The sequence below is a fragment of the Alexandromys fortis genome, unplaced genomic scaffold, assembly GCF_014885135.2.
Source record: "Alexandromys fortis isolate MF-2015 unplaced genomic scaffold, M_Fortis_MF-2015_v1.1 scaffold_22, whole genome shotgun sequence".
NCBI classification, from domain to species: domain Eukaryota; kingdom Metazoa; phylum Chordata; class Mammalia; order Rodentia; family Cricetidae; genus Alexandromys; species Alexandromys fortis.
Genome location: NW_026067900.1, coordinates 1,749,599 through 2,027,663, shown reverse-complemented (window position 1 = coordinate 2,027,663; position 278,065 = coordinate 1,749,599). Strand labels below are relative to the sequence as shown.

The 278,065-nt window shown below is 43.1% G+C and overlaps 2 protein-coding genes and 1 pseudogene across 2 annotated transcripts; 1 reads left to right on the top strand and 2 right to left on the bottom strand.

Annotated features, from left to right (window-relative positions):
- Window positions 1-47,777: 47,777 nt before the first annotated feature.
- On the bottom strand, window positions 47,778-201,255 carry Vps13c (vacuolar protein sorting 13 homolog C). Its single transcript, XM_050125415.1, has 83 exons — window positions 201,100-201,255; window positions 189,416-189,459; window positions 187,226-187,268; window positions 181,260-181,355; window positions 179,174-179,275; window positions 168,923-169,032; window positions 166,767-166,826; window positions 164,514-164,573; window positions 162,926-163,006; window positions 162,153-162,210; window positions 159,979-160,106; window positions 158,038-158,144; window positions 155,169-155,340; window positions 152,575-152,637; window positions 150,271-150,397; window positions 149,602-149,696; window positions 146,643-146,785; window positions 145,734-145,926; window positions 144,473-144,587; window positions 143,802-143,938; window positions 142,801-142,924; window positions 141,230-141,347; window positions 139,180-139,309; window positions 137,728-137,806; window positions 136,990-137,129; window positions 135,294-135,447; window positions 132,839-132,918; window positions 132,151-132,210; window positions 130,723-130,882; window positions 128,850-128,966; window positions 127,685-127,788; window positions 127,340-127,507; window positions 126,583-126,887; window positions 124,441-124,588; window positions 123,751-123,859; window positions 120,316-120,449; window positions 118,766-118,922; window positions 117,911-117,990; window positions 116,965-117,024; window positions 115,872-116,034; window positions 113,854-113,967; window positions 112,541-112,644; window positions 111,807-111,974; window positions 109,582-109,886; window positions 108,401-108,548; window positions 106,186-106,336; window positions 104,273-104,382; window positions 103,035-103,204; window positions 101,476-101,723; window positions 100,283-100,512; window positions 99,060-99,152; window positions 96,222-96,587; window positions 95,808-95,894; window positions 93,924-94,073; window positions 93,507-93,771; window positions 92,584-92,744; window positions 91,419-91,540; window positions 90,531-90,825; window positions 88,849-89,238; window positions 87,445-87,549; window positions 86,396-86,560; window positions 85,296-85,424; window positions 84,894-85,027; window positions 83,356-83,482; window positions 81,982-82,217; window positions 76,844-76,985; window positions 74,796-74,936; window positions 73,865-73,946; window positions 73,664-73,733; window positions 72,882-72,993; window positions 72,651-72,764; window positions 71,322-71,461; window positions 69,122-69,203; window positions 67,509-67,622; window positions 66,665-66,740; window positions 66,128-66,291; window positions 65,809-65,854; window positions 62,650-62,773; window positions 62,084-62,198; window positions 56,335-56,423; window positions 52,015-52,138; window positions 50,082-50,165; window positions 47,778-49,751 (listed from the first exon to the last, which is right to left on the bottom strand). The coding sequence occupies exons 1-83, from the start codon at window positions 201,197-201,199 to the stop codon at window positions 49,650-49,652; spliced, it is 11,118 nt and encodes a 3,705-aa protein (XP_049981372.1). The 5' UTR covers window positions 201,200-201,255; the 3' UTR covers window positions 47,778-49,649.
- A 7,001-nt stretch (window positions 201,256-208,256) lies between these two features.
- Window positions 208,257-209,770, top strand: C2cd4a (C2 calcium dependent domain containing 4A). The gene has a single exon (XM_050125426.1). It carries the CDS (start codon window positions 208,672-208,674, stop codon window positions 209,692-209,694), a length of 1,023 nt encoding a protein of 340 aa, XP_049981383.1. The 5' UTR covers window positions 208,257-208,671; the 3' UTR covers window positions 209,695-209,770.
- Window positions 209,771-258,684: 48,914 nt separating this feature from the next.
- LOC126491741 (glyceraldehyde-3-phosphate dehydrogenase-like) lies at window positions 258,685-259,955 on the bottom strand (annotated as a pseudogene).
- Window positions 259,956-278,065: the final 18,110 nt, after the last annotated feature.

The window sequence follows — 278,065 nt, the reverse complement described above, 5'->3', positions numbered from 1 at the left end:
GCAATACCACTCTTGGGAATATACCCAAGAGATGCCCTATCATATGACAAAAGCATTTGTTCAACTATGTTCATAGCAGCATTATTTGTAATAGCCAGAACCTGGAAACAACCTAGATGCCCTTCAATGGAAGAATGGATGAAGAAAGTGTGGAATATATACACATTAGAGTATTATGCTGCAGTAGAAGGCAAGTTTTAAGTCCACATGTCTTGGGATTTATTTTTTAGATCCTCATTAAAATCAGTACCCATGCCAACACTTTAGTGCCGGAGCTCTCTGATCAGACTCTCTGGACATGGGTCCCAGGTTCATAGAATCTGAGTCTAATACCTGGTTCAGTCAGGATCCAATGACTCTCGCAGGTCCACACCATACTTCTCCTGGTATGGACCTTAATCAAGCATTTTTCTAGCTGGATCCCTTGCCCCATTCATCTGGGACTGCACAGGAGTTATGGAGTTAGTATTTTCTCTTGTATAATTCTTGCCACAGGTTTGCGAGTAGATCTCATCACCATATTTTCAATCAAAGCTGTAACAGTTAAAGTGGATAAAATTCTTGCAATAACTCAATGAAGTAGCTATTGATACGACTCCTTAAAAACAAAATATAGAGTCGAACTGAGTGACAGTTTCCAAGATCCTAGAGATGCTGAGCCTTTGAACCAAGACTGAAGGCTTCATTAACTCCAACCAAAAACTCATGCCCTCAGCGGGAGGCGATGTAGCCAAATCCACCATGACATCGATCCCATAAGGTCATTTCATGGCATATGACATTGTCACCAATGCCCTCCTCCAGAGAAATGCTCCCTCCTCAGGTTTCCATGACATTGACTTGGGGTGACCTTCTTCTCCCACCAGCCCCTTGTGAGTGGCACTATTCCCCAGGCTACAGCCTAGGTAAGACAGAAAGCTGGTTAAGAGCAATCAGGCAAAGGTGAGTTTATTCTCCCTATTCTTGACTAGCGATGTGATATGACTAACTGCTTCAGTTTTCACCTTGACTCTCCCAAAAGGATGGGCTATAACCTAAAACTGTAAGTCAAATAGCTCCTTCCTCTGCTATTTTGTGTTTTTAAGGATGTCTTATCACAGCAACAGAAATGTCATCATTTCATCCATGAATCTTGGTGTTCCCTGGGACTTGGTCCTCTTTCCTCACATGTCATTCTCTCTAGGTGATGTGACATACACCTCTACGACATTCAAAGTCTGACGACTGTCAAACCCTCATTTTCTTTGTTTCCAGTTCACATCTCTTCCAACTCCCATCTTTTTAGATATCCCCAGGACTCCTGGATTTCAACAAAGGGAATCCTGAATCCACTATTTAGATTCCCGTGTGTATAGCATTCCCAGCAATACTGCCATCTGCTTGACTACATCCCCCACAGCCTTATGATCTTTAGTGACAGGGTCCTAAGAAGGAAGGTCCAAGGAAACAATGGTAAAGAAGATAGAATAAGTGGGCTTGGGAGGTCTTGCATAAGCTATGTCTTATGCCAAGAAAGCTTATTAAAAAGTTCAGCATTTCATATACTATTTCTGGGGAAAAGGAATGGGACAAAGTCAGCAGGAAACTAATCAGGCTATGTTACATAGGGGGAACCCAGAATATCTCGAAAACATTGCAGACAAAGCACGCACAGCCTTGGACTGATAACTATATCCCTATACAGGGGAAGAGTTGGGTTCTCAGGATCTGACAACACAGCTCCCCCGAAGGCCGTGGCTCCAGGTCATTACCATCTCTGCCAAGCATATTCCTGGTTCTGGAGGAGGAGCTGGTTCCTTCTCCTTACATCAGGGCATGGGGAAATGGGAGCTCTTCCAAAGCCCTGGATAAAAGACCCTGGCTAAAATTCTTGCAACAATTAATGGCATAGCTACTATTACCATGACTCCTTAAAAGACACAGAAGATGAGGTCAGACCAACTGATAGTCTCTAAGATCCTAGAGATTCTGAGCCTTTGAGCCAAAATTGAAGGCTATGTTAGCCTCAACCCAAAGCCTGTGCCCTCAGTGGAAAGCTATGTAGGCAAATCCATCCCGGAACTAATCCCATAAGACCACTTCAAAGTATATTACTAGATCTGCTAAGCATGTTCCTAGTTCAGAGAAGAAGCTATGTTCCTGCTCCACACATCAAGGCCTCAGGGAAAGCCTTGGATCAGCCTAGCCCTCAATAGGCCCTAACAATGTGTTATAGCATAGGATCCCGGCTGGCGGTACTATTCTGGGAGGTTCTTCAACTTTAGGATGTAGAGCCTAGTGATGAAAGTCAGTCACTAGGGAAACAAGGGGCCCTTGGGGGTAACTTGTCCCCCCTCTCCTCCCTGTCTCCCTCTGTCTCTTATCCTTGTCTACCATGAAGTAAAGAAGCTCTTCCATGCCACTTCATCCCACCTCCATGATGTTCTGGCCAAACTTGTGGGACCAAGCAACCATGGACGGACACCTCTGAAACCATGATTTGAAGTCATCTTTACTCCTTTGCATTGTTCTCGCTAGAGGCCTAATTACAGCATATGAGAAAGCTAACTAATCCACCATTTACCCAGGCTTCCTGAGATCCTAGCAAGAAGCCCACACAGCTTAGTACCACAGTCTAACACCACAGGCAGCTCCCAATTCAGGATGCTCTGCTGAAGCGGCCTGCCTTCACATCCCATACCCTGCCAGAGGAAGCATTCCATCCCATGCTGTCAGGTACCCAGAGCCCACTCTTAACCTTCATCCTTCCCCTCTACCATCACACTGCAGTTCTCATATTTTCAGTCACTTATTGCTTCCCCATGCTAGACTCCTTTGCAGCTATGCCTGGGCTCCTGTAGTGCCTACAGGATCCTCAGCCTTGGATAAGCAGCATCAGTCTCAGCATCTCCTGCTCATCCAGCCAACCACATTGTCTCTCCCGTGTTCTGAGCAAAAACAGGGTCCGACTGTTTACCTCAGATCTCCCTGAGTTTCAACATGTGACCTCGATTGATATTTTTATAACCATCCTTCCGTGCAGCAGGGACTTGCCATGTGACCAAAACACATCTGACTTTCCTTCTTCCTTCCAACTTTCAGAGTCACACATCCAGCCTTCATCAAATATTGAAGTCATTAACTAACAACCGTTTTTTTTTTTTAAATGTCTCACCCCAGTAGGGGCAGCATGAGACGTACAATTCCTTCCAAGGCAGTGATCAGAAGACTGCGTGCGCATCAGAGATGTTTTGACAGAGGTGTCAGCATCCAGAGCCAGGGAGTTGGCTTAAAGGAAAGGATTCAGAGGGAGCTCAGCTGAGGCGCCTTGTAGGAAGCTATGATGCTACAATCTGCACATGACAAATGCATCTATAATGACTTGCAGTGGCACAAAATGAGATCAACAGTGAGAGTGAGCTTCTACGTCCATAAGCTGTGTCTCTACCTATGAACACACTCACCCCCCCCACACACCTCCCTAATACACGCCACCATACTTAACATAATGCTCTCACCTCTCACCATTGGGTCAGTTCACACTTTAACAGCTCAGCTTGGCCAAACAAGGCACTGAACTGTATCTCCTGGAGTAACTAAGCCTCCCCTGTTATCAGTGAAAAGGCAAATGTTTAAATGTGGGGGTTGCTGCTGGGCATATAGCTCAATTAGTAGAGTATTTGCCTAGCATCCAGGAAGCCCTGGGTTTGATCCCCAACAATGCTAAACCAGACATGGTGGCATACACCTATAGTCTAGAAAGGTGGAAGAAGGTGGATCAGGAGTTCAAGGTCATCCTCAGTTACGTAGTGACTGAAAAAACATATTTGGCTACATGAGAATCTGTGACTAAATAAATAAATGAAAAACAAGAACAAAAAATAGTATAGTTTGGATCTTTGTAGCCCCTCACCCAAGGGTCATTTTTTGAAGGCTTGCCATGCTATAAGAAGGCAATGGGACTTTTGAGAGACGGGGTTTCATTGACTAGGCCATTGGGAGCATGCTCAAAGGCTTGTCTCCTAGATAATTCTAGATTCCATCAAGTTGACAATTGAGATGAACCATCACACCAGAAAAGACAGAAAGTCACTCACGGTCCTTCACCTGCCCTCCACCACAGCCCCCTCAGAGTCTCCGGCTGTAGCTGACCATCCTTCTACCCAGCCTGATTTTCTCTCATCCTCTCTAGAACAAAGGCTATTCCCTGATATTTGGTATGGAGTAGTTAAGATGGCAGAGGAAGGACCAAGAGGACCAATAGACCATGTTGGTCCTTCCTGCAGAAGTCAACTCCCCCACCAGTCAGATGCCAGATATCTGGGTCTGGGTTACCATAGCTAGCACAAAAAGATCAGTCTCTTTCTCCCCAGAGAGAAACGAGTCTCAGACTGTAGAGCCCGGGAAATGCAACCATCTCCTTGTTATCAATGTAAAAACTGAGCCAAGCTATTTGTGATCTAAATCAAAATAGAACTGTGTCTGGCAAACTCATTTTTCTCAGGTCCCAGCAGCTCCCCGAGATACATTGTCTATGGATAGGGGGAGCGAGACAGACAATGGCAACTGCCAGGAGCCATTGATCACTTGTTTCATGTGCAGAATGAACCCTTAATCACTGTCGCTTCAGAAAAAAAAGGGGGGGAAATTGAGATGGATTCTCAAGTGCCAACAGCAGAGAACTTGGTAATTGCAGCTCTTTCGTTAAAACTTTGGAGCGCAGTAAGTTCACCACAGCGGTTCATCTCTGCCTTGGTTGGTGCAGCCCTGTTTGACTCATCTCTAAGGGGTCCAGTAGAGCATCCTGAAGGTCAGTGGGGAGGGGGGTCTTCCCTCCCAGTGATATGAGCAAAGGAAGCGTATCTGTGTCCTAGAATGGGGCATCTGAGCCTGCCGTAGATGTCCTGTTGTTTGGATCCTGTGTCCGTTTCCACCCCACCACACACCTTGACTTTCTTTTTTTTTTTTTACATTTTATTTTATTTTATTTTTAATTAATTTATTTATTTATTAAAGATTTCTGTCTCTTCCCCACCGCTGCCTCCCCTTTCCCTCCCCCTCCCCCAATCAAGTCCCCCTCCCTCGTCACCCCAAAAAGCAATCAGGGTTCTCTGCCCTGTGGGAAGTCCAAGGACCACCCACCTCCATCCAGGTCTAGTAAGGTGAGCATCCACGAAACTGCCTAGGCTCCCACGAAACCAATAGGTCCAGTAGAATCAAAAACCCATTGCCATTGTTCTTGAGGTCTCAGTAGTCCTCCTTGTCCGCTATGTTCAGCAAGACCGGTTTTGACCCAGGCTTTTTCAGACCCAGGCCAGCTGGCCTTGGTGAGTTCCTGATAGAACATCCCCATTGTCTCAGTGTATGGGTGCACCCCTCGCGGTCCTGAGTTCCTTGCTTGTGCTCTCTCTCCTTCTGCTCCTGATTTGGACCTTGAGATTTCAGTTCGGTGCTCCAATGTGGGTCTCTGTCTCTGTCTCCTTTCATCGCCTGATGAAGTTTAATATTCAGGAGGATGCCTATATGATTTTCTTTGGGTTCTCCTTCTTATTTAGCTTCTCTAAGAACCCGAATTATAGGCTCAATGTCCTTTATTTATGGCTAGAAACCAAATATGAGTGAGAACATCCCATGTTCCTCTTTTTGGGTCTGGCTTACCTCACTCAGGATGGTGTTTTCTATTTCCATCCATTTGCCTGCAAACTTCAAGAAGTCCTTGGTTTTTTACTGCTGAGTAGTACTCTAATATGTATATATTCCATACTTTCTTCATCCATTCTTCAATTGAAGGGCATCTAGGTTGTTTCCAGGTTCTGGCTATTACAAACAATGCTGCTATAAACATAGTAGAGCATATACTTTTGTTGTGTGGTAAGGCCTCTCTTGGGTATATTCCCAAGAGTGGTATTGCTGGGTCCATGGGTAGGTTGATCCCAAATTTCCTGAGAAACCTCCACACTGCTTTCCAGAGTGGTTGCACAAGTTTGCATTCCCACCAGCAATGGATGAGTGTACCCCTTTCTCCACAACCTCTCCAGCAAAGGCTATCATTGGTGTTTTTGATTTTCGCCATTCTGACAGGTGTAAGATGGTATCTTAAAGTTGTCTTGATTTGCATTTCCCTGATCGCTAAGGAAGTTGAGCATGACCTTACACCTTGACTTTCTTATTTGGGAATAGCTCACATTGTCTCCTCGTTCACCTCATGCTGGTTTATTCTGCCCAACATCTTGAACCAGTTCTCCCATGGGCAATAACATCTATTTATTCATCCATTTCGTTTGTACACAGCCATTGATGACTTAGTCTGTGTTTGATGGCCACCAAAGAGATATAGCTCCCACCTGTTTGAGGTTCTGGTCCTCGATGGAGGGGATATTGTCCCCCATCCTTTGGGGTTTTTTGGAAATGTAAAAATCTTAGTGTTTTTATATATAAAGTATAACCATGCCATACGTGTCATAATACACAAATATGCAGCATGTTTCAGATTTCCAAATTTCATGGCAGGTGAGGAAAAAGATGTCACTCAGAACACTGTGGAGAGGAGCAATGGCAAAAGAAGGGTCACTTGTCCATATTTGTTTCATAGGGTGCCTTCCCCCCCTCATCCGCTGTGTGCTCTCAGCAAATGTCTGTTCTTCTTTGCCCCCATGTGACCTTCACACAGCTGTCCAGTTCCCATTCTTCATTCCAGCTCCTAAACTGCTCTGTAGGATGCTACAGACGAGGATCATATTGCAGTCTGCTTTAAAGCCTTTGCGGGGTGGAGGATACCGTGGAGTCTGTAAACTGCTTGCGTATAAGCATGAGGACCTGAGTTCAAATGACATGCTGTCACATGCCTGTAATCACAGTGCTTGAAATACAGAAACAGGCAGATCCTTGGGGCTTGGTGGCCAGCCAGCCTCTTATAACTGCAAGCTTCAGGTTCCAGTGAGAGACACTGTCTCAAAATCCAGGTCGATGGCTCCTGAGAAGCAATGGTTAAGGTGGTACTCTAGACGTCACATGCATTTGCATACATGTGCTTGTAAGCCTGCCACACAAAAGCCCACTTACACACACACACACACACACGCACACACACACACACACACACACACACACACACACACACACACAAAATCAGAAATAAAATAAAGCCTTAGACCTTAGCAAATAGTCAGTCCTGATACATTTTAACTAATGTAGAATGAAAGAGTGGGCTGTGGTGTACATATGGTTTTGTTAGAAGAACCAGCATTTATTGAGATCCTTTGGGCTCTGAGCATCATGGTGGTCTGCCACATGGCCTAACAAAATTTTGTGTTCACCCTCATCCTAGAGATAGCAAGATAGAGACAGAAACCATCTCTGGGGAAGCAAGAGTTAAGTGGGGGTCCAGGCAGTGGTGTGTAGGAACCAGCGCCTACAGCTCCTCACTGGAGCCTGTTCCGTTTTCAAGAATTTTTCAACCTGTTTGTTAAGCCACCGACTGTATGAAATTGACCGTGATGGGAATATTTCCATCATGGAAGCTGGCAAACATCACAAATCAGGGCTTTTGTCCTCCCTCCCCCAAGAAGTGTCACTGGCTGTCACTGGTTCCGTGGCTGGCAAGTGACAGCCGGCATAGGCTCTCACGTTGTGCCATGCTGCCCCTTACGCACTGCCAGGGAGGCAGAGAGAAATATCTACCTGTGCATTGAGGCAGAGGGAAAAATCTACCCGTGCTTTGGAGGCCCCTCCAGCATCTGGGTGAATAACCCCTTTTTAACATCACAGTACGTTTCCTGGTCCTTGAGTTAATTCATATGGGGAGATGCACAAAGAGGGGCACTTGAAAGCCACCCTCTTGAACACTTGGGGGTCTCAGATGTAGAGCTGGAAAAGGCGACTCACGAACATGCCTCATTATTAACAGCCCGAGGTCTTCCAGGGAGTCTGGCTGCTTTACCAAGGGAGTTGCAGACATATGTCTTCCCCTTTTTCTCTCAAGTATAGTTCTGGAATGCCAAGTTCATGATCCACCTCAAAATGAATACAACCAAATGCCCTTACACAGCTATCAGCAGCTGTGTGTGCCGAAAAAAATGCCCACCTGACCTGGAACCAGCCCCATGCCAAAACCAGGGATCCCATAAAATGCCCCAGTGGATCATAACAGAGTAAGTCATTCTGAAAGGGCAAAGAACTCTCCTAATTCTGTGACTCCCTTTACATCCCCAAACATTCCAGTTAAATTGTAAGGACCTGAAGTTGCTTCTGCTGCATGCTCTAAATGCCAAACATATTATTAGACAAAGGAGTTTGGGTCTGCCATCTTTAGACTACAGATGTGTTCAGAGTGGCATCCAGGATAGCTGGTGTTAAACCATACCATTCGCAGCCAGCCACTCACTGCCCACATATACTTTTGATTCCAGTGTCCTCTTTCCGACCATTCAACCAACCAACCTCATCTTTTCCCTAGCATTGGGTTCTGTGAGGAGCTTCCTAAGCGTAAGTAAGGTTCAGCCGAGAAGCTGTGCTGACGAGACAATAAATAACAGGGTGAGGCTGAGCCTGGATTGGTGCCTTGTGCTAGTCTGGGCCCACAGACCGTGTCATTATTTGCCAATAGCTAAATACGGAGCCTGGCTTCCAGAAAGGAGCATTATGAAGAGAATTAATATTGGAGATGGAGAGAGAAAGATGTACAGGGCGGGGAATCTGCCCTTGTTGGAGACTAGGAGCCAACATGTACAATATATTTTTGGTGAATGTGGTGAAAATGGCTGTAATGTTTCGGGGGGCTCTGCTCCTGCGGTCTGTTCGCCCTGGACTTTCTCCCACCACCCACCTGCAGTCACCCCCTGGAAGGAAAGAGCCAAAGGGCTCCTTACCAACAGTGATCATATGACCTAGATTTGTTTTCTTTTAAAAAATAACCCTAAGACCTGCCATTAGTGTTAAAAGCTGGATCTCTATCCAGTTACGCCAAAAGACTCCAATGCTGTGACTCTAAGACATTACATACCAATATAGTCACAAGCCTGGATCCAAACCAAAGTGTGCTGGCCCAACGACCCAGCAAGTTCCTTGAGCCTTTGGTCTCAGTGTTCACATTTGCCCTTCAGCATCTTTTGTCTCTTCCCCTGTTAGTTCCCCAGAAACCAAGCACTTGTGTTCCCAGAGAAAGAGTCTGGGGTGCAAAGAGGAGGGTACCGTGGACACCCCCCAGCCTGCAGGTATGGGCTCCACTTCCATGCCAGGGCCTTCGTCTCCCAGCATGTAGCTTCCTTCCTTCTTCCTTCTCAACCACCCACCTCACACACCCCTTAAGCCCAGGGACATGCATTTTCCTGTGACACCGGGTGTGCTACAGAAAAGCAGGCCAAAGGGTGTCTAAGTTACACTCTCCGTCCTCCCTCTGTCCTGGCTAATAGTGTCTGCCAGCTTGACAGGATCGAGAATCACCGAGGAGACAAACTTCTGGCATGTCTGGGGGGGGGGGTAGACTGGGTTGTGGGAAAATGTATCCTCCTGGGGACCTGAAGGCTGCACCATTCCATGGTCTGGGTTGCCAGACTGAATGAAAAAGAAGCAGACAAGCTAGGTACAAATCCATCTCTCTCTGTTTTCTGACTATAGACACAAGGTAACCAGCTGCTTCCCACCTCTGGAGCCATGCCTTCCTGTCATGATGGCCTAAACCCGCAAACTAGAAGCCAGGATAAACTCTCCCTTCCTTAAGTTGCTTCTGTCAGGTGTCTGTATTGCAATAAAACAAGTAACTAATACATGAAGGGGGCTCTGGACCTAGAGATGGTTCAAAAGCCTGTAGCCACCAAGAAGTCTCTGCTCAGAGAGGTAGACTAGTTCCTCAGCCTGTCTGCATCCAGTCCTTTGTTTCTCAAGTGAGACGGAAGCAGCCACCTGCCCACATTGTTGTAAGAGCCAGGGCACAGCCGTGGCACTCCAGCAGGGCTGAGGTGAGTCGGAGACGTGGGCGAGATGTCCTCCTCCCTTCTCGCCTCCCTTCAGCAGTCTGTTTCAAGCAGTGGTCTGTGAGTCCAGCAGCCTGTGTGGCTCATACGCTCGCCTACCCTCCCACCGCTCCTGCTCATAAGGGGCTGAGCCCCAGCAGGAAGATTACAGCCAGCAGCTATGTACAAAGATAGCAAGAGGGTTATAGCCAAGATGACATGAGACAAACAGCTGGAGACGGTGTAGCCAGCCATCGCTCGGGGCCTAATTACCAGCAGTCAAATCCCTGGTGACATCTGAGGTCCCTACCAACCCTGAATACCCTCAGATGCCATCCTAGCTGGAGTTTTCTATCTAGGTAGCAAATTAAACAAGGCACGAGGTGTTACGGTGGCCTCCAGGGGCCATCTCTAGCCCAAGCCCACTAAATCTCTGGCTGCTAAAGAAACTGCAGGTGCAAAGCTGCAGCAGAAATGCCACGTCAGGCAGGAAAAAGCACAGAACAGCACCCCACAGTGCATCCAATCACACCTGGCATTGTAACAGGTGAAGAAGAGAGAGAGTCATGCCTACTAGGTATCCTGCAGCTAAAACCTGGCCGAGCTGGTGCCTGACCCCAAGGCTAGCCTGTCTGTAGGGCCATGTTCTTTCCCCAACTGCCTTTTGTCCTATTCTCAAAACAAGTGTTCAAATCCTACTGGTGGTGGAGATCTGGGTTCTGTGACCCATCCTAGCAGCTCTTGCAAGATTTGGGGCTGTGAAGACTCCCTTCTCTTTACCCAACACCTTCAGAAGCCCCACCTTCAGCTACTTGTGAAAAATGGAATATTCCCCCAGTATGTTGAAGCTCTAATTCTCAAAGGGATGATATTTTGGTGGAAAATTTGGGAAGTAATGAGGTTTGCATGAAATCATGAGGAAAGAGTCACAAGATGGGATTGGTACCAATATAAAGGAAGAGGGAGAGGTACTGGGGGAGGGAGAGACATTTTTCTTAGTGGTGTAGCCACCAGTAAGTTGCCCAGGCTCCTATAAATGGCCCCTTAATTAAGAAATTTTAATTAGATGCTTTGGTAGAACAACAGCAACAAAAAGACACGAAAGTAGAGAGGCCACTAGGGAAGATGTTTCCTTTCCTATGAAAGAAATTCATGCAGGTCAGTGGTGGTGCACACCTTTAATCCCAGCCCTTAGGAGGCAGAGGCAGGTGGATTTCTGTGAGTTCAAGGCCAGTGAGATCTACAGAGATTGAGTTCCAGGACAAATAGGGCTATACAGAGAAACCTTCTTTCAAGTAAAAAAAAGCAAAGGAAGAAAAGAAAAAGAAAAGAATTCCTAACTTAGGGGTTGGGAGTGACTTGTTGGGTAAAGTGCTTGGTGGGCAAGCAGAGGACCTGACCTGAATTTTGATCCCCTGCACCCACAAAGCATGCTTGTACTGTGATGCTGGGGGTGAGACAGGTGGATCCTAGGAGTTCCTGGACCAGCTAGTTCAGCTAAAGGCAAACTCTAGTTTGAGGAACAGAATCTGTCCCAAAACAAAGATGGAGAACAAAAAAGGAAGATACCAGAAGTTGACCTCTGGCCTCACAACACACACACACATATACACACATACTCTGGCACACACATATATGTACACACACACTCTGGCACACATATACACACTGTCACTTATAAACACACACCTGCTTTCACACTGGCGCACACATGCATGCACACTGACACACACACTTACACATACATGCATGTAAACTGGCACACACATACACACACAATTCACACAAACATATACACACATGCATGTATACTGGTGCAAACACACACACAGGTGCTTGCACACTGGCAGACACACATAGGCATATGCATACACCAAACATATACAAACAAAACCAAACTAAACCTAAAAGGCTATGATTTAGTATTAGGGACAGCTTTGTGAACAGATATTTATATAATGTATTAAAGGCAGGGACATATTTTTGAGAAGATAAGGGAAGTCAAGAGCGGGAATCCTATAAGAAGTCAGTGTGGACAGACATCTTCTAGGGTCTCCCAGGAAGGATGTCCCAGTGGAACTTTGAAGTGAATGGCGGCTCTAGAGGATGGTGTATCCTAAACACAGAATGGCCTGGGGCTAAAATGCAAAGTCCAGCTAAGTATGCGGGCTCATCTTTCTCACTCTGGTGATGGAAAACTTAAAGGAATTGGTCCTTCTTCAGTGGTCACTAAATGAATGGACGACCTTTGCAGAAACCCCCAAAAGTTCCATGTTGCTGGGACATAAAGAATGAGACCAGCAGACATGACTAGATTTGAGGCGCGGGGGGCGGGGAGGGTGACAGGTTTGACAATAAACAGGCCTTGTGTAGCACATTAAGAAGAAAAAGATTGAAACTTGACCATGGTTCTAGGGTTTTCTATCTATTACCTTCAGAATTCGGTGTCCTGTCCCTTTAAATTGCAAGGACAAAGGATGCATAAATTCAGCCTCCACCAAATTCTAAAAGAGACTTATGACCCAAACAGGTTAAAGATAAGTAGAACAGGAATTGAAACACGTTGAGAGGTTGTAAGCCAGGAAGGCCAGGGTAGCATTTAGTAGCATGAGTCCTGTTGGCATGTGAAAACAGGGACCTTGGCTATCCGTCTCTTGGATGCAAACCTAGACTTGCTCGGTGGAGGCCTTCCAGAGGCAAAGGACAGCTGTGTGGAGCGGATAAGACTGGAGGCAAGCCGGCTGCTGGGAGTCTGTTGGGGCACACTGCCAGGGAAGGAGGTGGGGAGAGAGTCTTGGTTGTCGGTTGTCGGTATAGGATGAAAGTGATCTCATAGTTGAGCACTAAATGATGGAAAGCAGTGCATGATGGGAGCATTTGGCAGTTGTGTCTGCCTGGATGTGGCCAGTGTGAGGGGGATGCTGGGTGGCAGTGGCACAGATGGGCTGGAGCTTGGAGAGAAGATCGAAGCTGGAAATGCAGAAATTAGAATACAGAAGGATTGACACTCAGCACAAGCCGCAGGAAGCGTGGAGTGGCCCGCAAAGGAAGAGTCTTACACATGAGCAATTCCCGACTCCTTATTCTCTCTCTCTTCTGCTAGGTTAGGACTTCTTTAAAGGCAAGAGTTAAAGTTTATACTGATTAACCCTCCCCCTCTATAGTACAGTCTGCATAGCAACGAGGAGGGACCCATCCATGGTTCAGCCATTGGTTTATTCAGTAGCTAGCGTGTGGCAGGCTCTGTCCTAGGCTTTTGAACTAAGTAAGATATAAACAAACAGACTAGAAATAAAAACAGAAAAATACCTGGATCTTGCGACTAATTGTCACAGAGTTCAATGAATCCCAGCTCCTCCACACGTGAGTTGTTTCCAGACAGGATTAAAGGGGAATGGCCCATCCTGAGTATGAGAGTCATGATCTCATGGGCTGGAGGCTCAGATAGAATAAAGAGGAGACAGGAGAAGGGGAGAGCCAGGCAGCCCAGGCATTCCCAGTCAGTCATACAGTGTCTCTCTCCCTCCTTCCCCTAGACACCTAGAGCAGCAGGAGGGGTTCTCTATAAGCCACAGGCTCAGTCCTGTACTCATCGAGGCCTGAATGAAGCCTGGGCTTGGGGAACATAGTCACCAACCACACAGAGCACAGGACACACTTCCCATAACAAGGGCAGGCCGTGAGGGCTCAGAGACAACACCATCCTCTTCCCTAGCAGCCTAGTCAGGCCTTTCTCCTGTCAAGCTGGCCACATCTAATTCTTCCCCCTCAGACTCTGGGGTCACCCATGTTTGTGCCTTCAACAGCCCCAAGGGAAGAAAAGGCCAGATTCAAAGATAGAACAGGACACAGGCCATCACAGAATCATACCCAGCTGCCCCTTCACCCTGGCACCCTTCACTCTGCCAGTAGCTCCAGCTCCTTAAGGAGAGACAATGGCTTTCTGCAAGGACTCCCCCCCCCCCAGACACTCTCAGACACCATCAAGATGATAGTGAAGAGAATTTTTCTCAAGCTGTCAAGATATCAAAAAAAGACCCAAAATAATCCCCGTGTATTAGCTTCTGTTTGTGAAATAGAAAAATGTATAAAAGAAAGACTAGGTAATAAAGTTTGCTTGTAAGTATGAGTATATGTGAACGGGTGGCACATACATGTGTATGTGCACGCGAGTGAAGGCTAACGGTCAGTGTCAAGTGTCATCCCTAGTTTTGAAGCAGGGTCCCTCACTGAACCTAGAACTTGCCAATTCAGCCAGACTAGGGAGCCCTGGCCTCTGTTCCTCAGCACCCGGTGGACAGGTGCATAGCTCCATGCCTGGCTTATTGCCATCGGTGCTGAAGATCAGGCCTCGGGTCTCTATGGTAATGCAGCAAACACTTTGCCACGTAAGCCACCTCTCCAGCTCCTGAGGTTCGCTCCTCACTGGGGCGCCTCACTGAGTATGAGGTTAGCGGGAAGAAAGGGCGCCTCCTAGTGTCGGCAGATTGAGAGTCTTGCATCGGGCCAGCATCAATCTTTAACGGTCATGTGTCAACTAGCCCGTGGAACTGGTTGTTCACAAATCAAAGATCTGAGGCTGACCAAGACAGGAGAGGTGATGGCAAAGGGGAGGATGGAGGAGGCTGAACTGAGGAGCTGGGTAGAGAGACGTGGGCTACAGGTTCATGGAACCTGGGATTCAAATACTAATCACACGCACCAACCACAGGGTAGTCACACATCTCCCACACATCTGTGAGCTAGAATGAGGTCAGAATCACGCCCCAGAGGCAGCGCAGCCCACTCTGCAGCTCCACCAGCTGCATTATTTGGTGAGTTAATGGCTGTACCAACCTGCTAGGGCTCCTGTGTGAATTAGATGAGTTCATTCAGGGCACTCTCTTAGAACATGTTTGATACAGAGTCAGACAGGGTCAGAACTCCACAACAAACTTTGGCTGTTTTTTTTTTTAAAAAAAGGATTTAATGTTTTAAGTTTAGGTGCCTGTGCCTATGTGAGTTTATAGGCACCACATGTGTGCAGGATCCCACAAAGGCCAGATTAGGATGTTACATGCCCTGGAAATAGATGGTTGTGAGCCATTACGTGGGTGCTGGGGACTGAACCTGGGCCCTCTGCAAGAGCAGCAAGTGGTCTTAGCCACTGACCCATCTCTCCAGGCCTACTGTTAATTTTTATTAAATCTAGTTATTTATTTATTGAATGTGTGTGTGTGTGTGTGTGTGTGTGTGTGTGTGTGTGTAGATCAGAAAACAACTTGTGAAAATCGATTCTCTCCTTCACCATGTGAGTCCCAGGAACTGAACTCAGGCTGTCAGGCTTGGTGGCAAGCACCTCCACCAGCTGAGCCCTCTCTCCAGCCCCTGCTACTTATTTCTGTAAATGAAGTTAATAAGGCAGAGGAGAGGTTACTTGGCTAAGGCCACCAGCGACAAAATAGCAAAGCCTAGACCAGCAAGACTTCATGGGCCCCAGACAAAGGAATCACGTGGGGACCACAGTGACAGGTCCAAGTGTCTAGGGGCCGTGTTGTATGATCTGATCACCCAGCCAGCCTGTAAACAGGCCTCCCCCATGGGTTTCTAATATAGGGAGCACAAGGTTTGGACTCAGAGACATGTCCTGTTTCACTTGCCCACTATCCAGGAGACCACAGGATCCTGTGAAGACTCCTCCATCCAATTCCCCAGCCAACCTTACAGACAGCTACTCCAGCAGCACAAACCCCATTCCCACCTGCTGGACTTGTTTCCGTTCTTTAGCTTCCACGGCATGGAGGTGGGGGCCAGCACTGTCAGAGAAGAAAGCTTTCTCAAGGACCAGGTGTTATCATGCCAAGCTGTGCTCCAAGGAGCATCTACCTGCTGGGGTCTGTAAGGGAGATGCCGGCATAATCTTAATTATGAGAAAGACTTTCTCAAGGATGGGAGAGTGCGCCCCAGAAGATACCATGAGCAAGTCCTCCTGACCTGGAAGGGAAGTCGCCAGGTGGAATATTATGGGGTATATATTATGCACCTTTTTATTTCATGTTCCCCATCTGTGGCTTAGCAAGGTAGTAATTGGAAGAAAGGGAAAAGAAAAAAGTGTGTGTGTGTGTGTGTGTGTGTGTGTGTGTGTGTGTGCATCCATCAGACTTGAGATCCCCTCACCGGCTGCATGGGAGACCAGGGCGAACTTTCTCCCCGACTGTGTTTTACATTTCAGATGAAGTACATTCTATTTCAGGTGCCACTGAAAATGCAGGAAAAGTACCAGAGACTCAAGTCCCAGGAATTCAACTGGCCTCAGTTCAGAGACAGCGAGTGGTCTCAAGCCATCTTTTCTGCATATTCATAATTTCTCAATGTGAAGAGGTCCTTGCCACCCCATGGAAAAAAAGGAAAGAAGGCGGAAAGAGAAAAAAAAATAGAAAGTTTCCTTGGGATATATCATGTCAAACAAAACTGGAAGGCCATCACACCAGCCCCCGGAGGCCCTTGCCTGCCTTCAGCGTCTGTCCCCCAGTGTCTGACTTTCTGCTCTCCCTGACAGGCACTTCCTTGCCCAGGTGTGAATGGGGCAGGCTGCAGATGGAATACATTACACTCAGCAATCAAGGCTGCCTCCTGAGAAGGGAGCGGGGTGTGTTTAAGTGTTTAGCTCGTGGCTAAGGTGACTTCGGCAGGAATGGGCAGCAGATGTGATGAGTTTTATTCACAGGAAAAAAGGGCACCCGGCCTTGAGTGGCACCTCCTATGGGAGTTGTGTCACCTGCCGGGCCCTGAGCGGCTCCCACGGGCTGTGAGCTGCTATTAGCATTCATCTGTGGCCGTAAGAAGTCTTGACAATGCTTTTCTTTTGCCATGTTTAATCTGATAAATATATTTGCTCTGAGAAAAGCACCCTAATTAGAACAGAGAACATTTTCTTCACCATAGAATGTTCTAGCATGCTCTTTTCCATGACCTCCCCAGAGGTGACAGCTCTCCTGATATCTATGCCAAGATAGCATTCGCCTGATCTTAAGCTAATACCATTAGGGCCAGAAAGTAGGTCCTGACGGCTTTCTTTTGCACTGTCACCTTTGTGTGATTCACCAGGCCATGGGCTACGCTCCCAGCTCACTGCTACTCTAGGCCGAATGTCTGTGCTCCCCCAGAATCCCTGGGTGAAACCTGGCTGATTCCCAATAACAAGAGATTTGAGGGTGGGCTTCTGATATGTTGGCAGCTATATCATGAAAAGGAGCGATTCTGTCCTCAGACTGTCTACTCGGACTGCAACTGTCTTCGCCAAACCTCAGATTGCACTGAGCTCCTGTCTCCTCCCGCCTTATATTCCTCTCTGCCCAGCCATATCGCTCCTGTCTCCGCCTCCCCAGTTCTGCGATTAAAGGCGTGTGATCTCAAGTGCTGGGATCACCTTTGTGTGAGCTCTGTTTCTCTTTTAGACAGATTCAATCTCGAGTAGCCCAGGGTGGCCTTGAAATAACAGAGATCCCTCTGTCTCTGTCTCCTGAGTTCTGGGATTAAAGGTGTGTCTCACCACTGCCTGGCCTCTAGTGGCTTAACTCTGCACTCTGATCTTCAGGCAAGCTTTATTTGTTAAAACATAAACAAAATATCAACACACACACACACACACACACACACACACACACACACACACACGCCACATTGAAAGAGGACCCAGCAAGAGAAAAGGGCTGGCTATGAACCAAGAAGCAAGCCCTCATTAGGCACCAAATGGTTTCTACGTATAAGCCACTACGCCTGAGGAATGTAATAGTCTCACCACGGACAGAGAGCTTTGTTGAGTCAAATGGCAGGCCCCACTCTATAGCCCGACTGCTCACAAATGCATCCACCTACCAGGCTCTGAACAGGCAAGACCTTAGGCTTCCCATGGGCCAATCCCTCCATGTTGGTTTTGGGGTTTAGAGGGATCTGACCTGAGGGACCCTAACCTCCAGGAAGCCCTTGGATTAATTTCGTGTCTCTAATGTCATCTTTCTCCCCAGCAGGATTTTCCCAGAAGTCCTTTCCAGTCTCCAAATTGTTCATGAACTTGACCAGTTAGATTCAAGCAAGACCGTCAGGTCTATAGACTCCATAGTGAGCAGTCTCATCAGCTCTAATGTGAAGGAGGTAGTGGGCCAAGAAGCACAGGTTTCTCAGGGCCCCAGAGTCTCTGCCAAATTATCCTTCCTCTCAAATTGCCTCCACACTTCAGGAAGAAGCACAATCATAGTTCACTGGTGGAATATACACTTCCAAAGTGATTTTTAAAATAATTGTACTGTATGCTAAACCTTGGGAGGGAGACAAAAAGAAAACCCTGCAGCCAAGTCATTCTAGCCTGAGCAGCAACGACAGAATCTCATAATTAGGAAACGCAATGTCATTTCTGCATGCTAAGGCACCTTTGAAACACCTACCGCATGGAAGACTGAATATCTGATAGCGGATTGATTTCAGATTTCAAGCCAACTGCAGCAAAATAATGAGCTCCCTCCATCCTGAGCTGCCAAACTCTGGTATTGAGGAGAGGGCACAGGAGGGAGGAGGCATGCGTGCAAGGGACCGGCACAGAGGCCTCTGTACAGCTGAGGGGCTGTGTTGGGCTAGAGGATGTGCAGGACCCCACCGCATCTTGTGTGAAGTCATTTGCCCCGAGGGGCTAGCGTGGAACTCAGTCTTGATTGGAAGTACTTAGCAGAGCTGAGGCTGGGAGTGAAGGGCATGGCACCCGGGACTCAAAAGCTACAGGTGTTCCTCAGCACAGGCAGAACAGGCCCACAGTGTGACTTCGTGCTCTGAGAAATGACAGTGGTGACCGCCACTTCCAGCCTTCTGACGGCACCAGAGCTCATAAGACCTAAAAGTGACAAACCATCCTTTTCACAGCTCCTGCCAATCCAGCGTCCCCCTCAGGGCACCCCCAAGATCTGGGCTTCCAGCCTCTGTGATTGATGAGGGTGCTACCCTGCAAAGCCCTCCCCCACCCCGATCCCTATTCATGGAGCTAGAAGTATTAAAAAGGGTCTTCAGTTAAAGCCCTTGCCATCTGAACACGAGGACCAGAATTTGGACCCTCAGGACTCCTGAGCTTCATGGTGGCCCAGCTGTAATCCCAACCCCAGTAGCCAGAGATGAAGGAACCTCAGACCAAGCAGGCTAGCAAAACCAGTCATATGGGAGCGCTTTGGGTTTGAAGGAGAGCCCCTGCCTAAATGAACGAGGGGGACGAGTGTTGAAGATGATTCATGATACAAACCTTGATGTCCACATGCGCCCACACACTTATAAACATGCATTCATGTAACCTACAAACATGCATACATGTACACACATGAAAATGGAAAAAGAAAAACCTTCTCCCCCATCACCTCAAGTTCCCTTAATGTCACATTCAAATTCCTGTAGCCCAGAACGTGTGTGGGGAACCTGCTCACACAGTCCTCTATTATCAAGCACCTCACTCTTTGGCAAGACCCCTGGGCACAGCTCCAAAGACTTCTGGGAGCTGGCATACAAACCATGCCCAACCCCCTCTAATAAGATGGAGTAAGAGATATATTCTGTACCCCACTTCCTGGAGCTCCCCACAGCATCAATCTCCAGTTGCTCCTGGGGGTCGCTGGCCATGTTCCCCACCCAGTCTCCCTCCTTCAAGTGTTTTCTGGACTTTCCAATCAAAATGCATGTACCCAATCCTCCTATCAGGGTTTGTGCCTAGGGAACGGACTAAGTGAGCCTCCACTCATGCGCTCTCCCCCAAGCCAAACAGGTCCTTCTCCCATAAAATGTGATGGTCGCACACCTGCCAGACCCTAGCCAGGCTGCCACAGGGTCAGCTTGCAAAGGTCCCTTGATACAAAAGCATGAGACAGGATCCAACGCTGTCAGCTCCTCTGTCCAGTGTAATTCAACGCCAACATTTCTCTTGGTCAGAGCACGGCACTCCGCATCTCAGGCTGAGCGCACTTGCCTTCCCATGGCATCACCCTCTCAGATACAACGTGGCCGGCCAGGCCTCTGACTTCAGCTACTGATGCTCACCGTTTCTGAGTCTCACATAGGCTAACTGTTCCTGTTCTCTGTATCTTCATCCAAACAGTCAATGTGAACATGAAGCAGGATGGGCTCCAAGGCACGGCCCTACGCTGGGGTCCTAGACACCTCAGCTCTGCCTCAGCTCTTTAACCACACCCCATGGGTGCAGGCATCAGTCACCACACTCACGCCTCACTGTCATCAAGTCCATAGTTTCTCTATTAGATCTTCAAGGACATGGGCTGAGATTCCACAGATGCCCCATGGAAAGCCAGACTTGCCATCTAAAAAGCTGAATGGGATTCAGTTAAACTCCAGGGTCTTTTGTCTTCCTGCCCTGCCCTGTCTCCACTTCCTGACCACAAAACCATCTCATTCAAGCCACACCAGGAAAAGAATAGTCCTCATACCAAGTTCAGATATACATTTATAAATCCTGGGTGTTGGGGGCAGGGGATCAAACCCAGGACGTTGCGCATGCTAGGCAAGCACTCTACCACTGAGCCACATCACAGCCCCAAACTTAAAACTCTTTGAACAGCAGAGGGTCTCTGACATAGCTACTTTCTGGTTCTAGCCTAAAAAGAGCCACAGTCAAAATGCTGTAAACAGATCAACATGGCCGCACACCCATAAACACGCATTGGTGGGCACTGATGTTTGAATTTTGACAAGTCACCAAGTCTGATTCCTTTTATGTCAGCCCAGCTTCCCTCCACCCTGGGCTCTCGCTGCTGAGGTTACCTAAGCACTAGGAACCAAGGTTTTCTCCATCTTAGGACCAAAAGTTCCCTATCTTGAGAACTGTCTTGGCTTTATGCAAACCATGACCGATATTTGGAAGCTCCTTCTGGACAGCTGTTTGGTGTCTAGTTTCTGCTAAGCATGGGGGAGGGCGCCCAGATGAACACAATGCATACTCAAAGCACAAGGTTCCCTTCCCACGAGAACAGGACAGGTGGTGGTGAACAGCACCACCATGCGGATGATTCACGGGACAGCGCCACGAGCCCCCCCCCTCAGGAACAAACTGCAGAAGCTGACCCCACTCTGGGAGACTTTACTGATTCAGCCCCAAACCTCAGCCATTCCTTCCCTGTTCCCCCTCAGTATGGTCCTCCGGGTCCAGCTCCCACATCCCTGGTATTCGGGAGCACCTCAAGGGCTGAAGCAGCCTCCAGCAGACTTGGAAAAAGGATGAAGTTCAAAATGATAAAACTATCAGTGTAGTGACCAAACCCTGGTCTCTGCCTGTAGCAGGGACCTCTCAGGGGACCGCCCTCTCAGAGGACGCAGCTCTGAGGAATTGATCCTAGGATTCTAGAGCTTCAGCTGGCCTGGTCACATCCTTGGAAGCACAGCTCATTCTTGTACTACTTCCTGAGATCAAGATCAGCTATTTTTGGTGGTGTGATCTGGGGGGCAGGGGCAGGGTACCATGTAGTCCAGGCTAGCCTTGAAGTGGATGAGGATGACCTTAGGCTTCCACCTTCCAAATCGTGGGATTCCATGTGTGCACCTGGTCCAGTTTCTGGGGTACTAGAGCTCAAACTCGGGGCTTCTTGAATGCTAGACCTGCACACTACCAACCAAGCCGCATGCCCACCCCCCTCAGAGTCTGAGCTCTGCAGATGTATCCCTCACCACCTCTCCTGCGTCTTCACTCTGGGCCTCTTTCTCAGGAGTGGGTCTCTACCCCGCAGGTCACTCTTGACTGCCTGTGACCGCTTCCCGTCTCAGCCACGCTGACGGCCTCTCCCACAAGACGATTAAGACTAAATCTCACGAAAGGGCGAGTATTGCATCATGGGTATCTTTGAAAACTCTCACAGGTGATGCCCATGTTCAGTCCAGAGCAAGCCCATGGTCTGAGATGTTCTCCGCCCTGGCATGGAAGTGTCTAGTACTAGAGGGGAACTGGCCCCGCCCCTCTGTTCCTCTGTTCCCCAGATGAGCACCTTACATTCTATGTCCCCTCACTTATGAAACGAGGATGATAACAGCATTTGCCACATGATTCAGAAAAATTATCACAGGCCAAACCAATCACCTAGCATAAGACTTGCATGAAGCATGTTCGCTATCAGCCACTTCGTGTCTAGTATAAAAGAGTATATGGCAGATGCCTGGCAGGTGGTTTTTGAAAGGAAGGAAGAATACGAAGTCTGAGAGTTTTAGGGAGGGAACAGTCAAACCGGGGGACAGTAAGGAAGGACAAAGCCCAGCTCTGCTGATGTCACAGATCTGGCCCAGAGGCTGCTGGCACTAAACTGTGTGTTACCTGTGGGAGTCACCTTTCCTCTCGGACTCACTCTCATTCTTGAAGATACTTGTGTTCCTGTGCCGCATGTTACCAGGGTAGAAGGAGTGAGGTGCGAGGCCCTTCCTAAGAAGCATTGTCAGCTCGTCTCCGCTGGCGGGAGCTCATCCTCCTCGGTTTGCGAAGTCGCTGGCATAGACAAACAGAGGAAACCAGAACTTGGCCTGTAAGGACCTGGAGGCACCAGGCCAGTGCTGAGCTCAGTTTCATTTTGCCAGCCACAAATCTTTGTCGGTGTCATGCAGCACACTGCGGGCATAGACAAGTATTAAACAATAGCATAACAAATCGTGGTCTTTAGCCTACAGAGCCTCCTCAGAGCACCAGCCAGAAGCCGCCTGGGCGACTTGGGAAGAGAAGCTTGCCCATCTCCTTGTCCTTGTCCTCCTGGCGCCCTTCCTTGGAGTGGAGAGGCCGTGGGCTACAAAGAATCTGAACTCACATTCGCTGGGTTCCTTCAGAAGCAGGCCTCAGGAAGGCAGGAGACTCAGAAATAGCCCTGAGCTTCTACTACATGCGGCTCATACCCATGCCCAAAGCCAGTTCATACACACACCCCAGCCCAGTGCCCCCCTGCTTTGCCACTGTTCTGACCAGGTTTCCCCACCATCTCACGTGTCTATTCTGATCTTCTGACTCTCTCTACCTGGAAAAGGGCATCAAAACTCCCGAGAGGGCAGGAAGACGACTCTGGTTAAAGCACTTGTCACCCAAGTGTGAGGGTAGAGTTCAGATCCCCAGAGCCCACTTAAGTGTGGGCATGGAAACCTGCTTGTAATTCTAGCATTGGAAGGTGGAGGCAGAGGATCCTAACAGCAAGCTGACTCATGAGACTTGAGGTATCAGTGAGCTCTGGATTTGATTGAGGGCCCTGCCTCAAGGAATAAAGTGGTAGAGCAATTAAGGATGCTTCCTGACATCGGTCTCCGGCCTCCACATGCATGTGCACACATATGGACACAGACATACAAACTTGTATATACATTCTCACCCATGTACCCATACACACACACCTGAGGGGTGGGCCAGCTCAGTGGGAGAGTGTCTGCTTAGCAGGCACAAGCCCTGAGTTCCATTTGCAACACCATGAATTATATAACTTTGTAAGAAAGAGAGAGAGGAAGGGAGGGAGGGAGTGAGGAAGGGAGGGAGGGAGGGAGGGAAGGGATGGAGGAAGGAAGGAAGAAAGGAAGGAAGGGAGAGAGAGAGGGAGGGAGGGAGGGAGGGAAGGAAGGAAGGAAGGAAGGAAGGAAGGAAGGAAGGAAGGAAGGAAGGAAGGAAGGAAGGAAAATAGCATATAATTCTTCCTTTGCTGGGCACAGTAGCGTGCACTAATAACCCCAGATATTGGGAGTCTGAGGCAGGAGGATTACTGAAGTTGAGCAGTTCCAGGCCAACATGGGCAGCCCTGTGAGACTCTAACTAAACAGGACAGAAAGCAAACAGTGGGTGACTTCTTTGGGTAAAGGCAGGCTCTCTGGAGGCCTGGATGGAGGTGACCTTCTTTGTGGGCCATATTGTCCCTGGCAAGGTTCAATCTACACAAATTTGCTACATTACTATAAAAAGCACTTTAAAGGAAGGGCAAAGAACTTTGTTCTGGTAGCAAAGTATCACTGTGGGGGAAAGGATGTGAACACCAGGAAGACAGATCCAAGCACATCCCAGGCTCCCAGCATGCCCTGCATACAGCGGAGGACCATAGGCATGTAAAGGTGACTGTTCCATTATTGGGGAAGTGTCCCCTACCCTCTACTTCTCCAGGAGGCTCAAAGATCCATGGAGAAAATGACCTTGCTCAGCATACTCTCTGCAATGACCCAGCTCAGCACTCAGAATGTACTCTATAAAGCCTTGTTGACAAGGATGCCGGATGGTTGGACAGTAATGAGGAAGCAACTTAGCCAGACAATGCTGGTCTTTAGATGCGTGAATGGAACCTTATCTCCAGCTTGTTTCCCTCACTGGCCTGTCAGCTCCTTAAACTTTCAGCCACATTCTGCCTCAGCTGTCTTACCCAAACGCTGCAGGCATGTAGAAGAAGAAAGCATCTTGCTGTCCTTACCTGCAGGAGACTGGGGGAATGTTCCTACCAGGAGCTCCTACAGAGAACACAGAGAATGGCCCATGGATATCCTACAGCCTCATAGGTAAACAGTACAGGACACAGGGATTTCAGCCCTCCTCACCCTGCCCCAGGACCCAGAAATTTCTTTATTCAAACCTTACAGGCTCTGTAGAAACCATCTATGGCTTAAAAGCAGGGGAATTTCATGTGAGGTGTCTCCACCCTGACAGCTTCCTTGTCTGCTCGGCTCCACAGCCACCTCCTGAGCCTGAGGAACCCAGGGGTAGGGTACAGGGAAGACAGTCAGGCAGAGTGGGGGTGCTGGGCAAAGCCTACTGTGGTCGTGGGGCAGATCAAGGGAGAAGTCTGCAGAAACCAGGTTCCATAGCCTCCACACCAGCTCCACAGCCTCCACACGGGCTCCACAGCCTCCACACCAGCCCCACACCTCAAAGGGATTACTCTAATCATGAGGAGGATGGACATGTCTCAACACAGTCAACTTCTCATCTGAGAGAAGGAAATTGAAACCATAGGTATATAAGGGGACTCCTGAGCAGGCATGGCAGAGCAGCCTAGGCCCTGTGGACAACCTATCTTCACCCTGGGTATATCTTGGCTGCTCCAGCAAGAGCCATTGCCACTGGCAGAATTCAATCAGGGAGACAGTCACCATCTTCTCCCTACTTTGCTGATTGTAAGATCAATGAAGACCTTGATTCATCCACTCAGGGGCCCCTATCTCTGGACATCAAGTCAGCTACCTGTGTAGAGGCATTGGGGTTCACAAGGATGCTCTCCCAGCAGATCCTCACGAACGCTCCTTTATGCATGAGATGGTTAATTTTCTCAACCCGTTTGGATCTTGAATCAATAAGAGGCACACTCCTAGACAGGTCTGTGGGTCATTTCCAGGAAAAGATTGACTGATGGAAGAAGACTCTTCACCATAGAGGGCATCACTTTCCAGTGGCAGCCCAGACATCAAGAGGTCCAAGGAAAAAGCAGTATTCCTTGCTTGCCTGCCTTTGCCTCTCAATAGTGAGTATGTCTGTCACAATAATGATGCTGCAGATGGTGGTGGCGCTGCTGGTGCTGCTGGTGCACATTCTGATGGTGGTGATGCTGCTGCTGCTGGTGGTGATGCTGATGGTGCTGGTGGTGATGCTGATTGTGCTGGTGGTGATAGTACTGGTGATGATAGTGGTGGTGATAATAATTTCATCCTTTGCTGATATCAGAACTAAATTTCTTTATCCTTCCAACATAGAGTAAAGAGCAGCAGCTCTCCAGGAATCTCCCAGGCCTGGATCATCGGATTGGAACTGCTGAGGCATCCAACCTCGTGAACTGATCAGCTACCAGGTTCTTAGCATCTCTAGTATGCAAACAGTCATTATTGGACCATTCCATTGTTCTGTATAAGGCAATCTAGTTAACCTCCTCTGGATAGACATTCATCCAAACAGTTCTGTTCCTCCAGAGAACAGAAGCAGTGTGTATCTCACCTACAGTTTGCTCCGGGCATGAGCCACCAGGCTGCAGGGCTCAGGATAGCATCAATCCCTGGTAGGTCTCAGCTCCCAGCCCTAGAGATCTTCTGCTGCATCCTTTCTCTCTGTTGAGATCGTAGGAGCTCTAGGCTTGGGCATCTAAACACACAACTCCTCCACATATCTTCACCAACCAAGTGGGAGAAATCTAGGCTGCAGCACTGTTCCCAGAAGCCCTGGCCAATGCTAACACAGGGAGTCGGGACCTAGGCAAGGTGTTCTTTTCTCCAGGCCCAGCAGGAGCCCGCATCTTCATCACTCGATGAAGGTACACAAGGTTCCAGGACCCTGAACGTTTCCACACTGGAGTTTAGATCGCTCATGCCCTAGCATCCACCAGAGGTGGGAGCTACTGTCTGTACCTCTCTGGGTCATTCCTTCAGCGTTTTCAGTGTGTGGAAGTACATAACAGAAAAACCGGAGGACACAGGGTTCCATCCAGATAGCCACTCTGAGCCAGAGGCCATGCCCTCTTCTGCCTTTATCCCACACTCCTTGTCTAGAACAAGGGTTTCTCCTCAGGCTCAGCACTCATGGGGCCATGATGGCATGTTTTCCTAATCCTCTGGACAGGAAGGGCTGTGTCTAGGTCATCTTCATTCCCAACAGCGCCTGGTCTATAGTCTACCATAGGAATCCATAAGAACAGGATTATCAACACTTCCTTTACTTGACAAAGGAGTGATAGTCATGGCTGTTCATTTGTCTCCCAGCTCCTACCTGCAGGCGCTGTGACAAGCCTTGTCAGCCCATGTCGTCCTCGCAGAATGTGTTGATGGAGGCCTGATTACCATCCACGTACCAATACCCAGAGAGGGAGAAGCAAGAGTTTCACCTCACCGGCCAGGACCCCACATCCCCAGCCTGCTGTGTTGATGGGGAATCTCAACCAATCACCTTGTTTGTGGGGTGTGTTCCCCCCGGGGCCCCAAATAGCCTATAAAACCACCGATGTGTGCTTGTTTTTCCTCTGTTTTCCTGCGCTCCGCTAGAACCCTGGCTTTGTAAGCTCCCCTTCTTCCTTTATTAAAGCTGAATATTTTATATTAAAGCTAGTCTGGTTCATTCTAATTGCCACCCGTTTATGCCCCATCACCATGTGGAGGTACTCGCCCTCCATGAAAAGTCATTCCAGAGGTCTGATGTCATAGAAAAGCGAGCATGACATTTTCATCTTCATTTGCTCGGCAGGAACACAGTAGGTGCATTCTGAGCATCTACCAAAGGCTACATCAGCAAGGAACAAGATGCCTTTGCCAAAGTGATGTCGAACAACGATGTGTACACTGTTCTAAAATGAAGCCAGGCATATTCATATTCTGTTTGGTTCTGCTTGTTGAGTGTGTCTCATGCACACATAATGTACGCATACATTGAGGTGTACACGCATGCGCACACACACACACACACACACACACACACCACATATCAGGAAGAAGAAGTTGTGTGGCCATACCTCTGCTCCAGAAGGATAATTCCAAGGGGAGCCAGGCTTAGAAGGGGACAACATAGGCTAGTGACCTTGAGTGGATGAGTCCACCTCTCGGGCCTTTGATCTTCAAATCTGCAGAGCAGGGAAGAGATGATTGCTCTTCTACCCCCTTGGGATGTGTGGGAGACTGTTCCAGGTTTCCATCCAGCCACCCCATGTGGCTCTAGCTGATGCCACTGCAGCTCTGCTGTCTGCCTGTGATGGCATCAGGTGCTCCTGTAGAGCTGTAGGAGGTGAAAGCCAGAGAGCCCACATGGTCATGTGGTCATCAGCACCTCTGTGGACTCCTGCATTCTGCCATTCTCCAAAATCAGGAAATCTAGAGATGAGATTCAACCATGTTTAGTACAGCACAGAGCAGACACACATTAGCAGGCCACCTATCGGTGTCTGTGTGTGTGTGTGTGTGTGTGTGTCTCGGGGGCATGTGTTTACATGCATGCTTATGTGTACATGCATACTCCACAAGGGCTAGACTAGTCTCAAATTGAAGTACTTCCTCCTGTTAATAGAGCCACACAAAGACACATGTCCAAATTTGGAGCTCAGAAAGAGATCACTATTGCACTAAACATTATTGTTCCCCAAAATGTATGAAAACACTTAAACTGACCCTTTGAGAAATGAAGAGACAGGGCCAAACAACCTATAAAAGAAAAGTCATTTGAGACAGGCATGGTGCCACACGCCTGAGACTTTGAGGCCAGCCTGATCTACGCAGCAAGTTCAAGGTCAGCCTTAGCACAAAAATAAGACCCTGTTTCAAAAGGAGGTGGGGACTGGAGAAATGGCTCTCCTGCTGTTCCAGAGGACCTGAGTTCAGTTCCCAGTGCTCATATTTGTCAGGTTCATAGTCACCTGTAACTCTGGATTCAGGGTATCCAACACCTTCTTCTGACCTAGAAGGGTACCCACACCCACAACCACATCAACCCATACCCACCACACCTTTACACACACACACACACACACACACACACACACACACAATTTAAAATAAATCTAAAAAGAAAAAGGGAAGGATACTGGAAGGTGGGAGGAAGCAGGAAGAAAAACTCAGCTAGAGGTGGGAAGAAGTGGTAGTTTGCGGTTATGGGACAGAGCCTGCCCTGCGTCTGCCAATGAGCTCTAGGTGTCTTCAACTTTGACCCCTCAACAACCCTCGCCAGAGCCCCTCCCAGTTCTTCAGAATCCAGCATCCCAGCACTGTCCCACCTCCTCACCCCAGAATTAAGAACTCTCATAAACAAGCCCAGTGTCCGCCTTGCTTCCTGTGACTCCCTTTGAACAGAGCTGAAGGTCCATCCTTCCTGTCCTGAAACGAAATGTCAACCAGAAACTTAAGTCGCTGCGCCACCGTGTGGCGAACAGAAGAACAGCATGCTTAGCACGGGGCTGAAGAGGAGAAACAATGAGCCTCCAGCCAGACATTGTAAAACCCAGAACAGACATGAGTACCTGTTAAAAGGCTCCGGGCTGGTTGTTCATTGGACTTGGGATGGCCCGGCATTCGCGGGGGCTGGTTCTCTATTTCTGGGTGCTTTGGTTTTACAAAGCAGTGTGGTTAGGAACTGCCCTGAGGGCTGCAGGCACTCCCCTTCTCAAAGGACGCTCTCAAGCCATCCGAACAAGCCCCGTCCCATTTTATGGGGAGCATCAGGAGGGAAACAAGCAGGAACAGGGGGACCAGAGATTTCGGGGAGAGCGGATCAAAACTGAGTATTATGAAAATGTCATAAGGACATTTACTTTGTGTGCTAATTTTCAAAATAAATTAAGAAAAACAAATGCCAAAGTTCTGAACTCAGAGCCCTGCAATGTAGAGCTTCCACTTCTTCCCAGGAAATCTTTAAAGGTACTTCTGGAGAGAAGCCTGTACCCCAGACTGCTACCAAAATCCCCTAAAATGCCAGAAGTCTGGGTAGCAGAGCCTCCTTTGAGAGTGGTTACAGCTGGTGGCGTCTGCCCTCTAGTGGAAGATCTAGGAACGACAGTTTGGAGTGGATAAAGGGTCGCTCCAAACCAGGCCGGTCCAGTGGGGTTTCCTCCCAGATTTCTTTTCCCCAGCCACAGGGCCCCTGCACAAGGCTGATTGCCCATGGGCTGGCGGGCAGGCTGTGGGGCCTTGGAGAATACGGGCCAGGAAATGACCTTGGATGTGTAACAAGTTGCAGAAACCTTGGAAGTTTTTCTAAGCAGCAGTTCTCTCCAAACTCCAAGGAAAACAATACAGTTTGGTGCTTGGGAAACCCTTCTCCCTTGATGTGTTCCACACATGGTTCTCCTAGATCCTGGAACTTCCGAGCCTGGGCAGTGAAGTCAGGCAGAGTCCCTTCCAAAAGGATGTCTGAAAACTGAGACAAATGGCGACTTGTTTTAAATACCTCGCTTCATTTGCAGAATGCTTGGTCCCTTAAAAATATAACACCTCCCCTTTTTATTAGTTCTTTTAAAATAAAAGTACCCGTTCTGTAATGCATACCCGTGTTATGGTTTTCATCTCTTTAAGAGACAAGCCACGCCCACTCCCGCTGGCCTCTGCCCCCCTCTAGTCATCTTGATTCCCACTGTCCCATCTTGGTGTGCGTGTTCCCTCTATCCTGTTCCCTTTCTCTATCTCTCTCCTCTTCTTCTCTTTCTTCCTCTCTCCTCTAAGTAATAAATATCCAATTCTATTCTGTACCATGTGTCTATGTGTCTTCTACCTGCGGCCTGCTCACACCACTGAGACCAACCCACCTGCCTCGCAGGGACCAGCCCACCCGCCATGCACCAGACCAACCACCGCTCTGGAGACCATCTCTGCCCGGGACTAGCTGCTCTGCGGCCAGCCAGGGATTTTGCAGCATTTTTAACAACATGAATTCCAGAAATCCCTCGAGAAGCTGTGTGATCGGGAGGTGGCCTACACTTGGATGCAGGATTCACTAAAAGTCAGGCACAGTAGTTGCTCACCTGTGACCCCAGGGCCAGCAGAAGGCCTCGGAGGCTAGCTGACCAGCCAGTCTAGCTGAATCCATGAGCTCTGGGTTCACTGAGAGACCCTGTCTCTAAAGGGGAGCAGAGACTAGAGGAAGACACCATCATCCATCTCTGGGATTCACATGCACCATGCATGGTAACAGAAAAACATGTACAAATACATACACCACACACATAGCAGGGGGTGGATTTTTTTTAAAGCAGTATGTAAGGGTTCTTATAATTTGTTTATAACATACCTTTCTGCAAGTAATTTTTCCTCTCTTTTGGATACTGGTACAACCTATTAACTGTAATTATAGTATTTAAATATAGGTATTTAACATGAATACTGGTTCAAATGTTCAAAAATGCAAAGGGTACTAGTGCTTAGTCACTAACTACCCTCTACTTGGTTCATCTGAACTTTAAGCCTCACAGCAGACACTGTACACACATAATCTCATTTACCTCTAAGGACAAAGCATGGGTTATTGTTAGCAACTTTACTGTTAAGAAAACTGAGCCTCCTGGAAACAACCTAAATGCCCCTCGACCGAAGAAGGGATAAGGGAAATGTGGTACATTTATACAATGGAGTACTACACAGCAGAAAAAAAAATAATGGCATCTTGAATTTTGCAGTAAAATGGATGGAGCTAGAAAGCATTATTTTGGGTGAGGTAACCCAGACACAGAAAGACAATTATCACATGTACTCACTCATAAGTGGTTTTTTTTAAAAAAAAAACATAAAGCAAAGAAAACCAGCCTACAAACCACAATCCCAGAGAACTTAGATAACAATGAGGACACTAAGAGAGACATACATAGATATAATCTACATAAGAAGTAGAAAAAGACAAGATCTCCTGAGTAAATTGGGAGCATGGGGACCTTGGGGAGGGTTGAAGGGGAGGGGAGAGGCAGGGAGGGGAGCAGAGAAAAATGTAGAGCTCAATAAAAATCAATTTTAAAAAAGCCTCCACAGAGTGGTTGAGCAGGGATTCATAGGGTGAATCTACGGCAGTCTGGACAGGCTCTGGTCTCTCCTGTCCAAGTGTGGAACATGCTGGCAAGAGTAACCCCTTTCCAAAGTAACCGGCACTCAAGGATACGGACCAAATAAAACAAATGTCACAACACATAATACCTCTCATCTGAAAGACTGAATTAAAGTAAATGTCTGAAAGCAAAGGGATGTGGTACAGGTGTTAAGCAAAGGGGGTCGTACAAAGACACCTATGGGAAAGATATTTGGGTCTGAAAATTGCCTCCAAACCAAATCACATTGATGCACAGGGCTGGGGTGCAGAGGTGGGGGGGGGAGAACACTCGGTATGTGCATGGGGTGGGGTGCAGAGGTGGGGGAGAACACTCGGTATGTGCACAGGGCTGGGGTGCAGAGGTGGGGGGAGAACAATCAGTATGTGCACCGGGGTGGGGTGCAGAGGTGGGGGGAGACCACTCGGTATGTGTACAGGGCTGGGGTGCAGAGGTGGAGGAAGACTGCTCAGGCAGAGGCCAGAGATAGAAGTTGGGTGTCTTCCCCTATTGCGTTCCACCTTATTTTTGAGAAAGGCTCTCTCACTTGATCTGCAGATCACCCATTTTCTATCATCTGCTAGCCAATGAGTCCCCAAAATCTGCTCGTCTCTGCCTCCCCCAAGTCCAGTGCTAGGGTTACAGAGGGCACACTGACTCATTACACAAGTTCTAGGGGTTTGAACACAGGTCCTCATGCTTCTGCAGCAGTTTACCCGCTGGGCCATTTCCCACGACCCTATCTGTGGGACCTGGAAGCTCAAAGTCAAACTGTGCACAAAATAGTGGCAAATATTCCAAGAAGACACAATACAGTTGCACCAAAAGCACAGCTTTTGAAGCACAGACTGGAAAATATAAATAGTTCCAGGGAAAAAAAAAAAAAAAAAAAAAAAAAAAAAGATGGCCTTGGAGAGAAAGTTCAGTGGTTACACGCACTAGCTACTCTCCCAGAGGACCCAGGTTTGGTTCTCGATACCCACATGGCAGCTCACAGCTGTCTGTAGCTGGGGTCTCAGGGGATCCAGTACTGCTTCTGACCTCTGCAGACACCAGGCACATAAGAGATACACAGACAAACATGCAGACAAAACGCCCATACACATAAAATAAATAAATCTTAAAAAAAAATACTTCTTCAGTAATTCATTGGCACTTCCTAAGATATGATAAATAATGTAAAAAAATAACATCAAATGATTAATTAATCCCACACTTCACCTTTTCCTAATATTAAATGTCTCCAGTGCCAGGGCCTGGTGCTGGGTCGAAGACAGAATTTAGTTAGCATTTATAAACTGCCAGCGAGGATAACTTTCAAGAGACACAGGATTATTTTAACTCAAGAAGCCAATTCAGCGTTTATAAAAGGCATCTGAGTCCATCAGCATGCCTGCCCATTGTTCTTTCTGCGTTAATAAGACTGTGTCTCACGATGTGCAATTCAGGTGTGTATGTTCGTAATTATGCACATATTAATAAGGTCCACATGAACCAGTGTATACTATTGCTGCAAGAGAACTAAAGAAAGAGAAATTCACACACACACACACACACACACACACAAACAGTTTTCAAGAACAATCAAAATTACATTTGGGGACTCTGTCTATAACCATCTCCCCCTACACCCAAGGCCACAGTGAACAGTGACCAGGCACTGTGACTAGGCACCTCTGGGTCCCCAACCTAACAGTGTTTGGTGTAAACAAGTGGTGCTCAATAAGTGTTTCTTTAATTGGCTTGTGACCAAAACAATGCAGATTCGTATTTGATCACTACAGAGATTTACCAAAAAGTGCTGGTTAGTTCTATGTCAACTTGACACAAGCTAGAGTCATTGGAGAGGAGAGAACCTCAGCTGAGAAAATGCCTCCTAAGACTGGGCTGTGGGCAAGCCTTTAGGGTGTTTTCTTAGTGGTAGATGTGAAGACGTGGGAGGGAACAGCCCATTGTAGATGGCGAATCCCTGAGGTGCTGGTCCAGAGTGCTGCAAGAAAGCAGTCTGAGAAAGTCGTAAACAGCAAGCCAGCCAGTAAGAAGCCTCCTCCAGGGCCTCTGCATCACCTCCTGCCTCCAGGTACCTGCCCTGTTTGACTTCCTGTCCTGACTTCCTTCAGCGGTGAGCAGTGATGATGAAGTGTAAGCCAAATAAAGCTTTTCCTCCTGCATTGCTTTGTCCGTGGTGTTTCATAACAGCAATAGTAACCCCAACTAGGAAATCAAAACACAACTCTCTAAGATCAAGGGAACTTGAACTTTTAGTCATGGATCTGATGAGGAGATGCCCAGGGGGACAATGGCAGGGACACGCTCTAAGAAGTCACCCTGTGATCAAGAAGAGGTTACTGTGACATCTGCACAGCCCGTGAGGGGCCTGGGATTCAGCAGGCTCCATGTGGCTGGCTGTAGGATCATGAGCAATGGGACAGATGTGGATGGCAGACATCAGCATGTTGTCTATAGGCACGGGGTTGGAGTGGGATCAAACCGGAGACTGTGTCACAGATGAGAGAGCTTGTAGTACATAAGTTAAACTCCTCTTTGTGATGGGGGGAGGGTGCAGAGGCAACATGAAATTCTAAGAACTTTCCCATCTAAGTACTAACCAGGCCTGACCCTACTTGTCCAAGATCAGACAAGAAGGGGTGTGTTCAGGTGATATGTCTGTACAGGAGATTGTGAGGAACAGAAAGGAAAATCATGGACCAAGCTCAGGAAGGGGAGATTGGTCTCAGCATGTTACTCTTGCTCTGCCTCTTAGCTCTATGAAGACAAGAGCCACTCCCAAGGACACATAAGGGACCTACCTCTGTATATAGAGGTGTGCCGCACAGCCTCCTGCAGAAGGATAATGTCAAAGCAAGCTCCCCAAGAACAAAGACGTGGAGGCTCCTCTTCATCCAGGACAGTCGTCTGTGTCTAGCTTTGTTCTGACAAAGACATAGAGTCAGTGTTTGTGAAGCAGCCAGCTTACCTCCCCAAACAATACTGTCTTCATTAAATAATCGGAACAGCCCTTAGTCACACCGGCTTCAGCTCCCTGGTCCTACCTTAGGAGAGGGCTGTTTCTCATCAAAACATTTCATTAGTGGCTAAATAGTGCAGGCTGGCTTGTGGAAACGCTAAATGAGAGAGTCTAGAGAGAGCAAAGCTTCCCAAGTCCAGATCCAATTCCTGTCAGGAGATCACAGTCCAGAAAAATGTTTTTGCCCAGAAAACCTCATCAGCAGGGATTGCCAGTGTGATTCAGCCAGGCCTCTGCTCCATCAATGAAATGTACAGCTTACGGAGAGCTAATTAATAGCACCAAGTACCACTTAAATTACCCTTCAAGCATTCTCAATTACCTAAGAAGGAGCAATTGACAATCATTTGGTGTATGAGATATGAATCAACTTTATCTAATTCATTAAGGCAGGTCCCCCGAGCCCCGGCCAACCACGCTCTGATAGCCTAACTCAAGTGACTGAAGGAGAACAAACCATCGTGTCTTCGAGATGCCCTTCCAGACAGGGAGCTGGCTCAGTTAGTGAGGTGCTGACTAGGCAAGCAAGAACTTGAGTTAGATCCTGCATGACACGAAGTTAAAACACCAGGAATCACGGTGCTGGGGAGGCAGAGACAGGAGGCTTCATAGAGCTCGCTGGCAAGACAATCGGGCTTATCAGCAAGCTTTCAGGTTTAGTGAGTCCATCTTGAAAACTAAGGTGGAGAATAATGGAGGAAGTCATCCAGTGTCAAACTATGGCCTTGATGTGCACACGTACACACACACACGTACACACACACGTACACACACACATACACACACACACACACCTTTACACAGTCTGACTTTACATATTTTAAGAGATCCGACAAGACTGGGAGTGTTCAGGCTGGCATGGCCATAGACTGAGTTTCTGTATTTGAACTACTATACAGGCTTTCTATCTTGAAATACAATGTCTGGATTGTGGCCTCACCCTCCTAGGGGTACCTCTCGGACAGCTCCTCCTCACTCTATCCCATGGGATTTAGCTCACTCTTCTGTGACACAAGGGACCTCCTTCCTGAAAGCCCCTGTCTGCTGGAGCTTGTGGTCCCCTGCCACTACAGCAGTTAGCAGATGTCAGGATCAAACCTTGACATTTCGTTGGGGGACCGTGAATTGTCAGAAGATGCTAATGTCAAAAAGATCTCTGAAATGTCAACCATTTCTTGGGCAAATCAGTTTCTTCAGAGGAATAAAGAAAAGTCATGTTTCTGTCTAGTTTTTTGAGTGTGACAGCCCAGCTGGGTGGAGGGCATGGGGCGATAGCGGCTGCAGGGCAAGGGGGTCCCCCTGAATCAAATGTTCATTTTGCTGAACCCCTCCCTGGTTCCGGTAAATTAGCATAGACTTGGAGTCACTCAGACAGTGAGCACAGCAAGACTGACTTCTCTGGGGAGCAGGCTGCCACCTGCAACAAGGTACTGCCCCCACATGCCTGAGACAACTCCCTTCCTCACTCACTTCCCACTGAGTCTGGGGAAGCGTTAGTAGCTGGATTCGGTGGCAATGCTTTCAGATGGCTCATTTATAGATGGCCACTTGACCTTTGTTTTGGGTCCCACCCCAAATGCAATATTCTCTTGACTTTAAACGTGTCTTTCTGATAGTTGGCATCTTCCACATTGTACCCTTCCTTTCTTTCTCACTTGCTAAGCTGGCCATCATTCCTCGCTCTCTGTTTGTCTTAGTCACAGTTTCTATTGCTGTGATGAAACACTTTGACCAAAAGCAACACAGGGAGGAAAGCCTTTATATCTCTTATACTTCCATTTAGCAGGTCATCATTGAAAGGAGGGCAGGAACCATGGAGGGATGCTGCTTACTGACTTGTTCTTCATGGCTTGCTCAACCTTCTTATAGAACCCAGAACCACAGCCCAAAGATGATGCCACCCCACAATGGTCTGGGCCCTCCACATCTATCATTAATTAAGAAAATGTCCTACAGGGGCTGGAGAGATGGCTCAGCAGTTAAGAGCATTGCCTGCTCTTCCAAAGGTCCTGAGTTCAATTCCCGGCTCACAACCATCTGTAATGAGGTCTGGTGCCCTCTTCTGACAGCAGGCATATACACAAATAGAATATTGTATACATAATAAGTAAATAAACATTTTTTTAAAAAAAAGAAAATGTCCTACAGGCTTTTCTTATGGTCTGATGATGTGGGATGTCTTTCTGTATATGTGTTGCTCTTATTGGTTAATGAGTAAAGCTGCTTTGGCCAATGGAAGGGCATAATATAGCCAGGCTTAAAGACAGAGAGAGAGAGAGAGAGAGAGAGAGAGAGAGAGAGAGAGAGAGAGAGAGAGAGAGAGAGAGAGGGCAGAGTCAAGGAGACACCATGCAGCTGCTGAAGGAGACAGATGGCCAGAACTTTACCAGGTAAGCCACAGCCTCTTGGCAATACACAAATTGATAGAAATGGGTTAATTTAAGATGTAAGAGTTAGTTAATAAGAGGCATGAACCATTGGCCAAACAGTGTTACAATTAATAGAGTTTTTGTGTTCAGGTATGGGCGGCCAGGAAATGAAAGAGCAGTCTCTGCCTATAGCTTGATCTTACGGATGCATTTTTCTTAATTGAGGTTCCTCTCCTCAGACGACTCTAGCTTGTGTCAAGTTGACATAAAACTAGCCAGGATACTGTCCTGCCTCAGAGGGTGCCCCCTCACTCCTTCCCAAGCCTATAGACACACACACAGATTAGACGTGTTGCCCAGCTCCAGCCTCCAAGTCCTGCCCTTGTCATCTGCCAGGCAGACTCACTCACACCCCTGCTGTCTTTTCTTGCCCTCTGCCTTCAGTAGCCCTCTTTCCACAGCAGCTCTCCCTCTGGGGTAATAGTTTTACCAAGGAGAGAAATCTGGCCTCTTTCTGGTCCATCCATGAAGAAGGCAGAAAGGAGAGTTGGCTCCAAGGTTCCCTTTTGCATGTGCTTGACCGTTCATGTCCAACTTGACCATGCACCCCCACCCTGTCTCTCCTACTTTCCTCTGTCCCTCTCTTTCCTTTTAAATATTAAATGTTGGAAGCACACAGAGTATGGGAAGTAACCTCAAAATCATACTGACCCTCTCTCTAGCACAGTGATTCTCAGCCTTCCCGATGCTGCCACCCCTTAGTTTCTCATGCTATGGCGACCCCACTCATACAATTATTTGCTACTTCATAACCATAATTTAGCTACTGTTATGAGTTGTTATATAAATATCTGATATGCAGGATATCTGCTAGGTGGCCCCTGTGAAAGGATCAGTTAGCCCCATAAAAGGTGGGAGGCCCACAGGTTGAGAAACACTGCTCTGGCAACAGCTGTGAACATTTTGCCATTTTTTTGTTAACTACCTTGCTCTTTTGATTTAATGAACAAATCTTGACAGATATAACCCAAACCCATCCCTTCCCTCCTCCATCCCCTCCCTCCTTTCTTTCTTGGGAATAATCACTTCCTTAAAGTTGGCATAGATAATGTTCATGTACGCCTCATGGTCTGTGTGCCTTACATTTGCATGAACTATATTTGAACATGAACTATACTAGCAACTAAGACTTCTCCCTAAAAGAAAAAAAAATCAGATTGTCTGTTTCTGCAAAATTCTCTCTTATACTTTATGTCCCCTCAAGACTATCTCTTATACCTAACATAATGTAAATCTATGTAACTAGCTCTCATATGCAACTGTTTTGGGAACACTAGCAATCGGTCAGATCCACAGATATAGAGAGACCCTGAACACTGGGCTGGAAAGGTGGCTCAGTGGGTGAGAATGCAGTGCCAGCATGAGGACCTAGGTCTGGGGCCCTAGCACCCCTAGTAACAGCTGGGTGTGGCTCACGTGCCACAACAGCTGATTAGGAATGGTCAATGGGTCTCCAAAACATCCCAATGGGAGCAAGGAGGTATAAACGATGACACAGTTCACATGAGTGAGGCAGAGAAGTGAGACCCAAGGGTCCTGAAATTCCTAGCATCCCAGGAATTCAGAGAGGGTCAATTTCAAGAGATCCACGGAGCATTTATATGTGGCCAGCAGAGAGAGGATGAGAGCTGGACCTGAAAACCTTCAGACTAGCCATAAAGTGGCCCTCCTGAAGTTTAGTGAGAGACTGTGGTTTGAATAGGAATTGTCTCCCAGTGCCCTCGTGGATTTGAACACTTGGTGCCCACTCAGAGGGACTGCTGTTTGGGGGAAGTTATGAACCTTTAGGAGGTAGAGCCTTGCTGGGAGAAATCTCTCTCTGGGGATAAGCACTGAGAACTTGCAGCCTTGCCCCACTTACATAGTATGTTTCCTGTGTGTGGATGGAGACAGGACCTCTCTCTCTGCCTCTCCCTCTGACCTTCTGTGGTCACTCTTCCCATACCATTATGGAATCACTCTGAAACAGTAAACCCATATAAGCTCTATTTCTCTTAGGTGGCCTTTGGTCATGGTGTTTTACCACAAGAGAAAAGTAACTAATACAGAGACCTGATTGTTGTGGGAACTCCTTTAGCCAATGACTTTTGAGATGCTGGACCACTTTGGACGTGGTCTTGGGTACTATAAAAACAGATGTAGAAACGTGTTCTCTGTCTCTTGGCTGCTGGATTCGGTTCCTGTTCCCTGCTCATGCAGAGGACTGTTGACCTGTGAGTCTACCCCTAAATAAAGAACCCTTTATTATACTCCATTCTGAGTTAGTGTGGGACTACTTTACTGTAATTCTCTACACCTGATCTCAAGGAACTACTATGGATAGTGATGGAGAAGGACACTGTTCTCTTCTGGCCTCTGTGTATGCATGTTTGCTCACAGCATGAACACACATGCATGCATACTCACACAAGGAACAGCCGCTATGGGGAGCTGAAATACAGAGGTGGTTCAAACTCTGTGTGTAGAAATGAGAAGACAGATCTGTAGAGTCTGTTGTTTATGATGAACATTCTATCTTAGCCTTCTTGTGCATCCTTTCAGTCCACTACTGGTAGATAACTGTGCCCACACCATTGTCAGAATCTGCCGTGTTGCGGTGAGCACTATGACACTTACCCTCTCTCCCTTTGCGTGTATGAATTTCTATGTTGAGTTCCTTGAGACAACTGTTCTCCGTGTGTGCCTAAAAGAGGCAGACATTGGAAATTCCTCTTTGAGCATGGTTTCACTTCCCACCAGCACTACATCCTATGACAAATCGGCCACTCTGAATCATCCACTTTAGCCAAACTGATACACGTGGAATGCCAGGTTGTTTCCAGTGTCTTGTCCTGCCATTATCTTCAGGTTTCTTTTCTCTGAGTTGTCTGCTCACAGCCTTTGCCCATTTTCCTGGTGAGTTGTCTTCTTCATACTGAATTAAGGTAATTCTGAACATATTACAAATAACAGCTCTCTTTGCCAGTCATGTCAGTTGGTTCCTGGTTTGTGCCTCAGCATTAGAAGACATTATTGACAAATCTTGAGGTTTGAAATGTCATGCATGCATGTAACATTCTGACTATCCTCACCCCACCCTCTTATCTCTTTCCGTCCCTCCCACCTCACTCCCACCATCCTTACCTGTCTCGCTCCAAATCTTGTAAGTCTTGATTTTGTCTTGTGACACATTTGGCCTTTCATCTCTTAATAAGACATGTGGGGTATATATGCATTGGTGTTTTGTCTGCATGTATGTCTTCTGAGGGTGTCATATCTTGGAGTTACAGACAGTTGTGTGTGACTATGTGGGTGTTGGGAATTGAACCCGGGTCCTCTGGAAGAGCAGTCAGTGCTCTCAATTGCCACGCTATCTCTCCCGCCCCTTGCTTTTTTGTTCTTAAGATTTCTATTATTATTTGTGCATGTGAGTATCTGCGTGTCTATTAGACGTGTGGCATATATGTATGTATGTGTGTGTGTGTATATATATATGCAGGTGCCTACAGAGGCCAGAAGAGGGTGTTGGACCCCAAGAAGCTGACGTTACAGGCATCATGAGCTACTTGAAGTGGTTGTTGAGAACCCAGCTTGGATCCTTGGTAGACTGGTATGTTCTCTTAATCACTAAGCCATCTTTTCAGCCCTGCCTTTTAGTTGTTATGAAGAAAGAAACTAAGACCGAAAACACAGTGTCACTCCTAAGGATAAATGCTTGAGACTATGAAAAGCCTCTCAAAGAATGCCTGACACACTTCCTCTTCTTTCCACACAAACTGCATGCTGGTGTGTAGTCTCTATTTGTTCTCTGTGTTCCCTCCTTGTCTATTTCTAAAGCGGGTTGGTAATTCTTGGCCTTTTGCTCTTTTATGTAAATTTTTGGAGCAGTCTGCTGAGATCTGTGAATTAATGAGATGCTGTCTAGAAGAGCTGCATTTGAGCTTCCTAACCTTTTAGTGTGACACATCCATGAACACTGTAGAGCTTAGAACTTAAGAAAATACAACTTGGCTTCAATGTTTTATCCCTTACCCCCAAAAGACATCTTGTAGCTTTGACAAATTTACACATCTTTGCTACTTTTAGGGTTATTTTAATTCTAACTTTCACCAATTTATTTCCATTATGTTTTATATTTCACATCTACTCTTAGCTTTCTCTTCTCCTGAAGGACATTTTTTAGTCACCCCACCCACCCAGTGTGTGTGTGTGTGTGTGCATGTACCTATAGGTACCCAAAGAGGCCAGAAACTGATGTCTGATGTCTTTTTCCATCCCTCTCCACTTTGCATTTTGAAATAGGGTTTCTCACTCAGCCTGACTGGCTGATTGGCTAAACTGGCCTGATAATGAGCCCTTGGGATCTTCCTGTCTGTCTCTCAATACTGAGATCATAGCTTGAACTGACTTTTTATGTGGGTTCCAGAGAGCGTGAACCCAGATCCTCGTGCTTGCATGGTAAGCACTTTACCCGCTGACTAGCTCCCTATCCCCTGGTGTTTCTTAAGAAATTACCTGAGACTGGAAAGCTTCCTCTTGAATGATAATTTAGCTAATAAAGACAAGTAAATGATCAATATTCCCTTAGTAATATCCCACTGTCTCCCAGGTGTGATTGTTAAGGATTCTGCTGTCAATCCTAATTATTGATCCCTTTTTAGTAATCTTTCCGTTCTTTCTAGCTGGTTTCTGTGGTTTTCTGTGTTTACAAATGTGTTCCACACATCTTAAGACTGCAACATATGTAAACCTGTGCTCAGTGCAAGTGGGATATTAAGGCATTAACCCAGTGATAGTTTTAGTGGCACATGGGGACCCTATGTTTACACTATGAAAAGACCCCGGGGTTGAAAAACCCAGACAACAGGAAGCTTTCTTATGAACAAAGAACATTTCGAAGGTAAAGCCACAGGAGCCCTAATGTTTTAACATCTTGTCATGAAAGAATGAGGTCAGATGACTACATGTGGATGTACACATATAGACAGTAAAAATATTTAAGGTTGCATCCCTACCCATTATAATTTGCTTTATCTATCCTGCTTTCTCAGGCTTAAAATGTCTAACCCTAGACTCATACCATGCTTTCAAAGACGTGGCATCATGCCCCGGAAATGAAAGTGCTGTGGACTGGCTGCGCATAGTACACTTACTTCTCGATGAAGTCGGTAAGTCAACCACTCTTACGAGCTTGTTTCTTCATCGGGAAGGTGAGAGCACCCTAACAATGTGGCAGATGGCCCTCAAGTTTGAAAGGTGAGCTATGGCTTTGTGAGTGGGAATGCCCCTTACAGCTACTGAAGCTGAGGGTGTGCCCCTGCGGGAAGGACAGGATCTGTCTCATAGCCATGGCTGGCTCCAGGTTTGGCCATGCCCACTCTCAGCTCTTCCATGCATCTTTGCTATCTATCTCTGAGTCCAGACTATCCCCCCATGAAAAGGCTAGCTCTCACACTTTCTCTTCTTTCTCAGATGAAGGCTGTATGCTTTTTAAAAAGAGCTCACTGCTAGTTTAGAATATATACCTAATGTCTGTGGGACAGTTGTGAGAACGAGGGAAGAGAGGCTTCCTTTAGAAACAAAGTTCACACTTTAAAAATAATCTAAAACTGGTCATTTTATCCATATTTAAATTCAAAGGTTACCATAAAGGCATAGTTAGTCCAAAAGTGTTATTTTCTTTTCTTTTTATTTATTTATTTATTTATTTATTTATTTATTTATTTATTTATTAAAGATTTCTGTCTCTTCCCCACCGTCGCCTCCCATTTCCCTCCCTCTCCCCCAATCAAGTCCCCCTCCCTCATCAGCCCAAAGAGCCATCAGGGTTCCCTGCCCTGTGGGAAGTACCACCCACCTCCAAGTGAAGAAACAAGTTAAGAGAATAAAAGGGATTTTCTCAGGGTTTTTTTTTCTACAGAACTGTAAAAATTTACAAATGTACACTTTATTTAAGTTATTACAAAGCAAACTCACGCTGGAGATGGCTCAGGAGTAAAAGCACTTTGTGCTCCTGCAGAGGACATGAGTTTGGTTCCTAACAGCCACATCAGGCAGCTCGCAACTGCCTGAAACCCCAGTTTCAGGGGATCTGACACCATCGGTCCTTCCTAGCACCTGCACAAACAAGGTACACATAAAATCATGCAGGTGCACACAATATACATATAAGAATTCTAACAAAAAGATAACATGATATTAATATGGACATAGAAAATAAATCATGATAATGAGGACATTTTACTTCATGTAATTGCTTTTAAGGCTGGGGTACTTTTTACTGTTAGGGAAGTAACGGGAAATATGAAATTGTTTGAGGCCACTCTGTCTCAGCTGGTTCCCACGACATTGATAAAGATCAATGCATCCACATCCTAAGAGATCAATGCATCCTGATCAATGCAGATCAGGTATATAAGACGACTTGATGCCATTCAGATAGCAGATGGGTTAAGTTGATGATAATGACACTTGTAAACTTCCATTTAGAGTTGAACAGATGGTAGCGCCCAAGAGTAGCACCCAAGACCCAACCTCAGTTGTATTTAAGAGTTCTCGACACAAGCTTTCACACAAAAGCACCTTCATTGTATCTGCCCCAAGAGTTAAGCTCGATGGATGAAAGCCATATGGAGATATGCCTATGCTGAATATAAGGACTGCCCCACTAGTAACTATGACTGTAATTCAACATCTAGCTTAAGTAACGAAAAGGGGAAACAGGTTTATTTTGGTTCAGGGGATGTAGTTCACTCTGGTGGGGGAAAGCATGGTAGCTACCTTCATGTGTGATGAAGGGAGGAGCATAAGGTCCTCCCATCTGGTGAACAAGGAAGCAGAAAGCTTGAGCAGGCTCTAGAAGCAGACATAACCTTTAAGGCAAGGCCCTAGGGACTCACTCACTTCTGCTACAGAACCCAAAGGTCCTGCAACCTCCCCAAACAGCACCTCTGACTGGGGACCGAGTGTTCAAACACAGATTCAAGCTGTAACAGGTTGCCAAGTGAATGATTTTTTTATAATAATCAGAAGTAATTCATTTGACCTCAACAAGGATGGCAATTGTAAGAGAGTTGATTCCTAGTTCCATGTTCATTGACAGTGGCAATTTTGTGTGACGCAGGAAATACACGCCTGCCCACCCCTCTTGTCATGAGTAATTCATCTTTACAGTACTTACAAAGCAGTATCTCAAGTGGCTCCCATCCGCCCTGGTGCACTGGTAGATGTGCAAGACGTCTTCTTTGTTCTTTTGGGGTCAGCTTGGAGCAAGTGTCCTCTGAGTCTCTAAACTTTAACTGTAGGGATCTTTGACATGAGCAAGCCGTAGTTTCCTGCTAGAAGTGACTTCAGACACAATTGCCAATGTTCCACAGGCCTCAGAACTATTCCAGAACCTCTCAGGAGTATGATTTCCTAGGGAAAGAAGCTGCTATTCAGAACAGATTACTCAAGTGATGGGAGTTCATTATTGAAAAAGCTAAGAACTCGGATATTAATTCACTAATTCATGCCCCCTACTACGTTTTGAAAGCATGAACCACTGCGAATTGAGTGAAGTGGGAAGGATTTGATCAGAAGTGTCAAAGTAGGTTAAGCCTCTCACAGTACTCCACAGGGAAGGGAAATGTGCCCTCTTCAAGTACAGTTGCTTCATTTAAACCATCAATAACCGCATGCTTAACTCCCTCTGGTGAAGCTGAACCTTCACAGCGTCCATGCAAATCACATCTCTCAACACCTGCTCGTCCGTTACATCACTCTGTGATGTCATGCCCTATCATCTCTTCCTGGGCATGCCCCTAGCCACGGCGATGAAGCACTTCTTGGGCATGTGTTTTGTTTCTGACAGAACTGTCTAATGGCTTGTGGTAGAGTCTGGTGCATTTCATTCTCAGTTCTAACAAGAGAAGTCAAGTTTTCCTTCCTCCTCATTATACCTCAAAGGCTACATATACAGTTATTAACAGCCATCACGGTAACATCAGACTATGCGTTAGAATTCTCCAGGAGGGAAAAGAGTTTGAACCAAGGGCTGGTTGGTTTAGACTCTTGAGTATTTTCTATGGGAGATGCCTATGAAATTGTTAGGCTTAAAACATATATGAAGAGGAAGTAAATAACTGGGGGAGGGGGCAGGATAAAGGCACAAAGTTCTAAAAGAAATGCAAGATGCCGATATTGGCCGTGTTTATTGCACACTGACACTGAGTATGCCTCTCTAGCAAGGGCAGAGGGTGGGGAGTGGAGACAGAGTCTTGGCAGATACTCTCACTACAGAATCTGAGGTATATCACTTGGGGTCTATTTCTGCTCCACCTGATAAAACTTAAGAACAATAATGTTATTTCAAGCCTTTGCTATATTGTCCCGCAGCTGCCCATCTCTCCACTGGAGTGTGAAACTAGTCACAGCCAATGGATGGGCATCACTGTGTTCCTATTAAACTTTACTTAGAAGACTCTGTTATCCAAAGTCTTCTTCGACCACCACTGGAATGACATTTATTCAATAAAGACAATTTACTAACATTTAAGGAGATAGCACAGACATTCAGTGAAGCATGAGAAAGGAAGGCTGTGAAGATGGTCAAAGAAGAAAGCTGGCTAGGAGAGAAACTGGAGTCAAGAGTATTTTCCACAAAAACAACAAAACACCAAAGTCAAGATTTGCAATCTATTTTGATAAAAGTCATTTATCCTGGGATTTAAGTCACACCTAGGATATCAGCAGTAGCAGCAGCCTTGCCCATCTCTTGAGAGGTCATGTGACCGTTCCTTAGGTTTATGAGATTAATGCTGAGGAAGGAAATCCACTCTGGAAAGGGTTAATATCTTAGTGACTGAGACTGACCTCAAGGACCAGGCTGTCCAATTTTATCACCATCCTAATTATTTTCTCACTAGAGGTCAATTTTTAAAACCCTCCTTTCCCGCAGATAATAGTTAGTGTACACAAAGGACAGGACTGTTCCGTTCTTGGTGTGTACTTCTTCTGGGTGTCAGAAACCCTCGGGCTGCACCATCAAGGCGCACTTTGTTCTACTAGACATTGACCTCAACAGCAAAACGGCTTGTTAATCAGACTGTAAGACGCAGTAGAGACATGGCCTGAATGGGCAAGAATTCTATCACTTTTCATGGTCTCTTCTTTAGCCTTTCTTCCCCCTAGATTTTGAGACGTTTAATAACCTGATAATTCTGAGGGTGTGTGGTTAGTATCAACTGTTTACCACACGGGCTCTGGTATCACTTGGGAGACAGACTTTTGGACATGTTGTGAAGAAGTTTCTAGATTGTTTTAATTGAGGTGAGATGACCCACCCACTCTATCTTTGAGTGACATCATTCAATGAGCTGGAATCCCCAACTTAAAAAACAAACAAACAAAACGAGCAAGTAAGCTGAATAGCACACTCACTCTGCTTCCTGACTACAGCCGGAAGGTGTCAGCCGCATGGCTCTCCTGCCAAGCCAGACTGTACCCGCTGTGAGCCAGAGAAACCCTTACTCCTTACCGTTGTTTGCTCATTTGTTTTGTTTGTCATGTATTTGGTCACATCAATGAGAAAGGTTAACTGAACAGGACAGAGAGATCTACAATGTCTTCTGGGGCCCCTGGGGCCAGAGGCAGCAGGGTTTCTATCCTATGTGGCTACACTCCATAATCATTAACAGAGCTCAGTTACAGCAAACGGGTTTACATGAAGAAAGAGCACAAAGAACGCTGTGTCAGTTCAGTTCAGATTTTGATGCCAGGTGACTTTGATTTAAACTCACAAACAGTTTTTTGGCTTTCAAAGCTTTTTGTATTGCATAAGGGACTATACAAATATAAAGTATGTGAAGCTAAAACATAATCCAAGTCTTTCTGAAGGTTCTCTCAGTCCAAAATGATCCATGAGGTACAATACTTAAATGACACAGACTTTTTCATGAAGGGGGGTTTTGAGAATGAACTCAGAAAGAAACTTAAGTTCTTCCACCAGAGGATGGTCACCACAAGGGGCACGGTCACCACCAGAGGATGGTCACCACTAGGGGCCATGGTCACCACCAGGGGCACGGTCACCACCAGAGGATGGTCACCACTAGGGGCCATGGTCACCACCAGGGGGCACGGTCACCACCAGAGGATGATCACCACTAGGGGCATGGTCGTCACCAGAGGAAAGCTATGTCCCTCTGCTCTAGTAGGTTCTATTCTCTTCCCTTAGAAATTCTTTCCCTTAGAAACATACATGGGAGCTTTGTTTAAAACAAACAAACAAAACAGATGGCCAGGGAGCACCCCACATCAGTGGACTTAGACTGGTATTCTCTCATACATAATTCAAAATAAAACACTCACCCAGGAAGCATAGGCAGGACATTGATCACAGATCGCATTTTCTTAGAAAGCCCAAGTGTATTCTTCCAGTGTTTTGTTCTCTTTGGATTTTGATGTGTCTGCCTTGCTACAGGCCCTGTGCGAGCCTCCTCTTCCTGTCCCATGCCCTGTGCTGGATGAGGTTTCAGACTGCTCCTATGAGTGCCCAGTGGGAAAGGTGGGGAGCCAGGAATGGAAAGACTAAGGGGACTGCAAGAGAGTGGGGAGAAGCAGTCCAGAGCTGCAAAACCATCAAAAAAAAAAAAAAAAAAAAAACCCACAAAACAAAACAAGTCCACCACCATGAATTCTGTCTCCCAGGAAGCCCCCAGGGGGCTGAGAGCTCAGCGCAATGCGGCTGTGCATTGCCTAGTGCTGCAGCCGGGCCACACAGCTCCAGTGTAGGAAGGGGCTCAGCACCCTGGGAAAGGCTTTCCCTCACCAGCACTGTGTAAAGCCCCCAGCCTTTCACCTATCTTTGATTGGCATGGGGTCAGAAGATGGAAGAGGAAAGACGACATGAAGAGAGGGTGACTTCAGTATTTAACACAGAGACCTCAACATGTAAGCAACACACCAATGCTTTATTTCTCTCAGAACTTTATAAGCAAGTCACTGCCTCTAAATGCATTTTTAAAAACACAATACACCTAATGACATCCAACCGGTGGGTTACTTTCTGTCCCAGGAAATTGCATCAAACAAAAGCGTCACAGATACTTGAAGGTAATCAGCTGAGATAGTAGGTTTATAGATTTAATTGTTCTCAGTCCAGTGGCCTGCATACCTGTTTCTGGAATAAACCACCAGTGCAAAATAATGCCGGAAATATTTATGATACCATCAACAGCTATGGTTAACATGAAAAATGTAATCAGATATTCAAATTCCTGATGAAGTCAGTTTTAAAGACACAGGGTGCTGTTGGACTTGCTAGAAGACTTATCTCTGGCTTCTAGTTCTAGAAAGTTCAATTAGGTTTAAAGCTATTCATTTCATACATGATGATTTTCTTAACAGGAATAAAGGTATTAAACCAGGCGGAGTGGCGTGCACCTTTAATCCCAGAACTTGGGAGGCAGAGGTGAGCAGTGCTCAGCGAGTTAAAGGCCAGCCTGGGATACACTGTGAGACCCTATCAAAAGAAAGAAAGAGGAAGAAGGTTGGGGGTAAAGAATTTAATTGAAAATCCAACAACTACCAAAAATCAGACACTGAGTTCTGCCCTCCCTTACAGAAACAGGACGAGCAGCAGTGGGGAACTAAGACATCTTCTCGTGCCGTCTCAGAAGCACGAGATGTGAAAGGAGGGGCACACATCAACAAAGGCAGAAGCACCCACGCCTTCATCTCAACATCTACATGCTTCACCCAAATGCCATATTCAACACCCTGATCACAGCTAAAGGATCATCCAAGGAAACTCAGTCCCTCAGAGTCACCAGGCAGCCCGTATCTAACCCGTACTAGAGAGGGGAGGAAGGGCAGGAACTTGTGCTGACCAGCGCACACAGGGAACACCTGTTTCCAACTCTATACAGACATTTATAAAAACTTACACAATAAAGCAAGTAGAGATTTTACATTCTTCCTAGCAAATATTTAAAAGACATTTACAGGTATGCATTAGAATTATAGGTTAACTTATGGCGCCCTTAGCAGTCTTATAAATTCTAAAATAAATTTCTGGAAATATAAAAAATACTGTGCTTTAAACATTTCTGAATGCCGAGAAGCTTACAGTAAATTGTTTTCACTTCCCAGAAAAAAATGTAACTGTGCCCGTGAGTGCATCCTGCAAAAGCAGCCACTCCGATATCCAGGGACGGCCTTGCTTCAGACAACGGAGTACGGCTGCCCGAAGATTCCAGATTGCCCATATTCTGTGAGTAGCAGGAAAGGAGGAGGGGAAAACACCCATGTAAAAGCCATCCTATTAGGAGAAAAATGTTTTCATGACAAAAAATAAAAAATAAAAAACATGCCATCTCTCCCTTTGCTGGCATTTCTTTGGTCAATTCCCCGGTTTCCCAAAAGTGTTCTCTCAGGTCAATTGTTGCACAAATTACCTTTAAACAAATGTCAGAGGGTCCACTACTTGTGTGGTTAAGACTTTCAGAGAACACCACTCATTTTAATACCTCCTTTCTTCAGTACAGACTCATTAAAAACAAGCCCAGCATCCTTTGTTTCCCAATTTTAATATTAATGAACATTTCCCTCTCAGTCTCAAGCGGTATTTCTTTGAGGTCTGACCTACATGGTGTAGCAGCAAACTCCTGATAGATGCAGAGTTGCAAAACCCAGACTCAAAATAAGAGTCCAAAAGGACTGGATTTCCCAGAAATAACAAAACAAGGAACTCCTGGAAATGTTCTCTTTTCGCAGGATTTTTGACGTGACCGTTTCCCTCTCAGAAGTCCTGTAAAGTCTGTGGTCAGGATGGAACTTGGGGTCTGAGGAGCCTGAGGGAAGGCTGCTTCATCAGCTTCTGCTGGTGCCTGGATGACTGTGCGCTCTCAAGGGCATCAAGTGCTCTCTGGAAGGCAAAGCAGGGTTATGAACTATAAGATAACCTCTGGCTCACCTAGGGGCAGCCACAAGACTCCACACAGGTGTAGACACGGACCAGGCTACCACCCTCCCCTACAGTGTGACCAGTGACACTTTCAGGCTTCCACACCCACACAGTGTGAACCACCACTCTTCCACTTTGGTGGGCTCACAGTCTGTCATTCATAGGCGCACCAACGCAAAGTTACCAGTAGGAGAGAGTACGTGAGACATAATGGCTACTTAGCTATGACAGGCTTGTAAAGGTCTCCCAGTTAAAAACCGGGAGCGGGTAAGGCTAAAACCAACAGTTTACCTTTGCTGTGATGGAATCCTTCAGGTAGATTTTCCGAAGACAGCCTTGATTGGCACTGTCTTTTTTATGGAACAGGCCCTGTTCCTGGTTTTAAAAGAAATAATGACAGAAATTATTCTCTAAAAGAAAAAAATAGCATGATCTTACACTGGATGCTTAAATGTCAACTTACTGTATAAGCACTAAACTATGGGATACATGCAATCAAGTATAAGAAATAAATCACCTTGCCACAAGGAGAGCAACTGCACACTGGAGTCATAATTTATAGGCCTATCTGTGTAAAATAAGGGCTTCTGCAGGCAACAACACATAGCCTAAAGGATGACAATGTGACAATACATGAACAGCTGACAGACCAGTAAAAGACCAAAGGGCCCTCTCCTTCATTTCCTCTGCTGATAGATAAAAGTCTTATACAATGTAAAATACATCGAATCAATTCTCACCACTTATGTGGAGGCAAAGTACTGTGGTGGCCTGAAGAAGGATGGCTCTCATAAGCTTATATGTTTGAATATCTGGTACCCAGTTGGTGGAACTATTTGGGAAGGATTGGGAGGTGTGGCCTTGCTGGAGGAGGTGTGTAACTGGGGGCGGGCTTTGAGGATTCAGAAGACTGGCCCAGACTCAGACTCTCTTGCTCTCGGCTTCCAACTTTCAGATCATGAAGTAAGCTCTCAGCTGTTCCTGCCACCGTGCCTTTGCTCCAGAATCATGGACTCTCACCCTCCGAAACCATAAGCCCCAAATTAAACTGTTTCTTTTAAAAGTTGCCTTCTCGTGGTGTTTTATCACAGCAATGCAAAAGTAACTGAGAGATGGAAATTACATAGGGAACTATAAAATATGCACAGGCCAGTCTACCCCAGCTCCAATACTACGTTTCCTACTAGGGTACTCTATACTGTGTAAGGATCTGCTCGGAACACAAATGGGCAGGCAGACCTGGCAGTCTTGTCTGTAAAGGTCTACAATGAGAGAAGTGAAGGACGGTCACTTCAAACCTATTTAAAGTCTATTACATTCCGTGGGAAATGTTGTTTGTAGAGTTTCAGTAAAGGGGATAATATCATTGTTATTTTGGAAAACAAATATACTATAAAGTTACCATATTTAAGATGAAGTTGTGTAATTTTCTTAAGAAAGATAAGAATACATCTAAAATAGAGTATGTGTCCACGGTGGGTAAGCCCAAAACCCCAGGAAAGATGAGGTATCTCCCCTGCTTATGCTTTACTGTCATGGAAAGTTCATCTTATGCTTTACTGTCATGGAAAGTTCATCCTTAGAAAAGGACGGGAGCAAAGACACAGAAAACACACAGCACGTAAGTCATATTCGCATTCTATGTGCACCAAATTATAAACAAAGCTGTTTAGACCTAACCTATTTTTAACTGTGTGTGTGGTGTGTGGCAGGTAGGTGTGCATGCCACAGTATGTGTGAAGAAGTCATGACTACTCTACAGGGTCATCTCTCTCCAGAGTTCTGGCATCAGTCTCAGGCTGCCAAGCTTGCACAGCAAGTGTTTCAACCTGTTGAGCATACGGACCTTAGACTTCATATTTATTTTCACTGAAGCACTTAGTCTCCCAAAAGCTTGACAAAGAGAATATTTCTAGAAACGTCTCAGATTCTGGGAAAATGGATATACGTATAAGGAAAGAAAACCCCCTACTCACTAATGCTCAATCTTACCAAAAGGCAGAAGCACCCGCCAGCACCCTAGTTCTGGCCGATAAATTGAGAGTTCCCTCTATGTCTGAAAATGCAGTTACACAAAATGAGTTAGGTTTGTTTACAGCTTAGCATGCACTAAGACAGACAGTGACGGCACTGCTCCCCCTGACAGTCTACCTCTGTAACTGAGAGGCAGCCAGCAAGACTGACTGCGTCCATGGCTCTGAAGGGTGGATTAATTTTCTCTTACCTTAACTGAAATCTTCAGCAGGTTTTCACTGACTCCAGGAGGACATACAAAATCTTCGAACAGACACTGCCAGTCCACAGACATATGGCCTAGGATTTCAACTTCCTTTATGAACAGCACTCGCCTATTTTAGAAAAGAAAACAAATACAGCCTTGTGTCAGCGCTATCCTTTATTTTGTGTGTGTTTATTAAACAACAAATCTGACCCACACAAGAGAGCTGAGGATCAGAGGCTGAGACCTCAGCCTGAAGCGGGGCAGGAAATCTTCATCAACCTCCTCACCCCAGGGCTCAGGGAAGAGCAGGCAGAATGAACGAGAGCTGGAGGATAGCAGGATGCTGTGAAGTGCTGTCCTCTGACCTAATGTGGCTACTGCACTCAGGAACTCAAAGCCACTGTGGTTACTAATACAAGACGTGACAAGTTCAAGCCAGCCCAAATCCCAGCACAGATAGGAGAGTCTCCAGACCCCATTACTGAGGAGCTCCTGGCAGGGGGTAGTCCTTGGGGAAAGAGACTCATTCTTTTTTGAGTATGGCTGCTGGTTGGTTTCTTATACCACAATGGATAGCCCGTAGTCGTGTACATACTAGCAGCAAAAATTAGACTTAGTGGATTATTAAAAAAGAAAAATAGAGGAGGGTGGGGAGATATGAATTTGAAAAGGGAACATGTCAGGGGAGGATACAAGGGCAGTTGGCAGGGAGAAATGGAGGCAGATAAGATCATATTTCATTGTATATATGCATGAAATTCTGAAGAAGAAAACATTTGAAAAATTAGAAAAATTCACTCACAGAAAAGTATATTTTTCATTTTAAAAAGTGTCTACGTAAATGTCAAATGAAATGCAATATAATCTCTGCCTAACAAAATGGACTTTAAAACTTCCCCTTCTGTCAGTCTGGCAGAACTCAGTAATGCTGTTTTTGGTTTTGAAACAGCAAAACAACTGAGCAGGGAATCGCATTTGAAACACAAGTGGTGCAGGATGCGTCCTCATCTGGGAGGCCACAGAGTAAAGCCCCTGAAGACGATTTACTTGGAATATTCTTAATTGCTCTTTTCTGTCAGTCACTTACGCCTTCCAGCCAAGACAGACCATGCAGGAAATGTCACAAGTCCAAATGTCAGCAAAGACTCACTTCGGACCCACTAATAAATACCAGACTTGAACATTTTAACGCTAATGTATATCACAGGAGGAATGTTTCATTTTACTCAATAGTAATGAAAAATAATATAATCCTTAAAGGACACCCACACTGATTTCCCAGCAAGTCGAATTAATTACTGATATAACTATACTTGATTTCAAGTCTCCATTAAAGACAGAAAAACTAGAAATGTAGATTTGTGAATTCAAACAACATCTAGGGAAACCTGGCAGAGAAAAGAACGAAGGCGTGAGGCTTGAGAGGTACCCAGTGCCTAGAAGAGAAAACAAGTACACAAGACAATGCCACACAGATTCAGAGCACTGGAGAGGGGGCAGGCTGTGATGGGGAGGGGGCAGGCTGCACTGAGAAGGGGGCATGATGTGTGACTCCCCTCTGTAAGCTGTGAATGTCATTGGTTAATAAAGGAACTGTTTTGGGCCTATAGCAGAGTTATAGGGGAACAGAGCTAAATGGAATGCTGGGAGAAAGAAGGGTGGGATTGAAGAGAAGCCATGGAGCTGCTGGAGACAGACACTGGGAACTTTACTGGGTAAGCCACAACCATGTGGCAATATACAGATTAATAGAAATGGGTTAAATTAATATAAGAATTAGCCAATAAGAAGCTAGAGCTGATGGGCCAAGCAGTGATTTAATTAATATAGTTTCTGTGTGGTTATTTCAGTTCTGGGCAGCCGGGACAAACAAGCGGCTCCCTCCAACAGGGGCAGGCTGCACTGGTGGCATGAAGGAGGTGATTTGGAGTTGATCACTGAGAAGGAGTTCTCCTTAAAGAGAGACAGTGGCTGTTCAGACAATACAGACACACTGCCAGATTAAGTGTAGAAGGGACTGAGTATGGTGCTGAGAACTGAACCCAGGACCTCACAAGGCTAGGGAAGCACTCACTCAGCTATGCCCCCACATACATTCTCGGTCTCTATTTCAAGGCAGGGTCTCACAGCGTTGCCTAGGCTGTCCTGGCCTTTACCTTGCAATCCTCCTGACTCCCTCTCCGAGCATAAGGGATAGCAGGCCTGCGCTACCAACCCCAGCAGAAGAAAAGTCTAATTAAGGAGTGTGGAGTCTGAGGCTGGAATATCAAATGCATACCTTGGTGAGAAAACCACCTTAAGGTCTAATTTTAGATGATATTTATTCACCGTCATCTTGAAATTATGCCTTCAACTTGCAGGTATTGGACACAGCATGAAGACCCTTTGTTTCAAACAAACCTTTAGTGACAAGCAAGAGAGTAGGGGCTCGGTGTCTGGAGTAGAAAAATAAGACCGGCCGTGACTGCAAAGCCTCATGAGGAAGCAGTGACAGCCTCACTTATGACGGTGGCTGTAAGGTGAGGGAAGAAACAGCCAGACTCTGCATGCTCAGGAAGGCAGACCTGAATGAACCTGGTGATCAATGGGAATTGCAGCAGGCCTCGGACACTGTTTCTCCGAGGGGCTGCCATGGGAATTTTGGCCCATTTCAGGGCTGATACCTATAGCACCCCTGACCCTTGCAGAGCAAGAGCCAGCAGAGTCTTCCCTCATTTGACACATTTAACACCAGCGCGCTGTTCTAACCAGTCTCTGATGAGCGGCCCCACACCCCGGACCCAGGTCAGTATCAGCTCACTATCAGCCTTGTGCCAGATGCAGCTCCCCATCCTGTGTGTTTCTAAGCTCTCTCTTCTCCTGACCAGTGCAATAATAACATATTCTCCCATAGCTCCATTCTCTCTCCTGCTCCAAGTATCACCTTCAAATCTTGTCATCTCCTGTGTGATACACTGTGGCAAGAAGTCTCCAAGATCTCCACTCCAGATCCCTTTTTTGTTTGTTTGGTTGGTTGGTTTTTTTTTTTTTTTTTTTTTGTTTGGTTGGGTTTTTTTTTTTTTTTTTTTTTTTTTTTTGAGACAGGGTTTCTCTGTGTAGCTTTGATCTTTTTAAAGGTCTATTTTAATTTTTAAGTGTGTGTGTGTATTTGTGGGTATGTACACTTACATGCAGCTGCCCACAGAGGCCAGAGGCATATGCACAAAGTGGATGCTGAGAACTGAACCTGAGCTCCAAAAGAGCAACAGATGCTTTTAATCGCCAAGCCATCTCTAAAGTCCCTGTGATTACACCTCTATTGAGGGACCAATAGGATGACCGAACAAGTCTTCCTTACGACTGGTTGGTTAACCTCTTTAGAAAGACATGTTTCAGCTGGGCGATGGTGGCGCACGCCTTTAATCCCAGCACTCGGGAGGCAGAGGCAGGCGGATCTCTGTGAGTTCGAGACCAGCCTGGTCTACAAAGCTAGTGCCAGGACAGGCTCCAAAGCCACAAAGAAACCCTGTCTCGAAAAACCAAAAAAAAAAAAAAAAGACATGTTTCAAAGTTTAGATTCTGCAATTCACCTTCTCTTATTTTTCTTCTCATCCAGGTATACTCAGGTCCAACAGTGAGGAGTGCAGCTCAGTATGAGAACACTCACTTATCAACCACTACACCCTGGGTTTGATTTCCAAAGCTCAGATTGATGGGATGGATGCATTAGAGGGAGGAAGGGAAGGAGGGCAGAGGAGAGGGAGAGGGAAGAAACTAGGGCAGAGTGCCTAAACACTCCACTTTAATCCTACAAAAGAGAGCCCTTGGAAAATTGTTAATCTACAGTAGCTATCTGGAGACGTTTATTTCTAGAGTAAATCTTGGAACATTATTTGATATTTTAGCATAAATCTTTTTTCTCTGGAAAAAGGGTTTACCAAAATACTCAGAAGGCACTCATCTGGGCATATAGGAATAATACCATCCTTAAGAGGGGCTTACCAATACCCCAAATCAAACCTCACAATGGAAAGTAGAGTCACCCTCTTCAATTTGAATTGTGTCTCCTTACAATGACGTCACCACTGAAGGATGTAGACAATGCTCACTGTGCCATCAGCAGCTGCCACGTCTGGAGATGCCCAAGCCAAGCTGGGCCTAGCTCCTGCGTCTCCAGAATGAGGCACCCTGAACACACGCTCTTGGGACACTACCTAGAGCTGTGCTTCTGTGATGGGATGAAAATGATCATCTAGTCTCTGAAGTATAATTTTTCAACTCTTCTGCCATGGCAGCTGAAAGTCCTCCCATGAACACAGCTAGGTTTCATCTGGATGTCAATACCTGTTTGTAATCATAAGGAATGCCCTCTTGTGTCCAGGAACTGCACAGTGGAACTGGTAGGTCTCGCCTTCCAGCTTCTTGATATGGTTCTGAAAAAGAAACAAGAGTTAAGACTTGGGAACTACATACATTTAAATATCTGTATAATAGTCGATGAAAATCAATGTTATGAAAAGGTGCATTGGAAATAAAACTAGCATACTACAGAGTGGCATCCGAAGCAAGAAAACAACTTATTTATAATATCAAGTACTTTTCACTATTGCCTTAAAGAGAAATGAATTGAATGCTTACCAGGTGAGCATCTGATGACAAACATCTTGTTCTTAGTAACTTAAGAGATTTAAACTATCAACCAGAAGCACTCACACACCTTAATCAAGAATATATACACACATGGTAAATGCAAAACTGCTACATCAATGTCTCAGCAGTCCTTAAAGGGCCTCCCTGGCAACGGCTTGGGGGGGTCTAATAACTGCTATCTGAGAACACAGAACTTAGAAATCATGGCTCTGAAATTCTTTTCAGAGAATGGTTCACACTTTTCTTCCAATTCTTTTGAGAGAAGTCTGTGATTTTTCCGAAAAGCTAAGGCCCAGGGGCTGGAAAACTGGCTTAATTCAAGAGCAGAGGACCGGGGTTCTACTCCTGATACCCACACTATAGTTTATAGGTGCCTGTAACTCCAGTTCCAAGGGCTCTGAAGCCCTCTTCTGGCCTCCAAAGGCTCAAACACACACACACACACACACACACGGTGCACATACACACACTCAGGCACACACATAAAAAATAATTTTTAAAATGCTAAGCCCCAATCACTTCTTCAGATAGGATTATGTACTACATAATGGTAAACCTCCAAGGTATTTGCTGGTTTTGATCATATTTGGTTGTGTAGAGTAAGCACACCTTGAAAAGGGAAAATTTTTGTATGAAATTATATTTCTGACTAAAATAGACAATTATGGACATGAAGAATTTCAAAATCGTTTGAAAGAGCATTTCAGAATAGTCTGCATGGTTTATTTCTAATGGACAAAATAACCCAAGTATAAATTGTAGCCAATAAAATATTTATTTTCTTTTTCAAGTATCTTAAAACTATTGACTTAAATGAGTCAATACACATTAAAAACAAAGTTTTTTTATAACAAATACTAATGAAAGGTTATTATTGATATCATCTATGATAAATGATTAAAGATCAAATAATACATGGGCATAAGGTACAGAGACAGACACGTGAATGAGCGAGACTGGTACACTGCACGACTGAAACACTCCGCCAACAGCAGCAGGATCACAAAGTCACTGTACACACAGCGGAGAAAGCACGCTTGGTGTTGGGATTTCAGAGCTTGAGTACCGTTTTCATTTGTGATGCCGGGGATGGAACCCACATTTTAAAAGTATGTTGGCCCCTAAGTCATTCCTTGACAGTTACAAAAAGCCATGAACAAGTATTACAAAAGCCATGAATGAGGAGAGAATTCCTACAGAGCTGAGGTGGCATCTTCAGGTTACATCTCAGAGATGGGCAGTTGGTCCCTGTGAATTAGTTCCAATATTTTGCCATCAGTTTCTTCCGAGAAAAGGGGAAAACAGAATAGCACACTATAACAATGTGGGCCCTTCAGCCGGAGCCTGGAATGCACGTGTAAGCCAGAGAAGCTGCAGGGAGTAGAGAGACACCTGCTTCTTTCCTAATCTTTCCATTGTTTATCAAGTTTCAACCACCAAGAGCCTTATGGGAAATCTAGTACTGAAAAAGTACCTTTTCAGTGCCAGTAAGGAACCACTGGATTCTGAAATCCAGAGCAAGCTCCTTAGCCACCGAGGGCAGCAGGAGGCCAGGCTGACCAAAGTGGCACTCTCTCTTCCAAACTCGGCACGGGCCACTGAGTAAGACTTTGCTAAAGAATGGGTCCTTTGCCCATTCCCTCTCGTCCCTTTCAAACTAATTCTAAGGAAACGGCACAGGGCGCAAAATGACAAAACTCCAGTGCACAGCAGTGTTAATCACAGAGTTAACGGTACCAAGTACGGTACAGGAACCAATGTCGGGGACTGAGGTCATACACAATGTAAGGTTATCTCAGTGGGTAGACAGGCCAAGGGTAAAATGTTAATGAAGCCTTTCCATACATAGAAAAACACACTTAGGTAGAAAAAGCAAAGACTGCCTCTTTAAATCTTGTGTGAACATTAAGAGTTAAAAGCAAAATAAATAATAAATAAGACCTGTCTATATATGCATATGTATATACATATATACACACACATACATGGGCAGCATAAGCAGCATTATCTTTTTTAAAATATTTACTTATTTATTATGTATACAATATTCTGTCTGTGTGTATGCCCACCGGCCAGACGAGGGCACCAGACCCCATTACAGATGGTTGTGAGCCACCATGTAGTTGCTGGGAATTGAACTCAGGACCTTTGGAAGAGCAGGCAATGCTCTTAACCTCTGAGCCATCTCTCCAGCCCCAAGCAGCATTATCTTAAGGGAATATTGGAGAACTATTCTACAAACACATGGCACATGAGTAAGGCTCTTCACAACCAAGCAGTAAAGAACACAGAGGAATGCTTGGGAGTTAAAAAGAAAAAAGGGTAAATGGTCCCCAAATAAATTATTTAGAATAAACTAATATTACAGTAAGATCTAGGAGGATATAATATAATACTCTAGAACCCTGTGATCTTTACATGTTTACTTACTCCCTATGGAATCAGTCCAGTAGAATCTAAACAGCCAGTAAGTGCTTCTTACCCAACTTGCTGATCACAGCAATATGGGCAAGCAAGAAATGCAAATGAACTAAACTTCTCAGTTACCCATGAACAAACTATCAAACTCTACAGCAACCTACATTCTGTTTCTTCCAATAATTATTACATATATAAAAGTTTAAAGGGTTGTCTGATATCAAGCTAAAACTAAAAATCCATACGAGATGCCTAGATGCTTAGTTACAGTAACTTTTTGTGCTTAGTAATAAATACTTATAAAAAGAAGAATCACAGGAATGAATCACCAAGGAGCTAAAATAAAAATGAACAATAAAGACCTTAGGTTTCAGAGGTTCACAAAAGTCTAAGAAAGTCGAGATACAGTCAGGAAAACTAAAAGTTGTGGCTCTCACACAAGAGCCTACAGCATCTGAAGCGAAGGACTGTGCTTGATTCTTACAGAAGCTGCACACATGGGGACATTGTGTCTATCCCCTATTCTCCAGGCACAAGAAGATTCTTCCTTTCTTTTTGTTACTGTTAATATTTACATGTTTTTCTCTACTTGGTTGCATAAGCACAGAAGTCTTATTTTCAGGGGAACATAGTAGTACCAGGGGTCAAACCCAGGCCTTGGGCATGCTATTTTACCTGAGCTGTACTCCAGCCCAATGATATAAGTCATTTCTTTTTCCAGCTAACACTGTCTGGTCATTGGACATCAATTATTTTTCTTTAAATAGTGTTTTTAATATAAAGCATTCAAATAACTGGTTTTATAACTGCATGTTTAGAAACATATATAAATTCATGCCTTTAATTCCAGCACTTGGAGGCAGAAGTAGGAGGATCTCTGTGAGTTAAGGCCAGTCTGGTCTATAGAGAGAGTTTCTAGGCCAGACAGGGCCACACAGTGAGACTCTGCCTAAAAAAAAACAAATTAGAATCCAACTGAATGCTTGCATCTTAACTAGTTCCGTTATCTTCAAACATATATTAGGGATGAGGTTTCTATTCAATTGAAGTTGTGAGATAAGACACTGTTAAATCACAAAATTAAAGATTTCCATTATTTATTTTTAAAAAATTAAAATATAACTTACTTTGAGAATTAATTGGAGGTATAAATGATAATTTATAATATTTTTTTCACACCAAGAGAAATCTCTGGGAGTTAAACTTCTGAAGTGTGTATGTGGAGGTGTGCACACATGTATGTATGGAGGCCTCAGGTCACTATCAGGTATCTTCCTCCACCAATCTCTTCCGTTTTGTTTTGGTTTGGCTTGGTTTTGAGCAGGGTCTCCCACTAAATCTGGTGCTCACTAAAATAAGTGAGCTAGCTGCCAGTGAGCCCCAGGTTCTGCCTGTTTCCTGACCCTTCTCTTGGACTGAAGTTAGAGACATGTACCACCATCACATGGCCTTTAAATGGGTACTGGATTTCCGAATTCAGGTCTTTGTGCTTGTTTGTAAAGACTTTACCAACTGAACCATCTTCTCAGCCTCTAAAGAGTTTGCTTCTTAAAAGTAAAGGTATTTATACATTCAACTGCCACAGAAGTAATTTGCCTAATTACATGTTCTGTTACTGATTCTACTGCGATAATTAAAATCAGTAATTACAAAGTACACATAACCAACAATGAGGCTCAGCTTTTCAAAAGTATTCTTCTAAAGGCTAAAGGAGCAGACCACATAAAATTACTTCATTTATTTAGCCATAACTGAGTTAAAAAAAAAAAAAGAAAAGAAAAAATACTGAAGAAACATATTCCTACAATTCCTATGCCAGGTCTCATCTCAGGTCTAACAACAAGCTCAGAGAAACTGACATATTACTTATTAACAGTCCCATAACTTGAGTAAATTTGAGTGACATGTGGATCATAACTCTACATAATTCCATCATCGAAATGCACAAATATAAAGAGACATTCACTGCAAAGACCCACCCTTCTCAACTTCATCTGTACACGAATACACAAAAATGATAAACTTCCAAAATTGTAGCAAAATATATGCTCTCGGTTCAATACCCTTTGACCCCCCAACCCCAACCCGGCGAAGTTATTTCCTGCACCTTTTACACCTCTTAGACCTGTGTAGAATTACAAGAAGCCACAATTTTCAACCGTGGACAAGCCACTATTATGAAGAGTTCAGATAGAAGTGAGAGTTATAAAGAAAATCTCATTAAAATCAACCCTCAGTCTGATTCACACAGTTAAATAGGAGCAGTTTGAGTTTTAGGGATGGAATCAAGCAGTACAGGAAACATTTACTCCTGTGTTCCCAGTTCTTGCTGTGTAGGCAGAAAAAGAAAGAAAATAAAGTTAGAAGTGTGCAGAAAGATACAATGTAATCACATACAAGAAAACCAAAGGCAAGAATAATTAAGCCCTCTTTATCATAGAGCACAAACATATTAATAAGTTTCTGTTGAGAGAAAGCCAGTCATGGGAGAATAGCAATTTAAGTATGTATATATTATTTAAATATAATGATACTATAACCAAGACGAAATGCCAACCTATATTAATTTTTAAATGTTTAACAAGACTATAATATATCTAAGTGTATAACCTCTTTTTCTCTCTTACAGTCCTGTTTACCAGAATAAATTTAGATTTCCACAGTAAGAGGAGTAAGTCCACCTGGCTGAGGGCAAAGGAAGCTATGCAATTCCAACAATTAGCCACAAAGCAAGAAGCCAAACCTAAGCACAATGACTAGGAGCTGCTGCAGAGACAGTGAAACAGCCAACAGCTCCTTTCAAGACAGTCTTCTCTGCACAGAGAAAGCCTTGTGCCCTTTTCAACAGTTAGCAGCTACTTCCCCTTAACATGCCAGGCCAAGGCCATCATACAAAGCAATAAATTCTCCTCTACAAACCATGGGCGATTCCTTCAAAGACTCATGATCGGGTCCTTGAAAATCCACCCATGAACTCTCAGTCTTGGAATCTTTCCATTTCACAGCCACGAAGAACAAAGTTTACCTCTAATAAGTCGGAGCCCTCGGACTCCTGCCTGTCATATGGACGGATGATGCCATCTTCGTGGATCAGACGAGGTGGACGGAGGCTGGATACCTCCTCAGTGGATTCTGCTGCCCTGAATAAGAGAGCAGGAAATACATGAGAATATTTTAAAATCAGACAAATTCATGTTGATCAAACTCGCAAATAAACAATTAAAAACTATTAGTAATGTATAAAACGTGTTCAAAGTGAAGAAGAAATTATTAAAGCCTTGCCTAATGGACTCTAAAGTATCCACCCCTTTCTTAAAGAAAGAAAATGTCAAGTTCTGAAAGGTCATGGACACTTTATGGCCTTGCTGTCAGTGCCTGACGTAAGGGAGGTACACTTAAAGTGCTGAATAAATAAAAACTGGGCCGTAAGATTTATTTTTCATATTCCTTTCCATGGTCTTATAAAGCTTCCATAACTTCCAATTAGATTCAAGAGCCTTAAGAACAGGCTAAATACCCAGCCCATTCATATGTTCCTAGAAGCGATAGATACACACAATACAGACCTTCCCACCATGCAGATGCCATTACCTCTGAATGCCTTGGAAGGTGCTGCTAGCCATATCTATGATTCCGCCAGTTGGACGAGCCACGGCACCCACGAGCCCTTTTCCAATTCCTTTAAAGAAACCAGCAGCGCCCTCCTTCTTGGCTCCTTTAGGAAACCAAAGACAATGAATAGGCAAAGATATTTTAAGGTAAGCAAGCTCAACAAAAACCCAAGCCAACTCAGAAGCCATGTGCCATTTGGATATCTGGGGAAGGTACATTTATCTTAACATGATGATGTGGTTGTTCTCAAAGTATCTTCGGCATAGATTCCTGCGAAAGCCGGATCTGCTGCAGCAGACGCATATGCTAAGGTGGGCAGCAATCCCCAGAAGACCCTGAGGTCCACACAGACTCAAGAGGCAATGATCCAGCTCAGTCAGCAACCGTTCATTCCATCACAACCATTAAGACATCCAAACAGTATATTAAAAACAACTCATAATTATTGAAAATTCTGTTCATGTACTATAAAACTTCCAATATATAAATTAAATGCTTTCAGTGTATTAAGAATGGTACATCGGGGCTGGAGAGATGGCTCAGCAGTTAAGAACATTAGCTGCTCTTCCAGAGGACCTGTACCCACATAGCAGCTCACACCTGTCTATAACTCCAGTTCCAGGGGATCTGACTCCCTCACACAGACCTACATGCAGGCAAAACACCAAAGCATGTAAAATAAAAATAAAATTTAAAAAAACGGTACATCACTACCATCAATTTAGAAAATCTTTGTTGTCTCAGAAAGACACTCTGCCTACAGTCCATCACTTTCCCCTTTCCCCAACTCCTCATCTGACCTATCCTTACCTCCTCTCCCCCCCCCCCGCTCCCCCTTCAGACTCAGGCATCACCTAGAACACTTCCTATGGAGTTGCTCTTCTGGACACTGCATCCAAGCAGCAGACACTGTACTGTCTATCGTGACTGTGCTATTTTTTTACTTAGCATCACGTTCCTAAATTCACCTATATTGTGGCATGTACTACTTCTTGGTTTCTGTTTATGGCTGAATAATATTCCATTGAGCAGATATGCCATATTTTATTTATTTATGTATTGGTGATAGTCTTTCCATGTTTTTGCCACAATCAATAATGAAGCTTATGGATGTTCACAGGTAAGACTTTATTTGAATGTCTATTTTCAATACTTTAGGGCACCTTGCTGATTCGTGGTACCTCCATGTTTAACTGCAGATGAGCAAGCAGAATGTTCTCCTTAATGGCAGCACTACTGCATGTTCCTAACCTCAGCCATCAAGATTCCCATTACCCCACACTCGCACTAACTTGATGTTACGTGGGATCTCATCTAGACTTACATCCACACCTCCCTGACGACTAATGAAATGTGTCATTGCCTATCTTCCTCAAGGAAAAGTCTATTTAGATCCTTTGCCCATTTTAAGTTGGGTTATCTTGCTATCGTTAGCACCTTATTATCCTTCTTTCTATAGTCAATATTCAAATCTCTGATTAAATATAGTTCATAAAACATTCAGCTACTTTGTGGATCTTTTTCCTTTTATGATAATATTCTTTCAAGGGATGATTGTTTTTTAATTTTGGAAAGCTGTCTTTTTATTTCCTCATGGTATTATTCTTCAACACATAAAAATTAAAATCTTGGTGAGTCTAACTTATCTGCCTTTTCTTTTGGGACCCACACCCTGGTGAACTGTCTAGAAGCGCACTGCCAAATCACAGAACTAGCTGCTGCGTCTGCTTCGAAGTTCTGAGTTTCAGGGTCACACTCTGGCGTTTCAACCACTCTGGGTTTATTTTTACAGGCAGTCTATCAGGGCAGAATTACTGTTCTACACATGCAGATGCGCCAGCTGCTGAAGCCATTTCTAGATTCATCTCAGCACCCATCTCAAGGATCTAGCTGCAGTCTTGCAAAAGCTCACTGACCTACATGCCTGCCTTCCCGCCAGAATGATTGCTATGCAAGTTTACTGGAGCTTTACGCTGCAATAAGCTTCAAAATTTGGACATACAAGATTGCTGGGACATGTGAGTCCTCCAACATTGCTTTTTAATTTTTAAGGACATTATAGTTATTTTAGATCTTTTGAATTACATTTAAACTTTAGATTTAACTCATCAATTTCTGAACAAAAAGAGGAATTTTGATAAAGGTTTTTTAAATAACAGAATGAATATATATGTGTATATATACATACATATATACATATATATATATATCATGTATATACATAAAAGGAAAGGGATGGGAACATGAGGGATAGAGAAGGCCGAGTTGTGGAAGGTATGAGGGGGAGAGCAATGAAAGAGATATCTTGATAGAGGGAGCCATTATAGAATTAGGGAGAAACGTGGTACTAGGGAAATTCCCAGGAATCCACAAGGATGATGGATGACCCCAGCTAAGACTCCTAGGGACAGAGGACGCCTTAATGGACCTTCCTCTATAATCAGGTTAGTGACTACCCTAATTGTCATCATGGAACCTATATCCAGTAACTGATGAAAGCAGATGCAGTGACCCACAGCCAAGCACTGGGCTGAGCTCCTGGAGTTCTGCTGAAGAGAGGAAGGAGGGATCACATGAGCAAGGGGAGTGGGTTAAGATCATGATGGGGAAAACCACAGAGACAGCTGTCCCAAGCTAGTGGGAGATCACAGACTCTGAACTGATAGCTGGGGAACCCACATGGAACCAAACTAGATCCTCTAAATGTGGGTGACAGTTATGTGGCTTGATCTGTTGGGGGGGTGATGGCAGTGGGACCAGGAATTATCCCAGGTATATGAACTGGTTTTTGGAGCCCATCCCCTATGATGGGATAGCTTGCTCAGTCTTGATAAAGTGGGCAGGGGTTTTGTCCTGCCTCAACTTGGTATGCCAGACTTTGTAGACTCCCCATGGAAAGCCTTAACCCCTCTGATGAGTGGATGTGGGGGTAGGAAAGGGAGAGGTCAGGTGAGGGAGTGTGGGAGGGAGGGGGAATCGGAGTTGGAATGTAAATGAAAAAAATTAAATAAAAAGGAGTAAATATCAGGACTATATAAAATTCAATTGGCAATCCTCTCAATCAAACACCAAGAAGCAATCGCATCGGCATGCACACGCCCTTCACCTCTGTACAACAGGAAAGTGTTCTCTACCTACCTTCCACAGGCTTTGTTATTATTCCAGTCACCCCGCCAACAACTCCCTGCAAGAGAAAATCCATCATTAAGTCTCCAATAAACGGAAGGTGCTTAACACGAAACCAACCACTAGAGGTCTCCATAGACATACTATATTTTTTTCTCGTTTTTGTGTTGTTTTGTTTTTTAGGATTTGAGGACAGTGAACAACACACACATAATAGTGAGCGTTTTGATTTTGCAAATATTCAATCATAGGAAAGTCGAAAGAATCATAAAGCAGATGGCATTAGTTTCATGCATCTGAGATAGATTCTTCAACTCAACAGGAGACTCACTCGCAGGAAGCCCTTCCCTCCTCTGGCCAAACTGTCTCCAAAATCTTTAGGCTGTCGGCCCATCTCCTCTCTTCTCTTCTGCTGATACTCTTTGTCCATTGTGATTGCTGCCAGGCCCTTCCCAACAGAACCAGTGATTCGAGATACGACTCCCGCAGCACCACCTAAAGAGTGTACCGAGAAGTCAGCCACAGCGGTACATATCCCTCCTTTAAACAGGTACCTACTCACATGTAAATACAAGAATTGCTATGACTTTTTGCCATCAAGTGTAGTAATATAAGTTTTAAAGAACATTCACCCAACCTATGGACACTAAGAACCCAGGAGGTCGCTTTAAAGTCACGCCCAGGTGGAAGAAAGGAAACACGCATTCAGAGATCAATAGGAAGGGGAACTCTCTCTTACTACAAAACACGCATTCAGAGATCAATAGGAAGGGGAACTCTCTCTTACTACATATAACCACTTGCTTTCCAAGGACAGGGCACTTTAGAGTAATAATTACATACATATGTACACAAAGGTCATACGCACCTACTGTGTGTCCAAAGAGGCTTCTTACCCCAATCACTAATCCTTCAGCAAATTCTTCAGGGCCTTGAACAGCACCCTGATCCAAAAAAAGGTTGAGAATTAAACGTCTCTAAGTGTGAGACTTTTAATCTAGCATTTTGAGGTTTCCACGAAGACAAAGAATGCATAAAAACCCGCAAGGACCGAAACCAAAGCATTTTCACTCTACCTTAAATTCTGATAGATTATAATGACTGTGGGTAAGAATAGTTTTAAACCACACAAGGTCAACAGGTCCTGCTATATGAGCATCGCACAGGTGACAGTCACTGGCTTTGACCACAACATAAAACTGGCTTCGCAGTCAGTTCAACTTCCACTAGAGTGCAAAAGCCAACTGTGCTCATAGGACAGGGTCCATGCTGTTTGGCTCTCCTCTCTCCTTTATTCTCTCTGCATGGTCCTTCTAAAACCCTTACGACTTTGAACTTCTAGACTCCTGACACAAAGGTGGATTCGTGGGATGAGAGCTCCAAGGTGGACAGCTGACTCCTAAGACCTGACTCTGTCCTTTCTGCAGCAGCAGAAGTCATCTGTAACCTACCAAACTCTCAAACTCTCAGACACTTACACTGAATATCAGAAAACTCAGGTATCTTTTGTTGCCCAGATAAACATTAGATCTGTTCATTTGAAGTAAAACAATCCTCCAATGTCACCTAACGTACTTTAAATAAAAACAGAAAACTAATTTTTTTTATTATTTGAATATTAACCCACTGCCATATATAGTTAAAACACCAACACTTGTCAGTAGAAAGCAGAGCATCTGTTTTGTATGTGTACAGAATTAAAAAGCCAGTACCTGGAAGGGCTCGTAGAAGAAAGCTTCAACTCCTTCAGACAGGCCCCGGATCAGTCCAAACGGGTTTCCAAGCACATCTAAGCCCAATACAAGCACATACATCTGCTTCAGGAACTAAAGGAGAAAAGACAGTCAGCTAAGTCCCTTCAGATATGGAATAAATATTAGGAAGCAGCAGGAAGAGGGGATGGCAGGAGGAATGGAGGTAAAGGACAATGTGTACAATAACCACCTACACCTCCACAGCCTAGTGTCCCACTGTGTGAGCCTTAAATCAAACGGCTACATGTTTGAGACATCAGTCCGTCAGCAGACATGTGACCTCAGACAAGTTACTTGTTAATCTTGGCCTTCCCAGCTGCAAAATGGAAGATTACACTGACATTGTATGGAAGAGTATGCACAGTAAATGAATATAAAATTCAATGGCCACTGGCTATCTTTATTATTTTATCATTATTAATTAAGGCAAAATAAGGAAAATGTATACTTGTTTGAACCTACCATCCGTGTGCATCACAAACAGAGTACTCTCCCAGCAGAGGACAGAAGACAAATGCTACCCTGCAGTGCTATGCAGCAACTGTACCAGAGAGGCTTACAATGCTGCCCCTCCTTGCCTACATAACCAGCTCACACAGTACCTGATACACAGGAAGAAGCTGGCTTAGAGGCCCTCCTGCAACCCCCTATCCTGCATTTTACATTTCCTGAAGCAGTTAAGGTGTCACGGAGAATGGAAAGGGGCCTTGGAGGAAAACATTTTAAAGAGTGTAATGGAAGGCAAGCTAGAGAAACAGAAACTAGCTGTATGCACAAGATCTGCACAACATCAAGCCAGCCAAACCAACAGGGATGGGCAGGGCACCATGAAGTACCACCCATCACTGAGAAACTTTGGCGACTGATGGCTACTGGGGAGGGAGAGGATCAGTTTTCATCAGAGATGTGGCCACTAAAAGCTACCCACAGTCTAGAAGATGGTCCCATACCCATGCACACCAGCAGCACTAAATGAACTCATGGGGAGGGGGCGAATGTGAAGACGGGAGGGAAAGGGGGTGAGGAGTAATTAGAAGGGAGGAAATGGGGGGAATGGATTTAATCAAACATATATGCACGTATGAAATGTCTAAGAGGAAAAAGCTAGGGTTACTAAGAATATCTTATATCCCTTCTTGATATTCATATCTAGGCTGCAATGAAAGAAATCAGTTCACAGTAAGACCAACATAAAATTATGTTTGAGACTTCGCATCACAATGAAACAAAAGAAAGTTAATCTAGAGTAAAATTCATTTTTTAAAAAATAAGAACTGAACTTAGATACTTAAGAAAACCACTAAGCAATGCTGAGTCTGATGGCAAATGCCTGTAAACCCAGGTCCAGGGAGAGACTGAGAAAGGAAGACTGGGCACTCAAGGTCAGCCTCGCTATAATGTTGAAGGCCAGGCTGGGCTGTACGAGAACATGTCTCAAACAGCCAACAACAACAACGAAAAAGCCTCAGAGTTGTAAGACTAAAGTCAATCACAAACCTTTCCACACATACTCGTGTCTCACCCACACACTCTATGAAGTGTGCTCCCAAGCTACTGTGGCGGGGAATTACCTGTTCACTGTAGTGTCTAACAACACTCCACAGGAGCTGGTCTCTCTTGTAAAACTGATAGCGGATCTCATAGTAAGCAAGTCTGAGGGAAGACAAGGGAAAGAGTGAAGGCTCCTACAATGGCAGTCTGAGAAACTTTCAGTAGCAGCTAATTCCAGTAACATTTAATTCATACTTGGTATCTTAATATTGTGGTAACAACATTGTTACTAAACCAGTAATTCTCATGTAAGATTTTATAAATATAAAAAAGAGGAAAAAAGGTTTAAAATGTCAACCACAGGGCTGGAAATGTAGAACAGTGTTATAGTGTTTGTCTGGCATGTGCGAGCCCCTGGTTCTATCAGTAGGGAGTGCATGCACGCATGCACACACATACACCTACACACCCATACACACCCAAAAGTAACAATAAAATGACAAAATGACATGGCAAATTTTTAAGCTTTTTCTTACTGCTTCCCTTTTCTGGTTCTTTATTTCCTTTTCTATGCAGCCACAAAACTTAAAACATTCTATATATCACTTTTAAACTCAACATTATAAATTGTGTGTTTATATTTTTTTAATTTTTTTCAAAATTTCCATAAGCATTTGAATGTGTGTGTAGTATTCCATCATACAACAGAGTCATAGAGAACAATCCCTGCTTTTAGACAAGCCCAAGGTTGTTACAATAAAGGGTGTTGCCAGGTACACAGTGGGGATACCTCTTTGATTATAATTCAGGATCATTTAATAACTAAACCCCCACCACCACCACCACACACACACACCTAAAAATAACTGAGTGGTCGACAAGAAAAACGCTGAAGGCATCTATGTGTGTATATCTGCATATGTGTGCATATATGTATATATATAGATAGATACATATATGTTTCCACTCATAAAACTAACATTTTAAAAAGTACCCATTTCTAAAATTTATCTCTCTCTAGCATTAATTATTCATGTTCTAAATGCTTCACTTCATTTATATGTATGTCTGATAACAATGGTGGCCATCTCTAACACCTGCCTGCCACTTCCATTTTCTTTCTGGGATGCCTCCACACAGTCTGTGGCTGCTCTGTCCCTGACTCTCACGACCGTGTTTAACCCTGAGACGAGAACCATCGCCCTGTCCTATCTGCCATCCTATTCCACAGCGTGGTTTTGGGAAAAGTGTCGCTTGGGGTTGCTGCTTTCTTTTCAGCTGTGGAGAGTAAATTCAACGGCTTGCCGCCCTCTTCCTCTCTGTGCGCCAACATGCCCCCCCCCCCACCACACACACACAAGTTCTACCACTGAGCTAAATTTTCAGCCCAAGTATTTAACTTTTCCACAGTCAAACCTATCTTGTATTTTCCACTAGGATTTTCTCACTGCTATAAGAAAAAAAAAAAACTCAAAAACCAAAACAAACCTCTACTCGGAGATTTGATAACAGCTTCTTTCACTTCTGTGTTTATGAGCGTGTGGATGATTGCTCCTGTGAGCTTGGGTACACATGCAAGTATGTGCACTAGCACACAGGGGCCAGAAGTACACAGACGAGACTGCTGCAGAGTGAGAACCAGGACCCACCTGCCTCCACCTTCCCAGCACCGGGCCTGCAAGTGCACACCACAACACCTGGATTTTGTGTGGGTTCTGGGGACCGAACTCAGGTCTCATGCACTTCACCAGAGGAGCTTTCTCCCCAGTCCTTAACTTTTCAAATCTTTCAATTTGAATTTTACATCTTTCTCCTCGTTTTCTCTGAAACTTGGCACACACGTGAGATGTGGATAATCTAACAGGGCTTTTCTCTCAGGAAACAGCTTCTGTCGATACCACTGTGGGCCATTCCATTCAGCAGAAGCTGTGGAGTGTAGCTGGAGCTGGCAAGTACACACAGCCTCCTCCTGAGTGCGGTGACAGGCTCTCATTACACTTTGCCATGTACCACACTGCAATCTCACCCCCGCTACGTGTTTCTAAATAAAACTCAATACTAACACACAGTCAATTGATAATATACACTTCAGAGTAATTCAGTTTGTATGAAACATTCACGAGTTACCAAAAATATAACTTGAGTGTAACTAGCTTCAAGTCACGAGCAGGAAGACCCATCCATTTTCTAGGCTAACACTGCACTAATGGCGAGAACTGATATTATCCTGAAGAACCTTGGGTAGGGGTGGTTCCCAACATGCACTAACAAGGGTCTTACTTGAATATGAGGTCATCCACATCAGTCAGAGTGGCACCTATGCTTTTCAACAGCAGGTTCACAGAATGAATTGCAATCATTTCCTGTTTCTCTTTGTCTGATTCCTCACCTCCGGAACCCAAAGACAGACTCAAATGCAACTGAAAGAAAAATAGCATTCAATACATGAGAAGCTCCAAGTTGTGTAGACACAGGAACTAGATCTTCCGGCACCACCAAAGGTGCCCTGGAGAAGCCTCCTACAGCCTATTCACATACAACAGAACAGGCACAGTGCAGGCACAATTTGATTCTCTGGTCTTTCCATAAAATACAAATTGGTCTGATCTAAGATTAAAATTCCATTCCTAAAGTGAGTAAACACCTCTGTATCTGGATGAAGAAGACCAGAATCCTTTGCAAAATGGAAATGCCTGCCGGGCAGTGGTGGCGCACACCTTTAATCCCAGCACTTGGGAGGCAGAGGCAGGCGGATTTCTGGGAGTTCGAGGCCAGCCTGGTCTACAAGAGCTAGTGCCAGGACAGGCTCCAAAGCTACAGAGAAACCCTGTCTCGAAAAACTAAAAAAAAAAAAAAATGGAAATGCCTGATAGCTCCTAACTAGTAGATAACAGCTTAGAATACCAGCTCTGTTTTATGCAAGCTGTTAGCTGAACAAACTGGTGGCTGTGACCTGCTCTACAGCGCTGTGGACAGTTCCTGAGAATGCAAAGGATCATCAACATTGAAAAGCATTACTTAATTGTAAATCTGGGCCATTACACAAGTTCAGTGTTTGATAGTTGACTGCGTTAGTGCATTTACTAAGAAGTCATCTTCCCCACACGAGCTGAAAAGAACAACAAAAGGGAGAGAGGAAATGGACTCATAGAGTACAGTCAGGGAAGTAGAAGGTAATTCAATTTTCCACTCCCTTAGGTCCAATCGCATTTGGGGAGGAGCGAAAGCACCGTGTCAACAGCGTAATACCTACTTCAGCGTTTTCACATGCCAGCGAGAGCGCCCATCATAGCTCTGTTTAGACAGTGGTAGTTGCTACAAAATGCAGCCAAAACATTAAACACTGGTGGGCACTCTATGCTTAATTAAGAAACACCACTGTCAGCTTCTTCTCTGTGTACAGGGGTCATTAATTCAACTCCAGAGAACATGCTCTGGTGGTACCTCTGTGGGAATTATGGCTGCACAGATGTCACAGAGGACTGTCTTAATTGTCACCATTAGTCAAACGAAACCCCATCAAATACCTGATGTAACAAATGAAGGTACACCGGTACACAGACCCTTTAGAAGTTCTGAGGCAATCACACCCATCATCTAATAACAAACCTTAACAGGAGATATATGGAAATGTTCGAAGAAACTCAGGATCGACATATCAGTCATGGAAGACTCCATTAACTCTGTGTTGAGAGCATCGATATCTTGTTGGATTAACTTTGTCTGAAAAAAAAATTTCCAAAAGTTAATTTTTTTCTCACTATAAGAATTAGCTCAAAAATGGCTAATTTAATTTTTTTACTTTATTTTATGTTTGGCTGAAAAAATAAAAATTGTTACCCGTTTTCTTTCAGTCTCAGGGGCAGTTGTTGGGGTAAACAGGGCAATAACAGCTCCAAGGAACCCCTGATCAACTTTTAAAGCCATTTCCTGGATGAGAACCATAAAATACCTATGGAGAGATACATACAATGCTTAGTTAGGAGTAGTGGTGCACATGTTCAAGCCCAGCGCTCAGAAGGCAAGGGCAGATGGATCTCTGTGAGTCGGAGGACAACCAGGGCTACATGCTAAGACCCTGTCTCAAAAAAAAAAAAAAAATCTAACCATGGTCATTACTGATTTTTTTTCACCCAAGAGCTACAGTAAGTTCTAAGTTCTTCTTTGTGTCTTACCATTATGCTAATAAAATCAAAGTCTCATAGTGTGGGAAAGACACAGCTGAGAACAGACTGCTGTATCAGCACTTACCACCCAAAGGCCCACATTTATCATGTCACGGGAGAGATGATAAATGAGAAGACAGAATATACCGCCTGATTCTTCAAGTTCAAGGCGCCTGCTTTAAAGTACACAGCTCACAGATCTGTACTTCTTTGCATTCTAACTCGAATGAGAGATGGCTAAAGGAATTCTGACTTCTAAAATGTGTGCAGACTACTTTAAAATATATTTAAGTATCAACAAATTCACCAGCCTCAAACTGGATCGATATATTCATTGGGAAAAGAATTTCTGTACAGGAGCCACTCTCAAATGGACAAACAATAAAAGGATAACAAAATTCATTCTCAAAATGGATCCTCGCTGTAATTCCTGGATCAGGACAGGGCTCTACTCACTTGAACTGTAAGACCTGACTGTACTCGTTGAACCTTGTGATCACACTCACGTCGATGAACGGTTTGGGCTCTAAGAGAAACACAGCATACAGGAACAAAGTCAACCTCTCCATGAGTCAAACTGGTATCTTCTAGGGTTTTTATGGAGAGTATGTCTGTGGTTCTCTCTCTCCTTTCCTTTCCATTTTTTTTTTTTTTTACCTGAATCTAAAGCAATGGATTTGGGGGGAGCCACGGGATGAAATACCACCGGGAACATTGTGCCTGGTAACTGATTGTCAACCTGGAAGAACAAAACATTTGATCAGGTTTGAGTGAGTCAAACATAAACCTCAGCTTCAGAGAAGGTAATCAGGCACCTGCACACACAGGAGGTACCATGAGCAGCTCCACTACATGTAAAACGCTATGTGTGCCAGCGAGGCCATGCCAGCATTGGAAAGACTAAATGAAAACCCTCACAGCTGCATTGACCTTTGCAGCACTCTGACCCATCAAGGCAGATGCCTGTACTTTGGAATATGAGATGCTGACTCTGTGGGCACAGATAAAATGGAAGTAGGAAGTGAATACAAAATTAGAGACGGTGGAAAGATAAAAAAGAAACCTAAAGAAAACTTGGTGGAGGTGGAGAGACACTAAAGGGAGGGTGGGGGAGAAGAGAGGGAGGATGGAGACAGGACTAGTAAGACATCACCCCAAATGCAGTTCAATAGCATGCTCGTGCTATCAAGAAGCCCATTAATTTAGGTTCTCATGACAAACTGGAAGGGACACTTAAGAACAACATAATAGTGTAAGGAAACACCCTTGAAAGGCCAATGGTCAGACCGACAGTCTCAATAACATGCCGTGCTTTCGACTGGGATGGTGAGGAGCTAAGTCCACAAGCTGTGTGAGAGTAGGGGAACACACACACACACACACACAAATTAATAATAATAATACTTAAAATGCAAATGTGCTTTTACAACTTTATGGCCTGGGGCCTCATGTACACCTACTCTGCTCAAGCTGCACCCCAGAAGATAATAATTTAACACAAATCACAGCTTTCTAAGAATGAATTAATTCTAATTTCCATGTTGGCTTAAGTGGTCACAGAGATCTACCTAGCTGAGAGTGACGTTACCTGGAGCCAGTATAACCGCGCCCTTAAGCTTCTCTGGTGAGGAGATTGCTTAAACTCAACCTGAATCCCTGATAAGAAGTCCCGTTTAATAGGGCACCGGATAGGAAGCCGCATTTCCATCGGAACTTTGTCAAAATTGACCTGTAAAAAACAAAAGTGCTTTTGTGACGAGCTGCCCCCCCCCCCCCCGCAGCTGCTTAACAGCATTTAAGACACTGATTCACTCACGATGCTGCATAAGCAGGACACAGTCATCTCTCTGTCTCACCAAAGGAACTTGCTTTATTCTGTTTCTGTTGTCTTCCTTTGAGGCCAGGTCTTACTCTATAGCCTAAGCTGTCCTCAGACTCACAGCAATCCTCCTGCTTCAGCCTCTCAAGTTCTGATACTAGATACACGAGCCACCACGCCCAACCAGAAGAGCTCTTCGGGTCACCTGCGCCCACGGCCTCTGCGGCAGAAGCATCACTTTCCTAATACTTACTAGGGAACTAGGAATTCCGAATGCTTTAAATTATAGAAACTGCACTTAAAAGGCTTTACACTAAAAATAAATAGTAATAGAGAATTCCAGATAATTTTTTATAGGTTTAATTTATTTTTATATTGTGTATATGAGCGTTTTGCCTGCATGTGTTATGTGCATGTACCACAGCCCGAGGTGCCTACAAAGGCCAGAACGAACCGCAGGTCCTGGAACTGGAGTTAGTGGAGGTTGTCAGCTGCCACTGAATGATGGGAACTGAACCTCAGTCCTCTGCAAGTGACCTTAACTGCTGGGCCATCTCTCCAGCCCAATCCCAGGCTATCCTTAGGCAAAACGGTTTAATAAAGGAGCTGAGTTTGTTTTTCTATAAGCTAACAGCATAAACTTTTCATCTAGCCCATCAGCATTGATGGGTGTGGGGAGAACACATGACTGGGGGTTTTGCCCTAAGATGGCAAAGACGAGAACAGCCAAAGTTCAGGCCTGCAGTGGAATAGTCTAGAAATGCAGGGAAGCTTCTGGAGACATGGTGCAGCAAAGAGGACTTCGTGGTGTTGCTCTGTGTGACCCATGCAGAGCACACCTTTATTTGTGGGTGCTCACCCACATCCAAACATCATTCTCATGGGATGAAATAATATAGCAAAGTGTATGTATCTTTCTCAACAATGAAGCTGTGGTGGTATTTTGTTTGTGATGTAACAAATAAAGCTTGCCTGAAGATCAGAGTATGGAGCTAAGCCATTAGTTAGCCACAGAGGACAGGCAGTGGTGACACATACCTTTAATCTCAACACTCAGAAGGCAGAGGCAGGTGGATCTCTGTGAGCTGAGTTTAGAGCAAGCCTAGAATACATAGCAAATTCCAGGCCAGCCAAAGCTACATGAGACCTTGTCTCAATAAAAACAACAACAACAAAAAAAAAAACTTAAAAATTAAAGGTGAAAATCACCTTTAATCTTGTCACTGGGAAGGTATATTATGGTGATATTTTGCTTGTGATCTAACAAATAAAGCTTGCTTGAAAATGAGAGTGTGGATTCTTAGAGACAGGATCTTGTCCCCTTCGGTCTGAGGATTCAGTCAAGGTAAAATACCTCTTTAGTGGCTGGCTCATTTACATCTCTGATCTTTCAGCATTTATCCCGATATCTGCCTCCAGGTTTTTATTATTAAGACCAATTAGAATTCGTGCTGCATGAAATATGTAACATCACAAACTATTCACCGAGGGGCAGGTGTTACTCAGAATGTGAGAAACTGTTTCCACAGTCATAATATCTCCATAATCTTACTGAAAACAAGTTCAGTGGAACTGACCAGCAAGTAGAACACGTGATAAATATGAAGAAAGCCAGAATTATATAGTTTCATAACTATGTTTTGATTAAGTATATTAACAGTCTTCCCAATAAACACAGGTTTATTTACATTTAAGTTAGTGTCTGTACATAGGGCATTAAAAGTTTACTTACTCCAGGTACCATTACCTAGAACCAAAGGACCTACAAAACTGTAAAACCACAAACTATAAAGCCAGAAAACAACACTTTGGTATACCTCAAAATTGCTGTCCAGCTTGATCCAGCCACGGTCTTGCGAGACAAGATGCTTCTGATAGGACTGTTCTAGTGACAATATCTGCTTCTGGCTGAATGGCTTCCATTTCTGCTTCGGCTTCATCTCCCACACGACACCTGAACTACAATAATTCACAAATAAAACTAAATTATACGTATATAGTCTCATGAGATTGTTACTTAAATCTGTATTTATCTAGTTATCAATTTCCCATGAAAACTATATTGATATGAGAGATGAGTTTAAAACAGCGGATTTCACCTGCCTGAAAAGATGCACGAAGAACAAGGCGAGGGGAAAATATCTTTCACAGCAACAATCAGGCAACTGGCTGTACTTGTTTATTTTTTTACAGGGCCACATACAGAAGTTATATGTTGACAATGTCAAGGGAAGAAAAATAACCTTCCATAAAATTTTAACTGATATAGTTTTAAATATAAAAATAACTAAACACAATTTTAAAAAAACCATAAATATATAAAATATTCTTGTGGAGATGTCAACATTTTACATAATTATTGTTCCTAATTATCCAAATCAAGTACAAGTGATCAATTGTTCAAACAGATTTTTGAAAGTATTTATTGTTTATTTATGTGACTGTTGCGTGTGCCCCTGTATGCAGTGTCCACAGAAGCCAGAAGAGGGCACCAGATCTCTGGAACCGGAGTTAGAGGTTTTTGTGAGTCACCCAACATAGATGCAGGGAGTCTACTCTGGTTTATTTGAAAGAGTTAAGCACTCTTAACCTCTGATCCCTCTCTCCAGACCCATATTCATGCTGATTTATAACACACATCTTACCAATCATTTCACAGTTACTTCCAAGTCCTCACATCAATCTATCTGACATCAATCTGAACATTACACCTATTTTACTCTTTATTTATTACCTGGCAGGGATTTATAAAATTCTAATAAATTCTTGTGCTGATATTTGCCTTTTAGTTTGTCAATACATTGCAGATAATCGCTTGCAATGAAAGATTACAAGGAAGTTCCTCAACTGGACAGGTGGATTTTGAAATGTAGACATTTCCTTTGCATATATGTTAAAGGTTTGAAAAAATGTCTCTTGCAAATGAAGGTTTGTGATATAAAATCTGCCCTCTCCAAACAGACGGGAACTGGAGACTTTAACTTAAAGACAGACTGATGTGGCTTAGGATTTAAACATTGCCTGCCTTAAAATGAGCTTATGACAACACAAATTTTGCATAGGAGCACCATTTGGCTTTCTAATGGTCAATTAAAAGTCATATGGAAACAGCCACTTCCTTAGCAAAAGATGGTTTCCAGTTCCAGTTAAGAGCGCAAGAGCAGTACAGGAGGGTAACTCTTTCCCTGCAGAAAGATTTTACTCCTGCCCCAGAATGTAAAGAGTTCAGTGAGAGGCTTCCACTGCTAAGCCCTTCAACTGCTATACGGTAAGACACAGGACAGTGAACTTCTATCGCCATCGAAACATCACAGAACCCATGGTGGTTAGTCTGACAACAAACAACAGACTGAAGTATTCCCTACATATCTGCTGACATAAAATATAAAGAACAGAAGGCATGAAATGCTCTGCAGTTCACAGTTTTATGAACTTGTCCAACTAAGATTCTGTTCCCAGCTGTAATGCATTTCAGACTTCAGCTCAGACAGGCAGAATTCGTCTTTCTCCTGTTTGAAAAAATTCTGTTACCTACACTTAAAAGCTGATCAGTCATCGTAGGCTCTGCAATGACTTCTCAGGTGCACAATGACTGAACGCAAAGAACATCAGCTGACTCCTCAAAGCCAGGGAGCCGTCTGTGACTGGCCTTTTCTATCTGACTGGTGTTGTTCAGAATGTCCTCAACTCCTCATACAACTGTCCCCACTAAAATGTTAATAGCCTTAAGTAAGTTATCAACTCTGCACACATCTCTTTAGCTGCTGCAACCAGACGGACTCAACCAGCCCATGACTGACAACAAAAGGCATTCCTTGCTACACTTGACAAATGAGTTCCCCAGAAGCTGACTTGGGCTATAGCCCCATTCACGCTTGTCTTTGTGAAAATGTGTGCTGTGGAGAGATGTTCTGTGTCAGAAGTTTCTAATTTTTTCCAGCCACTGTTCACCTGCAAACATGCTTAGTTTGGAAGTATCAATGTACTCTATCTCCTTCCGGTACAGCTATAATGGCATGACACAATAAATGAATTTTGTTGAAGACAATGCTCACTCTGCTATGCCCTAAAAGAGCGACATTCAAAATCCATTCTTCTCATTTTTATATGATGCGTATTCAGTAGTAAGAATAAATAAATTAAGCAACATAGCAAGACAATGTTCAGTGAGATCTGAGTGCACAGAGAAACAGTGAGAAAGCAGCTATATATGTAAGACAATAAACAGGGATGTGCTTGCAAAGGTTTCCTATCTTTTTAGTATTAAAAACTTTGGTTTGAAATTGAAAGCTATTCATAAACAGGTAGTGGGTAGATGTGGCTTGTAATTTGTACTTTGCTGAGGTATATTAAAGAACACTGTTCTTAAATATGAATCTACAATATTTTAATTTACCATCTTACTGATACCTAGTCATTGATAATGTTACCTATGTGTTACATAAATCCAACAGCTTTCCCTCATAAAAACCAAGAAACTTGGGAAAACTTCCTCATGGATGGGAGGCATCTAAATGGACTGTTTCATGGTGGGAAACTGACCTCTAATAAGACCTTCAGCAAACTCAGTGTGATCAGAGGAGACAAGCGTTTTCTTGGCGGAATCAGAACCAGAGGAAATAAGTGGTCGCAAAAGTTCTAAATAACTAGCCATAAAAGACTTAAGACTCCAGAGCAGACTGCTCTCGGGCCACAATAAGCCTGGCCTCTCCCCTCTTACTTGCTGGCAGACACCCTACTGAGCTAGGGAAGGGAGTTTAACACAGAGGCTCTAACATTTCACAGGGTCACCTGCAGCTACTGGTACCCACACATTCCCTTCCCCACACCCTCCAGCCTGTCTTTTAGGACATAAAAGCAATTAGCTGCTGCTCATGCTGGGAAACCTGCCCCTTCCTCAGAGTTCTGTAACAAGGGACCCAAACTCTGCCACATGGGCCTGACTCCACTCTAGAGTCCTAAAGTGCTGTCTTGGATGCCGGGGCCTAAACTCTCCTAGGAGTGTGCCCTCCCCAGGCTGTTGTCTGTACACTTATAAACCTTTCATTGAATATTTGTCTATATGAATAATGTTTAAGCTTTTCACAATGAACAATACATTTTCCTGCAGTACCCTTTGAAGATTCCAGAAAGAAGATGGGGCCCACAACAACAATTCCACTGGTTGATATGATGTCATTATGCTGGATAGCACCACTTTAAGACTGGTTTTGGGTTACAAACTGCTCAAGATGATTCCAACTTTGCCAGCTGAGATGGTGCACCTTCTTACAACATTCTGGCCAGAACTTCAAGTAAGAATGTCAGAAAAACTCTACTGACTACTCAGAGACTATCTGCAGTTGTATCAGACAGTAATCTTGAAGCTTAACCATCATTTTAGTTTTTACAGGATCCTACAGAAATAACACCGCCCCCATGACAGCTGGAAGTAATTCTAGAAATGACGTCCCCTCTTCTAAAGTTTGCCCTCAGGGTTAGGGACATTTATTAGGGGTTGGTTATAAGTAGTATATGGTTGGGGGTGGAAATAAAGTGAGCTCAGGGATCTCTTTTGATAAAGAAAAAAAAGGGGATTAGATGGATAGGATAACTGATAGATTAGATTATTACCTGTAAGCTATTATTTATGGATAATTTACATTGGTGTAGATTCTTGTGTACTGACATAAATTCAAATTATATTTGTTATATTGAATATGCTACTATTGCTGTTTACAATATTTGTGTACCTATGTAAAGTTATTTTGTCATATTGTATGCTTGTCTCTGAAAATGGTAGGTCAGTTACCCCAGGCCTTGGCCAAGGTTGTTTGCCCCAAGTTTCAAATGAGACTTTGGGTGATTGCAGATAGTCTCTGTCATTTCTTGCACCTTTTGGAAGTTGCTTGCTTATACTTCCTGTTTACTCAAGTAATATTATTTCCCTTCTCAGGTCTTTGATGGGACTGAAGACTAGATCAGTCATATTACTTTCCTCTCATGACTTAGCCAAGTCACATCTAATATAAGACTTAGACTCTTTAGGATGGGATAACTATTGAAAAATTTAGTATATGTTTCTTTTTTGATGTTGTTCATGTTGGTTGTAATTCTAATTTTTATGTATGTTTTTGCCTCTTCTTTTCCCTGGATAATACTTGATATTTGTTCTTATTGTATATAGTTTTGTATTAGGCTTAGAACTCTCTTATTTAGACAAAAGAGGGAGGTGCTGTGGGAACTCCTTCAGCTAATAGCCTTTAAGATGCCAGTCCACTTTGGGCGTGGTCTCATGTACTATAAATGCAGATGAAAAGCATGCACAGGCCTCTTTGCTGCTGGATTCGGTTCCAGTTCCCAGCACACACAGAGGACTGTGGACCACTACTCTGTGCGAGTTTATTCCAAGATAAATACCTTTGTTATACTCCATTCTGGGCTATTGTAGAACTCTTTAGGACGCCAACAAATCCTCAACGGTTCATCTCACTGCCCTTGAACTTCACATCCCAAACCTTTCAAATACATATCATAGTACATACTGCTTCCCTTATGAACCTTTTCCAAACTTATTTCTAGTTGTCTCTCCTAGGGCATGCCAGTTTCTCCAAATTCCACTGTACGAAATGAATTATTTCTACGGCAGATGCAGGTACTATTTTCAGTTTTTCACAATGTTTTTGTAACTCATTTTTTAAAACAAGAAAGGAGGAAGGGAGGGAGGAAGGATGGAAGGAAGGAAGGGCTGACCTTCTTCCCTGCCAACTGACAGGAGTACTGTGAAGGCACAGATGTACCTGAGTCTTCTGTGTCTCTGGGCCTCTCAGCTGACAGTCCAAAGAGTTATTAGTAAATATGTCACACTGAGAACAAGGATCTGTTTATAGTCTCACTAACTAGGTATTATGGGCTCTGGGCCTTTTAAAGGTTCCTGGCATCTTATCTCCATATATATATATATACACACACATACCTGGTGATTCCAACATATGAGACTTCCTGTTTTATTTCATTGTTAACCAGAGAAAGCCCAAGGCTGTGGAGAGACAAGGTGACTTCGTGATCAGCCTGTTCCATTTCTTCTGCCTGGAGCGCTTTGGAAACCAAGGCAACATCATCCGTAAAAAGGAGAACCCTCTGGCGCCCATCGAGGAAGGACACCCAGTGTATCTGGATGTTTGCATCGTATGGAAACTGTCCACACTCATCCTGGAGAAAGAAAGACTCTGAGTTAAACCTGAATGGAATTTTCACACTTAAAACTGAATTTGACAACTGGGACGGATTAGAAAAGCCTAAAAAGAATGACTTTAAGGTAGAAAAATCCAGTCATTAAATTGATATAAAACCAGCATTTATATAAAAATAAATAGTAATACTCAGCAGGTCTAGGGATATGGCTCAGTGGATAAAGCAGAGTTCTGCAAACAAGATCTAAAGTTTTGAGCTCTAGAACCCATTTAAAAGATAGGTGGAAAGGGTGGTTGCCTATAATCCCAGCACTTTGGAGGCAGAGGCAGAGAGGATTTTGGAGCAAGCTGGCTACTGAAACTAACCAGATTAAATGACCCTGTCTTGATAAAGTGGGAAAAGATTGAGGAAGACCCCAGAAAGGGTTCTACATGCATAAGCACATGCACTTACACAATCACTACATGTGCCAACACCCATGTGAACATATACATACATGCACAGAACACACATACACAAAACCATCATTTTTTTCCCCCTATTATCGGCAGAGTGGTGCCTTGGTCTGAGTTCCTAGCTAGGGCTGACTGGGCACTGAGTACCCTTTGGTATCAGTGCTATCTCCAAACTGGAGAACAGTTCCTGCAAGGAGGCCCATAAGAGGTCATTATAAGAAGCTGTGGGGATGACCCTTTAGTTGCAGTAGAAATCCCAGGATGTTTGAGATGCCGGGACCATGGGACATCTTCAAGTACAGCAGGCAGCTGCTTCAGAGAGGGGCTATGTCTGTTGTCAGCAGCAGAGCTGGCAGGGCAGGGATGCACAGCTCTCTGGGCCTCAGATGATTCCTCTGCAGGCCCCAGGTGTTGAATATGGAAATGCAGGATTTCACCTTCATCTCTCCCTGCACCCTCACTTCAGATGTACTGTGACCAGCTGCTTCACCTTCCCTGGCCTGAGGGACTGTGTTCCCATGAATTACAAAGGCCCAAACAAGCCCTTTCCTCACTAAAGATGCCTTGCCAGAACTTCGTCATAGCAACCAGAAAAACAACCAATACAAATTATTTGCAATATAAAGCACAAAACTATCTTTCTGCAAACATTTTAATTCACTTTTGTCCCATGAAGACAGCACTTCCACAACAAACGGTACCTTTAAGAGATCATGCTCTCCAACGTTTGATGCATAGCTCCATGTGAGTTTCCTGGTGCCAGTGGGATCTGCCCAGGCAAAGAGTCGGGTTTCTCTTGGCAGCAATACAAATTCCTCCTGTGAGCCACTGGAATGATTGACAGAGGGAAGATCAGCACCCCTGGGCCTTGAGGAACCACAAAGGTCTTCGGAGCTTGTTTAGTAATAAAATAGAGCTCAACCCCAAACACGGGCACGAATACCTTCCATAACTAACAGTTCTGAAGTCTGGGCAGACAGAATATGGCAGTACAGCACTACTTCTGACTTCAACACCTTCAAAGCTGAGCCAGGGAGGAACACACCAGAGGAACCCATGAAGGCAGATACACTGGTCTATCTAAGTCCCTCTATGAAATGGCGGTGAACAGTCAACATTGCCCATGGCAGAACTTAATTCAGTTCCTATGTTTAAAGTTTTTAATCAAATGCAAAAGCTTAGGAATAATAAGTACCACAGGAAGAAAAAGAAACAAGAGTCCATCCATTCCTACTCAAAGAGTCTGAGAACCAGCAGCTGAACAAACTAAACTGTAAAGTGCTGAAACTAATCAACATTAACCCATTAGGAATCAGAACAAGATCCCCAAAGAGCTTTAAGTGGCAGATTATTGGTTTATAGAGTGTAAACATGTCTCAGAGGAGATAAAAGTGAACCAACTGGGTTTTTATCCAAATTTATGCTTCAGTATTTCTCCCTCCTCTCTTATTCTTTCCTCCCTTCTTCCTTATTTTCTCCCCCCCCCCACACCCGTTGTACTTATTAAGCTCATAGTTTTATAGGCCAGGCAAGTGCTCTATCACTGAGCTATATCTCTGGTCCTTTTTTCATGCGTTATTTTGAGACAGGACCTCACCAAGTCACCTGGGCTGGGTTTAAATTTGCAATCTTCTTGCCTTAACCTCCTAAAGAGCTAAAATTACAGACCTGAGTGAGCCATAGGCTTGGTTTAAACTATTTTCACATATTAAATAATGACATCATTCAAATAATAACATTCCAAGAACAAGAATAATAAGATTCCTATTACCCCCGGTATAGACACAGCATCACAACCCACATCTCCTTTAACCTTTACTGACCCTACCTCAAACTAGAGATGCATTTACAGGGAGAGGTTCACTTACCAGCTTACAAAGGGAGAGATAATGTTTAATAAATAACTTCACAGTCATTTGCAGGCATTTTGAGATTTCTAAAACCCCAAAGGTTTTCTTATGTTTTCTGTCAAGACATTTGGTACAAAGACATATTTCAACCGACTGAGACCTTTAAGAGCATCTCTTTCTCCCAGGTTAACACAGTACATGTAAATTCTGCTGTACGTATTTAAATGTTATGAATACTGGGTTAAGACTTGCCAGCATATCAGGAATAAACACCACATGCTCCTTACAGTTTGAAGACATCTGGGATGTGAACTCCAACATTTTCCAGAAGGGACTGTGGACCAATGACAGCAAAAAAATCGAGCTTCTCACACAGGCTTTTCTCATACCTCTGTTTATATGTGAGGACATCCCACTGTGTGTGGTTCATTATCAGGGCAGGTGCGGATCCCTCGTGGTAATTAGAGAAGGTTATAACAGTAGAGTGTTGAGCAGTGTTTATATCCACCAAGATACCTCCATTCTGTCCCGGGAAAACAGCACATTCAATGGACCAGTTGAATCTCAGTTACACACGAAGCACTACACAGTTCAATCAGCTGTACAAACACACCGCTTCCTTTCTGCAGTTCTTACTGGTTCTGATTCTTACCAGCATATGTTGGCATTAAACATGCACACAGTAGGCCTACAAATCATTACTGATCTCTACAGCACAGCTTACAGAAACATGTCCAAGCAAGTTTTAAAAGTCAAAGGCACAGTGTCTTACAATATGAATGAAGACTTACCAACTCTTCCAAGCTCAATAAAGTGCCATTGTCTTGTCGGTTGTAGAAGAACGGCTTAGAGGATCCCTCATAGCCCACCACTCTCACACAAAGCTTGCCGGACAAATTTTCAGGCCAAAATGGAATGCACTGAAAACACAAGTACAAAGCCAGTTTTGACACTGTGCGGTGACACAGGATGCTGCCTTGCTAAGCACACTGGGTAACCAAGTTTTCAGGTCTAAATTGGAGTAAAATACCATCACAATTGTTTAAAATCCTCTTATGAAAACACTGATAAGCTGGGGGTGGTGGTACACTCAGAAGCTGAAAAAGGAAGATCCCAAGTTTAAGGCCAGCCTTGGTTATACAGCAAGAACCTATTAATAACAAAACTCTATTGATATAATTATGCAACCAAAAGGCATTCATCAGAATAAAAATCTATTATTCTAAATGTAGTTGTAGCAACTACATGATAAGAAGCCCAAGGGCTTATTGATGAAGAATTCCTCCATACACTTAAAATCTATATCCTTCACTCATTGCATTTGCTCTTGTGTCTTGTCAAATTCATATCACTTATACACAAAGGATTTTTTCGCAGACTACCTTCTTCTCACAAAGCAGAAAGCCAAATGCAGACATGGAAGAGGCTACCACATGGCAGGCTGCAAGTCCAGACCCCATGAGCAGCTGTCAATTTTAGCTTCTGTTTCTCCATCTATCAACAGGGACTGTTAGTTCTTAATAGAACTTAATAGAAAATGTGGTTCTATTATAGAACGCTCGGTAAACTCTATTTCTGAATCAATACACTACTATGGCAAACTCACATCAAAGACAAGCGTTTTTACACAGCACATTGGTTCTATGTGCTTTCCATAACACGTTTCAATTTTAGTCGTGTGGGAAGAACTAGAGAGTGGCTGCTAGCCATCGAGACAAGGCTACTGGCAAAAAATTACCAAAAACTTCCTACTTTCAAACGGGATGAAGTAAAGACCTTTTGAAGTTTCTGTCATACTTAACACGCATGTACATGAGAGTGTGTAATAAAATATCCATGCGATTTTCATTTCTATGTCCCTGTTTATCAGTCATATTCTAGGGAACCTTACCTCTGAAGAAGCGACATAGTGCCATTTGTTGGTGGGTATGGAGCCATCGGAGGCAATCTCTCCGACTTCCAGCTCTAAGGAGGACTTGTTGGCAATAGTGCAGAAGGGAGTCAGAGTGACTATTCTTGAGAGGTTGAAACTGCTCATTTTGATGCTGACCCCGACCTGAGGGGAAGGAAACAAGCAAGCTCATTTTCATGCTCTTTGTTCAGTGTCAGAAGTGGAGACACACCATACACACATAACTTGAAATACCTAAAGTAAGAATTCTTAAACAACATAACGAATAAAAGCTGTATCTATCACTGCCTCTCACAGAAAAGGCCCGGTATCTTACATCAGCTTTATCAGAAATCAACTGCAAAAAAAAAAAAAAAACACAGGTCACTAACTTCATGACAACTTTCAACGACAGATTTACTGTCCAGTCTTTTTTACTTATTAAAAATAATCCAAATGTTAATTTTTTTATAATTAGTAGGCTCAAATTTTATTGCTTTGTCTGTTACCGATAAATTTAGAGGGCTGGAGAGATGGCTCAGTGGTTAAGAGCACTGACTGCTCTTCCAAAGGTCCTGAGTTCAATTCCCAGCAACCACATGGTGGCTCACAACCATCTGTAATGAGGTTTGATGTCCTCTTCTGGCCTGCAGACACACACACACACACACACACACACACAATATTGTATACATAATAAATAAATAAATACTTTAAAATTAAAAAAAACTTAGAATTCTGAAGCAGTAGTGATCAGGTTATGTGGCACCAGATTACTCAGATTTTCAAAGGAGTCACACCTAAGATTTAAGAAATAATTGACAGGGTATTTGGAATAAAAATTTTAGTATATCTTGAATATTAACCAATTTGCCATCTCCAATGGATTCAACTCTGTTCATAAATTTTGACAAATTCAAGTTCTGCTCTGATAGAGTAATCACAGAGTATATCATAGTGTACAGACTTCTGTACACTATGGGTACCAGTTTGTCTACTAAAGCATGGAAAAGTACGTGAAGTCAAGGTAATAAAGCAGACATTCTTACCAGGTAGTCCATATTGGTGGCAGGGCACTTCACACACCCGTAACTTCCCACGGTGTCCAGTGAGAAACCGCTGGACCAGTCACTAGTTGAAATCTTTAACTGTACCTACACCAGAGAGCACATAACACATATAAGAAACCTAAAAGATGATATTAACTTTACTTCATAGCAAAAAATCCCAGACTTCTGGCAATTTCCCCACTATCTTGAGACATAGAAAAATATAACCACAACCATACGGAATGATTCCAAGGAAACAAAGACCAGGAGGATAGCTCTGACTTTCCCATTCACCTCAGCAAAGAAAGTAAGGAATTTAAACATGCATTATGTTGCTTTTTTAAAGGCTCACAATGCTAAATATCCCAATGCTAGATTTATGACAGAGATAAAAATTCTCAAAAGTGTTAGCAAATAAAGACATCATTCACCAGGTAATAAAAGACAGGCACTGTGAAAGACTCGAACGCAGGACACGGCCGTCATCCTCAGTGAGCATCAACTCAACGCAGATAAAAATAGCCCATTTTAATCATTACGACACCACACATAAAATGCAGTGGGTGAGGGGACAGTGAGTGTCTTTGGGATTTAGAGGGAAGTCCTACAGAAGAGACATAACTGCACCCCTGCAGTTAAGCTCACCCCTCCCCACCCACCAAGACCATAAAAAAAACATGAGGACACCCCAAAGTCACAAACAGAGGCAATTCCAACGTCACGTGTTGATCCAAACTCTCAACAGTCATCCCCAGACAGCAGCATCACCTGGGATTCTGTTAGATACAGATTCTCTGGTTCTGCCAAGACCTTTTACTAAAGTAAACCCAGGGACAGGACTTAGCAAACAATTCTAAAGCCACTTGGGTGACAATAATGTACACTGAGATCTGAGACCCAGGACTGCAAGCAACATGACTGGGATATGGAGAGTCACTGCAAACAGAAAATCTAAGGACGAGCAGCAGGTAAGACAGGATGGGGGAAACTGGTCGCGTTAGAGAGTCGAGCACTGTGTGCAGCGGGTGCAGCATAGATGAAAGTCTAGGGGTGAACGCTGACCACGGCTGGACACTTAGGAAGCACTGAGAAGCCCAAGTGATACAGGCCAGTCCAACCACTGCATGTTTCGCATGTACACCAGTACCGTGACAGAGAATAAAACAGAGCCATTCCACCTGCCAGGACTTGAGCAACAGCAGTGATCCCACAGCTCCTGAAGAATGGGGAGCCAGCCCTGCTTCAGCTGATTTCTGCTGCAAGTTCCTAACGTCCGGCTGGACTCTGCAGGCTTCAAGGTCTCCTTGGACTTAATTTATATCAAGGGCGCTGCACACATAGCCAAACATGCTTTTAGATTCCCAAGGTTTAGTAGCTTTCCTATTTTAACTTGCTAGAGCATACCTTATTTTTACTAAAGATGTTCTTCTTCTTGAAAGAGAATAAAACAATATCCCTGAAATCAGCCGGGTGTTTAACATGTATGTCCTCAGAGCAATACTGGAGAACCCGAGACGTTTTGTTGATTAGCCAGTAGGGACTGAAGACAGACAGCTCCACCCGGCAGCCAAGTCGCCTGACGTGTACTGACAAGTCGACTGTCATCGCTTCCCCCGTGTCTGAGGAAAAGCACACGAGGAAGAACTCGGGAAGTGTGTCGCAGATGCGGAAGTGTCCACTCCAGTTCTTGCCCAAGTATTTCACCAGAACCAGCTCCATGATCTCGCCGCTGATTCGGGAGTGGAGCACATCGGAGGCACTGCCTTCTGCAAGCTCCTGGGCTTCTGCAGTCCCCTAAAAAAATCACATAAAACCGTGGTTACCCAGCTTCCTTAATAACACAATCTGTATTTTACAGAGTGCTAAACATTCCACCAAGGAAGGCTGACCACCAAGTCTAACCATACTCATGTATTAGAAATGCCCAGCAATTACGAAAAACTCCAAAGGAAACACTGTATCATAGCCACAGTCAGTGTCTTAGGGCTATCTGTAGCGAAATCACCCCCCCCCTTTTTTTTTTTGAGAAAAACCTGTACCTATGCCAAGAATCAAGGACTGGATCTGGACCTCGGCTGTTCCCATTGGCGCTGGATCATGAAATGAGCCAGTTCACTGTGCATCAGTCTCATCCTCTCTATTCCCATACCACAGCTCACCGCTGTGTGTACACCTGGTATATACAGAACCAGGAAAGTCGGGCTAAACAAGGGAGAACCACTTTAAAAATTAATGCTAGGGCTGGAGAGATAGATGGCTCAGCAATTAAGAAACGTACTGCTCTTGCAGTGGACCTGCGTTCAACTCCCAGCACTCACATCCAGTGGCTCACAACCACCTGCACCTCCCAACTCCAGGAAATCAGGCCTTCTAAACTCCTTAGATGCTGCACTCACACCAACACTTAAAAACAAAAAATAAATCTTTCAAAAATATAAAAGCTAGCAATAGAAACCAGGCTTCCTTACTGCGGCCTTCTTTTGTGTAGATGCTATTTGGTTTGTTTCATTAACTTTTGTCTCCGTAACTCAGGAAGGGACCATTGTTTAACAAAGGAAAGGAATCTTTTGGGTTCCAGACACTTCCTTAAGCCGTTGCATTTTAAAACATCACAGAATGTGCATATTTAGTCATATTGATAACACCCCTGTGTCCACGGCAGATAGTGAGTTTTACTCTCAGCATGAACTTTAAGGCAAAAATCCAGATGAATTATTTCCATTTGCATCTTTCTCTCCTTTAGGTAATGAGACTTAAAATAATGAAGAGACTTTTAATTTATGACAGACACAGCAGAGAAAAGAAGCAGGGATTGGGAAGCTAAATGACCTAGGTTTACATCCCAGCCTCACCACTGTCGAGCAGCAGTGGATCTGTACTCACTGCGGAGACCACTGTGAGGACTGAAGCATGGGAACACACAGAAAGCATACAGTAGGAAGCCGAAACGGCAAAGTTGTGCCAGGTTAGCGATAATAAACGCATCTTAAAAACACGAAACATCTACTTAAACTGACATCATAAAACAGAAAGAGAATTCACTTTCTACAATAATAGCAATAATAATAAAAATACAAGACACACACCTCAAGCAAGTATCTTAGCGAATACGGAAGAAGGTTCCGCAAGGTGAGAGGAGGGTAAAGGTGGATAACGTAGGCTGGGTCCCAGTCTTCCCCGTGGGCACCGATGTAGCTCAGCTCATCAGGCAGAGCAACCGTGTTCACGATGAGTGGTAAGAAGTTGACTTCCACTGCAGGGCACTGCAGCATGCACCTCACCTCGCTGCTACGATGAAGCTCTTCCTTCCAGGAAATGTACGTGGTGGACTGTGTGTACTGCTGCTCGAGCCTGCCAGCCGGCTGGACGTACAGCTGACATCTACAGAGGGTTCGAGAGAAGGTAAGGAAAAGAACGTCAGGGTCTTCGCAATGACTCGATAAGGTGGGCACTGGTATTGTTACAAATGCAGAACCACTGTTAAGAAAGTTAAGAGCATGCCTGAAGTGACAGAGTGGTCCCATAGAGGAAGGACAACTTAAAATATTTTCATTCTGATTATAAAGGCAAGCTAATAATATATGTAATCTTAGAAAATTGTAAAGCATCAAATATCTGATGAAGAGATTATATTGCAAATTCAATGATAACGTATGTATTTCTGCTGTATGGCTAGTTGTGAGGCTGCTCTCCCTAACATAGAGATCCAGTTCATACAACTAGAATACACAGTTCATTTTCCTTTATAACATTTATTTATGTATATAATTAACAACCCACATTAATTGTACACATTAGCAGGCTTCACTATAGTACTTCCACACACCCTAGCTAACTGTGCACACTTACTGTTCTTTACTCCATCCCCAATGCCCCCAAGACTCAGAATTTCCTTGGCAGAGCCACCCATCCATCCCCAGCTCTGGTGAGCACCATCCCATCTGGAAGCTTACTACATCCACAGCGGTGCGTACCGATAGGAATCCAGAGGGACGTGGAACTCCTCCTCAGGTCTGGCTATTCCAATGCGCTCCAGCAGCTTAACGTTCTTGACAAATTTGTAGATGATAAATGCTATCGAGAAGTGGTTTTTAATCTGTTGGGATGGATATATAAATGTTTCATTTAAAGTGATATATAAGTTAAAAAGAAAGCACTAGTAGCACGAAGATTTTCCATAGATCTAGAAAGCTTTGACTTAATTTTGGAAGCTATTTCCATGGGCTAACAAGATATTTAGGTATTTACATGTTACATGTGAACACTGAACTTAATGTTTAGGTGACAGTTGCAAGCTGACATCACCACATCCCCTACATATCACTATATTGCTAGTCTATGCCACTATTAAGGATGCAGCACTCTTGAAGACTGCAGCCAGGCTTCCTCCATTACAACCTCCCATTACCACACCACGTGACAAAGAAACAGCAAAGCCACGGAGCTCTTTTCCTGACTGCACTGCAGAAGGTGCCGCAGCTAACAATGGCCTAAGAGGTAGCGGTCCAGACTGTGAAATAGCTCCAGTCTGTACACACGCATTAGGCAGGGAGAAAGGGTTCTTTACACTGACACATACATTAAGCCTGTAGTAACGCTGGAAAGACTAAAAGGTTTCGTACAACCCTAAAAATAGGAAGGAAAATATTTATACAGATTAAAATGCCTTTCTTTTTTTTACATGAGAGTAGGTCATTTCGAACACCTAACACACATCTGAAAAATCCATCCTCAAGTGATGATCTACTAAGAGAACAGAAAAAGAAGGCTATCCTACTTGACAAGCAACCATAATTATAGTATCTCACCTCTAAATTCCTATAAGAACATAATAATGTTTAGATATTTAAGTGTTCCAAATCTCTAAAGGAACATAAGGGCTTATGGGTTTGTGGGCAGTAAAACTGGACTTTATTTAATAAGTAGGTAAGTAAATAAATACATGCACGAAACTGTTTTTCAAGCCATTTAAAATAAATCATAGTACCAGAGAACCAGGTAGGAGCAGAAGCTGTTTCGCTTAGTCGTTTATTTCTAAACCGTCAGAGGCGCTCGGGGAGTTCCACTGCACCTCTCACACCCAGCTAGATGACGGAATGCCCAGCACGCCCAAAGGGACACACATTGCCACAGCATTACCTGCAGAGGCGAGCGGAGAGTGATGACCTTATTACCTTCTGTCGCATCAATCTGCACCAACACAGAGTCAGAACGGCTGGCACTGGGATTCCGTACATTATACAATCGCCGGCCAGGCCTGGCCACAGGGACACCGCCCACTTCCGTGTAGCCATGTGGCACTAAAGGAGAATACAGGAGAAGAGAATTATAATAATCACTTTTTTAATAATAGCATACTCTGGACCTACAGAGTTAAGAGCACATGTTACTCTTGCAGAGGATCTGGGTTCAATTCCCAGCACCCATATGGTGCCTCGTAATCACCTACAAAATCAGTTCTAAGGGATCTGAGGCCCTATTGCAGCCTCCAAGGGCACTAGGCACACACGTGGTACACAGACATACATGAAAGCAAAACACCCCCCCCAAAAAATAAGTAAATAACTCAAGCAAAATAATAACACGCCACAATAATGACAAGGGTATGCTTGTTTATCGTTAGAAAACATGTTTTTCTAAGACTCTGAGATTTAAAAAAAAACAATATAAAACTTTTGCTACAGTGAGGGATTAAATATACTAAAACAAATAAAATCTCTCAACTAGATAACAACAATCCCCTTGTCTTTATAATGGTATCGTTACCATCAAGGCTTTAGACTTCTGACTAGAACCACTTTTCTCCCTGAACTGAATGCTCGCCCTTTTAGAAACATAATACTTATTATTTAGGGCATAGTAATAATCAAGGTTTACGGGTATTTATTAATTAAGGTCAAGTTTATGTTTAGAAGAAACCCAGAGATGAATTATCCACTATTTATTGCAACGTCTGACAAATGTTTCACAGGATCTCTTCAGCAAAATAGTATCGGATGATTTATCAAAAATAAGCAGCCACAATTCCTGCGATGTTCTGAAGACACCGAAGAGCGGCATACCAAAGGTCAGCGTGAAGAAGGAACTCTCCTGCCGGCTCAGAATCGACAGCTTTCCTTGACGCGAAGGTTCCAGGCTGTCATATTCCAGCTCCAAATGCTGACCAGTGTCCACATCATAAATGTCACTCTTATCAGGGGAACCCATCACCTTGAGGTTACGATTGGGCTGCACCTTAATGGGAACACCTAGGGCATTCCTGACTGTAAAAGGAGCCCTGTCTTTTAGAGAGTAGTCAAAAGTAGAAGCAGCCCCCTCCGAGAAGCCCTGCAAAGGAACAGAGCACAGTGAGACCCAGCAGTGTACTCGTTTTACCATGGCTACATGTCTTCTTAAAACTTATTTAGATGACAAAAAATTCCATACGTGTTTCATTCATAAATCCTATATGAAATGTCCCAAATCAGAATCATACATACTTTTGCTAAATTGCTGAAAACATTAAGACAGCTTTTGGATATTGTGATATTCATCGTAGCTCCTGAAGAAATATGAACTGCCATTTGTGACTCGGGAATAAAATCATCTCCCGGCATCAAACTTTTATCCTGGATCGGGTTCTTCTTCACCTAGGAAGATAAACACCATGTAGAATTTATCAGTCAAATAGCCAATGGTAGCTTTTAAAAGCTCAACATTGAGGGATTCAACTGAACTAGTTAGTTTACAATATGTCTCCTCAAAATCTCATTTTCAACCATAAAGAGCAACCCTGTGATTCAGCAAAGATCAGCAGCCTTCTCTCTGCACTTAGGCCATGGAAAGGAAACACTCAGTACGATGCTAAGGACAAAGTCTGAGGACTCAGCCACACCTTCCGACTCCTTGCACTGCCAGGGTAAGCTAGCTCCTGAGCATGCATGACTGGGTTCTGAGTTCCTTAGCAACTGAAGGTGACTCCAAAGTCTAACTGGTTCTGGTTAGTGGTGTCATCTGGAAATAGGATGATTTTCCCTACTACCTTTTTTGGTAAGTAACATGGTAAGCTTTTGGATTAAATTGATTGCAGATAACATTCACATTTTCCTTCCAATAGTAGTTCAAACCCTGTGTTAATATTCTTTCAGTCTCATTGTGCCAGAGAGAGGTAGACCAGATACTGCCTCTGCTTTAGTCAGAGAGAGTAGGAATACAAGGTAACTGAGTGGTCATCTCTAAAGAAGAATTTGCTATAACTGTTTCTGGAAGTGAGACTCCTTCATCAGTGACCTCAGCGAGGGAGTGGCTACAGTCTGTTAATAGCACACTTCTCCTCACATTCCTGCACACATAGAAAAACAGACTTTGAGATCAAGGATTCTGAAATGATAAATGTTAAATAATAAATGTCAAAAACAGAGTTTATAATAATATTAATTCTCAATTTGGAAGGCTCATTCCTAAAAATCACTAGAAATTTAAACAGTTCCATTTGTGAGTTTTATCTACCAATATGTGCTATATTAGAAATTAAAACTGAGAACACTTTTAATATATAAAAATAAAAAGTATGTTTTAACTATTCTTATTCTGTCTTTCATATTCTGTATCTTGATCCCATTCACTTCCCTGTCCCTTCACATCCACTCTCTGCCCCTGCACATCCCTCAAATAAAATTAAAAAGAAAAAATAATAAAAGAAAAGAAAACAAGGAGAAAACTTAAAAATCTCATCATGGAAACTGGATACAGTGAGTCATGCCATGAAACCCCTTTGTCCCTTTATCTTTCCTTGCAAGAGGCCATTGGTCTGGTTCGAGGCTGGGCCCTGTGGTCATAAGGGAACTGTCCTGGACCCTTACCAGCCGCAACATTCGGGAGAGCAGGCCCTGCACCTTGCCAGGGCAGCACAACTGAGTCCTCTCTGTTAGCTCAGGTGTTGGTGAGCCAGTCTTGAAGTTGTGAACATGGGAGAGCTCTCCCCATTTCTCATCTGTCTTGTGGCAACATGGCCTATGACAGGTGGGAGAGCTGGTCCTGTGGTCCTAAGAGTGGGAGAGCTATCCCTTGTAGCTCTTAGAAATGTAAACATGAAGAGAGACTTTGACAAGTGTCTTGAATGCCTGCAGTAAGACACGAATTCTCAGTTCTGCTACACAGTCAGATGAACTTCCGTAATCAGTCTCTGAAAAACTGTACTGTATTCCATGAGAAAATAGGAGTAAGAATTATATATGATGCTTCATTATTGCTGTGAAAGGAGTTATTGCCTCATGAACGTTTTAAGGGGTTTCACAGACCCTGGACCAAATCTTGGAAATCCTGAACTAACACCTAAGGACGACGCTTGGCATCACGCTGAGCAAAGCACTGGCTTTCCTTACATTAAGCTTTAAGCTCCATGGTGTTTTCCCCTCCACTCTTTCAATCAGTGGCTCCCAGACAGCATGGATTTCGTTATAATAGTGAACCTGGAAAGGTGCAGAATTTCAATTACTTGGTTGTTCAGCATTAATCATATAATCATGTAATCAGTAGAAAAAGCATACTAAGCTACTGTTTTATACCAAAAGCCATTTTAAAATCCCACCTAAAGAAACACACACAAAACACAATGTAGTCCCCCCTTTCTGTTGCTCTACTGTCAATAAACTACTTAGCAAGATATTCTCTAAGAATAATTATAACATGTAGTACTACACCACGGCATCAAACATTAGACTAAGCTAGCTATTCGCATGGAGACATCTGCAATGGTGCTCTCCAGCTGTGCTCTGGAGGTGCCCACGCGGCCGTACCTCTAGTGTCATGTCAGCAGCAGCAGCCATTAGAGAAGTCCAGTTTTTAATATTTCCAGAAAACTTAGACTCTGCCAGTAACAGGGGCATGGTGCGATGCCCAAGGCCACATTCTAGGGTGACCTGAACTGACTCCACAGCAACCACACAGTTCTCCTCTATCGGCGGACGTTCAAAGTCTCCGAAATTTTCTGTGACTTCTGTTGCCGTGTCAACACCCAGAAACCAAGAGTTGTAATCAGTAACAGATTTGATGGCCCAGAGATTGTCCATCTCCTGAGCGGTGTCTTTCGAGTCGTCTGCTTTGGCTTTTGGAGACATGGCAGCCAGGATGGTCATCACAGTATTCAGGATTATAGGCGAGATCTTTAAAGAGGAAAGCATAAATATATTCAGAATAGATCCCCTCCCAAATGAAAATTAAAATACATGGTTTCAAAAGTCAAAAAGCAAGTAACTTAAATTTAAATGTATTAAGTTCTGAACGAAGGAAAGTAAGAAAACGGGAATTCAACTAACTGTATAAGAATCTCAGCTCAGGTCGTTGGGAATTCAATAGTTCATGTTATATCAACAGTCAAACCCGAAGTGGAAACTACTGATTCAGAACCAGATAATGTTACATGAACAACAACAAAAGTGTGCACATGCAGCCAACTTTTTCACTCTGCTCCTAGCTAACTTCACTCATCAAGGTCAGAAGCAGGGGGGGCTGAGACTGAAGACCTTCTCATTCCATCCCGGATTAATGATGCTTGCTCATCATTGGAGAATGCCCTGGCTCACTCTCATTCCTATCTCTGCCTCAGTGCTACACACGTAATACCTGTAAGCCAGCCGGCACCCTCAGCCCCCCTCCAAAATGCCACCAGCCACAACTGTTTTTAACACCGAATGTAGGCAAAGCATTGTTGTATTCAAATCCGTGGAAACCTTTCAGCACTATCAGAATATATTCAAACTCTCCTTGGCTGGGTACAAAAAGCTCCTTGTGAGGCAGTGCCTGTTTGACTGGCTAGCCAGGATTCTCCAGCGTTTGAAACACCTTGGGGTAAGTAACTTAGAAGGAGTCCTTTACGGGTCATTTCTCTAACCCCCACTTCTCTAACAGGCTGATCAGACATGCAGACTCCAGCACACACTGCTTCCTTACCTATCAGCTGAGACCGCTGTTTTCCCTGGCCTGATGAACGTTACCTAGGCTCACACTCTACCACACACCTGTCCGTGTTCAGCTTCTTCACACTTTCCCATTGCACACACTGCCAGTCCTATAGGGATGGCCTTTTCCTCCTCCTCCTCAATCTCTTTCTAAGGACTCTGAAGACTCAGTTCAGGAAGGCCAGCTTTCAGAGAGCTTTTCGTATGCGCTGGCCTGGATGCATGTGCTGCCTGCACAAAAGGCGATGACCACCGTTTTCCTTCTTTCTCCTAAGAGTGTCATTAACTCTCTTGTAGGAATGAACTATGAATGCCCTACACGGGACATTTTTACACACAGTAAGAGAAAAAATGTTTGACCTAACCAACACTTGGGTGGCAGAGTCAGGAGATCTCTGTGAGTTAAAAGCCAGTGGGGGCTACAAAGTAAGACCCTGCTTCAAAAATTTAAAAAAAAAAGTTTGTTGAATAAATATATGTAGAGGTATGAAATATTATCCCAACAATAAAAAACATTTTCTTTCATATTTTGGAAAGAAAAAAACCCAGGATGCTTCTCTATTCCCACTTGTAAATGGACACAAAGTCAAGCTTCAGAACTTAAAGGCCAGGCTGGGAGATGCCTGCTGAGTAAAGTGTCCCCTTTAAAGCATGAGGACCTGACTCCGCTCTCCAGCAGTCGCAGAAAAAGTCAACTGTGGCAGGACCTGGGAGCTTGCTGAATGGCCAGTGCAGCCAACCACTGGGCTCCAGATTAAATAAAAGACCCTGTCTCAAAACAATAGGGTGGAGAGAAAGAGAGGTAGACACCAAAGGCCAACCTCTGACTCACCATGCACACACCACACCGAGGGAGACATAAGAAGATAGGAAAACAGAATCTGAATGCTATTAGAAAATATTGAGGCTTATTTTTCCTTTGCAATACATTACATAAGGGTTTAAAACACAATAAATCTTAATAATTCATCTCAGGTATATACCTGCCACTGTACATATTTGTAAAGACACACAGAATATTTAACCACATAGATTATTAAGCTGAATCAAAATAAATAGCAAATAAAAACCAAACAAGTAAGTACAAATAAAGTAATCTCAACTTCACCTCACCGACCTTTCTTCCCTTCTTTTCTCATCCATCTCTGTTCTCCACACCTACTTAACCTGCCCAATAAACACATGCAATAAATAGAAAAAAAAAGAGAGACTCTCATCATTTACAGATAAAAGGCATTACTATGGGCAGATAATATAGCTCAATGGGTTAAGTCTAGCCATCAAGCCTATCGACCCAAGTTCAATTCCTAGGAGACACAGAAGGAAAGAACTGACTCCAGAAATTTGTCCAATGACCTCTACATGGTACCATAGAATGCATGTATATGTGTATATACACACATGCACACAGGCACACAGGCACAGTAGTAAATAAAACAAAAATGTTTATAAAGTTATTTGAGAAAATATTCTTTCCAAAACAGCACAAATAAGCATGCATATTAAAGAAAAGATGTTTGAATTACAGAGTTATCCTGATTACCAACTAAGTGCCTATCAATAATGCCAGGGTTGTGAGACACCAAAAGATATGGTTGCAAAGCACTAAAAATATACAATACCGTGTAAAAGTAAAAATGAACCTCCAGTGAAAGAATATGTATGAGAGGCACCAACCTTAACTACAAACTCTTTAACCATGACATTTATGTTCTGTTTCCCTGAAGCCCATGTACACTTTTCCATAAATAAAGAGCAGGGCTGTAACACCTAGAAACAAAAAAAGGAAAGTCACATTCCTCTAGTGATGCATTCATTATGTACCATACAGTTATAAGAACTTTAGTACAAGCCCAGCTCTACAGCAAGCAAAGGCACATTAGCTGCCCCTCTTAGAGACGCTCTTCTATACCAAATCAAAGCTGGCACAATTCAAGGACTCTATTCCAAAGTATTCCCTTCTCCGTAAAACACCTTCTTTATCATTTATGATGCCCTACATAAAATGCACCTTTGAGGTAACTATAAACACGAGCTAACACCTAGGGTGCACTGAGTACATGATGTTTCATGAAGACTAACGGGTTGTGAATACCACAGATGGTCCTTCTGAGGACAGACCTCAAGTCTTCAAACTTGAAGACTGAACTATGAAAACTAGAATCCTACATATATCATTAAAGATACAAAGTAACTTTGTCTCTTGATAAATGAGGCCATGGCAATGGCATATTTGTGGTGGTTTTTAATTAGAACCTGTCTTCAGTGAAGGGACTACTATTAGTTCTCTGTGACATGTAAAAGAATAATTCATGATCAAGCGTGGAAGCTTAGGCTTCACTTCTCTGTGCTTATAACATAACCTCCAAAAGCCCCAAATCGAAAACAATACTGCAAGTGAGCCAAGCAATGTAAGATTCTCTTACCATAAAGTTACAGATATGGCACTAAAAATAATTGGTATAAGTAAGCTAATTAAGCTAAGATGACAAATTTCAAAAAAAAAACATAAATCAGAATTTAAATTAACTTTTAACAACAGAATACAACCCTCTCTTTTAGTCACATGGACTCCAATTACAATTTTTTTTCATACCACATTTATTTTCTCATTCACTCATTGGTTGTACTACAGAGAACAAATAGAAAGGTGAAGAAAAAAACACTGGGTCCTCATAAAATTCAAAACCTATCCGAGAGAAATGCAACGATAAAAAGAGTTCACCTGGAGGTACCCCTACTTCTGTCACTGTGGCAATCACTGAGCCTCCCAACATTTTCCACGGCAAGGCCAGATCCATAAAGCCCAAGTCTGTGATGTTCAGCCAAGCACTCCCTAGCAGAGTCTAGAATTACACTCTGTCACTAGCTTCACCACAGCTGTCTACAGTCTTCCTCACCGTAGTGATGTTCTTCCCTCTCCTTTCTCTCAGGAAGGGGCAGGCCAGCACTTTCAGGTCTCTCACAGAAGCTTCCATCATCTGCTCGAGTTTGGACGTTGACAGGGAGAGGTTACACTGGAATGAGGCTGTCAGAGCAGGAGCGTCCGCCCTTGTCAGGTTGGCAACAAACACCACTTCTGGGTCTGTGATCATGGCCTTCAAGGTCATATTTGGTCTTACAGAATCATCTGAAGAAACATCAAGGACAGAAAAATTTTAATGTAAACCTTCACAACAGACCATCTATCCATTGCTGAATATGAATATATATATTATGTTATATATATTAAATTTTATATATATATAAGTGCAATTAGAAGTCTAGCCAAAGATGGTCATTGCTACTGGAGCATTTATAAATGGCATGATTTAGGAAGTTCCTAGTGATGGAATGTAGGTGTATGCACATATAAACAAACAAAATTATTAAGTACAGCTTCAGGGGCAAGGAGCAGAAAACAGAGCTTCACCTCTCAGATGAACCACTGTCACTAGTTCACTTCAGTTTCATCAAAAACACCACTCTCCATGCCATGTGACCCACAGTACAAACTTACAGAAATAAACATGGCATTATCAGGCGTGACCACTATTAAAAATGTCACAGCAAATGGAAAAGCAGTGTTCTAATCTTGCCAATACAAGCTCTCTTTGAGACTTTCCCAGGTTTTACATTAAAGAAAAGAAATCAAACCCATTTAACCTTAAAACAACCTCAAATTCAACACAGGAAATCAACAATATACTTAATAAAGCCGGAATATAAAAACTACCAAGTGGAAAATGGTTTCCACCATTCTACATCAGGCATTTGCAGTCGTCCTCCAAGTTTACGGGACTAAAGGGGGTTCTGGGTCAGTCACGGAGTCCTCTCCTGTTCCCACCTCCTCCTTCTAGCTTTTCTGTTGCCCTCCAATGCACTAGGATGTTTGAATAAATGACTCCCTTTTATAAAACAGGCAGCCACTAACTGGTTAACTCCCCACTTTACGTCATTTAAAAACATTTACTTACTGGGGTGTTACAAAGAATGTGCTTAAATCTACAAGCCTAATTTTACTTTCTCAAATTCTCCACCTCTGGGTTCTGTTTCTAATTTTTGTTAGAATACAGACATCTTCATGCAAGACAGATAGGTAATTTCTCCTAACCTTTCTCTGTCTTGACTCTCCCCACGGCTGTCTGTCTTGATGGAATCTGTATTTCTTTTGCTATGTCTTCTGGACTCTGAGGCATAGCTTTGATGAAGAAATCTGCCACGGTCATCAGGAACTCCACGCTGGCACACACGTACAACTTGTCGAGAACAGCATTGATCTGACTTCCATTTTTATCTTGTCTATAACTTACATCAACCATAGAACCATTGCTATCTTGGTCGTTCTTTTTGTCAATCATCCTGAAAAACAAACACGCCATTCATTATTTTACTCCTTCTCTCCTGCTCAGATAACAAAGGGATGAAAATGTTCCCTTGCATTTTAATCATCTCTCCTTCACCCTTCAGTTTCTAATCTGAATAGAAAAAGAACGATGTTAATTGGAATATAATCACCCAATTAGCAATCAAGACATGGCTGCCTAAACTCCAAAGAAAGACGCACGTGATTAAACAATTATGGGATATTCTGTAATTATAATGCAATACTAGAGAAACCAATGAGTGCCAGAAATGATCGTGGGCAATCAGCAATATCTGAATGCAGTCCCCTCAAAATACAGCACAACCTTTTTTATTCTACTAAATAAAATTTCCCTGAAATAATTTATCTATATAATTTGATTACCATATGAAATTTATTACCATAGTGCTCAATGCAACTCAAATAAACAAGTGTTTACCAACATCTAAAATGATGATTCCCATACACCCTCACGTGTGTGAAAGAGATCAGATTTATTCCCATAGTGCTCAGTGCAACCCAAATTAACAAGTGTTTATCCGTATCTATGATGGTTCCTCATGCTGAAGAGATTAAGGCTACTAAAGATGATTTCATCAATCAACCCAACACTAGTGCCCAAAGATCTGTGGACAGCTATCCTGGCCATGGAATTTGTAACTAGAAAAGCGGGTTATATGAGAGCAAACTTTCCTTGCTTGTTCATTTTTCTGAAGGTCGCGGAGTTCAGCAGAATCCAGGAAATAGACAATCTTGTCCAAGTTTAAATAGCAACATAGTCTTTGCACAAGAAGTACAAAATATGACACATTTCATTCCATGAGAAAGTAGTAAAAACACAGTTAAGCTATTTAGGTTACATACTTCATACCAGACTGGCATAAGCTAATCTTTCAATATGGGTTGATAACATGATGATGCTACAGTGTATATTCCTACTGAAACTGGAAGAAATTCTATAGAATTGGTTTGAAAGACAAAGTAAACAAGGAAAAAGAACGATGTTCAAATTTAAGGATTCTAAATAATAATAATAATAGTTCTGCCTACTGGCAATAACCTGGAAAAATACATTACCAACTCATTAAAACTCTTTAATCTTCTAGCTCTCATTGTTAAAATGGCACTTGGCTTTACTAATAAATCCCCCTCTCATTTAAAGTTTGAAGCAGAGAGCACCATTATGTCTCCTCGCAGCTCAATTCTGAAAATAAGGTCAAAGGATAGACTCTGCTAAGGATCCACACCTCGCAATGGCAGGCTGACATCCACCTGAAACCCTGCGCACAAACCCTGATTTCACAAACCTGGATGTTGCTCTCTCAATTCCTTCTCGGAGATCATCAAGAGTGCATGTCTTCAGTTTAAGGCTGACATCCATAGACCCATCCTTGAACATCTTCCCTGCGGAAGCCATCAGGTGTAGTCTGAGCTCACCAAGACGGAAACTGTCATTATGAAATGAGAGTCTGGACTCCTGTAGCACATTTTTCAAGCAAAGGAATAGATGGGCTTTAGATATTACCCAAGTATATTTAAGCACATTCCTCAATTCAGAGCTTAAATGCAAACCAACTCACAACAGTTCCAAGGGCTGAATCACAGATGTGGAACTGACCTCATATAAAACAATGAGAAATTACAGGGGGAAAGTTTAAGGGAAATGAAGATATGCACCCAAAGAAAGGTGACAGGACGCAGTGTCTAAAGAGTAAGCTTGAAGAAAGAAGCCAGAGACAGCAGCAGCCTTTGAAGGCTGGAGATCAACAGATGGCTGTCTGCAGGTGAGATAAGGAGTGTGCGGAACTTGCACTGCCAGTAAAGGCATTTGCTGAGGTGCGCACGAACACCAAGCACTAGAACTTGAGGCAGTTGGTTGCATAAACAACAGATATTATCACAAAGCTCAACTGGAGAAATGTATGAACACTGTATAACATCCAGAAAATAAAAAGTGCAACTAGCATATGAAATGCATATGAACACAGGTATAAACTCTACAATAGATATGGGCTGTGGGCATTATATGACATGTTATGGGCATTAACATATGACATACCTAACTTATGAAATATTTATTACAAGGTACTATGCATTACAAAATGGCTTTCTAAAGTACTGCTGACCTATTATATACATACCTATCTATTACTGACTGGACAGAATCGTGAAAGGCTCCAAAGACAGTTATTATTCTGTCAAAAACAGTGATGACTACTGATGTATAAAATTAAACATATGGCCAGACACTCATATGGAAAACTCCTCTCTTAGTGATGGATAAATGCATTTTGGTACTGTCTTTCTGGAAAGAGAGAAACCCTGAACACCTTTCCTGGTCTGGTAAGATTGGAAACCTAGGGGAAAGGCTGAGCATATGAACCACGTACATTTTCAGGTCAAACAGGAATTGTAGATACACTAAATTTTATTAATAGTTAAAACAAAAAGTGCCAACATACAAAAACTGAATCCTCTCAAGAGCAAAGGAGTCATCTCTGGCAGCAACAACAACAATACATACACACACACACACACTATGTACCTGGTGGCTGTCATTGTTGTAAAGGATAATGGACAGAGAGTCAAAGTGGAAGCCAAACTGAAGGGTGACAGTCTGATCCACAGGGGCCTTTGGGTCTGTCAAATCTTGTTCTGATGGTTCAAGCAGAAATAAGAAAACACACGGCTCTTAGGTGGGTACATTGTTTTAAACATTTTAAAGATGGAAGATAAATTATTATTCTAAATTTACATCATACTTTCTATCATATTTAAATAACTCACTAGACAATTAAAAAAATGGCAATTACTGATCCCTATATAGTTAATAAAGGTCAAAATGGCAGAGGTAGCTGACAGGAAAAAATGATCTTTAAATAATATCAAGACAACTCTTTGAAACATCCCTTCAAAGTAAGGCTTGCTACTGCAGTTTGTTGTTGCCACAGCACGTTTTCCCTAACTAGTTGGTATTAAACCGAACGCACAGTGACATCAAACACTGCCCAGACTGGGGAGCTGCCAAAAGATCTTCTGCGGGCCAAGAACACTTTCCATGACCTTTGATGCATCTTAGACTTGCTCACTAGCACAGCTGAAGTGCACTATGCTGAGGAAGCCTCGGGAGACTGACGTGAAGGGACTCCAGAAGTAATACTTCCTTCCCATCTTTAGACAGACAGGATATGCAGAACAGATAAAACAAGACTACAACCTCTTGGAGACCCGGGGCCCTTCTTTAGAAAAATTACTAGAAAATCAAGACTCTGCCAGGCAGGAAAACCCTCAGGCTTTGGCTCTGTGTTTACAGAAAATAATTTCTGTTCCGCCACTGTATTTGCAGTTTGCATCTGAACGAATAACCATAAAATGAGAACCAGAAACACAAATCTGATCACAGCCAAACTCAACGAGACCATTCATCACCAACGTTTGTTCATCTCCAGTGTCCTGTTAACAATAGCCTACTTAGCCAGCATTTGTCTACGCCCGAGGCAAACCCAAACTCAAAGGATGACCCTGGCCTCAGCTATTTAAACCAGAAACCTCTTTCCCCACACTCTGAGAATCTCAGAACATGCCCAGCCTAATTATGAAGGTAACGCTGGCACCATGACAGTAATTGCCAATGGCAGCTTCGTCAGTAAAGATCAGGGAACACTCTGGAGAGGTTCATGGGAGCAAAGGGTGCTTGATCTTGCTTCAGTTGTGGAAATATCACCTATTGACCGGCTCGTAAAAACATCTGCTCTCCATATCAATGATCTAAATAACGGACAGTGCACAGCAGGGTACAGTGGGGCACACCTGTAACTCCAGCACCCCGGGACTGAATCAGCAGAACCGTCACAGGTTTGAGGCCAGCCTGGCCTACAAAGTGAGAGACTTCCTCAAGAACAATTAGAAAAGAGCAAAATAACTGGTGGTTGTACCACTTAAAATAGCTGAATTTAAAGGGTCACAGTGCTCTTAAAAGCTTTAATTTTAATAACCTAGAAATTTCCGGGCACATTTCAGAGCATCATTCTCCACTAAAGCCAGGTGTAAAGCTCTTACTGTAAGAGAATACCTTCCTTCCTCAGGGGTCAGTCGACACACCAAGGCTCTTTTCTCTCTGAATTATTCTCACATCTTACCACACTACCTGCCTGTTTTGTGTTTTCTTTCAACATAGGGACCACCTCAGTGCCTGGTGAATTCAGCAAATTTAGCGTCCACAAGCTAAGAAGAAATACTCACTGTGGAGGCAAAAACAACTGACTCTCCCCTTGTCGTAGACAATGTATACACCTCCCTTAGAAGCTTCAATAGGAACCCCAACTCCAGCGGACCTTCCACAGTAAACATTAAGAATACTGAATCTTTTCACAACACTGTGCTACGCAGCCAACAGAGAACAGTGTATGATGTTGTTAATTTTTCAATTCCAACACAAAACTCTTCATCGGCTTTTACCTTTAAGGTAGTCAGGCCCACTCCGAGTATCTCTCTTCACTCTTGCAGCCTCCTGTGCAGACTGGGTAGGGCTTGGCTGTGAAGAAGCTTCCCCAAGGTTTTCCAGCAAAATTTTCATTAAAACTGTCAAGTCATCTTGACTGAGAGCAACCTGAAAACCATTAATAATTTGTTTATGTGATATAAGAAAAAAATTTATGCCTTTATAGCCTCATGAATGAATGATTGATTCATCTACTTGAGAGAAAACACATGTGCTGAGTGTAGAGAAACATTTTGTCTCATCTAGGATGACACCACCCCCAACGCAACCAGATCCTTGGAACCCAGTGCCCTTCCTGCCTGCCCTGGGACTACGCCACATCTTCCTAGGCCTCGTTCCAGGCTCCACTCCACCTCTCCTTCATCTCATCCAACACCAGCTCATTTGCTATCACTTGTTTCCCTCCAAGTCCAACACGTTGAGCTTCCAGTCTCTACTGGAACTGACCTGTTCTCTTGCTCTGGAGCTCTGTTCTCACTACAGACACAAATGGACATACACAAACATCTGGTAGCTTAGCAAAAATGCCACCTCTTACAACAATAGCTAATCCAACTACTAAGAACTTTCTAAGACATCATGCATACCAGGAAAGCAGCATCTCCCTTTTACCTTTACAAAAGGGAGTGTGAGAGAAAAAGACTAAAAAGCTCTTGAGGCAGATCTGAACCAGCTCTATGCCTTCAAGCTGTGTGTGAGCCAAGTTTCTCAGCTTCTCTAATGCAAGTCTTTTTTATCTTTAGGACATGAATAATAGCATCTTTATGGTGGAGAGCTGAACGACATGGAGCAGCCGGTCTGAAGGAGACTGCCCCAGGTTAGTAAGACCCATTAGCTCAGGCTTTGCTTAGAAGCTACTCGTTTTCTCCTTGTTCAGCCCTCCCTCCCCCAGCACACACAGCAGTCCTCAACGCTCGTATAAGCACTTGTGCATGAGTTGTTTAAGCATTTGCATCTAACCGCATGCAAAACACATGCATGCACCTTCTTCAAGCACTGTCTAGCTTCCTGCCTATACGACGATGGGGGAACACGAAGCACCAAGTAATAAGGATGTTTTGCTTACTCTTAAGTCCCAGTTTTCTGGTCACAGGTATGGCATCAACTTTTAAACTTCTTACTTGTGATGTCAGCCAAGATACCAGACCTGCCTGAGAGCAGCTAACTTGAGAAACTGCTCATCTACTAGGTGGCCTTCCACACCTCTGGCCCCACAGTTTCTAATTCTTGAAGTGATGTCCTGGAAACATGTTACTAGGGTCATTCACTGATATCCTTCCTGGTTTGACCCTTGACCTCAAAACCCTAGACAGACCTAAACTATGCTACTGAAAATACTGCTGCGCCTCCCAAATAAAGGCACATGCCTACTCGAGTAACTATTTCTAAATAAAAGAGGGCCCCTCCCCTATACAGTGCAATACTAGTCAAACTATTTGTACCCCAATACATGCAAATCATGCATGAATAAAACATAGATACTTTCGTTTTGAATGTAATATCTGACCATCAATTTGAATACTCTGACAGTTTTACTACATTACAGATTTAATTGAAGCTGGAGATATGGCTCAGCTCAGCAGTTAAAAATACTGGTGCTCGGGGGCTGGAGAGATGGCTCAGTGGTTAAGAGCATTGCCTGCTCTTCCAAAGGTCCTGCGTTCAATTCCCAGCAACCACATGGTGGCTCACAACCATCTGTAATGAGGTCTGGTGCCCTCTTCTGGCCTTCAGGCATATATGCAGACAGAATATTGTATACATAATAAATAAATTAAAAAAAAAAATACTGGTGCTCTTCCATAGGTCCTGAGTTCAATTCCTAGCAAGCACATGGTGGCTCACAACCATCTGTAATAAGATCTGGTGCCCTCTTCTAGCCAGCAGCTTACATGGAGGCAGAACACTGTAGGTAGGTAGGTAGGTAGGTACATGTGTACATATATACATACATATACAGAGTTTAATCAAACTTTCCAATTCAAAAAATATATATTTTCAGTAGATCCACACAGGCCTCATCTCAGGCTTCATCCTGGCTTTACCAATGTCTAACTACAGTGAAATAAAGAATAGCGTGGGACAAAGACCTCACTGCTGGTTTTCAGACACACCAGCTGCACTGCGAACAAGACAAGCCTACCCAGCACTTTCTGTAGTTTACACACTCACCTGCATAGGCTTAAGCTTTCCTTTGATCTCCATGCCTGGAATCTGTGTGTACCATGCAGCTGACAAATTCCGCTGTATGGATAAAAGCATGTTCACTGGTTCTAAGATTTCAATGTCAGGCTGGAGCGAGTCAAACTGTAAAACAGTTCTGAAAGAATAACAAGGATTTCTTATAAATAGCCACATATTTTTAAGTTTATATCTTAAAATGAAGACAGACATATTTTGTATGTTTCCTAAATGCTCAAAAGCTGCAATCAGGATTATTTTAGAACATGTTTCAGACATCAACCCATCAGAGTAAATCAGGTTCAGATGCATAGCTATCTGAAACAATAAACTCAGATAAACTTTGACTCAGGTCTGACAAACGTGTCTACTGTTACCAGGACTGTATGACAGGGCACTAGTCCCATGCTGTGTAAGCAAAGGCCACACCTTTCCAAAACCAGATAATTAAGGAAGTCACTGCGTATTTAGCCTTAAGGTGGCATTATTTCTCCAAACTCAAGAAGAAAAACATACCAAACCTACAAGTTAATGAAGACAGAGCAACAGCCATTTCTAGTTTGTCTGCCAATAACCATTTATACAACCGAGTAAGTACTGCTGTCCAACAGAGGCAAGGTTTTCATGCTTTGATTTAAGGACTCTTGGAGGCCTCACTGGAAACTCCTAAGCCTAACAAGGTTTGGGAATGAACATCTTAAATCTCACTACAATTCAGGAAGGTCTCTCTATCACACAGAAAAATAAATAGCTATGTAGAATTAAGGAAAACAAAACAAATGTTTACTAAGTATAGAGCACTTTTTCTATTTTGAGATAGGGTCTCACTGTGTTTCCTAAATTCGTCTCAAACTTGTGAGCTCATGACTCTCCCACCTCAGCATCCTGAATTGGTGGATCTAGAGGCATGTGCCCTGTCCCTTCCTCATTAGGAAATTTTAATTTTATAATCATTTTTAAAGAATGGAAAAAATACTATAAAATTATTAAGACAAAACACAGGCCCTCCAAAGCATATTACTATTAACTACTGGTCAGAAAGCAGCAGTCAGTTTCCTAATTGTACTAAATACAGAATGAGAATTATGAATTATCATAGTAATTACTGCAGGTGAAAACAAATTTTTGGAAATGCACAGAAAGCAATAAACAGCTAGACGACACACACAAACCTGGAGAGTTTCAGCTGAGTAAGCTGGATGCTCATATTCTCAGCCACTGGGGGAAGAGAGTAGTGCTCCACAGGAACCAAGCTAAACTTGTTCTCAACCCTGATCAAGCCAAGATCTGCTATGACGGCATTAGGAGACACAGAAGACTGGGGAATAGTAATGACAGGCGCTTTCAGATTGATGTCCATCAGAAGCCGGAAGCTCTTCTGTGCCAAGTCCTTCACGCTGGATGCAGCTCTTTCTGCAGCCTGGACGGTGGCTGTACTCAAGGCTTCTTTGGCAGTTTGGAAATTGTTGAGGAAGCTCTGTTCAGAGAGAATGACAGGTAGACACAGTGCACCAAGGAAAACCTGCAGAGGCATTTACTGTGAATGAAAGCTCAACAGAGATCACGCGTGAGAGAAATGTTACTTATGACTTAAGCACCCACTTTCCTCGGCATGACTACGCATCTTACAGAATTTAAGTGAAAAGGAAGTTAGTACTCTTTCCCAAAGCAGGTTCTATTCGTGTGCTTTCAGGATGCAAGAATAAAGTTTATTCTTGGCAACTAATGCTTCAGCAGCTAATTCATGAAGATTTTGTAATGTACCTGAGATGTACAAATATGGGTAATTGCCTATCATCCTATCATCTTGCAATCATTAACAGGAATCAAAAGTTGTGGTAAGATATACTTCACCTCCATTTCAACTGAAAATAAAGTATTTTCCAAATGAAGAATCTAAAAACAATATTCTTAGTGTGCATCCATTAATCATACATTAGTAACTTCATCTCTTCCACTACCCCAAAATACACACATTCTAGAAACATAAACATGATGGTTTAGGTAGAAATGGAGAACCAGCAAGCAGATTTAAACTCTTCAGCCCAAAATATTTGCAAGGACACAGTAGAAGTAAGAATTTCACAGCTTGGCTCATCACAAATATAGTCAAAACTCTAAGTTTCAATATTCGTTCTTCAATTACATAATGACCTTTGGGCATTTACCAAACAACTAATATTGGAAAGCCCTAAATTACAACAGCAAACAATACAAAAAATAAAAAAAATACATAAAAATAATAGCTGGGTGTGGTAGTGCATATATTTAGTCCCAGCACTTAGGAAGGAGAGGCAGGAGGGTCAGAATTTCAAGGTTATCCTGAGCCACACAGAGGCCAGTGTGGGCTATAAGGGGTCCTGTGTTAAAGAAACAAACAAACAAGCTGGGTGGTGGTGGTGCACGCCTTTAGTCCCAGCACTCGGGTGGCAGAAGCAGACAGATCTCTGTGAGTTCAAGGCCAGCCTGGTCTACAGAGTTAGTTCCATAACAGCTAGGGCTGTAACACAGAGAAACCCTGTCTCTAAAAACAAAACAAACAAAAGCAACAACAAAACTCACAAGTACAGAAAAGCAAACAAAACATATGTGTGTATACAAACATAAATAAAGATAAAATACCAAAAGTATTTTAAAATGTTAACTATGAAAACATTAGAGAATGACAGTTTAAAAGGGAGCTGGAAAGATGGCTCAGAGGTTAAGAGCCCTGACTGCTCTTCAAGAGGTCCTGAGTTCAATTCCCAGCAACTACATGGTTCCTCACAACCATCTGTAATGAGATCTAGTGCCCTCTTCTGGTACTCAGGCATACATGGAGGCAGAATGTTGTATACATAATACATAAATAAATCTTAAAAAATACACGTTGTTATTTAGAAAAATAAGTAAAATATTTACTTATTTAGAACATTCTGTTCAGAATTTGGGTATTTATTATACAACCATTTATTATGCTCCCAATCTTAAATGTTCACCAAAGACCCTATGCTGAAGGCTGGGCTACAAGGCTGTGGCACTACTGATGCACCAGGACTTTTAGAGTAGGGGCCGATGGAAGGAAGTGCAGTCACTGGGGCATGCCCTTTACAGGGACACTGAGACCTGGGCCCCATCTGTCCTCTCTGTTCCCCAGAAGCCCTGTCCCAGCACACACATTCCATCAGCATGGTCTCCCTCATCATAACAAGAGAGCCAAGCAATCATGGACAAAGGCCTATTAATCTCGGAGTCCACACAAGTCTTTTTTCTTTTAAGCTGTTTATCTCGAGTATGACAGTGCTGGAAGACTGACAAACATGCCCTATTAGTGCAGATTTCAACTGTCTAGACTGAGGCACAGGGCCACAAAATTTAGACCTCAGTGAGAAATAAATACAAATAAAAATAAACTTACCAAAAGAGACATGAAGAATTTATGAACATAGACAATCTGAATGCAGCCCACTTTGAGACTAAGTTTGCCATCCACTTTAGACATATCACCATAGGCCTCGCCTTCTGTAGCATCTGGATACAGCGTCATCTGGAATCTGAAGACTTCATCTCCCAAAATAGAGACAGCCTGACATTACAAGACAATCGGTTATTACAGCAGAGCTACAGAAACTGGATCCTCAGCACTCATCCTGACTCACAGGGGCCTGACTGTTAGTATTCAGGCATCTGTACTGGCTTGCCCTTGGGGTCCTGACAAAATAATCCTCAGCTGCAGACAGCTTGAGAGCACCCCCTGTGCACGTTCCCTGCGCTCCCCTTTAAAGTGTGGGCTTGCCTATTCTCTCTCTCCCTCCCTCTTCTCTTCCGCAGCCCCTGTCCCCAGAGGCCGCTTATAACTGACAAGTGAAAAACAACACGGAAATTCACCCTTTGACATCCGTCATCATTTTCCTTTTTCTATAAGCGTCACTTCGTTAATAAAATACCTACCCACCAAGTACTTCCTAGAAATAACTGTCCAAATCATTACATAGCAGGCTTTACAACCTGAAATCAACCTTCCATTTTTATCTCCAGCCCTAATATGCCCAACACATGTCAGACGAATAACAAGCATACAGTGAAGACATAAACAGTGGCACCTGGTCCCCAAACACCACACTCCAACACAGAGATCGGCTCTGCAGTTACCTTTTTGTGAATGGACAGTGAGTCAACATTCATAACTATGATATTCTCAAGTCTGGCAAACATATCCGTCTGCTTTGGCTTCACAGAAATAGAGGCATCCATTCCTACAGGAGACACACCACTTAGAGATATTTCCTCTTTGTAAGCGAGCTTAAATGCACTAACATGCTCCCAAGATACAGGGTAAATAAAAATTACTATCAGACATGCTAACACAATCACCTCCCATGTATGAGACAGCTAGAAAGAAAAGGTGGGACCACTTTTAAGTCAGAACATACCTCATACATAAAAGTCAAAAAACATTTTTAAAAAGCCACTGTTTTAAATAAATTCGTGTCATTTCTCTGAAAATAATATCCTATGCATTGGTGAGGTCAGAGCCACTACTTGGGGAGACAGTATTTTCCAATGCATTTCACAAATACATGTAATTAAAACTGAGTAAATGTCATCTTATGGCTAAGAACTGTTTCTACAACAATTTATATCTATAGCATAATCTTCTAAATTTTAAAAAGTTTGCCATGCTCATGATATCAAAGGCATAAGGATTTGGAAACCACTCTTCCTCATGGGAGACTGCCGACACCCAAGGCCTGGCAGTGTTTGCTGATTTTTCAACCTTCTAAAACTGCTCACAGTGTGGTTCACACTTGTCCACACAATATAAATGTACAAATGTTACCCTCACAGCAACCATGTCTCCACTTAAAGGGGAAGTAGGGTAGAGAAAGTTAAAGTAACTTGTTCAACATTGGCCAGTGTAAAGCTTCAAGGTTTGAGCCATTGCAGGCTTCCTAGAATCTACCACATAACCTGAGGCTGATGTCTCAACAGGAAAAGTTTAAGATGTCAAAATCCAGTGGTGGTGGACCACACCTTTAATCCCAGCTCTCAGGAGGCAGAGACAGGCAGATTTTTGTACGTTTGAGGATAGCCCTGTCTACAGAGTGAGTTCCAGGAAAGTCAGACCTGTTACACAGACAAACCATTATAGGGGGAAAAAATGTCTTTAGCAAATTTATTTTGCTATGTTATGTATGCTCAAAATTCAAGGGAAACAAGGACGATGACTTTTATTTTCACACTGAGAGTTACTGTGATATTTACCTGCTCAATCACAATAAAACTTTGAGCCTTAGATGTATTCTAAAATTTTTAAAATGTATAAGGACTATCTCAAGTCAGCAATGATTCATCGCAAGTCTATCGTTATCATTTTAAAGTCCATTTGCTCAAAGCTTCCATACGTCTTCAATATAAATAAATCCACTCAACTTTCCAAACACTATGGAAGGATAATTACTTACCATGTATTTTAATATCTGCTATGCTACTCTTCTGATCACAAACAAAGATGTTAAAGGCATTTAATTCAGCTGTGACCTTCAAATCAAACACATCACCTTCAGAAGTGCTGGGCCCTGAAAAGCAGGAGAAACCAGGTGGTCGGTGATGTACAAAGATGGTAAAAACAGTGTTAAGTTCACTAATAAAAAAAAAATCACATAATGTGCAAAGGGAATCATAAACTTCTATCAGGACAATATAAATATGAATTTTGCCACTCATATAAAACCCAGCATGTTGGCTTCCAGCTAAGGATAAGGCAACCACAACACCTAGATGGTGCTACTCACTAGGCAGACATGTTCCTGTAGGTTTTTTTTCTTCTAGGTAAAGAAAGGAAACCCTCTAAATTAGATTCTAGAATTTGATTAATAAAAAAAATTTTAACAAGTCACATCACATACTAGATCAAAGAATAATAATGAAAATTGAAATAGTAATGAACAGTCAATGGAATTCATATCATTTGCTGTGTCCTTTACATATTCTTTAACTGAAGAACCAACCCAGTTACTTTAGATTATATGTGATGGGTCCATAAGTAATTCTATGAAAGAGTCACTAATAAAAGCACAAAATACCCTGAAGTTTTAAAAAAAAATCAAAAAATGTGTATGTGAGGATATAGTCAGGTTAAGTGTGGTGGCAAATCCTACATTCAAAAGGCTAAGGAGGACTGAGTTTGAGGCTAACCTGAGCTATACGGTGAGTTCAAACCCAGCCTGGGCTACATATAGCAAGATGTTATCTCAAAACAACCAAACAAATAAAAGTAAAAAAGAACCACAACTGAATGGTTGTGTGTGTGTGTGTGTGTACAGGTCCTGACACTTTTTCACAACTCTGTCTTACATGCAGGAAACAGAACTTTCCTATAAACAGAAAGCATGGGGCTCTCACTTTTTAACCCGAACATTACAGGCTGCTTTCTTTCTCAGCATTTGGTGTAGGATAAACAAACCATCAAATCAAGCTGTGCGGCAAAACCAGAGAACAGTGCAGTTGGGTTAAGGTTGTCTGCACACTGGCCTTCCATTAACTCAGATGTGCTATGAATGGTATATGTGTGTTATAAAGAGATATTTCTAAGAATACACTCTCTTAAAGATATTAATGTGTTAGGCACATTGTGATAAAGAAGTTGAGTGTGGTGGCCACATTTAGAACCTTCTCCCACTTAGGAGGCTGAAGCAGGAATATCAAAAGTTTGAGGCCAGTCTGGGTTACACAGCAAGACACCACCAAAACAGCAAGGAAGGGGAAATTTTGCTTCTAACAACATTGTCCTATGGTTTTAAAAGTCAAATACTTGTATCAAATCGAATAGTACTGAAATTTTATACTTTTAAGATGTCAGTAAAATAGATATAATTCAAGCCGGGAATAACCAGAAATTACCAGTTTTAAAAATAAGTAAACATTTTAATTATAAATCAGGCGCATGCTCTTTATTCACTTGGCATTTTATACCCAATATTTCAGAATATAAGTCATGCACCTGGTGAACACAGACCAAGTTCCATGTGTGACGGAAAGAGGGATGAGATTAGAGGTCAGGTGACTCTGTCTCTTCTGTGAGATCCTCCTCAGTGCCCAAGAGGCACTCCCAACTGTTGTGCATGGCAGCATTGACTGAATGAAGTGGGTCTCGGTGGCTAAGTATGACTGTCATCATTTTTTAACTTCTTACCTTCTCACTTTTACTGGACAGAAGACTGTGAAAAGGCATCAACATAAAGAACCTACAAATTCTACTTTATACAAGAACCAGAGATTTAAACCCGCTGGGAGTACATAATCATTATTAACATTTATTTCAAATTCTTCAATAAACTGACATGTAATCCTATAAGACTATAAGAATCGCTTTCTTCAGAAGTCACCCTCATCTGTCAGACATCGTAACATCGAGGTGTTAGCATTTATCCTAGCTTCATATAGAGGTTATTCTATGAGAACATATTGGAAAGACTGATACCAGCTTTGATGGCAAGACTTTTGGATTCTCCCACAAGTGACTTCGGTCCAGATTCCTTTCCAGAGGAAGAAGAGTCAGAGGATGGAACAGCAGATGACAAAAAATCCATGAGGGAAAGCAAGGCTTCCAAATGAAGCACCAAGTCCAAAGATGAAAACGAAACCTAAAACAATGAACATCAGAGGAGAAGGTTTCGGGGACAGTCACACCATTGTGTACGTGTGTCACACCCTGGAGGACAGTCATGCCACTAGGGGGACAGTCATCTCATTGGGGTCACAGTAACACGTTGGGCTGAGTTTCAATGTATGTAACTAACACAGGAATAACTCAACCGAGACCCTTTCTAAATAATTAAGAATGAAATGCTAATTTCATTTTAATCCTCTTTATTATTATTATCATGTCCGTCTTTACCAGACAACAAACCGACGCCCTGCCCACTCCCAGTGCAGACATTAATTCTAACCTCAGTCAAGCTTGATTGAGTCTTTTTGTTTGTTTGCTTGTTTTCAAAACAGGGTTTCTCTGTAGCTTTGTAGCCTGTCCTGGCACTAGCTCTGTAGACCAGGCTGATCTCGAACTCACAGAGATCCACCTGCCTCTGCCTCCTGAATGCTGGGATTAAAGGCATGCGCCACCATTGCTCAGCGCTTGATTGAGTTTTAAATAAAGATACGGTAGTATTCCTACACTGACTATACATGCTCAAATGGACTGTGTGTATCTATACTAGGCCATATTCTGACTTTTCCTTAATCTTCTTCTAGCATTAAGCCAATACAGAATTCAAATGTTCAATTCTGTCATCAATATCAGGCCAAATAACTACAGTAGGTTAAAGTGAACAAAATTCCCCCAAAATAAAAATTATTTGTATATTCCACAAATAATGATTAATTTATGTTTTAAAAGAATCTTTTCAGAAAGAAGTTTTGGCAAGACTTTTATTCCAATTCTATATGCACTAATTTTAGATCTATTACTACTACCTCATTCTAATTTTAGATCTTGTATCTTACAACTGAAATTGGCCACAAGATACATTTAATCATCAATAACCCAGTCTTAAGATGAATTACAAAAGACTCACCTTCAGCTTCTGTTTGGTGTTATCATGAACAGTTTTAAATTCTGGTCCATCGCTGTCTGCCTATACGCAGTTGATAATTAAGCCACTGAGTTAAAAACACTAGAATTTCACACATTGAAAACAAATATATTTTACATCTTAAAACATGCTATTATGAGATGACAAACATGATTCTTACAGGCAAATAAGAATATGCCCCCAAAACTGAGCACATAAACATACTTTATATACTATAGATGCAAAATCTCAAATCCCTTATCTACTCTGGAGGAGATGTTAGTGCATCTAAATAGGTGGGCCCATCCAAAAGTGAAAAAGGCTTCTATCTAATTCATAACACATTTCTCTTCAGGATAGGGCACAGCTTTGATTGTTCACTCCCATTTCTTCAACAGCCCTAGAGAAGCTTGTTATAATTCATCATCAACCAACTGGACTAAAAAAAAACTAAGGGGTAGAATCCAAATATTAAATATGAAGGAAATATAAATAACTTTTCATACTTCAGTATTAACTCCAGAAAAGAATGAGGTACTGTGACACTTAGCTTTAATTGTAGCGTCATAATGCCTACAATCATCTGGAAAACAAGTCTCAATGAGGGCTGTGGACATGAAGCTGCCCTGTTGGCATGTGTATATAGAATTGCCTTCAGTGAACTGATAGGGGAAGACCCAGCCCATTGTGGGCAGCACCATTCCCTAGGCAAGGAGCATAATAGTGGAGAAATGAGTGAGCACAAAAAGCAGGCAGCATGTACGTGTTCGTTTCTCTCTGCTCTTGACTGTGGATGTGTGATGTCACTGTGCGTTTCAAGTTCCTGTCCTTATTTACCCACAATGATAGACTGTAGCCTGGATTAAAGGTAAAAATCAATCTTTTCTCCACTAGCCTGCCTTTCATCAGGGTGTTTATCCCAGTGACAGGAATGAACTAGAATGGGTACCTTAATGAAGAGCATTTTCAGGAGGGTTCCATCAGACACGTGAGAGGAGTTGACAATGTACAGAGGCTCACCTTTAGAATCTGGAAGGAAAAAGAAAATCTGATCTGTATCCTCCCTTCAATATTTCAAACATCTTTTAAAATGTAACCAGCCAGCTACACAGAGAAATGCTTCCAGGAGAACTGTACAGAAAACAGACGAATGTATCATGCTGTCTATAAACCATATCTCAGTAAGTCTCGCTTTCAAAAATACCAGCTGCCATACACTAGTGCTGCAGGTATTACTGTCATATGAACAAATCCCAGCATGAGAAATGACAGCTATAAAACACAAGAAGGGATTATTCTCAAACACACTTTTATCTTCTCAAAGATGCTCCACAGAGTCCTCAGAAAGTTTAAGCAAATGGGAACTATAAAATCCAGATAGCTGCAAATTCCAACAATGAATTTAAAAAATCCAAGATATCCACTAAACAGCAACTTCATCGTCGCCTGGGAGGAAGTGAGACTAAGTGTCTCCTTCTATATATGTATGTGTTGTTTAACATTTACTCTTTATAAGCACATACTAATGTAATTAAAACAGACCTTAACAGTCATATAATTTGCAAGTAAATAAATGTGAAGTGAAGCTTCCTACTAAATTAACTTTCAAAAGGGGTCTTTGGGCTCTGCACCTGGGATGTGACTTCTTAATGTCACTACACTCATTTAGGTGAGGTTTATTACACCATCCCCAACTGGGTATGTAAGGAATACACACAGTAAGTAGAAGAACAGAATGCAGCTCTGTATTTACACTGGTTATGAGACCTGCACTGCCTTCCCACAGACGGGCCTCCGCACTCACCAGGAAAATCAAAGCACCGCACGCTAATTCTTCTCAGGTAAGCTTCAGCAGTCATGTCATGGGCCTTTACTTTAGCCTGCACCCCAAGATGCAGGACCTTCAGTTCATGTAAGGGTGTTCCTTTCTTTTCTGCTTTTTTCATCAAAGTAACCATAACCTAAAAGAAAGAGGGCGAATTACCACAAACCTCTTTACTAATACATAGCGACGATAGGAACTTGGTAACTGTATCTAACGATATGAAGAATTCACACACGGAAAAGGTATTCTGGTCTTGAAAATCACCTATTGTTATTTTTCTTACATACATCTGTTCAGACTTTGAGGCACCACCACTATTTTCTAGAGATTTTCAAAGGTGAAGGGGGGGGGGGCACCACGGGGATGAGACAATGGCATGAAGACAGGCAGGTAGGGATCTAGTCCTAACTGGTCAACAGCTTCTGTCTGAAATTCTGCTGATAGCAGCAGCTATTTTTTTATACAAATCCTCAGGCAAGGCTTCTTAATCTTGGACAACTTAACGGGGTGCTATCCTGCACAAAATAGGTCATTCGCAGCACTCCTGCCTCTACCCACTAGGTGGCAGTCTCACTGTATATAGCAACAGTGCAAGGCTAAGAACCCAGCAAGCACAAATAAATCCCTTGCCTCCAGGCCAACTAGGTTCACAGTAATGGAACTTAGTGTATTTAATAAACGCTAGAGAAAGAGCTTGTGTATTCTACGCCCACCCCTTCTATCCATGCCCCCCCCTTTCTATCTATGTCCCAGGCCCTCTCTTTAACCCATTTCCTCAAACTATTACTTTTGTCTTTACAAACTCCACTCAAATGTCACTTCCTCCCAGAAACCTTCCCGAACCCTCTCAGCTAGCTCAGATGCCCAGTCACTACCATCTCCACCACAGTCTCTGAAAGTAACCTACCCTGAACATATTTTTAATGGGCATACTGTATTTAGAATCTATATATTTTCTTTTTTTTGTTTTTTTTTTTGTTTGTTTGTTTGTTTGTTTGAGACAGGGTTTCTCTGTGGTTTTGGAGCCTTTTTTTTTTTTAAATATTTTCTAACATATTCTTAGCCCTGGAACAGACATGGGACAGCTGTTGAACAGATAAAGAAGAAAATCCATGCTGAAGTAATACAGCATTTTTAAGTGAGCACGATCTGTGCTTTATTCTACTGAGTTTCTAACATTTACTTGCAAATGATTTCTCTATTTCCCTCGCTTGTCTTTCTTACACAAAAACAAAAAGCAAGCCACGCTCCAACATCCTATCATGACTAAAAAGCAAGCTACAGAAAATGCTTCTGTTTTCTCTAAAAAGGAAAATACCAGATCCCTAAAACGCAACTGGTCCTTAGTAAATTCCTCAAATTTTTTTTTTTTTTTTTGGTTTTTCGAGACAGGAAAGCACACTTTCACATTAACAGTCTAAGATTCTTTTCATACATATCAATTATCTACAAATTTAGCTTAATAGAAATGATAGAAATACCCATAACCTGTTCATTTCACTTGGTAAAAAGTGATGAAAATTACGCACCTCTTTAATTTCAAAATTCAGTAGGACATTAATGATGTCTAGGGACCTGGTCTCTTCCACTCTGGCTGGCGATGCACCCTGTGCGGTGTGCACATCCTGGGGCGCAGAGACTTCTCGGCACGCCTTCGTTTCCCCTACAGAGGGTAAGCAGAAATACGTGCTTCTGTTCGTACATTCGTTCACCGACACGCACTGTGAACATGTATGAGCACTCTGAAGACCCACAAATCCATACCGTTCTCAGCCTGAGAAAGCTCGTGCTAGTAAAAGGGCACACACTCTGCAAGTCAAACACAAGAATCAGGCCGTACTTATTCACAGGGAGCAGGCAAATGTTAACAGGCTGCCCATAAAATGCACAGAGAGACATCAGCGAGCTGAAGAAAATATTCACACAGATGAATGACCCACACCGAGCAGTTCCTCTCAGAAAAGACAGTCCACGTTTTTAAAGGTGAGAAACGATGGGAAGCCATACAGAGATGGCACGTGACAGGGTCTGCAAACAGAACACACTGTAGTAGGGCTAAGGCTAAGAAAGGAAAGGGGGCCAGGTATTCCAGTCTAGTAAGGAAAAGAAAAGCTCCATGGCTGTGATGCTGTTCTGAAACGCACACCATGAGGTGCACTACATCTGTTTTCTAACCTATAGCACAAAAATAATAAAGCTATCATTTGTTGTATGTGCACACTGACACATATGGTTCCAGACAGTGAGCAGCAAGCTCAGTGGCCTGTCCTGCTGGCCATCCTTCCGGGGAACTTCACTGTCCCATCCCACAGATGAGCACATTAATTTTTTAGACAAATTTGGCACCTTGTCTAGTGTCATATGCAAATGCTAGAGTCCAAGTTCATCAGTCTGACTTGACAGACATCACCGTCAAAACATAACTGTCACTACATTATTGCAATTGACATTATCTTGACCACTAATCCAACACCCCACAGCCCTAGGTGTGGGTGTGGGTATATATATATATATATTAGAACTCATGGGGAAAAACCATACTACTCATTAATACATTTAAGAAGGCAATGCAGAGAGCAAAGTTTCATCTGTCATCTTATTCCAGAATTGCTTCAAATAAAAGAAATTGTTAACAGGCTTGGATAGTGACAAAAGAAGATGTCCACAGTAAGGGGCTACAGGAATAGCTCAGCAGCTAAAGTACTTGCCATGAAAGCAAGAGGACAGGAGTTTGGAACTCCAGGAAGCAAATAAGGAACCCCAAGTAGTGTGATGGCTCACCTATAACTCCAGCCTCATAAGGCAGAGACAGGGATTCCTATAGCAAACACCACTACAGAAACCAGCTGAATGAATCTCACGGATCATAAAAAAGAAGCCAAACATCAAAGAGCAAACTTTTCACAACTCCATTTATATAAAATTCATGAAAAAGTAAAATTAATCCATCCACAGGGTCCTAAGTCAGAACAGCAGTGACCTCTGAGTGGAACCAGAGCCTGTCCTAACAGAGAGGGACCCAGGGAGGTGTGCTGAGGAATGAGCGACATCTGGCTCAGGGCCATTAAAGCTGGAGGTGTGTGCTTAGGTTTGTGTACAATAAAAATTGAAAACATACAGTGAAATAGTTTCCACTCAGTCAATGGGCAAAAGTTCCAACAAATTTGATAAAACCATTGGAAAGTTACAGAAAAACAAAACGGCAGGAGAGCTAAGTGTTAGGAATATTCTTAAGAAGAGCCTCTCCACCGACACAAATAATTCCAGTTAGACCAAATTAGGTCGAATAAAACATGCCCACATTTAACGCAGCGCTCCCGGGTGGTCTGGAAAGTGTGGCAAGGAAGAGAGAACAGGGGAGACCACATGAAACCCAGAGAAAAGGGCTGCAGCCTACATAGCCTGTGGGAGTGGTCCTGATCCTCCCTGGGGAGGGGTCAGCACTTGGTGGGCTTTCCTGGAGGTAGAGTCCAGACCAAGACAACACCCAGGAGGATGGGCTTGATTGAATGGAGCTTTCTGCTCCATTCCTGCTCCAAGCATGGGTGCCAGGGGCTGGAGTGACGCTTTCACCAAACATCCCAGAGTCCTTGGATATAAGGGCGTCAGGGGGCTGGGGTCTCACTTTTGACCAAACACTAAGTACACGTTCCTGTAACACTATCAAACCTTAGATTGATCAAAACACATCATATTCACTCTCCAACAATCAAGTTTAAAATTTAAGTTAAATTAATTTATTAAAACCTATAATGTTAGTTAAATTTAAATGACAGTACTACAAATTGCACTCCCTTTCACTAGTGTGGTCCTGCAGACAGACGTGAAGAATAAATACATAAGGACATTTTAGTGTAACATGGCTAACAGTGAAAAACTCAACGTGAAATATCTAAAAACTTATGATACTTCAACAGAATCTAATACGAGGAAGCCATTCTAAAAAAAAATAAAAATAATATATGACAGAGGGAGCCAGGTGTGGTGGCACACGCCTTTAACCCCAGCACTGAGGAGGCAGAAGCAAGTGGCTCTCTGAGTTTGAGGCCAGCTTGGTTTACAGATGGGGTTCTAGAACAGTCAGGGCTGTTACACAGAGAAATCCTGTCTTGAAATACCACACACACACACACACACACACACGAGCACACACACACAAGTATGAAATATATAGAGCTACAACTGTTAATTTAGGAAAACACCAGCAAAGCACGACGGACATACAAACATGCCAACGCTTGTTCAAAAAGATAAAAGATACATCTTATGAGCATAATATATTCATTGTTTACATATGTGCATATTATTTACACATAGATGCATATATGCATATAACAGTTTTAAAACATAATTTTTAAATTTAAGTAATAACGATCATAGTAATTTAAACTTTCTGTTATTTTTTAATGTACTATATTTACTATCTTTGGAGGGTGATCATTTACTAACAATTTAAATTCTTGCACTTTACCACTAAGTCTTACTTTAATATCAGGCCGAATATGATGCCAAAGCCTAAAGTTTCAAATTTTTTTCAATATACAAATTAATGCTCTCTATAGAAATCCACCACTGGCTAATGGCCACCCTTCCTAGTGGCCTTCTCCCAGCTCAAGCAGTCTGGAACACATGTTAACTGGCAACCGTGTGCTTAGCTAAAAAGAGACAACAAGCTCCAGTCGCACTTTCATACAACAGCACCTTGTTATCTTTCTTGGTAAACAAATCACAGTTTGTAAATATGCATTTTTAGCTACATGCCTATTGTGTTTAAAACTGTAGCTATAACTCAATAATATAGTATGTGCCATGGCATGTACAAGACCCTGGTTCAGTCTCTACTACAGTTTAAGTATTTAAAAAAAAAAAAAAAAAAAAAACTTTTAGATTTGAAAGCAACATTCAGTGGCTCCTGGATTGTATAGAGGCATGTACACACCTGTCACCTGCCATCAGTCTCTTACCTTTCTCTTGTATTCTAGGTTTCCCTTTATCCAAGTCTTCAGAGGCCTCACCAAGATTTTCTGCCAGTATTCTAAACAGAAGATTAAGGTCCTCTTGATTTAGACTAACCTGTGAAATAGTTGATGAGCAAAATATTCATTTTTAAATGAAACAACTATAATACAGAAAATACTTTCTCAGCAATAGGAAAATAATCCTGACAGTAACTGAGAATGACAAATGGATTTTGCTACTTGCTTCACTTTAACTTATGCAATTTTAAATAAAATTTTGAAACATATAAATAACAAAACTTGCAAATCAATATTAACTCTATTGACTAGTTTTTCCTTAAAGCTAATTGTACCTAAAGAAATCTAATCCATTTTTAAAATAACAAGTTCTGGAAACTCATGCATTTCACTCTTTAAAGAGTACTATAGTTACCTTTGGCATACTTTGATTTCCTTAAAAACAAGTGTATACATTTGTGCCCAGATTTTTGTAATGGATGTGTAGCACATTTAAAAGTAAACCATACTTAACTTAAGATTAAATTCTACTGAAAAGATTATTAACCTTGCTAGACCGAGTTTCACCAAAATGTTTCTTTCAGCATTCAGTAAAAATCTGCATTTCCCTTAGGTACATCTGAGAAGGCTTCCAGGTTGAAACTCCAACAGAAAAGTTATTTTCATTCATGTACTTACATTCATTGAATCAAGACACCCTTTAATTTCTAGAACAGGCACCTTGTGGTACCAATTTGCAGCTAGATTCCGATTGACAAAAAACTCCAAGTTAATTGGGTGCAAGAGCTGAATATCAGGATGGGAGTCGCCTGGCTGGATTGCTGTCCTAGTGAGAGGGAGAGAGAGTGCACCATCACAGGTCTTTAGAGGGCAATGAAGCACAGACAAGGGTTATAAACTAGTATGCATGCCAAGCACTATCTGTTGCTCCACACACTAGTTTATAACACTGCAGCTTGAGAGGTTTCAAACAGGGTTAGAAATTAACCTATAATCCACTAGCAGAGACAGACTAAAATATGTGATAAGCACTGAGCCATTAAGAAAAAAAAAAATTTCTAATACAGCATTTCTCTGTGCATTCCTTGCTGTCCTGGAACTTGTTATATGGACCAGGCTGGCCTTGAACTCAGAGATCTACCTGCCTCTGCCCCCACACGCCTGATTAAAGGCGTGTGCCACCACTCCCAGCTAAGAAAACTTTTTTTTCCTAAAACTGTAGAAAGAAGAACTGAGTTAAAGGTTTGGTTTGGGTTTTTATTCTTTATTCACAATGCTACAGATACATACCAAATACATTAGTCTAGGGATAATATAGTTTGTGTCACATTACAATCCTTCAGTCAACAACGGGCCACATCTACCTAAGTGTTCTATTAGACAATTGCTTAGCAACCACGTACCTTTCACAAAGTCAGCTGCATTTACTTCTGGGATTGTGGAGAAACTGGTGTAGAGGACCTACCAGACCACCAATCATACCCATAACATAGATAATTCTATGCATCGTACATATAACATTAAGGCAATTATGTACAGCACATGATGTTTCACAAGATGGTAAATGTCCCCATCTGTGGTTTACTCACTAACTACACTTTCTACAATTTTAGAATCTACTCTTTCCAGTTATAAGAATAATAGGACAGCATCTTACACTTGCGGCAGGCTCACCCATGTCACACTCACTGTGTCCTGACTGCACTAGCACATGTGGAAGGACTCTAGGTTTGGTCACAATCACACCGTGATGCTCTCAAAACGATACGGTCACTGACAGTGCCTTCCTCGGAGTGCGTGCTGGCAGAGAACAGCCATGTGTTTGTTGATCATGAGACTACAAAACAGCAGTGACGGATCAGCAGCAAAGTGAAATAAGAAAATCAAGGCTCAGCTGTCACTCAGGCGTTCCAGAAGCTTCCAGGGGCTATCATCTTGACTTATCCTATAATTGTCTTTTTATACTTCTTTATAATTAAATTATCTTTGATGATATGAAAATCTTTTTTAAATCGTCTTGTGTCTTCACATGCCACACAGCATGACACTGAGGACACAGTATGACTTACACAGTATTTCTACCAACATGTGTGAGCTCACTGAAGCCATGAGTGACCGTTCCAAAGGAGAGCCAGTCAGTGCTCTTCAAAACCACCAACCTCATACAGAAAGGGAAAATAGCTGTTAGAAGTTAGGGCCTGCTACTCTAGAAATCACCTCGACAGGAGAAGGCACAAATGAATGTCATGTGTGATTCTGGGTGGGAACAGGGAGGGGGAATTACTACAGTGGACGTCACTGCACTTTACACAGCATGCCAATATTAATTTTTTAAAACTACTATGTATACCATGGGTAATATAAGAATAAATGTCCTTGGTTTTGAGAGACACAGGCAAAGACTTTAGAGACAAAGGATCAAGATGTGTATTCTGTTATACTATTCTCTCTCTCTCTCTTTTTTTTTTTTTTTTTTTTGAGATAGTGTCTCACTGTGTAGCCTGTCCTGGAACTCGACATATAGACCAGGCTGGCCTTGAACTCGCAGAGGTCTACCTGCTCTGCCTCCCAAGTGCTTAAACTAAAGGCATGTTCCACTACACTTGGCTAAGACGTCTAGTCTCAACAGTTAGCAATCACTGTTTGAACAATAATATATAGATACAGAAAATGTAAACCAACTGGTGGCTCTACATGAAGGATGTATACATATGTACACCAGCTCATCAGAAAACGGTTCTTTGTGAAAGAAGCACGGTATATAAAAATACGAGGAGAAATCTGCATACACTCCAGAGCACAGCTACCAAACATGCATACCTAGAGAGTTTCAGTTTCGTAAGCTGCACCTCCATCCTGTCGATCACTGGAGGACTTGCGGTGTCTTCACCTGACACCAGACTGAACTGATTGTGAACTCTAATTAATCCAAGATCGACCACGACCGCGTTGGTGGAGACGGAGGACTGTGGAATGACAAGGACTGGCGCTTTCAAATCAATATTGACAGACACACGAAAACTCCTCTGGGCAAGATCTTTCACACTCGTGGCGGCTTTTTCTGCAGCCTGGGCGGTGGCAGCACTCAGTGCCTCTTTGGCTACTTGGAAATTGTTTAGGAAGCTCTGTGAACAAAATATAAAAGGAGTTCAGAAACAGGGACATCTATAAATGGGCCTACCTTCTGTTAGCACACATGCAAGTTCCTCCCACAGAGCCCTACGAGTTCAGTCCTGTTTTTCTGGTGAAAGGAAGGGATTGGAGAAATTCATCCTCAGTCAGGAACTGTCCAGTTCTGACTAGTGATCTGTCAGTGAGTGGGGGTGGAGAGTGAACTCATCTTGGCACTTGGGCACTCAAGACAATTGGCTTCTGTGTGTTCCAGAAAACTAACTTCAATTACAGACAAAACTCAATGACTTAAATTTCAAGTGTTAAAGAGGGTTTTCGGGCCATTACATGCATACATAAACACCAGGCAGAATCAAAGTATGTCAAAACCCAAAGTTTACAACATATATAATCATAACACCTACAGCTTCTAACATGAAATGTGAGCATGAAACGGTGACTTTACCAGCAGTGACAGAAGGAATTTATGAAGGTATACAATCTGAATACAGCCGACGTGCAAAGCCACCACACCATCCACGGTGGACATGTCAGTGTAGGAATCCCCCTCAGTAGCATCGGGATACAAATCCAGGTTAAAACGAAAAACTTCATTTCCAACTATGGAAACAGCCTGAAAAACCAGAAAGTGAATGAACTCTGGCCAGAAAAGCAATTACAAAATAAAGTCCCAGATAGAAAAGACTGTAATTACAATCTTTATAGAAATACATTTAATTTTTAAGGTTTAAGATATTTTAAAATAAAATCTCTATGCAATAACAGTAACTATCTGCTCAGTGTTACATACTTTCTTATGAACAGTTTTGGGGTCGACATCTGTGACAATAATGTTTTCCAGCCTGGCAAAAAGTGACTGCTTCTTTGACTGAAGAGAAAGGGAAGAATCAAGGCCTGGGGGGAAAAAAATTAATCACTATAATTTCCATAGATACAACATAAATATTTATTTTCATTGTATTATATGATTTGGGATATACAAAATGTATGACTCGCAATTAGTAAATTTCATGTAAAATATTCTTAGTGTTTTAAAACACCAAACTTATATATTGGTTAAAATCTAATTATATGAGCTCTATCCCATACTAAGAAACAGTATTTGGTAGTAGTTTGAAGAATCATTCTTCTCTGAGGATGTGGCCACTGGGAAGTTACCCAGGCTCCCATATGTGGGCCCTCTTCATCTATGCATATAAGGGCAGCACTAAGGGGATTTAGTAGGTTATTAAGTAAAATAAGGGGGTTTGGAGTTGGGAGGGGGACACTGTGGGAGGAGCTGAGAGGAGCTACAATGGGGAAATGGCAGTAGCTATGATCATCTTTCATTGTATACAGTATGAAATTCTCAAAAAATAAAGGAAACAGAAAAACACACTAAGTCTATCATTTTTCCTCTACACTGAAAAGACTCCTAAACTCTTTGGTGTACAATGAAGACTGTTAAAAACCAAAAACAATAAAATTACATAAATGCTAGAGCAAAAAATCTAGTGCAAAGAAATCAATTCAGCATAAGTAAACATGAAGTAAATTTGATGCCTTACAGATACTAAGCCATTTACATGGAGACTGTGCTGGCTAGTTTTATATCAACTTCCTTCCATGATGGACTGCAATGTGGAACTAAAAGCTGAAATCAACCCTCTGCTCCCCAGGTTGTGGTCCTAGCACTTATCACGAGCCTGACAGAGGCTACAACAGTCTTGTGAACAAACTTTAGATAAGTAGGTGTATTACCAATTTGGAAAGGACAGAAGAAAAAACTACACTAGCCAGAACTTAGCCTTCATTAATCCTAGTAAGAAAACAGCCAGTTCGGGCACACCCTAACTCAAGCAGTTCAGAGCCCTTTATCTGTATATTCTCTAACACTGCAATAAAGAGAAGGGGAGCAGAGGGAAGAGGAGAAAATACTTATTGTTAAACAAATGTTAAATACTGTGACACTTTACCTTGTATCTTGATTTCAGCAATATTGCTCTTCTCGTCGCAGATAGTGACACAGAAAGCATTCAATTTGGCAAACAGCCTAAAGTTAATAATGTCACTATCTCTAGAGGACACCATGGCTAAAAATAAAACAACAGATTTCAGTAAGCTAAATTCTACAGATGTTTCTTCATATATTTTACATAATATATATGAATATAAAACATTTATAAAATTTAAAGTACATAGCATATAAAACACACACATATAAAAACAAAAAGTCTAAAGTAAATAGGATATAATATTTAAAACCAAAAAGTAATGTGCCTAAAATCACACAGTTTATGCAACACAGAAATATGACCTAAGTTCTTTTGGATGCAAATTCTAGATTCTCAGCCAATAAGATGTAATCATTGGAGTGCAGAAGAAATGATTCAGAGAACATGAGATCCCAGCAAGCACCTGGTGGCTCACAACCATCCTTCACTCCAGTTCCAGAAGATCCAATGGCCTCTCTGGACTCTACCAGCACTGCACAGATGTGGTACACAAACATACATGCAGACAGAACACCCAACATATTGAAAAAATAGTATTTTAAAGATGCAATCAGTTAGTCTTCATGTCTCTGGGTCTCTTTCAAAGACTAATTATCTGGGGACCCCTTCCAGAGCCACTAGGATGGGAAGAAAGGCTCGGGACACACACGTTTCCTAGTAACCATCCAAAGGTAATCACCAGCTGCAAAAACAAAGTTTCGTAAAAACAATAGTATTGCTGCTGTGGAACAACCTTTGTACACTGTAAACAGGTGTTGCTTTTATTGTTAATAAAGAAACGATTGGCCAATAGCTAGGCAGGATTTTCAGGGCCAAGGGAATGCTGGGAAGAAGAGTGGAATCTGATGAGTCTTAGCCAGAAATGGAAGAAGCAATATGGCAAGTTCATAGATGAGGTAATCAAGCCTCAGGGCAGCACATGGATGAATAGAAATGGGTTAATCTAAGTTATAAGAGCTGGCTGGATACAAGATTAAGCTATCGGCCAAGCATTTATAATTAACAAGCCTCTGAATGGTTGTTTGGGAGCAGCTGCTGAGACACAGAAAAATTCTGCCTATATATTGCTTGTATTTGCTCTCTCTCTCTCTCTCTCTCTCTCTCTCTCTCTCTCTCTCTCTCTCGTGTGTGTGTGTGTGTGTGTGTGTTTTATTTTTTTGAGAACAAGGGCTTTCTATGCAGCCCACTCAAACTGGTTGGAAACCACAGTCTTCCTGCCTCAGCGTCCCAAGTGCTAAACTGCAGGTATGGCTCCACACCTATCCACTACACCTACTTTATGCCCCAGGTACCCACACACGATTCAACTGAGGAAAAGCACAGAAGCAGAGGTAACAGGATTCCAATGGCTGATCTTAACATTCCTCACTTAGCACTAAACTTTTAAGAACGTTGCAAACAGGAAACACGGACATCTTTTTCACAGTATGGTTTGAACCTAAAGCGACATGCTGACTGTGGGGATTTGTTTGTTTGTTGCGTTTGTTTTGAAAGAGAATGGAATATGATGGCTCTGACTTCCACCAATGGATTAATCCATTAATGGACTCATCCTCCAATGGCAATGCACTGGTGTGCCTTTGCGGAGCATAGCGTATCTTCAGACCACCTCTGTCTGTCTGTCTGTCTGTCTGTCTGTCTGCCTCCTATCCACCACAATCTCTACCATATGCTTCATGATCATGTTCTGCCTGGCAACATACAGGCTCAGAAGTAAGAGTGCGAAGTGTCTGCGGACTGACATCTCCAAACAGTAAGCAAAACAAGTATCTTTGCTCCTTCAATTTGCTTTTCTCCGGGTGTCTGCCATAGAGAACACTGATAACTCACGTACCTTTCTGCAGGGGAGAGTTCTTTTGTTTCTCAGTCGCAGCCTGCGCCTCCTTGACAACACCAGTGTTGTCACCGTCTGATGGGATGATGGTCGTCAAGTAGTTAAGAGCAGACAGAAGAGCTTGTGTTTGTAGCAACAGATTCAAAGATGAAAAAGTCACCTGAAAGGGTTTTGCAAAGAAAATTAGTTCTTTCCTAATTGCCACCTGTGGTCTCAGCAAAGACTGTCTCCACCATAGGAACGAAGAGAGAGACAAGAGTCCATGACTCCCTGACGCAGGGATGTAGACAAGACAAATGACACCTACGCACTCAAGGACACAGGAGAGCATCAGTGACTCACTATGAACATGAACATGGTCTCAAGTAGGAAGGGATCTTCTACAACACAGTAACGGTCTTAGCATTTAAAACCAGCACAGCATGTCTGACTAACGGGGGAAAGTATTACGCTTAAGAAGTGCCTCCTGAGAGCTAACATAGCAACACAAATTGTTTCTATAGCTCTGTGGTTTTATGAAAGCAAACTGAAAACAATTGCTTATAAAAACTAAGTAATAAAAAAGGTCTACAATATTATTAGCAGATGATGTTATCTCTCCCGAATGTGAGCTACAGCTCATCTCTCTTATTTCTCTATCATTTATTTATTTCATGTGGTGATATAGGGGCATGCGGACCACTGTGTGCTTGTGGAGACCAGACGGTAACTTGTGGGAATGGGTTGCTTCTCCCCTTCTACCATGTGACCCTGGAGACTGAACTCAAGTGGTCAGGCTTGGCAGAAAGCGACTTTACCCACTGGGGCATCCCACTTATGGGTGGGTGGGGCAGCATACACACACACACACACACATATACATATATACATACATACACACGTGCATATATATATACACACACACACACATACATAATTTTACATATATATATTGGGTTTTTTTGAGACAGGGTTTCTCTATGAAACAGTCCTGGCTGTCCTGGAACTAGCTCTTGCAGACAAGGCTGACCTCAAATTCACAGAGATCCACCTGGCCTCTACTCACATCATAACGGCTGCAGAAGCACTTAGCATCTACACTTATACTTTACATAGTCTCTCACTCCTGTATTGGAGATGGTAGCAACTTGATTTGTTTAGGATACTCTTAGTTCTTTGTAGCCAAATGCTCTGTCATGGCATCTCCTCATTTGGGAATAACACGGAGGCTCTTTAAAGCATAGAATTTGATACAGTGAGTATTATTTTCTAAGCTGGATCACAGGTAGAGCCCATGGCAACACCTATGGGGCTTTATAACTTATTATTACTGTTGATTCTTGATTACATCTCAGATCAAATAATGTTCTCCAATGGACCTTGGAGATTTTCAGAGTAGGTTTCCAGAGATTGTCAGACAGGATATACCGTCTTAATAAAACTTCTTACCTTAATGGTTTGTTCAGTTTTTTCAAAAGTAGTTTGAAAACTAGGTCCATTCTTATCAACCTGAAAAATAAAAATTCAAAAAAAATATTTTTATAAGCTGTGTGTGTGTTTATGTGAAGAGAGGTGGAAGAGGAGGGAGGGGTCAGTCAGTCAGAATCACATTTTAACTGTTGTCGCTTTCTCTTCTAACTTACAACTACTTTGAGAACAGCAAGAAGCAAATTTTCCTTCAAACCAAGTGCCCAACAGCACGAACATTCACGCAGTTACAGCAAAGAGACAGGGAACCGACAAGAATGACAGCAAAGCAGCACCAGTTCCTTCAGCCCCTTTCACGGGGTACATTTTCCAGTCCAGCCCCAGCGTTAGCAGCTCTCTTCTGGACTCCATCTAAGTCTCTCTTCCTTTTGTAATGCAGTATACTCAACTAACTGTCACCTATTTTTACAAAGAGTGCAATGGTGTGAACATGCCCAGAGACAGGCAAGTGCCCACTTGGCCCTGGGTTCCATCTCTGGTGTTAGCTGCCTGGCAGCTTTGTAATATGCTGGTCTCAGTGAAAGCAGAAGTCCAGGGGCAAGTGACTGTATGTGAGCTAACCCAGAACCATTAGAGAAACACAGTCATCCTCTTCCCAGGGGTACAGTGTGGGGTTCAGACAACTCTGTCATCTTCCCCTGGTCCTTACCTTAACATACTCCACTTTTAAAAGATCTAGTCCAGGCTTGTCTGAAGAGCTAATCAAGTGAAGGGGCTTCTTTTTGGATCCTAGATTAAATAAAAAGAGAGAAGGGTTGGCAGATAAGCTGCTTTTATAAACGGATCTAAGTGTCTTTGTCTGTTGGTGCTTTAAAAGCATGTGTACCTTTTCATGGCTATGAAAGAACCAGCCTGTTACTGGTGGGGAAGTACGCCAGCTTAAATCCTTACCTTAAACATCTTAGCTTACTTAAAAACATTCACCTTTAGCTTACTTTCATATTGTGCTCAAAAAGAGACAAAACTTCTCAAGACATTCTTAAGGCCGCCTGTGTGTTTCCAGGGGAGCGGAATAGACTGAAGATATAAGAACGTAGAAATGTGAATTCTAATTCACCTCTGGCCTTAACCCAAAGCTATTTAACTTTGTCAACTGCAAAAAAAAAAAAAAAAAGGAGGGCTGGAGAGATGGCTCAGAGGTTAAGAGCACTGACTGCTCTTCCAGAGGTCCTGAGTTCAATTCCCAGCAACCACATGGTGGCTTACAGCCATTTATAATGAGACCTGGCGCCCCCTTCTGGCTTACAGGCACACGTGGAAGGAATGCTATTCACATAATATAATAAATAAATAAATATTTAAAAAAAAAAAAAGGAAAATTGACTCGGACATCTCTAATACACTGTTGAACTCTAAAATTGTATAAAAATGTTTTATAGACCCCAATAATTTAAACAATTCCTCTGCTTAGACCTAGGAGGGAAAAGGATACAGAAAGCCATTTTTTTTTCTAACAGAGGATAACTGTTAAATTTTCATGTTTAGCAGCGTGTGGTAGTTTACATCTGTAATCCCAACCCTTGGGAGATAGAGAAAGCAGGATTGTTTTAGTACAAGGCCAGTCTGGGCTACACTGTGGGTCGAAGGCCAGCATGGGCTACTTGGTTTCAAAACCTAAAAAAACACCTCTTCTGAGCTTAGAACTATGCTGTGTGTGTGCACACACAGAAGAACTGGCTCCCAGATCTGTGTAGGGAGATTTGGCTCGTCAACATTGAGTCATATCCATGCTTTGCTCTTCTGCCTGTAAATCCTGCTTCTGCTACAACTAGCAAGTTCCTCCGGTCTCTAGTCTTTCCTTTTATAAACTGTTTTTTAATATTCATTTATTTTACTTTTGTATATGACTGTTTTACTTGCATTATGTATGTACACCATATTGTGCCTGGTGCTCTAGGAATTCAGAAGAAGGGTCAGATCTCCTGGACCAGGAGTTACAAACAGTTGTGAGCCACAAGTGGATGCTAGAAATCAAACCCAAGTCCTCTGCAAGAGCAGTAAGTACAGGCAACTGCTGAGTCACCTCTCTAGCTCCCTCTCCAGTCTTAACTGGTATAAAGAAGAAACAGCCTAGAAAATGTATTGTTTGCATTAATTCCTCGGATCTGCAATAAAAATTCTATAATAATGCATTAGCTAAGAAAATTAGTAACATAGGAAACATTATTTTTCTCCTAAACTGGAATTTATTCTAGTTTCAACTATTTTCTAAAAGTCATAAAATGTCTTAATATTTGACTAAGTATTAGGCAAACAGTTGGGGAATTTTAATTGCTGCAGACTAATTAATTCACTAACTCATACCTCACATACCCGAGCTCACAAGATATACACTGAAATAATAAGCTACAGGAGTTCACAAGTGGCTCTGCATATTTCCCCCTTATTTCTATCACAGTGCTTCTGTGCTGTGTGAACACCCTAACACAGTGGTTCTCAACCAGTGGGTAGGAACCCTTTCACAGCGTTCATCTAAAACCATCAGAAAACACAGGTATTTATATTACAATTCCTAACAGTAGCAAAATGACAGTTATAAAATAGCAACATAATAACATTACAGTTGGGGGTCACCACAACATGAGGAACTGTCTTAAAGGGTTGCAGCATTAGGAAAGATGAGAACCACTGCTCTAAGCTTCAGTATTCTCAGCCCAGGTCTGAACAATAAAATCCATCTCAAACAAGATACAGGGAATGAGTAAGTTATTTGGGGCTCTTTAGCCTTTCTTTGTCTGTGAAATGGGGATGATATTCTCTAACATCCATGGACTTTCCTGGACTCTGAGGAGGTAGACCATAGTGTTTGATACTGCCAGATCCCAGAGCCAGGCTTCCAGTGTTCCAGCCAGGGTTTTACCAGTCACAGTTGTTTGAGCTTGAGTGAAGAATCATCTGCATGTTACATGTGAACTGAAGACAGTAACATGGATGTCTCATAGCCATGGTCTAGAATGGAGTTAGCAGTCATAAAGTATTATAACAGTGTGGTTATTATACCAATTACAATGAAATGAAATATTTCATTATAAACGAAACTATTCCAGACACACAAGGGTGCTATTTTTACTCCTGAGTGCTGTTTCTATTTTCATGGCCATTACCTTTAATTTCATGGTAATCCAAGCTGATTTTCCTCAAATAGGACACTGCAGTCAGGTCAAATGTCCTCATTGTGGCTTCTGTCCCTAACTGGGTGACATTAAATACTAAAATTGTCTCTTCTTCTTTCTGTTGTTTAGTGAGTTCCAAAATCACCTAAAAGAATCCATGGGGCATTGGAAAGAAAGTCGCTGGTAAGCCAGTCATCCTTAAAGTGACAGAAACACAGTCTTTCCCCACACACAACTTAAGCATAAAGACTCTGACCACACCCTCACACCAGACACAAAGTCTGGGATGATCCTCGAACTCTAGCACCAGGACTGCAAATACACATAAACAAGGCTATTGCTCTTAACGTCTGTTTTTTTTAACTTAGATAAAAAACAAATCAATAGATTCTTCTGATAGCAGCAGTCCCAGTAAAGCAAAAGGTGAGAGTGTTTGTTCCCGTGGTATTTAAATTAATTTTGGAAATGACAGTCAAAATATTCAGCCCGTGAAAAAAAAAATCAAAACAGGTGTGGCAATTTTTAAACGACAGATAAGAAATGATGGTGGCTGGGGTGGCCCAGCAACAGAAGGGAAGAGCACCTGGAAGCATCTGAAGACAGGGGTCAAAGCAGGAAACACAGACAGGTCAAAAGCCAAGGGTAGGACACAGACTAAGAAGATACCAGTAACGTCCAGATGTATCAAATCTGGCATGATGACTTAGAAAAGGCTGTCATTCTGGAATATCAAAGTCAACCATGAAGATCTCTGTATTATTTTGCACTTTATTATTAAAGTGATAAAAATTATTATAAAAATTTTTAGAACACAGAAAAGCAAAGGTGAAAATGAAAAGCTGCAATTCCGTCAACCTGGAGATGAACACTGTCATTTATAAAAGAAAATATATACATGTAACTAAATGAAATTGTATGCCTGTGTACCAAAATCTCGTTTACCCCCAAAATATGCTGCAAACATCTCATCAAGTTTTCTTTTTCTATGTGGCTACCCTAAAAACAGGTCTCGGGACTGAAGCTAGGGCTTCACAAGACCTACGCAGTGTGCCCCACACATCCCAACTCTGTCTCCAGTCAACCCCACCCCCACACCTTTTTGGTATTCTTTTTTTCTTTTGTTTTGCTTGCTATTGTGAAACAGGGTCTTTCTAAACTGACCAGGAAGGCCTATATCTCCAGCAGAGCCTGAAGTTGTAATCCTCCTGCCTCAGTCTTCTGGAAAACTGGAAGTATAGGCCTATGCCACCATATTTGGCTTTCTACATGACTTTTAAAGGCAAAAAAAAAAAAAAAGTTTAGAAGTTTGCTAGCCTTTTCCACATTATACATGCATGACAATGACCAATACTGGTTAGCTCAAGGGGAAGTCACATTGTATGTGGTGGCAAACGCCCATAATCTCAGCACTTAGAGGGAGTGCTAGAGGCAGGATGAATGTCACATAGTCAAAGAAAGCCTGGGCTACGAAGTGAGACAGTCAGTTCAAAGGAAGCCTGGAATACACAGCAAAACACTATCTTAAAAAAAATTTAAGAGGGCTTAATTTTTAAGGGGTGGAGGTGATATATGCATACACACACACACACACACACACACACACACACACAAAACCAAGAAATTTTACACAGAAACGCAAATCCTAATTAAGAGACCTGAGCTTTTCCATGAACAGAAAACCACATACCTCTTTAATCTCAAACTTGAGCAGAAGGTTCACCAGCTCCTCATTTGGAACCTCAGAGGCTTTTTTCAGTTCTGAGGCCTTCACAGTTCTAGTAGTCTGCAAGTCTCCATCCTCAGCATCAAAATACTCGTCATCAGACTCTAAAGCAAAGAGACACACATCAGCCCAGATAATATCCACTGAGAACCCACACAGACACTAAGCCTAACAAAGGCCATTCATGCGTGAATCTTCATTCAGACAAAATATTTGTAATTTTCCAAGTCCCAAAGTGAATCGAACCAGTATGTAATAAGACTTAGAGCAAACAGCACTCTACCATCTTTTCGGAAGTGACTGTCACCTCAGGTCATTCACTTGCCATTCAGCAAATATTTATTGGTCATCATCTACCATGTATCAGGCTATGACTGCCACTATGGGCACTGGAGTGGCCAGGCCTTGGCCTTGTCTCTACTACAAAGTTTACATTCTACATTCTAATTTGAAATTGTAAGGCATCACTTAGCCCTGGTTAGATGAAAGTACCACAGAGAAATACAACAACTTATTTAAATATCTGGAAAACACTGCTAACTCCATCACCCTCCCTTAAAAAGAAAACTCCTCACTTATCCAGTGAGACCACAGCACAGATAGCATGGTGCTTTCAGGACCCCTTACTCTCCACAAACACCCACACTACATAACCACGTGCAGGTTTAGCTTCACAGAGAAACAGTATTTTCTGGTTTTCACCTGATTCCAATCCATCCAGCAACAGTGAGGTGCCGAGAAGACCTTTCGTCCCACCTGAAAGAACAGGAATGGAGGCTACCTAACAAAGAACACAAAATGCGTTTTAATGGATGATGTAAATAAGGACGAAATAGTACAGATGAGATCTCTCCGTATACCGAAAAGCAACAGAGGACAGAGGAAGATGGGAAGATATGTACATGTTCGTCACAGTCAAATCTTCAAGAAAGTAATGCAATCAAATAATGGTCAGCGGGAATTTACAAAGTATTGAAATCACTAGACACATTTTAAAGATAAGATTATGTACAGATCACGTAAATAAGTCTATGTGTCCTCGTGTATCATTTAGTTGCTGTGGGTAACAATATAAAAGTACATGTTTATCACAGGGCCCTTGATAATGGCGTCATTATCTGCTAACTTCCTCAAACTTCTTTTCTATGTAAGTGGAAATCCAACATTTATTTCAGGCTACAAAAGTTATTCCAATTAAAGTGACCTAGAACATTTAAGACTCACCAAAAAGGGGTAATTTTTTTTATGATGTTATGAAAAGCTTTATGTGAGCGAAATGAGTTGCTTCTGGATAATTAAACACATTTTCATTACTATCAAGATAACACTTTCAAAATATAGAAACCAGTGTTCACTGTTTACAAAAATGAGGATTGATGGAAAGGTAGATAAATGAGAGATAATAGATGGGGATGAATAGGATAGTAAGGTAGGTAGGTAGATAAACTGGCAGGTAGGAAGATACAGAACACGAAAAATAAATGCTTCCCTACTACTGAACGTAAAGAGTGTCGATAGTGTTCTTTTTTTTCCTATTTTTTTTTATTTTATTGAGAATAAGAAGAAAAAAAAAGTTTCCGCCTCCTCCCAGCCTCCCATTTCCCTCCCCCTCCCCCACTCTTCTCCCCCTCCCCCCGCTCTTCTCCCCCTCCCCCCACTCGTCTCCCCCTCCCTCTCCTATCCAAAGAGCAGTCATGGTTCCCTGCCCTGTGGAAAGTCCAAGGTCCTCCCCCCTCCCTCCATGTCTAGGGAGCCTAGCCAGTTTGGATGTTCACCTTCCTAGAAAAAGGGGTAATTTTGAATAGGTATTTTATTTGCAGATGTATTTTAAAGCTTTATATTTCTAGTTCTATATAAAGTATATTTTACAAATGTGATCGACATTTTCATTTCATTTCTGCTGTTTTGTAGTTTTGTTTGTTTGTTTAGAGACAGAGTCTCACTATGTACACAGCCTTACCTGGCCTGCAACTTGCTTTGTAGACCAGGCTGTCCTTGAAATCAGAGATCTGCCTGTCTTTGTAGGTCCCATTTCTGCATCTTTGATCCTTTTGGTTAGAAAACCTGCCCTTAAACAGTCAGAACTACTCTGAAAGTGTGGTTTCCTAAATGCTTGGCATCGACTTGGCATTTCTACTACAATGACACACTCACCTGTCTCTCTGGGGACTGTGTGGAGGACTTCTGTGGCAAGGGTATACTATTAATCAAACACAGCGTGTCTTTTATCTTCTGGTCAGAAATCCTCACGTGCATCAAAGGCAATCCTCCTGACACTTTAAATCTAAAAATACAATTTGACTGTGAGGTCTCAGGGAAGAGAAGCGAATGGACAGGAGATGACGTGGTGAGGTCAATGTCTGTCCAGCCGCGTTTCAATCCATCATACTAAGACGCACTCTTAGGAACGGGAGTTCACTGAGAGCCAATTTTCAGACCATCTACATCTATCTTACATAAGCAGAAAACCTCTTTCAATGAACTTAAAAAAAAAAAAAAAAAAAAAACCAGGGTGTCACTTTGTACCCCCAGCCAGCCTGGAACTTGCTGTGCAGATCAAACCAGCCTCTGCTCGCAGACTCTTTGGCTCCTGGGTGCCATGAGGGGAGTGCACTAACACAGAGTCCTTTAAAGTTAAGTAATGCACTATGAAAGTCCTTTTGAGCACAACTCTCTACTTTTAAAAAAACAAAACCACATTATGTATTTTTATTTCCTAGCATCAAAGATTTCTCTCTATTAATTAGTACCAGAGTGTCTGCCCCATTGCTCTCTATCACATTGTCTTGCCCTGCTCTGTTTATCCATTGCACTTGGCAGCACCGGATATGTGACATGTGATGTGTGCACTCATTTCCTGTCCCTTCATATTGACATGCACGCTGAGGTCATGTGTTATGCTGCTGAGTGTCTATCCGCTTTCATCATTCACTTGCCCTTCGGCAGCTGCTCTGTCCTCCTTCCTTACACGATGGAGCTGCCTCCTGTCTGACTCCTAGCTGTCTTGACCACAAGCTTCTCACAAGCTTCTTCAGCTTATCCTCCAGCTGCCTGGCTAAGCTGTGAACAGCTCAAGTCAGCAGATGCCTAACTCTCAAATGGGCTACCAGCTGACATTCAATGCAACCGTTTTTAAGTAAAAATCTCAGCATTAATTGTCGCTATTAGGAAAAAGAAAGGCCTCTAATTAATGACCTGCTTCTAGGAAAGAGACTGAAACACAGGTGAGTGTGTGAAAAAAAAAAAAAACTAATAAACCTAGAGAAGTCATAAAGATTAAAGAATAGAAACAAAATAGAGAAATAATTGAACCCAAAAGCTGGTTCTTTCAGAAGAAAATTAACTGATGAACAACTAATCACACTAATCTCACAAAGACCTCTGTATGTCACAACCACAAAAGCTGGCTTTAGAAAGACACTGTTTCACGAGAATATATTAAACTCAGAATATAGTTTCTATTTTTTATCCCCTTAGACTTTTCTTAGGATTTTATGTGGTATTATGACAAAACAAAACACTAACTTCCTTTGAGATTTTATTCCAATAATATGGAATCTTGACTTTCACACATTCAGAATCTCAGATAACTAATTTTTACAGAATTTAAAAATCTAAGTACAAATTCTGAAGTAAGAGAGACAGTATATGCTTTACTCAGGATTATATAGCTGTGATCAAACACCATGACCAAAAGCAACTTGGGGGTGAAAGGGTTTATTTTGCTTACACTTGCACATCACTGTTCATCATCAAAGGCAGTCAGGATGGGAACTCAAATAGGACAGGAACCTGGAGGCAGGGGCTGATCACAGGTCTTGAAGAGTGCTGCTTACTGGCTTGCTCCCCAACCAGCACCATCAGCCTGGGGGTGCCTTTATCAATGGGCTGGGCTCCCACCACCAATCACTAATTAAGAAAATGCCTTACAAGCTTCCCTACAGGCACATTTTATTCAGGCATTTTCTCAATGAAGATTCCCTCCTCTGAAACGACTGGCTTGTGTCTAGTTGACAACAAACCAGCCAGCACAACATACTATACAAATAAGCATTTTCTTTAAAATGGGTTCGTGCTAGAAGATAGAATAATCACTGTTATTTCCTCTCAAACGTATATCCAACTCTGTTTCCTTAAACTTCAGTAGCTGACACAGATATAGCACCCTGCTGATTTCTAATACGAGACGCGCACGCATACATACCTGGCCATTCTAACATCCTTCTCCACCATTGCCTTGGCCAACTCAACATGAATATCCATGGGTTGCAATATGTGCATAGTTGATGGATGCTGGAATCTACACTTCTTCCAGTTTTCCTCTTTAAAAATAAAAATTCAAATAGTAAATAACTTTTTTAAAACTGTCAGATACTCTGTGTACAACCACTTTACATTGCTAAAAAATTCTTAACAAATTTAATGAATAACTTTTACTTCCTTCAGCATATAAACTAAATAATTTGTATTTTAATACAGATTTGTAGAAGACAACATTATCAAAAAAAAAAAAAAAAAAAAAGACTGCTTGTGTAATAACTACTCTTTTCCAAAAAGAAGATTCCAAAGACAGATTTCCCACGTGGCTAACATAGTCACATGCAGACCTTTATCCAAGACAGGGACTAAAGAGCTCATTGTTCAGATAATTATCTGTAAGGACATGCAAAAGGAAAAGCAGTGTTTATTGTCTGTGTTAATACTCTCCTTTAAGAACCTCTGAGGCTCTTGACAGGCACCAAGCAGACATGTTACCTTAATGTTAATAGATCTCACTACGCAGAGTAGAGCATAGCCTCTGTCTGCAGAGAGTTTATCCTCAGGTGACTTTCAACAAAATGTGACATGCTCATAGATATTTAATCAACACTTAAATCTTCTACTAAAGGAATGTGGTGGACCAAAAATCTGTACTTAGGCAACAAAAAAAAAAACACTAAATCTGTGAGAAAATAAACTATTTTTTAAGTTTTAAGAGTGTATCTAAAGGATGAGTATCTATAGTGAAAACATAGTAGAAAGATACCTCATATTTCAGATCTGAGAACACACACACATATATAATGAGATATCCTAGGGATGGGACCCAAGGCTAAGCACAAAGTCTGCCTGTGTTACATACACATCCTACATGTAGGCCATGTGGCATCTGTAGGATATGAGTGCTTTAAGTGCAGCCCACATTGAGATTACATTTGGAATTTTTCACTTCTGGCATCATATCAGCATTCAAAATGGTTCAGATTTTGGAATAGCATACATCAGAGGATTTTTAGATCAACGAAGTTTCCTATAGTATTTTTTAGATGTAGTATTCTTCAAATATATGTTTCTCAGATACCTATAAAGTAGTTATAACAATGCAAAAATGAAGACTAAACTAAATCAGTAAATATTTTCTAATATAGGCAGCATAGGGAAGATGGAAACATCTCAAAGCATCAGGACAGAAGAGTTTGAACCAACTGCATCTTCTGCTGTGTTCTGACAGCTCACAGTCATGCTACAGACAGAGGCCATGCACACGCTTAGGTTCAAATGGTTCTGGGTACCCTAGGATTAATAGTCCAGTGTCGACTTCGGCTATGACTATGGCATTCTGCACTGCGCTACTCCTACTGGGTTTTCTGAGGTGATCAATAGGACAAGTGTACAGGACAGTGGCTGGGCCTGATGCCCATGAGCAAACAGACCCATGCACACACACTGCCAAGCCTAAGAATGCATACACGTACGAGTTAATTAGACCACCCTAAGAGCTGAGCGGTGGCTGACCTGCTTTTGCAAATAGCAACTGCACACTCTTTATTTCCACATCAAACTTGTCATATGCCTTATCTATTATTTCTTCCAGGGATGAATTAGTTGTCTTCTGTGTACCTTGGTCTTTACTGTTGAGCTAAAAAGAAGTGAAGAAAAAAAAAACCTGAATATTTTTATATAACATAAAGTATACATACATATATATCAACACGCTTTGGTCAAATTTTGAAACTTCTAACTGAAGATAGGAGACTGCCTTAATGAGCTCATATTCTGCCTAGTTCCCTGGTGATTTGGAAGCAGTTTGTTAGAGATACATTACCTCGCCACATGTCTGCTGTGCGTGAGCTAGAGATGCTGAGCCAATTACACAGCTGTGTGCTTCAAATGTCCTGTCCAGAGGAAAACTCCATCCTCTGCTTGACTCCTAACAAGTACTGCCAGCTATGGCTCGGCTCTGCTATTGCCTACTATGAACTCAGGACTCAGCTCCAACTTACTTCCTTTACCCCTTCCCAGATGGAATCAAGGCTCAAATCAGCTTAACTATGACCTTTTGCCAAATGTTTAGGCTCAACAAGATGCAAAATCCAAAACCCCACTCTAGTTCCTTAGAGCAATCAAATAATTTATGACATATATATACATAATATAGCACATTATATATAAATATATGAAATAAATGATATATATTAAATGTATATGTATATATAATTTCCTTCTAAAATATATGGCTGAAAAAATTACACTGTAAAATTAAACTCTATAAACCATGAAAACAAAGATGGTTTCTCTCTGATTTGAAAAACAGAAAAATCATCCATCCAGTCCTCAACGCCAAATTTTTGTCATTGTAGGAATTTCTAATGATTTTTTTTTTGGTCTGGGTAGCCATCTAACAGTATGTGTGAGATAAGTCTAGACTTAATTTAAGTGAACTGAAGGAAAACAGCAAGCTATCACAGTTACCAAACTTGTCAAAGACAGAAAGAAAAAAGTACACATATACCTACCTGAAAAGTACCAAAATCTAAAATGAGAAGGTTTGACTTTTCATGGTGAAAACCTGTCTGTGGAATTATTAGATAAGAAGGCTTTAGATTTATCCTTAAATCGAGGACTTTCCGAGTCTCAATCATATGTGTGAGTCCTAAAAGAGAGCCAGGAAAAACTGATATGGTCAATCTGACTATGACATTACTGCCAGTTCTGTCAAAAATTCGGTTCTCAATTAATTGCGTAAAGCAAAAACTGCATTAAGTTGATAGAAAACAAACATCCCATAGCATATATACATAATAGAGCATATCTTATATAACTAGCATTTTGTCTAGGCATTAGAATGATTTGTTCCTGTGGTTACTCAACCTTATGAAATAGTCTGCTGGGTTCTTTAACACTAGGCATGCACAGTGCGGTGAGTGGCTTGAAGAATGGAGGTGGAGGGTCGGTCCACAGAGATCATTCCTAGGCACAGGATCTCGGATGGAAGGAAGACAGAAACATCTGCACCCGCCATTACAATGTACTCGGGCAGCATAGCAAGTTATACAACTCTGAGATACCCATAGAACACAGCCCAATTTTAAAAGAGAAATAAATCCTAAACCAAACACAATGTTTCCATTACAATGGCCACGTTTCAAGCTTAGTTGATGCAGATAGGAAACACTGAAAGTTTTACCTGTGGCTGTTCTCTCCTTAATTTCTTCCAGCTTCATCAATGTAGCTGATGTAATTTGCTCAAGATCCAACCCCTTATCTGACCGAAAGAATTCAACTATAGCGTTGATAGTTTTCTGTAAAAAGAATTTTAAAACACAACAGGTTATATGTTAAATCTCTGTTAAAATCTAAAGGACTTACTCAATTATAAATAGCTGCGGCTTTGAACTAAGGAATACAGAAATAGTCTCTGCATTCCCTTTAGGAGTGAGAAGCATGGGTGAGCAAGGAATAGCCCCGTGGGATTACTGAGAGGGAAGCCTGCCCATATGGCAGAGGTCTACGCGGCATGTGGGCTAAACTAGAGGTCTGACTGACAAGATCTCTAGTTTTGGCTTCCAGTTAGAAATCCCATCCCTCAACACTGTGCTTAGATTCTGCCACTCTTTGACATTTAGAGAAGAAACCAGGGGAAAGCTGTTCACTCTTACCTACATATAAAACTTGAATATAAAAATATCAGATTTTTTATGAGGAAGAAAGTGCTGGAGACCAGTTGTACAGTGGTGAATGTACTAAACAAACTAAACCACAATCTAAAATGTGCAAGATGGTAAATCATGCTGTGTGTGTGCCACTATAGTATAAAATGTTTTCGACTTTGTAATTTGTGTGTGGGTGCTTGTGTGCATATGTGCACACATACATACATACATACATACATACATACATATGTACATACACACACACAAACACATATGTCATAGTACATGTATGGAGGTCAAAGGCCAGTTTTGTGGAGTCAGTTCTTTCCTTCTGCCCTTACGTGGGTTCCAGTAACTGAACTCAGATTATTAGGCTTGCATGACAAGTGCTTTTACCCACTGAGCCATTCTGTGAATGCTAAAAAAAAAAACTATTAAAATTTATTTGTGTGTGTATTGTGTATGTATATGTAATACATAATCATGTGCGCATGCAGGTATGTACACCCATGCAGGTGTACAGAGGCCAGAGAACATGCTGTCCTGTTCTGTCATTTTCTGCCTTTTTCCCTTGAGACAGGGCTTCTCACTGAACATGGAGCTAGGCTGGCAGCCAACAAGTCCCAGCAATCCTCCTGCCCACCTCTAACTGTGCTGGGTTACAGGCACATGCATGCCAATGTTTTAGCTGAGGATTCAAACTCAAGGGCCTCGTGTTTGCATATCAAGTGCACATAGCAGTCATCTCCGCAGCCCCAGTGACAGCTTTCAGAGTCACTTCCTGCCTACACTTACAGCATCATAGATGACCTCCACAGGCTGTGACTGAACGAGCAGAGTCTGATCAGCAGGACTGCTCTCAGGGTTGGTTTCAAACTCAATTCTGAGCAAGGATGATGAAGTATCGCCAATGGAAGCCACCAGCGACGGCACAATGTCTTGTTGTCGCAAGCCTGTGACGTACCAATGTTCTAATTTTGCTTCTATCCTATTCAATAAGGAAAAAGCAAGCATGTAACAGAAAAAATTATAGCAATACCTTTAAAAATGCCTTTGAAAACCATCCCTATGCCCGAAGCTACAGTTTATCACCTTAGGCTGGCCTTCACTTACCTACAAAAGCTGCATTTGTTGCCATCAGTCACCATCTTATTAGCTATTTATAATGCACATGAAAACCTACTTTAGTCGACCCTAGCACATGGCACAAGTTCTGGCCACGGTGTTTAAACACAGACAATACCATCGCCCTGTTTCCACGCCACTCCCACATCCTCCTCCTGCCTCTCCTGGCATCCTTCCCATCCAGCCGCCTGCACCTCCTACTGTTTCAGTTTCTCCTGCCCACAACTGAGCCATGCAGTCTAACTGTAGGCATTTCACACCTTGCTCTACGGTAGGCTGTCTAATGTGTTAAATGGTCTTGGATGGGTTTTTTTTTTTTGCATATAGTCTTATCAAATACAATGTAAGATGTCTTGAAAACAGAAATGTACTTTACCCTAAACAGCTGCCACAGCATAGACACTCTAAATAAAATACTGCCTGACAAGCACTTGCAGAGGCAAGGAGGGAAGTTAGAACAGTGACTTACACTGTTTGTAAAACATAAACAAGTTTTCTTTCACGCTGCATAAGATTATATATTTGGGGCCTACAATTATAAATGAAAATGAAAATGAAGTCAGGTTCTTAAAAACTTACTTAAGTGCTTGTGCTCCTGGTCGCTGGGATACTTGGGTACCCAAGCCAATTATCTGAATTCTCAGGATTTCTGGAACATTCCTGTTTTCTCTTATTATTATAGAGGTGCTCACCAACTTCAGAGTCAGTATATGAGCCACATACTAAACAGAGGGAAGAATGAGAACAGTTATCAGGTGAATGAATTCTAGCTTTAATGGTTTCATCTTAAGTAAACATGGTGAATTATCAAATGACAACAAAACTTACAAGTTCCAGCACCTACATACTCTCCATAATTGAAAAAGACTAGAAAACTCAATGAAGCCGACTTGGACATACAGCACACTTACAAACTATCCAAATTCGTTTGCTCAGTTTTAAAGAAACAGCAACAAAACCTTCAGAGGGAGAAATTTTCCACTGAGAGGCTCTCACTCATGCAAACTAAGCAAGCCAACCCGCTGTAGAGAAGAAAAACTGTAGAAAAAAAAAAACCTGCTAGACGGCTGTAGAAATTTACATCCACATTACACAGCACACACACATACACACATGCGCACATGCACACATGCACACACACACACACACACACCCATTACACACATACATGCACCTGCATATGTGAGAATATTCCATACCAAAAATATACTTAGGACAGACAACCACTGGGCAGACGATGTGGAATTTGGGGATTTGTTTCCCCTCGAAGCATTTGAACTTTTATGAGCATGAAGACAGCCTATGAAACGAGGCTCGCCAGGAAAATACTAGAAATCAGTCCTAGCACAGGGCAGCAGCACTGAAGAAACACCCAGGAACAAACAGCTAAAGAATTAGAGAAAACTCTCCAAATGAAAAGCAGAAAGATGAGAAATGCAGAGAGCTGCAAAGGGGACAGAAGACACCACGAAGGCACAGCTCACATCTGAGGTCCCAAAGGAGAAGGGAGTGAGCGATGTGGCAGAAACTATTCACACCGGCAAGACCTGTGACAGTCAAACTACATGAACAAAAGCAAGTATAAATTTAATCACAGTAAATACTAAAAACCTAAAGAGTAAAAAACTTTCTCCACTAGATGGCCCCCTAGCTTGCATGAGTAACACTAACTGGACTGAGTGAGTAGTCAGAAACAGGGAGGATTGGAGGGAAAGAAAAAAATAATAGTTGGGAGGGGGACATGCTGGAGTTATGGGGAAGGTGGGAGAGAGAAACAGAAGAGGATTTGATCATATTTCATTGTATTCCTGTATGAAATTCTCAAGAATAAAGAAAAATTAGAAAATTATACTAAGAAAAAATTAAGTAAATGAGAATGCCCTTCATAGATTAAAACAACATACAAAGGAAATGAATGATCATAAATATCACTATGATACAGTACAGCTCATAGCTGGACACACTGATAAAGGGCGTAAGTCAAACAGCAATAGAATTATGGACTCAAAGTCTTTTCAAAAGGAATCAACATCCTACAATTTTAAATACAAGAGTAGGGGATGTATCCTTAAAATACAAGAGAAAATAATAGTTATTTTCAGAAAAAAAAATTTAGAAAACTAATTGCAAGCAGATCTTCATTAGAGGGAAGAAAACAACAGACATCACTCAAGAGAAGGGAAATAAGGGCAATGGTCAGCGACCATTGTCAGTGAGGGGACACAAGATGCAATTCGATGACACTTCCCATCTCCCCAAATCATCCCTGGAGTCAACATGATCTATCAGCACTACAGCAGCATGTTTTCCTACAGATGATTCTCAAAGTTGTACCCAAGTACAAAGGATAGAAGACATGTAAGTAAATCCGCAGAGTCCCACAGACAGCAGTGGAAGGACAAACCACTTCGCTTAAAATGCGCACTTACAAATGAACATACAGGACAGCCAACGAGCCATGGGAACATGCTCAATGTCATTATCAGAAAAATAGTAAATTAAAAATACAGCAGGAAAGCAGCTATCCCCTTAGAACGGCCAAACATCAACATGAAGAGCAGCCATCACAAAGAGTACGTTTGGGAAACTTCTTTTTTGTTTGTAAGTTATACATACATCTACCCTATGACCCAACAATTCACTCCTAGGTACACAGTTTTGTTTTGTTTATAAGAAAGGAAGGAAGGAAGGAAGGAAGGAAGGAAGGAAGGGAGGGAGGGAGGGAGGGAGGGAGGGAGGGAGGGAGGGAGGGAGGAAGGGAGGAAGGAAGGAAGGAAGGAAGGAAGGAAGGAAGGAAGGAAGGAAGGAAGGAAGGAAGGAAGGAAGGAAGGAAGGAAGGAAGGAAGGAAGGAAGGGCAAACTAGAAATAAAGGTAACCCAAATGCTTTTCAACAAAAACATAAATGAGCAAGTTCTGGATTTTCAAATGATAGAATCCTACATAGCAATGAAAATATATTAGGTGCAACAGCAGAAATGGCTCCAAGGATAAAGCCAGACAAGAGAAAACCTGCTTTGTGCTTCCATTTATAGAAAGACAAAATACCCTATAGAACAAAATCATGGGTTGTCTCTAGCAAAACACACAGGAAATGAAAGAAGTGATTGTGTTCATAATCAGGACACTGGTTATCTCTGGGAAGAGATGAGGGGAGATGTAGGGGTTCTATGAGGGTACAATATTCTAAACCTTGATACTAGTAGTCACTGTAGCCAGTGACTTTTCAACCTGTCAAATATGCAGGATGTTTCTGATCTGTTCACTTTTGCTAAGAGTTAAACTTCACAGTAAAAATGTCCTAAAGATTCAACCACTCGCTCTAACAAGGACTTTCACGGGGTTCTTCCTTTACTCGCTAAATCAAGCAGTCCTACAGTTAAGGAATTTTAACTGGTATAGCCCCAGAACAGCATACAACAACTACACTAAGGACAACATCTTTTCAGTAGCTACTCATAACATCATTAATTTAGCCCAAGTCAAGATAACCCAGCAAGTGAATCAAGGAAGACACTTGTGAAGGCACCCAACACCTACCTGCTTGGGCAAAGCAAAGTTGTAGGAACTCTCACTGTAGCCAATGGCAGTGAAGAACTTTTCTTTCTCCTCTGGAGTCATGAGGTCATCGATGGCTACAATACAAGACAGGAAATGAATGGCTTTGGTTTTAAAGATATTTTTCACCAATCAATAAAAATATTAGGTTGGAGGAAAAAGTCCACAGACACAAATGCTAAAGCAAAATCAGCTACCAAATTCCTTCTAACACACCACTTTGGCTTAACTAAAACAAACACCCTGTATTTAATGTTTATGTTAAGAAACAGCAAAAAGACACTCCCTGTTAAAAAAAAAATTCAGCTCTCAGATATACACATTTTTAAATTCACTAAAAATTTCAAAACTTAACCTGTGATTAAAATCTATCTCAAAGTTAACAAAAAAGAATACAGAATGCTTAGACCTCTAAGCAGGAACATGTTAAATCGCTCACAAGTCATTTTTCAAGAATTTCAAGTTCAACTCTAGGTAGATAAACAAAGCAATTATATAGTCTGTCATACATGTTCATGTGTTCCTTTGCTGTATCAATGTACATAGCCTGTCATGTGCTCATGTGGTCACGTGTTCCTCTGCTGGGTGTGTGAAGCAGGCTGCATGGCTTTTCCTCATCAGCACATGAGGACTGCCTGTCTTGAAACTTACTTTCAGGGATCAGTGAGTCCTCATCTTTCTTCTTGGACTCTTTCTTTCCCCAAAACCCACTAAACCAGCCACGTTTCTCGCCTGCCTCAGCAGACTTTTTCCTTAACTTCTGCCCAGAATGAATGACCTGGAAAATAAAAGTTGGAGATTCACTCAGAAGAAACACTCCATTCACTGTTAAGTATAACCACGGTCAATTTTGTTTAGTGCTTCAATAGAGTAAGACAGGAAAGGAAGCCAATTTTTTCTGAAATAATGCTCCGAGTATGGCCTGGATAGTGTGGTCTATGGATCACCTCCTTCCTACACCTCCTGATAGAATTTTGGAGAGGACATGTTGTTTAGCTATAACTAAGGACTCTGAATTTCCCTTTGTACTAATATGCTGGTGTCTAAGGAGACACTAGAATAATAGGTTTATAAAATGAAAATGATTCTTTAAAGGAAGATGCTTCTGTACCATAATGTATTAAACTAAAAAAGCACAATTCAAAATTTTCACGCATTGCTGATTTGCTAACTAGTTCATGGTGGGAAGGAGAGACAGAGACAGAAACAGTCAGTCCTCAAATCCCATCTCACCTCTGGCCTGACACGAATCCTACTGTGTGTGCTTCCTACTGCTCCTTCTCTTGGCCCATTTTTCAAAAACCAGAAAACAAGCGCTAAGAAAAGGGGCCAATGATTTAGACTCTACCTTCTCATTCCCTAATTTTAACAATCTTCAAATTCACTTTTAAAAGAATTTTTAATGGATAGTGAATCATAAAAATACTTAAGTACCTCATAATAAAAAGTAAAAACAATCTAAAAGAAAAGTTAAAAGAAAAAATTAAGTTCTACAATAAAAAAGGAAGTTTGATGACTGAATACAAGGCTATGCATGGGGTAAATGTTCAGTGTCTCTCCTACATCACCCATGAGTGTAAGCATTCAAGAGTGAAGACAGGAAAAAATATCAATATGTATTTATTAAACATGGTGTTTTCATTCCAGCATCAACATATATGTGGATATATACACATTGTTTATATTATACACATTATATAGATGTTTGCATGCAGTGTTTGTGTACAGACAGAATGAGCAAGAGAGGCAGACAGCTCTGCCCTTGGACATCTTTCTGGCATGTCCCTCACACTCCTGGGGTCATTTGTCCAATCTCCCTTTCTAAGAGAAGCTTTCTCCGCCCTCCCATTTAAAACTGCAGTCTCAGTTATCACCACTGTCTAGCCCCAGGACTCTATTTATGTGTATATCCTGTCTATTTATGTTAACTGTATATTTATGATCCTTCTCTCCCACTGGAGGGAATTTCTTTGTTTTGTTCACTCCCATATGCTAACACAAATAATGATGAGGAAGAAGAGGGAAGAGGAGGAGGAGGAAGAAGAAGAGGAAGAAGAAGAAGAAGAAGAAGAAGAAGAAGAAGAAGAAGAAGAAGAAGAAGAAGAAGAAGAAGAAGAAGAAGAAGAAGAAGAAGAAGAAGAAGAAGAAGAAGAAGAAGAAGAAGAAGAAGAAGAAGAAGAAGAAGAAGAAGAAGAAGAAGAAGAAGATGATGATCATTTATTTCCTGAGTCATTCCTGAAGGCCAGGCCCCTAACAGCCCAAGTATTTTAACTGAACTATTGCTATTTGTCCCCACAAAAAGGACAGAACACAGGTCCCATTATAAACGAGAAAACCAAAGCATAAAGAAATTAAATTTGCACAGGTCACAAAATCAAAAGCCTGAAGAACTGGGACCATCTGACCTCCAAGTTCACACACTTAACCATACTCTAGAAGGAAGAGAAGTGACACAGAAAGAACAGGGAGCACCAAGTCCTGGTGGCAGGCAGGAAAAAACATTATAGAGAAATTGGTCCTGATTTTGGAAAATAAGAAAGAGAAAAACAGCAGAAGGCAAGAATAAGAGAAAAGAGGAAAGGAGAAATTAAGTATTTTTTTAAAATTAAGTAATGAATAAATAAAAAGCTAAAGTAAGTGTGTTAAGTCATAAGTTAACTGAAACATGCAACATATTTACTGTAAAGCTCTGAGTTGGTAGACTGGTGGAGAATTTAGATTCACTTTTTGTAAGTTTTAGATTACACGATTTTAAAGCTCTTCCTTCACACATTAGCAGCTTTTTCCAGTTGCTTTTCTCTAGAGACTAAATGAAGCAATAAAGACCTGTTCTCTACTGTCATTTGGGTAAACCTCAGCAACTTCCCATAAAATGAAGATTTCTTTATTCTGGGTTTAAAGTAGTGATAGTAACATGAATAATAAAAACTAAAGTCAGTGAACCAAAATGATTACCTCAACTTGTGCTTGTTGTCTCACTAAAATAATGTTAAAAACATCTAGACTCTTCTCCAAGTCCTGCAAAACAAGAGAAATAATGATTATATAAAAAGCATGATTAATGGATTCATCCAGTCATTACCAATACAGACAGCAAGCCAATGAAAGCATGAGTTAGAATGGACATTAGGCTCCTACTTACTGTACATAGTAAGAGAAGTAAAGGTTTTATAAGAAATTGCATCCTTATTGAGTAGTTTGAGAATAAAGTTTCCTTCTGTGAGACATTATAGATAACTGCACATAAAAGCAAGAATGTTTACAACAGGAGCTGTGCTGGGGCTGAAGAGATGGCTGGAAAACAGCCCTGGATTCCCTGCAGAGGACTGGAGTTTACTTCCCAACACTACCTCTGGCAGCTCCCAATCACCTTTAACTCCAGCTCCAGGGCATCTGATGCCCCCTTCTTGCCTCCTTGTTCTTTTTACTTGTGAATACAAACCCACACACAGACATGTTGTAATAGGAGCTACGGGGCTGCGTTCTGGCCACCCCGGCTCCAGCATGGCTAGCTTATGCCCCGAAATAATTACACGGAAACTGTATTCTTTTAAAAACTGTTTGGCCCATTAGTTCTAGCCTCTTATTGGCTAATTCTCACATCTTTGATTAACACATTTCTAATAATCTGTGTAGCTCATGAGGTGGCTTACCAGGGAAGATCTTAACCTGCAGCTGTGTCGGGTGGGAGAATCATGGCAACTCCCTGACTCGGCTTCTTTCTCCCAGCATTCTGTTCTGTCTACTCCGCCTATCTAAATTCTACCCTATCAGAGGGCCAAGCAGTTTCTTTATCAATTAACCAATGAAAGCAACAAATAGATACAAGACCCACCTCCATCATTTACCTTTTTTTGTTTAAACAAAAAAGAAAGGCTTTAACTTTAACATAGTAAAATTACATATAACAAAACACCTCGTGGGCTACACAGATTATTAGAAATGGGTTAGATCAATATGTAAGAACTAGCCAATAGAGGCTGGAACTAATGGGCCAAGCAGTATTTAAAAGAATACAGTTTCCGTGTAATTATTTCGGGTAAAGCTAGCCAGGTGGCGGGACGCAGCCCGCCGCACCTACTACACAGACACGCATATATACACGTAGTGGCATTTCATTTGTATTTTAATAAATAAAAGCTTGCCTGAAGTTCAGAGAGTAAAACAGCCCCCCTGGTCAGTCTTACAGACCAGGCAGTGGTAACACACACCTTTAATCCCAGGTATGGCTAGTTGCCATAGAAACCAAGTGGTGCAGCCTTTAATCCCAACCCTAGAGAGGATTATAAAATGGGAGGAGAGAGCTCTCAGGCTCAGGCTCATTTTGAGGTTCCTGGAAGCAGGATCACCATTTCAGACTAAGGTCAAGGTAAGAGCCATTGTTGCTTTTCGGATCTTCAGGTTGAACCCCAATTTCTCTCTCTGAATTTTTATTAATCGTGCTTCATTTACATAATTTTAAAGACATAAATTTTTTAAAAAGAATAAAAAAGAAGACTCATTTCGGGTCTTGTGTGTGCATGTGATCCTTACTTCTTACTCTCCCCTAGTCTGTATTATTTTATAGCCACGATTCCATTACAAAAACAAAAAGAAATACAAATTACTAGAGTGAGCACATAGACTACAGGAGGAACTAAGACTCTAACACTCACTGGCTGGCCCGTGTCTCGGGTAACTTGTGTATTTTGTCTGTACATCTCTTAGGACTGTAAAACAGGCACAGTCTCCACTTTGCTGCTGAGAAGCACTGTACTTGAGAAGCTGAGAAGCCTGTGCCTGTGACCAGACACCTGGTAAGCACCACGCACCTGAGTGCTCATCTTTGGCTCCCAGTCCTGTGCTTTCCCCGATGTGTCACACGGGGACTATCACGGTTCAGAAGCACGAGTCCAGCCCACCCTCGCACCCCGGATACTGTGCCTCAGTGGCAGCAATAACCAAGTTCTGTATTCAGGGCGCAAGTAAGACCCCAAGCCTTTCTCAAGGAGGAAAGGGTTGTTTTGTTTAGTTTATAAATAATACTTTAAGCTCCAAAAAAGGAAATAACAGTACTATATAAGTTCTGGGATTTTTATGATCAGAACAAGATCTAACAAATAAACATTTAATGAGTCCGACATCCATTTTCTAAACAGTATTAGAAAAACCAAATACATTTTCCCAAACAGTCTGCAGGAGTTTTACCGTATGTGACATTATGCTAGGGAAAAGAGATTGCTGGTTAATAAAAAGGAAGAAAGAAAAAAAAATAAAAACTCTATTTTTCAAGTAATTCTCAAAGCGATGGGACTGTTCTTTCTCAAATACATTCTAATTCACACTGCATACATAAGAATATTAAGGAGTTGGGCAGTGGTTGTGCACACCTTTAATCCCAGAACTTGGGAGGCAGAAGGCAGGAGGATCTCTGTGCATCCAAGGTCTGCCTGGTCTACAGAATGAGTTCCAAGGCAGCCAAAGCTACAGAGTGAGACCCTGTCTTGAATAAACAAAGAATATCAAAGGGTGTTTATACATATACCAAAACTAACAGACGGGAAACATACCTGAATTTGTTTTTGTGTTTCTTCTGAGACTTTTGCTTGTGTTAACTTGTTTTTGTAGGCAATTTTGTAACTCTTGAGTAACTGCCTATGTTTTTTTATGTTACTCCATGACCACATCTGAGTGTATCTTCTTATATGAACTTCAAGAACAGAATCAATTGCATATTTCCACCTAAAGTCAAATTTTGTTAATGTACACATGAGTATAAGGATATAAGAAAATAGTTTTGACTTTTCAGAGATACATTGTTGATTTTGTTGTTGTTATTGTTGTTCTTCTTCACCAGCCAATAACTCCAACAGTAACACTACAAGCCCCCAGTACAACTCTCTGACCTAAACAGAGGAGCAAAGAAACACTCCAGGAAGAGGATTTGCCAAAGCCAACACACAAAAGCACAAAATGATACGTGTGGAAAGCTGTACAGTCATGCTGGACAGCAACTTTGTGCTAAAAGGCGGACCACATACAGCACAATGACTTCACACAATTATATTTATTATCTCGGGATGTCATAGCTATCTTAGTTCACACTGCATGATGCCCACACAACCAGGAAAAGCATTCCACATAATACACTATTTCATATAACTCCACTATAAGTTATATAGGTAAGAGGGCCAGGAAGCCAGACCAGAGCCATGACAGGTTTCAAATAGCCCCTGCCAGGGATCAGGCCTTTGTTTCAGTTTGCTGCAAGTGGCTGGAGCTGAGCATGCAATTCTCGGAAAACCACAGCACAGGAGCAACCAATCAGTAAGCGGCCCAGCAGACTATCAGAGCCTCCTGCTAGCTAAAGATAGCTTTCCCTACCCTGCTGTTGGAAAGTCCCTGAACACTAGAGCCACCTACCAATCAATCAGCCCCAGACTAATCTCCCTCCCTAGAATTCCCCTAGCCTGCAAGGGGAATTTAAAAGCCCGCAAGCCTCTCCATCAGTCGCCATCTTGCCATCCCAGCATGCAGGTATTTTTGTTCTCAAAATAAATGCTCTTGTTGATTGCATAAGTGGATGATGGTCTTTTGTGGAGCTTCTCCCGGACATATGGTGCATTGGCTGGGAAGTCCCCCCAGAGCCCCCCAACATATGAGTGCCCTTTGTTTTGGTCTATCATTGTTCTGACTGTCACTCTGGTCCATGCTCTGTGTTTCTTTCTCCAGGAGGCTCGAGCTAACTGAATCGAAGGCTGGGGTTTTGATAGATGGACGCAATAGAGGCACCTCTACCTCATGGGCCAGGAAACATCCCAGACCTACCTGGGGGGGACAGAAGGTTCCTTTGGTTGAACCCGGAAGTGGGTCGCTCCCGCAGCAAATGGAACGCCCCAGGGAGACATGCCATCAGCTATCCCTGGCTTCTTTGTTGGTTTTTGTGTGTGTGTGTGTGTGTGTGTGTGTGTGTGACATACCAGTACATTTCTGTTCGTGTTATTTTATGTCTTTCTGTCTGTAGCGTTCCCTCATCACTTCTCATAGGAGTGAGCCAGTCAAACTCAACTTCCTCCCTTGTGTCTTATTTTGGACCATTCCAAGGGCTTTGGGGCCCAAGCAGCAGGGAGAGACTTACTACGGTTGCTAAGCTGCTGCAGCGCTGCGGGACATTTTAGCAGGGGCCTTTGTGGGGCTTCTCCAGAACCCTAACACAGGCTGTGTTCTACTGATGATAATTCTGAAGCCGTGCGGATGACTGACAAGACTTTTTAAAACATGCTCAAAGTCTTGAACGCTAAGATAAAACTTTGAGAATCCAGAAGCAGATTATAAAGAGGGCATTTGTGAGGAGAAAAATAAAAAACAACAGTAGCACAGATAGAAAAGATCTCTCTTTCATTATTGTTTTGGAAGAGTCTAGACAACTGTTGCAAGGAACCGCTTGTTTATCCCAGCCGCCCAGAACCAAAATAATCACACAGAAACCGTATTAATTAAATCACTGCTTGGCCCAGTAGCTCTAGTTTCTTATTGGCTAACTCTTACATCTTAATTTAACCCATCTCTATTAATCTGTGCATCACTACAAGGTTGTGGCCTACCAGCAAAGTTTCTTTTTTTTTTATTTATTTTTTATTTATTTAATTATTTATTTATTAAAGATTTCTGTCTCTTCCCCGCCACCGCCTCCCATTTCCCTCCCCCTCCCCCAATCAAGTCCCCCTCCCTCATCAGCCCAAAGAGCAATCAGGGTTCCCTGCCCTGTGGGAAGTCCAAGCCAGCAAAGTTTCAGCACATCTATCTCCAGCTGCAGCGGCTCCATGGCATCTCTCTGACTCCACTCTTCTTTCTCCCAGTATTCAGTCCAGTCCTCTCTGCCTACCTAAGTTCTGCCCTATCAACAGGCCAAGGCAGTTTCTTTATTCATTAGTGGTAATCACAGCACACAGAGGGGACTCCCACAACAGACAACTAGACTCTAAAAATTTCTTAACTCTGAATGCCTGAAATATATGATTATTCATTTCTTATAAAATGAAGATGACTCAGTGGTCCCTGTGTTTGATGAGCAAGTTCAAGTACATAAGTGTGCATCCCCATAATGCATGTAAAAGTTGGGCTCATTGGTGCATATCTATAGTCCCAGTGCTGAGGGAAAGAGGGTGGAACAAAAAAGTAGAGCTCGGGAGCTTGCTGGCCAGCCAGCAGAGCAGAGATGGGAGAGTTCCAAATTCAGTGAGAGACTGTCTCAAAAAGTAGAGGTGGAGAATAGAGAAGCTACTGAGGAAGACATTACTATCAACCTCCAGTCTCCGAACAGTCAGCTGGCAAGCACAACTTCGCATCTACAACACATGTGCAAACATACACACACACAGAGAGAGAGAGAGAGGGACAGAGAATAATTTTAAATAAAAATAACAAATTCTAACTTACCATTGCCGACAATTGGTGTGAAGCGGTAAGCAAGGTTTGTATTTCCTATATGGTACATTTCTAACCATATAATCCAGTGACTCCAAAAAGTCAATCATGCTTAAGTACTATTGAGACAAGAGCAAATTAGGTTTGTTACAGTGAACATGCAAATAAAAATTAGATCTGCATCTCTTTTTCTAGAGGGCCCCAAAATCTCTGATAATTCAATAATCTACAAACTACACCTGATTAAAGCTGAGATTATCAATTAGAAATTAAAGCACAATATTTTAAGTTTTTCTATAAAGAAACTGTGCTGGTATTCAAACTGTCACATGACCCATAATAAACTTTTTTCAGATACTCTGAAATGAGAAATAAATGTATATCTTGGCAACAGTGAAATGGACTGTCTCCTAGTATTGATTGTATTTGTGTTTCTAAACCTGCCCACTTTTCTCTGGACCTTCATCTTTGCCACAGCTATAGGAGCTGACTCCCAATCTGCTCCAGAAAATCGATACATAACTAAGCAAGATGAAGCTATTTAAGCTCACAATTTACAACAACACAACTTTGTGCTGTGTAAGCCTTACAAACAGTTCAAATGAAGAGAAACAGACAAGGAACAGGAGAGAATGGTCACGAGTTGAGACAGAAAAAAAAATCTGGCTTCCTTTGAGTTTCCTCAACACAGTTCTACCTGAGGGTTAGTTGAGAAACGTGTCTAGCCTAAACTTCAATAATAAACTACATCCCAGATTTCAAAGCCATAAAGGAGAAATGATACAAAATACCTAGTTACAATTTATATTCACAATTCTATGAAATAAAATTATAGAACATTAAGTAAAATAGATTATTGAGGTTTATTTTAAGCTACACATCTATAATCCTAGCACTAAGAAGGCTGAGACAGGAGGATTACTGCAAGTTTAAAGCCATCCTGGGCTATATAGTGAGTTCTGGACCAGGCAAGAATAAACAGATGAGAAATAATTATTTTCCCTTTTGGTAATGCAGCTGTTAGAAAATCTAAAGTGACAAAGGCCATTTACATTCTACTTATTAGAGAGCATTAAACTAAAAGCCCAGGCATCAACACTTCTCTTCCTCTCAATTCAAGTCTCCAGCACTGCTACCCAAATCTTCCAAAGTTATAAAACTTAGAAAACAAACTCAGTAAAAACAGTTGTTCTGAAAACTGAAGGAATGGTACTTGAGTGTCTGCTATTAGAAACTGAGACAAGGGGGTTGGAGAGATGAGTTGTTGGTTAGGAACAGGGGCTGCTCTAACCTGCAAAGGACCTGGGTTTAATTCCAGTACCCATGTGGCAGCTCATAACCCCAATAGCTCCAGTTCCAAAAAACCCAACACCCTCACCTCATCTCCCTGGGCTCATATATTCACAGAGCCTTACACAGTATATCTAAATAGAAATAAATAGAAGTTAAAATCGCAGAGCCTACAAGGTAGAGGGAAAAAAACTGACTCTTTCAGGTGGCTCTCCAACCCCATACCCATGCACACGTGTACACACACACACACACACACACACACAAAATCTAAAAGATGAGAAGAGAAAATGAGAGTAGAAAAGTACACTAAAAGTCTCCTATAATTATGAATTAAGAGAAAATATCATTCACTACAGTTTAATAAGATCGATCCTATAATTACAAATTAAAAGAAAGTATCATTCACTACAGTTTAATAAAATTAAATATCATTTGTGAAAAGGGTCCAATTAATGGACACTATTTGTCTGAAATTTCTCTTTTAAGTCTCCCACACCCTGTTTTTTTTGGGGGGGGTGTTGTTGTTTTTGGGGGGCAGGGTGGTACCAAAGGTCAACAGAATGAAAGTACCCCAGACCATGGAGAATGACTAATGACAAGGACAATTGGAAATCAGGATTCAACGCTGATTAAAGCCAGAGTTACCCAAGGGAACCTTACCTGGGGCTTTGTCAGCTCAATGGCAATGTTTTGTACTTCTACGTTCCCATCAAGTTTGGGTGTTTTGAGCTCTGATTCTGCACAGGGATTCATGTAGAGCTTTGCAGAGGCTGATATTGGCTGGAAAACTGACATCACATGGGAAGACATAAGGTATGTTTACATGCTCTTAACTGTGAACAGCTGAGAATAATTATGAGAATGTTGCACTTTGATAGTAAAAAAGTAAATGATACCATGTATATGTAAAAGATCACTATCAAGAAATGTGCAAGGCATCTGAACTCACAGAGAGGGTAGCAGCGTGCACAGGGCCTGCACAGCTCCAAGCCGGATGAGAGGGGGAAGAGGACATGATTTCCCATCCCTGACCAAGAAGCTACCTCCAACTGATGACTTCACACGAAGGAAAGGGAGTCTCGCTGGGTATACAAACCACACTTAAGGACAGGCCCCATACCCAGCAGTAGATAGCCAACACAAAACTAACTCACTGGTATTTTTGGAGGTTTATTTTTGTCTCATTATGCTTTGTCTGGGCTTTTTTTTTTAACCTTACTAGTCTTTTGTTTATATATTACGGCTTTCAAGTTTGCATTTTTATGGTTGTTCTGGGAGTGCCTGTATCTCTGCATATGTGTGTGTGTGTGTGTGTGTGTGTGTGTGTGTGTGTGCTTCTCATGCTTCTTTTTTTTGTTGATTTTCTTTCTCTGTTTTGTTCTATTCTGGTTTGTTTGTTTTTGTATTTGCCTGTTTTCTAAAGAGGGAGAAAGAAGGCGTGAAGTTGGATAGATGAGGATACAGAGAGTATCTGCAAAGGGATGAGGGGCAGAAAACAGTGATCAGAATATATGCATGAAAAAAATCTATTTCAGTTTTAAAAGAGAGAAAGAGACACAGAAAAAGAGAGAATATATATATATGAATATATATATATATATATATATATACACACACACACACATACAAGAATTCACCTTATCTGTGTAAAACAAATTAGGGAGCTCACTGGCTAAACCCAATCTCCCTAGAGTTAAATGGAGTCATGTGCTCCCAGGAAAGGTGTATATGGAATACAGACAGTCCCTGTCTAAAACTGGGTTTCTGTGTGATTTAATAATTTATTGTTCATTTAAAATATTAAAACAAGGAGAGAAGTAAAATTGAATTTCTGTCTTAGTCTTTGACAAAATTTAGAAACAGAAACATAAATAAAATCATCCCAGGAAACAAATTATCAGTACACTGGTTTCAAACTGATCATACACAGACAACTTTGAGAAAAACTAAAAATACTCTTGAGGTTGAGTGACAGCAAAAACAAAAAGTCTACTCGGGATGATTATAGATAGTATCAAAGCTATATAGATGCATTACCTTATGGTAATTATAATTTGCATTAGATTGTATAACATTCTAACTGACTTATGTCATTCATAAATGCCTGAGAATTAAGTTGCACATTCTCTGAACTAGTTATCATCAATGAAACTAAATTTTTTTATAAACTGGGAGCACTTTAAAATGTCATTACTCGAGTGTACGACCATAAACAGAAAGCGCCATCATCTAATGGCAACGAGCTACACAGGACAGGAAGAAAACCACAGAGGACCAGGACAATTTGAAATGTAGAAAGAAATGGACATGGAAGTTAGGGATGACTACAAAGAATTACAAAGTTCACAGAATAAAAACAAACTAACAAAACTGAACTGGGGAAAGCAGAGGCAGTAAACAAAGGAGAAGGTGCCAATAAACTATACAAAGTTCACTTTAAAAACTATCCAGTGTGATTGGCTTACACTGCTAGAGGTGACCTGAATACCACAAACCCAAAGACTGCAAAAGGGAGAGTGGAGAAAAGAGAAAAGGAGGGAGCAAGAGAGGGGAGACTGAAGGAAGATAAGCGAGAAGGAAGGGGCCTCAACTACAAAACAAAGAACCTTCACGAGATAGGAGAGAGCACAGAGGTGGAAGGAGGTGGACTCCAGGTGAGATCGCCCCCACACACGCAGGACAGTACGGTTACAGTCCAGTAACCATAAGGAGCTACTACTGAAACATACATGTTGTATAGTCAAATACCATAAAATTAGTGCATTCTGTTTGTCACAGTGACTTCATTTAGCCCTCCATGTCTCCTCTTTAAATCAACTCCCCTTGGTACTCACTGTACTGATGATCTGGGGGGATGTTTCTACTTGTAAGAATTTCACGCTTCAGTTGATCCTAAAGAGATTTAAGTTGAGAATGAAAGAGAAATACATACTTATCCACGTATATAAAAAAAAAATTAAAGAACGGTTCTCACATCAGTACCTTTACTGCTCTCTTTGCAACAACTCGTCCATAAGAAAAATACAAAGCATGAATTTATAGGTCTTTTTCTTTACAATACGGACACAAAGACCTAACTGTCTCGGAATGTAAGTATGTTCCTCTCTGTGAGAACCGCCCAAACAGATACACAGCCACAAAGTCCGAGTCGGGACTGAGCTCATCCAAGTGTTTCTGGAGTCCTGCCCCCTCCTCTAACTGAAGACATAAGACCCTGAAACAATGAATCTCTCATCCACCCTGTAGGAAGTCATCATCACAGCTACTTAAACACTTGTAGGACACGCGTGTCCCCGGTCTGACAGGTGGCATTGTCACGACACTCCTAATCCTTACAGGAAACAGTATATTAAGAATGCCACCAAAATAAGTATGAACAACCTCAGAGGACACTGTAAAGGGCTCCCCTGTCTGTCACTGTCGAGTAAATGGTTTCAAAAAGATCTTCGGACTCACAGTGGTCTTCCGAAGAGACAGGTGGAGTTGAAGTGTTTTCACACCTATGTTTTGGTGACAGGCCAGTTAAACAAATGACCGACAGCCTGACCTCCCTTTCAAACACACTTTCGGCGTATAGTTAGCGTTTCAAGGCAGAGACTGAAATTACCAAGATATGCTCCCTGGATCCATGGTAAGACATGCAGCAGCCGACATTCCAGTAGGCACTGAGACTGTCAAGTTTCACAAGCTATGCAAGAAAAATGAAAGTGGTACATCAGCATTCAACAACTGCCCTCATGCTCACTGAAATGCTGGACTTAAGAAAATACGCAAAAATGAAGGGGGGCAAATTCATAGGGCTGTTTAAGTTCAGCATTTGCTAAACTGTGTTTCTGGGAACACATTTTCAGGAGATTCACATTCAATCAATTCCCAAATAGTAAGACTAGAGCATCTAGCACACTGTTTTGCTAGATAAGAAAACACAAGCTCCCTCCTGAAGTTATCAATGGCTGCCCTGGGGAGGACTGTGGGAAAGGAGCCTGTGGTCAGTAAGGCAGGGAAGGCTCCAGACTGGCTGATATCACTCCTAGGGAACCACCCTGCTTAGGAGCCATGCCAAGCACTGAGAAGTCCTGCAGTTAAACACAGAGCACACACAGGCTCAGTTATGCACAAGATGGCGCTTAACCAGTTCTCTTGCCTGACCACAAATTATTCTTTCCACATCTAACACCTCTTTCATAGTCTTTCATAAAATAGCATTTGGGGATGTTGCTTGTATCCAGACCCTTCACTTGAGGGATGAAGAACCTAAACGTCAGCGTAGATAAGTCACGCAGCAAAAGCTTAATCCAAACCGGATCATGGACTTTTTCCACCCCTGACTCACCTTCACTAACAAACTATAAAGATCCAAGGCATCTAGGTCTCACTTAGTCACTCAGATTGAACACCATGTTCTCTAATGACCTAACTTTGCTAAGGAATGCATCAACCCTCTGACAGTCAACACGTCTTATGCTTCTGCTTTAGGAGGTAGACTGTTAAACACTCAATCGCTATGAAATACCTAATTTTGTCAAAGGCAACAAGTGCTATTTTAGAATCCAGAAATATGTTATTTAACAAATTGATTATGACAGACAATTTAAAACATAATATCTATTCTTTTAAATTCAAGAATGTTCATATGTAGATCACCCAGATTCCTGATTGGCTAAAATTTAGAATCAAACAACAATAATCCCATAAATTGGAAGCCTTAAGGTTAAACATATGTAGACTATCACACTGAGAGACACTGTCCAGGATGCCCGAGATTGCATACACAATATTGCCTGGCATGCCACTTGCTACTTTTATCATAAATACAAAGGTTTCCTCTATGTTTTATATGGCCAAAAGCAGTTACTGAGAATTGGGTCATTTACTATACACCAAATGAGCTGCTTGTACTTCCACCCTCTCCTGAAGTTTCTGAGGGTTTAGGTATGTTACTTTTGAACACATCTCAAAATGTACTTAATGACACTTCTGCAGAGTTTGCATTAAAATGACTGCTGACACTTTGTGGTCAAAGTGAAAGCAGACACCTCTCCATGTTGGCTCCAGGAGCTGGACTCCAACGTCACTGCTCCACCCTACCATCTGGCTGAACAGATATTCCAGCACTTAAAGATCTTATCTTCGTGAGTGCAAAAATTGATCCCCCATAAGAAATTCTAAAACCTTATATATGAAAAATATAATACCTTATATATAATTTTTTCTGCTTCATTTAAAATGCAAGGAGTCCAATGTTCATTTGTCGTCTAAAAAGAAAAGAAGGTCAACTCTTATGAAGCAGTACATGTCATCTAACAGTCTAGTATCTGTAAGCAATAACCGAGTAATTTAGAAAAAAAAGTGGCCAGCCAGATGGCTCAGTGGGTAAAAGCACTGGCCACCAAGCCTAACAACTTGATCTCAATACCAGGACCCATATGGTAGAAGGGGACAACAGACTCACACGAGTTGTCCTCTGACACACACATACACACCAATTTACAAAATAAACATTATTTTTTAAAAATTTAAGTTACTAGGTAATATCAGATAATGCTAGCTGTTTATCTATATATTTATATGACAAAATCAAAGAAGCAATGAAAATTAAAATTGAAGAAATTCCAATTCAACGAGGCTCCTCTACTTAGAAAAATTATTATTGGGTTACTATATGTCAGAAGTCATAAACATGAATAAAAGCTGGTGTGCGCCTTGTGAAGAAGGTTGCAGCGCAAGCCAGTTGTCAGCACGGTTGACGCGTACTAGCATCCACCAGGCGGGCATTACTGAAGACTACTTAAGAATGATTTCATAAGCAGAAGCGTCAGGAGACACTGAGTGGGAGTCAGACACACAGAGAGCAGACAGTTCTCAACAAGCCTGGCTGGAAAGACGGCAGGAAAACAGAGGTGGTTAGAGAGTCTGGTTGGAAATGGAAAGTTAAGCAGGGCCTTTTTAATCTTATCTGTGAGGAAGAGACAAGAATGTTGAAGACCTGCGTGACAGCACACACCTTTAAGCCCAGCACTCAAGGAGGCAGAGGCAGGAGGACCATTATGAGTTCAAGGCCAGCCTGGTCTCCTCTGAGTTCCAAGTCAGCCAGAGCTACATAGTGAGACTGTCTCAAAAAAAAAAAAAAATTGACTGCTTATAAAAAGATGTAAGGAAAGAGAAAAGAAAGTTGCTCTAGAAGAGAATAACAGAAAGCAGGAGAAATGAAGATTCCTGGGGCTGTGGGGAAGATCAGACCCTGTGCAAACACTGAAGATCTAACATGGAAGTAAGGGTGGCGTGCTCACAAGAGGCAACGGGCTTCCTTTCACCTGTAACACCCAGCAGCGGGAAAGAACATAACTGAGTCAGACAAGGAGCCACAGGCTTTAGACAGTCTCGATCTCAACAAACACAAGGAGGTAGGTCTCTGAATTAGCGGAAAGGGGAGTTTAGCTAGAAGCCTAGCTCAGTACCTGGAAAGATAACATGCTAAGGATCCTGACACAGCAGAACAGGGAGCATAGGAGGAGCTGAAAAGCTCCAAGAAGGAAGGAAAAACAAACAGCAAAGGTAGGATACTCTCTTGTATGGGTTCCGAAACCTGAGCAGAATTACCAGGCTGGCAAAGGGAACGGTGAAACAGGCAAATAAAACCCGAGCACAGACTCTGAGCACAGACACGGAACTCGCAGCAGCACACAGTGAGGAGACCATCTGCAGCAGCATGCCCTTGCAGACCAGGCGGAGGAGACCGCTAGCACTTTTGTTTTGTTAGATGTTCAAAGTTAACTTGGATGCTGTTTGTGAACATACAATTAGGCTGAGTTTTCTGAATCAATGATCTCTCTACCCTTAAGAACTCAGATTCTGGTCTTTCAGAATACTCTGTTTTATCAAAACCTACTTCATGTTCCCAACCATGTTTCTTATCATTTAGTTACTTAGAACAGTAAAAGATCCACTCTGAGGATATGCATACCCTCTTCCATTTAAGAGATTAAACAGAAAATAATCTCTATTATGAATGTATTATGAAATATTTAATCAAAATGAGTAACTTAACACATTCTAGTGGCTTCCCACACACACACACACACACACACACACACACACACACACACACACACACTTTTGTCTACTTTTTGAGATCCTACAAAATAATACCAAGTATGAGTTCCGAACACTACACAGTCATCTGTTCCTTGCCCGTGTGTATAAGGTGCACTATTCATTTCTTCTAAATGATTTAACATTTGTTATGTGGAAGCATTAAAGAAATCAAAGGAATTACTAAATATGAAAGCGTCACTGGAAATAGGGAACCTGTAGCAAATGTGCAGCAAGGGAATTCCTCAGAAACGCAAAAGCTATTTGAAGCAACAATGTACCTCAGGCCATGCAGTTTACTTCAGAGTATTAATACTTTACAGATCCCACAAAAACTTTTAGCAAGCCAACATTACCAACAGACTAAATTCTCCCAAGGTGACACCAAATGAAAGCGGCCTTTCTGGATCAGTGACCTGCCAAAGAAGAAAGGGAACATTAAAACATGAGACAGCATCTCCCCGAAATGTGGTCAGCCCAGAACACACGTACATACAAACAATACCAAATGGATTCAGGAGTAGTGTGTGGTTTTGTGTAACTAAAAATAAGAATTTAAAAAGAAGAGGTTGTTAATTTGAGACAAAGTGAGGAAACACAGAAGGAGTCGGAGGAGGTGGGAGGGAGGGGTGGAGATTATGTAAATATAGTATTTGTGTATGCAATTCTCAGAAAATAAAAAATTTAAATTAAAAATAAAATGTTAAGTTAGTAATAAAAATAATAAATAGTCAGCAGCTAGACACATGTCTAGGAGGAAGTCACACAGCCCAAGGGACTTTCAAAGGAGGGAGAGGGGGCCCTGATACAGTCATGTGTCCATCAGAGCATCATGACGGCGCCAATGCTGCTAACTCGGTATTTTCCCAGAACTCTGATTTCCGACAACTAACAAGCTCTGTAACTGTGACCAGTAGACTCCAATGTGTATCAGAATGTTCTTCACAGGCAAGTACAAGGAGGCATTACAGACAATGATTTTACCACTAAATGACTACTCCAACACTCGGATTTTCATCTTTGGAAACTTGAACCAACTTTATAGCCTTTTACTTCCCTTGATGCTTCAAAACTGCCTGGAAAGGGAAAGTCCTAGGTTTTGGGTTTTTCTGGGGTTGTTTTTCTCCCTGGCCTTAAACTTTCAATCCTCCTATCTCCGTCCGGCTTCAGAATCTTAGTGCGTAATTTCCCAAGTCTATTACCTCAAATCTCCCAATGATAAACTGCTTTTCTATCTCTGAACTTTGACATGTGATATAAACAGTGTTTAGCCTGTGCCATGACATGCATGATGTCATTGCCTGAGACTGCCGTAAGAGGTTCAAAAGCCACAGACAATTGTTTGCTTGTGATGGAGGCATGAATTACTAGAAAAGGAAGTGCAAATGTTGTTCTAAGCCATCCAAATGGAACTCCAGTCTTGTCACACGGACCCTTTTCAAACAGGAAGTACGTGTGCATGCTCTGGGGAAGCTGGAAAGCAGAAGCAGCTTCACAGATTTATTTGCAACTAATACCAATAAATATTTAATTTATATAAATATATAAGGAGCTGTGCATGGTGGTGCACACTTGTAAACTCTGTACTCAGTAGATAGAGGCAAGCAGCCATGCTCAGTTATATATAAAGTTTAATGACAGCTTGGGCTACATGAGATCTTGTCTCAAAAAAAAAGTGTACGTGTGTGTGTGTGTGTGTGTGTGTGTGTGTGTGTGTGTGTGTGTGTGGTGAAGGGGTGGAGAGAGGGAGGGAGACAGGGAGAGAGAAATAATTTAGTCATCTTTTGATAACTACTTCAAAATAACTTCCAGCTCTTTCAGATAGGCCTCTGATACAGCCCAACTCTACAGTGCTAAAAGACCGTAATTCCCAAGGTCCATTTCTTACATCCCATATTTCTGATATGCTTCTAGATAAAATAATTAAGGCAACTAGCCTGAAAGACATGTGATATAAGAACTGTTCACACATTTAAACTTTCTTCCTTTTAGGTTATTGTACTTTATGTTGTCACAGGTGACATGTGCCACAGACAGTAGTCTAGATATGACTGAGTGGACTCCTATGGATCTCTGTACATTTGGTATTAAATAAAAAGTCACATGACTTCCTAATTGTATTTTCAGTAGTGAGAAGCTTAGGACCACTCCAGGGGCAGGTAAGAAGCTCTAACTACTCTGCCTGCTGGTTGTCATTACCAACAGGCACTCCATCACCAATGTTTTCACAATATAAACATGAAATTCATTCCTTAAAGTTACATCATAACATGTACAACAAATAAACCATAAAGAACAGTTACGTGGTTTTACATGTAGTGGTTTTACACTATATTTATTTATGTATAGCCCAGCTAACACGGCCTCTTAGAAAAGGTCAAACACTGGCATATTTACAGGAGTGGCAATCTGAAAATTAAATTAGGTTCAAATAATCTGCAGACAAAATATCATAAGATACAGAATATCACAAAACATTTAACAACCAACTTAAATTACTGAAATCACTTACATCATCTTCATATTTAATGTGAATGTCTGTGATTTTCACTTGAACATTTTTTATTACTTGAGTTGCCAATTTTTCCAAAAATGTATCTTTTTTTGCTTCTTTGGGCTTATCTATGGAAACAGAAAAACAAGAGCTCAAGACTCGCAGTTCTCACACACCTCAGAACCGACGGCCAAGGAGCGCGAACGCCACTACGTAATAGAAACTACAAGGTACTCTAGGGCCCTTTCTTAGGTTTATTTTAGAGTCTGACATATAGTTCCAACTTAAAATTCAGTTTTATATTTAAGCTGCACTTTACTGTTCATTTTACCTTCCAAGAACAGAAATCAAGGTGTACAAACAGCACAGGGAGAACTGCGTGTACCTACCTTTGGAGCGATCAAGACCTTTAAAACGTTTCTTAAAATGTTTTTTGTGCTTTTTACGCTTACGTCCTTCTCAGTGGAAGCATTTTAGTGAGAAAAGGATAAAAGTCAAGTTAGCAGACAAGAGGACAGAAAAGAAAATAAGAGAATTCTTCCTGACATCAAAGCTCAGTCACTTACCTCCGTCTACACTGACTGACCTACTACTTCAACACAAACACAAAATCACAGGCTTCCTTTACTAGATAAACACTGCAGTAAAGAACAACCTTTAATCTAGAGAATAACTTGGCAGGAACAATTGTACAAAATATGGATAAAATGTATCCATTCACAATGGTGTTTTAATGTTTATAGATACACATTTACAGTGTTACTTTAAATTTAATTTACCAAAATACTGGAAATGTAATGACGATGGTCTAAAAGCGTCGGGGAAAGGTTTTGAGCAATGTGTGGCAGGGACAGAGGAATACAAATGGAATGGATGGGTTGAGTGCTGATGGCCTCTCTAGATGACAGCCTTCACAAACAGAACTGTGCACTAGGCATGCTTTACAGTTCATAAAAGTATGAGGGCACAGGGCATAAAATGTATACTAAACAGTATATCCAACTAGCAGTCATTCCTTTAAGCTGCATCCTTTTTGATTTGACATTTTTCACATTAACCAACACCTTTCTTACCCAGTCTGTGAACGTTCTACTCAATGGACAGCCAGGCATCAGCTGTGACCTAAACTCCCCGGACATGCTCCTGACTCTGCCCCATCCTCACCTTCTGCTAAAGGACCTTCTGCATTGCTGCTACATCTAAAATACTAGTTGATCCCATCAATTCTGTTGAAAATCATTTAAAGGCTCTCTGCAGCCTGCCAGATAAAACCAAACATGCCTGCATGACACAGGCCTGATCCCCGTTACTCCTGCCAGTCATGCATCAGGGGAAACTGCAGAAATGTTAACTGTAACTATGAAACACACATAACAATGCCAATGCCTTCTGCCTCCCTGCACATCACTTTGTAAACAAGCTGCCATCCTCAAACTCTTTACTGAGCAAACTTCTAGGCATCGCTACCTCATGTTCAACACTCCTGCCATGTGACTCACTGCATGTATGAAGCTTTTCAGAGCTCCTCTGAGCAGCCCAGGGCCTGTGCTCACACAAAAGTCTAATACACAGCGCAGGCACTGTATCCGCAGTTTTGCCTGATTCTCTTGCCAGTGAGCAAGAGGTTCCTATCCAGCAGGAGGCTTCCAAGGACAGAGATTCATATGTAAGCAAAAGGTACATAATATTCGTCTGTTCAAATGAATTAAAACATCTACATGTAGACATTATAACAAAACACATAAATAAGAGAAATATATTTGTATATAACTGCAAACTCTATTTTGTTTTGTTGATATTTGCAAACTATTCTACCCTAAAATTAAAATGTGAACTTGGATTATAAAAAAAACTCGAGTTTCCAGAAGAAAACACTTACACACATAACAGAAGCTGGAGAGCACAGACACCAACATTTTCTAACACACTCACAGTTCCTGACTCTACTCCATAAACAAACATACAGAAAGACTGAGTTCTCAAGAAACACCACGTGTAAAAATATAAGAAAGTCAGTGCTGTTCAGAAGCCATTCCACTCGCTGGAGTCTCCAGGCCAAGCTGTTATCGCTCTAGCTTCGAAACTGCTCTAGTCCCTGTTCTGTCTTTAATGTCAGTTCTCCTGAAACCATTTTAAATCTACAAGAGTGCTACATAGTGACGAAAGTTCCTAATTAATATAACAAAGAATAAATTTAAAATTATCAAATACTCTACAACAGTTCTCAAAAGCCTTTGGTCTCAGAAGCCTTTAATTCACATGAAACATGAGCAATCTAAAGAGATTTTAAGTAATATAGTCTAGAATTATTCATATTTATCATGCTGGAAATAAAAACATAAACTATTTTCTTAATTCACTCAAAATAATATTAAACCATCACTTAATTACTTATAACTATGCACTACGTATATACATATCGTATATGTATACACACATATACATACAATTTAAAGTCATAGTGAGAAGAATCACATGATTTCTCATTTTTACAAATCCCCTTAATTTAGTAGAAGATGGCTGGATTCACATATCTGGTTCTGGCTCCAATCTACTGAAATGCATTGTTCTGACTGAAGTACATGATGAAAGTATGATTTCAAAGCAGATATACAACAGGAAAAGAGAAGAGTGTTTTCATGGTCTTTTGTGTAATTATGAGGAATGCACCCAAGTTCAGTAAGTGGAGTTTCTCAGTTAGTTTTATAGCCAGGCGAATTACAATCAGTGAGCCACCTCCCAATCACGTGGGCCTTCCACACATCCGTGGCTCACTACCCACTGCTTATATGGAAATCGTGCTGCAATGAGCAAGGCCGGGCTCCCTCAGGCTCAGTCTCGTCGCTGTCTAACACAAGAGGCACATTTGCTGGAACCACCATCAGTCTCGTGGGAAAGTCTGGCCATCCTGGGTGGCTGGTAAGCTCGAAGTGGCAAACGAGGGGTTCCTAAAATTCTAGTGTTTCCTTAAAAGCAGAATGTGTTACCACTCAAATATGCCAGTTCACTTTTGTAAAGTGGCTACACACTCAAACTTGAATGATGGCAATCTGTCCGTCTTTCAACTTAAAAAAAAAAATGGCTTTTGTCCTTAAGAAGCAGCTTCAGGTAACAACTGAACAATCACCCCTGCAAACAACCTCCCTCAGCATTCAGAAATGCTTCCTACACGCGTTCTCTGTGTCCCACGAAACTTTAGAGACCTGCTCAAGAACTGATGTCTATTAAACTTAAAATTCCATTTTACCAAAAAAAGACTTTAAGCTATACTGGCACACTTTCTTTTGTTTTTGTAATGAGTGCACAGTAGCAAAGAACCCAATGACTACTGGTACAGGGAGGTGTCCCGCCTTGAATCAGGCCCTGACAACCGCTGAGTTACAAGCACTGCTTGTATTCCTGCACACAAATGTCAACTCCACGGAAAATTACATGCTTTGATATCATTATGAAAATAGCTAGATCTGCTTTTCTGAGAATCGCTGCTCTTAAGTGTAAAGAAAATGGCATGAAATGAGGGAAGAATATGCACTTGGAAACTGAAAGGGGAAATGGTCATAATAAAGTACACATTGGCTCCCCAGCTAAGGGAATGAGCCATCGCCTAAGGAACCTTCTCACTGCACATGACCCTCACTTTATCCAAGGAGAAAGATGAAGCAGTTAAGGCTTCCTGCCTTATGACTTCTGCTGGCTTTTATAACAAGGCCCAGTGTGGAACGTATTAGAATGGGTCACAAACACTCATTTATAACTTCCAGGCAGAGTCTTCCTAGAAAGACCAGAAAACATTGGCACCAGTGACAACAGAGAGCCAACTCAGTACAGCCTATAAAACTATAAAGCTGCACAATGAGCCCTGCGATTACCCACCCATGCCGTCCTCTGTGTTGGGCAAAGTAACAAATCAGAAATCAGCCATGGTTACTACCGTGGTAGACTTGTAAAAAGAGAAATAATTTCAAGATAATTTCACTCAACGCTGTGAATCTTCCATGCAAATCTCCCCACTGTCAAAGTGAATATATATATATATATATATATATATATATATATATATATACTATAGAAGGTTCTATCTGCATAAGAATTCTAACACTTTAAAATTAAAACTTAAATTTTAAAATTAAGTTTTGAGATGCAGGTCCACTTACCATTTAGTCAAAGCCAATCTAAAATGTGATTAAATTAACATAAAAACTCCTGAAGAGTAACATTTGAATATTTTAATATTCAAAATATTAAAAAATCATTGCTATATATCTGGTAAAAGTCCTAGTGTACAAAAGGTTCCCTTCTAAGTCCTACAGTAAACAGCCTTCAGTTTGCCTTTGTGAAGCTTCAGGTTTTAACACACTGTAAGGGACAGCAGACTACAGAAGATTACACAATCAGGAAGGACCAGAGAAGAAATGCAGAGGTCCCGCCTTGAGGCCATGAACAAAGCACTACAAAAAATAAATAAATCCATCTTATTGCTTTTGCAAATTTGAAAATCTTCACTCTGAGCAAGAGAGAGCAGTCAGGTGGAAAGCGCTACTACTGTCCTAGGACACTAGGGCCAAAGGGCAGTACAAATTTCACTATCATCTGCAGATATGAGAGCTCGCTCCACAGGGGCAGTGAACTACGCTCGCTCACCCATGAACACCAAGCTCCCAGCATGGAGTTTGCCAGAGGACACTCAAAGACTCAGTGGATGAGTGAATGGCTGCAGAGGGGAGGGGAAAGGAAGGGATGACGAGGGTGTGAACATGAATTACATTTCCATATTTCTCAAAGGATGGCACAGCTTTGTGAGTCATGGACTCCACTAAAAGCTCAGGCACGGATAAGAACATCGACTTCATGAAGTATAAATAACCATGCATACCCACCAGGCTTGACGTCCTTGTAAAGCAAGTTTTCCAAGCCATACATGAACTCCCCTGCGTGTGCGCCTGCATCCCACGGCAGCAGTAACCGAAACGCAAAGCATTGTAAGACACCTTTAGTTTTGCATGGGAAATGCACCTAAACTTAGCTGCAAAGACTCAGAAACCACGTGACAGGACAAGCGAAGAGCCAGTGATAGGAAAGCAATCCCGCTCCTAAGGACACATCCCCAGTGACATCAGGCCCGTTCTTATTCTCAGGTTAAAACAAAAATTCTACATCATGAAAACCATAATAATAAAATAAGTCAAGGCAGGTAAATAGCAGTGACAGCTCAGGTCTTGCTGTAATTTTCATTTTCAAACACAACACAAATGTTCTCTGGATTCTTTTCCTGCCTGTCATTTTATCCATTTTCACTAAGTTCCTATGATAGCGTCCATTCATTTTAAAGTCAGCTGAGAGAGTGTGATGTGTCCCTTTCAGATAGGCTGCCCACACCCTTTACCCACTGGAGTCAGTAACAGCTAGCTAGACAGCACCCTCTCGCATTCCGCTCCCAAATGAAGCATAGCCTGGACTGCAGCTTCAGACTTTTAGAGGGAGGGAAACTTCTGAATTCCCTACTCCTCCGCTGGCTAGAGGCTAAAGTTCACTTTTGCACTGGGTAACTATGAAGTGAGTTTGTTCACAGACAGCACTTTGATGAGTGTCTGGTAAATAATAAATACTCAATAAATGACTGTTGTTGTTGTTGTCTGGTAAATAATAGATAATAAATGACTGTTGTTGTTGTCTGGTAAATAATAGATAATAAATGACTGCTGTTGTTGTTGTCTGGTAAATAATAGATAATAAATGACTGTTGTTGTTGTCTGGTAAATAATAGATAATAAATGACTGTTGTTGTTGTTGTCTGGTAAATAATAGATAATAAATGACTGTTGTTGTTGTCTGGTAAATAATAGATAATAAATGACTGTTGTTGCTATTTTTGTTGCCATCTTCGTCATCACCCTGTTATTCAAATCTCTTAAAATTGATCTCAACTTAGTTTGCTAACCTTATATACAATTATGATCTCTCAAAACCCTAAAGCCATTTGCCACCATGCTCTACTTTTCTACCCGGTCTGTAATGTTCTTTCTCTCTCTTCCACGTTCACAGAACCCACTAAAGCTCACAACTTCACACTGTCACCACGTTCTGAACTCTCCATACTCTACCTGAGCCTCTTCCATAGGACTTAACGCTTTCTCCTGTTTGTCATTTTAAAAATCTTATTTGTCCATTTGAAATGAACGGCCTGACACCAGAGGTCCATTTCCAACAACAAGAGAGCATAGTGGTACAAAATAACCCAGCAGGTAGCAGATGGAGCCTTTGAAATCCTAATTCTGAACCTCCTTAATATTGCATTTTGATTATTTATTGTTATGTGGTTGGTAGATTTGGGAGGCTGGGGATTTCTTGGAGAGAAGTTATTCTAATTTAAGGGTGTGTGTGTGTGTGTGTGTGTGTGTGTGTGTGTGTTTGGCTTTTTGAGACAATTCTACAGTCCAGCAGGATGGCTTCAAACTCACCTGCCTCATCCTTCTGTGTGCTAAGATTACAGGTGTGAACTTCTACTTCCAGATCTTAAATGTAATATTCTAAACCCAGACACAGGAAATCTGAAGTGCTGCAGCACTCAGCCTCGAGTGGAACTTTCAGTCACACTGACAGCTACTAGATGTGTCCAGCAAACACAGGAGGAAATGAGAGAAGAAGAGGCAAGGAAACCATGGAGGAGCTAACTCAACATAGAACTAAGAGGACTAAGAGCTCAGCAAGACTACATGTGGCAGAAGCAAAAACATAAGCAAGACGAAATGAAAACATTGTGGGTGCTGAAGATGAAGCTCGGTAGTAGAGCTCCTGCCTAGTGTACAGGAAGTCGGGTTCATTTATCCAGCACAAAATAATAATAATAATAATACAGAAAACAAAAAGAAACAGCTGGAAAGGGCCTGAAAAACCACCAATTCATGTGCGGAAAACTTAGGTATGTTCATACAGCAGACTAAACAAGGAATAACAGAAAGTATTTGCAAGACAAGAAAACAAGGCTTCCGGAAGGAACTGTAATCACAGTCTGTCACTAGGCCTTTATACTGAACGTTTACCTTCACAGTGAATCACAGGCCAAAATTCATGACCTATCCAGATTTTGAGAAGATGCAGAGGGCATCGCTCTATGGCCTTTGGGGCTCATGTCAACAGGAAAGACAGGGAGGAAATCAGAGCAAAAAGAAACAGCAAAATGCAAACTCCTAGACGACCATAACAAGAAGTCTGGGGTAATGTCATACATGACAGTGTTGATACTCCTAAAACCTAAACTGACCTCGAAGAAGAGGGTGTGAAGGACAGCAAAGTGCACAGGGGACTGCCGTCTATCATTCTAAGTGTTATGGGGAAACACTGGATGCTTAAGTGTGTCTTGCAAAAATAACATTTTAAATATGGAAGTTAACATATGGGAAGCTGTGTATGATCGACCTCCCAAGTACAAAAAGACACTCCAGAGACATGAAAAGAGAAAAAGGTTATTTTTACAGCTAAGTAAATTCTCTAAAATTAAAATAAAAAACTTCAGTTTTTTTTCCAAACAATGGTAGCAGTATTTTACAAGGTTAGCTGTTTCAGAGCGGGTCAGCATGAAGGTTCTATCTTTGCTCTTATTATCTGCCCATGCAGGTCCGAGCATGCCCTCTCCTCATCTCCCCAAGTCGCTGCACAGGCAACTGTGCCACTGTGCTCTCAAATCCAGACAGAGGGAAGGTAAGGCTGAAGAAAACGTGGTAACTAAGTAACTGACTCATCACTACGGTAGGATGTGAAGCGTTTAAAGGATGTAGTTATCATTCACATGAGAAGCGTCAGAAGATGATGCATATCCAGGGAGACAAGGGTAGAATATTTACATCACAGTCAAAAGGATTAAATGGATTCCTTCGGTTACAGGAAAATAATCTCTCAACATATTTCTCAATTACTAAATTCAACTATTTTACATTCAGAACTTGTATGTGAAAACCGAATTTGAAAACTGAATTTCACTTTCTGAATATTTTTTCATATTATATTTTATTACATATGTGTATGTGTGAACAAGTGTACATGCAGAAATCAGAGAACAACTTGCAGGAGCCAGTTCTCTGTTTCCACCATGTGGATCTGGGGAATCGAACTCAGCTTGTCAGGCTTGGTGGCATGTGCCTTTACCCCTGAGCCATCTCTCCGGGACCCATTTTCTGAATTTTAAATACATTCTAACAAATCCTAATATTTATCACCCAAGAAGCTGCCATGTTTTCATTACATACAGACAGACCTAATGGACCTGCTCGTGCAGGACCAGTTCCACATGTGTTCACCCTCTATACAGAACCGTGATTCTCCACCAGACCCAGGCATGTCAGCTCAGAAATAAGCCCTAAATACCTACAGTCAAAGGACAAATGTATAGGACGTTCTCAGTGTGCCAATCAAACCGTCAACTACTATGACAGGTCAGTTCACATCTTTCCTACAGAGCACTGGAAATATTAACGTACTTTTTAAGCAGTTACAACAGTCCTGCCAAAAAGGATGTTGGAGATTTCGTAAAAAGTTAACCTATGAATTACACATGTGACTATAAATATATAATTATGTATCCGTGTGCCTAAAGATGCCATTATACCTTATATGTGGGCATGTGTGTACACATGTATGTGTGCATATGCATACAGATGTGGGGGTGTGCATGTGCATGCGAATTATGAAAATATATTTACTCTGGAAATTCTATAGAAAGAAATGAAATTCCAGCGCTCTCCGAGTATCACACCTCATTTTTATTGACCTCTTTCTATATAATCTAATGAAACAAAACTGCTTATTAAAAATCCTACTGGACTTCCCTCAGGAAGCCTCAGCATGCTTTATTTTGAAAAAAAAAAAAAAGAAGCAATACAAATAAAGAAAACTTTTCCTCAAGATGCAGATATTGAAGTATCAATGGAAAGATGACACTCTAAAGCAGAAAAGAGAAAAGTGAAACATTTTCTTCCATTCTACTTATAAATTACAATTTTATAAGTAGGCTCTGTATTATAGCTGGCATTAGTGACTTCTAGTAAAAAAATCAACATTTCTGCATAAGAAAAACATACTTCAGACAAAAAGGGATTAGGGTCAGGGATCAGGATCCTCCAGGAGCAGATATTGTTGCGACTATTTGAGGAGGGTCTCCTATGTTGCCCAGGCTAGCCTACACTACTGGGCCACGGGGTCTCCCACATTAACCTCCAGAGTAGCCAGAGTCAGAGTGCACACTCAGCTCAAGAAGTCATTTCTAAAAAGACTTCTCACGGATTCGTGTTACCAGGGCCACAGAAAGAGCCCTCGCTTGTGTGGAACTGTAATTCGGGTAATTTATTTAAGTTAATATTTGCCTTGTCTTGTTCTGTTTTGTTTGTAGAGAAAAGAAATTTCATACACAGCGAAACAATAAAAATTCAAAAACATCGGCCTTATGTTGTCAGAGACTCTAAGTCTTCATCACTGAAACCCATACACACACAGTCAGCAAATGACTGGAAACTGCTGTGAGTCACGGAGTCATACCTCAGTCAGACGGGGACATGGTCTGACTTTAAAGAGGTAGACGCGCTGGGCTCTGGGGAGCCCTGCCGTCATCACACCACAGACTGACAACGCTTCTCAGTTCATTCTGCTCTGGCGCTAGAAATCAGAGGCAAATCAAAACGTAACGCAATTATCAAACTTATCTTTTAGAAAAACAAATTTTTGAGGGTGTTAAAATGTTGAAACCTGAAGAAAAGACGTGTTTTGGAGATCATGTATGTTATGAAGAGATGGGGAAACGGGGTCACAGCAGCAGTGCCTCGCCACGTCTGCACTGTGACAGCCTTACCCTCGTCATCTCACAAAAACACAGGTGAGGATGAGTGCAGCACATAAAATACACACATCTCAGTGTTACCCAGACACAGCTGTCACCAGGCAAAAGCAATCCATCTCCAGTGCTGGTCAATAAAATATGTATAAACAGTATTTTAAGACTTGTAAAGAAGATTCTTTAAAACTGGGCTTTAAAAAGTCTGTGAGAGCAGAATGGTGGTGGCACACGCCTTTAATCCCAGCACTTAGCAGGCAGAGACAGGTGGATCTCTGTGAGTTTAAGGTCAGTCTGGTCTACAGAGTGAATGCCAGGACAGCCAGGGCTACACAGAGAAACCCTGTCTTGAAAAAACAAAAAAACACAGGAAAAAAGAAGGCATGAAATGATATGAATTATGTCAGTAATACAGGTATGCCTAGGTATTTAAAATAAACATATTCTACCTTTCTCTGCTGCTTTTTGAAGGGCTTCTTCAATTCGGCAAAGTTCTTTCTGCTTAATATCCTGCAAGGATTTTTCTTCTTTCTCCGCATCATACTTGATACCTAAAAACATGCAATTAATTCTCACAAAAAGAAATAAAATCAGTACACAAATGGAAAACTTGTCATAATTATATGGTAACACTATTTTTATAAGTCAAAAATCACTTCTGTAAAGATTAACTGTATAAGAATTTACATTTTTACATAAAAATTACATTACAATATTATATAAAAATCATTTTCACATAAATAATTCCTATTTCTTTATAAAGTATCATAAAGGAAAAAAGGAAAGAAATTAGAAAGCAGAAGGTAGCTAAAAACAAAAAAGACAGAAAAGGGTGGATAGATCACTTAAAAAAAGCAGGAGACACAAAAATATTATCAGAATGCTCACTGCTACTGATTGAGTGGTAAAAATGTATTATCTATAAAATAAGTAAGAGTTCTGGAGGTAATGGTGCAGTGGTTCAGAGCATTTGCTGCTCTTGCAGAGGACACAAGTTCGGTTCCTAGCACCCACATCAGGCAGCTCTCAACTCTAGTTCCCTAAGAGCTGACACCCTCTTCTGGCCTCCAGGGGTACCTGCACACATGTGGTGAGCTGAAACTCACACAGGCACACACAAATACAAAGAGAAGGAGGGAGGGAGGGAAGCTGGGTGTGATGGTGACTCATGCCTTTAATCCTGGAACTCCAGAGGCAGAAACAAAAAATCTCTGAGTTTGAGGCCAAGCCTGGTCTACAAAGTGAGTTCCAGGACAGCCAGTGCTACACAGAGAAGCCCTGCCTCAAAAATAAATAAACAAACAAACATCTATCATCTGGTGTCTATATAGATTGACAAAAATGTTTTCACAAAGCATTTGAGAAATATTTAATAATCCTAACACATGCTCGGCAGTAGTGGTGCATGCCTTTAATCCCAGTACTTGGGAGGCAGAGGCAGGTGGATCTCTGTAGTTTGAGGCCAGCCTGGTCTACAAGAGCTAGTTCCAGGGCAGGTACCAAAGCTACAGAAATCCTATCTTGAAAATAAAAAATAAAATAAAATAAAATAAAAAAATCATAATAATCCTAACAATTCATTTTATCTGTCATTTCATATCTGATAACAATAGTCTAAGAAAATACAAAAGGTAAAAAAAATCTATAAGAAGGCGATTTTGAGTGAAATATAGTAGCACATATATGAAGCTGCCATGATGAGAGGCATCATCTGTATGATGAACTAAAAAAACAACTTATAAGAGACAAAAAGACAACTAATCATAGTATTTCATAATAGCATAAGATAGCTAATATACCTTTCAAATTTTTCAGTATCACCTTGAAAACCATGAGACCCAAAAAGCATGAAAATGTCAAGCCAAAGCTGTGTACTTAATGTGGCAACTACTAAATACGGACTCTAGTACTGCCAACAGTGAAGCAAGCAAGGTCAAAAATAAATACTTTACCTATATTATAAACACTATATCAATACTATGGTTGGGAAACCAAGCAATTTTTCCCAAAGCATTCAAATTTTTTTCATATTGTCCTTTTTGGCTGAAAACACTAATAATTGAAGATATTAAGCTTTAAAATACTAATTGTTATTAAAATATTGTGATTCATAAGAAAGAAAAAACTTGCTACACATGTTTGAAAGAACACCTGTTTAAAATCGGAAGCAACAAAATATGGGAAAAGTTTCCAGTTTTGAAATATGTAAAGTAATACATTGGTACATTCTAAATTTCTGCAAGTCATACAATTACTTCAATAGTACATCTGTCAAGTACATCACAACTTAAAATAAGTAATGGGGAATAAAATTAAAATAGACAGTTTACTGTCTTCAGCAACAACAGAAAAGCATTTGGTATACAAATGTAGCAATATGTGTGTATACATACACAACTGCATGCTTATTCATTATACTGTGTGATCAGTTTCTAACATATGTTCTAGCTTCCTCGTTATATCAGAATACTTCACAGGGGAACAATTTCACTTCATTGCAATGACACAGAATGATTACAGTGTAAAACAACATACTTGCTCCAGGGACCACAAGCAGGTATAATCCTTCCAGGGTGGCAACAACTGCTTCTCCATAAAGGTTTTTCCAAGGAATCTTCAAAGTTAATTTATCTAAAGAAACATAATTTCCATCATAAATCCTTATTTGACTGCTAAAGAGGATACAAAGAGATTTCTCACATCCCATGAAAAGTACAAAACCCTTTAGGCATTTAGAATGTTTGTCATTTGGGGGAAAAAAGTGAGGGTGGTATTTTAAAGTGCATATTTTATACTTTCCAAACTTTATGACAAGTACTTCATTTGATAATCAAACAATAATCACAGCAACCTGGAATAGGAAAAGGCAGCTCAGTCTCAGAAGGGTAAAATTAATCATTTATGTCCAGCAAGGTCTTCAGTGAGGACGCTGGAGCCAGAGCTCTGCACTGGACACACCTGAAGACTGTACACGCTCTTCCTGCCTCACCAACAACTGAACCAGCACAGCCACCGTAAGTACTACCTGTGGCCATCAACATAGCCATTGTAAACAGTGTCTGCAAACAGGAACCAAAGCAGCAGAGAAGTCCCTTCTCTCTTTTATGAATGTGGACAGCAGGTCAGACAGCTACGAATGGAAGAGGCCAGATCTGGAGGCGAGGCGTGCTGTTTCACAATCGGCATAATCTTCTTTTATGATGCTAATGCTATACAACTCAGATTTGTTACTTTACAAATAGATACTGATAGAGCAGAACACACTTTTTCTCTTTAAAACAATGGTGTTAGGTGGAGCATGATAGTGCACACCTGTGATCCCTGTGAGCAGTTGGGAGATGAGAGCGGGAGGATTGGGAGTTCAAAGCCAGCTTCACCACACAGCAAGTTCAAAGTCAGCTTAATGATAGGCAGAAATGAACCCATAAAAACTATCACTCTTCATAGAAGAACTATGGTCCTAATCTCAGTAACTTATTTGGTGTAGTTTGAGGAGTGCGTGGCAGAAGAGAGAAGAGATCTGAATTCTAAAACAGGAAAAATGGGGCACCTTATCATAATTCTATCTCTTCCATATCTCTAGAACTCCTCTTCCCAAGGCCACAGACAGCTAATGTCTCAGCTGTCATGATTACTAAAATTCTGTCCTAATTTTTCCTACCCCTGATGTCTTCCATGTTCCAAAAATAAAGTATCAATTATCTACCTTCAATATAATTTTTATTTAATTATTTTATGCAAGTGATTGTTCAGACAGCATGTATGTATGTGTACCACATGCATGGCCAATGTCTGGGGAGGCCAGAAGAGGGTGTTGCATCCCCATAGCTGGGGTTAGGAGATGTGAGCTGTCATGTGGGTTCTGAGGATTGAATCCAGTTCCTCTGCACGAGCAGCAAGTGCTCTCAACTGCGGAAACCATCTCTCTAGTCCCCTCCGTTATAATTATAAAAGGTAATGACATAAGTGAGTGCTGCTAGCAAGATTTATTAGAAAAGAATCTGGTTTGACTCACGTGAGGATGTAAAGTCATATGACCAGAATCACTGGCAATGTTTAAAGAAAGGTGCTCAACATTCGAACAAATTATAAAACAATGCAACAAACTGAAAGAAAATAATGTTCTACAAGGAAAAATATTCTAGTCAACTGGATAGTTGAGTAACCGAGTCAGTTTTATGTGGAAAGTATCAAATTATTTCTGCAACAAAAATTCCATTTCTTACCAGGCAGTGGGAGCGCACGCCTTTAATTCCAGCACTTGAGAGGCAGAGGCAGGTGGATCTCAGTGAGTTTGAGGCCAACCTGGTCTACAAAGTGAGTTCCTGGGCAGCCAGGAACTCTGTCTCAAAAAAAAAATATATATATATATATATATATTTCTCAGGGCCCACAGAGATTGCTCTGTGGTAAATTTAAGGACACACACCTTTCAGAAGATCCAAGCTCAATTCCCAGCACCCACATCAGATGGCTGGCAAATACCTTTAAATTCAAGGGCACCCTTGGTTCTGTGGGCACTTGCACTCATGTGCACAGACACAGAGAATCGCATCCATATAATTTAAAATAATAACAAATGTTTTTATTCCATTTCTCTTCAGTTTGCAAAGCACTGAGTTTCTTTTATGGCTTCCAGGTCAAGGAGCCTATAAGTCACATCAGCACACTTCTGGATCACTTCTAATTCTTAGGGTTTTAGAGTGAGTACCACCTATATTTACAGTGTACAATACCCACACACAACTTCATGACCTCCTAACAAGGCAACTGCCTTCTTAGTGAATATAAGATCAAAAACACACTCACGCTTTGTGCAAGCCCATGGGAGGCCTGCCCCTTTCTGAATGGAGATGGAGAAAGAGCTGATGGGGAGGGAGAGTATATGAGAAAAGCAAAGGGATACAGGAGAGGAGGGAGGGGAAAACGGTTGGTATGTAGAATAAATGAAAAAGATACTTATATAAAATTAAAAAGAAAAACCCGCAGGCACCAGCCCTTTATCATAACTGAAAGAACTATCTGTTCCTTACCCTTCTCTCCATTCACCTAATTTATCAAGTCATCCCTCAGAGAGGTCTTAAATCATTCAGTTAGTTATACAGCAATCTCATTTCTGAGCATACGTGGTATTGGAGGCTGAACCTAGGAGCCCCACAGGTACCACGCAACTGCTGTACCACTAAGCTGTCTCCCAACCACGTGTTCTACTTTTTGTTTGTTTAGAGGCAGAGTCCAATCTGCCCTGGTTGACCTTGAACTTTCTCTGCAGTTCAAATACAAAAGAGCTCAAAAAAGAAGGTATCAAGAAAATAAATAACCCAATTTGAAAACAGGGTATAGATCTAAACAGAATTCTCAAAAGAGAAAATTCAGATAGTTGAGAACCACTTAAAAAATGTTCAGCAACCTTAGTCATCAGGGAAATACAAATCAAAACTACTCTGCACTTTCATCTTCACCATCAGAATGGCTAAGATCAATAAAAACAATTGACAACTCATACTGGTGAGGATACAGAGTAAGGGGAACACTCCTCCACTGCTGGTGGGAATGCAAACTTGTACAAACACTATGGAAATTAGTGTGGTGATTCTTCAGGAAGATGGGGATTAATCTACGCCAAGATAAAGCTATACTAGTCTTGGGCACAAGTCAAAGGATAATGCATCATCCTACAAGGATACTTGCACAACCGTATTCTTGCTCAACCGTATTCCTTGCTACTCTATTCATAATAGCCAAAAATCAGAAACAACCCTAAACGGAAGAACGGAAAAATAAAATGTGATACACTTACACAATGACATATTAGCCATTTAAAAAATGAAATCATAAAATTCCCAGGTAACTGAATGGAACTAAAAAAAATTCATTGTGAGGTATCACAGGCCCAGAAAGACAAATACAGTATGTATTTGCTTATATGAGGATATTAGCTATTAAGACATTGATAACCAAGCCACAATCTGTAGAACCACAGAGGTTAGGTATAGAGTAAGGGACTGAAGGGACAGTGGGATCTCATTAGGAAAGGAAAATAGAATAGCCAAGAATGGATGAAGAGGACTGGAACAAGTAGGGAGTGGGAGGGGAGAGGAAGATGAGGGAGGGAATATGGGGAGAGATGGATAAAATTAAGGGTCATTGGACAGGTATTATGGAAACCTAATATAGTAGAAGCTTTCTAAAATTTATGCATATATGAAGGCAATATAAGCAAAATAGTCAGATAATGGGGAGACAGAGCCCCAGCTGGCCGTCTCTTTGTTGGCTAAAGGGGCCCTTTAGGAATCCCCAAACAACCCATGCTATTGCCAAGACTACAGGTCGCTCTCCACAAACTGATGGCAAGACCTCATGCTAAAGACAATACCTCCACAACTCAGTGACTATGAAGAAGCTGAGTTGTTCCCTAGATAGAGTCTTCAACCCTACATTCTAGCATCGTTGGTACAGGAAGATATCTGAACACTAGCAAAGGAGAAACATAAACACACCCACAAACCTTAAAATCTACAATGCTGTCCTGTCTACAAGATACACTAAGGCAATGGTAACACAGAGTCTGTGGGAATAACCAATCAATGTCTTATTTGACTTAAGGCCCACTCCACAAGATGGAAGTCATACCCAACACTGGAGGAACAAGAACCTGAGACTACATATCCCAGGGATCTAAGGGAAAACCAAACACGACTGACTTTAAAAAATTAATAATAATTAATGTAGCAATAGGGCAATGGTGACAGATGCCATTAATCTCAGCACTCTAGAGGCAGAGGCAGGTGGATCTCTGTGAGTTTGAGGCCAGTCTGGTCTACAGAGCGAGTTCCAAGACAGGCTCCAAAGCTACCCTGTCTTTAAAAAAGTCAAATAAATAAATAAAGCAATAAAATGACTCCTAATGGCATTCTGTATACTCATAAATCAGTGCCTTGCTCAGCCAACATCAAAAAAGTTTCCTCCTGCAGTAGACAGAAACAAATAAAGACTCACAGTCAGACGTTATGCAAAGAATAAGAGACCTAAATGGGATGTTTCTGTTAAATCCTTCCTGTCAGGACACAAAGAACCCTGAGGAAGATGAAGCCAGAAAGAGTGTAAGAGCCAGAGGAGATGAAAGACCCCAGGAAAACAAGACCCTCTTTATGAACTCATAGAGACTAAGGAAGATGCACAGGGCCCGCACCAAGGTCTCCACCAGGTTCTTCACCTATGCAGTATGGACTCCAGTTCAGTATTTTCATGGCATCCCTGAGCACACACAAGTGGGCACCTGACGCTTGTGCCTTCTCAGGCTCTTTTCCTTCTGTTTGCTTTGTCCAGTTCCAATGTGTTAAGTTTTACTATATTGTATTATATTATATTTATTATACTATTTTCCTTTAGAAGACTGTTTGTTTTCTAATTAGAGACTTTGGATACAGATGAGAGGAGAGGTGGGGAAGAACTGAGAAGATTAGTGAAAGGAAAATGGTAATCAGAAAATATGTGAGAAAAAAATCTTTTTCAATCAAAGGGCAGAAAGGATGCTAAAACAGTAAAGGATAAACTCCTAAAATTTGGCAGCACAATGGCTGAAGAAAGGAAACAATAGAATCTAGCAGTAGGGTAGGAGTGGACAAATGAGTCGTTAAGTCAAATTCTACAGTAACAGTAACCCATGTAGAGAGATAAATTGAAGATAGATAGATGATAGATAGATAGATAGATAGATAGATAGATAGATAGATAGATAGATAGATAGATAGAAAGATAGATAATAAACAGATAGAGAGAGACAGTAGAGAGATAGACAGATAGATGAATGGATAGTAGATAGATGATAGACAGACAGACAGACAGACAGACAGACAGATTGTAGACAGATTGTATCTGGTAGATTCAGATAGACAATTTTGTTTCCTTAAGTTAAAATCAGGTCACATGGACTATTTGAGAGAACTCTGTAGATTAAATTTCCTATTGAAAATTTTCTTTAGCAGTCACATTTGCTGAGTTACAGATGACAGATAAGGAGACTTTGTACTCACCAAAGCACATCCTCCATACTACATTGCTGCATAATACATCAAGTGACAATGAGTGGAAGGAGGGAAATGAACTTCACTTAAAGTCTATTTAACAGAGTTTTTAAATTGTATGACTTTCACATATATAAAGAAAATAAACAGGAAATTGGGTTATCAGCTTTGAAAACAGAGATGTTTTGTGTAGTAAAGTCAAAGACTGGAAGTCATGACCACATTTCAAAATGCCCTTCTGTTTTAGAAAGTAACATTCTATCTCTTTGTCCTTTAAAAAGTATTTATTAAAAAGTAGGTATTATATATGGTATACATTAGTTTAGAATTTTGAAATTAATTATTTCTGAAAATAATTAAACCAAAAACTTCCCACACTTTTGATAAAGCAAAGATGAATTGTTGTGTTTAACAGCACAGGTAAAGTAAAAACTATAACGGACTAAGTAACTCAATGAAGGGTGAAGTACTTACCAATCTGGCCAGCCTTGACTTTGAAAGGAACATCCAATTCACTCTTCAGAAGAAAGAAAAAAAAAAAACATTAAAGGACTTCTCTGAGCAACCCCAAATCACTTCTGTACATCGATGATACACAGTTGAGTAACTCATGGCTATACATGCTTCCTTAAATGGTGGTTTTACATAAAGAAGTCACGGAGAAGCAAAATTATCAACAGAAGGGCGTTCATAAGGTAAGTGATTGCATAAACAGGTTATTTGTAAAAATGAAGCAGATAGACACTTTTACCTGAAATGCAAAAAGTGGGAAAGAACAGGGTCCGTGCGCTTAAGTCAGCTAAAAACAATCACTGAATAATTCTCTCAGATAATACATTTAGCAAATAAGTAAACAACCCCCCTCCCTGGAAAGGAAGGCGCTAATGTACTATCTACCAAGCTATCATTTCTCTTAGATAAATTATACACACCAAACAATACTAACTTTAGCCTCATCTGGACTCCTGGTTGCTAAGCTATAACTCTCATTCATAAAGATGACAAATCTTCAGAATTACTAGACTTTAATCAGTCAGTACAGACTTTCTGCTAGTTATTACCTAACACATAGGAATGCTGTGGATATCTGAACACTGAACTACAATACTACAGGCTACAGCTAACAAAGAATCCACTTTCATGAGCATACAATTCCACAAACACGTAGGTGCAGAGGAACTGAACACAGTACCTTTGACAAAAGAATTGGAAAAAGCAGTGACTCTGTTCTCCAGGGGCCTAGAAAGGTATATTCAACATAAGTCACTTCATAAGTGCTGTCTTGTGCTCATTTTTATTCACTTGGAATAATCTTAACAATGAATAAAGTTCCCATTTCCAAGTAAAACTTCAGGCTAGGGACACAGCACAGTGTGACGGCACCTGCCTGGCACACAAAAGACATAGGTTCACAAAACCATAAAGAAAAACCATCAACAAAACTGAGTTGGTTAAATTATGAAAGGGACCTAATTTTAACTAATGAAGTCTATGAATTATGAAGCAACTTATTATTTTAATTTTAACCAGAAAAAAAATCAGCTGACAGCTCAATCTGTCTTCTGGGAATGTTAATGAGTACTGTGCCCATGGTTGTATTTATAGTTATTTCCTACAAAATCTCATAAATTGAGAAAAAATAAACTTGACTCTAACCCCTATCAACAGAATCATTAAGTTCTAATTTTTTAAATAAAACGTTAAAAATGGTGGCATGCCACGTAAAGTCAGGGAAGGACAGCTAAGTACTCTGAGTTTTTCCAGTGTGCCAGACTCTCTTTCTCATCTTGGCAGGCCCCGAAGCCACGGCTCTGCTACTGACTGAGTGCTCAAGCATAAGACACTGAAACTAAGAAATAAGAACATCTAGCACATGCCTGTAATCTCGGCATTTGAAAAACGGAGGCAGGAAGCTCAGGAATTCAAGGTGAGTCTTAGCTACATAGTGAATGCGTGGCTACACAAGACCCTATCTTAAAAGAGAAAAGGAAGCATGTATGCATGCACACAGGCAAGCACACATGCAGGAAATCTGAAATGTGGTCAATACACATTCTTAAATAACATCATAGACTTCAGTTTTGTACAAGTTAAACGTAAAACCACTGGGTGAAGAGGGTGAATGCTGCTTTGCTTGTAGCTCAACAACAAATGATGCAAATTCCTCACTACAGCTAAATGTCAGTACTTTTCTAATACCTCAGTACTCCCAGGCTAGCCTATCACTGCGGTACCTCCACACCATCTAGATCACTGGTTAGCACCAAGCCCTAATTTGCCTAGAAAATGTATAAGGATAATTTGAAGAAAAAATATTTCTTTAAGACAAATGGAGACAGCAAAGCAATAACAATCAAATTAGGTCATGAAATGAACTCCATTTTGAAAAAAAAAGAAAAAAATACTAAAAGCTATACAATCGAATTAAGTCACAGGAAGAACTACATTTTGCAAAAAAATAAAAAGTACTATTTTGATCATTGGAGAAAAATTGTAAATCTTTAATCCACAATTTCCAAGGGCAAATAGTTAAATAAGGAACCCAGCTTGGTGTGGCTCAGTCACTTTATCTGGTACCTGGTACAGATGGCTAATAACCAAACATTTCTAAGAGCCTGCCAAACTAACTGAGTTATTACACGTAATTTAAATAATAACCCTTACCAGAGCATTTTCTTTTATCTGCAGATTATCTAAAGCCACATTACCTGTAAAAGGAAAAGACAAGAAACACAACATTAATACAGTCATTGGTATAACATGTCAATCTACAAAACACCAAGGATGCAAAGCCAGAGTTAAGAACACAGGTGAAAGAATGTGCGCATTCAAGGTCCAGCAGGAGGCGGAGGCTAGAACGCATCTGCATTATGGAACAAAACAATGGAGGACATGGGAAAATGTCTGAGGAATGGTATTTAATAAAAGGCTATATACCACCCAGACTGATATAATTTTTTAAAACTATATATGTGTGTATGCAAAACACCAACAAACAGAAACTAAACAAACATAAGCCATGACACCATAATGCCACTTCCATGACTGATATGTGCTTCCCATGTATAAGAAATATTTCAATTTAAATTTTTAAAACAATTGTTGAAAGTTAAAAGAAAGGCAAAGACGCAGGGAAGCCGCCCCCACCCTGGAATGGGCAGGAAATACTACAGCCTTGTACTTAGAGAGGAGACAATCAGTTCTGCTGTCAGGCAGTCTCTATAGTACTGGAAGGAAACTAAAACCAGGAACAGCCAGGTATGGTGGTATACGCCTGTGACCTCAGCACTTGGGAGGCTAAGGCTGAAGGACAGTTATTAGTCTGAGGTCAGTGTGGACTAGACAGTGAACCCTAAGCCACCCTGTACTACATAGAGTAAGCCTCTCCCTCAAATCATACATACATACATACACACACAGATACATACATATATACCTAAAATAAGGCAATTTCAGTGTCAATCAGGGGCCATCACAGTAAAGACTAATTTTGGAGTGAGAATTGAAAGGATGTCATCACTGCCAAACATAAAAATCATGGGGCACCCCTAGAAGTGTATTCAGCACTTTAAGGAATCTTTTTTTTATTCATGTATCCAGGTGTTTTGCCTTCATGCTTGCCTGTGCACCACATGAAGTGCCTATGGAGGCCTTAAGAGGATGCCAAATCCCCTGGAAGATCAGTTACAGACCGAATGAGAGGCCAAGTAGGTAGTTAACTGCAGAGAGACATTTGATTGTGGGAGCTGCTGAGCTAAACCAACATAAAGACTTCAAAATCTGGGTCTAAGACTATGTTGCTTTGGAAAAGAGGGTCCACAGAAGTTGTTTCCACAGAAGATGAGAAGCTGTGAATTCCTTCCAAGCTAATATGGTTTGATCCAGCAAGACCCCTGAGAAATCTCCATGGGAACGACAGCCCAGGTGATCCAATATCCAGAGCAGCTTCAAGACAACTGGCTGAGATGATGCAGCCTCACAGACTACTACAGCCAAGATCTGACCATAATTCTAAATTTTCTCAGGATCCCCATATTACCAGCACCCCCCCCATCAGCAGTATAAACAAAACTACACCCAAATGCCCAAAATATTATTTATAAAGGTTTGCTTTCAATTAAAGATGGCTAGTTATAAATGATCAGTGGTTATAGTCAATCTCTTTCTAAAGAAAAAAAGGAATATGATATAGAAATGATGAAAATAGGTAATTATTCAATCTATTTTAATCCAAAAATAACTGTTAATCTCAAAATACTTTATACTGGTATGGATTTTGGCTTATTAATAAAAATTTAAAGTCAATTTTGTTATATGTATATTTCTATTCTTGTTTAAAGTATTATGTTTATGTATCTCATTTAAAAATGTAATGTATAGTCAAAAAATACAAATAGTCATCTATAATAGTCAAACTTACAATCATATTAGTTAGGTTTTCTATATATGCATGAGATATGAGATATATTTCAGATGAATAGGTAATCTTCAAACACTTCAAAGACCTATAGAATATGGCATTTTATTTTAAGAACTTAGACTTTTCTCAACAGCGAGATATGTCTGCTCCTGGCAGCACCAATAATTTCAAGAGGATGATGGGCACGGAAGAAGTTCCTTATGGAGTTTGCTTTCAATGTGGCAAAGCTAGCCCTTTGGCAAAAAAAAAAAAAAAAAAAAAAAAAACCCTGCTCTTGCCTGGATGGCTTGGCTGTATGCTGTATAAACGGAACATGCAGGACCCACAGGAAAATGACCACTAAACTTTGTCAAAACAAGGTGGGGTGGGTCCTTCAGGGTTCCTGCTTCACAGAAGAAACTGCCAGACACTCTGAAGGACACAGAGGAAAATGACTGACAAACTGCCAATATAGGTGGGACAGTCTTTCAAATTTCCTGCTTCAATGAAAAGTCTGCCAGATACTATGGGCCTATAAGCTAAAGATGGATGCACTAACATTAGAGAAAAACTATGAGTGACTCTCCAGGCAGCCAGATGTCTCTGTCATTTCTAGAGTTTTGGAAGTTCCTTACAATGCACTTCCTGTTTACTTAGGTAATATTATATCCTTCTGGGATCTTTGATGGAGTTGAAGACTAGATAGCTATAGTTTTCTGTAGTTATGATAAAAGATAAATATAAAACTTTAAGCTCACAAAGATATAGTATTTTAATTTTATCTAAATACAAATAGACTAAATATTATAACTATAATCCTTGCTTGAAAACTGTTTTATTATATGTAATTTTACAATGTTAAAGTTAAAACCTTCCTTTTTAATTAAACAGAAAAGTGGGCTGCCCTTCTGTATGCTGTGAATATGTTTTATTACCATTAGTTAATAAAAAAAAAAAAAGCTGCTATGGCCTATGGCAGGGCAGAATAGAGACAGGCAGGAAATTCAAGCAAAGATAAAGAGAACAAGAAGGTAGAGTCTGAGAGATGCCAACAGTAGCCAGAGAAGCAAGCTATGAGGTAACAAGCCACAAGCCTCATGGTCAAATGGAGAATAATAAAATGGGTTAAGTTAAATTGCGAGAGCTAGTTAACAATAAGCTTGAGCTAATGATAAACAGTATGTAAATAATTTTAAGCCTCAGAGTGGTTATTTGGGAACTGGAAGGCACGAGAGAAACCTCCAGTTACACAAAGGATAGCTTTTTAGTAACTGTTTTCTGTAGTTTCCAATTTTTATAATTACCAGGTTACTTTTAAGTAAAATCATGACACAAAATAGGAGAAATAAGGAAACAAAAAATAAAACAAAAGTAAACTCTAAGTTCAATTTGTCTCAACATATGCATATTAATTTTTCTCACACTTTACATCTATTTTACTTTCAGACACATAAAACTAACAAAGAATTAGCTAGGTCTGCTCATACTTCCTGGATACAAGATACAACCAGTATCATTTGGTAGCTATTTGCACTAAGAGAGGAAGGAAAAATGAGCAGTCTGCAGATCGGGCAGCATCCCAGTGAGTGAGGGAAAGAGCATCCATCCCTTAGCCCGTAGCCAGTTCCCTGGCGAGGGGAAGCCCCAGCCAACTCGCCAACACAGTGCAGGCTGTTCTGCAGGTACATGTTCCATCCCATGGCCCAAGTATGCAGAAACTTCCACTCAAATAATTTGTAAGACTGAAACACATCCTACCTAAAAATCAATCACTTCATACTGAACTGAGCACCAGAAAAAAAAATCAAAAAAAAAAAAGATGCCACTTTCCTTCCAGAAACAGTAATACAGTAATTTCAAACACACTGAAGTGACTTCCCTGTTCAGCTAGATCACCAGAGATAAGATCACTCAGAGGCCATGGAAAGTTTCTAGGGGGGAAAAAAAAAAAGCAAAGACAAATAACTGTGTCTTATCTTAAAAATAAAGAAAAAAAAATGAGGTCAGGAGGCTGAACAGTGGGGGTAGACAGGCTACACTCTGCCCACAAGGAAAACACGAAGGCCAAGCACACTGGCCAGGTGGCATTTAACCTCAAGTCCACAGACACCCAGGAGAGAGACAGGTTAGGAGCTCTGTGGTGTGGACTGAAGGATCTGGGTAAGGAGTGGAGTGCAGGAGTCCAGCTTTGAAGGAAACTCCACTCGGTGCTCACTAAAAGACTCCAGGCATTTTGGATGAGTTCACACCTCCAAGAGTTACACAGGAAGCTTCAGAGCCAAGGCTGAAGGGCAATTTAACATGGTAAACCAAATCAGAATGTGCAAAATAATTTTCACTAATGAATTAAAGATAGAAATGAAAACAAGTCCATTAAATCAGCAAGTAACACCATCTTTTAAAAAAAAAAGAAAGATATTAAATTAGAAGAAACGACCAAGTTAATGTAATGAATGAAAAAAATAGGGGTTGGAAAGATGGCTGAGTGGTTAAGAGTACTTGTTGGTCTTGCAGAGGACCCAAGTTCAGTATCCAGCACTTACACTAGGCAGCTCACAGTCACCTATAATTCCAACCCCAGAGGGACCCAATGCCCTCTTCTGGCCTCCTGGGCTCTGCAGATATTAGGCACACATACAATGCACATACATACACGCAAACCCTCAATTTGTTTTTTTTTTAATCAAATGGAACTCTAACATGAAATATGCTTGCCTAAGTTCTAAGTCCATGGATAGCTTTCATACAAGTAGTCATCTACAAAGTAAACATGGTAAACACAGCGTTGCTCTGGGCCTGGTGACACATGCCTATTCTCCCAGAATTCAAGAGGCAGAGCAAGAGGATCGGGACACCAAAGCTAGCCTGAGCTACACTGTGAGCTCAAGGAGAGCTGGACTACATGACTATGAAACATAAAGGGCTGGGGATGTAGCTCGATTAATAAGCAGAGTGCTTGCCTAGCAAGCACCCAGTTCTGGTTCTATCTCAAGCAGCACACGCAGATCTCGTGTGGTAACACCAGATACTGAACAAAGGCAGGGGCTCCAAAAGTCCTAGATGATCCTTGGCCTCATAGAGTGTTTGAGACTGGCCTGAGCTACATAAGACTGTCTCAAGAAACAAATAGAAAGAAAAATAGTGTTGGCATCAAACACTTTCAACCAGAACCCGTCTCTCCTTTTTATAGAGGGTTGGGCTGTGGATCCCGTACAGTATTTAACACTTAAATTTACAAAACAATTATGAAACTCCTTACCAGTGTCTCTCGTCACTGGTACTGAATTAACAGTGGCTTCATCGCCTTAGAATGCACGTAACTACAGGACAGAAGCAACTACAATGAGGCCATCAAGTGATACTTCAAAATATATATTTAGATTGTTACATTACTGGATCCTCACAGCCTCCTGGACAAGAGGCAGGTGGTACATATCAAGGAAGAGAAATAGAAGGTTTCTTGAGGTTAAATGAGAGTTCTATGGATACCATGACAACCTGCACATGGAAGAGCCAATACTCATTCTTTTGATACTCAACGCCAGGTTTCAGCACACAGTGCTCTCTTCCAGATAGCAGAGCAGAAAGGCAGAGGGTTCAATCTTTTGCATTTACCAAGCAATAACCAGACTATGCACTGAGAGGCCTGTTGGTGCCACTCTGGGTCTCTTCATTTTAAAGGTTATATAAAAATCCAAAAGAGAAGTGGAGTCGGGATTGCATGAGCAGTTCCTCAGGGACACAGGAGATGGCACTGCAGATGGCCATGCTAGACTTTACCTCCAAAAGGGTTCCTAAGCTACACCCCAGAACCACTCCAGGACAAGCAGATCTCACTCCTCCCCCTCTTCACATTAGCACATAAAGGAGCCAGTGTTTGAGCAGGGTGGTTTCCCCAGGTCTATAAAGCGACTGTGCCACTGTACTAAGAATAGAGCCTGTGTCTCCTGACTCCCTGGTCAGTTCTTAATATAAAACATGAAGATTCGTCCAAACTATGAAACAACAACAAAAATGGCAAGAAATAAAAACACCAGCCCCAATCTAGCCCCATGGCCTGAGTACTACGTGTCTCTTGGAGACTGATGTATCTACAGCGCTTGTATCAGATGTTTACTGACGCTCATCTCGCAAGGAAATGTGCTCAACCACTAAGCAGTCTGCAAAAGCATGAATCAATTTATTTTAATGACTCATGTTTTCACAGACACCGAAGAAAATATTGAACCAATTCGTTCCAAATGAATCGAACTATCTGACTCCAAATTGAGCCAACCCAGACTGTTTCAGCTGGAGGATTGCTGTGCAGGAGAAAGGAAGTAACTGACTCTTCCTTTCCAGTTTCCTGGTGAAACAAGAAGTCTTGGCAGAGAAAAATAGAGAGCTGTGACATCACCAAGACTTTCTCCTTTCAAACACCACACGGAGCCTGAGACCCAACGCACTCGGCACAGCTTCCTAGCAATGGTTTCAAAGCACCAACTTTCGGCTCTATTTCTAGAAAAGGAGTGGATTTTAACTAATGACAATGCTATTTAAATACACGGAAAGGTGTACACAATTAGCTTTTCAAGAAAAGGGGGGGGGGGAACTACCTGTGGGATTAGGGACATGATGTCTCAGTGGTTGGGGACCCAAGTTCAGTTCCCAGGACCCACATGGTAGCTCACATCCATCCCTAACTCCAGTTTCAGAAAGTCAGACACCCACTTCTAGCTTCCATGGGCACTGCAAGAACATGGTGCACACAATTACATGAAGGCAAAACACAAAATAAAGTAAAATTCTTTAAAGAAAAAAAACCACTCCTTCAATGGGTTTAGAAGTACTTAGACGGTACAGTGTTTTATATAATGAGGATAAAGAAAGTAAAAATAGATCAAACATCTGCTTTTTCTGTCATTCTCTGCTGCCCTGTAGCTACCTGCTGGGCCGTCCTGCAGTAGATGTGGTTTCTTTCCTGTGTCTTCCGGGACTGGTCCTTCACCACCAGGAAGCAGGAAAGGCAGAGCTGTGCACTGGGCCAGCGTGCCTCACACTGGCTGCGGACAGCGCAGCAGCATGTACCTTCGGGCTGCTCGGGCTGCTCCAGCCTTGCTCAACCCACAGGTGCTTACAGCCAAAAACGTCGCCTCATTATTGTACAGAAGAAACAAATGGCTTCCTTCCCATTCGTGACCTGCCAAAAAGTCCTGGTGAAAGTGAACTTCCCGTCCAGTTCCCTCATCCTTGCCCCAGCACCCACCCTCTCTCCGTGTGCTGCTTTCTGCCAGCGAGACAAGCTAAGTAAGCATCACAAACCTAAAGTCTAAAAGGCTTCAAAATGCAAACCTTTGGGCGCTGACTTGCTACCACAGATAGAAAACTACCACACCCAGTCTTGCCTGGCACACTACTGCCAAGCACGGCGTGCTGGAAATAGCTGGAGGCTACGGCACGGTATGTATAGGGAGTGAAATGGGATTTATGCTGACTTGGGTGTCGCCAAGAAATAATGTTATACACTCACAAATATCCCAAATTCTGAAAAACAAAGTTCAGCATCTACAAGAGTTCTAGCTCCCAGTACTGAGAATAGAAACCCCACCCAAAACCGTGGGCTGGCAGGGAAAGAAAGGCTCCAGGGTGAAGGACAGGACCTGAAACCGCTCCCCAGAGCCTGGCTTGCAGGGTTGTGAACTTTGAGTGCACTACATCCTGGTTCCTGTTCCTGGGCACCACAGCCACCCCTGTCATCCTACACCCATGTCTGGGGTGGTCCACTGATTTAAAGGAAGAGAGAGCCACAGAATCTGAAATGGAGGCTCTTCCTGGTCTTGGAAAAAATCAAATTGGCAGATCCTACATAGCAAGAACAGGACTTAAATTGCAAAAGATCTGACATTTCGACACACCATTTTAGAAACATGTTTCTCTTAAAGCAATTAAATCCTGGATACCTCTCAAACAGCTAAGGGCTGTGTAATTTATCTGCTGGTACCAGTTTGTGGGGATCAAAAGCCCAGATAAACATTCTCATCTGGCAGCACCTGCCCACCAGGCACTCTGAGCCTCTAAGGCTGCCCTATGTACTGCTACCGAAAACACGAGCCCTGGCAAGTATCAATCCAATGCAAAAAGTTCCCTTGCTTTTTAAGAAGGGGAGGGATAAAAGACATTGACATGCATGTATGATGTTAGCAGAGGTATTATGTTAGAGGAAACATGTTTCAGAAAATGCAACGCAGGCTGTCCCACCCACCATTAGCACCCATCACTAACAGTTACAAAGACTTCCCTTAGACTTCCACCACAGACACTGAGTGGTGTGCTCTCTTTACAGACTAGGAAACTGACGCTTAGAGAACTAAAATGTTCTTTCCTGAATCCTATAGCTAGTGAATAACTGAGGCCTGTTTCTACAGCAGCAAGCTATTGAAAGGTATTTTGCATAAACCACTTTCAAAAATATTTAAGAACTGTTTGGCATTAATCTTCAAAGAATAAATTCCAAAAGACAGCCAAAAAGTTGAGAACCTTTGCGCCCCCTGAAAGTTTATTGTAATAATTATTGGTTTTGTTTCTTCAGTTAAAAACTGTTACAATTATTTTTACAATTATTTCTATATTGGGGCACACGCCATTGTGGAGGTCAGAGGAGAACACGTAGGCATCGGTTCTCGCCTTCTACCATGTGCATCCTAGGGATTGAACTCTGGTACTCGGGCTTGGCAGCAAGCGCCCTTCCCACTGACCTGGCTGGCTGGCCTTGCTTCTTCAACGTAAAAGCAATGCCCACAGTATATAACCTGATTCTAGACTTTCTAATAACTCTGCCCTTTTTTTATGCTGCAATTTTCTTCTTTATTGTGGCTTACACTGTGTGAACGTCTCATAGGCCCAGCACAATGGTTTTCAAATTAGGGCACCACCATATTTTGGTTCTTAGAACTCCTTGGGCACATCCAAGCAAAGACTGTGCATTTTTACATGGCAATCATGTTCCTCTTGATAGAAACTTCTTAAGGTTAACGTACTTTCTCTAGATCCTCTTTTATTCCTTAACTACAATCTGCCCACTCAATAGGTCTCATTACATGCAGGAGACAATCTCCATTTTCATCTTAGCCCAGTTCCTCAACTACTACACAGGGCTGAACAACCTTTCGTTACAGACTTCCCATCTCTCACACCGCCAGCAGTATCCCTAGGATCTGCCTAATACATGCCTGCAGCAACCTCCTGACCAAAAAACAGTTCAGGCATTGCCAAACAGCCCCCCCACTACACCCCTCCCATCCTAACACCAAACTACTGCTTTGGACAAGTCTAATAAACCAGTTAAGATTTACTAACTTATTCTCCAAATAGCAAAACATCTAAATATGTGAAACTTCTACAGGAAGACCCCCTCCTGTTCCAAACTCTTGAACATGCAAAACTTGAAGGAAAAAAAAAAATCAGTGGCACATAAATTTTATCTGCTACCACACACAGAGTTCTCAAATAGAACTATATATAATTCTCAAACTTTCTTGAAAAGTTTTGTCAGCATCATGGATAACTTATCAACAATTTCATTAACATTCCCATTCGATATTAAGCTCCTCAACAAAGATTAATATCAGTTTCTCCAGCAGTACTGACAGAGTAACAGTCAAGTCAGACAGCTCGTCTCATTTCTATCTTAAGGCAAATCTGGATTAAGACACAACGTGTTGAGCAACAACTACAAAGCACATGACTTCCAGAAGCCATTAGTGAAGCTGTGTGGGAGCTGAGCGGGGAGAAGACAAACTCAGTGGCAGACTGTTCCCGGGACAGCTGCTGACAGACACCCGTGTATCCGCTCCGGCGCAGTGGACAGTGAATGCAGGCTATAATGCAGACTACTGACAGACTATATTATCTTAAAAGAGAAAATGAAACGAAGCTGAGGACAGGAGCTCGTCCCACAGTGTCACTGGGCAGCATGGAGACCTGGAGTTTGATCCCCAGCACCACAAAATAAATTGTGGCAGAAAACAGGATAAAGGAAAGTCTCCATTGCTAGATCTCACTACAAGATGGTGAGGCCAGGGATGCCACAGCACTGTAGCCCTGAAACTCGGTTGTGAGAGAGCTCGGAACCTCCAGACTGTGTTCACTGTCCAGACTGTTTGCAGACAGACCTACACCGGACTGACACCGGAAGAGCCCTCAGATGCTAGCGTGTCCAACTTCTAATGCTGGAAGTAAGAGTTGATGGTGAAGGAATCTGCAACCGCACCCATGCATTTTATTTCATTTTTAAAAGACCTAAACATGGGACAGGCAACTGCGAAAGTTTGAGTAGTACTAACACGGGAATATCATCTTGTCAGAGTGACTCAAACTCTTCCGACCGTACAAACACGTTCTCTGTCAACTGAAATGAAGAAGCCAAGGTCCATACAGTAAATGCAGGTCTAGAACTATGGGCTTTCTCTATCAGCGTTCGCATTGATCTGAAGCCCTTTTTCCCATTTCAAGTGTTGTTCTTTAATAAATTACATTACTGCAAGAACTCTGAAGAACACCTGGCCTCTCTCTTCCTACAGCAGGCTTGAGACACTTACCTCCTTCTAACAACTCTCCCTTTTGCAGCATGTGACAAGGATGGGTATCCAAAGTATGTATTTATAGGAAAACCACCCAAAAATGAGCAGAAGCCTAGTTTAAAATAAAACAAGCTCCTCCGCAATTCAGGGGACAAGTCATAACTCTGTGGCAGCACTGTCCAATAAAAATAGGGCACCTCCGTGTAACCATTCGTTTTAGGAGCCAGGGTGTGTGACAGACATAATGGGAAAATCCTTTGTAATCGCTAATGCAGAAATGTAATGTAACATTAGAAACGAGCCCAGCGGAGCGGACGGGTACAACCTACCCACTCTAGGTCCATGATTCTGCTTCTTGTAACCTCAACATAAACTGACTTTGTAGCCCGATGATGGCCTTGAATTTTAATAATGTGCTTAACCCATCTACTCGGATACCATTTTAACAGGTGGTCAACGTAACTAAGACGCTGTTTTATACTCCATTAGAAGTAATGCTCATTTTCAAACCCCAGTGTATTTTATACTCGGAGCAGGTAACGTGCATTTCAAATACCAGAACGGCTAACTTCCCCATTGGCCAATGCCAATCAGACAGGGCAAGTCTGTACTTAAACCGCTGACAATTAAACGCAGTTCCGTCCATTTAAGTAGGCTGGTGTTATTTAATTTTTCTCCCGAAGCTGACAAGATTCCCAAATCTTACAGTAAATTAGTAAACAAATGAAAGTACTCTCCATTCCCCCAAACCCCCAATGTGTGCTGGAATTCTGTGATGCTGAGGAGGCTTGAGGCAGGCACAGGACCACAGAGTTACACTCCCAAAGGCAAGCTTATTGAAGAACGCAGACGGGACTACAATCACAAGACTTTTCTACCCCTAATCTCCAGGAGAAAAACCTTGGCAGGTCTTCCTGCACTCGCACCCAAGCAGACAACCCTAACTAATGACGCCTCCGGCCGGTGGCTTGAATATCTATTTCAAAACAAAAAACTGCAGGGCCCTGTGACCAACGAGGAAGTGGACCAAGGTAGGAATCCCGGAGTTCAGATTCCTTGGGGACGGGCACGCCTTTCCCATCCTTGCCCATCCCATCTCCTCGGGTCTGGGACCCAAAGGAGAAAGAAACCTGGTCCTGGGGACATGAGATGCAAGGGGAGATGGGCTAACACCGTGGGGAGCATGAGCCGCGCTCTGACGTCCGCAGCTGAGGTAAATAATTTTTTTCCTTGTTTTTATACTGAGGGGTTAGAGGACAGCTGAGCAGCGCGACGCCCCTGCGCGGGGAAGTCGACGACAGGAGCATGCCCAGCGGGGGTCCCTGGGGTTCCCAGGCTCCACCACGCGCAGCCCCCGCTCCCACGCCGGCCGGCCTTGGCGTAGCGCTTACCGCCCCAGATCCCCAGCTTTAGCTGGGACTTGTTCAGGTTCTCCACGTAGTCCCCTAGGAAGCGGTTCAGCAAGTCTGCGACCACCGACTCCAGCACCATGGCGGGGACCAGGAGGCGGGAGAGGGAGGAGCCGGAACGCAGCACGCATTGGAGGGCGGTGGCCCGCGCCGAGACTGACAGCTGTGGCCCGCCCCGCGCCGCGCGTGCGCGACGCCGCCAGCGCGCAGGCGCCCTTCCCCCACCCGCCTTGCGTTTACAAGGGGCCGACACGAGAGAGAGTGAGGCCTGGGGCTAAGCGGGATGGGGCTCCTGCACGAAGCTCCGCGTTGGAATCCCTGGTATCTCATAATCCGGTCATAGTATTGCACACCTCTTAACCCCAACACTAGTGCGACAGAAGTAGGAGGGTTAAAAATTCAAGGTCATCCGTGCTATTTAGCCAGTTTAAGGCCAACTAGGCTGTGCGAGGCGGTGTTAGAATTTTTTTTTTTTTTTAAGTAATGAAATAGGCTGGTGAGATGGCTCCGCGGATAAAGGCGCTTGCTGCCAACTCTGATGTTCAAGTCCTGAGACTCAGTGATGAAAGGAGAGAATAGATTATTGCTCTGACCTCCACACTTCATTATGCTTTGCATACACACAAACGTACAAAGAGAAAGCCAAGGCTACATAATTAGACCCTGTCTCAAAAATAAATAAATTAAGGCTGGACCTGGTGACAAACATCTTTAGTCCCTGCAGTAAGAGGTAGGCAGATCTCTGTGAGTTCAAGGACAGCCTAGGCTACCTAATGAATTCCAAACCAATCACAGCTACACATTGAGCCTTTGTCTCAAATAAATAAATAAAAAAAATAGGGAAAATACAAGGAAAAACAAAAAACAACAGTGCTAACGAGGAACTGATTAAAGACCTACCTCAGTCTTCCATTCTTGCCACGTAAAATAAATCCTCAACCATTTGTTTTTCCTTACTCTCTCAGACTAAACCCAGATCCTCCCGGCTTCCCTTTCCATAAGCAACGAGCCGCAGATCTGCCTGCTCTATACTGATTGTTTCTTTGATTCTTCTGCCTCCCTTGTTCCAGCTCACCAGTAACTGCTAACTGGCCCCACTGGCCTCCGGTCTCTTTCTTCATTCTTCAGACTGACACCAGAGGTCTCTTTTCCAAAGCATGGATGAATCTGTTAGTCACCTGCTAAAAAATAATAACAACCTGATATTTACAACACACTCTTCAATCTTATCCAATACTGTCCAGCATTTAGAACACTCAGTTCAATCTGTCCTGGGCTCTTTCTAACCATACCCCTTGGGATAGGTAATCTCAGTTGTCAACTTGATAAGATATACAATCACCTGGGTGATGGGTGTCTGGGCATGTCATTGGGGAATTAATCTTGATTTGGATGACTGAGATGGTAAAGCCTGCCTCCTATGAGTGGTACCCTTCCTGAGGCTGGAATCCTGAACTGTATGAAAGAGCATCTCCATCTCCCTCCCTCCCTCTATCTCTCTCTCTTCCTCTCCCTCCCTCTCCTCCCTGCTTCTTGGTTGTGGCTACCTTGTGACTAGCTGCTTCAAATGTCTAATGCCTTGGTCTGTGAGCCAAAATAACACTTCTGTCCTAACGTTGCTTTTGTCGTATTAGATCACAGCAATAGGAGTAACTAAAATCCTTCCTAAGCCCTCCTTCTCTCTATTTCTGTCCCTACTGCCTATCCACTGAGTATTCTAAAGAAGCTGTATGTTACTGCCCACATGGGGTGCTGCTGTTGATATGGGTGTGCAACAAGAACAAAGCAAAATGACACAAGGGTGTTTGAAAAACAGTGAGATGAGGAAAGCGGGCACAGTAGCACAGTGCGGCCAAACGAACAGAGGAGAAAATAAAACCTTGTGAGAGGTATGGGCAAGGCTAACTCTCCAGTGATCATTCCCTATATCGCAACCGCACTTCACAGTTTTGAAAGAGTTGTATAAATATGCTCCTATGAGCCTAATTCTGTTTTATTCCATTTTTTTTACCTGTATCTCAGGAATTCTGTCATTAGTAGTCATTTTCCTGTAATACTCATTAACAATGTGTAGGGTAATTAATTTTAATAGGAAACTTATTGGAGAAAAAAAATATAGTTGAAACTTAAGTTTGAAATGCTAACCGACTCCTCCAGATCACGTGGGAATTACTAATTTCCTTCTTTGAACACTGCCACCCTTTCTTCTGCCAACAGTTACACAATTTAGTCACCGCTAGACTATCAGTTGTGGTTGGCTGTCTTTCAACGGCTACTAGCAGAATAAGATAAAAAAAAAAAAAAACTTGAAGTAGGAGATTCAAACACTTTAGTGCAATAGTGGTAGTCTTTTTGTTTTGTTTTGTTTTGTTTTGTTTTGTTTATCGAGACAAGGTTTCTCTGTGGTTTTGGAGCCTGTCCTGGAACTAGCTCTTGTAGACCAGGCTGGTCTCTAACTCACAGAGATCCGCCTGCCTCTGCCTCCCGAGTGTTGGGATTAAAGGCGTGTGCCACCGCCGCCCGGCCAATAGTGGTATTCTGTGCCAATACGAGATTTGAAAATTCACCATTTCCCACTCTGAGCCTGTTTACAGGTGTGGTGGTTGGCTGTGTGCCTCCAGGAACAGCCCAAATTTGTCACATTCCTTTAAAAAACCGAAAAAGGACATTCCATTTTATCTTTTAAAGAATTTCTGATATCAAACTGGACAGGGACAATCCCACAAGGCGTCAACACTACACAAAGAACCATAAGCAACTGAAACATGCTGAAAGCAGGAGAGGTGGCCTTCCCCAGGGAAAAACACACCGCGGGTGTCCAGTGCCAAACAGTGAGCCCTGAACACATACACATCAGTAACATTATGAGGACTGAGCAGATCATATTTAGGAAGCTATGTACATATGCACAATATACATAATTACATAAATACACATGTATACATGCAATAACAACTGATGAAAAAGAGGCCACGAATTTGAGGGAGAAAGGATATATAGGAGAGTTTGGAGAAAGGAAAAGGGAATGGAGTAATGTTGCAATTATATTACTCTCAACCTATCAATCAATAAATTAAATACACAGAAAAACTTAAGAACCTCATACACAGGTACTGCGTCCACATCATTTCCACCCAATCCTACCTTTCCCCATTTTAAAACAAGCATAACTAATGTCAAGAAGCACCATCAGGGGTGGACAAACAGCTCAGTGGTTAAGAGAACTGGTTGCTCTTCCAGAAGACCCAGATTCAGTTTCCAGCTCCTACATTGCTGCTCACAACCATCTGAAGCTCCAGTTCCAAGGGATCTGATGATCTCTTCCAGTCTCTGTGGGCACTGCACAATTGTGGTGCACAGAAACTTACACATAAAATAAAATAATAATAATTTTAAAAATTAAAACACAGTCAGCAGCCAAAGTACAGCCCTATAGAGCAGATAAATTGGAAGCAGGGGATAGCTAAAGAAAATGAACACTGTAGTGACTAAGGTTTTAAACCAGAAGTAATGGAAGTAAGAACACATGTGCACCAAAGCATGTGCATACCTGCATACACACACACACACACACACACACACACACACACATACAGATTGACAAGGAGGCCTAAGCAGGTGAAAGGCAGGAGGCAGCACAGCAAGGAAGCTGACAGAGCATCTAGTTACAATAACCACCTAAATTAACAGAAAACACTGAAAACCAGAGAGAAAGAGCGGCTCACCCGATGATCCACAAGTTAATAACTATAAAGCTGAAGCCCACAGGTCCTTTCCTCCAAGCTGTCCTGGGAGGATGAGATTGTAACTCAGAGCATCAGCCGATAACCTCATTTGCTTTCTAGACACCCAACCTCCTGTGCACTATTTTGGTAAACCTTTTTATTATTATTAATTATTACTTTCTTTTTATTGACACAGAAAAAAAATGTTCCTTTTACTAGATAGGACTCCATGTGATTTGGGGTTCGTCTACATATCAAGGAACGTTCTGTTGAGGATAATTAACATAGCCAACACTTTAAGCCTGTATTTGCCTGGACGGTTAACGCATTCAAAGTCTTTTCTAGGTATTTTCATAACACAACCTTGCTAGCTGTCTTCATCCTACTGGGCCACAGACCACTAGAACACATCGCTTCTCTAACTGTAACCGGTTATCCAACCTCTCCCAATCCATCCTTAATAAATCTATTTTTGTATGGATTCAGTTTCCATTTACTCCGAGTGTGCCTCCCGCCACAACGCTGTGCAATCTATTGGTGTTCTTTCCACAGCCCCAACTCTAATACCCCCATGGCTACAGGTATGAGCTCAGAAGGAGCGTGGCCTTCTTCTGCGCAGATTTGTATGTTCTGGGCACCTGGCGGGACCGGATTACCCCAGCCTCCCAAGTACTGGATGGTGCATGCTTCCGTGTTAACAAAAGCATGAGCCTTAACTGTGGTCCCAGAGGACTGGCCTGTGAGAGCCATGCCTCTGTTGTTTTCTAGAAACATTATACAGGAAATGATTTCAAGGTGTTACTAAAGAAGGTGAGCTGTTGATGAAAATAAAACAAGGCTGCCTTGCGTGGCTGAGCAGAGCGATGTTTTTCAAGAATTTCGGTGTGAATCAGCTAAGGCCTGGCTAAGCAGACATGCACAGGAACAGTGGCAGCGGCTAACTGTCTGCCAGCGCGTGCTGTCTGCCCTGAGGACTCACGGGAACATGTTACCCTGACAGAGAAGTCTGTGCGATAGATATGGCGGCTTCCATCTTACAAGCTGGGTTCAACACGTTAGTGACTTTGAGTCACAATTTCTCAGACTGGGCTCTTGTAGTACTTGTCATTTTAACCAAAGGCTGGGATAACATGAAATCGGCAGCACCTTCTCTATGGGGAAAAAAATTTGAGTTTGAATGTATGTACATGTCCTTTGGGTATGTAACTACTCCCTCAGAGACTGAACCCTGGTCCAAGAATTTCAGCCAGGAATAGAGGTTATAAAATGAAGAAGAAGCTAGTCACAGACATGGTAAATGCAGGAACTTGCTCCAATTCTCCCTATCAGACTAAATATAAAATAAAATCCAAAGTCCCTTGAAGCTAGAAAGATGCTTCTGTGGCTAAAAGCACTTGCTGCTCTTGTAAAGGACCCAAGTTTGGTTCCCAGCATCCAAGCAGGGCAGCTCACATCTGCCTGTAGTTTCAGCTCCAGGGGATTCGTTATCCTCTTCTGGCCTGTTGGGGCATCCACATGCAGGTGGCATGAGCATGTGTCCATGCATTCATGTGCATATATACATATTAAAAACCAACTATTTTTACATTTTTTTCATTTTTGCTACTGCCCTACTTAGATGGAATTTAAATGTTTCAACTTTACCATTCCCTTTCTCTTCTAAGAGTTGCACATAAGCTGATAGGCTCTGGTACAGCCTGGATTCATGTATCTCCCTTGGCGGTTAAAACCCAGGAAGCCTATGATAAATTCTGCTTTACACACGTGAATGAACTAAGGAGCATTTACCTAAATCACAATGAACATAGCAACTGACATTATGTGCATCCGGGCCTATGTAGAACTGCTCCTTTGGAGCATCTATTTCATCCGAGGGCAAACCAGTGATGTGTATTATCATGCTCTTTACCTTGGATACCAAGGCTCAGAAACATCTGGTAACTTGCTCATAGGAAGCTACTATTCTGGAATCAAAATTCGTCATGATTTCAGACACAATCTTCTTAACTATTGTCAGTGTTCCCACTCTCAATGTTAATAACAATACTGATATTCATTGCTTCTGCGTCTTTAGCATTTGCTATGTTACATACACACTGCATAATAATATACCTTAAGCCCCAATAACTCATTTACTACCCATTTGTGGACATTCCTTTCATTTCTTTTCCTTGATGACTATGAGTAAGTTATTTAACCCCTGAAGGGCTGTTCCTTTTGCTATTGTTGTTGTTGTTGCTTATAAAATATGGATAATCTGATTCCTAAGGTCCCTGTGACAACTCTAGGGACGAAGTCATCTAGCACATTGTCTGTGCGTCCTGGATACAAAACACACATGACATGCCCCAAACTGAATCCCCCTCTGCCTGAATTCAACTTAATTCATTCAACACTGCTTGGAGGGGCCATTCATTCGCAAGGCAGCATCTTAGAAACATCCTGTGCCCAACCTCTAACTGAAATATCTCAGGACCTCTTTCAGCTCAAGCTGCAAACAACTCTCTTGAAGGATAACACCAATTTTCAAGAGAAAGGGATGGGGGTCTCAGAGGGGTACAGTCTCCAAAGGTCAGATATGGTTGGTGTGTGTCTCCAAAGGATAAAGCCAACGGCTAGATGTATGAAGTATATTCCCCTAATTAAAAATTAGCACCCTTCTTCCGAAGGTTGTGGTTTTTTAATTAATATAGATATATCTTTAATCTTAAGTGTACATTAGATGATTTCTTCACACAGGAATACACCCCTTTAACCCCACCCAAGACAAACATGGAACGTTTCCGGAATCCCAAAAGCTTCCCTCCTCAATCCCACAACCCAGACTGATTAAAAATCCACAGAGAAAGGACCTCTAAAATCAGAACTGAATGCAGAAAGTGAAGAACTTTCAACGCTAGGCAGCAAGAAGGTTGGCTATGAGAAAAATCATTGGGTGAGACAAACCCGACTTCTGGCTTCTTTGAAATGGGGCTTGCTGAATGAGTGCTTCTGTGCGCTCCTGTTCATTTTGTTTCTCCGTCCTCACAAGAACTGCGACGTGATCCAGACTTAATCCCATTTTGCACGTGAGGAAACAAATTTGTTCAGAGTTTTGGAAGAGAAAGGCTCCAATCACAGGACAGCCTTCTGTGGGATCAGATCAGCAAGTTCATCCACGTGGCAGAAGGACCTGGGAGGACCAGGCGTCAGGTTACCAGGCAGCACCGCGACAGCTGGTATAAAAGCCCTGAGCAGCTCTCCTAGAACAGCAGCAATCAACCTGCCGCGGGCGCTTTGAATTTCTCAATGTCTCTCCGGTTGGAAAATCATCTGACTACGAAAACCAGGTATATGAATGGGAACCCAATTCGGTTCAGGCTGTGAGACCTGAATGGCCTGAAGCTTGCTGAAAGGAGTCACTGTTTGGTGAGTGAGTGAGTGAGTGAGTGAGTGAGTGAGTGAGTTTTCTCGCTGACTGGACTGATATTAGACTTCAGAGGTTTCAGGGAACAGATGCACAAATGCACAAAGCGCCTTTTGGCACTGAGGTCAGAGGTTCAAGTTAAAAGACAAAGGTAGCAGGACCAGTAAGTGAGGATGGAGAAGACTACAGCCGGCTGCAAATTACATGACAGCCGACTGGAGACAGGGCGGGTGATAAACGATTGTTTCTCAGTCTCTGAAAACAATTTGCAATGGGGTGAGGGATTTTGCCATGGACAGGACGAAGTGGAATAAAGAGGACTTTAATTCCCACTTTCTTTCAGGCTGCCTATGACAGGTGTGCATTTGTATGTAGCAAGCAGGCTCAAACAGAGGATCACCCAGTTCCAGGACCAGCGGCCAGATGTGGTGTCTGGAACGGCTCCTGCGGAACCGAGACGGGTTTCTCCCCAGGCTAACCCACCGCACCAAAGCGCGCTCGTCCACTGCATGCGTTAACGTGCTCACTCCTGACCGCATCCCAGAGTTCTGCATCCCACCGAGACTGGAGCCTAACACAGCTTGGGCTGCGCTGCGCGATGCCTGGGCTGCAGACGCGGAGACGGACGACCAGGCTGGTAGCACCGACTGGGACCCGCGCTCACAGGCTGCCCTCTCGCTGTCACATCTGCCCCGCGCACGCACCGCCTACGGCTTCTGCGCGCTGCTCGAGAGCCCGCACACGCGCCGAAAGGAGTCGCTCTTCCTCGGCCACCCAGACGCCCCGGTCCCCAGGCCCGGACTTAGCCACCGAGCGCACACCTACACAAGTCCGCGCCAAGTCCCGGACACTCCGCACCCCGCGCCGCATAAGCCAGATGCCGCCCGGGTCCTGGCACCCTCTCCTGCTCCCCGCAGACGCCGCCTCCTGCGCGCCCCAGATAGACTGCTGAGGCTGGCGCTGCGGACACCTCGAGGTCGGACCGGCTCGCGCTCTCCGTCCTCCGGTGACAAGCTCGAACGCGCTGCCTCCTGCGCGCCCCCGGTCCCTGCGAGCCCACGCCCCGAGCGCCTGCAAGCCGAGGCCAGCGTGGCTCTGGGCCGCGGGGATTGCACGCTGCGCCTGGCCGCCGAGTACTGTCCGCGCAGCGCGTGTCTCCGCCTCCGCCTGCTGCGCGCAGAGGGCCCGGCCGCCGCGCTCGAACCCCGCGCCCTGGGCTGCCGCCTCAGCCTGGTGCTGCGGCCGTCGGGCCAGCAGCGCGCCAGCGTTCTCCGGCGTAGCCGCAAGGCCGCCCTGGACCAGGACTGCTGCTTCGATGGGCTCTCGGAGGAGCAGCTGCGCCGCCTGGCCGTGCGCATCAAGGCTGAGAGCAAGGGCCGCGGGCTGGAGCGTGGACGACCGCTGGGCCAGGGCGAGCTGCTGCTGGGCTCGCTACTGCTGCTCTGAGTCCGGATTTTGTGGGAGCAAGGACACTGAGGGTATGCACCATACTCTTGGACCTGGGACACTTGCAGACAGTCATAGCTCTTGGTCCTGGAACACTCACAATCTCTTAGGTCTGGAACCCTCAAGGTCACTTGGGTTTGAGACACTCCCAACTCTTGGACCCTGAGAGTTGCCTTATCCTGCCACACTCACAGCCTCTTGGCTCTTGGACATTAACAGCCATTTGTACAAAATAAACATGTTTTCATTTTTCTAATCAGAGCTTTCTTTCAAGCCAGTCCTGGCAGAAACGACTCTGGGTTATCACAGTAACAGGTGTTACTTCTTTTTGTGTGGGCAGACTCCTTGGAATTTCTGTTGAGCAATGTGATAGTGTTAGGCAGCCTCTATCCCACTGTAGACGGCAATTCTATTTCATGTGTATCACACACTCAGACTGGAAGACCGTTAATGTCAGGCAGTATTAGACCAGCCTCGTTTTAAAAGTTCGTCCATTTCGTGGCTTCTTTGGGGATTTAGAGCGTCGGTTACTTATGAAGCATTAAGATGTTGCATAGGAAAGGCCCGGGGTGTAGGAAGACTGCCGAGTGGGTGAAAGGTGCTGGCGGCTGTGCGTCGTCACCTGGATTTGAACCTAGTGAGGATTCTGAGACCTGCATGGTGGAGAGGGAAAAGCCCTGCAGGCCTTCCTCTGGCATGACCTCACCCCAACACACATAGATAGCGCAATTAAATCATTTTTAATAAAAGGCCAGGAAGAAATGACATCAAGCAGGGACTCTGCTCATATCCTAAGCTCCATGCTGCTGGGAATCCAATAAAGAAGTGAAAATCATTTTACTATTTAAGTAACAGTAATAATAGATTTACACGTTTTAAGTTGTTTCATTTGGAGAGCAGCCTTAGACCGGAAGCACCGCTATCCCCCTTGTGCAGATGAGGACAGAATAAAGAGAAGTCTGGGTCCGAATGTAGGGCATCAGTATTTCATTCATTAAAATGATTGTCTGGAAATTGGGGTGTGTTGGTCCAGTGCTTGCCTGGCACGTACAAAGCCCTGGTTCTCTCTGCAGGACTGCGCAAACCTTAGGTCCTATTACCTCATACCTGTAATCTCAATACTGGGAGGTGGAAGCCGTTGGACGAGAAGTTCAAGACCATCTCAGCTACACAGGGAGTTAAAAGCCAGCATAAGCTACATGAGACCCAGCCTAAAAATAAATAAATAAATAAATAAATACATGCTCACCCTCTGAAAGTAATGGGATCTTGTTACTTGTCTGAAAATGGCCCCGAGTTTGAAATCATACTCCTCACTTTCATCAGGGAAAGCAGACTGGAAATAGTGATGTAGGAATGAATGCTAATGATGTCATCCTGAGACGGAGGAGAAAGCTAGCCCACCTCGGATCCACAGGGTCCAGAACCCCATCCACTAACTCAGGTCGAGCTAACCTGCCCGGACCAGCGGTCTGGAGAGCACAAAGGACAGACAGCGTGTTCTGGCTGCCGATAAGCTTTCCTGTGTCTTGAGGATGACTTTCCTCATCGCTCCTACTCACTATCAAGCTGGTTTACTCCTTTTCGTGTGCGTGTAGATGGAGAACACATTCTAAGCAAGGGTAGAAGGTTGTATATTAAAATATACAACACAGCGTAAGCTGTGGCTACATGATCAAACTGGACTTAGAAATGGTTCCGGTTGCCACTGGGCTTGGCAGTTTTAACCATGGGTGCTTGTGAAGAATGCAATTTAGAATATCGTCTCCGTTTCTGACGCATCTCAAACTAAATACAGGTGACTGTGGTGAGGATGTTGTTGTGGGCTTCTGTTTTCTTTGGACCAGTAGTTGAGGTATAGCCAGTAATTTTTCTAGATAGCGCTGCAGTCTCTGTCCTTACTAGATATTAAGCATGTCACTTTATTAGGCAATTTCCCCCAAAAGGTGAATTAAAATATTTGAGGGTTCTAAACTCTCCAAGATATTCTGGTGGGTACTTCTCAATTAGTACCCTCCATCAATTAAAATTATGGGTGACCTAAAGTCCAAGACTGTATTCGGAAGGGTTTCTAAAAGACTGGAATATAATAAAAATAACTGAACGATGAAATTCCAGTTTGAAAAGAACATCTTTGTCATTTTGAGCAGCTATGCAATGTCTTAAGGGTGGGCCAGGAGGGCAAGTGTTAGATTGCTTCAAGTCACATTACTGTAAGAGCTAAAACCGGAACTAATTCTTTTGTGTTTTAATCTAGTGAACTCCCACACCACTAATTCCAAAGAGGAACATTTTTGCATACATTTATTTCACATCTTTAAATGAATTTGAATTACATTTAACAATTCATGTTTGTAATTTATATATTTGGCATACCATCAATCGTTTCTGGGGGCAAAGTTAAATTTGGTTTGTACTTGCTGCCCTCTAGTGGACTGCTCAAGGGTTTGTTTGTGGCTCTCACCTTGTTAGACCATCACAGGTAATCCAAAATTCTGTTTTCTTTTTCTCTTTTAAATAGTGTCTCCTATAGTCCGGTCTGGATATCTCGAACGAGTTAATGTAGTCAAAAATGACTTGGAACTCCTGATTCTCCCTCTGCCTTCCGAATGCCGGGATTATGGGCATCTGTCTCCACAATTGGCTCAGAACCAGATGTTGTTGAAGTTGTTTATTAATTTCAGATTGTAGTAAAAAAAATAAAAAGTAACTATAAGTGATGGTGTAAAGCGGCTTTAAATGAGTGAGGGAATAATGTGAGCTGCTGCTCCAACCTCCTGCCTCTGTGATTCCCCTCCGTGATGTACCGCACCATGTAGCTAGGAGTCCCTCCCTCTCTCTCTCCCTCCCTCCCTCCCCCCCCCCTCCCTCCCTCCCTCCCTCCCTCCCTCCCTCCCTCCTTCCTTGCTTCCTTTGTTCGTTCCTCCCTTCTGTTGTTTTGGTCAGTAACAAAAATGAGAAAAAAAGTAACTAATACATCCACTAATGGCCCCCAAAGCCAGTTTGAGCAGAGCGTGGTCTTCTTTCAAATGATGCCATGGTTGTTATAGGCCCATAATAAATTCATAGCTAATAAAATTTCTCTATGTCCATGCCCAAAAAATTATAAAAGCTGGGTTTCTAAGTATAGTAGGAGATTTCAGTTTAATTTCCTGTTTGTTTTGTGTTGACTTTACAAGTCTGGGGGCAGAAGATCCTCTTTATAGACCAGGATTCAACTGGGAATACTTCCAGCTAGTGACAAGGTACTAGCACACTCACTGGGAAAGTGGTACCTTGCAATGGATCACCTAGCTGACACGGAGACATTGCAAAATGGCACCACCTTCTACAGCATCCGTCCTCATGAAGTTCACAATCGAATTCTCAAAAGCACTCATGTTTTCAGTAAGTTCAGTCTCTTGCATTTGGGTCCATTCATAGCTACCCTTGGTAGAATGTGGCTACACGGGTCCCGTAGACTCTCGGCTGCATATGCCGGAACACACTTAGACAGCTTTCCATCTTCTCCACTCCTCTAGCTTTAACGTCGTGGAGATCACCCACAGGCCATCTTTTCCTTGTATTTCAGAAGTTTTACACAAATCTAGTGTTCTCGTCTAAGCCCTAGGAATCACTGTGAATCGTTAGGGTGAAGCGTAAAAGAAAAATCAGTCCCAAGTCATCTTCTAGCCAGGCTCAAGTCATGCCGAAGCTCATATTTTGGGGGTTGAATGCAATGTCTTTGCAAAATTAAGTAATAAAGTAGTGGTTTCTAAATTTTTACTCAACAAAATCATTTAAACTGGCATATACTTTGTTGTCTAGAAGGCTTTCTTTAAGTACATTAAGACATTTAAACCATGGAGGCAGGACTGTGCTTTAGCCCATGCAGCTATAGGTACCTAGAGCACCACAAGAAACATGAGCACTCCTTTTTCCCACCCCACTATCTAATATTTTCCCATAATTTTTACATATGTGTATGAGTATGTGTCTGCATGTCTGTATGTGCACCACATATATGCAGCTGCTCAGAAGAGGGCGCCAGATCCCCTGGAGCTGGAGTTACAGGTGGTTGTGAACAGCTTGATGTGAGTGCTGGGCACTGAACCTGGGTCTTCTACAAGATGATGATCTTAACAACTTCTTAATGCTCCATAATGATCCTAGTCTCCCTCCTCCTCTTACTGGAAACCCAAGAAGCTGCCCGTCTGCTTCCTATTACTGTAACTGACTACACTGATGGGATTTTATGTGAATGGAAAAGCAGAGTATTCCTTTTGACAGGGGCGGCTCCTGCTACCTGGGTTGCTGTGCAGCGCATCCATGCCATTCCCCACATCAATGGTCTGGTCTTTGATACTGCTGAAGATGACCATTGAATGGCAATGCCAAGGTTCTTTGTTGCATGCAACCTGTTTGAGCTGTTCTCTAGTTCTCTGGCTTGGTCATTTCTTTCGCCCTCTCTTTCTCACTGTCCTCCAGTCTCAGATTTTAATTGAGCACTTACATGACTATTTTCTCCTCCCTCTTACATACCAAGTACATTTATAATTTTTCAAATATGTTCATAATTCTTCTAGGAGTTTCCCTAGTCTATGTGTGTGTGTAATATATATATATACATACACTGTGATATATGCAATAATTATATATGTAATAGATGTAAAAATTATAACTAAATATAACAGACTCTCACAGTCTCACTTAGCCCAGACTGACTTCAAACTTACTATGCAGCCTAGGATAACCTTAACTCCCTGATTCTCCCGCCTCTGTCTTCCTTGCGCTTGGACTACTTCCACGCGTCATGAAGCAGACGAAATCCACTTGCAGTTACCATTACACTGATCCATGATGCCAACCTAAGTGACAGAGAAGAGGATCCCAAAAGGGTAATATTTATTTGGGGATAGCAGAGCAATGGCAACACGTGTGCAAACACATGGCAAACCGTGGGCAGCACCGAGGAGGCCGAGGCAAGAGGAAGTTTTTAAAGGTGAAATCGGAAATAACACATGCGATGTTTCAAAACAACACCTTGGCTACAGGGATCGGTAGCAAGAGTGGCAGTAGTCCAATTTAAGCAGATACGTGCTGGGCAATGTCTTCATAGAAGGTCTGGTGACCCACGTATAAGGCCATGGTTCTGCCAGTCTCCTGTGAATTCAATATTTCGTATGTCTTCATAGAAGGTCTGATGACTCACATATAAGGTCATGCATGGTTCTGTCAGTCTTCTGTGAATTCATTATTATTATCAGCAAGAGCTGCAAAAATTCCCTCCTTCCAGCTGGGGCAGTGGTGGTGCACACCTTTAATCCCAGCACGCAGGAGGCAGAGTCAGGTGCATCTCTGTGAATTCGAAGCCAACCTGCTCTACAGAGTGAGTTCCAGGACAGCCAGGCCTACACTGAGAAACCCTGTCTCGAAGAAAAAACAAACAAACAAACAAACAAATCCATTTTCCTGCGTCCTTCCTTTCCTTTATACAAACATTTTTAGGGCTTCACAAAACTGTCTCTGCACCGATCCTGATGACCTTCGCAACAGGTAGTGATGGATATTCGTGAAATCCTGTTTCCTCTTACCCTTTAAACTGTTGTCTTTGGTCATTTCGCACATCTGTTCCTTGGTATCTGTCATTCCTTTCATCAGACATTTCCCCCTTTCCCCAAACAGCTCACTTGTTCCCAGCTCTTTCCATTTCCGCTAGCACGTAACTCACATTGCGCCTTCTGGAGCTGTCCCCGCTGTTCTGCATCTTCTGACCTGGGTTCTTCCTTCATCATTTTCTTCTGTCCATCCCTTAGCTATGCTCTGTTTATCAAGGACGCCATTAAAAACGTCCCTTCGCTCTGCCACAGTGTTTTGAAATCCTAACGTTTCCTTCGGATGTCTTAGCAGTTTCCTCGCTCACACTGTCCCCCACCCCCACCCCCCTTGAGTGCTGTTTACCTTTCCCTTTTAAAACCTTAACACCTAAAACAGAGTTATTGAAAGCACCAGATCGGATCATGAGAATTGTGCATCATATCGCAATCTAGATCTTCTGCTTTGTCTCTTTAAATTGCTCCCCTCCTGACTTCAGTGTGCCTTGTAATTTTTATCGAAAGATGGACATAGTGTGCTTGAGACGTGGAATCTGCGCCACCAGGCCTTTATGTTTATCTGGTGAGTTATAGTGCGCTTACTGTTCATGATAGCTGTAGGGCTGGGGGCTTGAGTCTGCCTTGGTGCCCTTGTTTTTAATCTCCTCCGTTGTCTTGCTTTCCATGGGGGCATCTTCTTAGGGCAGCTGCCTTGCAGCTCTTTCAGCCGGAGCCTGCTGGTGCAGTGGCACATGCTGGAGACGGGAAGCTGGGGATAATCTTATGGTTAAATCTCGGTCGTTTCGGGCCAGCAAGATGGCTCAGTGGGTAAAGGTACCTCCCAGCAAGCCTGGCAACCTGAGTCCAAACCCTGGAATCTACATAAAAGGTAGAGGAACCTACGTGGGTTTATAGAAATGCCACTTCTCAGGAAGCTGACAATCCCATCTTCCCTTCCTGTGTCACCAGCAGCTGGTGGAGCAGAAATATGAGCCGTCTGTTGACATCAGAGCCACAGCGCCTCGCAGAGCCAGTTTCTAACAGCCACTGGTCAACGGCTCCACTCGGTCCACACATCCAGATTGGATGTTGGACCTGACCTCTCCACAGCAACTCTATGAAGAAATGGCTATTAATAACACTGTTGTCCCGCCCCCCAGCTCTACCTCTAGAATCTCCAAGGTGACTGCAAAACATTTCCCAAAGAACTTAAATATAAAATAAGAAGAACGTGGCTTCATTTAATGCGCCCAGCTCTCGGCTCTCATTTAGCGCCTCTGTCTTTTGACCAGCTAGCCTTTCTAAACGCCATTTCTTCTTGAGTCAAGAAAAGTAATATCACCAACAACGTGTGATTTTTCTTTTTTGAGACAGGGCCTTACTCTAGAGCTGCAGCTTGTCTGGAACTGGCTATGTAGACCAGGCTAACCTTAAACTCACAGAGGGCTCTCTCTGCCTCCTGGGTGCCGGGATTAAAGGTGTGTGCCACCATTCCTGGCCCTACATATGATTTTTAAAGGATGAAAGGAGGTAATGCTATTTCAAGTTCTGAGAAGAGTAGCCGGCTCCCAGAGCATCTCAATAAAGTCCCTGCATTGTAACAGACTAGACATTCTAGTCAACTGTAGCCCGTTAGGCCGATGCTGTCTCCCAGCGAGGCCCCTGTAGCTGAAAGTTTGTGGGAAAGTAGGACTGAGAGTCATTTGGGAAAGACGATGAAGGTACCAAACAATAATATTGGAAAGATTCTTTCTCTGTTTGAGACAAGGTCTCAGGTAGCCTAGACTGACTCCTCACTTGCCCTCTACCTGGGGTGTGCCTTGAACTTATGATCTTCTTTCTTATCCCTGCATCACGTGTGCGTACAGGTAGCTGCTACCCCACCTGGTTTTCAGGGATTCTGAAAACCTGGAAACTGAGAAGGGTTTGAATATGTATCTGTTATCAGTTCCCAGACACTAAATACGCACACGAAAGCTTAGATTCCCTTACGCCACAGCCACAGCATAAGGACTTCACAAGGAGACCATGATGCCCAGCAAAGGCACTGATGTAAGCCCATGGACCACAAGTCCCCTGCTAGACCTTGGTACCCTGGAGGGCTGGACTCTTGTTTCCAGAAGAAAGGGATTAAAAAAAAAATGTAGCCTTACTAAAGGAACTAAGTTTGGGAGACCAAACAAACTGGGTTGTAGAAACATCCCAAAAGTCCACCAAAGGGGAGGTTTCCTTAGTGACTACATTGCCGGGAACCTAACCTCCTGACTTCTCAGCACACGGAATAAGAATATGAATTGTCTTAGCAATTAGAAGACAGCAGTCAGACTCCTGTTATTCACTCATTATGTTTGATTAGCCTCGGACAACCCCAGTCCCTCCATCTTTGGAAAGGATTTGGCTGTGTGATTAATGACATGATCAACAGCAGCTAAAAAAAATAAACTGTCCCCAAAAGTAAGCAAAGCAAAGCTTTCGTACTAAAGATACAACAACTGGGTTTAAGTCAAGATAGATTTATTATTTTTTATTTTACTTAACCCATTTTTTTCCCCTGAGTTTTAGATGAAGGCCTGAGAGTTTCATTGCTGGACAAAGGCCCCAAAACTTGGTAAATATTTACTCTCCTTAAACACCTTAAAACATTGAGTTAAGATGAAAATCCACGACAGGGGACAGAGCTTAAATATACCTATCAACTTAAAAATGACTTGCTTAGCATCTTCACACTGTAGGCGGAGAAGAAGAGATTAGGAAGCAATGGACTCCCCGGGTCTGAACCGCCGGTTAGTGACACTTCCTGACTCGCAAACCGCGACACAGCACTAATTACCTTGGTGTGTTGCTGATTTTTATACTGGAAAAGTGCTTGCTATGTAAACATGAGGACCTGAGTTCGGATCCCCAGCACCCATATAAAAAGTCAGTGTGTATCTGTAATCTCATCCCTGGGAGGTAGAGACAGGAGGATCTGGAGTCTTTTTTTTTTCTTAATATTTATTTATTATGTATACAATATTCTGTCTGTGTGTGTGCCTGCAGGCCAGAAGAGGGCACCAGACCTCATTACAGATGGTTGTGAGCCACCATGTGGTTGGTGGGAATTGAACTCAGGACCTTTGGAAGAGCAGGCTATGCTCTTAACCTCTGAGCCATCTCTCCAGCCCCAGGATCTGGAGTCTTGCTGGCCTGCTCGTCTAGCCACTCTGAGAGTTATAGATTCAGTGGCTGACTTTGTCCAAGCAAATAAAGTGACAAGCCCATAGAGGAAGGCAATCCATGACTGCCACATGTGTATACACATGCATGCACCACATATGTGCACATTACACACACTTTTAAAATAATATAAATAAATAAAAACTTGCACTATTACAGAACCTTTGAAAATGGACCATTGCCAAAATATGATCACTTTTCTTTCAACTAAGACCTAAAGCATTTTTATCTTTGTCTACTATCACCCAGCCTTTACTCCTAAGTGACAATATGTTCATATGGTCCTGATAAAAATACACATTTTTATGACTATAATTTAAGAATTGTTTTTGTTGTCATTAAGTCTTTATTAGCATAGTCTTTGAATAAAATATGTAATAATGAATGTTTATTTCTCTGTTATTGAACTTTTTTACTCTCCCTACTTTATTTTTCCTTTAAAATTTTTTAAGAGTCAATCAGCAAATCCTGCAAACATTGTGCTGGCCCAGATAGCATTCACTCATAAACGGACTCTTCCAGGCTGGCTGTCATATTCTTGACAAAGTGAACTTAGAAAGACAGGATTGCTGGGAAAGAGGACGTTCTAAACTTACTAGGTACGTGAGTAAGGAACTGAGCCTGTCCATGGACAGCACAGAGCTTCCATTGATCCCTCGGGTCAGACAGAGCAGAGAGGAGAGGCTGCTGTGACAGATGTCTCTGGAAAGGCTCTGATGCTCTGACCGATGTGCTGAAGTCCACTATTGTCTCCTGAAAGGCTCTGATGCCCTGAGATCCAAGGACCCAGAAGTTCTTCTGTCTCCAATCCCATTTCCACATCTAGACCATGGCAGCAGGATTCAGACAGCAAAAATGCTATTTCCATTGTGACTTTTTGTTTTTAACAGATTCTTCTTTCATACAATGTTGACTATGGTTTCTGTCTCACCCAGTCCTTGTCCTGCCTGGTTCCTGCAGTCCTTAAGTCCCAAAGAAATCACACAGAGGTCTACATTAATCATAAACTGATTGGCCCATTAGCTCAGGCTTCTTATTAACTATTATAACTTATATTAACATTATTCTTATCTATGTTAGTCATATGACTCAGTACCTTTTTCAGAGGGGCAGGTCGCATCTTCATTCTCCTGTGTGTGGGCAGGGATGCAGAGAGAGCTTCCTTCTTCCCAGAATTCTCCTGTTCTCATTGACCCACCTATACTTTCTGTCTGGTTGTCCTGCCTATACTTCCTGCCTGGCTACTGGCCAATCAGCTTTTATTTAAAACATGACTGACAAAATATAGACCAATGTCCTGCACCAATACAATACATTCTGAACACAATTCCCCATCCCTCCACTCAGCCTAGCTCCCTCCCACCTCCCCTTTCCCCCAGATTCACTCTGCTCTCTGTTTCCCTTCAGAAAAGGCTTCTAAGAGACAACAATCAAACACAATAAAACAAGATACAATAAGGCAAAAGCCCTCACATTGAGACTAGACAAGGTAACCCAGTAGGAGAAAAAGAGTCCCAAGAGCAGGCAAAAAAGTCAGAGACACACCAGCTCCCCTTTTGAGGAGTCCCACAAAAGCATCAAGCTAACAACTGTAACATATACACAAAGGGCCTGGTGCAGGTCCTTGCAGTCCCTGTGCTTGTCATTTCTGTCTCTGTGATCCTGTGTGAGCCATGCTTAGTTGATTCAGTGGGCTACATTCTTCTGGTGACCTCCATCCCCTCTGACTCCTATAATCTTTTCTCTGCAGCTCCAAGGGGAGGGATCCAAGCAGACCTCCCTTTCAGACCCTTTCTCTGCATAGTGTCTAGCTGTGGGTTTCTGCATCTGCTCCCATCTGGTGCCAGATGAAGCCTCTCTGATGATGACCGGACAAGGCAGTTATCCTAGGTCTCTGGGCTTCCCAGTCTCCAGTCCCCGGCCATCCAGGCAGTGTTGAGGATGGGCTCCCTCTGGTGGCATGGGCCTCGAGTTAAGCCAGACATTGGTTGGCCGCTTCTACAAGTTCTGTACCACCATTGGCCCAGCACACCTTACAGAGAGGACAGATTGTAGGTATAGGATTTTGTGGCTGGGCTGGTGTCCAGGTTTCTCATTTTGTAGCCTGCAGAGAACCTTTCTGAGCCAGAGACTAGAATGTAGGGGTGAAGGCTCCAGGTGGGCACCAGCTCAACCTCTCTACTTTCAATGCATTGTATGGATGTTGTCCTCTGCAATAGGCCCCCGCTGTAGGTCTTTGAAGAGTGACCCTCTGTTTTAACATCAGCCTGGGTTGTTTAGGGATCTTCACAGGACTCACTTGGCCAACAACTCAATTGAATGCAACCCAATCCCACCACTGAAAGCCTTGCCGGGCTACAAAAGATGGCCAGTTTGGATTGGTACCCTCCCTTACCAGGAGTCCTTACTAGGATCACCTTCACAGATTCCAGGAAGTTTCCACTGTACTGGGTTTTTAAAGAAAACAACTACCGCCCTTCCTGGTGTGTAAACTGCCCACATAAGTGTCCGGGTGTAGCATGAATAATAAAAACCCAGAGACAGATACTGGGATTCAACCAGAAGATCGGAAAAGCAAAGCAACCAAGCCACTAGAGAACTCTGACCTCTATGAAATCTTCAGACTGAAAGAGAGAAATGAGTTCCTGTCTCATCCCGCCTTATATTCCTCTGTAGTGCTGGGATTAAAGGTGTGCACCACCACTATTTAACTAACTGGTAGGATTGAGAGTGTGTGCAATCACTGCCTGGTCTGTACGGCCTGACTAGTGTGGCTACTTTGCACTGATCTTCAGGCAAGTTTTATTATATTAAAATACAAAAGAAATATCGCTACATCTGGGAAAGAAGCCGGGAATAATGAGTTCATTGCATCAAAGTCAGTCTTGATTTACTGACAGAATAAACTGATACCATGCGAATATTCTTAGGCTTTCAAAATTAAAGCTTCATCGTGAATGTGAGCAATGCATTACTAATTAATTAACATACATAGCAAGGAGAGTGCTGTGCAATTAGAATTCCATGTGTCCAGTTGATTCAGACTGTGGTCAACATGAAGGGAGGGGTGAGGTTATGTATTGGGAAGATTTTGGATACCCTTCATGAACTTCATCATAGACAACTAAGAATTTGAGGCTGGAGAGATGACTCAGTGCCTAAGAGCATCAGAAGGGCTGGGTTTGACTGCCAGCACCCAAAACCCATAACCCCAGTTTTAGAAAATCCAGTCCCTCTTCTGGTCTCTGCAGGCACCAGGCACACATATGGTGCACAAGCATGCATCCAGACAAAACACAATACACATAAACAAAAAATAAATAAATCTAAGTAAATAAAACATGTTTTCAAAAAAAATTCTGCTACTAAGATGAGAAAAGCTAACAGGTGCTGAGGAAGATACAGAGAAGAGGAGCCCTTGCATGCTATGGGAGGGTAAGCTAGTAAAGAAAAAGGTATGAAAACACCTCAAAAAATAAAACAATAGACCTAGCCTATAACCCAGAAATCCCACTACAAGGTATATAAGGGAACGATATCAGTATTTTTAAAAATGTTTACACACTCATGTTTGTAGGAACAGTGTTCATAATCACCAAGAAGTGGAGCCAACCTGAGCGCGCACAGACTGATGAAGGGATAAAGAAAAGTGCAGTGTAGACACACCATTGTGGTCAGACTTTCTGTGGACCACCAGCTCCCAAATAATGACGTGGAGTCTTCTTATTAATTATGAAAGCTTGGCCTTAGCTTAGGCTTGTTCCCAACTAACTCTAAAAACTTAACCTGTTTACATTAATCTACATTCTGCCATGTGGCTCATGACCTCCCTTCCATACTGTATGTCTGACTTGCTCCACCTCTTGTTGGTGAATCTCACCTCTCTTCTTCCCAGAGCTCCTATCTCTCCAGAAGATTATCCCCTCCTTCCTATCTACTGGCCAGTCAGCTCTTTATTAAAGAAATCAGAAGGTGCCTTGGCAAAGACACATCTTCACAGTATACAAGAAGAGTATCCCCACAACACACCATGCAATATTATTTGGCCATAAGAATAAGGGATCACATTTGCAACAAAATAAAAAAGAAATGGGAGAGATTAAGAGAATAAGTAAACCAGGCACAGAACGTCACATACAATATAATCTTACTCATAGTAGAAATTTTTAAGAGATGGCCATGTAGAATTGAGAGTGGAAACATGATTCTCAGAAGGGAGGGACGGGGAAAGTTGTTCATGGGAACCAAGGCACAGTTAGATGGGAGAAAGAAACTCTCACGTCTGCTGCACCAGGGTGACTACAGATGGTGACAATGTGCTGTGTATTCTTAAAAATCTGTAAGAATGGGCTGAGAACAGTTTTGCCTCAGAGAAATGGTATGTGTCTGAGGAGACAGATACGCACACCCTGACTTGAACTTTACAGTGTCTGCATTAGGACAATGTATGGTATTGCAAATGCGTACCAGTTTATATGTCTGTTAAACATTTCAAAGAGCAAACAAACAAGCGAGAGGTCGACATATTTGCCATACACACAGTATTACCTCATCACCTCTGTCAGCCACATCAGCCACACATCATGTTTAATGATGCTTGATACTAAAAAAGGAACCAGGGAGGTGAGAAGGAGTAGGAAGCCAGCCAGAGTGGGGCATTCTGCAATGGCAGCACCCTAGAGGCTGAGCCAAGAAGATGGCATGTCCAAGGTTAGCCCGGGCTACGAATGAGATCCTGCTAAAAAGAAAAGAGGAATGAATAAGGGAAGAAGAAAAAGGAAAGGGAAGGAAAGAGGTGAAAGGAAAGAAACAGAGAAGGAGGGGAAAAGGAAGTCGGGAAGGAAAGAAAGAAGGAAGTGGGAAGGAGAGAGGAAGGAAAAAACTAAAGGAGAGAGGAAAGGAGGGGAAGTGACAGGAGACACAGGATCTGAGTTGTGACTCATGGGCAAGACACCTCCTCCTTGGGCCTTAGCTTCCGCTGGTAAAATGAAAGACTGAAAGTAGATCCAGCGTAGTAAAGAGGAGAATCTGTTTGATGATTTTCGTTTTCTTTGTTTTGTTTTATTGGTTGCTTCCTTTTGTTTTTTTTTTTGAGACAGGGTTTTGCTAGATAATCCAGGCTGGCCTAGAACCCTCCATCCAACCAGGCTGGCTATAAACTTACGGCCATCATCCTACCTCCACCTCCTGAGGCCAGCACTATACTGCACCTGGCACAAGCAGGTTTCAACTCAGGAGCAATGCCACTAAATGTAAAGCTGCTTGCCTGAATGCTAGGATGAAAATAGTTCTGTGACGTGGTCTTGGCTCTGGGACATAGGCTCCTAGCTGCTCAGCTGTGTCTACACAGGTTCACTATAGTGCGGCTGTGATTAGACCCCGGAAACATAGTCCTCCAGCTCTGATTTTGCTCTTAACAAAGAGAAGATTCTTGCTTTAAGCAACTTTAACACTGGTTGGAGAGATGAGAACATCCACAGGGTCCAGGCATGGTGGCTCGTACCTTTAATCCCAGCATTTGGGAGGCAGAAGCAGGTAAATCTCTGAGTTCAAGGCCAGCCTGATCTACAAAGTGAGTTCCAGGACAGCCAAGGCTGCACAGAAAAACCCTGTCTTGAAGGAGGAGGAGGACGAAGGGCGGGGGGGGGGGGCAGGAGAAGGAGGAGAAGAAGGAAAGAGGAGGAGAAGGGGGAGCAGGAGTAAGAAGAAGAACTTCAAGACACAGACTGTGAGTGCACAGAGGACCAAGAGGTGAGAGACCAGCCCTCAGCTGGACAACTCAGTCTCTGGCCCTAGGGCCCATGGTAAAACCCCAGCCCCTCACTGACATGCTCTAGTTGGCCAGCGTGCAGGCCTTCTACAGGCTCTAACATCCCACACAGGACCCTGTAATCTACAAGTCCCACTCCACCCCTAAACTCCATCCCCGGACCTCAGTGGCTCTCCTAGATACAGACTGCAACTACACAGAATGGACCAAGAGGTGAGTGACCAGCCCCCCAGCTGGACACTCTAGGCCCTACGCCCAAGGGCAAACTCTGGGCCCCTCCTCCATCCACCTCAGTTGCCCAAACCTGCCAATGAGCAAGCCTCCTGCAGGCAGGCTATTCTAATAGCCTCCTTAGGATCCTGTAATCTACAAGACCCACTTAGCCCCCAAACTCTCCCATCCCCAGAGACCTCAGTGGCTCCCTGAGCCACAGACTGTGGCTACACAGAGCAAAACAAAAGTGACTCCCTGAGACACAGACAGCAACTGCAACAATCCGTCCAAAAGGGAACCCCTGAGGCACAGACAATGACTTACAAGGATTGGACCAAGAAGCAAAGACGTTGCCTGCATCAGCTGGAGGAAGAGATGGGTAGGCACCAATGCAAGAATATATCCAACAACCTAAAGAACAATATGGCAACACCTCAAACTAGTGGTCCTACAACATTCTAACCCAGAAGAAGAAGAAAATGACCTGACATTAAATATGACTTTATAAGGATGATCTGTATCATCCTTTAAAGAAAAGATGAAAAAAAATCCTTAAAGAAATAGAGGAAAAGACAAACAAAAATTGGAAGAAATCAATAAATTTCATAAAGATAGTCAAGAAAAAACAATCAAACAAGTGAAGCAAACAGTTCAAACAGTTCAAAACTTGAAAAGTGAGATAGAGGCAATAAAGAAAACACAAACCAAGGGAATGCTGGAAATAGAAAATTTGGGTAAATGAACAGAAACTACAAATGCAAGCATAACCAACAGGCTACAAGAGATGGAAGAGAGACTCTCAGGAGTTGAAGATATGATAGAGGAAATAGATTCATCGGTTAAAGAAAATGTTAAATCCAATAAATTCTTAGCACAAAACATCTAGGAAATCCAGAACACCATGAAAAGACCAAACCTAAGACTAATAGGAATAAAAGGAGAAGAATTGCTGCTCAAAGACACAGAAAATATACTCAACAAAATCATAGAAGAACACTTTCCCAACCTAAAGAAGGATATGCCTATGAAAGTACAAGAAGCTTACAGAACACCAAATAGACTGAACCAAAAAAAAAAAAAGTCCTCTCGCCATATCAAATCACAAAACATACAGAATAAAAAAAAATTAAGACCTGCAATGGAAAAAGGCCAAGTAATATATAAAGGCAGACCTATCAGAATTACACCCAACTTCTCAATGGAAACTCTGAAAGCCAGATGGTCCTGGACAGATGTGTTACAGACACTAAGAGATCACAGATGCAAGTCCAGACTACCAAACCCAGCAAAGCTTTCAATCACCGTAGACAGAAGAAGCAAGATATTCCATGACAAAACCAGGTTTAAACAATACTTATCCACAGATCCAGCTTTACAGAAAGTACCAGAAGGAAAATTCCAACCCAAGGAGGTTAGCTGTATCCATGCAAACACAGACAATGGATAACCTTACACCAGCAAACTCCAAAGAAGGAAAACACAAACACTACCACTGAAAAATAACAGGAATTAACAATCACTGGTCATTAGTATCTCTTAATATCAATAGACGAAATTCACCTATAAAGACACGGACTAACAGAATGGATAAAGTAACAGGATCTATCCTTCTGCTGCATACAAGAAACACACCTCAACCTCAAAGACAGACATTACCTCAGATTAAAGGTTTAGGGAAAGATTTTCCAATTGAATGGACCTAAGGAACAAGTGGGTGTAGCTATCCTAATATCTAACAAAATAAACTTCAAACACAATTCTTCAAAGAACTTAAAAGAATAATATTCAACTTCAAATGGAAAAACAAAAATCTTAGGACAACAAAAACAACCCTGTACAATAAAGAAACTTCCCGAGGCACCACCATCCCTGACATTAAGCTCTATTATAGAGCAACAGTAAATGAAAACAGCATAGTATTGGCATAACAATAGACAGGTGGGCCAATGTAATTGACTCAAAGACCCTGATATTAATTCACATACTTATGAACACCTGATTTTTGACAAACAAGCTAAAATTATACAATGGACAAAGAAAGAATTTCAACAAATGGTGCTGGCATAACTGGATGTCAACATGTAGAACAATGCAAATAGATCCATATCTATCTCCAAGCACAAAACTCAAGTCCAAATGGATCAAAGGGCTCAACATAATTCCAGCCACACTGAACCTCATAGAAGAGAAAGTGGAAAGTAATCTTGAACACATGGGCACAGGAGACCACTCCCTAAATATAAAAACAGTATCACAGACACTGGGAGTAACAATAAATAAATGGAACCATCTGAAACTGAGAGGCTTCTGTAAAGCAAAGGACATGATCAATAAGAGAAAATGGCAGCCAGCTGAATGGAAAAAGATCTTCACCAACCCCACGTCAGAAAGAGGACTTTTCAAAAATATATAATGAACTCAAGGAACTAGACATCAAAATACCAAATAATCCAATTTTAAAATATGAAATACAGATCGAGAAAAAGAATTCTCAACAGAAGAATCTCAAATTGCCAAAAGACACTGAAGGAATTGCTCAACAACCTTAGCCATCAGGGAATGCAAATCAAAACAACTCTGAGATATCATCTTATGCCTGTCAGAATGGCTAAGATCAAAAACACTGATGTTAGCTTATGTTGAAAAGTATGTGGAGTAATAGAAACACTCCTCTATTACTGGAGGGAATGCAAATTTGAACAACCACTCTGGAAATCAGTATGGCAGTTTCTCAGAAAATTAGAAATCAACCTACCACAAGACCCAGCAATACTACTCTTGGGCTTATACCCAAAGAATGCTCAATCATACTATAAGGTCACTTGCCAAACTATGTTCATAGAAACATTATTCATAATGGCCAGAACCTGGAAACAACCTAGATGCCCCTCAACTGAAGAATGGATAAAGAAAATGTGGATACATTTTCATAATGGAGTACTACTCAGCAGTAAAAAACAATGACATCTTGAAATTTGCAGGCAAATGGATGGAATGGGAAAAAAACTATCATGAGAGAGGTAACCCAGACACAGCAAGACAAATATGGTATGTATTCACTCATAAGTGTATATTAGAGATAAAACAAAGAATAACCAGCCTATATTCAGTGACCCCAGAGAAGCTAGGTAACAAGGAGAACACTAAGAGGGACATACATGGATCCTCCTGGGAGGGGAATATAGACAAGATCTCCTGAGAAAATTGGGAGCATGGGGTTGGGGGAGAAGGAAGGGTGGAAGAGGAGGGGAGAAGAAAAGGGGTGAGAAGAACATGAGGGAACTGGATGGCCAAGACAGGGGTGTTGACAAAGACTGGGTATTCATTTCCCAGTCACCCAGGCCAAATAAACACAAGAAAATATATTAATTGCAATACTATTTGGCCTATTAGCTCAGGCTTCTTATTAACTAACTCTTACATCTTAATACATCTTAAATTAACCCATTTCTATTAATCTGTGTATTGCCTACCAGTAAGGTTCTGGTGGTGGTCTGTTTCTCCTTCGGTAGTTACATAGCATCTCCTTGACTTGACCTACTACCTCTCTCTCTCTCTCTCTCTCTCTCTCTCTCTCTCTCTCTCTCTCTCTCTTCATATATATATATGAAGACATATATATCTTCAGGTTTCCTGTCTGGCTTTACTCTGCTAAGCCATTGACTGAAACAGCTTCTTTATTAATCAATAGTAATAAAACATATTCATAGCATACAGAGGAGAATTCTATATCATGGGGGAAGGACAGAGAAAGAGAACAAGGAAAGAGATATCTTCATTAAGGGAGTATTTAAGGGGCTAGCAAGAAACCTGGCACTAGGGAAATTACCAATCCACAAGGATGACTCTAGCTAAGACCCTAAGCAATTGTGGAGAAGGTACCTGAATTGGCCTTCCCCTGTAATCAGATTGATGACTACATTAATTGTCATCATAGAACCTTCATCCAGCAACTGATGGAAGCAGATGTAGAGATACACTGTGAAGCACTGGACCCAGCTCCCAGAGTCCAATTGAAGAGAGGAAGAAATGATAATATGAGCAAAGGGGCGAAGACCATGATGGGGATATCCACAAAAAGACCTGGCTTAAGCTAGTGGGAGTTCACTGACTCCAGACTAGGCCCTCTGAATGTGGGTGACAGTTGTGTGACTGGGGCAGACTGTGAGGCCCCTGGCCGTGAGACCAGAACTTATTGCTAGTAGCCTGAATTGACTTTTTGAAGTACATTCTCTTTGGAGGGATACCTTGCTCAACCTAGATATGGGGGATCTTGGTCCCGACTCAAAGTGATATGCCAGACTTTGTTGACTTCCCATGAGAGGCCTTACCCTTTCTGAGGAGTGGATGGGGTAGGGTAGGGGGCAGGTGGGGGAGCGGGAAGTTGGGAGGGAGTGGGAACTGGGATTGATATGTAAAATGATAAAAAAATTGTTTTAAAATAAAAAATAAAAATAGAAAGGAAGAAGAGCTGCAGGGGCTGGAGGGATGGTTCAACAGTTAAGAGCGCTTGCTGCTCTCACAGAGAACTCAGGTTCAGTTCCCAGCACCCACACCATCCATAACTCACAACCATCCATCCATAACTCCAGTTCCAGGGGATCCTGCTTCTAACCTCATTAGACACCAGCCTCATGGTACATGTTTGTACTTCCAGGCAAACCATTCATACAAGTAAAAAACTGAATAAAAAAATATAAAAAGGAATAAAAACTAGAAATATCAGTAAATAAGTTAAGGGCTATTTCTTTTCAATAAAGATGATCAATGTCAAAACCCAGAGAATAAGGAGGACAATAAACGGGGGAGGGGGGCACAGAAAGAACATTTAAATTAACCTGGACTTTGAGAAATGGGGCATGATAAAACTACAAATGCTTAATAGCACTAAATTCTAACAAGATAAATAGCCACAATTACATGACACTGCAGTTTGCGTGTCATATTAGCATATTATTAAATTTTAAGAGCATTTCAAATATGTTTATATTCTCTTGGGCTTTATGATTTCTAGAGTTTTCTTAATCACTATACCATTTAATCTTCTGAGTAATCTTAGAGATAAGTATAAATTCCATTTTACAGACGAGAGGCTTGAAGCTCAGTAAAGTTACATGCCTTGTTTAAGGGCTGTATCTGGGGATGTTGTAGTGGCATTTCATTTGTATTTTAATAAATAAAGCTTGCCTGACGATCAGACAAACAAAACAGTCACACTGGCCAGCCTTACAGACCAGGCAGCAATGACACATACCTAGCTTGCCATAGAAACCAGGCAGTAGTGGCATATGCCCTTAATCCCAGAACTAGAGAGGAGGCATCTCTCCGTCTCAGTCTCATTCTGAGATTCCTAGAGGCAGGATTGTCATTTCAGACTGAGGTAGAGGTAAGAGCCAGTGGCTGGCTGCTTTGCTTTTTTGACCTTCAGGTTGAACCCCAATTTCTGTCTCTGAGTTTTTATTAATGTTGCTTCAGCATGTATCTCAGCTGGTAGAGTGTTTGCCTGCCATATAAAAACACAGATTAGGTAGCTAGCACCACCAAAAAAAAAAGTTATGGTCACACACACCTGCAGTTCTAGCACTTGAGAGACAGAGGCACAAGAATCAGAAGTTCAAGGTTATCCTCAGCTATGTGGTGAGTTTAAAGTTCCTCTGGACTGCATGAGATCCTGTCTCAAAGTAGAAAAATATTATCATAAATTATAAATATAAAGAACATTATTTGAAGAAAGATATGCTTGAAAGAAACATTGTTTGAAAGAAAGATAAGAAAGAGTGCAGACCTGGAGTAAGATAGGCATAGTCATCAAGGTTGAGTGTAAATAGGAAAGAGTTCTCAACAACTGAAAAGAGTGTTAGGTAACTGTGATAAGAAGTCACCAAAACTGGCTTTTAACTCATCCATTCAATCAACTCCTTGTTTTAAGGAGCATACTTTTGCACACAAACCAATCAGTGTCAAGTGTTACTTCTAAAAATTGACTAGCCATGTTTTCTTCCTAAACATGGCTCTGAGTGCCAACCAATCAATGCCAGTGTCCCGGAATAACCACGTCAACACCTACAAAGGTTTCCAATCTCTGGACTCGATGCCTCCCCAAAGTTTAGAAAACACCAGGCTCTTCCTCTGGGGGCAGCATTTGACAACATAGCCCTCCCTTGAGTAAACTCAGCTTTGGTTTTGCATCGTGAAATCCCTTTAATACATCTATCGTTCAACCAACATCTCTTGAAGACGATCTTGGTAATATTCCAGGAAACTGTTAAACCACACACGGACTTCTCTGGTCCCCTTTGCCCAGATTCTATTTGTTCCTCACTCATTTCCAACCATCTTCAAGTTGAAGAGTCATTAAGCAGAACTTTTGGCTTAGAAATACACAATTTGGTTAAGAGTTATACTTAGGTCTTGGTGTAGGAGGTTCTTCTGTTCATGTGTTGCTTTCATTGGTTAATGAATAAAGAAACTGCTTTGGGCCTGATAGGGCAGAACTTAGGTAGGCAGAGAAGACAGAACTGAATGCTGGGAAGAAGAGAGAGTAAGAGACGCCATGGATCTCCTGCCTGAGACGGATGCTGGTTACAATCTTGCCAGTAAGCCACAGTCACTTGGCGATACACAGATTAATAGAAATGGGTTAAATTAAGATGTAAGAATTAGCCAATAAGAAACTAGAGCTAATGGGCCAAGCAGTGTTTTAATGAATACAGTTTCTGTATGGTTATTTCAGATGTAAGCTAGCCAGGCGGCCAGGAAAAACCAGCGGGCCCTCTCCCTTGTAACAAGGTCTTTTGTAAAGCTTTTAGACATATTGTTTTGAAAAGGTATCTCTTTTGATAAATATTCTTACCATCAATCTTCTCACTATGCTGTTTGCTTTGCTTTTGACGTTGTTATTCCACATGTAGAAAGTCTTGGATCAGATGTTTCCATTGTCTTCTTTGTTTTCTCTTTCTGTTGGCTAAGAGTTTGCTTTGCAGTCATGAGGACCTGAGTTCAGTTTCCAAAACACTAGCAGCCCCAGGACAGTAAGAGACCCTGTTTAAAAAAGGGGCAAAGTGGATGGAGAATGAGAAATGAACACCAGAGGTTATGAAAGCTCTGGCTTTCATACTCACATATGTATTTACTCCAGTGCACACATGAACATGCATACATATAGAAAAACACTAAGAAAAATTGAAAACAAAAGAGATTATAGATTAATGTAAAAAGTATTTATGCTGTACTATAAAAAATATGAGACCAACAAGAACAAAATAAAAATGTAAGGACATACAATAAATTCAGCTATATTTGGGGAGTCATAACCAGGAATAATTCATCTTTAAAAGATGTGATAAAATGTTGCAACTTAATAAAAGGGATCTACCCCCAGAAAAAAAAATAGTGCAGCTCCTGTGTCTGATCAAAGCAGAGCCATCTATTGAGAACTGTCTTAAAAAGAAGTTATTGTCTTGAAATTATTTAAAGATCCCTATGGACCCAAGACGGCATGGCCAACATAATTTTCCCTGCAATGGGACACAGCTGTCTACAATGACATTACAGGCACTTTAATGTTTACATAAACATGAAAATACCAGGCTAACACCCAGGAATAAGAACTCACTCCATTCATTCAAGACCTTTGGCTGGTGAAAACCTACTTTTTTGTAAAGACCTGATGCTTAACCTTACTGACTTAGACAAAGCAGGGAGAGGTGAGCCAGCCAGAAGGCCTCCAAAATGCCTCCAAGTGGTTACTTTTCTCTGTGCTATAGCAAAATGCCCTACAGATGCAATTTAAGAAGGGAGTCACCCAACCATAAGATTATGTTGTTGCTACTTTGTAACTGTAATGTTGCTACTGCTATGAATTATAATGTAAATATTTTTGGAGACAGAGGTTTACCAAAGGGGTCATGACCCACAGGTCGAGAACCACTGCTCTAAACTCTGAGATAAAACAAATTGCTTGTCTCAAGTTGTGATTACAATGCACACAGGGTTGGAAGAGCTATGATGGCAAGCGGGAAGAAGGGACTTGAAAATGAGTGGTTATTAGCCACAGGCTAATGAGCTAATGCTTGCATGAAGGATGTGCTTAACTCAGGAACAGCCTTTTCCCAGGCATTGGAAAACAGCCAGGAACAAGATGGGGCCCCGGGTCTCATAGCAACTACACTCTAGGTGTAAATGGATACAAATAACAGTGAACTTAAAGACAGACCACAAGGAAAAGGCAGATACAATCAGTAACAGAAAGGCAATACAGTAGAATGAAGGGACAGACGCTGGCGGCCAAGGAAGGCCTGTCTTGCAGACAGAGATCATCTGAGATAGGTCAAGCCAGCGCTGCCAGGCCTGGGGACACAGTGACCATAGTGACTGACAATGAGTTTCTGCTCCAACTGCTCAACCTGGAAGGAGGGCATGAGCTCCACCTGTGTGTCCAACTGTTCATCCCTAAACTCCAACACCTCAGTGAGATAAGCGGTCACTGCGGCCTGGTGGACGCTTGCTTTCTTTTTATTTAAAGTGGAGAAGACAGATCTAGAGGCGAGTCTGTGGCTGGTCAGATGTTTCTTCTCATAAGGCACAAGGAAGGGAAGAGGGGTAATCCATCTGCCCGGAAGGCCAGATGGTGGTGTTTACCACCTCTTCCACCTTTGCATATGTGAGGAATGCTTGCGAAATTTCTAGGAACCGAGCGGCAGATTAAAAAAAAAATGTATGAAAGTTAATTACTGGTACCAACAGCATCAATGTGCCTAATCATGCCTGAGCTAGAAATAGAAAACCCAGCTTATCACAGCCTTCCGAGCCTGTAACTGGCAGTAATCAGAGCCTAGAAGAGATGGGGAAGAGCGTCTTTGGGGAGTCGGGTTCCCGCTAGCACTTCTCAGCAGGGAAATGAGTAACTGGGAGACCGAGCATCTGTAAGGCAGGGGTGAAGATGGTGGCAGGGCCTTCTGGGAAGCAGAGCATCTGTAAGGCAGGGGTGAAGATGGAGGCAGGGCCTTCTGGAAAATGGAGCACCTGTAAGGCAGGGGTGAAGGCAGAAGCAGGGCCTTCTGGGAAATGGAACATCTGTAAGGCAGGGGTGAAGGCAGAAGCAGGGCCTTCTGGGAAAGCAGAGCATTTGTAAGGCAGTGGTGAAGATGAAAGCAGGGCCTTCTGGGAAGCAGAACATCTGTAAGGCAGGGGTGAAGATGGAGGCAGGGCCTTCTGGGAAGCAGAACATCTGTAAGGCAGAGGTGAAGATGGAAGCAGGGCCTTCTGGGAATGACGAGTAGGGAACATCCTGTGGTTTCTGGCAGCACGAGTCAGGAGAGACGGGCTGTCCATCCTGCAGTTCTACTCTGACCAGGCAGAGATCTCCTCTAGGTCTGGCTCCCTCTCTGTGGGAATGAGGGTCTGGAAACAGTGGTGGCTTCCCAATGCACTTTCTCAGCCTGGAGACCTCTCTGCAAATGGTATCTATACAGAGCTCGAAGTCAAAAGTAACAACCAAGATAGTGTCTCTGGTTGGAGAAAAGGTAGTGGACCCAGAAGCCTTTTATTCATTCATTTCTCAACACAGGAATTTCTTTCTGAAATACATATTTTTGCTTATTTCTTTTATAGATGCATGCATATGCATGCATATGTGAGGTGTTTGCATATGTGTGTAGAGGGCAGAGGTCAATCTCAGCTGCCATTTCTCAAGAGCTAGCCACTTACTTTATTTTATTTAGAGATGTATTTATTTATAGGGTGTGTGTGTGTGGTTTGCCTGCACGTGTGCATGTGTAGCACATATGTGCATGGTTTTGTGGAGCCAGAAAAGGGCACTGGATTCCTGAAACTGGAGTTATGTAATTTCCATGGTGTTGTCAAGAACTAAGCCCAGGTCCTCTGGAAGAGCAGCCAGTATTCTTAACTGCTGTGCCAATCTCTAGTCCTTTGCTCATTTTTTTGAGGCAGAGTCTCTCTTTTTGGCCAGGAGGCTAGGCTCGCTGGCCAGTGAGGCCTAGAGAGACAATAGCAGGGATGGTCTGTCTCTGCCTCCCCAGCCCTGGGATCCCAAGTATGAGCCACGGGAGCAACTTTTGTTTATTTTGTTGTTGTTACTGGAGATCAAACACTGGTCCTCATGATTGACAGCAATCACTCTACTGGCCAACCTTGATCTCTGAGCCCTCTCTGGTTTTGCTTCTGTTTTGTGCTGGACTGTGTTTTTATTCTTCCTAAGAAATATCAGTGAGCAAAACAGACACATGTCAGTTCTCATGGGACTTATAATCTAGCAAGGGGAGGCAGGATAAAAAAAATACAGTAAGTCAACAAAGTATAGGTTATGTTAAAGGTGGTAACTACCCCAGTGGATAAAATCGAGAGCCTAGGAAGTGGATTTCCCAAAGGCTCAGGTTGTGAGAGGAAACTGGTAGAGGAAGACATGGGGAAGGGCTCCGAGAAAAACTGCTACACGTGCAGACCTGAGGGGGCAGTGACTACACCACCTTCTTGCTACCTGGTGGGAGTAGATGGGCAGGCCAGAAACGAGAAGCTCAGACCAGTGCAGTAGCAGGCACTGAGAAATGAATCCTAGATCTGGAGGGTTTCAAGGCCCACCCCTCCGTCCCCTTCTCTATATCTGGAGGGTTTCAAGGCCCACCCCTCCGTCTCCTTCTCTAACTCACTTAGCTGCCTCTTTTGACCACCCCCCCCCACCCCTGGAACCTGTTGAGCTTCTAAAAGCACAGTTTTAATACATGGCCCAGCGACCTGCCTCTTATTTGTTTGTTTGTTTGTTTATTTATTTATTTTCTGGCTCTGGAACCCAGAGTACTCATTCCTTATCTGAAGGATGAAGTGACTGCCAGGTCTCATTTTATTTTCAGCTTAAACACCTGAACACCTAAATTCTGAAGAATGGGAAGCATTTGGCTTATATAACTCCACATCAATATCTAGCCCAAACCACTTCTACACCAGTTATCTCGCTTTGAGGGCAACTAAGGCTGTTCTTGCCTCACTGATGCCTGGGGTGTGTGTATGTGTGTTCATTCTTGTCCCTCCTCCTTTAGATGACAGAAAGAGACCAGCATTCTGCTGAGACTTCAGAACACAGATCCTGGGTTGGGGAGATGACTGAAAGGGAAAGAAAAGCATGAGAATCTGAGTTTGGTCCCCCGAACCCACATTAGAAAGTCAGGTATAAATGTATGCACCTGTAATCCCAATGCTAGAGAAGGGGAAACAAGATGATTCCTGGGGCCAACAGCCTGCCCTGATGGCAGAAGTGGAGAGTGACTAAAGATGACTAACGTCAATTGCATCCACATGCACATACACACAAATGCACATGGACACACACACATGCACACACACACACGGACACACACACATGCACACACACGGACACACACACATGCACGCGCGCGCGCGCACACACACACACACACACACATACACACACACACGGACACACGCACAGACCCCTCTGCATATGTACCTGTTCTGGGAGCACTATCCCATTCATGGGAAAGAAAATAGGTAGCCTTGATCTGAATTCAAGCAGATAGCTCCGCCTGGAAACTGTTGCAGGGGAGATGTATGCTTCTGTCACAGAAGACTACAGAGTGTCCATCATCCTGCCTCACCCATAGCCTCTATTTCTGGAATTATCACAGATTAATCCAGTATGACAAGCAGAATTGATCTCTCATCCTTGAAATAATCAATTAAAACTCAGGCACAAAGTAGGAACTATAACGCTGAAGCCAAGTACATATCCGTCCCAACGTTTTGTGTGTTTTAGGAACACTTAACACTTCTGAAGCCAACTCCAAGCCCTCGTGTGAATGTAACATGGCCCAGTCTTCAGGGTGCAGCTCCTGTTCCTTATTTCTGGATGGCAGAACACACGGTCGCGGTGAAGTTGCAGCAATGCCTCTGCAAAGAGCCAACCCAAGCTGACAGCCCACTCTCTCGGACCCTAATTCTTTGTAGGAGCTGCTTTTTGAGGGTCCACTATTCACAAAGTGATCCCTGTGTATCATCTCCCCTTCTCACACCAACTCAACCAAGCGGGACTTCTCTCCATTTCCCAGAGGCGGCTCTAGACTTTCAACTGCTGAGGTCATAGGCAAAGGTACTGTGACCATTTCTATCCCCAAGTCTTTGCTCTCTTCTGCTTTAACAAATTTGGAGAGTGGACGGACTGAAGAGTTGGCTCAGTGGTTAAGAGCACTGCCTGCAGCTAGGTGGTGGTGCACACCTTTAATCCCAGCACTTGGGAGGCAGAGGTAAGCAAAAATCTCCCTGAGTTCTAGGACAGGCTCCAAAGCTACAGAGAAACCCTGTCTCAAAAAACAACCAAACAAACAAACATGAGCACTGCTTGCTCCTCCAGAACCTGGGTTGGAATCCCATTTCTCACATGGCTGTGTACAATCACCTGTAACTCCAGTTCCAGAAGATCTGATGCCCCCTTCTGGCCTCAGCTTGCACCAGGGGTGCAGGTAAGACATACATGCAGACAAACATCTAGACGCACTAAAGAAACATAAATAAAGCAATTTTTTTTTAAGTTATGGACTGGACAGAGAGCTCAGTTGGTCAAGTGCTTGCTGTAAAAGCCCGGAGACCTGGATTAAACCCCCATCACACCTGTACAACAAAAAAAAGCTACAAGCTGTAGCATTCGCTTTTAATCCTAACACTGAGAGGAGGAAGAAGGAGGATCCTGGGTTTGCTGGGCAACTAGCCTAATCTAAAGGAGGAGTTCTAAGCCAGTTAAAGACCTTATCTCAAAACAACAGTGTATTGCATCTGAGGAGAAAAGAGATATACAAATATGTATACACACCCACATACATGAACACGTATGCACCCAGAAATTTGGAGCAAGCCACAGCCACATGTGCTCCCGCATAGCCTCTTGCAGAGAGGATTTAGCTATGGAGCCACCAGGGATTGGCAAGCCTGGTGTGGTTTGTGACTTTGCCAAGGAAAGCTCCGAAGGTTTTTAGCATGATTCAGTAGAGCCTGGGGCCCTCGGTCAGCCACTTGTTTGCGTCTTCCGTATGGAGCCCTTGGTCAGGGACTTGTTTGTGTCTTCCGTAAAATGGAAAAGCCAGCTGCATGTGACGTTGCCTCTTTCTGTCAGTGATATTTTGAAAGAGGCGAGTGTTTTCTCAGAGCTCACATTTCCTTTGGCCTCCTGCCTTCCCTCCTGCATCTCCCCCAGCCACCTCCTGCCAAAGCCAATGCTGGGAAAGGCCTGCCGGGTGTCAGGTTTCTGAATGCTTGGCCTGGAGGGCAAACCTCCAGACGTACCTGCTCGGCAGAGGCCAGAAACTTTGAACCACAGGCTTCCGCTTCCGCTTGTTTTTGAACCGAAGGTGTTAAGAAGCAGCTTATTCAGACAAGGATCTTTACCTTCTGTATTCAAAAGGGAAATATCAAAACAGCTGGAGGACATCAGGAGAGCAGCAGCAAATGCTCTCGTGGCAGTTTCTCCGGCTCTTACAGTGGCACAGGTATTAGCATTCATGACGCTCAACACCTTAGACCTTAGATTGTACTTATGTTTCTCCTCTGAATGAGGGCACTGAGACTGAAGTCACACTGTTAACAGGAGGCCATGTGAGAATCAGAATCTAGAGACTCAACGGTGTGCTGCCACTTTAACTACTTGACGGTCACAAGGGCAAGTAAGCCTGTGACATGAGGAGGCCAGTGTGGCCTGTGGAATGAAGAAGGGTTTCACGGAGGAGGCCTGGATCCCTGGTTGTTGTAGGACAAAACTTCTCGTAGGGAGATGCTACACACATGTCTACTCATTCCAGATAGGGAGCCCACGACAGACCAAAGTATGGACACCACCAAATCCCAGCTTGGTGGTCAATGACTTTTTGTGGGGATTACTTACAGAAATATGGATGAGGGATTATTTACAGGATCAAAAATGACTCAATGACGGGCGCCACATGAAGACCCACCCCAGCATGGCTAACAGCTCTCTGATGCTAGGAAACCTGGAGCACACTGCACAGCCTGCAGGCAACTCAACAGGTTGGAGAGCATCATTTCCAAGAGACTCTGTTCTAATCTTCTTCCAGACAGCATGACTGGGTTCTGCTTCCTCCCGGCAGCTGGCTAGTCCCAGAGCCTTTACCACTTGGCTTGTCTGAGTTGTCTTTGCAGCTTAACTCCACTCCTCTGAGAGGGACACTGAGCTTTTATAGCTTACTGTGCCAGGGAGGGGCTGACTGAATCCAGTTAGTTTTCAGGAACTTCCTGGAGCTGTTTTGAGTTGTCTCCCTTCCTGTAGAATGGAATGTTTCGGTCTCAGAGGAAACCATCTCATAACACTGGGGTTCCTTCTGTCTCCCACTGGAAGCTCAAAATCCCAGGTGAATGAGGCTGGAGAGATGATACCACAGTTAAGAACTTCTCAAGAGCTCTGTTCGCAGCATCCACATTAGCTCACAACTGCCTATAACTCCACCTCCAGGGAATCTGATTTCCCTCTAGTTCAAAGTCCCAGGAGGATGAGGCTGGAGAGACAACACCACAGCTAAGAGCTTGTACTGCTCTTTGAGAGAATGTGAATTCTGTTTCCAGCATCTACAACTGCTCAGAGCTGCCTGTAACTCCAGCGCAGGGGATCTGATGGCCTCTTCTCACGTCCATGAGCAGCTATCCTCTGACTGAAGCTCTGGGTAACTTCTCTGCCTCTCAGTGACTGTGACTTTGGACACATTCCTTAACCTTGCTGGGACTCAGTTTCACTATGCCCTAGGGATTGAAATTGAGCCTATGAAAATTCTAGAGCGGTCATAAGAACAAAATATGATCTCAGGGCTAACTTAAGTCCTCAGCATAGCTTAACACACATGTAAGCTAAGTGAGCAGCCCTTGTTAGGACAAACATTGTTTGCAAACAGGGACGGTGATGGTTAGCTGGAAGCAGGATGCACAAAGATGGATAGTGTCTAATATTCCTTAAAAACGGCTGCGGGGCGGCGTGGGTGTGTGGACAAACACGGGATAAACGGCACGCAAAGGAAGAGACAGACACGCAGCTCCCACGTGGGTGCGTTTAATGGGGAGAGGGGAACACGATAAGGGCGGGGCGTGCAAGACACACAAGGGGGAAAGGGAACAAGAGAGGGGCCAAGAGGGGGAAACCTCGTGGACCTTCGCTTTTAACGGGGGGCGCAAGGTTATCTGGGAGTGATGGTCTTCACCTGGACGCGCCAGCGCGCACAGGTGAAGGGAAGTCTGGGAGCTGTAGTTTCCAAGGAATAACATTCCAACCTTTTTAGTTTATTAAAAAAATTAAAATTGGGGGGGGGTCTTTAGGGAATGGGAATGGGGGCGTAGCCCGGTCTCTCATGACTGCTTCCTGCTGACTTTGGGCGTCGAGGGGTCCAGGGAATGTTCAGTTGGTCCGCTGGCGTTCTGGGCTGGCTGATTGAAGAAGTCACCTCCGTCCGGTTTTTCCTTCTGAGTAGCTGGGCTGGCTGATTGAAGAAGTCACTGGGATGCTGGAAGGCAAAAAATCGCATTAGTGGAGAAAGAAATTAGGGAGAAGAGATCTGGAAGGTTTGGTTAGAGGGGAAACTTAGGGGGTGGGGGAGGAGTCCTAGGAATAAAAGAAAGAAGGAGATAAAAGAAAAAAAATTAAATGATACTTATTCCGTTACTGAGCCGCTTGTGAATCTGCTTAGGTGAACTGACCTGTTAAGTGGCTTTGTTAAAAATCTGCTTACCGCTGGAGCCCTTGGCTTCGTATTTGATGATCTGTAATGGCAGCTGAATAGTTATTTAGAATTTTGGAGAAGGAAAGATGTATTAACGCAGGAGAATTAGGTGGCAGATGGGGTAGGAGGGGCTAAGCCAGGTGTCTTTTGGAACTTAAGGGAACAGGGTCCCGTCTGGGTTACCGTGTATGAAGGATTATTTTGAGCTGTGGAAATAAAGGGCTTGAGGTGTGTCAGATGGATCCAGTGGGGAACCCCTTTTAGCTTAGCAGCTGTGGGAGTTAAAAGAATTACTCTAAAGGGTCCCTGCCATTTAGGGGCAAGAGGTGAGGGGCGTTGACCTGGGGGTGAGAGCAATACCTCATCACCTATTTTAATTGGTGGAAAACATGCGTCAGTGCAGGGCTGAGGTAGAGCGTGATCCGCAAAGTCCCATAGAAGTGAACGTAGGTGTGAAAGAAGAGGGGTGAGCAGGTGATCGGGCAGGGGGGAGGTTTCTGGTGAGAGGCCGGGTGTTAAAACTGGCCGCCCATACATAAGTTCAAAAGGTGAAATGAAGAGGGGACCCTTGGGGAGGGCCCGGAGCCTGAGAAGAGCAAGGGGCAGAAGTCTTACCCAATCGAGGTGAAGTTCCTGTGACATCTTCATAAGGGCTGTCTTTAGAGAGCGGTTAGTTCGTTCTACCTTACCTGAAGACTGTGGATGGTAGGGGATATGAAAGTTCCAGGGGATTCCGAGTGCCTTGGACAGGGTTTGACAGATCTGTGACGTAAACTCTGGACCGTTATCTGACTGGAGAGAGGCTGGGAATCCAAACCTAGGGATAATCTCTCGGAGAAGAATGTCAGAGACTGTCTGGGCTCTCTTGTTAGAGGTGGGGAAAGCTTCAACCCATCCAGACATTGTATCCACCAGAACCAGGAGATATTTAATTTTCCTGACTGTGGGCATATGAGTAAAATCCAGCTGCCAGTCGGCTCCCGGGAGAGAACCTCTGGCTTGGTGGGTAGGAAAAGGGAAGCTGCGATATTTGGTCCTGGGATCTGACTTTTGGCAGATCTGACAGGAAGCAGTGGTGGCTTTTAAAAACCTGATATCGTCAGGTGTGGGTTTGACATGTGTTTTTACAAAATGAAGTAGGGCTTTTTCATTGGGATGAAAAAGCTGGTGTAGGTAGGACAGGATCTGTCGGGTGTTGGGAGATGCCTGTGGGACTGTGGGCTGTACTGTAAATACTCCCTGAGGTAGCCGAGGCAGGCCTGTATTCTGGAGTGCTGCCATCTTAGCTGCTCTGTCCGCTCGGTTGTTTCCCTTGGAGACAATGGAACTGTCAGATTGATGAGACCGGCAGTGAATAATTCCTATAGCTTTAGGGAGATAAGAAGCTTTTAGTAAGTTCATAATATGCTCTGAGTTGGTAATGGATCCTCCCTTCGCCGTGAGAAGTCCGCGCTCCTTCCAGATGGCTGCATGAGACAACAGAATATGAAAGGCATATTTGGAATCTGTGTAAACATTTAAAGACTGTCCCGCGGCTAACTGAAAAGCTCGGGTGAGAGCTATCAGTTCGGCTTGTTGATTTGTTGTAAGGGCAGGTAGTGCCCTGGCCTCGATTATCTCTGTATCTGACACTATGGCATAACCTGCTTTGCGCGTCCCGTCACATAGAAAGGAGCTGCCGTCTGTGTACCAGGTGTGAGTAGCCTGGGACAGACTGCCCTCCTGTATATGTGAGGGGTGGGGTAGTAGGTCCTCTAGGACCTCAATGCAGGAGTGAGATGGGGAATCATTAGCATTAGGTTGAGGTAGAAGATTTGAAATATTGAGAGGTTGGCAAGATTGGAAATTGATGCTCGTATCTTCCATCAGCGCCACCTGAAGGGAAAGAACTCGAGAAGGGGGTAAGGTTTGTAGACCTTTGTAGGTTAAGAGGTTAGACAGGTTATGGTGAGAGAAAACTGTAGTAGGTGCTCCAAAGGTTAGCTTTTTTGACTCACGAATAAGAAGTTCAGCAGCTGCCAAAGCACGTATGCAGGGTGCCCAGCCCCGGGTGGTAAGGTCCATCTTCTTTGATAGGTAAGCTACAGGTGCAAAGGAGGGTCCCAGTTGGTGTCCTAGGACTCCCAGGGCATAGCCCTCTTTCTCTGCTACGTAAAGAGAAAAGGGGCGGGTTAAATCCGGAAGATGGAGGGCTGGGGCTTGGATCAGGGCCTGCTGGAGTCTCCGGAAAGGTTTTGTGATGGGGTGAAGAAGGGGCTCATGTAGAGAGCCGAGAGCTGCTTCATATAACGGGCGAGCAAGGAGGGAGAAGGAGGGTATCCAGGAACGCAGGAAACCAGCCACTCCCAGGAATGATAAAACCTCTTCTTTGGTGGAAGGAACTGCAAGAGATTGAATTAGTCTTTTTCTGTCCAGAGTAATAGCCTTTTGTGTTGGGGTTATGGTCAATCCCAAATATGTTACCTGAGTCGTGGACAATTGAACTTTGCCTGGTGAGACTCTGTAGCCCTTTTTGGATAAAAAATTTAATAAGGCGGCAGTGTCAGTCCTGCTGGTCTCCAAAGATGGGCTACACAGCAGGATGTCATCGACATAGAGTATAAGCTTTGATTTAGGGAGAGGCAGAGAAAGCAGATCAGAGGCCAGAGCCTGGCCAAAGAGGTGTGGGCTGTCCCGGAATCCCTGAGGGAGAACGGTCCAGGTGAGCTGTGTAGAAAAATTAGTATCAGGATCTGTCCAGGTGAAAGCAAAGATGTTTTGAGATTGAGGGCTGAGGGGAATAGAGAAAAAGGCATCCTTGAGGTCCAAGACGGAGAAGTGGGAGGTCCCTGAAGGAATGGTGGACAACAAAGTGAGAGGATTAGGCACGACCGGGTGTAGAGGTACTACAGCAGAGTTAATGAGCCGGAGGTCCTGAACCAAACGATAAGTTCCGTTAGATTTTTTGACAGCCAATATTGGAGTGTTAAAGGGGGAAGAGGTGGGGCGAAGCAGCCCTTTTCTCAGAAGGTCAGAGACTATAGGTTTTAACCCTTTGAGGCTTTGGGAAGAGAGGGGATACTGAGCCTGGGTGACGTATCCGGTGGGGTTTTTTAACTGAATAACAACAGGGGAATGGTGTTCAGCGACAGCGGGATTTTGGGTGTCCCACACGAGAGGGTTCACTTGGGAGGCTGGAAGAGGAAAAGACATATTAGTGTCAGGAGATCGCGGGGTCAGGAGAAGCAGCAGCTGCGTCACCGACGAATCTGGAATGAAACGGGTTGGGGGCGCGAAAGAAATGAAAGCTCCCAGCTTGGTCAGAAGATCCCTTCCCAAGAGTGGAACTGGGCAGGTTGGTAGAACCAGGAATGAATGGCTGAGAAAAATACCTCTAAATACGCAGTTGAGAGGCGGGGTTTGGTGAGGTAGATAAGGCTGTCCTCCCACCCCAACAATAGGGGAGCTTGAGGGGGAGGTTGGTCCCCAAAATTCCCTTAGAACCGAGTATGTTGCTCCGGTGTCCAAGAGAAATGAGATGAGACGACCCGACACGGTTATCAATACCCGTGGCTCCTGGTTGCAGATGGGCGTGGCGGTCGGGTTGTTGATGGAGCCCGGGTACCTTCAGTCCTCCAGGGCCAGGCCCAGCAAGTCGGCCTGAGGAGCCTCTGGGCCCGTTGCCCCAGCATTACTGAACACACGGGGGCAGTCCACAGACCAGTGGCCCTCCCGATGACATTTAGGGCAGGGGCCCCGTGGGTTACGATGAGGATTGGGGCAGCCCTTGGCCCAGTGACCCGTCTTACCGCATTTGAAACAGGGTCCGGGGGGCGGCGGGGGAGCAGCGCGAACAGGGTGAGCAGTGAAGTCTGTCGCCTCAGCTGGTCGGGCGGGTGCAGTAATCACGTGGCAGTGATTTTTGGCTTTTTCGTTTCTCGCGTGGTAAACTTTGAAAGCCGCCTCCAGGAGCTGTGCCTGTCCGAGTCACGGCACCAATAATATTCCTTAAAAACGGCTGCGGGGCGGCGTGGGTGTGTGGACAAACACGGGATAAACGGCACGCAAAGGAAGAGACAGACACGCAGCTCCCACGTGGGTGCGTTTAATGGGGAGAGGGGAACACGATAAGGGCGGGGCGTGCAAGACACACAAGGGGGAAAGGGAACAAGAGAGGGGCCAAGAGGGGGAAACCTCGTGGACCTTCGCTTTTAACGGGGGGCGCAAGGTTATCTGGGAGTGATGGTCTTCACCTGGACGCGCCAGCGCGCACAGGTGAAGGGAAGTCTGGGAGCTGTAGTTTCCAAGGAATAACAGTGTCCATCAGGGTGGTATGCTGCAACTTTAAAATATGCTGGATTATAGCTGGGCGGCAGTGACACACCTCTTTAATCCCAGCACTAAGGGAGGAAGAGGCAGGCAGATCTCTGTGAGTTCAAGGCCAATCTGGTTTATAGAGCGAATTCCAGAACAGCCAAAGCTATGCAGAGAAACCCTGGGGGGCGGGGGAAAGGTGCTTAGTTGAGCCTATAATCCCACATACAAGGGAGGCTGAAGCAGGAGAATTTCAAGTTCAAGGTCTTGTGCAGCTTAGCAAGACTCTGTCTCAAAATAAAAGGTAAGAAACAGGGGTGAGGATATAGCTCAGTGGTAGTCCTTTACCCAGTATGGGCAAGGTCCCAAGTCAGATGACTGCTATCTGTCATCAAGCTTCCCCTGTGAAGTGGAGGAAATGATGAATGGAGCCAGACCACCAGCAATGTTATGTCTGTGTTTTCTATGTTCATATGTATGTGCATATGGGTATATTCAGATGTACGTACTTGCATGTGGAGACATGCAAGCGTCTGGTGTCTTCTTCAGTGACCTTCCACCTTATTTTTGGCTACTGGGTTTCTCTTGGATCTGGAGCTCACTGATGTTAGAATGGTTGGCCTGCCAGCTCCAGAGACCTGTCTGTCTCTGCCACCCCAGTGCTGGGATTATAAATGTACCTCCCCACACCCAGCATCTTTAAATGTGGGTGTTTGTGATCTGAACTAAGGTCATCTCCCTAGACATGCATGTATAGCCTTTTATCAAACTAATACCCTCAGAAGAAAGTAAGAGTTCTCTAACGGAGCCTCTGACTGGCCAAGTTTAGCCACGTGACCTTCTTAGGTCAAACCCAGAATGGCCAAGGAGGATTTCTGCTGGACATCCAATAAAACCTCAGGGAGAGGGGAGTGCTGTCCTAGAAGAGCAGTCAGGGACAGCAGCAAGGCAAAAAACAACAGATGTTCCTAAACCGCCCACATAAAGCTGTGACACGCGGGAACATGACTGTATTCATAACCAAAGAGCATTCTTTGTGAGTAAAAAAATAGTATGTGAATCACCTTGGAAATGTAAAACCATAAGTAACAATAAAAATTAAAAAAATATGCCAATATAAAACACTATTAACTCTGTAACTTGCCCCTTTGGGCTGCTTAGATTACTATGCAAAGTTAATGTGCTTTGTTTAATTTTCTTGCCCTACGCAGGTTCTTCAGTCACGTTTGCTGTGTTGATTTGAGGTGAAAGAAATGTTCTGAGGTGGATTCAGAAGCGAAACTTGTCAGAAATAAAACTTGCAAAGATTCCTGTTCAGGGCTGGAGACGCAGCTCGTGGTTACGAGCACTGGCTGCTCTTGCAGAGGACCTGGTTTCCGTTTCCAGTGCCCACATGACAGCTCACAATCACCTGTAACTCCAGTGCCAGGGGTCCGACACACTCTTCTGGCCTCTGTGTGTACTGCATGGATGTGGTGCACAGACATACATGGAGACAAAACTCCCAGTCTGAAGGACATCACCGTATCCTCTAGATTATAATTCACTGTGACAATGACAGAAGACTCTGAGGCCTAGGAGACTGGCCAAGAACAGAGTTTCTTCTAGAAACTTTCCAGATGGTGATGACACTGATGTAGGTCTCAGAGTGATCTACTAACCCAGAGGAGTTGTGTGCTGTCCCCAGATCTCAGAACACAACTGATCACCAGAAACCACATCTGTCAGAGAAGAGGGACTCCAAACTGTTCAGCCAATGCAGGAATTTGTGGCCACATTAATTTTAAGTTAGTGTTGTCTATTTAATCCAAAGATGCTTAGCCACTGATGAATCAAGAAGGAACAATTTAGAATACCAGGTGTCCGATAGGATTGATGTGGGATTCCCCTCTGTATGCTGTGAATATGTCTTATTACCATTGGATAATAATAAAGCTGCTTTGGCCTATGGCAGGACAGAATAAAGCCAGGCAGGAAATCCGAACAGAGATATATAGAGAGAGTAGACAGAGACAAGGAGATGCCATAGGAGGAAGGTACTCTAAACCTTTCCAGTAAGCCATAGCCCCGTGGGAATACACAGATTAATAAAAATGGGTTAATATAAGATAAAGAGCTAGTAAGAAATATACCTGAGTCATCTGCCAAACAGTGTTGTAATTAATATAGTTTCTGTGAGATTATTTGGGTCTGGGCGGCTGGGAAACCAACATGTGGTCTCCATCTACATACGATGACTTAGTGCTTGTAGCCTTTGGAGTAGACCTAGGTAGGCATAGCCAGTCTTTTTATATTACAGTGCAATGTTGTTACCTACAAAGATTGCACTCAAGAACTGCACAATCTGACTGCCCTCTTCCAAATGTTCCCATGATCTCATAATGTTACGATTTTATGTTAGGACACATACAGTGGTATGTGGTCCACAGGGTGGGCACAGGTTGGACCGACCACTGATATGCTTTGTTGTCTGATATATTCCCTTCCCATTGTCATGCAAGAATACCGCCAGTCTAGACTTGTACAACAGGACCATAATACTGCAGCCAGATGTTTAAGAAATAATCCAGGACTAAGGAGCGGCTCAGGGGAGGACCTGAGTTCGCATGTCCAGAGCTCTTGTGAAGCCAGGCATGGCAGCTCATGTGTTTGTAATCTCAGAACCTATAGTGAAATAGGAAGTGGAGACAAGAAGTGCACTAGCTGCTCTTTCGGGAAGACCCAGGTTCAAATCCCAGAGCTCACATGGTGACTCACAACCATCCTTAACTCCAATTTCCAGAAATCTGATGACCTCTTCTGGCCGTTTTTGAGAACCAGGAACATACACAAAGCACATACATATAGGTAGGGAAATGTTCATACGTATAAAATAAAAATAAATCTTTAAGAGGAGAGGGAGCATAGCTAAAGTTGGTATGCCCTTAGTGCAAGTTTGCTTCACGACTAACATTATTAATGCATATCATTTTTAAATGCTAGCCCATTCAATGCTTCTGATTTACACTCTGGACACACCCAGATCACATTAACCTTTCTCAGTCCACATGCTGATGGCCACATGCCTGGCCCTGTCTGTGGGGCCTTGCCGAGGCTAGCTACTGGAGAGTTATGGGGAGTAGCCGGCTCTTCCTTATAGAAGACCAAGAGACAGACAGCAAGGTGACCATTTATCATGGGGCCAGGTGACCTGTGAGGATGGACTGAAAAGATGAAAGGAACTCATTCAAGTTCTTAGTCAGGACAGTGAAGTACTAGAGACACAGGATAACCATAAGAAACCCTCTGCTGTGTGCACTGTCAGCTTCTCAAGCAGATAAAATGTTAAAAAAAAAAAAAAAAGTCTTCTTTATTTCCAGACATGAGTTGTTGGAGAAACAGTGAAGATGCTAATGGACTCCTTTATTCTTTCCTTTATTTTCCTTTCTTAGAAAATGGAATGAAGGTTGGAAATGTGAGGTACCAGTTGAGAAAGATGAAACCCACCCAGATCTTACGTTCTTCTGAGACCTTCTGTGAGAAAGACGTATGTCCTTGCTTACACACTGTGGCGGTTAGTTTTAGCTGGTCAACCTGACACGATTTAGGATTACCTAGAAAAGGAATCTTAAATGAGGAATCCCTGGATCAGGTTGGCCCAAGGTCATGTCCGGGCAGCAGGGAATTGTCTTGGTTGTTGATTGTTGTAGGGAGAATCAGCCCACATTGGGCAGAGCCCTTCTCTAGGCACGTGGTCCTGAACTGCATAGGACAAATAGCTGGGCATAAGCATGCTACCAGCAGGCAGCACCCTCTACGGTTCCTGCCATGTCCTTTACTGTGACGTGAGGTCCACCATGGGAGGTAATGCTGTATGGAACAGCAAGCAGGCTCGCCTGCAGGTTCCTGACTTGACGTCCTTCAGTGACGGGTTGTGTCCTGGAACTGTGAGCTAGATGAACCGTTTCTCTCTCAGAACCACTTTTGTTTGGGAGATTTATTCACAGCAACATAGACAAAACTAGGACAACTACCCAGCGTCTAGATAACTTGCTTGTCCCAGTCAGAGGCTGAAAAGATCACAGTCGCGTCCTTATCTTTCCTTGTCACTAAGACAAGTGCTTGGGCGTGGCCAAGCAGACATCCTCAGATATGGCATCCAGGAAGCTGGGCCTGGTCCATGCCAGCATCGTAACAGTTACAGCAGCTTTGCAGACTGGGCAAGCGCTGGGCACACTGTTATCAATTGCTCTGGCAGCAACTGCATCATCTGAATCTTTGCAGACTGGGCAGGCGCGGGGCATACTGTTACCAATTGCTCCGGCTGTAGAAGCTCCCTTTGTCTTTTTGAAGCCTGATATTTTAGCCTTTTTGAGATCCCATGAGACAGTAAATTCATTCTCTTCTTAAATGGCTAGAATATGTTTCTATTTCTTGCACTCAAGACTCTTGTCTAACCTAGTGACATGCACCACCAATCTTCCTGGAGTCATCTATACTGCACGTGTCTCTTTCTGGTGGGAGCAACTTTATTACCTCAGTGTAACCATAAGAGCAGTGTGAAAGAGCTCCTCAGAGGAATCAGACAGTGGCACTTATGACAAAGGACTAATTAAACTCATTGATTATATCTTACTGCGAGTTCGCAGCCTTCCCTGAAAAGGGTGTATTTTGTATGCCTTGTCGGCAGAAAAATGAAAGCAACTATCCAGAAAATCCCTGGAATAAACATGTCCAGTAGATATTCTAAAGCGTGATATGTTTCCTAGCTGGCCTTGGAGTAAAACTAAGTCCCTTAAATGCAAGAAGTTACAATATCCCAACCAATTTCATATTCTACAGCTGTTAGGTTGTATAGAAGTTAATAAGGTAAGCCTATCTCTTTGAAATATCTAACCTGATGGAGCTGGGAGATGACTCAGTGGGTAAAATGCTTGTCGTGAAACATGAGGACCTGAATTCAGATCCCAGTATCCACATAGAGTTTCAGGTACAGCAACACACAGCTGTAAGCTCAGCACCGGGGAGATGGAGTCAGCAGGGTCGCTATGGCTCTCTGGCCAGTCATTTTAGCTGACTGCCAAGCTCCAGGTTCAGCGAGAGGCCTTGCCCCCAAAAGAAAGGCAGAGAATGATAAAGAAAGACAACCTGACATTAAGCTCTAGCCTGCATGAGTATGCATGCGCACTTCCCACATACAAGATACACACATATCCTTATGACTCCCTTAACAGGTACACTATTTAGCTTCCATGTGTCTGTCTTCAAATCCTTATACCACATACTCTAAGGTGGTAAAACATCAGATGACCCCCTCCCACAGACCAGCTACAACAAGGTTAAACAACTTATCCCCCCTGGAGTTCTCCCAAGCTGAAAATAGCAGCCGGGGCCATATGCTTATCGTGTGCACTTAGGTGATAAGCTTGTCAAGGGGCCCTTGTACATCACCCTCCCCATGCGGAGGGCAGAGCTCTGCATCTACCAGTTGACTAATGAGTGCTTGTTAATTTAATCCAGAGTTAAAATGATTAGAGGCGGCCGCAGTCTGCAGGCAGCGGCGGTCTGAAGTGTATCACGCACACAGACACGGCCCAGGTTGCATGCGTGTCAGCAGATGGTGCTCTCAGGGACTAGAGCTGCGGGGGGGGGGTACAGTCACAGGACAGACAGCACAGACTTGTAGATTGACCATGACGGTGTAAGTACATTTGGGGGTGGGGGAGTCTCCTACAGAAATGTGTAGGATGGCTGCTTTGGGGTAATTAATTCTATTACCAGTATTGTCACCAGCATACGGGCAAGCAGCAACCTGGACAGCGAAATTGCTGGATAGGCACTCAACCTTAAGAGCCCTATTGTTCCAGAAAGAGGGACAGGGCAGCCGGAGGAATCCTACAGTGTAAATTGTTGCTTGTACTCTGTACTTGCCGCAAAAGTTCTAGGAATCAATGTGGCGCATCATTTCTAAGGGATCAATCATCATCAATATCAACGATATCATCGTCGTCGTCGTCATTGTCATCAGCTCTGCTCCTCACCCTCCCTAGCTCATGTCCTCATCAGGGACTTCAGGACTTGCTACCAGAGGGAGGGGCAGGTGAAAAAGTGGGCTGGTAATGACGTGCAGTGTCACAGCAGCCGGGTCACGTCCCAGCAAGCCACGTGTGCCAGATGCAAGGCAACAGATGTGGGTTTGGTCACTGGGCTTCCTCCAAGCATGAAAGAGTATGGGGGAGGGGGCTCGCTCTGCAGCAACTGGGCAACAGGCAGATTAGATAAAGCCACGCTTAAGGCAATGGCTCTCCGTGAGCCAAGAGCACGTCTCAAGGGTCACGTTGGTAACTTGTGGGGAAGGCTCCAGCCAGCACAATGAGGGTGGGGACATGGTGCACATTTGCTGAGTAGCCTCGGGGTGTTAAACAGCATGTAAAAGGAAGGATATATTCATCCAGCCAGTAATTTCCTCAGATCTCACATGAAATTGGAATATAGAAGGAAACCCTCTTTATAATTATGTGAACCTAAAATCTGCTTTTATATATGAACCAATTTCCCAAGAATATAACTGTTAATAGAAAACCTTCAAACTCTCCCCCATCTGAAAGTTAATGAAGCATAATGACTAAGGCCTTGCAACACCACCAGCACCAGCACCAGCACCAGCACCACCACCACAGCACCACCAGCACCATTACCACCACCACCACCACCACCAGTACCACCACCACAGCACCACCACCACCACCAGTACCACCACCACAGCACCACCACCACCACCACCACCACCACCACCAGCACCATTAACCACCAGCACCACCCTGAAGCTGCAGACAGTTTCAAGACAACATTGAACTAGTGCCTCCCTGCCTTGTGACTCTTGACACTTAGGCCAGGCCAGGCTGGGCCGTGTTCTACAGGTCTTGCCAAACTACCTACTCCCCACCCCCCAAAAAGCCTCTAAGAGTCAGAAATCTACTTTGTCCTCTGGAATTGAAAGTTGCACCATGGCTGCCTATGGTCCAATACCATCTCTCCTAGTGTTCTCTGATTTCAAGGTACAACCATGCTGCCCGTGACTAGATTTTTTGTTTCCTAATAAAGTTCATCTGCAGGGTTATATTATCTCAGTTTTCTTTTCCTAAAAACCTGACAGTCTTTCCAACAATAACATCTGTGACTTGGGGAAAGTCTGAATTTTTCCTTGTTGATGCCTAAAGTTTAATATGGTGAAAAACATCAGACCAGGGGCTCTGGCCTACACACTACCAAGTCCGCCTGTGTTTGGAGTTGGCCCGTGTAAAAACACAACAAGGACTTGAGACTCTGGTTAGCAAATTAGACAATTTTGTCATATGTAAATCTAAATACTATTAAAATGAGGACGCACATCAAATATAAGAACACTTTGCATTTCACTTATAATTCTAATATTTAAAATTTCATCATCATTGATGTCCAATTTTTAAACCAATGAGACAGGGGAATAACAAAGTAAGGTGTCTGCCATGCCGGCATGGTTACCTGAGTCTGCTCCCCAGAACCCGCACAGATAGAAAGCTATGCATGGTAATAAACTTGAAATCCCAGCACCAAGGGATTAAGACAGGCAGACCCCTAGACCTTACTTGCCAGTGCCGGGCAGGATAGCCTACTTGGTGGGCTCCTAGTTAAGGAAAGATCCTACCTCAAAAAAGCAAGGTAGCTAGTCTCGAAGGACACCCTCTGAGTTTGGCCTCTGGTCTCCCCATACCCAGGCATGTGCACCCCCACAAACAATATGCATTCACACAACCCTTAATGAAACAGTACGAGATCGACTTGAAGTCACTATTTTAGGGCTGCTTATTATTTTTCCATCTCGCTCTATTCCATGACCTCCTGCACAATTGTTTTTTTTTTTTTCTCAGAATGTTTTAATTATCCCTCATCGATTATAGTATGTATCTGGCCTCCTAAGACTTTCTCAGCGTTAGGAATTGGAGAGTTAAAACCAGACACAGAGGCGATCGATCCTGGATTGCTCTGTCTATAGGAGTTGTGTTTTCCATGAAGCGCTATCATTCCTCAATTGATGTCACAAAGACAGTCATGGATACAGCGCCTATAAACAAATCCACACCCACCAGCGAGAACAAGTCTTGTTTCCTCAGCTTCTCCATGGTGTCCCTGGGTCGTTTATTTTTGGTCTGCTATCCTCCTTTAATTAAGGTCACTTCCGACTTTATCTTATCACAGACAAATAAGTCTGGCCTGACTAGACAGCCTCACAGGCTCAGGCTCTGAGACCTCCCTGGGTACTAGGGCTCTGTCACTTTCCTGTTCTTCTTGAGTATGGGCTTCTTATCTGTTGTCCTTAAAGGCCAGCTCATTTATCACACTTAGGCACAACCATCCCACCGGCTGCAGGGGAGAAATACCTCCAGGACAGAAGGATAGGAAGAAATGCTTCGGCTCCCACTTCCCAGTCCCTTTCATCCAACTCCTCCCACTGGGAGCGGCCAGATGACAGAAGCTGCAGAAACATACCTATAGGGTTAGTTCCTCTTGACCTCTGCTCTACTTTCTATAACATTCTTCCATAGGAAAACAGGAGGAAGAAAAGCAAGCCCGTCTACACAGACAACCTCCACACACATGATGAGGAGCACTGGGGAGGGAGTCTAGGAACAAGGAAGAAGACAGACACCCAAGGTCTAAGTTTATTAGCCCAGTAAGTTAAGGAAGGCATGAGTCTTGGAAGGGTCCAGCTAGGATTTTTAAGACATAGACCTACTTTCCCAGAGAATAGAGATCTTAGCTTCCAATGATTACATACTATTGAACTAGTTCCCGATCTGAAATATAAAGCACAGCTTCTTTTTAGGCAATTTTTAAATTGTGTTATATATATTATGTCTCTCTCTCTCTCTCTCTCTCTCTCTCTCTCTCTCTCTCTCTCTGTGTGTGTGTGTGTGTGTATGTGTGCACTCATGTGTACTCTTGAACTCCAGAAGATGGCACCAGAACCCCTTAAGCTGGAGTTACAGATGGTTGCGAGCCAGCCATTATGGGTGGTGGGATCTGAATTCAGGTTCTATAGACGAGCAGTATTTGCTTTTAATTACTGAGCCATCTTCCCAGCTTCTTAAGTGATAAGTTGTCACACATAGGTTAACGTGGCATTCATGTAAAAAAAATGGCAGCAGTAAAAGATTTCTGGATGCTCAACGGCCAAAACTTAATTCAAAATAAAGTGAGCAAGCAGTCAAGTCAAGGTGTCAGCTCTAGCCCGAGTTGCCCTGTCGGCTCATTTCACTGCAGCTTTGGTTCTGAGTACACCACACGGGCCTTTGCTTTGTGCATTCTGTCCCCAGCTACAATGTAAGCAGATGCTACCTAAATATGCTTGGTTTAGAGTGGAGACCATTGCAGTGTTTTTACTGCAAATACAAAGTTTTCTGCTCTCACAGACACGTGATTGTTTAATTATAGAAAACAACAATCTGATACCTTGTTAGCTTTATTCCTTGAATGCAAGCATCAAATTGGTCTTTGTTGTATTGTGTTGAATGTTGCATTTTTTTGGCAATGCTGCTTGAGTTGATTTGAGTTTCAGAAAGCATGGATAAGGTGATGGAGAGATGACTCAGCAGTTAAGAAGGTGATGGAGAGATGGCTCAGCAGTTAAGAACATATATTACTCTTGCATGGACCCAAGTTTGATTGGGAGGCTGTTGCCTCAGTGAGTAAGGTAGAAGGAGGATGATTCTTAGCCTTAATCTTGGGCCTCCACATTCTTGAGCTCAAACACCCAGACACGTGTACCCACACACATGCAAATTATGCATAGACACACAGGTACATACCACACATGCTCATGAAAAAAAAACAGGAAAAGAAAAAATATAATCAAAATATCAGTCAACTCCAAAAGGCACTAAAGATGTTCTATGTCCCACAGCATTGAACATTCCATTAAGATTTAGTTCTTTATGTAAAAATAAACAAACACAAGCCAGAGGTGGTGGCGCACGCCTTTAACCCCAGCACTCGGGAAGCAGAGGCAGGCAGATCTCTGAATTTGAGGCCAGCCTGGTCTATAAAGGGAGTTCCAGGACAGCCAGAGCTATACAGAAAAATCCTGTCTCAAAAAAACACAAATAAACAAATAAGCATATCCACTCATCAGTATGCAAACTTTCTTTCATCTTTAATAAATGGTGAATTATATTTATACCAAAGAAATATTTTTAAATAAATCCGTTATTTACTATTAGTAAATGATTTATATATTCACTCTGCCGACTCATATGGCCAGGGTCATATCGAAACTTCCCCGCTGCAAAGGTACCGTGAGTGGAAACGCTTGAAGCCCTGCAGCACGGTTTGGCTCTCGTTTCAGGGCCGAGCAGCTTGTTTCCTCTTGCTGTCTGTCTTCCACAGCTGGAAAGCCTAGGAAGCTGCTGGGCTGTTCTATCACCTCTGTGGCTTTTCCAATAACGGTACGTGAGGAAGAGACATTGAGTCCACGGTAAGGTATTTTTCAGTGGTGTGTTACAGACAGACCAACTGACTGCTTTGTATTTCAGATGCTGATACAGCTCACCTTGAAACAGGCTGTGTGGACTACAAAATCTTCTACACAGACACAGTGAGCTGGTGATCAAAAATATCAAGACCATTTTCCAAAGTGAGCTATGACAATATTTATTCTTCACTAAAATCAGCAAAGTTACCCTAAAAACACAAGCATCCTCAAGCCCTGGGCTTTCTGCTTTGTTTACAGTGACACATTTATAATACATTTCATACATGAAGCAAAACAGGGATGAGGACAGGGCTCAGTTGGTCAAGTGCTTGCCACATAATCGTGAGGCCCTGGAGACCCTGAGTGTGGATCCCAAGAACCCACACACAAAGCTGGTTGCAGTATAGCACGTCTCCTTATCTGTGCTGGGGGTGCACGGGAGACAGAGCCTAGGGGCTTCCCAGGCAGTCAGGCTAGGCAACTGGTGAGCTCCAGGTTCAGTGAGAGGCACTCTCTCAAGAAAGAAAGAATAACCGAGGAACTACCTGAGGGTGACCTCTGGCCCCTACACACATGTGCACACACATGTAAGCATGAGCACCCACAGTTATGCATGAACACGGACACACACAAAAGAAAAAGGAAGTAAAACAAAAGATACCAATACTATTTCCAACCCTTCACTTACAATGAACCCTGATATTTTCTATGCTGTGTGGCTGCATTCCAGTAACTCATTTGACAGAGTTTCCACCTAACGTGTGAAGACCTGGGTCTTGACCCCCAGCACCGTGTAACCAAGGCTGTTAGTGCACATTTGTAATCTCAGCACTGGGGAGGTGGAGGCAGGAGGATCGGACATTAGAGGTAATCTTCAGCTACTAAGCAAGTTCACGGCTAGTTGCTTTTTTTGTTTTAATTTCCTTATAACTGAGTAAGCTCCATATGAATGGAAAATTCCAACTCATTAGATTCTTTTTTTAAACGTGTTTAGAAGGAAGTTGTTCTCATTCATTGACGTCAGAGGAAGTTAGGCAGCCACATAGAACTCAGAAGGAAGTGATTGCTCTCTGGGAGCTTAACATAAATGTGAACCCCAGCCGTGGCTGTGTTCATTTACTTTTACCACCAGAACACACCTTTGAGCTCATTCTTTATGGCCGTGTGTTGATGGGAACATTGAGTGGCCTCCGAGGGGTCCCCCTGCCATGGCCTTGTTTCTAGCTGAGTCATTACAAATACCACACACCCTGACCTTCAGGGCAGTGTTACTGATTTTTCTATTTTAAGCAGAGAAGGATGTGATTTTTCATTCTGAGGCTATTTCTGAGCCGGCTAATCGCCAGTGGCTTCGGCGCAATAGGTAGGTAGGCACTTAGTGAAGTCACATTATAAAATGAGTTGCTCAAATATTTAACCAGCTGTGCGGTGGATCCAGCTCCACGGTTCCTTCTGTGTGGAGATCTAGCCGCACGGCTAGGAGCAGCCACGGATTACAGATCTCCTGCCAAATGAAAGCGTAGACTGGATGTGGGAGGCATTTCCAGAAACAGGTCCCTCAGGGCAGAGGGATCAGAACTGAAGAATCTTGTCACACCTGTCCCTAACGGTTTGCAGGGATCCAGGGTCTTCTCATTCATTCTGAGGCCAGAGCAGGTACTCTGCACTAAACGTGTTAAAGGCTTTCATAGAGATTAAAGCGATTATCCGGCTGGCATCCGAGAGGGCTCCGCAGGTAAAGGCATTTGTCACGCAGTCCGGATGACCCGAGTTTGATCGTGGGAACCCACAGTGGAAGGAGAGAACCAGTTTGCCAAAGCTGTTCTCTGGTCTCCATACATAGAAGCCACCCACCCACGCATAGTCGCTGCCAGTGGAGGGCCTACTTACTATACCTGTAACGTAGAGGCCGAATTGGCAAAGAACAGCGCACAGGTCTACTGCTTCCACAGCTTCCCTCCTCCCCTCTCTCTTTCTTTCTTTGTCAGACAGTATTTTATGTAGCCTACGCTGACCTTAAAGTTACTACAAGGTTGAAAATGATCTTGACCTTAAAGTATTTCTGCCTCTTTCTCTGCAGTACAGGGATTACACGTGTTCACTGTCATGCTTGGTTAATGCAGTGGTGGGATTTGAACCCAGGACCTTGCACATTTGAGGTAGACTCTCTACCAACTGGGCTACATCTTCCCACCCTGTTTTGTTTTGAGTTTTTTGTTTGGTGTTGTTTTTTTCTTTCAGAAAGGGTCTCACTATGCAGCGCTGGCTGGTCTGTAAATTGCTAAATAGGGCAGACTGGTGTTGTACTCACAGAGACGCACAATTGCCTGCCTTTGCCCCAAATGGTAGGATTAAAGATGTGAACAGCAATTCCAGCTCCCAGCCCTATTTTTTCAGATTTATTTATTTATTTATTGTATATGAGTGCTTTATCTGCATGCATGCCTTTATGCCTGAAGAGGGCGCCAGACCCCATTACAGATGGTTGTGAGTCACCATGTCGCTGCTGGGAATTGAACTCACAACTTTTGGAAAAGCAACCAGTGCTTTTTAACCTCTGAGCCATCTCTCTGGCCCCTACCCACCACGCTCCAGCCCTATTTTATATAACTTTTGTTATAATGCCTGGAATTCCTCCTTTGGGACATACACCTTTGTTTCCCTCACCACTGCCCATAAAATTTTGATGTCTCCAAAGAAACCCCCCTGAGGTCCAAGACCTCTTTGAAGTCACAGATTATGAAATCTTCTTATCTTATGGGTCAGATCCAGTTGACCCCTTGGTCCTCTGAGGTATGGTGGGCCAAGGATGCCTACTTCTCCTTCACCAACAGCTCCAAGTTACCACCATATCAGCAGCACAGCTAGTGACCAACAGAGGATCTAGAAGAGATGGGATTGGAGGGAGTACCTGCCCTCGAGCTAAGCCCGATGTTTCTAGCCCTACGCTCCAGCTTCAGTGCAAGTCGACAAAGGTGGATTCAGCCAGCTGCCAGGGAGGGTGCATGCATTCTTCTTAAGCCAAGAGCATGAAGAAGTAGCACAATTTCTCCGCTCACTGTGCTGCGAGGTCAAGGGAGGACGTGCTGTTCTTGGCAGGTGTGCTTCTGGTACTGAGCCAGTATTAACATCTCCAGCAGCTCATAAAAAGTTAACCTACCGGGGGCTGGAGAGATGGCTCAGTGGTCAAGAGCATTGCCTGCTCTTCCAAAGGTTCTGAGTTCAATTCCCAGCAACCACATGGTGGCTCACAACCATCTGTAATGAGGTCTGGTGCCCTCTTCTGGCCGGCAGACATACACACAGACAGAATATTATATACATAATAAATAAATAAATAAATAAATAAATAAATAAATAAATAAATATTAACCTACCCATGCTCTCAGGAGATAGGACCTAGCCTTAGCCCACGGCGGTGGTGAAGGAAAGACATCTTTCCCAACTCATGACCAGATGGCTCACATAGAGGCTAGAGATAACCAGCAGTATTGATCTGTCAGCCATAGGTTATCCAAACATATCATTCAAATAGGAAATCATTTCTATTTCCTTTGAAGAAACGAGTCCCTGGAGCTGTCCAGCAAGGCTTATCTCAAGATCATGAAAGGTGTTCCCAAGGAAGTCAAAGGAATGTGCTCCAATATCCTAAGAGTTAAAATCGGAACACAAACTGGGTACTCTTGTCTTTTTTTTTTTGAAGAGGGGTGCAATGAACTTTATTGATGGTATTCAAGAGAGTAGGGCTCCCTAAGCCCCCTCCTGCTATTCTGGGGGTCTGGGATGGAAACTGTGAGGGAGATGCTCAGTGTCAAGGGTTAGTTAGGACAGGGACTGCTCAGCAGCCGAGGACCTCTCTCTTGCCGTGTCCTTGCTGGGATGGGTGGTCCAGGGCGGGCTTCTTACTCCTTGGAGGCCATGTAGGCCATGAGGTCCACCACTCTGTTGCTGTAGCCGAATTCATTGTCGTACCAGGAAATGAGCTTTACAAAGTTGTCATTGAGAGCAATGCCAGCCCCAGCATCGAAGGTGGAAGAGTGGGAGTCACTGTTAAAGTCACAGGAGACGACCTGGTCCTCAGTGTAGCCCAGGATGCCCTTTAGTGGGCCCTCGGATGCCTGCTTCACCACCTTCTTGATGTCGTCATACTTGGCAGCTTTCTCCAGGCGGCATGTCAGATCGACGACGGACACATTGGGGGTAGGAACACGGAAGGCCATGCCCGTGAGCTTCCCGTTCAGCTCTGGGATGACTTTGCCCACAGCCTTGGCAGCGCCAGTGGACGCAGGGATGATGTTCTGGGCAGTGCCACGGCCGTCTCGCCACAGCTTCCCAGAGGGGCCATCCACAGTCTTCTGGGTGGCCGTGATGGCATGGACTGTGGTCATGAGTCCTTCCACGATGCCAAAGTTGTCATGGATGACCTTGGCCAAGGGGGCTAAGCAGTTGGTGGTGCAGGAAGCATTGCTGACAACCTTGAGGGAATTGTCATATTTGTCATGGTTCACACCCATCACAAACATGGGGGCATCGGCAGAAGGGGCTGAGATGATGACCCTTTTGTCCCCACCCTTCAAGTGGGCCCCAGCCTTCTCCATGGTGGTGAAGACACCGGTAGACTCCACAACATACTCGGCGCCGGCATCCCCCCATTTGATGTTGGCAGGATCTCGCTCCTGGAAGATGGTGATGGCCTTCCCGTTGATGACAAGCTTCCCATTCTCAGCCTTAACCGTGCCTTTGAACTTGCCATGGGTGGAGTCATACTGGAACATGTAGACCCATGTAGTTGAGGTCAATGAAAGGGTCATTGATGGCAACAACATCCACTTTGCCAGAAGTGAAGGCAGCCCTGGTAACCAGGCGTCCAATACGGCCAAATCCGTTCACTCCGACCTTCACCATCGTGTCTCTGGAAAGAGGCTGGCACTGCGCGAAAAGAAGTGGCTGTCTCTAGAACAGGCAGGAGCAGAGAGCCTACTCTTGTCTTAATAGGAGGTGAAGACACTATCATTCCTTTTATGTGTGTGGAGGCAGGAGGATGACCTCAGGTGCCAGTCTCAGACACCTCCTTTGAGACAGGTGTCTCTCATTGGCCTGAGCTCGCCGAGCAGTCTAGGCTATCCTTGCCAGCAAACCTCAAGGATCTGGCCAGCCCCCCAGAGTTGGGCTTACAAATGGGTGCCGCCATACTTAACATGTCCATGTGGGTTCTGGTACCCAAGGTAGGTGCGTGGGCTTCCAAGGCAAGCAGTTTACTGGAAGCCACCCCCTCAGCCAGATACGTTTAATATATTCAATTAAAACTGTTTTTTGAAATTTGACTCAAGATTTGGTACCTATTTTGAAATAGCCCCCAGAGAAGGTTTTGACAGTCTCTGATGTTCTGGAATCCTAGCCTAGTAGAGATGGGGAAACCAGAGCACACAACTACAAGGCTGTGTGTGCATGTGTGTATTGTATGTGTACATGTATGTGTTGTATACATGCTATGTACTTGTACGTGAGTGTTTTTACCTGTGTGTTTATGTGTGAAGATCAGAGACTACCATCAGGTAACTCCTCTCTATTACTTTCCACATATAGCTTTAAGGCAGGGTCTCTGACTGAACCCGGAGCTCTCCTCAGTTGAACTGGGCAGTCTATAAGCCCAAGGGGTCCTTCTGCCTCCATCCTCTCCACAATGGGTTTATAGAAATTTTATACCACACCCAGATTTTACATTTATTCTGGGGATCTGAACTTAGGTCCTCAGGTTTGCACCGTAAGAAATGTATTCAGCTATCTCTCTGGTTCCTAACATAGGCTCTTGGCCCATTAGTGACAGAATCACAATGGGAACCTCAGCTCTCAGTTCCCTAGTCAGAGTTCAAATCCGGCTTCCTTGGGTACTCAGAGGCTGGGAACCTTACAGACTGGAGAGCAGCAGGCAGCACAGGTACAAGCATAAAAATCCTTCCTCTACAGGATCCAGAGAAGTCCCAGGGTGAATGGTGACCTTTGAGCCAGCCTGTGCTAGAGAGCTTGGAAAAAAAACAGTGGTTTGGTTTGTTTGATCTGGTTGTTTGAGAAAGCACAGGGCTGAGGTAATGGATGATATGGAGGTGTGGAGACAGCAGGTCTGTGTTAGCAAAACCCATCACCAGCCATGGGGAGAGAAAAACACCCATACCAAGCAAGACAGATGGAGGTGGGCTCTGAGGCTGCTCTAATCAGAGCCAACAGAAGGCAGAGCCCGGAAGGCCCCCAGCAGCAGCCTCTCCACCTGCCAGACAATTACGACAGGTATTCTAAGTGCTGGTCTGTGGCCAGCTTCTTTTGATTTCAGCAATAATATTACATGTTCCAAAGCTCATCTGTTTGGGACTATAAATGATTTTTAAAAAAAGAGCTATCACAGAATGTTAGATGCGCCCCTGTTTGGACTGATATCTTTTGTACTAAGGCTTGTTTGGCCCTTACAGATGATTCATTTGGGGCAGCAGAATTTCTGAGTCACTGGCAGAACGATTTACTCAGATGTTCGTGCCTGCGAGCACCAGACGCTGTTCACACTTCCCTCTGCCCACGTTAATGTGAATGTCACCAATGGACTGTACTGTGCTGCCCAGAGATGAGGTAAACAAAAGAAAACAAAAGACGTCTCCAGTGTTGGGGAGGTGAGTCCCATGGTTTCGAACCAGGAAGCAAAAGAACAGTTATCAAAACTGAATTGATTTACCTAAACAGAGAACTCTCAACAGAGGAATCTAAAATGACTGAAAGACACTTAAGGAAATGTTCAGCATCCTTAGACACCAGAGAAATGCGAATCAAAACAACTCTGAGATTCCATCTTACACCTGTAAGAATGGCCAAGATCAAAAACACTGATGACAACTTATGCTGGAGAGGTTGTGGGGAAAAGGGAACACTTCTGCATTGCTGGTACAGTCCCTTTGGATGTCAGTGTGGTGATTTCTCAGAAAATTAGGAAACAACCTTCCTCAAGACCCAGTAATACCACTTTTGGGTATATATCCAAAGGATGCTCAATCGTGCCACAAGGACATGTGCTCAACTATGTTCATAGCAGCTTTGCTTGTCATAGCCAGAACCTGGAAACAACCTAAATACACCTCAACCAAAAAATGGATAAGGAAAATGTGGTACATTTACACAATGGAGTACTACACAGCAGAAAAAAAACAACATCTTGAATTTTGCAGGAAAATGGATGGAGCTAGAAAACATCATATTGAGTGAGGTAACTCAGACACAGAAAGACAATTATCACATGTACTCACTCATACGTGGTTTTTAAACATGAAGAAAGCCAGCCTACAAACCACAATCCCAGAGAACTTAGACAATAATGAGGACACTAAGAGAGACTTACTTAGATTAAATCTACATGGGAAGTAGAAAAAATATCTCCTGAGTAAATTGGGAGCATAGGGACCTTGTGGGAGGGCTGGAGAGGGGAGGAAAGCAGAGAAAAGTGTATAGCTCAATAAAAATAAAAAAGCCAAAAAAATTGAATTGATTTAAGATAGTTTTAATCATTTTTTTTTCAATTTTTGTCTACAAGTTCTTCCAGGCCACTCTCACTGGAGGCCATTCTTATAGGATTAATAACGGGCGAGCATGTTGTCCTTTGTCATGTTGCTTTGTTCAAATCACCTTTCTTCTTTCAGCGGAGACAGGTGCAGTGTTCAGGAAGAGAGTCAGGTGTGAGGGGGCTGAGATGCTGTCTCCTCTGTGGCCCTGGCATCACAGGCTGGAGGTTCTGTCCCTAGCCATCCAAGAGGATGCTCCTGCCCATGCCAGCAGCCACTGTCTAAGCAACAGCACACCCCTGCTGGTCCTCTCCTCTGCCGCTTTCTCATGTGGCTCTTTATGCCACCTTGTGTCAGCTCTCAGGAATCAGAAGTTGGGACACAAGAACTCAGGGAAGCCAGATATGGAGTGGGGAGACCTACTGTGTGGGGCAGAGCAGGGGCTACCTGGTATACAGGAAGGGAAATCCTGGAGGAACCCAGCAGGCCATGGGTGGGAAGGGAGATTATCAAATTTTGAATTGACAAATTCCACCCTGCCCCATCCCAACTACTCAAAGAGTTTTCTAGGCCAGCGTCACTCCCCTGCCGCAGGTGCTACCTTCCGTTCAGGACTCAGGAATCAACTCGGAACCGCTCTCTCTGTTGTCACTTGCAAAGGCTTTGCTGTCATTTGGGTCAGGGGATATAAGGATGTCTGCCAGAGAACGAACAACAGAAGCTCTTGAAACTGCTCAACGGCAACCAAAATAGTGGGGGACTTTGTTGGAAGGAACTAGTTATAACAGAAAAGGCGGGGCGGGAAGGGGGGCTTGAAGAGATGGGCCTCACTGGGACAGCAGAGAGAAGGGAGCCAGACCCCTTCAGCTCCCTCTCTCAGCGTTGCCAACAAGCGAAGGATTGTGTTAGCTAACCTGCATTACACAGTCAGAGGGACAGATGTCGTCCAGAAGCCACATACACAACAATGATGGACACTAATGGTCACACTTGGGATCAAAGGTGGTCTAACAATAGTACTAATCAATAATTCATGTCCTTGCCTCAACCCAGCTCTAAGTTCCCCATGCAGTGGTAAGGGTCACAGAGGTGTTGGTGGTCCTCGGGGTAGCCATGAAGAAAATGGTTAGAATTTGAAGAGATGTTAGTAAGTGAACAGGAAAAAACAGATGAATCCCACTTGAACTGAAGTCCCTGGAACTCACGTGGCTTTCCTGAGAGTTGGGAGGTATTAGATTCAACGGCTATGTTCCCAGAGACTGAATTCTGCCTCTTGAACTAAGGGATGTTTGGCTGAAGTAATGGCCTTGGAAAGAAATGCTATCGAGCACAAGCTGCCAACTGTGGAGCTGGTGACCCTGTCAGCCTCCTTCCTGTCAAGTCTTGCTACAGGACTGTTGGGTTGGCTTGGGTTCTGTTCAGAAATAGGGCACCGTGGGGCCGGTGTGGTGGTGCACAACTTTAAGCCCGGTGCTGTGGAGGCAGAGTTGTTTTGAATCCAGCCTGATCTACACAGTGACATCCAGACCAGCAGGCCTACATGGTGAAACCCTGTCCCAAAAAGCAAAGCAAAGCAAAGCAAAGATACTATATCTACCCTCGCTAGCCAATGGCAGTTAAGAAAATGAACAAAAAAGGGAAATAGTGAACCAAGGGGAGGAAGATGAGGAGGCCCATCATCTCTGAAGACATACTCTATGACGGCCATCAGTTTCCCACAGGGTGCTGAGAACCCACAGACCCCCTCCTACAGCAGCAATCGGTATTACTGTCTGATTTTGAGTAGAGAGGACACAGGCTTACCGACTAAATGGCCTGCCTGAGGACACAGTGTACCCATGGCAGGGCCAGGAGTCAGGGCTTCTGTCACTGTCTTCACTGTCGCTATCTCCAGTCCCGGAAATTACCCGGCTGGCAAGAAGTCGACTCCCTCACGTCTCACCCTTTCTGTTACCATCACCCCCATGCTCCACAGATCAACCCTGCTGTCCTTTGGTCAAGATGGACCATAGTTACAGATGTCTACCTTCCTGTGGCCCTGCGGTCCACTCCATCCTTACTGTCCACACTTTCAGTCCACAGTGCTGGTCCTGGCTGCTCTCAGGACCTTCCCTTCCCACCCACTTTTACTCTGGTTCTATATCTGCCATATTCTACACTCTAGGCTCCATGGCTCACACCATGCCATAACCTCTTGTGACCCCTGCAGGGCTGTGTTTGTAATAATCTCTCTGGGCTATGGACTCAGTTTCTTCTCTCAGCTGGGGTTGGCGCCTGCCTCTGAATCTCCAGTCCTAGTGCCATGGCATAAGACCCTGTCCTGGATGCCTGGCCTCCAGTTCCCAACCCTTGAGGAATGATGGTGTTCAAATAGGGACCACCAGCACTTAAGTCTTTCTCTGACCCCACTGTTGTATCTTGGACTCGAGCACAACAGGTCTGATAACAGACTGACAGCCAGAAACAAAAGCTGGAGTGAGGAGGGGCAAAGAGACTCGAGGTCTCTACTGAAGAGAAGACATCCTGAGGGAACCAGTGTCCAGCTAGGCATGAGACCCAAGGGGCAGATGTAGATGGGAGAAAGCCTGGCCACTGTTTGCTCCCCTGGCAGCCTGGTGCTTCAGGTTACGGGCTCTCTTTATCTCAGATAGCTCTAGACGTATAGGAGCGTGTCTTTCTCTCTACAGTCTGCCTTAGACCCATGAGAACATCTCTCAACAGCCTAGAAGGCCGAGAATAACCAAGACCTCCAGTTGGTCCTCCTAGGAGGTCTAGACCCTGCTCCCTCCTACTGCTAGTCTCTAGAATCCCTTCTCACGCATCACAGTTTCTTAGGACGTACATCACTCCAAACAGGGCCCCATGCCCTAGACACTGTCTCAAAGCTGAGGGTAGATAGAGGATTATGATTCAGACACTGTACTCCTATTACTTCAGGTCATTATCTATTTAGCGACTGGTGGATTTGAATATAGTCATTTCTGAGAATGAGTTCAGTTTTCTGGTGGTCAGAACACACTGCGTTCTCACGAGCTGCTTGTCAATCAAACCCCTAGGTCCCAGGAACCTGAATCACTTTCAAGCCCCATGTTTCTTTTCTCCTCCACCAGATAGTTTGTGTTTAAAGGCTACATGAATCTTTACATTTCACTCATCCATGGCCTGCCTGGAGCAGGGCTGTATTTGTTACTTTTCTCATTGCTATGACAAAATAAGGAAGGGCAAGTTTATTCTGGCACTGTCGGAGGGCACTGTCTAGCGTGGTGGCGAAATCACGGCTGTGGGAGCGTAAGGCAGCTGTACACATTGCATCAGCAGTCAGGGAGGGGGAGGGAGAGTGAAAGACAGACAGACAGACAGAGAAAGAGAATGAATAGGAATGTTGACTCAGCTCACTTTCTTCTTTCAGGCCAGAACCCTATGGAATGGCTCTGTCCACGTTTGTGGTGGGTTGTTCCACTTCAACTAATGTAATCTAGAAAATCTCTCGCAGACTGTTCAGAGGTTTATCTCCTAGCTGGTTCTAGATCCTGTCAAATTGGCAGTCTCTATTAACCACTGAAGAGCCCCACTCCACCACACTGAGATTATTCCATGCAGCAATTCTGACATCAAACTCGTTACTGCGTATCTTCACATAACCATCAGGTTTTTGTAAGCCTATAGGGGGCTGAGTAGATGGCTCAGTGGATAACAGCTTGCCACAAAGTGTTTGAGGACACAAGTTTAGATTCCTAGAACCTACACAAAAGTTAGGGTGTTGTGGCAGCCAGTCTGTAATCCCAGCACTTGGGAAGCAGAGGCAGGAGGTTCCAGGGACAAAATGGCTTGCCAGATTCTGATGAATTCGGGGTTCAGTGGGAAACTATCCCTCAGAAAATAAAGTGAGAGAGATTAAGGAAGACACCTCACATCAACTTTGGACCATGCATCTGCACACATGTACACATACACACTTGTGAATACACAGACACACACAGAGAGACACAAATACTCACAGTGTGTGTCCAAGTCATTGATATAAACACTAAACACAACCCTTCAAGATCAAAGCTCTAAAGTGTGTCTTTAGGGCTCTTCTAGATTCTCCTCCATTTATGTTTAGGGTCTATCTTTCCAAAAGTTCCATACTGAACTTGATGTCACCAGCGTTTCCCTGTCTTTCCTCCTGATTACCAGGAAAGACAACTTAAGGTTTTGAGTAAAAACCCCAGATTCATGGGTCATATAGAACACTCCTGACTTTAGCTGCCAATAGCACCATTTATTTTTTTGTGTCTGATTAGTGTATGTCACAGATATGCAGGTACAAAAAGAGGCCAGATGGTCAGATCCCCTGGAGCTGGAGTTGCAGGAGGTTGTGAGCAGCCTTGGATCCTCTGCAAGGGCAGCAAGCACTCTTAATTGGCCCCTAACAGTGCTACTTAAAAGGGTAATAGATGGAGCCTGGAGAGATGGCTCAGCGATTAGGAGCACTGGTTCTCGGAAAGCTGAGTTTAATTTCTGGAATCCACATGGTGGCTCACAGTCATGTGTAACTCCAGTTCCCAGGGATCAGACACACTATTCAAGATCATGTAGGCACCAGGCACACACACGGTGCACAGACATACATGCAAGGCAAGCGTCCATATACATTTTTTGTTTGTTTGTTTGTTTTTTCGAGACAGGGTTTCTCTGTGGTTTTGGAGCCTGTCCTGGAACTAGCTCTTGTAGACCAGGCTGGTCTAGAACTCACAGAGATCCTCCTGCCTCTGCCTCCCCAGTGCTGGGATTAAAGGCATGCGCCACTTAAAGCTAGATAAAGGGGAAAGAGTCAGGCATGACTGAAAGCTAGCCTCTGCCATCCTCAGGTGGATTTCTACTTGCCCAATGGGAGCTTCACAAGTGCTTCATTTAACAGGTGAGGAGCTTCTAAACTCCACATTTTCTTCTCTTTTATGTTTTGTTGTTTGTTTGACAATTAGGGAAAATATGGGGGTTAGTGATGTCAGCTTGACAACGTCTTGAATTGCCTGGGAACATGCTTGTAGGGGGCTTATCTATATTATATTAACTGAAGTGGGAAGACACATCATAATTTGGGTTGGGACCTGGGCTGTGTTGGTTAAGAAATAACATTGAATGTTAGCCTGTGTGCATTCAGCTCTCTCTGTCTGACTGTGAGCATGTAGCTGGGCTGGCCACCAGTTACCCTGTGCACCCGTGCTGGGCTCCTGCCACCCTGTGCACCTGTTCTGGGCTCCTGCCGCCCTGTGCACCTGTTCTGGGCTCCTGCCGCCCTGTGCACCTGTTCTGGCTCCTGCCGCCCTGTGCACCTGTTCTGGGCTCCTGCCGCCCTGTGCACCTGTTCTGGCTCTTGCTGCCCTGTGCACCCGTGCTGGGCGCCTGCCGCCCTGTGCAGCTGTCCTGGGATCCTGCTGCTGTGGCTTTCTGGCCATGGTAGATTGTTGCTTGGAACATGAGCTAAATAAGCCCTTTCCTCCTTACGTTGCTTTCTTCAGGATATTTCATCATAAGAACAGGAAGAAAGGCAAAGACACACCATGTTTTCTCCTCTCCAGATTTTTTTAGAATCTCATGCTTTCCAGAATTCCTCAGAGATGATTGACAGACTTTGTAGTCTCGTTTTCATGCACAGTGCTGAGCAGGGTTGGTGCAAACCTTTAGCTCCAGCCTTCAGGAGGCAGAAGCAAGTGAATATGTGTGAGTTCGAGGCCAGCCTGATCTACAGAGTGAGTTGCAGGACAGTCAGAGTACACAGAGAGGAAAAAGTCTTCAGGTGCTTTCTCCCCATTCTCTTCCCCTGTCTTAGGCTTCACTTTCCCAGTCCCCATGTTTTGTGTTCTGCAGATAATTAGCCTTGAAAAAACGGCAGAGTTACAAAATAGTTGTGCTTTCTTGTTGGCCCCTGCAAAGACTACAACTGTCTACCCGGGTCTGGTGGCTCTCTACAGAGAAAGTGGAGAAGAGGCCCAGCTCAGTAGGTAAACGTGCTTGCTGTGGTTCTTTGTGAGGCCTGCTGGGTTCCCCACCACTGTCCCATCAGTATGTGTACTCCTGTTGTCTTTGTTCAGCTCATGTGCACATAGTCATGTTGGTGAGTCTTCATGGGTGTTGCTTCGGACATTTCTAGAAGACGCAGTCTTACAGTACAGTCACGAAGCTTCCGGATTTTATAATCGTCTGGCCCCTTCTTCCACAATTACCTTTGAGGCTTAGGTGCAGGAGTGTTGTGGAAAGGCCCCTTGTTTGTTCCCGGCTGCTTAGCCCCAAAATAATTACACAGAAACCGTATTATTTGCAATACTGTTTGGCCAATAGCTTAAGCGTATTTCTGGCGAACTCTTATCCATTAACCCATTTCCATTAATCTGTGTATCACCACTAGGCTGTGGCTTACCAGATAAAGTTCCCATGTCTGTCTCCTGTCTCCAGCAGGGCTGCATGGCTTCTCCTGACTCTGGCTTCTTTTCCCCAGCATTCAGTTTAGTTTTCCCCACATACTGCTATTCTGCTCTGTGCAGACCAAGACAGTTTTTTTTTTTATTAACCAATGGTATTTACAGCATGCAGAGGGGGAATCCCACATCACAGGAGTTGTATTGTAGATATATCCTGGGGGCTGGGCCAAGCAATTCTACATTCTGATTGGTTGTGGTTTTTCTGTAATGGTCTCTATCTGTTGCTAAAAGAAGTTTCCCTGATACAGTTTGTATACACAGACACACACACATGTAACACACACATGCACTGAATGCATGTGTACATTCAAACACACATATGCATGTAACAAGTATTAATGAAAAAAAGAGCCCTTGAATTTGAAAAAGAACAAAATAAGTTTTAGAGAGAGAAAAAGAAAGGGGGATGATGTGTTGGCTGAGTTTTCTGTCCTGCCTGGTTTCTGTCTTCCCACCAGATCTTACAGCCACTTAGCCCCAAAGAAAATCACATAGAGGTCTACATAAGTTAAAAATTAATTGGCCCATTAGCTTGGGCTATTATTAACTCTTATAACTTATATTAGCCCATTATTCTAGAATATTTTAGCCACATGGCTCAGTACCTTTTTATGAGGTACTTTTTCATCTTCCTTCTTTGGTGTCTGGACAGGACTGGGGAGGAATGGGCTTCTTTCTTCCCAAAATTTTCCTGTTCTCATTGAGCCGCCTCTACTTCCTGTCTGGTTGTCCCGCCTATACTTCCTGCCTTGCTACTGGCCAATCATTGTTTATTTAAAACATAATTGACAGAATACAGAATTGTTCCACACCAATGATGTAATTATAAAAGAAAAGAATTTCTAAATAAGTGTTTGCTGTACTTGTATGAAAATGCTAGGCCTAATGGCATATGCTTGTAATGCCAGTGAGAGATCCTATCTCAAACAAACAAACAAAATAAAACAAAAAATAAAATAAAATAAAAAACCAAGCTGGTTGCTCCCCAAGGAATGATAGCCAAGGTTAACCTCTGACCTTTACATACATATGGACACAGTGCGCCCATGTGTATTTATTAAAATACAAATAAAATATCACTATACACATCTGTGAGAGGAGAGCAAGCATGAAATAATCTTTCCAGCAGGCCTCATCTCTTAAAGGTCCCCTCCTTACTGGGACCTAACCTCCAGAACAAACCACACATGATGCCCAGCAAGAGGGTTGCATGCCTGGCACATGTGGGAGAGGAGAAGAACTGACTAAGGAAGGACATGAAGGAGCCAGATCCAGTCTCTAGTGAGCCGTAGTCATCACAGCAAGGAGCCAGGGCTGCCCCCAGAGTTCAGCTTGCAAGCAGGGATGGTGTGTTATGAACTGACTCAATATTCTGGAAGACAGGGCAGGAGACATTTGCAGCATGGGCTCTCTGGAGAATGCCTCTGGGAGCCCCCTGTTCTTTATGGCTGGTGTCTCTCTTTGGCACGTGTCATTAAGACCTTTTGGCTGGGCCAGATCCCCAAACAGGAATACACTTAGCTCTAACCCCTAAGAAGCCAGGGAACACTCTTTCTGGCCATGGTATCTCTCTTTCTTCTATCAGACGACAATACCTTCCTAATCACCTGTCAGCCAAGAAGAGTTAGCAGAGTTCTGACGTCTCCCTGTGTGTCAGACAGGGTAACCATGTGACACCTCATGGGAGTGAACCGTTAGCTGTCTCACTGTCAGGGAGGGGATGTGGCTTCCCTTAGTTTTACAGATGTAAGTGGTGCCACCTGGAAGCTCCTCTGCCACACTCACAATCATTCCAGAGGCCATCCTGAACCACACCCTCCCTCAATTCCTGCTGCTGAAGGAAGCACCTGAAAACTCTTCCCTCTGCTAACCAGCTGGTGCCACCCAGGAGCCTATGGCCTAAGGAGCTGCTGCTTTAATGGCAGCCCTTTCTGGACCTCATCAGTTAGGGAACACGGTGCGGCTGTAGCCTGCTGTGGCACTGTAACCCCATCTGACTCCTTACTCACGGCACCAATGACTCAGAAACCTGTTGTTCGGGCAATTCTCCTTTGGGCTTCAGGCCCGACTTCCTGTTAGTGTATTGCTCTTATCCCCCTGCCCCTGCCCCCCCCCCCCCACAGGGATTAGGTGACTGAGTTTATGGCAAAAGTAGACCTACACGTCCCAGGAATTGGTCAAATGGGTTTTGCTAGGACGATGTTTTCCTTTGATAAGGAAACACAATAGCTTAATCCCACCGTGAAGGTTGGTGCCTGTGATGGGAAGGAGAGAAGAGTGGAAGTCTAGAGAGAAGCTTCTTCCTTCCTCTGAGCATCCAGGCTTGTGCCGGTGGCTGAGCTATAATCCGCACACTATAAAACTCCTCCGGAAAGGGCGCTGGCCAGCAGCTTTCATATGTTCACCTCGTTGTCCAACTGTAGCCTTTATCTCATTCCAGAACAGTTTAATCACCCTCATAAAGCCCTGCTGTCCCCGTGCGCAGCCCGTCCCTGGGCCCTTTCCCGTGCGCAGCCCCTCCCTGGGCTCTTTCCCGTGCGCAGCCACCATCTGGACTCGTTCCTCCTCTCAGCTCTTTCCTCTCCCCTAGCCACCCAGCTGTCACTAGCAGGTCACCAGAGATGAAGTGCAAGGCCAGGGTCACTGTTATTTCACTGGCCACGAGTGTGCGCAAAGTCTCACCTCTGACACTGGTGACTGACACCCACAGCAGAAAGGTACCTGTGAGAAGAGGACAGAAGGCCCAGTGTTACCCTCCCCCACAGCTGTCGTGGGCTCCAGGTTTATTCTCATAGGCAAACGGCCTCTTCAGAAAACTCATTTGGGGGCACGGAAACTGCCTCATCAGCTCAGAAGTACCCGTCCTCTGGTTGGCCCATGTCTACTGCTTTTGTGTGACCTGCTGAAGGGATATGCATTCTCTTACCCAGATCTTCAGGAAAAGGACAGATCTCATATGATGAGCCCCAAAAGGCATAACGTAAAAGGCACCCCTCACTGGCCCAGCATTCTCTCCTTCCCAAGGAAGGACACTTAGCATTCTCGTTTTGCTGGTGTTTGCTCTTTTAAGACATTTTATTACACACACACACACAAGCAGATATACATGCACATGCATGCCAGAGCCAATGTATGGAAGTCAGAGGTCAACTTGTGAGAGCTGGACCTTTGCTTTGAGCATGGAGTGTGCAGGATCACCCTCAGGTCATCAGGCTTGGTGTCAGGTGTCTTTCCACACTGACCTACCTCAATGGGTCCCACTTAGCACTCGCCACCCACTCATTGCTGTCTGTCCCTCCACTAGAACGTGTGTGACAAAGGGAGAGATGGCCTAATCTTAGCACGGTAGCACCTCCAGGCCCTGTAACTGTGCCTTAAAAGGAGCAGCTGCTGTGAAAACGGGTGTGTCATCATAGAGGGAGTTGGATGCCACTACCTACTGGTGACTTTCCTGTACCCAGAGTTCCATCTTCAGCCCTGTCCCCCGCCCCCAGCATGACCCTCCTTTGGAGGTTGTGCTCACTGCAATGGGCCCAAGCGTGCTAACTTCCTCTGCAGCTGCTTCTCCTCTCATCACGGCTGCCACTGAAGCCAGGGGTGTCCTCAGCCTCAGAAAGGGGCCCTGAGGACCCACCCAGTAGCAACAGCACAGCGTGGGAAACTTCTCAGCGCAATGCCGCTTGTAGTGACATATAGGCAGTATTTGACAAAGGGAGTACTGGTCTGCAACCATAGGGGCGGCCCCGCTGCTTTGCTGAGGTGGGTAGACAAAGTCCACAGTCTTTGTTAGATCATGAATTGCATATCCATCAGTGGTCCGAATAAAGTGTGTGTGTGTGTGTGTGTGTGTGTGTGTGTGTGTGTGTGAGAGAGAGAGAGAGAGAGAGAGAGAGAGAGAGAGAGAGAGAGAGAGAGAAGGGGGGCTGGAGTTGTCTTTGTGTAAACACACTAAGAACTTTACACAAGGAAGAAATCACACAGTGGCACATTTCATGGGATGTGTCCTATTGTTAAGCCACGTGTAGCTGGTTTTGTACCCAGAGGCAAGTTACCCAAACCAGACACATGGCCTTGTTGCCCTCTAGCTAATGAAGCTGGAGATGGCTTAGTGGTTAAGAGCATTGCTTCCAGAGGACCTGGTTTTATTCCCAGCACCCACATGATAGGTCACAATCATCTATAACTCAAACCTCAGGGGATCTGACTCCCTCTTCTGGCCTCTAAGGGCAAGAGGCATTCATGCTATATCCACTAATACACACTTGTGCATATAAACTAACTAACTAAATGAATAGAATAGATAAATACTCAGTGAGGCGAGATGGCTCAGCTATTAAGATCACTCGTCATTCTTCCAGAGGACCCATGTTTGGTTCCCAGCATCTACTTGGGGACTCCCAACTTTCTATGACTCCAGTTCCTGGGGATCTGCTGCCCTCTCCTGGCCACTGTGGGAAATGCATGTACATTGTGTATAAACATACATGGAGGCAAAACATTCATACACATAAAATAAAACAGATCCTTTTAAAAATCTAATAACTAATTTTCATCTGAAAAAATAAGGAATGAACCCCTGTTTATCCAATACAAAGTGGTCAGCCTGAAATCATATATACACAAGCAGCACTGAACAGACTCAGCCAGCTGCATTCATATATGTATATTAATAATCAAAGAAGAAGAGACCATAAATTTGAGAGGGAGTAAGGGGGGCATGGGAGGGACTGGAAGGAGAAAAGGGAAGGCAAGAAGAGATATAATTATATTTAGATGATCCAAAGGGTCTCTAAACTTATATCCAGCTCAGGGTAGCTGTGAATCTCAGCCCGCTGTCCAGTAACACCACACTATACCTGAGCTTTATGAATGAATCTACACTGGGAACTAGCCTAGCCCCACCCCTGTGACACTCTCAGCCACAGCCACCAGACACTCACAGCCACCACTGGTAAAATGACACTTGCTTCAGCCATACTCCCTCAAAATCAGAATGCCACATGGGGCCCCGGGCTCAGCTTCTCAGTGGCTCCTGACGGAGCAATAAGATGACTTAGAGCAAGTCTCAAGGCCAAGAGAGCCCTGGTCTCCAAGCATCTGCGATCACCAAGGTGATCCAGAGCCACAACGAGAAAGTGAGGGAAACGTAGAAAACTGGGTCAGATCTCTTAATGGTATTGATTCGGCAGAGAATCTAGGTCAGTGACATTTGGTTGCGGCCTACACTGAGGCAGCGTCTTTCATTAGACATGGTACTTGGGGCAGAGGTGGTTTTCCTCGCTTCTACAGGAACGTTTTCCCCCTCATCCCTGCCAAAGGACAGAAATGCACCTTTATAATTAGGTCTACCAACTTTAAGCATAACAGGTTGGATGACCTACTTGGCCCTGGACTTCACTGGCTGCCACTTGCCCAAGCGCACCTGGGTAGCTGGTCAAGGTTAATAGCCTGGCGTTTTCATGATAGAGGCTCTTTATTTTCCTCCTTTACCAAACAGAGAACAATCATCAGAGTGTATTTAGCACCTGAAGAAAGAGGCTCGGCAAATTTGACTTGACGGCTATGACGTCAAGCAAGGTCAGGCATCAGTTTAATCTCACAGGTGGTTTCACACGGGCTTGGGGTTCATTCCTGAACCTCTTGATCATCAGCCCAATTACAAGGGAAATCTGCAAGCCCAGGAAATGCATCTACCTTTCAGGCAGATTTGCAAAAATCATCCATGCACGAAAATAGAAGCATGCCAAAAATTGTGTTACAGCAGCCGTGGTGCTGATGGGAGTGAGTGGTGGAAAACCAGGCAAAAATTTGCTCTTTTGGTAGAAATGCTTTCAAGAGTCGCTTTCCCATTTCAGAATTCTGATTTGTTTGTTACCAACTCCCACAGTCTTACTCAAGCCTCTGAAAGTTGCAGCAGACACATAGCTCAAGGGCAGGATGAGCCCTAGATTCCAGCACCGTGTCAAGTTCATTGCATAGACTGTCTCATTACCTCCTCACAGCCACGCCGGAGCTCACACCATCTCTTTATACAGGAAACCAAAGTTTAAGGAAGTTGAATGACTATCAAGGCCATACAGCTTTAAGGGGGAAATAAGGACGCGTAGCCAGCAAGTCTTGTAGGGTTATCACCTTACAGGAAAAACACTTTTTGTTGCGCACCAAAAGGATGAAAGCAGTGTTGCAAAGGGGAAAAGAAGCATATTCTGGAGACAGGAAGCTGCGCGCATCTTACTCTGATGAACAATGATTTGCAACCTTAAATAAGAGAGGGCAGTGCAAATATTGACTTTCCTGAATCACTGATAGTGAATGCAACCTGTTCAGAATGCACACATCCTCGGGGAAATTAAGACACCGTCTCCTCCCACCCCAGCAGTGTTAGAGAGTTGATGCAGTTGGGAGTTAGGAGAGAACTCATTCTTTCCGACTTGCTTTTCTTCTGTGCTAATAGATTATTGGTGAGCAAGTGCTCCTAGGTCTGTCAATCTCAGTCCTCTCTCTGGTCCACACTCCTTAGAGCTGCTGCCCTTTTTTCTCATTGGTCCACGCTTAGCTCCTAGTCCCTTGGGCCAAGCAGTCTTGCCTCTGTGCTTTGCTCCTGCAGATTTGCAGGAGAAAGTGTAGAAAGTAGCTCGTAAGCCATTTTTCTAGGCTCGGATTAGAAAAGCGTTTGAAGCCACAGGCTTCAGCATGGAGAGTTCACAGAAAGGACTGCGTGCATTTGTTCATCCTGCCAACCCGTGGAGCGTGAGACTTGGGCACGCTTCCTTCCCCTGAAACCAGAGGTAGCTCCCTAGTCAGTAAGTCATAAAAGAGCATGGGCCTTAAACTCATGATCCTCCGGGCCCCTTTCTCTTACTTAGTCCTAAGAGAGACATCATTGTCAACCCCCACAAAGCTTAGGGGACGTCAAGGAAGAGCCAGCAGGAAGAGTGTAGGAGCTGGAAGATGGAGAGGGCTGCTGTGGGACTGACATGGGATTTCACTTGTGAGCTCAGAGCAGCAGTGGTTCCCCGCATGAGATTAAGCCAACCAACGTCCAGTATAGACTGGGGTGGGAGAGCTCATAAGCCCCCGCCCCTTAACTGAGGAGCAATTGGCATTTGATAGCTGCTGGGAGGGGGAGAATCATTCTTCTTTGGTCCCGTGGCCAGTGATAGGCTGCCCATGCTCCAGTGGATGGCTTCACACCCCTGCACACATGAATATCACTGATTAGACTGAGTGAGTTATATTTTTAAAAAGAGAAATAAGAGAACACGAAGCCGAAGGTAGACATGTTGGAGTGAATTCAGGTCAAGTTGGAAGAGGGAAATGAGAGGTGGGTGTTAAGTTGGGAGTGTAGCCCCCAGCCCCTGGCATCCATCCCAGAAAACCTGGCCTGGGAGTCGCATTGCTCTGGACTCCAAATCCCAGCATGCCATGGAGGAGGGTCAGGACCACTCCCACAGGTTATTTAAGTGGGTTCCCAGAGGAGAAACACGTGGTTTTCGGGTCTGCATGGGCTCCCTGCTTTCCTATCTCCTCACCATGTGCTCGGCCACTAGAGAGCATCATTCTTAATAAAACAGTGGGCATTCTGATTTGGTTTGATTTGACCTAATTGGATTTCTTGTGCCAGCGGAGCTGCCCTCTTTCTTATTATTTTTACTTAACAGTGGGTATGATCATATTTCATGATATACATGTATGAAATTCTCAACAAATAAATAAATGCAAGAAAAGGGCAAACCCACTGATACCCAGAAGTAAGTAGGCATTTAATTCACAGAGAGAGAGATGTCAAAGAGAAGGATGCAGGAGAAGGAGCATCACCCTCTATCCATTCTCTCTGCAAAGCCCTGGACCTCATCCTGTAGATCCCTTCCTCCTGTGGGAGGGGCAGTTAATTATTTCCAATTACTCGTTACTAATTTCTGACCAATCCCCCTTCTGAGAAGTTAAGACATTACAGATAAGCAAATGGCCGTGGGGTACCTGATAATCTGGATCCTGAGGCAGTTCCTGGAATGGTCCTTGATGGGGCGTACCGAGGATGGTCTCCTCTATCTCAAGCCTTTTAAAATGTTTTCTTGCCACTCCGGGGATATTGCCCCAAACCTCTCTCCTCTTTAGAAACAAGTCTGATACAATCCCCAAGCTTCCTCTTCACCTGTCCCCTAGCTGTCACCCATCTCTCTCCCTCATCTCCTTCTATGCATGCCTCCAAAGGTTTTCTCTATATCCCCCAGTTTCTGCAGCTGTGTTTTAACAATTTGGCTTTTCTGAATGTTGATGTGGTGGCCAGTTTTATGTCAACTTGACGCATTTGGGAAGAGGAAAACCCAATGGAGAAAATGTCCCCACCAGATCAGTCTACAAAGTCTATGGGGTCTATTTCTTGATTGATGATTGATGTGTGGGAAGGCCCAGGTCACTGTGGGCGGTGCCGCCCCTGATCTGGCAATCCTGGATGATATAAGAAAGCAGACCGAGCCAGCCATGAGAAACCAGCCAGTTAGCGGTGCTCCTCCATGGCCTGTGCATTGGCTCCTTCCTCCAGGTTCCTGCCCTGTTTGAGTCTGTCCTGACTTTCCTCAGTGATGGACTGACTGCCATCTAGAAATGAAAGGCGAACTAAACCCTTTGCTCCCTGGGTTGCCTTTGATCGTGGTGTTTTATCACCATAATAGAAAGCCTAACTAAGGCAACTGGGTTGGCTCTAGTGACAAAGAGCGTACACTTGGGGCTGGAGAGGTGACTTAGGTTAAAATGTGAACTGCTCCTGCAGAGAACCCAAGTTCAGTTGCCAGCACTCAAATCTGGCAGCTAATAACCACCAGAACTCCAGCTCCAGGGGGATCCAACGCCCCACTGACACCTGTGTTCAAGCACACACATCCACACAGAGGTACACACACTGGCACATAATGAATACATTTAGCTGGGGGATGGTAGTGCACACCTTTAATCCCAGCACTCGGGAGGCAGAGGCAGGTGGGTCTCTGTGAGTTCAAGGTCAGCCTAAACTCAAAGAAATTTTGTTTCAAAAAGCAAAAACAAAACAAAAAAGAATGTCTGAAAAAGAGCTCA

Bases quoted from the DNA above. Each gene is read 5' to 3' on its own strand.
- Vps13c (XM_050125415.1), bottom strand. From the start codon at position 201,199: ATGGTGCTGGAGTCGGTGGTCGCAGACTTGCTGAACCGCTTCCTAGGG. The intron at 120,450-123,750 runs GTAAGAGACTGA...TACCCTCTGTAG, and splicing joins ACCTAGAATACAAGAGAAAG to GGGAAACGAAGGCGTGCCGA. The intron at 109,887-111,806 runs GTAAGTTTATTT...CTCTCTGAACAG, and splicing joins AATTCTTCATGTCTCTTTTG to AGCTTCCTCAACAATTTCCA.
- C2cd4a (XM_050125426.1), top strand. From the start codon at position 208,672: ATGTGGTGTCTGGAACGGCTCCTGCGGAACCGAGACGGGTTTCTCCCC.